The 288,358-nt window shown below is 47.9% G+C and overlaps 1 protein-coding gene and 1 long non-coding RNA gene across 2 annotated transcripts; both read right to left on the bottom strand.

The window, feature by feature from the left end:
* Positions 1 to 26,948: 26,948 nt before the first annotated feature.
* On the bottom strand, positions 26,949 to 40,937 carry LOC140482807 (uncharacterized). The gene is made up of 3 exons (XR_011961793.1): positions 40,873 to 40,937; positions 34,583 to 34,716; positions 26,949 to 27,085 (listed from the first exon to the last, which is right to left on the bottom strand). It is a non-coding gene; the product is annotated as an uncharacterized lncRNA (long non-coding RNA).
* Positions 40,938 to 84,130: 43,193 nt separating this feature from the next.
* On the bottom strand, positions 84,131 to 239,290 carry LOC140480742 (disintegrin and metalloproteinase domain-containing protein 8-like). The gene is made up of 9 exons (XM_072576048.1): positions 239,074 to 239,290; positions 229,026 to 229,135; positions 149,360 to 149,436; positions 144,277 to 144,355; positions 137,827 to 137,903; positions 132,043 to 132,217; positions 120,069 to 120,134; positions 117,839 to 117,907; positions 84,131 to 84,301 (listed from the first exon to the last, which is right to left on the bottom strand). Exons 1-9 carry the CDS (start codon positions 239,288 to 239,290, stop codon positions 84,131 to 84,133), a joined length of 1,041 nt encoding a protein of 346 aa, XP_072432149.1.
* Between the last annotated feature and the right edge of the window lie 49,068 nt (positions 239,291 to 288,358).

Here is a 288,358-nt window from a genome sequence, read left to right on the forward strand (position 1 = left end):
TGGGGGAACACAGCTAACCAGGCAGCCTCATTAGGGACAGGTAGGAGGCTGGGTGAACACAGCAAGGCAGGAAGCATCAGGAGGGACAGGCATGAGGCTGGAGGAACACAGCAAGGGAGGCTGCATCAGGCGGGACAGGCATGAGGCTGGAGGAACACAGCAAGGGAGGCAGCATCAGGAGGGACAGGCAGTAGGCTGGAGCAACACAGCAAGGCAGGCAGCATCAGGAGGGACAGGCAGGAGGCTGGAGGAACACAGCAAGGCAGGCAGGACCAGGAGGGACAGGCAGGAGGCTGGGGGAACACAGCAAGGCAGGCGGCATCAGGAGGGACAGGCAGGAGGCTGGGGAACACAGCAAGGCAGTCAGCATCAGGAGGGACAGGCAGGAGGCTGAGGAACACAGCAAGGCAGGCAGGATCAGGAGGGACAGGCAGGAGGTTGGAGGAACACAGCAAGGCAGGCAGCATCAGGCGGGACAGGCATGAGGCTGGAGGAACACAGCAAGGGAGGCTGCATCAGGAGGGACAGGCAGTAAGCTGGAGCAACACAGCAAGGCAGGCAGCATCACGAGGGACAGGCAGGAGGTTGGAGGAACACAGCAAGGCACGCAGCATCAGGAGGGACAGGCAGGAGGCTGGAGGAACATGTCAAGACAGGCAGCATCAGGAGGGACAGGCAGGAGTCTGGAGGAATACAGCAAGGCAGGCAGCATCAGGAGGGACAGGCAGGAGGCTGGAGGAATACAGCAAGACAGGCAGCATCAGGAGGGACAGGCAGGAGGTTGGAGGAACACAGCAAGGCAGGCATCATCAGGCGGGACAGGCAGGAGGTCGGAGGACCATAGCAAGACAGGCAGCATCAGGAGGGACAGGCAGGAGGCTGGGGGAACACAGCAAACCAGGCAGCATAGGGAGGGACAGGCAGGAGGCTGGGGGAACACAGCAAGACAGGCAGCATCAGGAGGGACAGGCAGGAGGTTGGAGGAACACAGAAAGACAGGCAGGATCTGGAGGGACAGGCAGGAGGCTGGGGAACACAGCAAGGCAGGCAGCATCAGGAGGGACAGGCAGTAGGCTGGAGGAACACAGCAAGCCACGCAGCATCAGGAGGGACAGGCAGGAGGCTGGGGAACACAGCAAGGGAGGCAGCATCAGGAGGAACAGGCAGGTGGCTGAGGAACACAGCAAGCCAGGCAGCATCAGGAGGAACAGGCAGGAGGCTGGGGAACACAGCAAGGCAGGCAGCATCAGGAGGGACAGGCAGGAGGCTGGAGGAACACAGCAAACCAGGCAGCATCAGGAGGGACAGGTAGGAGGTTGGGGGAAAACAGCAAGGCAGGCAGCATCAGGAGGGACAGGCAGGAGGCTGGAGCAACACAGCCAGGCAGGCAGCATCAGGAGGGACAGGCAGGAGGCTGGGGGAACATAGCAAGACAGGCAGCATCAGGAGGGACAGGCAGGAGGCTGGAGGAACACAGCAAACCAGGCAGCATCAGGAGGGACAGGTAGGAGGTTGGGGGAAAACAGCAAGGCAGGCAGGACCAGGAGGGACAGGCAGGAGGCTGGGGGAACACAGCAAGGCAGGCAGCATCAGGAGGGACAGGCAGGAGGCTGAGGAACACAGCAAGGCAGGCAGCATCACGAGGGACAGGCAGGAGGTTGGAGGAACACAGCAAGGCAGGCAGCATCAGGAGGGACAGGCAGGAGGCTGGGGGAACATAGCAAACCAGGCAGCATCAGGAGGGACAGGCAAGAGGCCGGGGGAGCACAGCAAACCAGGCAGCATCAGGAGGGACAGGCAGGAGGCTGGCGGAACACAGCAAGGCAGGCAGCATCAGGAGGGATAGGCAGGAGGCTGAGGAACACAGCAAGGCAGGCAGGATCAGGAGGGACAGGCAAGAGGTTGGAGGAACACAGCAAGGCAGGCATCATCAGGAAGGACAGGCAGGAGGCTGGGGAACACAGCAAGGCAGGCAGCATCAGGAGGGACAGGCAGGAGGCTGAGGAACACAGCAAGGCAGGCAGGATCAGGAGGGACAGGCAGGAGGCTGGAGGAACACAGCAAGGGAGGCAGCATCAGGAGGGACAGGCAGTAGGCTGGAGCAGCACAGCCAGGCAGGCAGCATCAGGAGGGACAGGCAGGAGGTTGGAGGAACACAGCAAGGCAGGCAGCATCGGGAGTGACAGGCAGGAGGCTGGAGGAACACAGCAAACCAGGCAGCATTAGGAGGGACAGGCAGGAATCTGGGGGTACACAGAAAAACAGGCAGCATCAGGAGGGACAGCAGGAGGCCGGGGGAACACAGCAAGCCAGGCAGCATCAGGAGGGTCAGGCAGGAGGCTGGGGGAACACAGCAAACCGGGCAGCATAGGGAGGGACAGGCAGGAGGCTGGGGGAACACAGCAAACCAGGCAGCCTCATTTGGGACAGGTAGGAGGCTGGGGGAACACAGCAAGGCAGGCAGCATCAGGAGGGACAGGCAGGAGGCTGGAGGAACACAGCAAGACAGGCAGCCTTATTTGGGACAGGTAGGAGGCTGGGGGAACACAGCAAGGCAGGCAGCATCAGGAGGGACAGGCAGGAGGCTGGAGGAACACAGCAAGACAGGCAGGATCTGGAGGGACAGGCAGGAGGTTAGACTAACACAGCAAGGCAGGCAGCATCAGGAGGGACAGGCAGGAGGCTGGAGGAACACAGCAAGGCAGGCAGGATCTGGAGGGACAGGCAGGAGGTTAGACTAACACAGCAAGGCAGGCAGAATCAGGAGGGACAGACAACAGGCTGGAGGAACACAGCAAGGCAGGCAGCATCAGGAGGGACAGGCAGGAGGTTGGAGGAACACAGCAAGGCAGGCGGCATCAGGAGGGACAGGCAGGAGGCTGAGGAACACAGCAAGGGAGGCAGCATCAGGAGGGACAGGCAGGAGGCTGGGGAACACAGCAAGGCAGGCAGCATCAGGAGGGACAGGCAGGAGGCTGGGGGAACTCAGCAAGCCAGGCAGCATCAGGAGGGACAGGCAGGAGGCTGGGGAACACAGCAAGGCAGGCAGCATCAGGAGGGACAGGCAGGAGGCTGGGGGAACACAGCAAGCCAGGCAGCATCCGCAGGGACTGGCAGGAGGTTGGAGGAACACAGCAAACCAGGCAGCATCAGGAGGGACAGGCAGGAGGCTGGGGAACACAGCAAGGCAGGCAGCATCAATACGGACAGGCAGGAGGCTGAGGAACACAGCAAGGCAGGCAGCATCAGGAGGGACAGGCAGGTGGTTGGGGGAACACAGCAAGGCAGGCAGCATCAGGAGGGACAGGCAGGAGGCTGGGGAACACAGCAAGGCAGGCGGCATCAGGAGGGACAGGCAGGAGGCTGGGGAACACAGCAAGGCAGGCAGCATCAGGAGGGACAGGCAGGAGGCTGAGGAACACAGCAAGGCAGGCAGGATCAGGAGGGACAGGCAGGAGGTTGGAGGAACACAGCAAGGCAGGCGGCATCAGGAGGGACAGGCAGGAGGCTGGGGAACACAGCAAGGCAGGCATCATCAGGAGGGACAGGCAGGAGGCTGGGGAACACAGCAAGGCAGGCAGCATCAGGAGGGACAGGCAGGAGGCTGAGGAACACAGCAATGCAGGCAGGATCAGGAGGGACAGGCAGGAGGTTGGAGGAACACAGCAAGGCAGGCGGCATCAGCAGGGACAGGCAGGAGGCTGGAGGAACACAGCAAACCAGGCAGCATTAGGAGGGACAGGCAGGAGTCTGGAGGTACACAGAAAAACAGGCAGCATCAGGAGGGAAAGGCAGGAGGCTGGGGGAACACAGCAAACCAGGCAGCATAGGGAGGGACAGGCAGGAGGCTGGGGGAACACAGCAAGACAGGCAGCAACAGGAGGGACAGGCAGGAGGTTGGAGGAACACAGAAAGACAGGCAGGATCTGGAGGGACAGGCAGGAGGCTGGGGAACACAGCAAGGCAGGCAGCATCAATATGGACAGGCAGGAGGCTGAGGAACACAGCACGCCAGGCAGCATAGGGATGGACAGGCAGTAGGCTGGCGGAACACAGCAAGCCAGGCAGCATCAGGAGGGACAGGCAGGAGGCTGGGGGAACACAGCAAGGCAGGCAGCATCAGGAGGGACAGGCAGGAGGCTGGGGAACACAGCAAGGCAGGCAGGATCAGGAGGGACAGGCAGGAGGTTGGAGGAACACAGCAAGGCAGGCATCATCAGGCGGGACAGGCATGAGGCTGGAGGAACACAGCAAGGCAGGCAGCATCAGGAGGGACAGGCAGTAGGCTGGAGGAACACAGCAAGGCAGGCAGCATCAGGAGGGACAGGCAGGAGGCTGGAGGAACACAGCAAGGCAGGCAGCATCAGGAGGGACAGGCAGGAGGCTGGGGAACACAGCAAGGCAGGCAGCATCAGGAGGGACAGGCAACAGGCTGGGGGAACACAGCAAGGCAGGCAGCATCAGGAGGGACAGGCAGGAGGCTGGGGAACACAGCAAGGCAGGCAGCATCAGGAGGGACAGGCAGGTGACTGGAGGTACACAGCAAGGCAGGCAGCATCACGAGGGACAGACAGGAAGTTGGAGGAACATAGCAAGTCAGGCAGCATCAGGAGGGACAGGCAGGAGGCTCGGGGAATGCAGAAAACCAGGCAACCTCAGGAGGCACAGGCTGGAGGCCGGAGGAACATGTCAAGACAGGCAGCATCAAGAGGGACAGGCAGGAGGTTGGAGGACCACAGCAAGGCAGGCAGCATCAGGAGGGACAGGCAGGAGGCTGGGGGAACACAGCAAGGCAGGCAGCATCAGGAGGGACAGGCAGGAGGCTGGGGGAACACAGCAAGGCAGGCAGCATCGGGAGGGACAGGCAGGAGGCTGGGGGAACACAGCAAGGCAGGCAGCATCAGGAGGGACAGGCAGGAGGTTGGAGGACCACAGCAAGGCAGGCAGGATCAGGAGGGACAGGCAGGAGGTTGGAGGAACACAGCAAGGCAGGCATCATCAGGCGGGACAGGCATGAGGCTGGAGGAACACAGCAAGGCAGGCAGCTTCAGGAGGGACAGGCAGGAGGTTGGAGGAACAAAGCAAGGCAGGCAGCATCAGGAGGGACAGGCAGGAGGCTGGAGGAACACAGCAAGGCAGGCAGCATCACGAGGGACAGGCAGGAGGTTGGAGGAACAAAGCAAGGCAGGCAGCATCAGGAGGGACAGGCAGGAGTCTGGGGGAACACAGCAATCCAGGCAGCATCAGGAGGGACAAGCAGGAGGCTGGGGGAACACAGAAAGCCAGGCAGCATCAGGAGGGACAGGCAGGAGGCTGGGGGAACACAGCAAACCAGGCAGCATCAGGAGGGACAGGCAGGAGGCTGGGGGAACACAGCTAACCAGGCAGCCTCATTAGGGACAGGTAGGAGGCTGGGTGAACACAGCAAGGCAGGAAGCATCAGGAGGGACAGGCATGAGGCTGGAGGAACACAGCAAGGGAGGCTGCATCAGGCGGGACAGGCATGAGGCTGGAGGAACACAGCAAGGGAGGCAGCATCAGGAGGGACAGGCAGTAGGCTGGAGCAACACAGCAAGGCAGGCAGCATCAGGAGGGACAGGCAGGAGGCTGGAGGAACACAGCAAGGCAGGCAGGACCAGGAGGGACAGGCAGGAGGCTGGGGGAACACAGCAAGGCAGGCGGCATCAGGAGGGACAGGCAGGAGGCTGGGGAACACAGCAAGGCAGTCAGCATCAGGAGGGACAGGCAGGAGGCTGAGGAACACAGCAAGGCAGGCAGGATCAGGAGGGACAGGCAGGAGGTTGGAGGAACACAGCAAGGCAGGCAGCATCAGGCGGGACAGGCATGAGGCTGGAGGAACACAGCAAGGGAGGCTGCATCAGGAGGGACAGGCAGTAAGCTGGAGCAACACAGCAAGGCAGGCAGCATCACGAGGGACAGGCAGGAGGTTGGAGGAACACAGCAAGGCACGCAGCATCAGGAGGGACAGGCAGGAGGCTGGAGGAACATGTCAAGACAGGCAGCATCAGGAGGGACAGGCAGGAGTCTGGAGGAATACAGCAAGGCAGGCAGCATCAGGAGGGACAGGCAGGAGGCTGGAGGAATACAGCAAGACAGGCAGCATCAGGAGGGACAGGCAGGAGGTTGGAGGAACACAGCAAGGCAGGCATCATCAGGCGGGACAGGCAGGAGGTCGGAGGACCATAGCAAGACAGGCAGCATCAGGAGGGACAGGCAGGAGGCTGGGGGAACACAGCAAACCAGGCAGCATAGGGAGGGACAGGCAGGAGGCTGGGGGAACACAGCAAGACAGGCAGCATCAGGAGGGACAGGCAGGAGGTTGGAGGAACACAGAAAGACAGGCAGGATCTGGAGGGACAGGCAGGAGGCTGGGGAACACAGCAAGGCAGGCAGCATCAGGAGGGACAGGCAGTAGGCTGGAGGAACACAGCAAGCCACGCAGCATCAGGAGGGACAGGCAGGAGGCTGGGGAACACAGCAAGGGAGGCAGCATCAGGAGGAACAGGCAGGTGGCTGAGGAACACAGCAAGCCAGGCAGCATCAGGAGGAACAGGCAGGAGGCTGGGGAACACAGCAAGGCAGGCAGCATCAGGAGGGACAGGCAGGAGGCTGGAGGAACACAGCAAACCAGGCAGCATCAGGAGGGACAGGTAGGAGGTTGGGGGAAAACAGCAAGGCAGGCAGCATCAGGAGGGACAGGCAGGAGGCTGGAGCAACACAGCCAGGCAGGCAGCATCAGGAGGGACAGGCAGGAGGCTGGGGGAACATAGCAAGACAGGCAGCATCAGGAGGGACAGGCAGGAGGCTGGAGGAACACAGCAAACCAGGCAGCATCAGGAGGGACAGGTAGGAGGTTGGGGGAAAACAGCAAGGCAGGCAGGACCAGGAGGGACAGGCAGGAGGCTGGGGGAACACAGCAAGGCAGGCAGCATCAGGAGGGACAGGCAGGAGGCTGAGGAACACAGCAAGGCAGGCAGCATCACGAGGGACAGGCAGGAGGTTGGAGGAACACAGCAAGGCAGGCAGCATCAGGAGGGACAGGCAGGAGGCTGGGGGAACATAGCAAACCAGGCAGCATCAGGAGGGACAGGCAAGAGGCCGGGGGAGCACAGCAAACCAGGCAGCATCAGGAGGGACAGGCAGGAGGCTGGCGGAACACAGCAAGGCAGGCAGCATCAGGAGGGATAGGCAGGAGGCTGAGGAACACAGCAAGGCAGGCAGGATCAGGAGGGACAGGCAAGAGGTTGGAGGAACACAGCAAGGCAGGCATCATCAGGAAGGACAGGCAGGAGGCTGGGGAACACAGCAAGGCAGGCAGCATCAGGAGGGACAGGCAGGAGGCTGAGGAACACAGCAAGGCAGGCAGGATCAGGAGGGACAGGCAGGAGGCTGGAGGAACACAGCAAGGGAGGCAGCATCAGGAGGGACAGGCAGTAGGCTGGAGCAGCACAGCCAGGCAGGCAGCATCAGGAGGGACAGGCAGGAGGTTGGAGGAACACAGCAAGGCAGGCAGCATCGGGAGTGACAGGCAGGAGGCTGGAGGAACACAGCAAACCAGGCAGCATTAGGAGGGACAGGCAGGAATCTGGGGGTACACAGAAAAACAGGCAGCATCAGGAGGGACAGCAGGAGGCCGGGGGAACACAGCAAGCCAGGCAGCATCAGGAGGGTCAGGCAGGAGGCTGGGGGAACACAGCAAACCGGGCAGCATAGGGAGGGACAGGCAGGAGGCTGGGGGAACACAGCAAACCAGGCAGCCTCATTTGGGACAGGTAGGAGGCTGGGGGAACACAGCAAGGCAGGCAGCATCAGGAGGGACAGGCAGGAGGCTGGAGGAACACAGCAAGACAGGCAGCCTTATTTGGGACAGGTAGGAGGCTGGGGGAACACAGCAAGGCAGGCAGCATCAGGAGGGACAGGCAGGAGGCTGGAGGAACACAGCAAGACAGGCAGGATCTGGAGGGACAGGCAGGAGGTTAGACTAACACAGCAAGGCAGGCAGCATCAGGAGGGACAGGCAGGAGGCTGGAGGAACACAGCAAGGCAGGCAGGATCTGGAGGGACAGGCAGGAGGTTAGACTAACACAGCAAGGCAGGCAGAATCAGGAGGGACAGACAACAGGCTGGAGGAACACAGCAAGGCAGGCAGCATCAGGAGGGACAGGCAGGAGGTTGGAGGAACACAGCAAGGCAGGCAGCATCAGGAGGGACAGGCAGGAGGCTGGAGGAACACAGCAAGGGAGGCAGCATCAGGAGGGACAGGCAGGTGGCTGGGGGAACTGAGCAAGGCAGGCAGCATCAGCAGGGACCGGCAGGAGGTTGGAGGAACACAGCAAACCAGGCAGCATCAGGAGCGACAGGCAGGAGGCTGCGGAACACAGCAAGGCAGGCAGCATCAGGAGGGACAGGCAGGAGGATGGAGGAACACGGCAAGCCAGGCAGCATCAGGAGGGACAGGCAGGAGGTTGGAGGAACACAGCAAGCCAAGCAGCATCAGGAGGGACAGGCAGGAGGCTGGGGGAACACAGCAAGGCAGGTAGCATCAGGTGGGACAGGCAGGAGGCTGGGGAAAACAGCAAGGCAGGCAGGATCAGGATGGACAGGCAGGAGGCTGGAGGAACACAGCAAGGCAGGCAGCATCAGGAGGGACAGGCAGGAGGTTGGTGGAACACAGCAAGGCAGGCAGTATCAGGAGGGACAGGCAGGAGGCTGGGGGAACACAACAAGGCAGGCAGCATCAGGAGGGACAGGCAGGAGGCTGGGGGAACACAACAAGGCAGGCAGCATCAGGAGGGACAGGCAGGAGGCTGGGGAATTCAGCAAGGCAGGCAGCATCAGGAGGGACAGGCAGGAGGCTGGAGGAACACAGCAAGGCAGGCAGTATCAGGAGGGACAGGCAGGAGGCTGGGGGAACACAACAAGGCAGGCAGCATCAGGAGGGACAGGCAGGAGGCTGGGGAATTCAGCAAGGCAGGCAGCATCAGGAGGAACAAGTAGGAGGCTGGGGAATTCAGCAAGGCAGGCAGCATCAGGAGAGACAGGTAGGAGGCTGGGGGAACACAGCAAGGCAGGCATTATCAGAAGGGAAGGCAGGTGGCTGGCGGAACACATCAAACCAGGCAGCATCAAGAGGGACGGACAGCCGGTTGGAGGAATGCAGCAAGGCAGGCATTATCAGAAGGGACAGGCAGGAGGCTGGGGGAACACAGCAAGGCAGGCAGCATCAGGAGGGACAGGCAGGAGGCTGGGGGAATACAGCAAGGCAGGCAGCATCAGGAGGGACAGGCAGGAGGCTGGGGGAACACAGCAAGGCAGGCAGCATCACGAGGGACAGGCAGGAGGCTGGGGGAACACAGCAAGACGGGAAGCATCAGAAGGGACAGGCAGGAGCCCGGAAGAACACAGCAAACCAGGCAGCCTCATTAGGGACAGGTAGGAGGCTGGGGGAACACAGCAAGGCAGGCAGCATCAGGAGGGACAGGCAGGAGGCTGAGGAACACAGCAAGGCAGGCAGGATCAGGAGGGACAGGCAGGAGGTTGGAGGAACACAGCAAGGCAGGCAGCATCAGGAGGGACAGGCAGGAGGCTGGGGAACACAGCAAGGCAGGCAGCATCAGGAGGGACAGGCAGGAGGCTGGGGGAACACAACAAACCAGGCAGCATCTGGAGGGACAGGCAGGAGGCTGGGGGAACACAGCAAACCAGGCAGCATCAGGAGGGACAGGCAGGAGGCTGGAGGAACACAGCAAGGCAGGCAGCATCAGGAAGGACAGGCAGGAGGCTGGGGAACACAGCAAGGCAGGCAGCATCAGGAGGGACAGGCAGGAGGCTGGGGGAACACAGCAAGGCAGGCAGCATCAGGAGGGACAGGCAGACGGCTGGACGAACACAGCAAGCCAGGCAGCATCACGAGGGACAGGCAGGAGGCTGGGGGAACACAGCAAGGCTGGTAGCATCAGGAGGGACAAGCAGGAGTCTGGGGGAGCACAGCAAACCAGGCAGCATCAGGAAGGACAGGCAGGAGGCTGGGGAACACAGCAAGGCAGGCAGCATCAGGAGGGACAGGCAGGAGGCTGGGGAACACAGCAAGGCAGGCAGCATCAATACGGACAGGCAGGAAGCTGAGGAACACAGCAAGGCAGGCAGGACCAGGAGGGACAGGCAGGAGGCTGGGGGAACACAGCAAGGCAGGCAGCATCAGGAGGGACAGGCAGGAGGCTGGAGGAATACAGCAAGGCAGGCAGCATCAGGTGGGACAGGCAGGAGGTTGGTGGAACACAGCAAGACAGGCAGCATCAGGAGGGACAGGCAGGAGGCTGGAGGAACACAGCAAGGCAGGTGGCATCAGGTGGGACAGGCAGGAGGCTGGAGGAATACAGCAAGGCTGGCAGCATCACGAGGGACAGGCAGGAGGTTGGAGGAACACAGCAAGGCAGGCAGCATCACGAGGGACAGGCAGGTGGCTGGAGGAACACAAAAAGCCAGGCAGCATCAATACGGAAAGGCAGGAGTCTGGGGAAACACAGCAAATCAGCCAGCATCAGGAGGGACAGGCAGGAGGCTGGAGGAAAACAGCAAGGCAGGCAGCATCAGGAGGGACAGGCAGGAGGCTGGGGGAACATAGCAAGGCAGGCAGCATCAGGAGGGACAGGCAGGAGGCTGGAGGAACACAACAAGCCAGGCAGCATCAATACGGACAGGCAGGAGTCTGGGGAATTCAGCAAGGCAGGCAGCATCAGGAGATACAGGCAGGAGGCTGGGGGAACACAGCAAGGCAGGCAATATCAGAAGGGAAGGCAGGTGGCTGGCGGAACACATCAAACCAGGCAGCATCAAGTGGGACGGACAGCCGGTTGGAGGAATGCAGCAAGGCAGGCATTATCAGAAGGGACAGGCAAGAGGCTGGGGGAACACAGCAAGGCAGGCAGCATCAGGAGGGACAGGCAGGAGGCTGGGGGAATACAGCAAGATAGGCTGCATCAGCAGGGACAGGCAGGAGGCTGGCGGAACACATCAAACCAGGCAGCATCAGGAGGGACAGGCAGGAGGCTGGGGGAACACAGCAAGGCAGGCAGCATCAGGAGGGACAGGCAGGAGGCTGGAGGAACACAGCAAGGCAGGCAGAATCAGGACGGACAGGCAGGAGGCTGGGGGAACACAGCAAGGAAGGCAGAATCAGGAGGGACAGGCAGGAGGCTGGGGGAACACAGCAAGCCAGGCATCATGACGAGGGACAGGCAGGAGGCTGGGGGAACACAGCAGGGCAGGCAGCATCGGGACGGACAGGCAGGAGTCTGGAGGAACACAGAAAGGCAGGCAGTATCAGGAGGGTCAGGCAGGAGGCTGGAGGAACACAGCAGGGCAGGCAGTACCGGGAGGGAAAGCAGGAGGCTGGGGGAACACAGCAAGGCAGGCAGCATCAGGAGGGACAGGCAGGAGGCTGGGGGAACACAGCAAGGCAGGCATTATCCTCAGGGACATGCAGGTGGCTGGGGGAACACAGCAAGGCAGGCATCATCAGGCGGGACAGGCAGGAGGCTGGGGAACACAGCAAGGCAGGCAGTGTCAGGAGGGACAGGCAGGAGGCTGGGGGAACTCAGCAAGCCAGGCAGCATCAGGAGGGACAGGCAGGAGGCTGGGGAAACACAGCAAACCAAGCAGCATCAGGAGGGACAGGCAGGAGGCTGGGGGAACACAGCAAGGCAGGCAGGATCCGCAGGGACTGGCAGGAGGTTGGAGGAACACAGCAAACCAGGCAGCATCAGGAGGGACAGGCAGGAGGCTGGGGAACACAGCAAGGCAGGCAGCATCAGGAGGGACAGGCAGGAGGTTGGGGGAACACAGCAAGGCAGGCAGCATCAGGAGGGACAGGCAGGAGGCTGGGGAACACAGCAAGGCAGGCAGCATCAGGAGGGACAGGCAGGAGGTTGGGGGAACACAGCAAGGCAGGCAGCATCAGGAGGGACAGGCAGGAGGCTGGGGAACACAGCAAGGCAGGCAGCATCAGGAGGGACAGGCAGGAGGCTGAGGAACACAGCAAGGCAGGCAGGATCAGGAGGGACAGGCAGGAGGTTGGAGGAACACAGCAAGGCAGGCAGCATCAGGAGGGACAGGCAGGAGGCTGGGGAACACAGCAAGGCAGGGATCATCAGGAGGGACAGGCAGGAGTCTGGAGGTACACAGAAAAACAGGCAGCATCAGGAGGGACAGGCAGGAGGTTGGAGGAACACAGCAAGGCAGGCGGCATCAGCAGGGACAGGCAGGAGGCTGGAGGAACACAGCAAACCAGGCAGCATTAGGAGGGACAGGCAGGAGTCTGGAGGTACACAGAAAAACAGGCAGCATCAGGAGGGACAGGCAGGAGGCTGGGGGAACACAGCAAACCAGGCAGCATAGGGAGAGACAGGCAGGAGGCTGGGGGAACACAGCAAGACAGGCAGCAACAGGAGGGACAGGCAGGAGGTTGGAGGAACACAGAAAGACAGGCAGGATCTGGAGGGACAGGCAGGAGGCTGGGGAACACAGCAAGGCAGGCAGCATCAATACGGACAGGCAGGAGGCTGAGGAACACAGCAAGGCAGGCAGCATCAATACGGACAGGCAGGAGGCTGAGGAACACAGCAAGCCAGGCAGCATAGGGATGGACAGGCAGTAGGCTGGCGGAACACAGCAAGCCAGGCAGCATCAGGAGGGACAGGCAGGAGGCTGGCGGAACACAGCAATCCAGGCAGCATCAGGAGGGACAAGCAGTAGGCTGGCGGAACACAGCAAGCCAGGCAATATCAGAAGGGAAGGCAGGTGGCTGGCGGAACACAGCAATCCAGGCAGCATCAGGAGGGACAAGCAGGAGGCTGGGGGAACACAGAAAGCCAGGCAGCATCAGGAGGGACAGGCAGGAGGCTGGGGGAACACAGCAAACCAGGCAGCATCAGGAGGGACAGGCAGGAGGCTGGGGGAATACAGCAAGATAGGCTGCATCAGCAGGGACAGGCAGGAGGCTGGCGGAACACATCAAACCAGGCAGCATCAGGAGGGACAGGCAGGAGGCTGGGGGAACACAGCAAGGCAGGCAGCATCAGGAGGGACAGGCAGGAGGCTGGAGGAACACAGCAAGGCAGGCAGAATCAGGACGGACAGGCAGGAGGCTGGGGGAACACAGCAAGGAAGGCAGAATCAGGAGGGACAGGCAGGAGGCTGGGGGAACACAGCAAGCCAGGCATCATGACGAGGGACAGGCAGGAGGCTGGGGGAACACAGCAGGGCAGGCAGCATCGGGACGGACAGGCAGGAGTCTGGAGGAACACAGAAAGGCAGGCAGTATCAGGAGGGTCAGGCAGGAGGCTGGAGGAACACAGCAGGGCAGGCAGTACCGGGAGGGAAAGCAGGAGGCTGGGGGAACACAGCAAGGCAGGCAGCATCAGGAGGGACAGGCAGGAGGCTGGGGGAACACAGCAAGGCAGGCATTATCCTCAGGGACATGCAGGTGGCTGGGGGAACACAGCAAGGCAGGCATCATCAGGCGGGACAGGCAGGAGGCTGGGGAACACAGCAAGGCAGGCAGTGTCAGGAGGGACAGGCAGGAGGCTGGGGGAACTCAGCAAGCCAGGCAGCATCAGGAGGGACAGGCAGGAGGCTGGGGAAACACAGCAAACCAAGCAGCATCAGGAGGGACAGGCAGGAGGCTGGGGGAACACAGCAAGGCAGGCAGGATCCGCAGGGACTGGCAGGAGGTTGGAGGAACACAGCAAACCAGGCAGCATCAGGAGGGACAGGCAGGAGGCTGGGGAACACAGCAAGGCAGGCAGCATCAGGAGGGACAGGCAGGAGGTTGGGGGAACACAGCAAGGCAGGCAGCATCAGGAGGGACAGGCAGGAGGCTGGGGAACACAGCAAGGCAGGCAGCATCAGGAGGGACAGGCAGGAGGTTGGGGGAACACAGCAAGGCAGGCAGCATCAGGAGGGACAGGCAGGAGGCTGGGGAACACAGCAAGGCAGGCAGCATCAGGAGGGACAGGCAGGAGGCTGAGGAACACAGCAAGGCAGGCAGGATCAGGAGGGACAGGCAGGAGGTTGGAGGAACACAGCAAGGCAGGCAGCATCAGGAGGGACAGGCAGGAGGCTGGGGAACACAGCAAGGCAGGGATCATCAGGAGGGACAGGCAGGAGTCTGGAGGTACACAGAAAAACAGGCAGCATCAGGAGGGACAGGCAGGAGGTTGGAGGAACACAGCAAGGCAGGCGGCATCAGCAGGGACAGGCAGGAGGCTGGAGGAACACAGCAAACCAGGCAGCATTAGGAGGGACAGGCAGGAGTCTGGAGGTACACAGAAAAACAGGCAGCATCAGGAGGGACAGGCAGGAGGCTGGGGGAACACAGCAAACCAGGCAGCATAGGGAGAGACAGGCAGGAGGCTGGGGGAACACAGCAAGACAGGCAGCATCAGGAGGGACAGGCAGGAGGTTGGAGGAACACAGAAAGACAGGCAGGATCTGGAGGGACAGGCAGGAGGCTGGGGAACACAGCAAGGCAGGCAGCATCAATACGGACAGGCAGGAGGCTGAGGAACACAGCAAGGCAGGCAGCATCAATACGGACAGGCAGGAGGCTGAGGAACACAGCAAGCCAGGCAGCATAGGGATGGACAGGCAGTAGGCTGGCGGAACACAGCAAGCCAGGCAGCATCAGGAGGGACAGGCAGGAGGCTGGGGGAACACAGCAAGGCAGGCAGCATCAGGAGGGACAGGCAGGAGGCCGGGGGAACACAGCAAGGCAGGCAGCATCACGAGGGACAGGCAGGAGGTTGGAGGAACACAGCAAAGCAGGCAGCATCAGGAGGGACAGGCAGTAGGCTGGAGGAACACAGCAAGGCAGGCAGCATCACGAGGGACAGGCAGGAGGTTGGAGGAACACAGCAAAGCAGGCAGCATCAGGAGGGACAGGCAGGAGGCTGGGGGAACATAGCAAGACAGGCAGCATCAGGAAGGACAGGCAGGACGCTGGAGGAACACAGCAAGGCAGGCAGCATCAGGAAGGACAGGCAGGAGTCTGGGGGGACACAGAAAACCAGGCAGCATCAGGAGGGACAGGCAGGAGGCCGGGGGAACACAGCACGCCAGACAGCATCAAGAGAGACAGGCAGGAGGCTGGTGAAACACAGCAAGGCAGGCGGCATCAGGAGGGACAGGCAGGAGGCTGGAGGAACACAACAAGGCAGGCAGCATCAGGAGGGACAGGCAGGAGGTTGGTGGAACACAGCAAGGCAGGCAGTATCAGGAAGGACAGGCAGGAGGCTGGGGAACACAGCAAGCCAGGCAGTATCAGGAGGGACATTCAGGAGGCTGGGGGAACACAGCAAACCAGGCAGCATAGGGAGGGACAGGCAGGAGGCTGGGGGAACACAGCAAGACAGGCTGCATCAGGAGGGACAGGCAGGAGGCTGGAAGAACACAGCAAACTAGGCAGCCTCATTAGGGACAGGTAGGAGGCTGGGGGAACAAAGCAAGGCAGGCAGCATCAGGAGGGACAGGCAGGAGGCTGGAGGAACACAGCAAGGCAGGCAGCATCATGAGGGACAGGCAGGAGGCTGGAGGAACACAGCAAGACAGGCAGGATCTGGAGGGACAGGCAGGAGGTTGGAGGAACACAGCAAGGCAGGCAGCATCAGGAGGGACAGGCAACAGGCTGGGGGAACACAGCAAGGCAGGCAGCATCAGGAGGGACAGGCAGGAGGCTGGGGAACACAGCAAGGCAGGCAGCATCAGGAGGGACAGGCAGGTGACTGGAGGTACACAGCAAGTCAGGCAGCATCAGGAGGGACAGGCAGGAGGCTCGGGGAATGCAGAAAACCAGGCAACCTCAGGAGGCACAGGCTGGAGGCCGGAGGAACATGTCAAGACAGGCAGCATCAAGAGGGACAGGCAAGAGGTTGGAGGACCACAGCAAGGCAGGCAGCATCAGGAGGGACAGGCAGGAGGTTGGAGGAACACAGCAAGGCAGGCATCATCAAGAGGGACAGGCAGGAGGTTGGAGGACCACAGCAAGGCAGGCAGCATCAGGAGGGACAGGCAGGAGGCTGGAGGACCACAGCAAGGCAGGCAGCATCAGGAGGGACAGGCAGGAGGCTGGGGGAACACAGCAAGGCAGGCAGCATCGGGAGGGACGGGCAGGAGGCTGGGGGAACACAGCAAGGCAGGCAGCATCAGGAGGGACAGGCAGGAGGCTGGAGGAACACAGCAAGGCAGGCAGCATCATGAGGGACAGGCAGGAGGCTGGAGGACCACAGCAAGGCAGGCAGCATCAGGAGGGACAGGCAGGAGGCTGGGGGAACACAGCAAGGCAGGCAGCATCAGGAGGGACAGGCAGGAGGCTGGAGGAACACAGCAAGGCAGGCAGCATCAGGAGGGACAGGCAGGAGGCTGGAGGAACACAGCAAGGCAGGCAGCATCAGGAGGGACAGGCAGGAGGCTGGAGGAACACAGCAAGGCAGGCAGGATCAGGAGGGACAGGCAGGAGGCTGGAGGAATACATCAAGGCAGGTAGCATCAGGAGGGACAAGCAGGAGTCTGGGGGAGCACAGCAAACCAGGCAGCATCAGGAGGGACAAGCAGGAGACTGGGGGAACACAGCAAGGCAGGCAGCATCAGGAAGGACAGGCAGGAGGCTGGGGAACACAGCAAGGCAGGCAGGATCAGGAGGGACAGGCAGGAGGTTGGAGGAACACAGCAAGGCAGGCATTATCAGGCGGGACAGGCATGAGGCTGGAGGAACACAGCAAGGGAGGCAGCATCAGGAGGGACAGGCAGGAGGCTGGAGGAACACAGCAAGGGAGGCAGCATCAGGAAGGACAGGCAGGAGGCTGGGGAACACAGCAAGGCAGGCAGCATCAGGAAGGACAGGCAGGAGGCTGGGGAACACAGCAAGGCAGGCAGCATCACGAGGGACAGGCAGGAGGCTGGAGGAACACAGCAAGGCAGGCAGGACCAGGAGGGACAGGCACGAGGCTGGGGGAACACAGCAAGGCAGGCGGCATCAGGAGGGACAGGCAGGAGGCTGGGGAACACAGCAAGGCAGGCAGCATCAGGAGGGACAGGCAGGAGGCTGAGGAACACAGCAAGGCAGGCAGGATCAGGAAGGACAGGCAGGAGGCTGGGGAACACAGCAAACCAGGCAGCATCAGGAGGGACAAGCAGGAGGCTGGAGGAACACAGCAAGGCAGGCAGCATCACGAGGGACAGGCAGGAGGCTGGGGGAACACAGCAAGACAGGCAGCATCAGGAGGGACAGGCAGGAGGCTGGGGGAACATAGCAAGACAGGCAGCATCAGGATGGACAAGCAGGAGTCTGGAGGAACACAGCAAGGCAGGCAGCATCACGAGGGACAGGCAGGAGTCTGGGGGAGCACAGCAAACCAGGCAGCATCAGGAGGGACAAGCAGGAGTCTGGCGGAACACAGCAAGGCAGGCAGCATCAGGAGGGACAGGCAGGAGGCTGGGGGAACACAGCAAGGCAGGCAGCATCAGGAGGGACAGGCAGGAGGCTGGGGGAACACAGCAAGGCAGGCAGCATCACGAGGGACAGGCAGGAGGCTGGGGGAACACAGCAAGACAGGCAGGATCAGGAGGGACAGGCAGGAGGCTGGGGGTACACAGAAAAACAGGCAGCATCACGAGGGACAGGCATGAGGCCGAGGGAACACAGCAAACCAGGCAGCATTAGGAGGGACAGGCAGGAATCTGGGGGTACACAGAAAAACAGGCAGCATCAGGAGGGACAGGCAGGAGGCCGGGGGAACACAGCAAGCCAGGCAGCATCAGGAGGGACAGGCAGGAGGCTGGGGAAACACAGCAAACCAGGCAGCATAGGGAGGGACAGGCAGGAGGCTGGGGGAACACAGAAAGACAGGCAGGATCTGGAGGGACAGGCAGGAGGCTGGGGAACACAGCAAGGCAGGCAGGATCAGGAGGGACAGGCAGGAGGTTGGAGGAACACAGCAAGGCAGGCATCATCAGGCGGGACAGGCATGAGGCTGGAGGAACACAGCAAGGGAGGCAGGATCTGGAGGGACAGGCAGGAGGCTGGGGAACACAGCAAGGCAGGCAGGATCAGGAGGGACAGGCAGGAGGCTGGAGGAACACAGCAAGGGAGGCAGCATCAGGAGGGACAGGCAGTTGGCTGGAGCAACACAGCCAGGCAGGCAGCATCACGAGGGACAGGCATGAGGCTGGAGGAACACAGCAAGGCAGGCAGCATCAGGAGGGACAGGCAGGAGGCTGGAGGAACACAGCAAACCAGGCAGCATCAGGAGGGACAGGTAGGAGGTTGGGGGAAAACAGCAAGGCAGGCAGGACCAGGAGGGACAGGCAGGAGGCTGAGGAACACAGCAAGGCAGGCAGCATCACGAGGGACAGGCAGGAGGTTGGAGGAACACAGCAAGGCAGGCAGCATCAGGAGGGACAGGCAGGAGGCTGGGGGAACATAGCAAACCAGGCAGCATCAGGAGGGACAGACAAGAGGCCGGGGGAGCACAGCAAACCAGGCAGCATCAGGAGGGACAGGCAGGAGGCTGGCGGAACACAGCAAGGCAGGCAGCATCAGGAGGGACAGGCAGGAGGCTGAGGAACACAGCAAGGCAGGCAGCATCAGGAGGGATAGGCAGGAGGCTGAGGAACACAGCAAGGCAGGCAGCATCAGGAGGGATAGGCAGGAGGCTGAGGAACACAGCAAGGCAGGCAGCATCAGGAGGGACAGGCAGGAGGCTGAGGAACACAGCAAGGCAGGCAGCATCAGGAGGGATAGGCAGGAGGCTGAGGAACACAGCAAGGCAGGCAGGATCAGGAGGGACAGGCAAGAGGTTGGAGGAACACAGCAAGGCAGGCATCATCAGGAAGGACAGGCAGGAGGCTGGGGAACACAGCAAGGCAGGCAGCATCAGGAGGGACAGGCAGGAGGCTGAGGAACACAGCAAGGCAGGCAGGATCAGGAGGGACAGGCAGGAGGCTGGAGGAACACAGCAAGGGAGGCAGCATCAGGAGGGACAGGCAGGAGGTTGGAGGAACACAGCAAGGCAGGCAGCATCAGGAGTGACAGGCAGGAGGCTGGAGGAACACAGCAAACCAGGCAGCATTAGGAGGGACAGCAGGAGGCTGGGGGAACACAGCAAACCAGGCAGCCTCATTTGGGACAGGTAGGAGGCTGGGGGAACACAGCAAGGCAGGCAGCATCAGGAGGGACAGGCAGGAGGCTGGAGGAACACAGCAAGACAGGCAGGATCTGGAGGGACAGGCAGGAGGTTGGACTAACACAGCAAGGCAGGCAGCATCAGGAGGGACAGGCAGGAGGCTGGAGGTACACAGCAAGGGAGGCAGCATCAGGAGGGACAGGCAGGTGGCTGGGGGAACTGAGCAAGGCAGGCAGCATCAGCAGGGACCGGCAGGAGGTTGGAGGAACACAGCAAACCAGGCAGCATTAGGAGGGACAGCAGGAGGCTGGGGGAACACAGCAAACCAGGCAGCCTCATTTGGGACAGGTAGGAGGCTGGGGGAACACAGCAAGGCAGGCAGCATCAGGAGGGACAGGCAGGAGGCTGGAGGAACACAGCAAGACAGGCAGGATCTGGAGGGACAGGCAGGAGGTTGGACTAACACAGCAAGGCAGGCAGCATCATGAGGGACAGGCAGGAGGTTGGGGAACACAGCAAACCAGGCAGCATCAGGAGGGACAGTCAGGAGGCTGGGGAACACAGCAAGGCAGGCAGCATCAATACGGACAGGCAGGAGGCTGAGGAACACAGCAAGGCAGGCAGCATCAGGAGGGACAGGCAGGAGGATGGAGGAACACGGCAAGCCAGGCAGCATCAGGAGGGACAGGCAGGAGGCTGGGGGAACACAGCAAGGCAGGTAGCATCAGGTGGGACAGGCAGGAGGCTGGGGAAAACAGCAAGGCAGGCAGGATCGGGAGGGACAGGCAGGAGGCTGGGGAATACAGCAAGGGAGGCAGCATCAGGACGGACAGGCAGGAGGCTGGAGGAATACAGCAAGGCAGGCAGCATCAGGAGGGACAGGCAGGAGGTTGGTGGAACACAGCAAGGCAGGCAGTATCAGGAGGGACAGGCAGGAGGCTGGAGGAACACAGCAAGGCAGGCAGTATCAGGAGGGACAGGCAGGAGGCTGGGGGAACACAAAAAGCCCGGCAGCATCAATACGGACAGGCAGGAGTCTGGGGAAACACAGCAAACCAGGCAGCATCAGGAGGGACAGGCAGGAGGCTGGGGAATTCAGCAAGGCAGGCAGCATCAGGAGGAACACGTAGGAGGCTGGGGAATTCAGCAAGGCAGGCAGCATCAGGAGAGACAGGCAGGAGGCTGGGGGAACACAGCAAGGCAGGCATTATCAGAAGGGAAGGCAGGTGGCTGGCGGAACACATCAAACCAGGCAGCATCAAGAAGGACGGACAGCCGGTTGGAGGAATGCAGCAAGGCAGGCATTATCAGAAGGGACAGGCAGGAGGCTGGGGGAACACAGCAAGGCAGGCAGCATCAGGAGGGACAGGCAGGAGGCTGGGGGAATACAGCAAGGCAGGCAGCATCAGGAGGGACAGGCAGGAGGCTGGGGGAACACAGCAAGGCAGGCAGCATCAGGAGGGACAGGCAGGAGGCTGAGGAACACAGCAAGGCAGGCAGGATCAGGAGGGACAGGCAGGAGGATGGAGGAACACAGCAAGGCAGGCAGCATCAGGAGGGACAGGCAGGAGGCTGGGGGAACATAGCAAGACAGGCAGCATCAGGAGGGACAGGCAGGAGGCTGGGGGAACACAGCAAACCAGGCAGCATCTGGAGGGACAGGCAGGAGGCTGGGGGAACACAGCAAACCAGGCAGCATCAGGAGGGACAGGCAGGAGGCTGGAGGAACACAGCAAGGCAGGCAGCATCAGGAAGGACAGGCAGGAGGCTGGGGAACACAGCAAGGCAGGCAGCATCAGGAGGGACAGGCAGACGGCTGGACGAACACAGCAAGCCAGGCAGCATCACGAGGGACAGGCAGGAGGCTGGGGGAACACAGCAAGGCAGGTAGCATCAGGAGGGACAAGCAGGAGTCTGGGGGAGCACAGCAAACCAGGCAGCATCAGGAAGGACAGGCAGGAGGCTGGGGAACACAGCAAGGCAGGCAGCATCAGGAGGGACAGGCAGGAGGCTGGGGAACACAGCAAGGCAGGCAGCATCAGGAGGGACAGGCAGGAGGCTGGGGAACACAGCAAGGCAGGCAGCATCAATACGGACAGGCAGGAGGCTGAGGAACACAGCAAGGCAGGCAGGACCAGGAGGGACAGGCAGGAGGCTGGGGGAACACAGCAAGGCAGGCAGCATCAGGAGGGACAGGCAGGAGGCTGGAGGAATACAGCAAGGCAGGCAGCATCAGGTGGGACAGGCAGGAGGTTGGTGGAACACAGCAAGACAGGCAGCATCAGGAGGGACAGGCAGGAGGCTAGAGGAACACAGCAAGGCAGGTGGCATCAGGTGGGACAGGCAGGAGGCTGGAGGAATACAGCAAGGCTGGCAGCATCACGAGGGACAGGCAGGAGGTTGGAGGAACACAGCAAGGCAGGCAGCATCACGAGGGACAGGCAGGTGGCTGGAGGAACACAACAAGCCAGGCAGCATCAATACGGAAAGGCAGGAGTCTGGGGAAACACAGCAAATCAGCCAGCATCAGGAGGGACAGGCAGGAGGCTGGAGGAAAACAGCAAGGCAGGCAGCATCAGGAGGGACAGGCAGGAGGCTGGGGGAACACAGCAAGGCAGGCAGCATCAGGAGGGACAGGCAGGAGGCTGGAGGAACACAACAAGCCAGGCAGCATCAATACGGACAGGCAGGAGTCTGGGGAATTCAGCAAGGCAGGCAGCATCAGGAGATACAGGCAGGAGGCTGGGGGAACACAGCAAGGCAGGCATTATCAGAAGGGAAGGCAGGTGGCTGGCGGAACACATCAAACCAGGCAGCATCAAGAGGGACGGACAGCCGGTTGGAGGAATGCAGCAAGGCAGGCATTATCAGAAGGGACAGGCAGGAGGCTGGAGGAACATAGCAAGGCAGGCAGCATCAGGAGGGACAGGCAGGAGGCTGGAGGAACACAGCAAGACAGGCAGTATCAGGACGGACAGGCAGGAGGCTGGGGGAACACAGCAAGGCAGGCATTATCCTCAGGGACATGCAGGTGGCTGGGGGAACACAGCAAGGCAGGCCGTATCAGGAGGGACAGGCAGGAGGCTGGAGGAACACAGCAAGGCAGGCCGTATCAGGAGGGACAGGCAGGAGGCTGGAGGAACACAGCAAGGCAGGCCGTATCAGGAAGTGGAGAAGTCCACATTTTGGCTCAAACTGTTCTTCTGGATTGGGGTTGCGTGTCGGGGGAGCTGCAGATAAAGGGATGCCGAGGAATGGTGGTGAAGTAGGGCTAGGTAAACAGAAGCCGAGGGTACGACCTGGTTGATCAATGGGCGGAATGGATCTGATTGGTGGCAGGGAGGAGTGGAAGGGAGTGGGTGGTGCTGGGGAGGGAGTTGGGTGATAGGAAGGGAGATTATTTGAAATTGGAGTTGAGTGCATCGGTGTTGAGTCTTCCGGGCTGTCGGCTGCCCAGACAGAAGGTGAGGTGTTGTTCCTCCATTCGGTTCATTGTGGTGAAGCAGGAAGCTAAGGATGGTCATGTTGGGAAGGGAGTGGGAGGGAGAATTGAAATGGGCGGTGACTGGGAGGTTTGGTCAGCCCCTGCAGGCCCGGCTAAGATGCCCGGTGAGCCGTTCCCTAAGTTTGCGTTCGGTCTCCCCGATGTCGAGAAGACCACATCGGGGGCAGCCGATGCAGGAAACTAGGTTGGAGGAGAGGCAGGTGGAAGGATGGTTTCGGGGCCTGGATGGTGGACAGAGACAGGTTTTACATCTTTCCCTGTTGCAGGGGAAGACACCCCAATATTTTAAGACCATGCTTTCCATGGAAACCATCTCCCTGCTTCTATCTTATTTATTGCCTTCATAATTTTATATATTTTTATAAGATCGGGGGAGGGGGGATCTTATAAAAACTTAGTCATACAGATGTACAGCATGGAAACAGACCCTTCGGTCCAACCCGTCCATGCCAACCAGATATCCCAACCCAATCTAGTCCCACCTGCCAGCACCCGGCCCATTTCCCTCCAAACCCTTCCTATTCATGTCCCCATTCAAACGCCTCTTAAATGTTGTAATTGCACCAGCCTCCACCACATCCTCTGGCAGCTCATTCCAAACACGTACCACCCTCTGTGTGAAAAAGTTGCCCCTTCGGTCTCTTTTATATCTTTCCCCTCTCACCCTAAACCTGTGCCCTTTAGTTCTGGACTCCCCGACTCCAGGGAAAATACTTTATCTATTTATCCTATCCATGCCCATCATAATTTTGTAAACCTCTATAAGGTCACCCCTCAGCCTCCGGTGCTCCAGGGAAAACAGCCCCTGGATTTTTTTTCTTCTAAATTCCAATGAGTATATTCCCAGTCTACTCGGTCTCTCCTCATGAGCCAAACCCCTTAACGATGGAATGAACCCAGTGAACCTCCTCTGCAGCCCCTCCACAGCCAGTACATCTTTTCTCAAGTAAGGAGACCAAAACTGTACACAGTACTCCAGGTGTGGCCTCACCAGCACCCTATATCGCTGCAATATAACCTCCCTGCTTTTAATCTCAATCCCTTCAGCAAGGAAGGATAATATTCCATTTGCCTTCCTAATTACCTGTCATACCCGCAGACCAACCTTGTGATTCATGTACAAGGACGCCCAGGTCCCTCTGCACAGCAGCATCCTGCAACTTTTCACGATGTAAATAATCATCCATTTTGCTGTTATTCCAATCAAAATGGATGACCTCACATTTACCAACATTGTACTCGATCTGCCCTTGCCCATTCATGAACCTATCTATGTCCCTCTGCAGACTTTGCTCTATCACTCAGCTCAGTGTCATTTGCAAGCTTTAACATTTGCAAGCTTTAACATTGCAAGCTTTAACATGCTAAACTTCATCCCCAACTGTAAAGAAGTGCAGTCCCAGCACTGATCCCTGAGGCACACCATGGACCACCGATTGGAAACCAGTAAAACACCTATTTCTGCTTCCTGTTGGTTCACCCATCTTCTATCCATGCAAATACACTGCCTGGAATGTCCACCCTTCTCTTATGCAGCAGCCTTTCGTGCGACACCTTGTTGAATGCCTTGCGGAAATCCAGATACATCATTGAGTTCCTTTTTTCACCAAGCTCATAATACATTCAAGAAATCATCACATCCTCAAATAATCCCAGGAGATTTGACAAGTAGGATTTCCCTTTAGTGAATCCATGCTGAGTAGGACCAATCCTGTCACCATTTTCCAAATACTCAGTTATTACATCCTTAATAATTTGTCTCCAGCATTGTCCCCACCACCGATCTCAGGCTAATTGGCCAATAACTCCTTGTTTTCTCTCTCCTTCCTTTTTTAAAGAGTGGGGTTACATTAGCGACCCTCCAGTCCACTGGAACTCTTCCAGAGATGACAGAGTGCTGGAAAATGATCATCATTGTGTCCGCTATTTCTAGGACCATTCCTTGAGTATTCTGGGATGTAGAGCAGCAGGCTCTGGGGCCTTATGGGTTTAATCCCATCAATTTCCCCAATCCCATTTCCTGGTTAATAAGGATTCCTCCTTCATGCTTGACTCTCTGTCCTCTGGCATTTCCTGAAGGTGATTTGTTTCCTTCTCAGTGAAGACAGATCCAAAGTATGTGGAATGCTCTGCCCCAGAGGGCAGTGGAGGCCCAGTCTCTGGATTCATTTAAGAAAGAGTTGGATAGAGCTCTCAAAGATAGTGGAATCAAGGGTTATGGAGAGAAGGCAGGAACAGGATACTGATTAAGGATGATCAGCCATGATCATATTGAATGGTGGTGCTGGCTCGAAGGGCTGAATGGCCTACTCCTGCACCTATTGTCTATTGTCTATTTGTTCAGCTGCTCTGCCAGCTCTTTGTTGGTCATTAGGAATTCACCTGATTCTAACTGGAAGGGACCTACGTTTGTCTTCACCAGGCTTTTTCTCTTCATGTATCTACAGAAGCTTTTACAGTCAGTTTGTATGTTTTCCACAAGCTTACTTCCATATTCTATTTTCTGAAATAAACCCTTTGTTCTCCTCTGCTGAAGATTAAATTTCTCCCTGTCCTCAGGTTTGCTGCTTTTTCTGGCCAATGTTTCTGCCTACTCGTTCAGCTTTAACCCTGTTCCTGATTTCCCTTGTTCACCATGGTTCAGCCACCTTCCCTACTTTACTCTGACACCAGGCAAGGATGCACAATTGTTGAAGGTCACCCAAGTCTTCTTTAAACCCAGAAGCTACCCCTCAATATTTCAGAGCCCGGCCTGTTTCCTGTTGGGGAATATCGAAACAGAGTAGAAATGGCTGGAAAATCATGAAAATCATTCAATGAGTTCCAAGAACAGAATGGGCAGTGACACTGGATAAGACCGTTCCCATCTGTGGGAATTACAAGCTGATTGTGAACCAGACTCACTTCCACCCCACCCCTCTTCCTCCCCCCCCCCCCCCCACCCTCACAAATGAAGATCTAGGTCAAAACCTGAGTTGTGGGCATGGAGGGTGAGGGTCAACCGTGCATTCAGGTCAACAAGTGGACAGATGGCCCAGAGTCTGAATGGCTCAGCCCAAACCCAGAGCAGCCAGGCCCAGTGGGGCTTTCAGGACAGGACAGGTCAACCACAAAGTAACCGAAAAGACCAAGGAGAGCCTTGGTTTGTGTCTTCAGAGTCAGGCACCAAATTCATGTATGGAAAGGGGAATGTGCTCTTCACACATTGGGATTTTCTCCAATTCCTTGCTATCACTGAACCCTTGGCTTCATATTTGTAGGAGGTTGCCTGAGTTCTCTTTTGAGAAGAATACTGGGCAACATCTTTCACACAGGGGGTGGTACGCAAGGGGAATGAGCTGCTAGCAGAAGTGGTTGAGGCGGGTACATTAACAACGTTTAAAAGGCATTTGGACAAACACACAGACAGGAAAGGGTTAGAAGGATAGGGCCAAGTGCAGGGAAATGGGGTTAGCGTGGATGGCATGGAGCAATTTGGGCCAAAGGGCCTGTCTCTGTGCTCTAGTACTCTCTGACTCTATAACCAACAATCTGTCCTGCAATGGTCAAGAAGACACAACAATGCCTCTTCTTCCTCAGGCAGCTCAGGATATTCAGCATGTCCATAAGGACCCTCCCCAACTTCTACAGATACACCATTGAGAGCAGACTGTCCGGGTGTATCACAGCCTGATACGGTAACAGCTCTGCCCAGGACCGTTACAAACTACAGAAGGTTGTGTGCACAGCCCAGACCATCACAGAATCCACCCTCCCATCTATGGACTCCATTTACACAGCTCACTGCCACAGAGAGGCTCCCAACATCATCCCACCCCGGGAATGATCTCCTCCAACCTCTTCCATCAGGCAGGAGATACAGAGGCTTGAACACTCTCACCAACAGGTTCAGGAACAGCTTCTTCCTGGCTGTTATTACACTGATGGGTGGACTCTCTAATCTCAAATAATGCTGATCTCGCTAATGTCGCTCTCACCAAGTGCAGTGTAACTGTATGCCTCTATCTAAGTTTCTCTGGTCTGAACATCCTTCCTTGCTATGATATGCCTGTACTGGTCACAAACAAAGCTTTTGACTGTAGTTTGGTACACATGACAATAACAAATAAATCAAAATCCTCTTCTTCATTAATCCGAGCATCTTGAACAATAACAGCAAGCTGCCATCACAAGGAACTCATTCCTATCACCCACTTGCCTCACCTCAGGTTTGCCACAGTCACACTGCTCGTCATTCTCTCTATAATTGTTTCCACATCGATGCTTCACCAGCAGCTTTTTAAAGTCTGGCCGAGACATCAGACATACTCCACGGTCACGGAGCAGCATCTTCTCAAAATCGCTTTTGCTGCAGCTACTGTAGCTTATTGGCCACGGTGCACTGGAAAACAGAAACATCAGAAAAAGGAATTTACGGTCAGCCAATTCACTGCTTCAGTGCGCAGTAAGACCATGGATGACCTTTCTCTGAAACTCCACCATCTCACGGAGTCCCACAGAATCTCATTCCAAAACCATCTAACAATCTCCAAACGTCTCACTTAAAGATGCACAAAAGCGAATGTACATAAGCCAACAGGAAGGTCTGTAAACGTTCAAACCAACTGGAGGCAGGGTTGGTGTGGAGGGTGATTTTAACATGCCCGACCTGACAGGGGCTTAGATGGGGCTATACTGCACTCGGGGAAGGGGATACACTGCACCAGGGGAAGGGGATATACTGCACCAGGGGAAGGGGATATACTGCACCAGGGGAAGGGGATATACTGCACCCGGGGAAGGGGGATATACTGCACCCGGGGAAGGGGATATACTGCACCAGGGGAAGGGGATATACTGCACCAGGGGAAGGGGATATACTGCACTCGGGGAAGGGGGATATACTGCACCTGGGGAAGGGGATATACTGCACTCGGGGAAGGGGGATATACTGCACCTGGGGAAGGGGATATACTGCACCCGGGGAAGGGGGATATACTGCACCCGGGGAAGGGGATATACTGCACCCGGGGAAGGGGGATATACTGCACCCGGGGAAGGGGATATACTGCACCCGGGGAAGGGGATATACTGCACCCGGGGAAGGGGATATACTGCACCCGGGGAAGGGGATACACTGCACCTGGGGAAGGGGATACACTGCACCCGGGGAAGGGGATATACTGCACATGGGGAAGGGGTTATACTGCACCCGGGGAAGGGGATATACTGCGCCCGGGGAAGGGGATATAATGCACCTGGGGAAGGGGATACACTGCACCTGGGGAAGGGGTTATACTGCACCTGGGGAAGGGGATATACTGCACATGGGGAAGGGGTTACACTGCACCCGGGGAAGGGGATATACTGCACATGGGGAAGGGGTTACACTGCACCTGGGGAAGGGGATATACTGCACCTGGGGAAGGGGATATACTGCACATGGGGAAGGGGTTACACTGCACCCGGGGAAGGGGATATACTGCACCCGGGGAAGGGGATATACTGCACATGGGGAAGGGGTTACACTGCACCTGGGGAAGGGGATATACTGCACCTGGGGAAGGGGATATACTGCACCTGGGGAAGGGGATATACTGCACCTGGGGAAGGGGATATACTGCACATGGGGAAGGGGTTATACTGCACCCGGGGAAGGGGATATACTGCACCTGGGGAAGGGGATATACTGCACCTGGGGAAGGGGATATACTGCACATGGGGAAGGGGTTATACTGCACCCGGGGAAGGGGATATACTGCACCTGGGGAAGGGGATACACTGCACCTGGGGAAGGGGATATACTGCACCCGGGGAAGGGGATATACTGCACCCGGGGAAGGGGATATACTGCACCCGGGGAAGGGGATATACTGCACCTGGGGAAGGGGATATACTGCACCCGGGGAAGGGGTTATACTGCACATGGGGAAGGGGATATACTGCACCTGGGGAAGGGGATATACTGCACCTGGGGAAGGCGATATACTGCACATGGGGAAGGGGTTATACTGCACCCGGGGAAGGGGATATACTGCACCTGGGGAAGGGGATATACTGCACCCGGGGAAGGGGGATATACTGCACCCGGGGAAGGGGATATACTGCACATGGGGAAGGGGTTATACTGCACCCGGGGAAGGGGATATACTGCACCTGGGGAAGGGGATATACTGCACCTGGGGAAGGGGATATACTGCACCCGGGGAAGGGGATACACTGCACCTGGGGAAGGGGATATACTGCACCCGGGGAAGGGGATATACTGCACTCGGGGAAGGGGATATACTGCACCCGGGGAGGAGGTTACACTGCACCTGGGGAAGGGGATATACTGCACCCGGGGAAGGGGGATATACTGCACCCGGGGAAGGGGATATACTGCACCTGGGGAAGGGGATATACTGCACCCGGGGAAGGGGGATATACTGCACCCGGGGAAGGGGATATACTGCACCTGGGGAAGGGGATATACTGCACCTGGGGTAGGGGATATACTGCACCCGGGGAAGGGGATATACTGCACCCGGGGAAGGGGGATATACTGCACCTGGGGAAGGGGATATACTGCACCTGGGGAAGGGGATATACTGCACCCGGGGAAGGGGGATATACTGCACCCGGGGAAGGGGGATATACTGCACCCGGGGAAAGGGATATACTGCACCCGGGGAAGGGGGATATACTGCACCCGGGGAAGGGGATATACTGCACCCGGGGAAGGGGGATATACTGCACCCGGGGAAGGGGATATACTGCACCCGGGGAAGGGGATATACTGCACCTGGGGAAGGGGATATACTGCACCTGGGGAAGGGGATATACTGCACATGGGGAAGGGGTTATACTGCACCCGGGGAAGGGGATATACTGCACCTGGGGAAGGGGATATACTGCACCCTGGGAAGGGGATATACTGCACCCGGGGAAGGGGATACACTGCACCTGGGGAAGGGGATATACTGCACCCGGGGAAGGGGATACACTGCACCTGGGGAAGGGGATACACTGCACCCGGGGAAGGGGTTATACTGCACCTGGGGAAGGGGATATACTGCACCTGGGGAAGGGGATATACTGCACCCGGGGAAGGGGATATACTGCACCTGGGGAAGAGGATATACTGCACCTGGGGAAGGGGATATACTGCACCCGGGGAAGGGGGATATACTGCACCCGGGGAAGGGGATATACTGCACCTGGGGTAGGGGATATACTGCACCCGGGGAAGGGGGATATACTGCACCTGGGGAAGGGGATATACTGCACCTGGGGAAGGGGATATACTGCACCCGGGGAAGGGGGATATACTGCACCCGGGGAAGGGGATATACTGCACCTGGGGTAGGGGATATACTGCACCCGGGGAAGGGGGATATACTGCACCTGGCGAAGGGGATATACTGCACCCGGGGAAGGGGGAATATACTGCACCCGGGGAAGGGGGATATACTGCACCTGGGGAAGGGGATATACTGCACCCGGGGAAGGGGGATATACTGCACCCGGGGAAGGGGATATACTGCACCCGGGGAAGGGGGATATACTGCACCCGGGGAAGGGGGATATACTGCACCTGGGGAAGGGGATATACTGCACCCGGGGAAGGGGATATACTGCACCCGTGGAAAGGGTTATACAGCACCTGGGGGAAGGGGATATACTGCACCTGGGGAAGGGGTTATACTGCACCCGGGGAAGGGGATATACTGCACCCGGGGAAGGGGATACACTGCACCCGGGGAAGGGGATACACTGCACCCGGGGAAGGGGATATACTGCACCCGGGGAAGGGGATATACTGCACCCGGGGAAGGGGATATACTGCACCCGGGAAAGGGGATACACTGCACCCGGGGAAGGGGGATATACTGCACCCGGGGAAGGGGATATACTGCACCCGAGGAAGGGGACACTGCACCCGGGGAAGGTTTTATTCTGCATCCAGGGAAGGGGAAATCGGCCTGGTTAGGTTGGTGAAATATCAGTGTGGGCACATTTCCGGATCATAGCCATAATACTGTGTGTGTTAAGCTCCTCATGGATATGGATAACATCAGTCCTCGGGTGAAGGTGTTAAACTGGATGAAGGTGATCTACAACAAAGATTGGTGGAGTAGCAGAAAATATAAGGGACTGTCAGAGAATACAGGAGGATATAGATAGACTGGAGAGTTGGGCAGAAAAGTGGCAGATGGATTTCAATCCAGGCAAATGCGAGGTGATGCATTTAGGCAAGACTAATTCTAAAGCAAATTATACAATGAATGGGGGAGACTCAGGAAAAGTTGATGGGCAGAGAGATCTGGGAGTGCAGGTCCATTGTACCCTGAATGTTGCTGCACAGGTGGATAGAAGAGTCAAGACGGCATATAGTATGGTTGCTTTCATCGGGCGGGATATTGAGTATAAGAGCTGGAAAGTCATGTTAAAATTGTACAAGACATTGGTTCAGCCACATTTAGAATACTGTGTACAGTTCTGGTCACCACATTACCAAAAGGATGTGGACATTGGAGAGGGTGCAGAGAAGGTTTACGACGATGCTGCCTGGTATGGAAGGTGCTAGTTATGAAAAGAGGTTGAGTAGGTTAGGTTTATTTTCATTACGAAAAAGGAAATTAAGAGGGGACCCGATTGAGGTCTACAAAATTATGAAGGGTATAGACAGGGTGGATAGAGACAAGCTTTTTCCCAGGGTGAGGGATTCAATATCGAGAGGTCACACTTTCAGGGTGAGAGGTGGAAGGTTTAAGGGGGATACAGGCGGCAAGTACTTCACACATGAGCTCTTCATCAGGTGATGTTGAAGAGCTTGTGTTCGAAACGTTAATTCTCCTGCTCCTCAGATGAACAGCTGCATTGCCTGATTTGACCTCAGGGTGTCCTGGTATTGACCTGGGATTAAGACATTGTGACTGACGAGATGACAAAATTTTCTATTTGCTGAAGGAATACATTTGTTCCTAAAAAAACATTTATTCGTAGGTTTATTAAAGAAATCTGTTGAAAGCCTTTCTTTTGTCCTGGATAGAGTCATCGAGTCCATAAGACATAGGAGTGGAAGTAAGGCCATTCGGCCCATCGGGTCCACTCCGTTATTCAATCATGGCTGATGGGAATTTCAACACCACTGACCCGCACTCTCCCCGAATCCCTTAATTCCTTGTGAGATTAAGAATTTATCACTCTCTGCCTTGAAGACATTTAACGTCCCGGCCTCCACTGTGCTCCATGGCAACGAATTCCACAGGCCCATCACTCTCTGGCTGAAGAAATGTCTCCTCATTTCCAATCTAAATTGACCCCCTCTCATTCTAAGGCTGTGCACATGGGTCCGAGCATCCCCGTCTGACGGAAACAAATTCCTATTGTCCACTCTTTCTAAGCCATTCATTATCTTGTACGTTTCTATTAGATCTCCCCTTAACCTTCTAAACTCTAATGAATACAATCCCAGGATCCTCAGCCATTCATCATATCTTCGGCCTACCATTCCAGGGATCATCCGTGTGAATCTCCGCTGGACATGCTCCAGTGCCAGTATATCCTTCCTGAGGTGTGGAGTCCAAAACTGGACACAGTATTCTAAATGGGGCCTAACCAGAGCTTTATAAAGTCTCAGTAGCACATCACTGCTTTTACATTCCAACCCTCTTGAGATAAATGACATTGCATTTGTTTCTTAACCACAGACTCAACCTGCAAGTGAACCTTTCGAGAATCCTGGACTAGCACTCCCAGATCCCTTTGTACTTTGGCTTTACGAATTTTCTCACCGTTTATAAAACACTCCATGCCTGTGTTCTTTTTTCCAAAGGGCAAGACCTCGCATTTGCTCACATTGCATTTTATCAGCCATTTCCTGGAACATTCTCCTAAACTGTTTAAATCTTTCAGCAGCCTCCCCACCTCCTCAGAACTACCAGCCTGCCCGCCTAACATCATATCATCACCGAACTTCACCGGAATGCCCCCAGTACCTTCATGAACAGCTGTGACCCCAACACTGAACCCTGTGGGTCACCACTTGTCACCAACTGCCATTCCGACAAAGAACCTTTTATCCCAACCCTCTGCCTTCTGTCAGACAGCCAATCCTCAATCCACGTCAGTAGCTCACCTCGAACACCATGGGCCCTCACCTTACTCAGCAGCCTCCTGTGACACACCTTATCAAAGGGCCTTTTGGAAGTCGAGGTAGACCACATCCACAGGGGTTCCCTGGTCTAACCTACTCTTCAAAGAACTCTAATGGGTTTATTAGTCACGACCTTTCCTTACTAAATCCATGCTGACTTGTTCTAATTCACGTCATAGAGGTGTACAGCATGGAAACAGACCTTTCAGGCCAACTTGTCCATGCCGACCAGACATCCCAACCTAATCTAGTCCCATTTGCCAGCATTTGGTCCATATCTCTCTAAACCCTTCTTATTTATACATCCGTGCCTTTTCAATGCTGTAATTGTACCAGTCTCCACTACTTCCTCTAGCAGCTCATTCTATATCCATACCACCCTCTGTGTGAAAACATTGCCCTTTAGGTCCCTTTTAAATCTTTCCCCTCTCACCTTAAACCTACACCCTTTAGTTCTAGACTGTCCCACCCCAGGGAAAAGACCTATTTATCCTATCCATGTCCCTCATGATTTTAAAAACCTTTACAAGGTCACCCCTCAGCCTACACTCCATGGAAAATAGCTCCACCTTATTCAACCTGTCTCTACAGTTCAAACCCTTTCAACTTTCACAACATCTTTCCGATAGGAAGGAGACCAGAATTGCACACAATATTCCAACAGTGGCCTAACCAATGTCCTGTACAGCCACAACATGACCTCCCAATTCCTGTACTCAATACTCTGACCAATAAAGGAAAGCATACCAAACGCCTTCTTCACTATCCTATCTACCTGCGATTCCACTTTCAAGGAGCTATGAACCTGCACTCCAAGGTCTCTTTGTTCAGCAACACACCCTAGGACCTCACCATTAAGTGTGTAAGTCCTGCTCTGATTTGCTTTCCCAAAATGCAGCACCTCGCATTTATCTGAAATAAACTCCATCTCCGACTGCCATTGGCCCATCTGATCAAGATCCTGTTGTAATCTGAGGTAACCTCTTCGCTGTCCACTACACCTCCAATTTTGGTGCCATCTACAAACTTACTAACTATACTTCCTATATTCACATCCAAATCATTTATATAAATGACGAAAAGCAGTGGGCCCAGCACGGATCCTTCAGATTTGAATTCAGGGAAAAGTGTGGACTGTCGCTCATACACAGCACTATTCACAGAATGGTAACAGGCCTCTGGCCTGTAAAACAACCCTCCAACACCACCCTCTGTCTTCGACCTTCAAACCAGTTCTGTAACAAAATGGTTACTTCTCCCTCTGTTCCATGTGATCTAACCTTGTTAACCAGTCTACTATGAAGAACCTTGTTGAATGCCTCACTGAAGTCCATATGGATCACATCCACTGCTCTGCCTCATCAATTCACTTGGTTACTTTTAAAAAACTCAGTCAAGTCAGTGAGAGGACACTTTTCCATGCACAGAGCCATGTTGACTATCACTAATCAGTCCTTGCCAACTTTCGTCAATAGTGTCAGTATAATGACATGTCTGAAGGAACATGAACACAAACAGAACAACTCAGGAAACAGTGGGAGCATGATGCTCAGTGGGTTCCAGTCACCAGAGATGCAACAGCTATTGGTTAGTCTGAAAGTAAATCATCTCATTCCCTGTTCTCAGTATGAAACAGTTCACAGAGTGAATGCTTCAACAATTAACACAAATACATGTGATAGGCAGCTCATTGTAGTTGTTCGATGTCCTGAATGAGAACCAGAGAAACAAGGCTCACTGTTGAGAAATATACATCACCTTTTTCTCTCGATCATGAGACAGGAGGCTTGTGGACATGCACAACCTCGACCATCATCGTGCAGCATTCCGATATTGTGTCCTATCGAATGGGCCACAGTGGCAACGACATGCAATATATCATCATGGTGGGCCTGGAATGGAGTGGGAGTAAGGTCAGAGAGCACACTGCAATCTCATTCTCAAACTGCAACAAGGACAACACAGTATCGCATGGAACACTGAGCTGCAGTGTCAGGAAATTCCCCCACAATCCCCCACACTCACCCCCCACTTCCCCACACACAACCCCCCTTGCCCCCACGCACCACCTACACCCTCACACACCACCCCCTTCCTCTCACACATCATCCCTTCCCTCTCACATACCATCCCCTCCTCACACACAACCCCGCACCCTCACACACCTGTTGTGAACTCGGCCAGACTACTGAAAACAGTCTTGAGCAGGCAGCCCAGACCATAACATTGCAATTTGTTTCAGTAAGTGTACAGTGAAAATTACTCTGAGTAAATTAGCTAGGTTGGCTACTAGATTTTAAAACAGACAAAAATTTATTCACAAAATAACACCATGAAATACAAAGAACAGAATGAAGAGCCCCTACAGAACGCCTACAGAATCCCTTCCAAACTAGACTTAATTGTGCTGTTCCAAATATACACAACAGTCCTAATAAGCAAACTTTCTTTAAAAACAGTAAAAGTGGAACAGGTGTTTGCAGGTTGAAGTTAGAAGGGCAGACGGAGAGAAAGAAAGAAAGAGAGAGAGAGAGAGAAAGAGAGAGAAAAAAAGAGACAGACAGAGAGACTGCCGTAGCCTGTTTCCACACAGCTGAACTGCAAACTAGTTCTGAACTAAACTGCTCGGCAAGAGAGCTGACCACTCCCCTTTCATTATACAGGTCACTTCCAAAACCTGACCACTGAAGATTCATCTGTTCACATCTAAACAAAAAAGCCTCTCAAAATCCTTTTTCATATCTGTACCAAACTAGTCACCTCGGAACCGGGAGAGATTTATGACCCCCTGAAAAGATTCTAAGGTCACAGTATCCTTGAGAAAAGGAACACCTTTTAGGAAAAAGGGACCAGCTTTGTGACACCTCCCCCTTTCCAAAAGGTGGCTTCGTTTTTAAAACTCTTCAAAAGCCCAGTTAGTATTCTAAACACACATGTACACTATACTGACTATAAACATACAAACATGCACAATCGCACATAAATTCAGGTCACGGTACACCCACCACCGAAGCCTCCGTATCTCATTCGAGTCTCGATAACGCATCGGCAATCACGTTTCCACGGCCTGCCACCTGCACAGTTGTCAAATGGAATGGCTGCAACAACAAACTCCGTCTAAACAGCCTGGCATTCTTGTCCTTAAATTTCTCCTCAAATGTCAACAGCTCATGATCAGTGTATACAATTGTCTCAGATGCATTGACGGTAATATAAACACTGAAATGTTGTCAGGCCAAAACCAAGCTTAAAGTCTCTTTCTCCACCGTTGAATATTTCCATTAATGAATGTTCAACTTCCTGGAAAAATATCCGATGGGTCTTTCTATTCACTGGTCATCCTCCTGCAGGAGCACCACACTGACACTCACATCACTGGCATCCATAGCCACATTAAAGCTTTCATGTAATCCGGTATGGGACAGTGGTTAACACAGTTTTTAGGCTGTCAAATGCCTTTTGACAGTCCTCCATCCACTGAAACACCTTGCCCTTTTTTAACAATTTGGTGAGTAAAACAACCACACTGCTAAAATTCAGCCCTCAGCCTCCAATGCTGCAGGGAAAACAGCTCTAGCCTATTCAACCTCTCCCTATAGCTCAAATTCGATTCAATTTAAACCTTCTCCTCTTATTTTCCTTCCCTGTCAAAATACATTTTGAGCATATTCACATGACACAGTCTATGAGATTTCTTCCTGTCTGGAGTCCTTACCACTCCATTCCTTCTCAATTTGATAAGGTCCCCTAAACTTTCTTTTAAAAGCTCACCTGTTACTGGAAGTAACACCAATACCTTACCCACAATTGCAAAATTGCAAACTTGTGGTTTCTTATCCGCTTCTTGTTTCATTGTATGCTGTGATACTTTTAAATGCTGTCTAGCCAACTCTCCAGCTCTATTTCATCATTCTCTAAAGTTTGACACATTGTCCAAATGTATGGTCTTTGAATTCTATGTACATAGATCCCTGAAAGTTGCCACCCAGGTTGATAGCGCTGTTAAGAAGGCATACGGTGTGTTAGGTTTTATTGGTAAAGGGATTGAGTTCCAGATCCGTAATGTCATGCTGCAACTATACAAAATGCTGGTGCGGCCACATTTGGAATATTGTGTACAGTTCTGGTCTTTACTCAGAGAGTGGTAAGGGCGTGGAATGCCCTACCTGCTAATGTAGTTAACTCAGCCACATTAGGGAGATTTAAACAATCCTTAGATAAGCACATGGATGATGATGGGATCGTGTAGGGGGATGAGCTAAGAATAGTTCACAGGGCAGCGCAACATCAAGGGCCGAAGGGCCTGTTCTGTGCTGTATTGTTCTATGTTCTATGTTCTATATTCTATGGTTGCCCCATTATAGGAAGGATGTAGAAGCATTGGAAAAGGTACAGAGGAGATTTACCAGGATGTTACCTGGTCTGGAGGGAAGGTCTTATGAGGAAACGCTGAGGGAGTTGGGTCTGTTCTCATTGGAGAGAAGAAGGCTAAGGAGGGATTTGATAGAGACATACAAGATAATCAGAGGGTTAGATAGGGTAGACAGTCTTTTTCCTCGGATGATGACATCAGCTTGTACGAGGGGACATAACTACAAATTGAGGGATGATAGATTTAAGACAGATTTCACAGGCAGGTTCTTTACTCAGAGAGTGGTAAGGGCATGGAATGTAGTTAACTCAGCCACATTAGGGAGATTTAAACAATCCTTGGATAAGCACATGGATGATGATGGGATCGTGTAGGGGGATGGGCTTAGATTAATTCACAGGTTGGTGCAACATTGAGGGCCAAAGGGCCTGTTATGCATTGTATTGTTCTGTGTTCTATATTCTGACCTATTAATTTCTCCTTAATCAGTTTTAACAGTCCTCTTACTTCATGCACAAACATTAATTCAAATGGACTGAATTTGGTCGATTCATTTGGTGCATCTCTGATCACAAAAAGTACAAACGGAACTCCCTTATCCCAATTATCTGGATAATCCTGACCATAAGTCCATAACATGGTCTTCAGTGTTTCATATCATCTCTCGAGTGCTCCCTGCGATTCTGGATGGTATGCAGTTGATTTGAATTGCTTTATTCCCAAGTTATCCATAATTTCCTTGAATAGTTTGGGTGTGAAGTTTGATCCTTGATCTGACTGGATCTCTATTGGTAGTCCATAGCTATTTAAAAAGTTTAAGTAATTCATCTACAACCCTTTTTAGCTGTGATGTTGTGTAATGGGATTGCATCTGGAAATCTAGTTGACACATCCATTATTGTAAATAAATACTTATTCCCAGTGTTTGTTTGAGGTACAGGACCTACACAACCAATCAAGACTCTTGTGAAAGGTTCCTCAAATGCTGGAATAGGTATTAAAGGTGCAGGTTTTATTACTGCCTGTGGTTTTCCAATTATCTGACATGTACAACACGTCTGGCAAAATTCAGCTACATCCCTGTGTAGTACAGGCCAGTATAAATGTCTTTGTATTTGAGACTGTATTTTCCTCACCCCTAAATGACCTCCAAGTAGTAGCTCATGCACCACTCACAGTAGTCCTTTCTCTCCCCTACTGGCAAAACAACCTGATGAGTCTGTCCATTTCCCATCTACTCAAATGTGTGATGGTTTCCATTTCCACATTAAGACATAATTTGTTAAGTAATAACACACAGGGATGCGTTCATTTTCTTTCTTTGCAAATGCATTTTGTTATAACTGTTTTAACTCATCTTTCTGCTGTAAATCAATCAGCTTAGTCGAGCTAAAGATCCTGACATGTTTACCTAGTTACTCCTACTCTGTCCCACTTATCTGATCAAGGAAATTTTCAGATGACACAATGTCAGCTTCCTTATCTGTGCCTATTGATCTCTCCTGCTTCAAATTGTGCCTCTGTGATCTTGTGATCACATAATCAGGGAAAATTCCTGGATTAACATTCTCCATATCTTCAACTGCCTGCGTTTCCACTGGCTTTTCAACTCGATTAGGCAGCATGCCTACCAGGGAATCAGCTATATCCTTTGCAAGGACAAATTGTATTCCTGGAGCTGAGAGTGTGTCCAGTAATCTTACCACAAATTCTCTGCTCTTCTCTGGACTCTCTAGCCCCACTTTACATAACTAAGCACTTTTGGTCTCACCATGAATTCCTGTTAGCAGCACCTTTTCTGGCAATAGTCCCTCAGGAGTACATATCTCCTCATCCCTCAGCATTACAGACAGAGAGGATCCTGTGTCCCTTCACATTGTAACCTCCTTTACCTACTGCTCCTGGCCCTATGTGAATAAACTTGACCCTTGCATGGATATTTTTTAAGCAGATCTGGCACTTCCTCCTTAACCAACCTCTGATCATCTTGTACGCTCTGAGGCAGTTGTCTAACTTCCCTTGTGCTTTTTGTTACTAGTCCAACAAAATTCCCAGGCTTGTCTGGTTTTCCTCCATCTGGTTTTCTCCTTGCCCACCAACACTGTGATTTTGTGTGGCCCACTTTATTACAATGAAAACACTGGAGCCTTTTAACTTCATTGTCCTCAAGGGTTTCTTTTTTACCCTGTGGTAAGTTCTCCTCATGATCTTCACTGAGATTCACTTTATCCTTTCCACATGAAGATTTCTCTTTGCCCCAGTTTCTATCCCTCAGGGATTGAAGTTAATTCCAGAAGCCAAACCGTGTTTTATGGACCAGTTCATAACCATCAGCCTCTTCAGCTGCTAACCTCACTGGTTTAACTCTCTGCTCTTCCACATGAGTTTGCCTACTTCAGGCAGTGAATTTTTGAATTCCTCATATGCAGTTAAAATGGCTTTTTTCACCTCCTCATGCTCCCCAGATGCCTCCTCTGATAGTAATGCGAATACCTCACCAGCCCCACCTACAAGTTAGGTCTGGATCAACAGTTAGGTCTGTTTCCTGAAGAAGGGCTCATGCCCGAAACGTTGATTCTCCTGCTCCTTCGATGCTGCCTGATCTGCTGCGCTTTTCCAGCAACACATTTTCAGCTCTGATCTGCAGCATCTGCAGTCCTCACTTTCTCCTGGATCAACAAAACCCACATTGCCACTGGCCACTGCATTTGTTTAGCCACCTTTACAAGTGAGATGAAAAAGGCTTCCATATCTTTCTCATCAAACTTATGCAATGCTTGAACATACTTAAAGAGTTTCTCACTGGGCTTCTAACTCCCAGGGACTTACTCATCCTCACTCTCTTCCTCATTAAGCCTACCCTCACCTCAGCCTTTATTTACAGCCTTTTACACTGAATTCCCTTTTTAGTGTCAGTTTTTGAAGTTCAAAAGTTCTCTCTTTTTCTCTTTGTTCTGATGCTCTCCCTTTTCCTCTCTCTCTTGTTTTGTAACTGTAACTCAAACTGTTTCATTTCTGCTGCCCTTTCCTTATCTCACACTCCTAACTCAAGCTGCTTCATTTGCAACTGAATTTTTGCCATCTTGAGAGATTCTGATGGTTTTCCCTGCAAATCTAAATTCTGAGCTACTGCTGTAATTATCCCTCCTTTTCTTGCAGAAGCAGGCAAGTCCAGTCCCAGTTAGTCTGCTAATTCCTACAGCTTGGTCTTATTCACTTTTTGTAAAACCTCCAAAGTCACCGCATCCACTTCCAGAAAACCTTTGGTGACTAAAAGAGCCATCACTGTCTACCCAACCAAACCAACACCCAAAATAAAGACACTAGCACCGACCACTTGTTTAAAATCCCGCAAAGAGCCCCCAGTCTGTTATGAACTGGCCCAGATCACTCAACATGTTCTTAAGCAGGCAGCCCCAAACCCTAACTTTGCAATTTGTTTCAGTGAGTGTGCAGTGAAAATTACCGGAGTAAGTTAGCCAGGTTGACTACTAGAATTTAAAACAGACAAAAAAATTATCACACAAAATTACACAATGAAATACAAAGAACGGAATAAAGAACCACTACAGGACTCAGCATATCCACTAGACTTCATTATACTGTTCCAGATATACACAACAGTCCTAAAAGACAAACTCCCTTTAAAAACCAGTATAATGGAACACATGCTTACAGGTTGAAGTTGAAGGGCAGAAAGAGAGAGAGAAAGAGCAGCTCCCTGTTGAACTTCCAACAAGTTCAAGACTGAACTAAAACTGCTCAGTTCAGCGAGAGAGCTGACCACTCCCCTTTCATTCTAAAACATGACCACTTTGGCCTGAAGTCTCATCTGTTTACATAGAAACAAAAGGCCTCTCAAAATCCTTTTCATCTCTGAACCAAGCCAGTCTGATCAGAGTCCGGCCTGGTTTATTGACCTGCTGAAAAAAAATCAGGGACAGAGTCTCCTTGAGCCAAGGAACAGCTTTTAGTAAAATAAGGACTAGCTTTGTGAGACTGTGATACTTTTAAATACTGTCTTGCCAATTCTCCAGCTCTATTTAGTTGTTTTCTAAAATTTGACACATAGTCCAAATGTGTGGCTGGTCTCTGAATTCTGACTTATTAATTTCTCCTTAATTAATTTTAATGGTCCTCTTACTTCATTCAAATAGACTGAATTTGGTCAATTCATTTGGTGCATCTCTGATTGCAAAACCTCCCTTATCCCAATCAGCCGGATAATCCTGACCATAAACGTTTAAAATGGTCTTTAGTGTTTGATACCACCTCTCCCACACTCCCTGCGATTCTGGAAGGTTCACAGCAGATTTGAATTGCTTTATTCCCAAGTTATCCATAACCTCCTTGAATGGTTTGGATGTGAAATTTGAGCCTACACACCACCTCCTCCCCTCAAACCACCCCCTCCATATACCACCCTGCACTCTCTCACACATCACCGCTTCCATCACACACCAATCCCACCCTCACACACACAACCCCTCCCTCACACACACGACCCCCTTCCTCACACACACCAGCCCCTCACACACCACCCCACCCTCCCACATCACCCCATCCCCCACACACCACATGCCCTCCACACATCACCCCTCCCCACGCTCACACACCACCCTGCACCTCAAACACCAACTACCCCCTCATAGACCAACCCTACTCTCACACACCACCCAACACCCCCACACACCACCCATCTCCCCACACACTATCCCCCTCCCCCAGAGACCACTCCCGCCCTCACACACACAACCCGCACCCTCACACACACCACCCCCTCCAACACACACACCACCCCCTCCCTTACAGACACCACCCCCTCCCTCACACTCAGCCCCCTCCCTCACACACACAGTCCCCTCCCTCACACGCAGCCCCCTCCCTCACAGACACCACCCCCTCCCTCTAACTTAGCCCCCTCCCTCACACACACAGCCCCCTCCCTCACACACACCACCCCCTCCCTCACACACACCACCCCCTCCCTCACACACACCAACCCCTTCCTCACACACACAGACCCCCTCCCGCACACACACAGACCCCTCCCTCACACACACCACCCCCTCCCTCACACACAGCCCCTCCCTCACACATACCAACCCCTCCCTCACACACACCACCCCCTCCCTCACAATCACAGCCCTCTCCCTCACAATCACAGCCCTCTCCCTCACAATCACAGCCCTCTCCCTCACACACACCACATCCTCCCTCACACACACCGCCCCCTGCCTCACACACACCGCCCCCTGCCTCACACACACCGCCCCCTGCCTCACACACACCATCCCCTCCCTCACACACACCACCCCCTCCCTCACACACACCACCCCCTCCCTCACACACACCAACCCCTTCCTCACACACACAGACCCCCTCCCGCACACACACAGACCCCTCCCTCACACACACCACCCCCTCCCTCACACACAGCCCCTCCCTCACACATACCAACCCCTCCCTCACACACACCACCCCCTCCCTCACAATCACAGCCCTCTCCCTCACAATCACAGCCCTCTCCCTCACACACACCATCCCCTCCCTCACACACACCAACCCCTCTCTCACACACACCGCCCCCTGCCTCACACACACCACCCCCTCCCTCACACACAGCCCCTCCCTCACACATACCAACCCCTCCCTCACACACACCACCCCCTCCCTCACAATCACAGCCCTCTCCCTCACACACACCATCCCCTCCCTCACACACACCAACCCCTCTCTCACACATACCGCCCCCTGCCTCACACACACCACCCCCTCCCTCAAACACACAGCACCCACCCCCTCCTCACACACCACCACCTCCCTCACATACACAGCCCCCTCCTCACACACCACCCCCTCCCTGACACACACAGCCCCCTCCCCCACACACCACCCTCTTCCTCATACACACCGCCCCCTCCCTGACACACACAGACCCCTACCCCAAACACCAACTATTCCCTCACATAACACCACCCCCACACCCACACACCGCCCCTCCCCCAGACACACCACCCCCTCCTCACACACCGCCCCCTCCCTGACACACACAGCCCCCTCCCTCACACACACCAACCCCTCCCTCACACACACCATCCCCTCCCTCAAACACACAGCACCCACCCCCTCCTCACACACCACCACCTCCCTGACACACACAGCCCCCTCCCTCACACACACCAACCCCTCCCTCACACACCACGAACCCCACACAAACACAACCCACACCTTCACACTCACACCACCCCCACCCTCACACTCACAGCCCCCTCCCTCACACACACCACCCCCTCCTTCACACACCCCACTCCCTCCTTCACACACCACAACCCCCACATAAACACAACCCACACCCTTACTCACACCACCCCCACCCTCACCCACACCACACCCCCACACATAACACCCCTCCCTCACGCATACCACTCCCACCCTCACACACACCACCCCCACCGTCACACACACCACTCCCACCCTCACACACACCACCCCCACCGTCACACACACCACTCCCACCCTCACACACACCACCCCCACCGTCACACACACCACCCCCCCCCACACATAGAACCCCCTCCCACACGCACACCACCCCCTCCCTCACACACCACCCCGTTCCTCACAAACCACACACTCACTCCCACAGACACACCATCCCTACCCTCACACACACCACACCCTCCCTCACACACACCACCCCACCCTCACACACACCACCCCCTCCCTCACACACACCACCCCCTCCCTCACACACACCACACCCTCCCTCACACACACCGCCCCCTCATTCACACACACCACCCCCTCCCTCACACACACCGCCCCCTCATTCACAAACACCACCCCCTCCCTCACACACACCACCCCCTCCCTCACACACACCGCCCCCTCATTCACACACACCACCCTCACACTCACACACACCGCCCCCTCATTCACACACACCACCCCCTCCCTCACACACACCGCCCCCTCATTCACAAACACCACCCCCTCCCTCACACACACCACCCCCTCATTCACAAACACCACCCCCTCCCTCACGCACACCACCCCCTCCCTCACGCACACCACCCCCTCATTCACACACACCACCCCCTCATTCACAAACACCACCCCCTCCCTCACGCACACCACCCCCTCCCTCACACACACCACCCCCTCCCTCACACACACCACCCCCTCCCTCACACACACCACCCCCTCATTCACAAACACCACCCCCTCCCTCACGCACACCACCCCCTCCCTCACACACACCACCCCCTCCCTCACACACACCACCCCCTCCCTCACACACACCAACCCCTCCCTCACACACACCACCCCCTCCCTCACACACACCACCCCCTCCCTACACACACCACCCCCTCCCTCACGCACACCACCCCCTCCCTACACACACCACCCCCTCACTCACGCACACAACCCCCACCCTCACACACACCACCCCCTCCCTACACACACCACCCCCTCACTCACGCACACAACCCCCACCCTCACACACACCACCCCCTCCCACACACACACCACCCCCTCCCACACACACACCACCCCCACCCTCACACACACCACCCCCTCCCACACACACACCACCCCCTCCCACACACACACCACCCCCACCCTCACACACACCACCCCACCCTCACACACACCACCCCTCCCTCACACACACCACCCCCTCCCTCACACACACCACCCCCTCCCACACACACACCACCCCTCCCTCACACACACCACCCCCTCCCTCACACACACCACCCCCTCCCTCACACACACCACCCCTCCCACACACACACCACCCCTCCCACACACACACCACCCCTCCCTCACACACACCACCCCCTCCCTCACACACACCACCCCCTCCCTCACACACACCATCCCCTCCCTCACACACACCACCCTACCCTCACACACACCACCCTACCCTCACACACACCACCCCCTCCCTCACACACACCACCCCCTCCCTCACACACACCACCCCACCCTCACACACACCACCCTACCCTCACACACACACCACCCTCACACTCACACACACCACCCCACCCTCACACACACCACCCCTCCCACACACACACCACCCTACCCTCACACACACCACCCCCTCCCACACACACACCACCCTACCCTCACACACACCACCCCCTCCCTCACACACACCACCCCCTCCCTCACACACACCACCCCACCCTCACACACACCACCCCACCCTCACACACACCACCCTCACACTCACACACACCACCCCCTCCCTCACACACACCACCCCCTCCCTCACACACACCACCCCACCCTCACACACACCACCCTCACACTCACACACACCATCCCCTCCCTCACACACACCATCCCCTCCCTCACACACATCATCCCCTCCCTCACACACCATCCCGTCCCTCACAAACCACCCACTTACTCACGCACACAACCCCTTCCCTGATACACCACCCCTCCCTCACAAACACCACCCCCACCATCACATACACACCATCCTTCCCTCATACACCATCCACTCCCTCACACACACCACCCCCTCCCTCACACACAGTCCCCACCCTCACACACACCACACCACCCTCACACACACCATCCCCTCCCTCACACACAGTCCCCTTCTTCACACACACCACCCTCTCCCTCACACACACAGCCCCCTGCCTCACACATACAGACCCCTCCCTCACACACACCAACCCCTCCCCCATACACACCACCCCCTCCCTCACACACACCACCCCCTCCCTCACACACACCACCCTCACACTCACACACACCACCCCCTCCCTCACACACACCAACCCCTCCCCCATACACACCACCCCCTCCCTCACACACACCACCCCCTCCCTCACACACAGTCCCCTTCTTCACACACACCACCCTCTCCCTCACACACACAGCCCCCTGCCTCACACATACAGACCCCTCCCTCATACACACCACCACCTCCGTCAGACACACAGCACCCTCCCTCACACACCATCCCGTCCCTCACAAACCACCCCCTCACTCACACACACCATTCCCTCCCACATAAACACCACTCCCTCCCTCACACACACACCCCCCTCCCACACACACACACACACACACACACACACACCACCCCCTCTCTCATACACACACCATCGCCTCCCTCACACACCACCCCCTCCCTCACACACACACCCCCCTCCCACACACACACACACACACACACACACACCACCCCCTCTCTCATACACACACCATCGCCTCCCTCACACACCACCCCCTCCCTCACACACACAACCTCCTCATCACACACCATCCTCTGCCTCACACACACCACCCCCTCCCTCACACACACCACCCCCACCCTCACAAACACCACCCCATGCCAAACACACACCACCTCACCCTCACACACACCACCCCCTCCCTCACACACACCACCCCCTCCCTCACACACACCATCCCCTCCCTCACAAACCACCTACTCACTCATGCACACAACCTGTTCCCTCATACACCACCCCACACACACACCACCCCCTCCCTCACACACACACCATCGCCTCCTCACACACCACCCCCTCCCTCACACACACCATCCCCTCCCACACACACCCAACCCCCTCCCTCACACACACAGCCTCCTCGTCATACACCATCCTCTCCCTCACACACACCACCCCCTCCCTCACACACACCAACCCCTCCCTCACACACACCACCCCATCCCAAACATACACCACCCTCTCCCTCACACACACTGCCCCCGTGTCACATATCATCCACTCCCTCACACACACCACCCCCTCCCTCACACACACCACCCCCTCCCTCACACACACCAACCCCTCCCTCACACACACCCAACCCCCTCCCTCACACACACCCAACCCCCTCCCTCACACACACCCAACCCCCTCCCTCACACACACACCACCCCCTCCTTCACACACAAACAGACCCCTCCCTCACACACATCCCGTCCCTCACAAACCACCCACTCACTCATGCACACAACCCCTTCCCTCACACACACCACCCCTTCCCTCACACTCATAGCCGCCTCTCTCACACACCACCTCCCTCACATACACCACCCACACCCTCACTCACACCATCCGTCCCTCACACACCATCCACTCCCTCACACACACTACCCTCTCCCTCACACATACCACTCCCTTCCTCACACACCACTCCCTTCCTCACACACACCACCCCCTCCCTCACACACACAGCCCCGTCCCTCACACACACCACCCCCGCCCTCACACACACACCACCCCCTCCCTCACACACACACCACCCCCTCCCTCACACACACCACCCCCTCCCTCACACACACAGCCCCGTCCCTCACACACACCACCCCCGCCCTCACACACACACCACCCCCTCCCTCACACACACAGCCCCGTCCCTCACACACACCACCCCCGCCCTCACACACACACCACCCCCTCCCTCACACACACCATCCCCTGCCTCACACACATAGCCCCCTCCCTCACACACACCTCCTCCTCCCTCACACTCACAGCCCCCTCCCCTGCACACACCACCCCCTCCCTCACACGCACCAACCTCTCCCTCACACTCTCAGCTTCCTCCCTCACACACTACTCCCTCCCATACACACTGCCTCCTCCCTCACATATACACCCCTCCGTCACATCCACCACCCCCTCCCTCACCTACACAGCCCCCTCCCTCACATACACAGCCCCCTCCGTCACATCCACCACCCCCTCCCTCACCTACACAGCCCCCTCCCTCACATACACAGCCCCCTCCCTCACACACACCACCCCCTCCCTCACACTCACAGCCCCCTCCCTCACACACACCATCCCCTCCCTCACACACACCATCCCCTCCCTCACACATACACCACCCCCCTCACACACACCTCCCCCTCCCTCACACACACCACTCCCTCCTACTCACACCGCCTCCTCCTACTCACACCGCCTCCTCCTACACACACCGCCTCCTCCTACTCACACCGCCTCCTCCTACACACACCGCCTCCTCCTACACACACCGCCTCCTCCTTCACATAAACAACCCCTCCCTCACACACACCACCCCCTCCCGCACACTCACAGCCTCCTCCCGCACACACAGCACCACCTCCCTCACACTCACAACTTCTCCCTCACACACACCACCCCCTCCCTCACACACACCATCCCCTCGCTCACACTCACAGTCCCCTCCCTCACACACACAACCCCCTCCCTCACACACACAACCCCCTCCCTCACACACATCACCCCCCCTCACATTCACCACCCCTTCTCACACACACCACCCCCTCCTTCACACTCTACCCCCTGCCTCACACACCACCGCCTGCCTCACAGACCACCCGCTCCCTCACACATCACCCCCTCCCTCACACACCATCCCCTTCCCACACACCACCCCCTCCCTCACACACATCAAGCCCTACCACACACACACCACCCCACCCCCTCACACACCACCTACATCCTCATACACCACCCCCTCAACCAACAGGTTCAGTAACAGCTTCTTCCCTGCTGTTATTACACTGATGGTTGTACTCTCTAACCTCAATTAACGTTGATCTTGCCAATGTCGCTCTCACCAACCTCATGCCCTGTGCAGTGTAACCTGTATGCCTCTGTCTAAGTCTTTCTGATCTGTACATCCTTCCTCACTGTGATCTGCCTGCACTGCTCAGAAACAAAGCTTTTCACTGTACTTCGGTACACATGACAATAAATAGATCAGTCAATCAAACAATTATTGAAATTTCCAGAATAAGTAATAAGATAGAGAATATAGAAAGGCTCATATATTTAACTTGAAGCACAGCAGATAAGGGGACAACTATGAGGAGATACAATCAACTCAGGACTGAGGATGTTCTAGTTAAATATACACAATGTACAAAACACGGGAAATAAGCTTGGAGCACGGATTGAAATTGGTAGGTGCAATGTTGTGGGTATCACTGAAACTTGGCTGCAAGGGAATCAGGGATAGGAACTAAATATCCAAGGATGCACATCCTATCAAAAGGGCTCATCGATGGGCAGAAGGGACAGGGTTGTCTTGTTAGAAATGAAATTAAACTGAAAGCAAGAAGTGATATCAATTTAGAAAGTGTCAAATCTGTGTGGGTAGAGTTGAGGCACCACAAAGGATAAAAGACCCTGATAGGAGTCGTGTACAGGCCTCCTCACAGTACTCAGAGTGTGGGGAAGAAAATAAATCAGGACATGGAATAGACATTACTACAATAATAATGGAGGACTTCAATATGCAGGAGGACTGGGAAAATCAGGTTGGTAGTGGATCTCAAGAAAAGGAGTTTGTGTAATGTCTCCTAACACTAATCACCAAACCCTGAGACCTAGGGTTCTGGTCCACCCTCTGTAATTGGATCCTTGTCTTCCTGACCCATAGTCTGTAATCAGTGAGAATGGACGACAACACTCTTTAATACCAGTGCCCTGTCAGGTCACATACTCAGCCCTTTACTAAACTCCCTGTACTCTCATGATTGTGTAGCCAAATTTCATCCCAATTCCATTGACAGGTTCACTGACAATACACCACTGTAGGCTGGACATCAAACAACGATGAGTCAGAACACAGGGAAGAGATAGAATGCTTGGTGCCATGGTGCAAATATAACAAGCTCTTCCTCAATTTCAGCAAAATGAAAGAGTTGGTCATTTCTTTCTGGAAATAAAGTAGGTAACATGCCCCTGTCTCCATCAACGGAGCTGAGGTGGACAAGGTCCAGTGTGTCAAGTTCCTCAGAGTGACGATAATCAACAATTTGTCCTAGACCACCGATTTTGATGAGATGATCAAGAAAACTCAAAAACACCTCTATTTCCGAGGAGGCTAAGGAAATTTGGCATGTCCATAAAGACAGTTTCCATCTGTTATAGATGCACCATTGAAAGCATTCTGTCCAAACAGTATGACAACTTCTCTGCCCAGGATGGTACGAAACTTCAGAGAGTTGTGAACTCAGCCCAGACCATCACAGAAGCCAACCTCCCATCCATGTACTCCATCTACACTTCCCACTGCCTCAGGAAGGCAGCCAACATCATCAAAGACCCTTCCCACCACAGGGTATTATCTCTTCCAACCTCTTCCGTCAGGCAAAAGATATAAAAGCTCAAACACATGGACTAACAGATTCAAGAACAGCTTCTTCTCCACTGTTATTAGACTGATGACTGGACCTCTCAAATTTCAAATTTGTTCTTGCTCTCTGTGCACCTTCTCTGTTGCTGTAACATTGTACTCCTCACTGTGTTCGATCACGCCAATGCACTTTGTATGGTACGATCAGCCTGTACTGCACAAAAAAACAAAGCTTTTCACTACCCAGGTATGTGTCAATAATAAGTCAAATTAAGTCAAATCAGAGATTGTTTTTAGAAGTCTGTGATGGCACCATTCGGGATCTGGATTTGGTGATGTATAGCCAGGCAGAGTTCATTAGGGAGCTTATGGTGAAGGAACTCCGCTGGGGCAGTGACCACAATATGATCAAATTCACCCTGTCGTTTGAGAGAGAAGCTAGAATCAGGTGAAAAGGTATTACAATTGAGTAAAGGTCATTACAAAGACGTGAGGGAGGAGCTGGCCAGAGATAGATGACAGAACACAGTACAGTACAGCACAGCCCCTTCGGTGCACAATGTTGGGCTGAGCATTTATCTTCATCTAAGACCAACCTAACCTACACACCCCTCAATTTACTGCCATCCATGTGCTTGTCCAGCAGTCACTTAAATGCCCCTAATGTCTCTGACTCTACTCCCACCACTGACAGTGCATTCCACGCACCCCCCACTCTCTGTATAAAGAACTTACCTCTGATATCTCCCCTTTACTTCCTCCAATCACCTTAAAATTATGAGCCCTCGTGACTGCCATTCTTGTCCTGGGGAAAAGTCTCTGGCTGTCTTCACTATCTAGGCCTCTCATTACCTTGTACGCCTCTATCAAGTCACCTCTCTTCCTTCTTCTCTCTGGTGTGAAAAGCCCTAGCTCCCTCAACCTCTCTTCATGAGACATGTCCCCAATCCAGGCAGCATCTTGGTAAATCTCCTCTACACCCTCTCTTAAGCATCTACACCCTTCCTATAATGAGGTGACCAGAACTGGACACAATGTTCCAAGTGTGGTCTAACCAGGGTTTTGTAGAGCTGCAGCATTACCTCGTGGCTCTGAAACTCAATACTCCTGTTCATGAAAACCAACACACCATCCGCCTTCTTAACCCTATCGACTTCAGTTGCAACTTTGAGGGATCTATGCAAATGGACCCCAAGATCCTCCACTGTGCCAAGAATCCTGCCTTTAACCTTGTTCCCAGCATTCAAATTTGACCTTCCAAAAGTTAACACTTTTCCAGGTTGAACTTCATCTGCCACTTCTCAGCCTAGCTCTGCATCCTGTCAATGTCTTGTTGTAGCCTAAAACACCACCGACCTTTGTTCATTGGCAAACTTACTAACCCACCCTTCCACTTCTTCACCTAAGTCATTTAATAAAAACGATAAAGAGCAAAGACCCAAGAACTGATCCCTGCAGGACACCACTGGTGATTGGAAGGGAACCCTAGCAAGGAACACAGTGCAAATGCAGGAACTTGGACAGGTACATGAGTCAGAAAAGTTTACAGTGATATGAGTCAAACTCAGGCAAATGGGACTACTTCAGTTTGGAAAATGTGGTTGGCATGTATGAGTTAAATTGAAGGGATTATTTCTGTGCTGTTTCTGCTTGAGGACTCTGTCCAATTTGAAATGTTCTGTGGAAGCTGTACAAGGCTCTGGTCAGATGGTGTTTGGAATATTTTCAGCAGTTTGGGCTGGGTAAATTAGGAAGGATATGTTGGAGTTGGAGAGGTCTAGAGGCAGTTTACAAGAAAGATCCTGGGCAAGAAAGGCTTGTCAGATGGGCAGGGGTTGTGGAATCACTTCATGGAATTTAGAGGAATGAGTCAGGGATCTGATAGACATTTACAAAATGCTGAATGGCCTGGATAGATTGGAAGTAGAGAAAATGTTTTCCACTAGAACGGGAGACTAGGAACCGAGGACATAGCTTCAGTAATGGATGACCCTTTTGAACTGAGATATGGAGGACTTTTATTCAGCTGGAAGGTGAAGAGTCAGCAGAGGACTTGGTGGTCAAGTCATTGAGTGAATTTAAGCCAGAGTGAGATAGGTTCTAGATGATTAAGGAGATCAAGGGTTACAGGGAGAAGGTGGAGGATTGAGATTGAGGAACATACCAGCCATGATCAAATGTCAGAGCAAACTCAACGGGCAAAATGGCCAAACTCTACTCTTTTACCACAATGCCCCATGGGCTCCATGCTTTGTCTGTGCTCAAACTCCAAGGTGAAGTGTGTGCTCACACTCAGAGGTGAAGGCTGTGCTCACACTCAGAGGTGAGGGATGTGTTCACACTCAGAGGTGAGGGATGTGTTCACACTCAAAGGTGAGGGATGTGCTCACACTCAGAGGTGAAGGATGTGCTCACACTCAAAGGTGAAGTGAGTGCTCACATTCATAGGTGAAGGATATGCTCACACTCACAGGTGAAGTGTGTGCTCACACTAAGAGGTGAAGTGTGTGCTCACACTCAAAGGTGAGAGATGTCTTCACACTCAGAGCTGAAGGATTGTGCTCACACTCAGAGCTGAAGGATGTGCTCACACTCAGAGGTGAAGGATATGCTCACACTCAGAGGTGAAGGATTGTGCTCACACTCAGACGTGAAGGATGTGCTCACACTCAGACGTGAAGGATGTGCTCACACTCAGACGTGAGGGATGAGTTCACACTCGGGGGGGAAAGATGTACTCACATTCAGAGGGGAAGGACATGCTCACACTCAGAGGTGAAGTGTGTGCTCACACTCAGAAGTGAAGGCTGTGCTCACACTCAGAGGTGAAGGTCACACCACACTCAGAGCTGAAGGATGTGCTCACACTCAGAGGTGAAGCGTGTGCTCACACTCAGAGGTGAAGGATATGCTCACACTCAGAGGTGAAGGGTGTGCTCACACTCAGAGGTGAAGGGTGTGCTCACACTCAGAAGTGAAGCGTGAACTCACAATCAGAGATGAAGGATGTGCTCACACTCAGAGGTGAGGTGTATGCTCACACTCAGAGGTAAGAGATGTGCTCACACTCAGAGGTGAAGCATGTGCTAATACTCAGAGGGGAAGTGTTGGTGTTTTGTTAGAAAAGAACGCTCCTTTGATTAACCAAGACCCATAGTTTATTGGTCACTCCACCTTCCTGACCATCTATAAACATTCGAATTACAGACAGTCTACAGTGATGCCTCTGCAAAATCCTGAAAGCCCAGTGTGAGGATGGGTATTGCAATATCAGTGTTTTCTCTCTCAGGCCAGCCTCTCCAGCATTAAGACCCTGGTTCCAGTCACTTAAACCCCTTTGTCCATACACCTCAGCAAGAGTTGACCAAAATAAGCTCTGTATTCTGAGCTTCATCACAGCTGGGGAGCAGAGAGATGCATCTCGGACATTTTCAAAGCTTCTGTGAAATGTTGCAACATCCTCATTATTTCATGGCAATCATTGACCAAAGATCCCCCGAAACTAGAGCAGAAGTGTCTGTCCAGGTGACCACCACATTGAGCAGCTGTGCTGAACCCTGCTGGAAAGTGAGGCCAACCAGCAGAAGGAAGATGTGAGAACCCAAAGCTACTGCCCAGCTGAGAGTTCCAGGGCCAGCAGGCTGTGTGTATCCAGCACAGAACCCCCAGCAGTGGAGTAACAGAAAGGAGAATGGATACTCACCGAGTTCACTCCTGCAGATCTCGATGTTGTACAGACACTCCTAATAGTTGAGGATCCATCTATCCCATTTTGAAAGGTGCGGCCTCTGGAAAATGAATATCAGCATTAGTTAAGCTGTTGCCCCTGAGCCTGCTCCACCATTCAATAATATCATGGCTGATCATGTCATGGATTCAGCTCCACTTACCCGCGCTCTCACCGTATTCCTTAAATGCTTTATTTTTTTCTTAAAAATCTACCTTACTTTTAAAAGTGTTTTGGTCAGAGTATTGAGTACAGGAATTGGGAGGTCATGTTGCAGCTGTACAGGACATTGGTTAGGCCACTGTTGGAATATTGTGTGCAATTCTGGTCTCCTTCCTATCGGAAAGATGTTGTGAAACTTGAAAGGGCTCAGAAAAGATTTACAAGGATGTTGCCAGGGTTGGAGGATCTGAGCTAAAGGGAGAGGCTGAACAGGTTGGGGCTGTTTTCCCTGGAGCGTCGGAGGTTGAGGTTTACAAAATTATGAGGGGCATGGATAGGGTAAATAGACAAAGTATTTTCCCTGCGGTCAGGGAGTCCAGAACTAGAGGGCATAGGTTTAGGGTAAGAGGGGAAAGATATAAAAGAGACTTAAGGGGAAAATTTTTTCATGCAGAGGGTGGTACATGTATGGAAAGAGTTGCCAGAGGATGTGGTGGAGGCTGGTACAATTGCAACATTTAAGAGGCATTTGGATGGGACATGAATAGGAAGGGTTTGGAGGGATATGGGTCAGGCGCTGGCAGGTGGGACTAGATTGGGTTGGGATATCTGGTCGGCATGGACGGGTTGGACCGAAGGGTCTGTTTCCATGCTGTACATCTCTATGACTCTAAGTAGCATCAACTACTTCCCTGGGGGAGGAATTCCATGGATTAACAATCCTCTGGATGAAAAAATTCCTTCTCAGATCAGTCCTAAATCTGCTCCCTCTAATCTTGAGGCTATGCCCTCTTGTTCTAGTCTCACCTACTAATGGAAACATCCTCCCTACTTCTACGATTTCCTTCATAATTTTATATGCTTCCATACGATTCCCCCTAATTCTTCTGAATTCCAATGGATATAATCCCAATCTACTTGGTCTCTCCTCATGAGCCAAGCCACTCAACTCCAGAATGAACCCAGTGAACCTCCTCTGCAGCCCCTCCAGAGCCAGTACATCCTTTCTCAAATAAGGAGACCAAAACTGTACACAGTACTCCAGGTGTGGTTTCATCAGTACCCTGTACAGCTGCAATATAACCTCACTGCTTTTAATCTCAATCCCTTCAGCAATGAAGGACAAAATCCCTTTTGCCTTCTTAATTACCTGTCAGACCTGCAGACCAACCTTCTGTGATTCATGTACAAAGACACCCAGGTCCCTATGCATAGCAGCTTGCTTCAATTTTTTACCATTCAAGTAACTGTCCTTTTCACTGCTATTCCTTCCAAAATGGATGACTTCACATTCAGCATAGAACAAAGAACATTGCAGAGCAGTACAGGCCTTTCGGCCCTCGATGTTGTGCCAACCTGTGAAACCAACCTGAAACCCATCTAACCTACACTATCCCATTTTCATCCATATGTTCAACCAATGACCATTTAAATGTCCTTAAAGTTGGCGAGTCTACTACTGTTGCAAGCAGGGCATTCCATGGCCCTACTACTTTCTGAGTAAAGAAACTACCTCTGACATCTGTCCTATATCTATCACCCCTCGTGCTAGCCATCACCATCCGAGGAAAAAGGCTCTCACTGTCCACCCTATCTAACCCTCTGATTATCTTGTATGCATCTATAAAGTCACCTCTCAACCTTCTTCTCTCTAACATAAACAGCCCCAAGTCCCTCAGCCTTTCTTCACAAGACCTTCCCTCCATACCAGGCAACATTCCAGTAAATCATCTTTGAACCCTTTCGAAAGCTTCCACATCCTTCCGATAATGCGATGACCAGAACTGTACACAATACTCCAAGCGCGACCACACCAGAGTTTTGCAGAGCTGCAGCATGACCTCGTGGCTCCAAAGCTCAATCCCCCTACCAATAAAAGCCCATACACCATGTGCCTTCTTAACAGCCCTAACAACCTGGGTGGCAACTGTCACAAAGCAAGTCCCTTTTTTTTGTAAAAGCTGTTCCTTGGCTGAAGGAGACCCTGTCCTTGATATTTTTTCAGTAAGTCAATAAACCAGGCCAGGCTCCGATCAATTACGTTTGGTCCAGAGATGAAAAGGATTTTGAGAGGTCTTTTGTTTATATGTAAACAGATGAGACTTCAGGCCAAAGTGGTCATGTTTTAGAAGTGACCTGTGTAATGAAAGGGGAGTGGTCAGCTCTCTAGCTGAGCTGAGCAGTTTTAGTTCAGTCTTGAACTGGTTGGACGTTCAATAGGGAGATGTGTGGAAACTCTCACTCTCTCTTTCTGCCCTTCAAATTCAACCTGTAAGCATGTGTTCCATTTATACTGGGCTTTAAAGGGAGTTTGCTTATTGGGGCTGTTGTGTATATTCAGAACAACATCTTTGAGTCTAGTTTGGATAGACTGTAGGGACAAGATTAGAGTGGTGCTGGGAAAGCACAGCAGGACAGGCAGCATCCAAGGAGCAGGAAAATCGATATTTTGGGCAAAAGCCCTTCATCAGGAACGTGGCAGGGAGCCTCCGGGGTGGAGGGATAAATGGGAGGGGGATTGGGGCTGGAGAGTATGGAAAATAAAGAACATGAAAGCATGGATAGGGTTAAAGCATGAAGCCCACTGGCAATCTGTGTTCTGTGGAGGCAGGATGGGATAATCATAGTGGAACATTCTTACACCAATTAGCAGAGTAAGGTTAAGGCTGAAAGGTCACTATGATGAGATGAGATAACACAAGTAATAAAGCAAGTTTCTCTGTTAAGTATTATTATGACAGGATTGGGACCATAAATATTTGGGACATGACATTAAAATATCTAATTAATAGTTAGGAGAGTCAGCTTGAGACAGGAGACTATTGTAATAGATGGAATAGCTAAATATCTATCATGATAGGTTAGTCTGGGATGGAAGATCACTGTAGCAGAGGAAACAATAAATATCTAAGCATGACGTTAGAATAACATTAAGTAGAATGTACAACTAAAGAGATAATGGGAACTAACATCACTGGTCTATTGTGTAGATAGAGTGAGGTACACCACTAGTTACTGATTCCTGATGAAGGGCTTTTGCCCGAAATATTAACTCTCCTGCTCCTCGGATGCTGCCTGACCTGCTGTGCGTTTCCAGCACCACACTCTCAACTCTGATCTCCCGCATCTACAGACCTCACTTTTTCCTAGTCACTGATCGCCAACGAGAATAGCCCTCATTTATTCCCACTCTTTGCTTCCTGTCATTCAACCAATCCTCTATCAACACTAATACTTTACCCCTAACACCATGCATCCTTATCTTATGTAGCAGTCTCATGTGTGGCACCTTGTCAAAGGCTTTTTGGAAATCTAGGTACACCACATCCACTGGATTCCCATTGTCCACCTTGCTTGTAATGTCTTCACAGAATTCGAAAAGATTAGTTCAGCATGACCTACCCTTCATGAACTCATGCTGCGTCTGTCCAATGGGACAATTTATTTTGAGATGCCCTTCTATTTCTTCCTTGGTAATAGACTTAAGCATCTTCCCCACTACAGAGATTAAGCTAACCAGTCTACAGTTCCCCATCTTTTGTCTACCTCCCTCTTGGATTATCACTTCTGTGAATACTGGTCTCAGCAGGTTCAGCAACATGGAGATTAAGGAGTATGAGTATTGTATTTGTTCCTTTACCATCTCAATGTGGTATATATGCCACTCTTGACAGAGCCATCCCCTGCACTTATGGTACTGACAAACTGTTCCTGATTAGCGACACTATAACAGAGGCATTTGGTGTCTTTGCTACCCCAAGTATTGCAGGGTTCTTCTGCTTCAGTTTTGGTATCCCTGCTGTTGCAAAGTAGAATGAGTTGATGTTCACTTGAAAATAGAGAGTGTTTTCTGAGTCTCGAAGTAAACTTCAATTGCAGGCTCAGCTGCACAAACAGAATGGTTGGGGCACGGGCACTTCCAAAATCAACACATGTAACAATTGGCTGTTAAAGGGATACCTGAGTTTTGGTTGCTGTTTTGAGAACAATTCAAATTTAAACAATTGGTTTAAATTATACCCAGGATAACTGCCCATCTAATATCTTGTTCTCCAAGAAATTAGAAGACCCTCTCTCTCAAAAAAGGTACCTTTTCCTGTGAAACATAGTCACAGTAAATGAAAGAAGGTAGGTAGGTCCGATCAAGGACAGTGGTGGGAGACTGTGTATTGAGTCGGAAGAGATAGGAGAGGTCTTGAACAAGTACTTCTCTTCAGTATTTACGAACGAGAGGGACCGTATTGTTGAAGACGAGAGTGTGAAACAGACTGATAAGCTAGAAGAGATACCTGTTAGGAAGGAAGATGTGTTGGACATTTTGAACAACTTGAGGATAGACAAGTCCCCCGGGCCTGACGGGATATATCATAGGATTATGTGGGAAGCAAGAGAGGAAATTGCAGTACCGTTGGCAATGATCTTCTCGTCTTCACTGGCAACGGGGGTGGTACCAGGGGACTGGAGAGTAGCGAATGTTGTGCCCCTGTTCAAAAAAGGGAATAGGGATAACCCCGGGAATTACAGGCCAGTTAGTCTTACTTCTGTGGTAGGCAAAGTAATGGAAAGGGTACTGAGGGATAGGATTTACGAGTATCTGGAAAGACACTGCTTGATTAGGGACAGCCAGCACGGATTTGTGAAGGGTAGGTCTTGCCTTACAAGTCTTATTGAATTCTTCGAGGAGGTGACCAAGCATGTGGATGAGGGTAGAGCAGTGGATGTAGTGTACATGGATTTTCGTAAGGCATTTGATAAGGTTCCCCATGGTAGGCTTATGCGGAAAGTCAGGAGGCATTGGATAGAGGGAAATTTGGCCAATTGGATAGAAAACTGGCTAACCGGTCGAAGTCAGAGAGTGGTGGTAGATGGTAAATATTCAGCCTGGAGCCCAGTTACAAGTGGAGTTCCGCAGGGATCAGTTCTGGGTCCTCTGCTGTTTGTAATTTTTACTAATGACTTAGATGAGGGAGTCGAAGGGTGGGTCAGTAAATTTGCAGATTATACAAAGATAGGTGGAGTTGTGGACAGTGAGGAGGGCTGTTGTCGGCTGCAGAGGGACTTAGATATGATGCAGAGCTGGGCTGAGGAGTGGCAGATGGAGTTCAACCCTGCCAAGTGTGAGGTTGTCCATTTTGGAAGAACAAATAAGAATGCGGAATACAGGGTTAATGGTAGGGTTCTTGGTCAGTTGGAGGAACAGAGGGATCTTGGGGTCTATGTACATAGATCTTTGAAGGTTGCCACTCAGGTGGATAGAGTTTGTAAGAAGGCCTATGGAGTATTATCGTTCATTAGCAGAGGGATTGAATTCAAGAGTCGTGAAGTGATGTTGCAGCTGTACAGGACTTTGGTTAGACCACAGTTGGAGTACTGTGTGCAGTTCTGGTCGCCTCACTTTAGGAAAGATGTGGAAGCTTTGGAGAGGGTGCAGAGAAGATTTACCAGGATGTTGCCTGGAATGGAGAGTAGGTCGTACGAAGATAGGTTGAGAGTTCTCGGCCTTTTCTCGTTGGAACGGCGAAGGATGAGGGGTGACTTGATCGAGGTTTATAAGATGATCAGAGGAATAGATAGAGTAGACAGTCAGAAACTTTTTCCCCGGGTACAACAGAGTGTTACAAGGGGACATCAATTTAAGGTGAAGGGTGGAAGGTATAGGGGAGATGTCAGGGGTGGGTTCTTTACCCAGAGAGTGGTGGGGGCATGGAATGCGCTGCCCGAGGGAGTGGTAGAGTCAGAATCATTGGCGACCTTTAAGCGGCATTTGGATAGGTACATGGATGGGTGCTTAATCTAGGATAGAAGTTCGGCACAACATCGTGGGCCGAAGGGCCTGTTCTGTGCTGTATTGTTCTATGATCTATGTTCTATGTTCTAAGATGACTCAGAGAGATCAGCAGGCAGAAGACTGAAGACAGCGGGGAAGACAGAGACTGTGTGGACTTGAGATTAAGTTAGTGCAATGTTTAGTGTGTTTTTGGAACAACTTGTTAATAGGATTGTGTTTAGTAAAGGGAAAGGGTGCTTGGTTTGTGAATAGTTTTGTTTAGTGTTCACTATTAGAGTTAAGGAAATAAGTTGTTAATTTTCTATAAATAGTGGAAATTAGGAGTTCTCTATCCCTCCCTCACATTTTACAGACCATGAAGTGAGCTGAGCTTTTCTGGGGCTTTGATTTTACATATGGTTTGGGGGGTTCATCTTCCGGGATTGGACAGATCTGGACAGATCAGGTCCAGCATCTAGACGCATTTGGACAGGTTTGAACAGATTTGGGGTATGAAAGGTCCCAGCAGATTTTAAACACTTGGCAAATAGTGCCCGAGATCTTTAAATAAAATAGATGAGAAAAATCAGTTTAATTTTGGTTACTTATGGTTGATTGAATTAATAGCGAAGGAAAAACATCTTAACATTATTAAAGGGATTCTGGGGTTTGAAGATGCTTCCTAAAATTGCCAAGAAAGTTTAGAAAGACAGAGGAAGGCCATACTTTTAGACAGGTCAAGAGAGCAGTCTTGAGCTGGAAGATTGGATCTAGGGTAAGGTGGGGGAGTAGAAATGAGGAAACTGGTGAAATCCGCATTGATCCCATGTGGTTGGAGGGTCCCAAGACGGAAGGTGAGGTGATCTTCCTCCAGGCATCAGGTGGCTAAGATTTGGCGGTGGAGGCGGCCCAGGGCTTGTATGCCCTTGGTGGAGTGGAACGGGGAATTGAAGTGTCGGCCACAGGGCAGTAGGGTTGTTTGATGCGTGTGTCCCAGAGATGTTCTCTGAAACATTCTGCAAGTTGGCATCCTGTCTCCCCAGTGTAGAGGAGACCACATCAAGAGCAACAGACACAGTCGGTGAGGATGGGCATACAGGAAAATCTCTGCTGGAGGTGGAAGAATCCTTTGGGAACCTTGGATAGAGGTGATTGGGGACACAGTGGAATTGGGAGTAAGGGATAGCATTTTTACAGGAGGGGGAGTGGGACGAGGTGTAGTCCAGGTAACTGTAGGGGTCAGTGTGTTTGAAGTAGATGTTCGTGTTGAGTCGGTCACTGGAAAGGGAAATGAAGAGGTCCAGGAAGGGGAAGGGAGGTTTCCGAGATGGTCACACTTGTAAAACGCCATCCCTTATTCCCAATTCCTCAGCCTCCGCTACGTCTGCTCCCAGGAGGACCAATTCCACTCCAGAACATCCTAGATGGCCTCCTACTTCAAGAACCACATTATCCCCTCCCAAATGGCCAACATTGCCCTCCAGCAAATCTTCTCCACTGCCCGCACCTTCGCCCTTGAACCCCTCCCCCCTCCGATTGCAACAAAGACAGAACCCTCTGCTTCTGACCTTCCACCCCACCAACGTCCGGATACAGTGCATCATCCTCTGCCATTTCTGCCTGCTACAGTCAGACCCCACCACCAGTGATATATTTCCCTCCCCACCCCTATCAGCATTCTACAGAAACCATTCCCCCCGCAACTCCCTTATTAGGTCGACACCCTCCACCAACCCACTTCCTCTCCTGGCACCTTCCCCTTGTTGCCACAAAAGGTGTAAAACCTGTGCCCAAACCTCCCACTTCACCTCCGTTCAAGGTCCCAAAGGATCCTTCCACATCAGTTTAAGTTATGCCCTAGGATACTAAAACTAAATTGAGTTTGAATTTATTGTTTTGCCAACATCAAAAAAGAAAGAGGATGACGCCAGGGAAATCAGCAGCTGGAAGAGTGAAGACACAGAAGATGACAGCCACTGTATGGTTTTGAAATTAAGTTGATGTAATTTTAGTAAGTGTTTGATTGGAACAGCATATTGTTATAGAACTGGAGGCAGATAGTAAGCAGTTAAGAGAAAGGGGGCTTAGAGTTGTGAATAGTTGTTGTTGAATGTTCACTTTTTGAGTTAAAAAATAAATTGATATTCATTTCTTTAAAACAGTGGAATCTGGGAGTTCCCTGTCACTCATATGTTAACAGATTACGAGATAAGGTGAGCTGTTCTTGGTGTTTGGTTTAATTAACAGAGACGTTCACCTCCATGTCGTAACAGTTACTGCTCCACAGAGTGAGGAATCAAATCCAGGTGCCACAGATTTTGATGTGACTCATAATACATTAAATAATGAGGATGTCCTTGAAGAATGGGATAGGATAGTGAGCTATCTGTCTCAGGAGCAAAGACCCCAGTTAAAAGGTTTGTTGTAGCAGTATGAGGACATATGCAGGAATAAGATTGGAAGACTAATATTAGTGTGCATGACGTGGAAGTAGGAAATGCTATTCCAATAACATTACACCTCTACAGGCTTAATCCACTCAAGAATGAACTGGATGTGATGCTCAACAAAGACATCATTGAATTGAATCAGAGTGAGTGAAGTTTATTGATTATACTAGTTACGAATCTGAAGGGAAATAAATAGTTTTGTGCAGTATCAGAAGGTCAATGCCATAACTAAGTCAGACTCAAATCCAACATCAAGATTGGAGGACTGTATAGAGAATGTTGGACAAGCCATTTACATCAAGAAGTTGGACTTACTACGTGTTTATTGGTAGATACTTTCATCAGAGAAAGTGAAAGAAGTTTCTGTGTTTGTAAACCCAGATGGACTAAATCAATTCAAAGTGATGGACCAGCCACATTCCAAAGACTCATGAACAGAGTTGTGGTTGGATGAAAAACTTGTGCCATATATCTTGATGATGCGGTAATCTTTAGCCATTTATGGTATAGTTGGCAGAGGTCTTTGAATAATTACGAAAAGCAAAACTGGTGATAAAACTGAATTCGCAAAGGCAAGGTGATGGTCTTGGGATATAATATTGGTCATGGAAGGCTGACCCCAAGGAACACAAAGACAAAGGCCCCATCAAGGAATTTCCATGACTATCTTCAGAGAAAGAGCTGGTTTGATTTTTTGGACTGAATGAATTCTACTGGAACTTTATACCAAATATCAGCAGTGTAGTGGCACCACTAACAGATTTGCTGAAGAAGAACACAGAATTTCGGTGGACAGAACAATGTCAGGGGGCATTGGAGAATTAAAAAGCCATACTAACACCACGCCAGTTTTAGCGACACCAATTTTTTTGAAACACTTCAATGTTGCAATCAATGCTAATGGTATAAGAACTGGAGCTATATTGATGCAATAAGATGATGATGGAATTGAATGGCCAACTGGCTACTTTTCAAAAGAAATGCAATATCCACCAGAGAAAATACTCTATTATCAACAAAAAGTTACTGAGTTTCATGCTGGCCTTATAATATTTTAATATTTATATGATGAACAATGTGTACGCTGACCACAATACTCTCATATTTTTTGGAGAGATTTAAAAACAAAAATATAAGATTGTTTCGATGGAGTAATATCTTACAGACCTTTAATTTACAAGTTGTACATATTGCGGGCTGTAAGAGTGTGATTGTATATAAATGTTATCCCAGATTTAAAAGAAACGGTGGAGATAAGATTGGACTAGATCAATTCCAACATTATATATGTGTGCAGAATTAAAATGAAAGGTATAACTAAGACTAACGACATATGTATTTCATGGTAATGGGATTAAGAAAGAGAAAAAAGATGAAGTTTATCTTTTCATTATGATGGTTTGTTTGTTTCTCAAGGGCTGAAGTGTTATGAAGTTGAATGAGTGTATGTTCATGTTAAAACAGGAAGTGTTTTCTGAATCTTGAAGTAAACTTCAATTGCAGGCTTAGCTGCACAAAAAGAACGGCTGGGGCACGGGCGGTTCCAAAATCGATACATGTAACAATTGGCTGTTAAAGGGATACCTGAGTTTTGGTTGCTGTTAAACAATTAGTTTAAATAATGCCCAGGATATTAAAACCCAATCAAGTTTGAATTTATTGTATTGACAACATCAGACCAATAAGACAGTATGATACTGGGGGTATAAAAGTGCGTGCATTTTGAGAGTTGGTCAAGAGCAACTGTTACCAATCAGCAGAGCAATTGCTATCAAGCCGGACAGCGAGCTGCCCAATTAACACCTTGCTCTCCCAGAAATTAGAAAACACTCACTATTAAAGATACCTTTCCTTGTAAAACATACTCACAGTAAAAATAACGATGAAGACCCAGGGAGATCAGCAGGTGGAAAATTGAAGACAGCGGAGAAGATAGAGACTGTGTGGACTTGAGATGAGGTTAATAAATGTGTTTGTGGAACAGCATGTTCATAAGATTGTGTTCAGTTAGGGGAAAGAGTGTTTGGTTTGAGAATAGTTTTGTTTACTGCTCACTATTAGAGTTAGGAAAATAAATTGTAATTTTTCTGTCAATAGTGGAAATGATGAGTTCGCTCACTCCCTTACGTTTTCACAGATAATAAGGCTAACTTTCCTAGATGTTTTGTTCAAATTAACAGAGGGGTTTGACCTCCATGTCATAACACTACCACTGAGCCAGCATCATCAGGCAACATGAAATAGGAACAGAAGATGGCCATTCTTCAAGTTCTTTATACAAATGCACAGTGTTAAGGAATAAACAGAGTCAGCTGCAGGCACAAAGTCAAATTGGAAATGATGATACAGTCACCACAACAGAGGCATGGCTGCAGGACAATCAGGACTGGGAACTGAATATAAAGTCAAAAATCATACAACACCAGGTTATGGACTTACAAGTTTATTTGGAAATACTAGCTTTTGGAGCACCGCTTCTTCATCAGATGGTTGTCAGGTGGAAGGAGCAGTGCTCTGAAAACTAGTGTTTCCAAATAAATCTGTTGGACTATAACCTGGTGTTGTGTGACTTTTAACTTTGTACATCCCAGTCAAAGATTGGCATCTCCAAATCATGACCAGGATATAAGGTTTACAGGAAGGATAGAGAAAATGGCAAAGGTGCTGGAGTAACATCACTGATTAGAAACAGAATCACTTCCACAGTGAGGGAGGATGTCATGAGGGGAAAGCACCCAGTGGAGACCTTATGAGTGCATCTAAAGAACTGCACAGGAACTAAAACCACAACAAAAGTGCTTGATCGTATAAATACAGAAATAAGGCAACTAAGGAGCAAATAGGAGAAAGTGAGGACTGCAGATGCTGGAGACCAGAGTTGAAAAATGTGGTGCTGGAAAAACACAGCAGGCCAGGCGGCATCCAAGGAGCAGGAGAATTGACGTTTCGGGCATAAGCCCTTCTTCAGGAAAGAGGCTGGTGTGCCAAGTGGGCTGAGATAATAGGTAGGGGGGAGGGAATTTGGGGGAGGGGCTCTGGGAATACAATAGGTGGAAGGAGGTGAGGGTGAGGGTGATAGGCAGGAGAGGGGGTGGGGGCGGAGAGGTCAGGAAGAAGATTGCAGGTCAAGAGGGTGGTGCTAAATCCAAGGGTTGGGACTGAGATAAGGTGGGGGGAGAGGAAATGAGGAAGCTGGAGAAATCTGCATTCATCCAGTGTGGTTGGAGGGTTCCTAGGCGGAAGATGAGGCGCTCTTCCTCCAGGCGTTGTATGGCCAGGGTCTGGCGATGGAGGAGGCCAAGGACCTGCATGTCCTTGGCGGAGTGGGAGGGGGAGTTGAAGTGTTGAGCTACGGGGCGGTTGGGTTGGTTGGTCCGGGTGTCCCAGAGGTGTTCCCTGAAATGTTCCGCAAGTAGGCGGCCTGTCTCCCCAATGTAGAGGAGGCCACATGATGTGTGTGGAGGTGCAGGTGAATTTGTGACGGATATGGAAGGATCCCTTGCGGCCTTGGAGGGAAGTGAGGGGGGAGGTGTGGGCGCAAGTTTTGCATTTCTTGCGGTTGCAGGGGAAGGTGCCGGGAGTGGGGGGTGTGGACCTGACGAGGGAGTCATGGAGGGAGTGGTCTCTCCTGAATACTAATAGGGGTGGAGAGGGAAATATATCCCTGGTGATGGGGTCTGTTTGGAGGTGGTCTACTCCGACTTCAAATTTGCCTGGACCGTCTCAGACTCCTCCCTCCCCTTCCTAGACCTCTCCATTTCTATCTCGGGCGATTGACTCAACACAGACATTTACTACAAACCAACTGACTCCCACAGCTACCTAGATTACACCTCTTCTCATCCTGCCCCCTGTAAAAACACCTTCCCATATTCCCAATTCCTCCGCCTCTGCCGCATCTGCTCTCAGGAGGACCAATTCCACTACCAAACAACTCAAATGACCTCCTTCTTCAAAGATCGCAATTTCTCCTCCGACGTGGTCGACAACGCTCTCCACTGCATCTCCTCCACTTCCCGCACCTCCGCCCTTGAACCCCGCCCCTTCAATCGTCACCAGGACAGAACCCCACTGGTCCTCACCTTCCACCCCACCAACCTCCGGATACACCGTATTATCCTCCGCCATTTCCGTAACCTCCAGACATACCCCACCACCAGGGATATATTTCCCTCTCCACTCCTATCAGCATTCAGGAGAGACCACTCCCTCCGCGACTCCCTCATCAGGTCGACACCCCCCACCAACCCAACCTCCACTTCCAGCACCTTCCCCTGTAATTGCAAGAAATGCAAAACTTGCACCCACACCTCCCTCCAAGGCCCCAAGGGATCCTTCCATATCCACCACAAATTCACCTGCACCTCCACACACATCATTTACTGCATCCACTGCACCCGATGTGGCCTCCTCTATATTGGGGAGACAGGCCGCCTACTTGCGGAACATTTCAGAGAACACCTCTGGGACACCCGGACCAACCAACCCAACCACCCTGTGGCTGAACACATTAGCTCCCCCTCCCACTCCGCCAAGGACATGCAGGACCTTGGCCTCCTTCATCGCCAGACCATAGCAACATGACGCCTGGAGGAAGAGCGATTCATCTTCCGCCTAGGAACTCTCCAATCACACGGGATGAACTCAGATTTCTCCAGCTTCCTCATTTCCCCTCCCCCCACCTTATCTCAGTCCCAACCCTCGGATTCAGCACCGCCCTCTTGACCTGCAATCTTCTTCCCAACCTCTCCGCCCCCATCCCCTCTCCGGCCAATCACTCGTTCCACCTATCGTATTCCCAACACCCCTCCCCCAAATTCCCTCACCCCTACCTTTTATCTTAGTCTGCTTGGCACACCAGCCTCATTCCTGAAGAAGGGCTTATGCCCGAAATATCGATTCTCCTGCTCCTTGGATGCTGCCTGGCCTACTGTATTTTTCCAGCAACACATTTTTCAACTAAGGAGCAAAGCCAGGATAGTACTAATGGGGGATTTTAATCTTAACATGATCGAGTTTCACGTAGTGTTTTTAAAAGCTAAGCAAAGATCGGGCACTAGAATTTTGGATTGAAGTAAGACAGGCTTTAACAGGGTGAACTGGAGGTTGTCCACAGTAAACTGGGAAGCTCTGTTAATCGTTAGGAAAACTGAGGAACAGTGGAGAGTTTCAAAGAAACACCTATTGCCACTCAGAAGCAGTTTGTCCCCATGAGAATGAAAAGCCCCACCTGTCAATAGAAAACAGCCATGGACATACAAGGAGGTAAGGGACAACATCAAATTAAAAGGAAGGGCATATAAAACCAGAAATAACATCACAGGTTCCACAGAATGGGACAAATATAAAGACCAACAAAGGGTGACAAAACATGAGAAGAATGGCTGGAAAATATTATGAAAAGAAACTTCAATGGACAAAAAGACAATGAGATGTGATGCTTTTAGTGATATAAGGGGAAAGGAGCTGGTTAGGGCCCACTGAAGGCTGGGAATGGGGATATTGGCAGTGACCATGGGGAAATAGCAGACATGCTGAATGATTATTTCACTTCAGTATTTACAGCAGGAAGGAAGCACAGCTTACTGAAGGTCCCAAAGATATTAACAGAGGATGAAGGATATTGATTTAAGTAAATGATCAATAATCAGAAAATGATGGAACTGAAGAGTGACAAATCCCCAGGACCTGACCGTTTCCATCCCCAAATCATAAAGAAAGGAAGAAAGCACATTGCCAATACCCAAACCATAATCTTTCAGACTCTCCTGGATTCAGGAGTTGCACCTCTGGAGTGGAAATTTGCTCATGTCACTCTACTCTTTAAGAACCGTGATAGAGGAAAACCAGGGAATTACAGACCAGTTATAGAATCATAGAGATGTACAGCACAGAAACAGACTCTTTGGTCCAACTCATCCATGCCGACCAGATATCCTAAATTAATGTAGTCCCATTTACCAACATTTGGCCCATATCCATCCAAACCTTCCTAGTCATATACCCTTCCAGATCCCTTTTAAATGCTGTAATTGTACAGCCTCCACCACTTCCTTTGGCAGCTCATTGCATACACGTACCACCCTCTGCATGAAAAAGTTGCCCCTTAGGTCTCATTTATATCTTTCCCCTCTCACCCTAAACCTCTTGTTCTGGAATCCCCCACTGCATGGAAAATACCTTGTCTAATTACCCTATCCATGCCCCTCATGATTTTTAAAATCTCTATAAGGTCACCCCTCAGCTTCCAACACTCCAGAGAAAATAGCCCCAGCCTATTCAGCTTCTCCCTATAGCTCAAATCCGCCAACAATGGTAACATCCTTGTAGATCTTTTCTGAACTCTCAAGTTTCACAAGATCCTTCCCATATCAGGGAAACTGTAATTGCACACAATATTCCAACAGTGGCCGAACCAAATGTCCTGTACAGCTGCAACATGACCTCCCAACTCCTGTACTCAATACTCTGACCAATAAAGGAAAGCATACCAAACACCTTCTTCACTATCCTATCTACCTGCAACTCTACTTTCAAGGAGCTATGAAGCTGCACTCCAAGATCTCTTTATTCTGCAACACTCCCCAGGATCTTAACATTAAGTGTGTAAGTGGATGTTTATGGATGTGCTGCCAATCAAGGGGGCTGCTTTGTTCTGGATGGTGTCAAACATCTTGAGTGTTGTTGGAGCTGCCCCCATCCAGGTAGGTGGAGAGTATTCCATCACACTCCTGACTTGTGCCTTGGAGATGGTGGACAGCCTTTAGGGAGACAGGAGGTGAGTTATCTCTGACACTATTCTGAGCTTCTGACCAGCTCTCATAGCCACAGGTGAGTCCTGTTGAGTTTCTGGTCAATGATTGCCTCCAGGATGTTGATAGTGTGGGATTCAGTGATGGTAACACCATTGAATGTCAAGGCATGGTGGTTAGATTGACTATTATTGGTGATAATCATAGTGTGGCATTGATTCAAATGTTATTTGCCGCTTGTCAGCTTAGCCTGGATATTGTCCAGATTTTGTGCATTTGAACATTGGCTGCTTCAGTATCTGAGGAGTCGTGAATGGTGAACAATGTGTGATCATTGGTGAACTTCTGACCTTGTGGTGGAGGAAGAGTCATTGATGAAGCAGCTGAAGATGGTTGGGCCTCGGACACTACCCTGAGGGACTCCTGCAGAGATGTCCTGGAGCTGAGATGACTGACCCTCCATCAACCACAACCATCTTCCTATGTGCCAGGTTTGACTCTAACCAGAGGAGTGTTTGCCCCTGATGCCCATCGATTCCAGTTTTGCCCAGGAGTGGGTTCACAGTGTGATGGTGTTGAACTCAATATTAAGTCCAGAGGGTTATAAAGTAGGTAAAAACAATGACTGCAGATGCTGGAAACCAGATTCTGGATTAGTGGTGCTGGAAGAACACAGCAGGTCAGGCAGCATCCAAGGAGTAGTAAAATCGACGTTTCGGGCAAAAGCCCTTCATCAGGAATAGGGTTATAAAGTGCCTAGTCTGAAGAGGAGCTGTTTCTCCAGTTTGTGCTGTGATTCACTGAGGCAATGCAGCATTCCAACAAGTCAGCACGTGATTTGATTTGATTTATTGTCATCACGTGGACCTAATTACAGTGAAAAGTTTTGACTTGCAAATAGTACAGGCAGATCACAGCAAACAAGGATATCAAGATCCTTCGGGTTACACTGCACAGGGCGTGCGCTCAGCAAGATCAACATTAGTGATGTCAGCATTATTTGAGGTTAGAGAGTCCATCCATCAGTGTAATAACAGCCAGGAAGAAGCTGTTCCTGAACCTGTTGGCGAATGTGTTCAAGCTTCTGTATCTCCTGCCTGATGGAAGAGGTTGGAGGAGATCATTACCGGGGTGGGATGATGTTGGGAGCCTCTCTGTGGCAGTGAGCTGTGTAAATGGAGTCCATAGATGGGAGGGTGGATTCTGTGATGGTCTGGGCTGTGCACACAACCTTCTGTAGTTTGTTATGGTCCTGGGCAGAGCTGTTACCGTATCAGGCTGTGATACACCCGGACAGTCTGCTCTCAATGGTGTATCTGTAGAAGTTGGGGAGGGTCCTTATGGACATGCTGAATATCCTGAGCTGCCTGAGGAAGGAGAGGCATTGTTGTGTCTTCATTACCGTCACATCCACAGGACAGGTTGTTGGTTATTGTCTCTCTGAGGAACTGGACACTCTCCACCCTCTCAGCCTCTGCTCCGTTGATGTAGATTGGTGCATGTTCTCTTCTTTCTGAAGTCAATGATCAGTTCGTTAGTTTTGCCGACATTGAGAGAGAGGTTGTTCTCATTGCACTACATCACCAAGCACCCTCCTAGCCGCGTTCCATATTCTGATTTGTCATTGTTAGATATCCACCCTACCATGGTGATGTTGTCAGCAATCATGTCAATGGTGTTTATATTGTATTTGGCCACACAGCTGTGGGTGTACAGGGAGTACAGGAGGGGGCTGAGGATGCATCCTTCAGAGGTTCCAGTGTTGAGGGTCCTCGTGGAGGAGGTGCTGTTGTCTATCCTCACTGACTGCGGTATGTGGGTCAGGAAGCTGAGGATCCAGCTGCAGGGTGGGGGGGGGGGAGGGGGCAGAGCCGAGACCAACGTCTCGGAGTTTTGAGATCAGTCTGGAGGGGATGATGGTGCTGAAGGTGGAGAGGTATTGGATGAGTAGGAGTCCAACATATATACCCTTATTGTGCAGATGTTTCAGGAATGAGTGCAGGACTAAAAAATATCATCCACTGTGGACCTTTTTAGCTCAGCAAATTACAGGAGATTCAGGCAGGCTTGAAGACTGGAGCTGATGTGGGCCATGATTAGCCTCTCGAAGCACTTCATAATTATGAAGATGCGAGCCACTGGGCAGTAGTCATTGAGGCATGTTGCATGTGCTTCTTTAGGTCCTGGGCAGGGTGCAGTGTTAAAATGACCTGTTATGGGGAGGTCAGGGTCATGCTTGCGCATGGACTGTAAGTGTTCTGCAAAGCGGTCACCCAGTCTGCGTTTGGTTTCTCCAAAGTAGAGGAGGCCACATTGGGTGTAGTAAATACAATATATAAGATTGGAGGGGATATAGGTGAAATGCTGCTTAACCTGGAAAGGCACACAATGTTGTCTACTGTACATTGGAAAAACAAAACACAAATGGGTGACCACTTTACACACCAGCTCGGTCCACAGCATGTTGCAGAATTCCAGTGAATCTCAACACAAACCGGAGGAACGATGTCTCATCTTCAATCTAGGCACTGTGCAACCTTTTGGAGTTCATATTGAGATCAACACTGTCAAACTGCGAACCCACTCCCATTCTTTCCCTTTCTTTTAGCTTTGCTTGTTACATTCTCTGTCACCATGTCCTTCCTCCCCTCCCCCCAACCCACTGAGACTGTCTGTTCTTGCAAGTCTGGCAGGAGACACACCATTGTTCTTCCATTGTCAACATTCTTTCTCCCGTCCTGCTGTAGCCCCCATTGCACCCCCCCCCCCGCCCCACACAAACACACACACACAAAACCCCCCACCCCCCCCCCACACACACACACACACACACAACCCCCCACCCCCCCCACACACACACACACACACACACAAAACCCCCCACCCCTCCCACACACACACACACACAGCCCTTCCCACACACAGACACACACACGCACACCGAGCCCCCCACCCCCCACACACAGACACACAGCCGCCCCACCCCCCCCACACACACAGCCCCCCCTCACACACAGACACACACACACAGCCCCCCACTCTGACACACACAGACACACACACACACACATGCACAGACCCACACATGCACACACAGCCCCCCACACCCCCCACACTCACACACACAGGGTAATAGAGTCACAGAGTCATAGAGATGTACAGCATGGAAACAGACCCTTCGGTCCAACCTGTCCATGCTGACCAGATATCCCAACCCTATCTAGTCCCACCTGCCAGCACCCGGCCCATATCCCTCCAAACCCTTCCGATTCATATACCCATCCAAATGCCTCTTAAATGTTGCAATTGTACCAGCCTCCACCACATCCTCTGGCAGCTCATTCCATTCTTTTCCACAGTAAATACTGATACAAAATATTCATTTTGTGTCTCCCCCATTTTTTGTGGCTCCACACAAAGGCCGCCTTGCTGATCTTTGAGAATCGACGTTTTGGGCATAAACCCTTCTTCAGGAAAGAGGCTGGTGTGCCAAGCGGGCTGAGATAAAAGGTAGGGGGGGGAGGGAATTTGGGGGAGGGGCGCTGGAAATACGATAGGTGGAAGGAGGTGAGGGTGAGGGTGATAGGCAGGAGAGGGGGTGGGGGCGGAGAGGTCAGGAAGAAGATTGCAGGTCAAGAGGATGGTGCTGAATCCGGGGGTTGGGACTGAGATAAGGTGGGGGAGGGGAAATGAGGAAGCTGGAGAAATCTACATTCATCCCGTGTGGTTGGAGGGCTCCTAGGTGGAAGATGAGGCGCTCTTCCTCCAGGCGTCGAATGGTCAGGGTCTGGCGATGGAGACAGGGCAGAGTAGATGACCTGGGAGTGTAGTGATAGAGGGACTCACTGAGATCCTTGTAGAGTGAGGAAGAGATTTGCAGTAGGTTAAGATCATCTAGGAGAAAGTGAGGTCTGCAGATGCTGGAGACCAGAGTTGAAAAATGTGGTGCTGGAAAAGCACAGCAGGCCAGGCAGCATCCGAGGAGCAGGAGAATCAACATTTTGGGCATAAGCCCTCCCCCAAATTCCCTTCCCCCTACCTTTTATCTCAGCCCACTTGGCACACCAGCCTCATTCCTGAAGAAGGGACAATACAGATGTAAAGACAGCAGAATTCTGGGAGTGGCCTGAATAAGAATGGCTTGTCTTGTGAGACTGAAATAAATGGCCAGCTGTCTGATGGAAGTGGTATACAGCCCACAATTGAAAAATAATCGAGAAACTGATTCATCTTTGTTTAACCCGATGCTTTTGCAATGTTTTCCTCCTGGTGTCGCTGACATGATCTGGACAAACAGTATGAACTAGTCAAGGAGTTTCCAGTCACACATGAGGTGAGCAGTGGTTTTCTATTGGAATGGCCAGAACCAGACCAAACCATGATGCAAGTTACAGGTAAAACTGATTATGTCCAGCGTCCTCACGATCCCAAACGCCATCTGCCAGCCCTGACAGGGTAGATTGGGAGCAGGATACCCACTGGGGTCAGAACCTACCTCGGATGCCCACCCAGCAACCACTGTTGAGCAACTGTTTCCCAAGGGGACTCTGGAAGTGGGGACAGGCAGGCCCCAGTATTACACCTTTGGGACTGGGAACAAGACAGTGAAATCCTCCCAGGGGCAAATGGCAGGCCCTTGCATTAACTGTGGAAATATGGCCGCCAGGGAGTGATGTGACTTTAATGTTACCTTGGAGCTAAAGAGGGAATCGAGATGCTTGTATCCTAGCAATAGGAAAATCTGCAAATATATACTGACTCTCGCTGTGCTTTTCGGGTGACCCATGATTACGGAGCCTTGTGGGAACATAAAGGATTTTTAAATCCCATGCAGCACTGTTCTCGTCATGCTGTTTTGTCCAATTAATTTGGCAGTTATCAAAATGTTCGGCTCACGCTGAGGGAACTGATATAGCCTCCAAAGGAATGGGCAGATGGATGCAGCTGCCCAGCAGGCAGCCTTACACCCCAAACCTCTGGTCCTGTTGGCCCCCAGCAAGACCCGAATAGAGACAATTTAGGGACAGGTACGCCAGAACTGTGTAAGGTCCAGAAATCACACGGAAAGCCCCCTAATGAAGAGCACAAACTATGGCCTCAAATAATGGCCTCAATACTCAAACCAAAATGTGGGTGATCCCTGCTAGACAGGTTTATGTTCCTTCTTTGCTGCTGCCTATTTCGGCAAGGAGGGGCCCAAACCTTGGCCTTTTTTACTTGACAACTTGCTTTTATAGAATCACCTTGCATACATTGTTATGAATATTGTCTAATATTTTTAGTAGATGAATCAATACCATCCCAATGACAGATACAGCTGCCACTATAGTGTTGGACAAGTGGGAAATATCTGCATCAGTAAACCAAAACTCTTCAAAGTTGACATTCACAGGTACGCCAAGCCTAAGGATTAGGATCGGGGCAAATTGGAGCCTCGGTCTAAAGGCCTGTTCCTAGTCCTGCTGGTCACCCGCACAGCAGTCAAGGTCAAGGGGAGGCCGCATGGACACACACGACGCTACCCCCTGGAGGAACACCAGAAGACCCTGTCAGGGACACCTATTCAGCTTCCCTCCACGAATGGCTCAGCCTGATCATTCTGCCTTTTACTGCACTCTTTCTTATCTTTCTTTCACTAACTATGTTTGATGGGGGCACAATGGATAGCCTAATAACCTCGAGTAAATGGGAGTTACAGTTTAATACTTTTCTATATGCATAGGAAGTCAATCACTCTAGCTGCTGAATATGTGTCCATATCCCTATCTGTCCCAAACTCGCACCAAGCGAGCCCTTATGGAATTTGAGCGACTTGTAGCTTTATTTTCCCCTGCCTTTGGAACTGTTTGACTAGAAATCAAAGTCATGCCACAGACAATTTGGTGCTCAGTTCAGTTCCCTCCTCTCCAGTGATCTCACAGATACCTAGATTTCCGCTTCCTGATGAAACCCCTGATGCTGATTCCCAGCCCCTGGAGCCTTCTGCCAGTGTCCTCACTGAACCTGAGGGCTAGCTGTCCAATCTCCAACCACCACCCTCTGAGAACCCCCCAGCTCTGGGTATAAGCCCCCCTTTTGCTGATACTCCCAAACTGCTCTTTGTTTTAAAACAAAAGTGGACGGATTGTGAGTGAATTTGACCAAAATTGACACAAAACAATGTGGAAGCCATTTTTGTCACAAAGGACCGTCTGCAGTAAAATGTCACCTGCTAGCAAAATGCTGTCCGAGTCCTGGCTGAGGAATTCTGGTTTGATTGCCTGACCTTGCAGCTGCAGGCTATCTCTGCTCCTCTGGCTCCTTAGATTGTGCTGCTTCATAGAATGATGTATTGTTTCACTATGTCCCTTTCAGTTGTTTTTGTCTAGCTGAACTAGCAGTATGAGATAACACTCAGTTTTGCAGACATTAAGGAATGCAGGTCTGGACAATGTACGTGGACCGTACAACTGCCCCTAGGGCTGTGTAATAAATGCAGTAGGCTTGTGATCTACTATATAACTTGTAACATTCTATACTTCACTGGAATACATCGGACTTCTTTGAACGATGAGGTATTCCCCATGACCATGAGCCATGGTTAATTGCTCAAGGTCTCAACTCCTTACTATTTGTGTTAAATGATTCGGCATAAGATTTGTCGACATACTGTGCCAGGAAATTTTCCTGAACCCATTGAACAAAAACTGACTCATCTTAAGTACTCAAAATGTAGGATTTCCAGTGGATATTTGGAAAGATAAAGTCCCCCATAACAACTACCATGTCACTCTTGCTCCTATCCAGAATCATCTTTGCTATCTTTGGGCGGCACAGTAACACAGTGGTTAGCACTGCTGCCTCACAGTGCCAGAGACCCGGGTTCAATTCCCGCCTCAGGCGACTGACTGTGTGGAGTTTGCACGTTCTCCCCGTGTCTGCGTGGGTTTCCTCCGGGTGCTCCGGTTTCCTCCCACAGTCCAAAGATATGCAGGTCAGGTGAATTGGCCATGCTAAATTGCCCTTTGTGTTAGGTAAGGGGTAAATGTAGGGGTATGGGTGGGTTGCGCTTCGGCGGGTCGGTGTAGACTTGTTGGGCTGAAGGGCCTGTTTCCACAGTGTAATGTAATCTAATCTAAAAAATCCCACTGGGCGACCTCTCTATTCCTGTTTCTAACCTTAGCCCATAATACATCAGTAGATGTGTAATACTGTCCTTGACTAACAATGCCACACCTCCCTCTCCTTTACCACATTCCCTGTTCTTACTGAAACATCTAAATCCAGGAACCTGTAACAACTATTCCTGTCCCTGCTATATCCATGTCTGTGAAATGGCCACAACATCAAAGTGCCAGGTACCAACCCATACCGCAAGGTCACCCACCTTATTCAAGGTGCAAATGGCTTTGAAGTAGACACACCTGCTTGCCAGTGAACTCTTGTGACCTTGAAACCATATTTCTGACCTCACTTAGTCTCAAGCTCTTGGACACTGAAACTATAATTTAGATTCCGATTCCCCTGCTGAATTAATTTAAACCCACCCGAAGAGCGTGAGCAAATTTCCCTCCAGGATATTGGTACCCCTCTGGCTCAGGTGTAGGTGAGTTCATGTAGAGGTCCCACCTACCCCAGAATAAGCCCCAATTATCCAGGTATCTGAGTCCCTCCCTCCCACATCATCCCTGTAGGCAAGTGTTCAACTCCTCTCTCTCACTATTCCTTGCCTCACTCACACGTGGCATGGGGAACAAACCAGATCAGTTTTATAGAGCTGCAGCAAAACTTCGCAGCTCTGAGACTCAATCCCTCTGTTAATGAAAGCCAATACATCGTATATCTTCTTAATAACAATATCAACTTGGGTGGCAACTTTGAGGAATCTATGTACGTGGACCCCAAGATCCCACTGTTCATGCACACTGCCAAGAATCCTTTCTTTAACCTTATATTCAGCATTCAAATTTGACCTTCCAAACTAAATCACTTCACAATTATCCAGGTTGAACTCCATCTGCCACTTCTCAGCCCAGCTCTGCATCCTGTCAATGTCTTGTTGTATGCAGCCTACAAAGACCCTTAACACTATCTACAACAGCCCACTGACTTTTGTGTCATAGACAAACTTACTAACCCAGACTTCCACTTCTTTATTCAAATCATTTGTAAAAACACAAAGAGCAGACACCCAGGAACAGATTCCTGTGGGACACCACTGGTCACCGACCTCTAGGCGGAATTCTTTCCATCCACTACCACTCGCTATCTTCTTTCAGCCAGTCAATTCTGTATCCAGACAGCCAGATTTATGTGCATCCCACACCTCCTAATTTGCTGAATGAAAAAGAATACTGTCAATTGTTTGACTTGGGGTTCAGCAGCAGAATCCTTTGCTGGATAACCTGCAGCTGATTGAAGAGAATTAGAAAATTCCTGGACTCAGACTATGTGTCAAAGTGGGGTGACAAAAGTAAGAATTAAGAATGTTTGGGACTGATGGATCCTTGGCAGAATGAACATGGAATGCAGAACAGTACAGCACAGTACACGCCCGTCACTCTTGATGTTGTGCCAACCTTTTATCCCACGCTAAGATCAGACTAACCTCCATACCCTTCATTGAACTATCATCCATGTGCCCATCCAAGAGTCACTTAAATATCCCTAATGTCTCTGACTCTACTCTCTCTGCTGATAGTGCATTCCACACACCCACCAGCCTCTGCGTAAAGAACCTACCTCTGACAACTCCCCTAAACAAAGAACAAAGAACAAAGAAAATTTACAGTCCTGGAACAGGCCCTTCGGCCCTCCAAGCCTGAGTCAATCCAAATGTACTGTCTAAACCTGTCGCCCAATCCCTAACCATCTGTATCCCTCTGCTCCCCACCGACTCATGTATCTGTCCAGACACACCTCAAATGAATCTCCCGTGCCTGCCTCTCCCACCTCTGCTGGCAATTTGTTTCAACCACCCTCTGTGTGAAGTACTTGCCGCCTGTATCCCCCTTAAACTTTCCACCTCTCACTTTGAAAACATGACCTCTCGATATTGAATCCTTCACCCTGTGAAAAAGCTTGTCTCTATCCCCCTGTCTATACCCTTCATGAATTTGTAAACCTCAATCAGGTCCCCCCTCAATCTCCTTTTTTCTAATGAAAATAAACCTAACCTACTCAACCTCTCTTCATAGCTCGCACCTTCCATACCAGGCAACATCCTCGTAAACCTTCTCTGCGGAGGAGAAAGTGAGGACTGCAGATGCTGGAGATCAGAGCTGAAAATGTGTTGCTGGAAAAGCGCAGCAGGTCAGGCAGCATCCAAGGAGCAGGAGAATCGACGTTTCGGGCATAAGCCCTTCTTCAGGAATGAGGAGGGTGTGCCAAGCAGGCTAAGATAAAAGGTAGGGAGGAGGGACTTGGGGGAAGGGCATTGGAAATGCGATAGGAGGAAGGAGGTTAAGGTGAGAGTGATAGGCCGGAGTGGGGGTGGGGGCGGAGAGGTTAGGAAGAAGATTGCAGGTTAGGAAGGCGGTGCTGCGTTCGATGGATTTGACTGAGACAAGGTAGGGGGAGGGGAAATGAGGAAACTGGAGAACATCCACGTAAACCTTCTCTGCACCCTCTCCAAAACGTCCACATCCTTTTGATAATGTGGCGACCAGAATTGTACACAGTATTCTAAATGTGGCCAAATCAATGTCTTGTACAATGTTAACATGACTTGCCAGCTCTTATACTCAATACCCCGTCCAATGAAGGCAAGTGTACTATGTGCCTTCTTGACCACTCTATCCACCTGTGCAGCAACCTTCAGGGTACAATGGACCTGCACTCCCAGATCTCTCTGCTCATCAACTTTTCCCAAGGCTCTTCCATTCACTGTATAATTCGCTCTAGAATTAGTCTTGCCTAAATGTATCACCTCACATTTGTCTGGATTGAAAGCTATCTGCCCCTTCCCCGCCCAACTCTCCAGTCTATCTATATCCTCCTGTATTCTCTGACAGTCCCTTATGCTTTCTGCTACTCCACCGATCTTCGTGTCATCTGCAAACTTGCTGATCATACCAACAGTGCCCTCTTCCAGATCATTTATGTATATTACAAACAACAGTGGCCCCAGCACTGATCCCTGTGGAACACCACTGGTCACCTTTCTCCATTTCGAGAAACTCCCTTCAACTACTACTCTCTGTCTCCTGTTGCTCAACCAGTTCTTTATCCACCTGCTAGAACACCCTGCACACCATGAGACTTCACTTTCTCCATTAGTCTACAATGTGGAACCTTATCATACACCTTACTAAAGTCCGTGTATATGACATCAACAGCCCTTCCTTCATCTATCGACTTGGTCACTTCCTCAAAGAACTCTATTAAGTTGGTAAGGCACGATCTCCCCCACACACAACCATGTTGTTGATCACTGATAAGCATGATCACTGATCATGCCCTTCCTATCCTTTGCCTTCAATGGGACATGCCTATCCTGCACTATCTTTGAAAGCCTCCCACATCTCAAATGTGGACTTCCCTTCAAATAGCTGCCCCCAATCCACATTTCCCAGCTCCTGCCTAATTTTGATATAATTGGCCTTGGCCCAGTTTAGTACTCTTCCCTTAGGATCACTCTCTTCTTTATCTACAAGTATTCTAAAACTTACAGAGTTGTGGTCACTGTTCCCAAAGAAATCCCTCACTGCAACTTCTACCACCTGTCCTGGCTCTTTGCCCAGTACCAGGTCCAATATGGCCCCTTCCCTCGTCGGACTGTTGACATACTGCTCTAGAAAACTCTCCTGGACACTTCTGACAGATTCTGCCCCATCCAGACCTCTGACGCTAAGTGTATCCCAGTCAATGTTGGTAAAATTAAAATCTCCCATCACCACTACCCTATTGCCTCTACATTTTTCCATAATCTATTTACCTATTTGTTCTTCTACCTCGCGTTCACTGTTAGGAGGCCTGTAATACAGCCCCAACAATGTAACTGCACCGTTCTTATTTCTCAGCTCTACCCATAATGCCTCACTGCTCAAGCCCTCCATCGTGTCCTCCTTCAGCACAGCCGTGATATCATCCCTGACCAGCAATGCAACTCCACCCCCTCTTTACTTCCCTCCCTGTCCTGTCTGAAGCATCTATATCCTGGAACTTTTAGTTGCCAAATATCATGCCCATCCTTCAACCAAGTCTCTGTGATGGCAATAACGTCATACTCCCAGGCACCAAACCAAGCCCTAAAGTTCATCTGCCTTACACACTATACTCCTTGCATTAAAGTAGATGCATTTCAGGCCACCAGTTCTTTTGCACTCATCTGCTCTCTGCCTACTCTTCCTTTTATTAATGTAATCTTCATGATTCTTACAGTCTCCAGTCTCCACCTTACTACCTATTTGTTTTCTCTTCTGGTTCCCAGCCCCCTGCCACATTAGTTTAAAACCTCCCCAACAGCAGCAGCAAAACTCCCCCAAGATCATTGGTTCCTGTCTGGTTCAGATGTAGACCATCCATTTTGTAATAGTCCCACTTTCCCCAGAACTAGTCCCAATGTCCAACAAATCTGAACCCCTCCCTCCTACACCATCTCTCAAGCCATGTGTTCATCCTGCCTATTGTTTCATTTCTACGCTGGCTAGCACGTGGCACTGGTAGTAATCCCGAGATTCTGGATTAGTGGTGCTGGAAGAGCACAGCAGTTCAGGCAGCATCCAAGGAGCTTAGAAATCAACATTTCGGGCAAAAGCCCTTCATCAGGAATAAAGGCAGTGAGCCTGAAGCGTGGAGAGATAAGCTAGAGGAGGGTGGGGGTGGGGAGAAAGTAGCATAGAGTACAATGGGTGAGTGGGGGAGGAGATGAAGGTGATAGGTCAGGGAGGAGAGGGTGGAGTGGATAGGTGGAAAAGGAGATAGGCAGGTAGGACAAGTCCGGACAAGTCATGGGGACAGTTACTGAGCTGGAAGGTTGAAATTGGGGTGAGGTGGGGGAAGGGGAAATGAGGAAGCTGTTGAAGTCCACATTGATGCCCTGGGGTTGAAGTGTTCCGAGGCGGAAGATGAGGCGTTCTTCCTCCAGGCGTCTGGTGGTGAGGGAGTGGCGGTGAAGGAGGCCCAGGACCTCCATGTCCTCGGCAGAGTGGGAGGGGGGAGTTGAAATGTTGGGCCACGGGGCGGTTTGGTTAATTGGTGTGGGTGTCTCGGAGATGTTCCCTAAAGCGCTCTGCTAGGAGGCGCCCAGTCTCCCCAATGTAGAGGAGACCGCATCAGGAGCAACGGATACAATAAATGATATTAGTGGATGTGCAAGTCCTCCTGGGCCTCCTTCACCGCCGCTCCCTCATCACCAGACGCCTGGAAAAAGAACGCCTCATCTTCCGCCTCGGAACACTTCAACCCCAGGGCACCAATGTGGACTTCAACAGTTTCCTCATTTCCCCTTCCCCCACCTCACCCTAGTTCTAAACTTCCAGCTCAGCACTGTCCCCATGACTTGTCCGGACTTGTCCGACCTGCCTATCTCCGTTTCCACCTATCCACTCCACCCTCTCCTCCTTGACCTATCACCTTCATCCCCTCCCCCACTCACCCATTGTACTCTATGCTACTTTCTCCCCACCCCCCACCCCCCTCTAGCTTATCTCTCCACGCTCCAGGCTCACTGCCTTTATTCCTGATGAAGGGCTTTTGCCCGAAATGTTGATTTCTAAGCTCCTCGGATGCTGCCTGAACTGCTGTGCTCTTCCAGCACCACTAATCCAGAATCTGGTTTCCAGCATCTGCAGTCATTGTTTTTACCTCGTAATCCCAAGATCACTACCTTTGAGGTCCTCCCCTTTAACTTCGCTCCTAGCTCCCTAAATTCTTCTTTCAGGATCTCATCTCGTTTTCTACTTATATCGTTGGTGCCTATATTCACCAAGACAACTGGATGTTTACCCTCCCTGTTTAGAATGCTTTGCAGCCGATCAGTGACATCCCTGACCTGAGCACCTAGGAGGCAACATACCACCCGGGAGTCCCTCCAATCACCTTAAAATTATGCCCCTTCATGATAGCCATTTCCACCCTGGGAAAAAGTCTTTGGTTATTCATTGTATCTATGCCTCTCATCATCATATACACCTCTATCAGGTCACCTCTCATCCTCCTTCACTCCAATGAGTAAAGCCCTAGCTCCCTCAACCTTTCTTTGTAAGATATGCCCTCCAGTCCAGGCAGCATCCTGGTAAATCTCCTCTACACCCTCTCTAAACCTTCCACATCTTTCCCATAAAGAGGTGACCAGAACTGAATACAATATTCCAAGTGTGGTCTCACCAGTACTTTATAGAGCTGCAGCATAACTTAGCAGCTCCTAACTTTAATCCCCCTGCTAATGAAAGCTCACACACCACACACCTTCTTAACAACCCTATTAACTTGGGTGGCAACTTTGAGGATCTATGGACGTGGACCCCAATATCCTACTGTTCCCCCACAATGCCAAGAATCCTACCTTTAACCCTGTAATCTGTTTTCAAATCTGACCTTCCTAATGAATCACTTCACACTTTTCCAGGTTGAAGTCCATCTGCCACTTCCCAGCCCAGTTCTGCATCCTGTCAATGTCCCAGTGCAACCTACAACAGCCCTCCACACTAACCACCACTCCACCCACCTTCATGTCATTGGCAATACTATCAACCAACCCTTCTAATTCCTTATGCAAGTCATTTATAAAAATCACAAAGAGCAGAGGTCCCAGAACCCATCCCTCTGGATCCCCATTGGTCACCGAGCTCTAGGCTGAATACTTTCCATCTACTACCACCGTCTGTCTTCTATGGGCCAGCCAATTCTGTATCCAGACAGATAGGTTTCCCTATATCCCATGCCTCCTTATTTTCTAAATGAGCCGACCATGGGGAACCTTATCAAATGACTTGCTAATATCCACGTACACTACATCCACTGCTCTACCTTCATCAGTGTGTTTTGTCACATCCTCAAAGAATTCAATACAGTTTGTGAGGCATGACCTTCCCCTCACAAAGCCATGGTGACTATAGCCAGTCATGTAACCTGCTCTTCGGCAATTTCTAGTGGTTAAATTTTTTTTAAAATCCATGACAGTTTAAAATCAACTCTAACTCTAACAGTGAACATATTAACTATACCATTAACAAACAGAACAAATCCCTTTTAACTATTCTTGATCACAGCAAGATTCTCATGGCATGCTGTTCCAATAAATACAAGTTCTGCTTAAATAAAAAAGTAGAATTTAGTCTCTCAAGATTTCAGCCAGGTTGTGCGCTTTTGAGACATTTCTGAGTACAAGAGTCAGGATGTCATGTAGTAGCTTTATAAGACTTTGGTTAGATTACCCTTACAGTATTGTGTTCAATTCTGGTGGCCACATTATAGGAAAGATGTGGTTACTTTGGAGAGGGTACAGAACAGGTTTCCCAGGATGCTACCTGAATTAGAGGGTATGAGCTATAAGGAGAGACTAGAAAAACTCAGGTTGTTTTCTCTGGAGTGGCAGAGGCTGAAGGGAGACTTGAGAGAAGTCTGTAAAATAAAGAGATTGTATAGATCTGGTTAACGGTCAGAATCTTTTTCCCAGAGGTGAAATATCTCATACTAGGGGGCATGCATTTAGGGTGAGAGGGAGAAAGTCCAAAGGAGATGTGAAGGGTAACATTTTTACACAGAGAGTGGTAGGCATCTGGAAAACACTGCCATGGGATGGTGGGGGCAGATACAATAGGGGTGTGAGACACTTTTAGATAAATACATGAATATGCAAGAAATGGAGGGATATGGACCAAGGACAGGCAGAAGGGTTTAGGTTAACATGGTGAGCTGAAAGTCCCGTCCCTGTGTTGTGCTGTTCTATGTTATATTACCTTCCTTATTAACCTTAACATTCAGTTGACACAACTGGGCTTGGTTTCTTTGTGAAAACATTCAAAATGGACTCACACAAGGAGTTGGGCATTGTCATTCTTAACTCTACGATTCAATCGATTTATCTTCCAGTTGAGAAATCGGGTCAGGGTGACTGCAGCATTTGAGTCCACTGCAAATTGGTCTGCCTCCCACACCTCAATTGTCACTGGAATAACACGAAGCTTCAGTGGTCGATGATACTGAAGAAAGAAGAACAGTTACCAATTAGGAGATCCTGTTTGTCTGAAAAAAAAACTGATGGAAAAGCAAGTTAATCAACACAACATTGCAGTAAAATGGCATTGAAAATAAAACATTAGCAGGGCACATCTCTGGCATGAATACATTTAGAATCTATAGTAAAATATAGCTGAAAACAACTCATATGTGGTGGCATAGTTGCACCACCACTGGTAAGTCATTCAATAGAGAAAGAGAGAGAGAGAGAGAGAGAGAGACAGACAGAGAGTACAACACCAGACGGAGATAATTCTGCTACTATACTCCATCTCTCGCTCGCTCTCACTCTCTCTCTTTCTCTTTCTCTCTACTGTCACAAAGTTGGTGAATAAAAATGGTAAAATTGTAAAATGGGGGAAAGTGTGGCATTGTCCCTTGAAGATAAAGTGTTTGTTATGCTCAGAGATTTAAAAAATGAAGGTTTGTGAATAAGCAGTTTCAGATTTTTAGAAAGAAACATTGCAGCAGGAGGTTAGCTGGCCCAAGCAGCATTTTACCCAGGATAACAGTTTAAATTCAGCAAATTAATTAAAAAAGGCATTTGGAGACTAAAGACCCATTCAATTTAAACTGGATTGTTTTGATACCAGGAAACCAATCAAATTATAAGGATTGTCATGCGGACATATATAAAACTGTGAGTTTTGAAAATCAGAAGAGAGTCAACTGCCATCTGAACAGGGAGCCAAACTGAAGATGCAGCGAAAGCAAGTCTGCCATCTGAGAGACAGACCTGGCTTTTACACAAAATTATTCAGCTCTCTGAAAAGACCCATCAAAGGTACCTCAGTACATCCAGCTCAAAGTTCTGACAGAAGATTCATTGAAAGAAAGCTGTTTGTGGCATGTTATCAACAGAAGGAGAAAAGATTGAGAAGGCATTTTGGAAAGAGGAAGATGACAGAAGATACAGAAAATTCAGGAGGATCCACTTTGTGTGAACTTTGAAAGATTAAGTTTCTCATTATTGTTTTGTTATATAAGTGGAATTTGTATTATTGAAAAGCATCCGATTAGAATCTCGATTTCTTTAGAAATAGGTAAATAGAGAGGCATTGCAAGGTATGTTAGGAATTCTGTTAATTTGTTCATTGTTGGAATTAGATAAATAAATTGTTACTTGTTGATTGTTGAGTGAGTGAAAGGATTTCATTTCATTAAAAACACTAATTAATAACAGACTGCAGGGGTGAGAGGTAGGTTATACTCCTTGTCACACTTCTTTATCAGATTATGAGTTGAGGTGCTCCCCTCTGGATGTGTCAGTTTTAATTATCACAGGGACGTCAACGTGTCCTTAACAGACTGGGACTCATTCGGAATTTGACTAGTTCATATGCAGGATCTGGACAGATTGGAACTGATTTGAAAAAGATTTAGGATATGAAAGATCCCAGCATTTAAATAAACTTGGGGAACTAGTGTCCTGGATCTTTAAATAAAACTTAAGTGAGAAATGGAAAATCTGTTTAACTTCTGTTACTTTTGGTTAGTTAAATCTAAAGTGGGGAGAATGGCTCTTCACATTGATAAAGAGGTTCTAGAGGCTGAAGATGCTTCCCAAAGTTGCCAAGGAAGTTTAGAAAGACAGAGGAAGGATATACTTTTAGAATTAGCAGACAAGCTAAAACTGGATTTAACTTGGAATAATAGGAAAGTTGAAATTGTAATGGAGTTGGTCAAGCACTTAGGTAAAACAGAAAAACAGGCAACTGTGGGGGGAGGGAGTTAGAAAATATTACATGGCGAATGAGATAATTGGAGTTTAAAAAATGAACTTAAAAGGCTGGAATTATAAGAAAAAAAGGGTAAGGTTGATGCAGAAGAAAGGGAAAGAATGTTGGAAAAAATGAAGTTGGAACTTGAAGCAAAAAAACTTCAAATGATAGATGTAAAAGCACAAAATAGAAAGAATTATGAGTAAACTTATTAAAGCCAATAGCCTGGTAGAGATCTATACAAGTATGCCCATACATTTGCAAAATTCAATGAAAAAGATGTCAAAGCCCTTTTCATTTCCTTTGGGAAACTGGTGACACAGATGAATTGGTTAGAGACTGTGGGTAATGTTAATTCAGACCAAGCTGGTAGGCAGTACTAATGAGGTGTTTGCAGTGCTGTCAAATGAGGGGTCAAGAGAACATGAAGATATGAAACAAGCTACTTTAAATGCCTATAAATGAGTACCAGAAACATATAGACAACAGTTCAGAAACATGAAGAAGGAACCAGGATGGTTGGAAAGTGGGAAGCCTTCAGAAATGGAATAATGAGAGTCAACAAACTTCTGTAGGGTGTTTGGGGGGGGGGGCACGGTGGCTCAGTGGTCAGCACTGCTGCCTCACAGCACCATGGACCTAGGTTCAATCCCAGCCTCGGGTGACTGTCTCTGTGGGTTTTCTCCAGGTGCTCTGGTTTCCCCCCACAATCCGAAGATGTGCAGGTTAGGTGAATTAGCCATGCTAAATTGCCCATAGTGTTCAGGGATGTGTAGGTTAGGTGTATTAGTCAGGGGAAATGTAGAGTAATAGGATAGGGGAATAGGTTTTGGGTGTGATAGTCTTCAGAGGGTTGGTGTGGACTTGTTGGGCCAAAGGGCCTGTTTCCACACTGTAGGGAATCTATGATTCTATGAGGTCAGACTTATGTCGGGTTTGAAAACATTAAACATAGCAACTTTGATAGATGAGTGAGAGTATTAAAGACAGACAAGACACTGAGGCTTTTAGAGAGATTATTCTGCTGCTGGAGGAGTTTACAAACTCACTTCCAGAAATGATAAGAACTCATACTGAGGAACAGAAAGTTTCTCAGCGAGGAGAGCTACGCAGATGGAGGATGGATATGCTTTAGTGATTAAATCAATACCTAGCTACTGACAGCAATTTCATTCCCTTAGGGATAGAAATTGGGAAAGAAGGAGATCCTTCACTGAAAAACAAAAGGTAGATCACACTGGGAACAGTTTACCACATGGGAAAAAAGAAACCCAAGAAGGTGGAAAGGAGGTAAAAGACCTCATTGTGGACAGTAAGGAAGGTTATCAGAAATTGCAACAGGACCTTGAACAGCTGGGGAAGTGGACCAAGAAATGGCAAATGGAGTTTAATATAGATAAGTGTGAGGGCTTACATTTTGAAAAGTCAAATCAAGGTTGGAGTTTCATGGTGAATGGTAGGGCCTTAAGGAATGTAGTGGAACAGAGGGACCTTGGAGTTCAGGTGGAGTCCCAGGTAGACAGGGCAGTGAAGAAGGCTTTTGGCACACTGGCCTTCATCAGTCAGGGCACTGTGTAGAAGTTGGGGAGTTATGTTGCAGTTTTACAGGACATTGGCGAAGTTGCATTTGGAGTATTGTAGTCAGTTTTGGTCACCTTACTATAAGGAAGGATTCAATGGTCTGAGTTATAGGGAGAAGTTGAACAAGCAAGATTTTGTTTCTTTACAATGTAGGAGACTGAGGGAGGGATCTTACAGAAGTGTATAAGATCATGAGAGGCATAGATAAGGAGAATACACTCAGTCTTTTTCCCAGGGTTGGGGAATCGAGGACTAGAGGGCATCAAGTTACGGTTAGAGGGTAAAGAATAAAAGGGAACCTGAGGGGCAACCTTTTTACACAGAGGGTGGTACGCACATGGAATGAGCTGCCAGTGGAAGTGGTTGAGGTGGGTACATTAACAACATTTAAAAGGCATTTGGACAAACACACAGACAGGAAAGGGTTAGAAGGATATGGGCCAAGTGCAGGGAAATGGGGTTAGCTTGGGTGGATATTTTGGTCAGCATGGAGCAGTTTGGGCCAAAGGGTCTGTCTCCATGATGTAGAATTCTAGAGCTCGATGATAACTGGGCCAGTGGGCTGGGGAACGGCAGATAGAGTTTAATTTAGATAAATGTAAGCTGTTGCATTTTGGTAAGACAAACTTGAGCAGGACTTACACAGTCAATGGTAGGACCCTGAGGAGTGTTATACAACAGTGTTATAGATCTAGGGGTACAGGTTCATAGCTCCTTGAAAATAGAGTCTTAGGTAAACAGGGTGGTAATTAAAGCTTTCAGCATGTTTGCTTTCATCAGTCAGAGAATTGAATGTAGAAGATGGGAAGTCTTGTTGCAGCTGTACAAGACATTTTAGATTAGATTCGATTCCCCACAGTATGGAAACAGGCCCTTCGGCCCAACAAGTCCATGCCGACTCTCCGAAGAGCAACCCACCCAGACCCATTCTCCTACCCCACATTTAACCCTGACACTATGGGCAATTTAGCATGGCCAATTCACCTGATCTGCACATCTTTGGCTTGTGGGAGGAAACCGGAGCACCCGGAGAAAACCCACGTAGACATGGTGAGAATGTGCAAAATCCACACTGACAGTCACCCGAGGCTGGAATTGAACCCAGGTCCCTGGTGCTGTGAGGCAGCTGTGCTAAACACTGAGCCCATTGGTGAGGCCACGTTTGGAGTCCCATGTGCAATTCTCATAGCCTTCCTATAGAAAGGATATTATTAAACTAGAAAGAGTGGGAAAATGATTTACCAGGATGCTCCATGGATTGGAAGGTTTGTGTTCTAAGGGGAGGTTGGATAGGCTTGGGCCTTTTTAACCTCTGGAGCATAGGAGACTGAGGGATGACCTTATTGAGGTCTATAAAATCATGAGAGGCATAGGTAAGGTAGATAGCAGACAGATTTTCCTCAGTGATAGGGGAGTCTAAAACTCGAGATCACAGTTTTAAGGAGAGAGGGGAGAGATACAAAAGGGATCAGAGGGGCAATTATTTCACACAAAGGGTGGTTAGTGTCTGAAACAGATCACCAGAGTTAGTGGTGGAAGCGAGTATAGTTTCATTATTTAAGAAACATTTCAACAGGTACATGGATAAGATAGGTATTGAAGGATATAGACCAAATTCAGGCATGTGGACCTAATTTAAATTGTAAAAAATGGGTGCCATGGGCATGTTGGGCCAAAGGGCCTATTTCCAGGCAGTTGACCTCTATGATTCCATTATGATCAGAGGAAGTTCCACCTGATGGGAGGGGTAGGGTGGGAGTGGGGGCAGGGGGTGACAGTGGGGGTGATGGTAGGGGTGAGGAAGGGAGTCGGTGGGGGGAAGAGAGGGGAGGAGAGGGAGGTGGGAGAGGGGATGGGGAAGGTGGCGGATGGGTGGGGGGGTGAGGGTATTGGGAGGAGAGGAAAGACAGCTTCAGGGAGGACAAGGGGAAGGAGAGGGGGTAAGAGAGGAGGGGAATAGGGGAGAGGGAGAGAGGGAGGGAGCAGGAGGAAAGGGGGAAGATGGTGGGGTGAGCGGCAGAGAGAGTGCAGGGGAGGGGGCAGACAGCATGGAGGGAAGTGGGGGAGAGGGGAATGGGGAGAGAAGATGAGGGAGAGGAGAGGGGTGGGAGGGGAAGGGGAGGGGGAGAGGGGAGGCAAGAGAGCGGAGGCAGTAGGAGGGAGGGGAAGGAGGGAGACCGCAGAATGGAGAAGTTGAGAGAGGGAAAGAATGGAGAGGAGTGGAGGAGACGGGAGAGAAATAGAGGGTAGGGGAGGTGTATGGGGGTGGGTGAGGGGAAAGGGGAGAGGGGAGGGGCTTGAGGCAAGTGAGAAGGGGGAGGTGGTAGAGGGGAGGGGGTGGTGGGAAGGTGGAGAGGGGAGAGAGGGTGACGGTGGAGGGGGGGAGGTTTGTCAGAGGGGAGGGTGAGGTTTGTGAGGGGGCGGGGAGGGGAGACAGGAGATGGAGAGGGGGAGGGGAGGAAAGGGGGGGGGGGGGGAGAGGGGGAAGATATATGGAGGAGCCGGGAAAGGGGTGTTAAGAGGTGGGGAGAGTGCAATCAGGGAGGGAGTGAGGGTGAGGGGGAGTGCAGTCCCTCCCTCCCTCTTTCTCTCTGACTGCTCTTTCTCTCCCTCCCGCTGTCCCTCTCTTTGACCTCTCTCTCTCTCTCTCGCTCTCTCTCTCTCTCTCTTCTCTCTCTCTCTCCCCCCTCCATCGTGAGCAATAACACGTTGGCTCAGTGGTTAGCACTGCTGCCTCACAGCACCAGGGACCCTGTGTCTGCATAGTTTTTCTTCAGGTGTTCCAGTTTCCTCCCACAGTCCAATGATGTGCAGGTTGGGTGAATTGGCTGAGCGAAATTACCCATAATGTTTAGGAATGTGTAGGTTAAGTGCATCAGTTCAGAGAAATGTGGATTAATAGGTGGAGAGGACTGGGTTTGTGTGATATACTCTTTGGAGGGTTGGCGTGGATTTGTTTGGCCAAATGGCCTTTTCCACACTGTAGGGATTCCAATTCTCTCTAACTGCACTCTCTCTGTCTGACTGCATTCTGCCAATCTCCCTCTCTCTGCATGCACTCTTTCTCCCTCCCTCTCTCCAACTGCACCCCTACTTTCTCTCTGCCTATCTCTCTCTCCCTCACTCTGACTTTACTCTCCCAATCTCCTTCTGTATTTCCCTCTCTATGTATGCGCTCTCTCTCTTCCCCTCTCCCTCTCTCTGATGTATTTTTGACTGCACTTGCTCTCCCTCTCTCCATGAATGAAGACAACAAGGACTTGATCAGATGAGCCGATGGGCTGAGGTGTGGCAGGTGGAGTTTAATTTAAGATAAATGTGAGGTGCTGCATTTTGGGAAAGCAAACCTTAGCAGGACTTATACACTTAATGGTAAGGTCCTAGGGAGTCTTGCTGAACAAAGAGACCTTAGAGTGCAGGTGCATTGTTCCTTGAAAGTAGTCGCAGGTAGATAGGATAGTGAAGGAGGTGTTTGGTATGCTTTCCTTTATTGGTCAGAGTATTGAGTACAGGAGTTGGGAGGTCATGTTGCGACTGTACAAGATATTGGTTGGCCATTTTTGCAATATTGTGTTGTTATGAAGTTGAAGGCATATACTGTACCTGAATGCTGTTTTGCACTGACAGCTGACAAGCACCTGCCATATGACTATCAGTCCCAGAGTGTACTGGAAAATTGAAAATATGTAACATTTGGCTGTGAAATAGATACCTGAGTTGGTTTCTGTTTTGACAATAATTCAGATTTAACCAACAGTTTAAATTATGAATGCTAAAACCAAATAGAGTTTGAATTTATTGTTTTTGCCAATGAGACGATCTGATGTTTGGGGTATATAAAAACAAGCATTTCGAAAGTCAAAGAATAACTACCATTGAGAGAGTAACTGACATCGAGAAAGACTGACATTCCAAAACACTCTCTATCAAACGTACCTTTTCATATGAAACATATTCACAACAAAAACAAAGAAGACAACCCAGGGAGATCTTCAGCTGGATGAAGACTGACACCGAAAATGACAGCAGCGGTGTGGTTTTGGAATTAACTTGATGTAATTTTAGTAAGTGTTTATTGGAACAGTATATTGCTATAGCATTGGAGACAGATCATGAGCAGTTAAGAGAATGGTGGGGGGGTGCTTAGAGTTGTGAATACATATTGTTTAATGTTCACTTTTAGACTGAAGGAATAACTTGATATTTGTCCTTTAAATAGTGGAATTTAGAAGTTATCTGTCACTCAGCGAGCCTTCTGGGTGTTTAATTGAATTAGCAGAAGGGTTCACCGATGGGTCGTAACAGTTTGGGGGCTTGGGTCCGTGGTTTGGACAGATTTAGACAGATCCAGTCTGAGATTTGGACAGATTTGGCGTACAAAAGAGCCCAACAGATTTAAACACTTGACAATTAGTGTCCTCGATCTTTAAGTAAAACGTAGGTGAGATAATTTGTTTAATTTTGGTTACTTGTGGTTGGTTAAATTAAGTGTAAGAGAAATGGCTCTTAAGATTGCGAAAGAGGCTCTGGGATTGAAAGATGATGCCCAAATTTGCCAAAAATGTTGAGAAATTTGTAAAAAGGCCATATGTTTACAATTAGCAGGTTAGAATTGGGTCTAACCGAGGACAAAAGTAAAGGTGAAATTTTCGTACTGGTCTCTTGCTTTTATCCGGTAATTACCTTTCCTGCAATTTGTTGTGTTTCTCTTTTTTTACTCAGGAATAATTGTGTGATCAAATCAACTTTTGCTAATGATATGGTATTTCGAACTGCAGTGTGAATTACAGCCCCTCAAAACTTGTGCCCGTGTATTAGTCAACCACCTAATTTCAACTTTAAAAAAGTCTTCAAAATTCAACCTACAGGCAAGTATAAACGGTATATTGAGTTTGAAAGAATTGAACATAAAATAGATAAGACCTATGAGGCTCCACAAGAGATTATTCTGCTGGAAGAGTTTAAAAATTTACTTCCAGACATGATAAGAATTCATGTGGGTGAACAGAAAGTTCAAGAAATGAAAAGAGTGGCAGAGATGGCAGACAGAACATAGAACATTAGAGCACAGTATAGGCTCTTTGACCCTTGATATGGCATCGACCTGTGAAACCAATCTGAAGTCCATCTAACTTACACTATTCCATTATCGCCCATAGGATTACCCAATAACCATTTAAATGTCCTTAAAGCTGGCGAGTCTACTACTGTTGCAGGCAGGGAATTCCATGCCCTTACTAATCTCTGAGTAAAGAAACTACCCCTATCTTCTGTCCTATATCTATCACCCCTCAGTTTAAAGCTATGTCCCCTCATGCTAGCCATCACCATCAGAGGAAAAAGGCTCTCACTGTCCACTTTATCTAACCCTCTGATTATCTTGTATGTCTAAATTAAGTCACCTCTCAACCTCCTTCTCTCTAATGAGAATAGCCTCAAGTCCCTCAGCCTTTCCTCATAAGGCCTTCCCACGATACCAGGCAGCATCCAGATGAGTATGCACTGGTGCATAAGGCAAAATTTAGCTTCCGGCAAGATTTTCACCATGTGAGGGATGGAAATTGGGAGAAGGGGAGATCCTACTGTACAAAACAAAGAGTAGAGCACACTGGGAATAGTTTACCACAGGTTAATAAAGAAGCCCCAGAGGGTGGAAAGGAGGTGAAAGGCCTCAGGTGTTTCCACTGTGGTAAACTGAGACATGTAAAGTAACAATGCTGGTCATTAAAGAAAAGATGGGAAAAGATGTGGTCAAAGAGACTAATCCGGTGGCATTAGTGAAAGTAGTAAAGGAAACCCCAAAAAGAAGTTGAGGAGCTGCAGGAGAGTGCACAACCTCGGCAGGGGTTGGGAATGGAATTAGTACCTGATCTCGACAAAGACTTCACCTCTGTGGGGAAAGTTTACTAAGGAGGGACAGAGGGCGAAGGGAGACAAGCTATAATTTGGAGAGATGCAGGATCTAATCAGTCTCTGATAGTAAAAGATGAACATATTTGCACCCCTTCTGATCTGTTACCTGAGACAGTAGTAATTTGTGGGATAGATGGACCCACTATATAAGATTAGGTTGGAGTGCCAACTCAAGTCGAGGGAAGTTACAGTGAGGGTGATTGACAGAGTATCAGTTACAGGAATTCAGTTTGTTCTGGGAACAATATAGCAGGATCCAAAGTGGGAATGACATCCCTTGTTGTGGAAAAGCCAAAGGAAGACCAGGGAACTGAGGAGTTAAAAGAAAATATCCTGTAATTTTTTCAGACAGCATAATAACAAGATCCCATTGTCTGAGTTACTGCATGAACCAAAAACTAAAGAGAACAATGAAGGAGTTGAGGTTCAGTTCGTGGACACTCTGTTTGATGTAATGGTGCAGGAAAAACCTGAACAGGCAGAGAGTCAGACAGAAGGGTTTAGTCCTGAAAGGCTAATGGATTTACAACAGACAATAAAAGATATATATATTGATGCATACTTAGCAAAGGAGTCACAATGTATTCCTGAGGGTTATTATCTTAAAGATATCCTAAGATGAAAATGGATGCCACGGCAGGTTAGTGCTGAGAAGAAATGGGCTGAAGTGCAGCAGATTGTGTTGCTGCTGGCATACAGACTGGAGGTGTTACAGGTAACACATGAACTACCTGTAGGAGGTCACTTTGGACTATGAAAGACTCAGACTAAGGTATAAAAACATTTCTATTGGCCTGGAATGCATAAGGATGTGGCTAACTTTTGCCGTAGTGTCATACATGCCAGATGGTAGGTAAGCCTCAGGCTGTAATAAAACCAGCCCCTTTGTTGCCAATTCCCACATTTGAAGAACATTTCCCGTGGGTTATGATTGATTGTGTAGGTCCCCTCCTAATAACTAAAACTGGGACTAGTATTTGTTAACCAGAATGGATGTGTCTACCAGATTTCCAGAGGAAATTCCATGATGGAGTATTCACGCAAAAAGGGTGGTCGAGGGGTTAGTAGCTTTTTTCACATAGTATGGACTACCCAGAGAGATTCAATCAGATCAAGGGTCTATATTTACTGCTAGGCTGTTTAAGCAGGTTATGGATGGGTTTGACATACAACACTTTAAATCCAGTGCCTGTCATCCTGAATCCCAGGGAGATTTGGAAAGGTGGCATCAGACCTTGAAGACCATGTTAAGAGCATACTGTCAGGATTACCCGAATGATTGGGTAAAGGTATCCCATTCATATTGCTTGCCATTGGAGATGCTCCAAATTAATCTACTCAATGCACTCGCTTTGAGTTAATATTCGAACATGAAGTGAGAAGCCTTTAGAATTAATTAAATAGAAATTGACAGGACCGAAGTTGGAGATCTCACACTTGGATTATGTATCTGAGGTGAGGGAGACATTAAATTGGGTAGGTAGGTTAGCTAAACAGCACTGAAAAGGGTGGCAGATAAAAACACTAAAATTCGGAAGTTTCCCCTTGGGGATGATGTATTACTATTGCTATCAGTGGTAGGAGAGCCCTCCAAAGCCAGGTTTAGTGGTCTCTAACAAATTGAGGAAAAGGTTGAGTCAGGTAAACTATCTGGTAAAGATGCCGGATTGGAAAAAACTGTATTGGGTATGTCACATGAATATGTTGAAACCTTATTATAATAAGAGACAGGGATCTGGAGAAACAGGTGTTAGTTACTGCCCCACAGAGTGAGGAATCAAATCCAGATGTTGTGGAGTCTAGATTAGAGTGGTGCTGGAAAAGCTCAGCAGGTCAGGCAGCATTCGAGGAGCACCCTTCATTAAGGCTTTTGCCCGAAATATCGATTTTCCTGCTCCTCGGATGCTGCCTGTCCTGCTGTCCTTTTCCAGCACCACTCAAATCTCGAGTCTGATTTCCAGCATCTGCACTCCTCACTTTTGCTTCCAGATGTTGTGGAGTCTGATGTGCCTCAAAATATATTAAACAATGAGGCAGTCCTTGAGCAGTGGGAAATGTTAGCGAACCATATGTCTCCTGAGCAAAGAACACAGTTGAAAGGTTTGTTGTAGCTCTATAAGGACATATGCAGGAATAAGATGGAGACGACTAATACTATTGTGCATGAGATGGAAATAGGGAAGGCTGTTCTGATAAAGCAACACCCCTTCAGACTTAATCCTTTCAAAGTCACACAGGTCCAGAAGAAAGTGGATGCGATGCTCAATGAAGATATCATCGAACCAAGTCACAGCAAGTGGCATTTGCCGATCGCGTTCGTTCCCAAACGTGATGGAACTCAACAATTTTGTGTGGACTATTGGAAGGTCAACGCCATAACAAAATTGGACTCATATCCAATATCAAGATTGGAGGGCTGTATGGAGAAAGGTGGACAAACCAGTCACATCACTAAGATGAACTTACTCTATGGTTATTGGTAGGTACCTTCATCAAAAAAAGCAAAAGATGTTTCTGCGTTTATAACCCCAAATGCTCAGTAGCAATTCAAAGTGATGCCTTTTGAAATGAAGAATGCACCCCCCATCTTCTAAAGACTCACGAACAGAGTTGTGGCCTGATTAACAAATGGTGCAGTTCATCTGGATGATGTAGTGATCTTTAATGAGTCATGGAAAGATCACCTGGTACAGTTGGCTAAGCTCTTTGAATGATTAAGTGAAGCAAAACTGGTAATAAACTTAAAGAAAACAGAATTTGCGAAGGCAGAAGTGATGTTCTGGGGACATACCATGGGTCATAGAAGGTTTACACCAAGGAATGCAAAGAGGAAGGCCATCAAAGAATTTTCACGATCAACCTCGAAGGAAGAGGTGCTTCGACTTTTGGGACTAAGCAGATTCTACCAGAAGTTTGTTCCAAACTACTGCAGTGTAGTGGCACCACTAACAGTTTACTGAAGAAGAACACAAAATTTCGGTGGACAGAACAATGCCCAGAGGCATTTGACAATTTAAAAACCATGTGAAGCACTGCATCAGTTTTAGCCACACCAAATGTTTTGAAACCCTACAAGGTTGCAATTAGTGTCAGCGATATAGGAGTTGGAACTGTACTGCTACGGAAGACCTTGATGGAATTGAACATCCAATTGGCTACTGTTCAAAGAAACTCAACACCGACTAGAGAAAATACCATTGAAAAGGAGTTGGTGTCGTAAAAATATGATAGCAGTTGTGTTATCACAGTTTTAATGGATAAAGTATACATAAGATTGAATAGATATATAGATATATATATATAAATGTGCAGAAATTAATATGAACTTAGATTAATGTCCTATGTATTTCATTGTAATGGGGTTAAGAATTAGAGAAAAAAAGAAGACATTTTTTCATTATGATGGCTCATTTTTTCTTAAAGGAGGAGGTGCTATGAAGTTGAAGGTACGTACTGTGCCTTTAAGAGAGAGTGAATTCTATTTTGCACTGAGCGATTTTGCTAATGCTCTTCAGAAGGGTTTAAACTCATTCAACAGAGGGATGGGAACCTAAGTTGTTCTTCCTGTGTCCAGGAGGTTGACAGCAGTGAGGTCAGAAATATGGTTTTAAGGTTTCAAGAGTTCACCGACAAGCATGAAGGAGGTTTGAAATGTGTCTACTTCAACACCAGAAGCATCTGAAATAAGGTGGGTGAAGCTCCAGCATGGGTTAGTACCTGGGACTTCGATGTCGTGGCCATTTCAGAAAAATGGAGTGAGCAGGGACAGGAATGGCTTTTGCAGGTTCTGGGATTTAGATGTTGCAGTAGGGCTAGGTGTTAGAATTGGAGGAGGTGTTCGCAATTCTGGAAAGTATGAAAATAGGTAAGTGCCCTGGTCCAGATGAGATTTACCCTCAGACTCTCTGGGAAGCCAGGGAGGAAATTGCAGAGCCTCTGGTTTTGATCTTTATGTTGTCATTGTCTACAGGAATAGTGCCAGAAGACTGGAGGACAGCAAATGTTATCCCCTTGTTTAAGGAGAGTAGAGACAACCTTGGTAATTATAGACCTGTCAGCCTTACTTTGGTTGTGGGCAAAGTGTTGGAAAAGGTTATAAGAGATAGGATTCATAATCATTTAGAGAGAATAAGTTGATTCGGGATAGTCAACACGGTTTTGTAAAGGGTAGGTCATGCCTCACAAACCTCATTGAGTTCTTCGAGAAGGTGACCAAATAGTTAGATGAGGGTGTAGCGGTTGATGTGGTGTATATGGATTTCAGTAAGGTGTTTGATAAGGTTCCCCCACTGTAGGCTATTGCAGAAAATACAAGGGCATGGGATTGAGGATGATTTAGTGGTTTGGATCAGAAATTGGCGAGCTGAAAGAAGACGGAGGGTAGTGGTTGATGGGAAATGTTCATCCTGGAGTTTAGTTACTTGTGGTGTACCGCAAGGATCTGTTTTAGGTCCACCGCTGTTTGCCATTTTTATAAATGACCCGGATGAGGGCATAGAATCATAGGTTAATAAATTTGCGGATGACACTAAGGTCAGTGGAGTTGTGGATAATGCCGAAGGATGTTGTAGGTTACAGAGGGACATAGATAAGCTGCAGAGCTGGGTTGAGAGGTGGCAAATGGAGAAAAGTGTGAGGTGATTTACTTTGGAAGGAGCAACAAGAATAAAGAGTATTGAGCCAATGGTAAGATTCTTGGTCGTGGAGATGAGCAGAGGGATCTCGGTGTCCATGTACACAGATTCCCTGAAAATTGCCACCCAAGTTGTTAGGTTTATTAAGAAGGCATATGGTGTGTTAGCTTTTATTGGTAGAGGGATAGAGCTTTAGAGCCATGAGATCATGCTGCAGCTGTACAAAACTCTAGTGTGGCTGTACTTGGAGTATTGTGTACAGTTCTAGTCACCGCATTTTAGGAAGGGCGTGGAACTTTGGAAAGGGTTCAGAGGAGAGATTCTGAACGATTACTTTGCATCAGTGTTCACTGAGGAGAGAAACATGATGAATGTTGAGATTAGAGATAGAAGTTTGATTAATTTAGATCACGTTGACATAAGTAGGGAAGATGTGTTGGACAGGCAAGAGGTTATTGAGGTGGGCAAATCCCTAGGATAGGATCTATCCCAGGTTGCTGAGGGAGCTGAGAGAGGAAATAGCTGGGGCCCTGACAGATATCTTTGTGGCATCCTTAAATACAGGTGAGGTGCCGGAGGACTGGAAAGTTGCTCATGTTGTCTCCCTGTACAAGGAGTGTAGTAGGGATATTCCGAGTAACTACAGACCAGTGAGCCTAACATCAGTGGTGGGAAAGTTGTTGGAGAAGGTACTGAGGGATAGGATCTATTTATATTTAGAAAAGAATGGGCTTATCAGTGATTAGCAACATGGTTTTGTGCGGGAGAGATGGTGCCTTACCAACTTAATAGAGTTCTTCGAGGAAGTGACCAAGTTGATAGATGAAGGAAGGGCTGTTGATGTCATATACACGGACTTTAGTAAGGTGTTTGATAAGGTTCCACATTGTAGACTAATGAGAAAGTGAAGTCTCATGGTGTGCAGGGTGTTCTAGCTCGGTGGATATAGAACTGGTTGAGCAACAGGAGACAGAGAGTAGTAGTTGAAGGGAGTTTCTCGAAATGGAGAAAGGTGACCAGTGATGTTCCACAGGGATCAGTGCTGGGGCCACTGTTGCTTGTAATATACATAAATGATCTGGAAGAGGGCACTGTTGGTATGATCAGCAAGTTTGCAGATGACATGAAGATTGGTAGAGTAGCAGAAAGGATAAGGGACTGTCAAAGCAAACAGGAGGACATAGCAAGACTGGAAAATCAGGTGGAAAAGTGGCAGATGGTTTTCAATCCAGACAAATGTGAAGCGATGCATTTAGGCAAGACTAAACCCACTCCCACAGCTACCTGGATTACACCTCTTCCCACCCTACCTCCTGCAAAAATGCTATCCCATAATCCCAATTCCTCCGCCTCCGCTGTATCTGCTCCCAGGAGGACCTGTTCCACCACAGAATACATCAGATGGCCTCCTTCTTTAGAGACCACAATTTCCCTTCCCACGTGGTTAAAGATGCCCTCCAACGCAACACGTCCAATTCCTGCCCCTCTACCCTCAAACCCCAACCCTCCACTGTAACAAGGACAGAACGCCCCTGGTGCTCACCTTCCACCCTACCAACCTTCGCATAAACCACATCATCCGACGACATTTCTGCCACTTCCAAACGGACGCCACCACCAGGGATATATTTCCCTCCCCACCCCTTTCCGCCTTCCGCAAAGACCGTTCCCTCTGTGACTACCTGGTCAGGTCCACACCCCCCTACGACCCACCCTCCCATCCTGGCACTTTCCCCTGCCATCGCAGGAACTGTAAAACCTGTGCCCACACCTCCTCCCTCACCTCTATCCAAGGCCCCAAAGGAGCCTTCCACATCCATCAAAATTTTACCTGCACATCCACCAATATCATTTATTGTATCCGTTGCTCCCGATGCAGTCTCCTCTACATTGGGGAGACTGGACGCCTCCTAGTAGAGCGCTTTAGGGAACATCTCTGGGACAACCACACCGCCCTGTGGCCCAACATTTCAACTCCCCCTCCCACTCTGCCGAGGACATGGAGGTTCTGGGCTTCCTTCACCACTGCTCCCTCACCACCAGATGCCTAGGGGAAGAACGCCTCATCTTCTGCCTCAGAACACTTCAACCCCAGGGCATCCATGTGGATTTCACCAGTTTCCTCATTTCCCCTTCCCTCACCTCACCCCATCTCCAGCCTTCCAACTCAACACCGCCCTCATGGTCTGTCCTCCTGCCTATTTTCCTTTCCGCCTATCCACTCCCACCCTCCTCTCTGACCTATCACCTCCATCCCCACTCCATTCACCTATTGTACTCTGTGCTACTTTCTCCCCACCCCCATCCTCATCTCATTTATCTTTCCACTCTGCAGGTTCCCTGTCTCTATTCCTTCTATTGCCCGGAACATCAATTTTCCTGCTCCTCGGATGCTGCCTGACCTGCTGTGCTTTTTCAGCACCACTCTAATCTAAACTCTGGTTTTCAGCATCTGCAGTTCTTGTTTTTACCTAGTCATTTAAGATGCGTCTGGACAAATGCATGAGTAGGTGGGGAGTAGAGGGATACAGATGTTTGGGAATTGACTGACAGCTTTGGATAGTACATTTGGATTGGCTCAGGCTTGAAGGGCCGAAGGGCCTGTTCCTGGGCTGTAAATTTTCTTTGTTTCTTTCCTTTGTTTGAGATTTACCAGGATGTTGCGTGGTATACAGGGAAGGTCTTATGAGGAAAGGCTGAGGGACTTGACGCTGTTTTCGTGAGAGAGAAGGTTGAGAGGTGACTTAATTGAGACATAAGTTAATCTGAGAGTTAAAAAGGGTGGACAGTGAGAGCCTTTTTCCTTGGATGGTGATGGCTAACATGAGAGGACATATCTTTAAATTTAGGGAGGTGGAATGCCCTGCCTGCAACAGTAGTAGACTCACCAACTTTAAGACATTTAAATGATCGTTGGATAAACATATGGAAGAAAATGGAACCATGTCAGTTAGATGGACTTCAGATTGGTTCCACAATTTGGTGCAACATTGAGGACCAAAGGGCCTAAACTGTGCTGTAAAGTCCTATGTTCTATATTTTTATTGGAATAGTCTACTATTATAGAGATGAAGGCAGATAATCAGCAGTTCAGAGAAATTGGAGCTTAGAATTGTGAACAGTTGTTGTTTCATGTTCACTATTTGACTTAAGGAGTACCTTGACATTTTTTTCTTTAGATAGTGGAATTTGGGAGTTCTGTGTCACTTATACTTTAACAGATTATGAGGTGAGGTGAGCTTTTCTGGGAGTTTGTTTTAATTAATGGAAGGGTTTACAGCTCTGTTGCAACAGTGTGCAATTCTGGTCTCCTTCCTATTGGAAAGATGTTGTGAAACTTGAAAGGGTTCAGAAAAGACTCACAAGGATGTTGCCAGGCTTGGAGGATAAGAGCTATAGGGAGAGGCTGAACAGGCTGGGGCTGTTTTCCCTGGAGTGTCGGAGGCTGAGGATGACTTTATCAAGGTTTATTTAATCGTGAGGGGCATGGATATGGTCAATAGGCAAGGTCTTTTCCCTTGGGGTAGGGGAGTGGAGAACTAGAGAACATCGGTCTAGGGTGAGAGAGGAAAGACTTAAAAGGGACCTAAAAGGGGGCAAATCTTCCATGAAAAGGGTGGTACGTGTATGGAATGAGCTGCCAGAGGAAGTGGTGGAAGCTGGTACAGGTACAACATTTAAAAGGCATCTGGATGTGTATATGAACAAGAAGGGCTCAAAGGGATATGAGCCAAGTGCTGGCAAATGGGACAAGATGAATTTAGGATATCTGGTCACCATGGATGAATTGGACCAAAGGGTCTGATTCCGTGTTATACATCTCTGTGACTTGATGTGGTTCACTAATGTCCATCAGGGAAGTAAATCTGTCATCCTCACATGGTCTGTTCTACTGGTGACTCCAAACACATAACAATGGGGTTCACTCTCAGTTGCCCTCTGAGGTGGCCAAGCAAGCCACTCAGTTATACTAGTCATGACAAAGTCTCAAAGAAATGAAACCAATGGATCACCTGGCATTGACCCAGGCACCAGAAAAGACAATGGCAGAAACAGCTCTGTAAACCCTGTGAAGTCTTACTTATGAATATCTGGGGACTATTGCCAAAACTGGGAGAGCTGTCTCAGAGACTTGTCAAGCAACAGCCTGACACAATCATTCTCATGGGATCATACCTCATAGATACCGTCCCAGACCCCACCATCACCATTCCTGGATAGGTCCTGTCCCACCGGCAGGACAGGCCCAGCAGAGGGGGCAGCACAGTGGGATACAGTGGGGAGGGAGTTGCCCTGGGAATCCTCAACATTGACTCCGGACCCCATGAAGTCTCATAGCTTCAGGTGAAACACGGGCAAGGAAACCTCCTGCTGCATTACCACGTACCGCCCCCCCCTCGGCTGATGAATCATTACTCCTCCATGTTGGACAACACTCAGAGGAAGCACTGAGGGTGGCAAGGACACAGAATGTACCCTGGGTGGGGGATTTCAATGTCCTACCACCAAGAGTGGCTCGGCAGCAGCATTACTGATCGAGCTGGTCGGGTCCTAAAGGGCATCGCTTCTAGACTGGGTCTGGGGCAGGTGGGGAGGGAACCAACAAGAGGGAAAACCAAACTGACCTCATCCTCACCAATCTCTGGCTGCAGGTGTATCTGACCATGACAGTATCGGTGAGAGTGACCACCGCACTGTCCTTGTGGAGACAAAGTCCCACCTTCACATTGAGAATACCCTCCATCGTGTTGTGAGGCACTGTCACCCTGCTGAATGGGACAGAGTTCAAACAGATCTAACAACTCAGGACGGGGCATCCATGAGATACTGTGGGTCATCACCAGCAGCAGAACTGTACTCCAGCACAATCTGTAACCTCATGGCTCGGCATATCCCCCACTCAACCATTACCACCAAGCCAGGGGATCAACCCTGGTTCAATGGAGAGTGCAGGAGGAGGACATGCCAGGAACAGCACCAGGCAGACCTGAAGGTGAGGAGTCAACCTGGTGAAGCTACCAAACACGAATACTTGCATGGCAAACAGAATAAACTGCAAGTGTTAGACAGAGCTAAGCGATCCCTCAACAAAACAGATCAGATCTAAGCTCTGCAGTCCTGCCACATCCAGTCGTGAATGGTGGTGGATGATTGAACAAATTAGTGGAGGAAGTAGCTCCACAAATATCCCTGTCCTCAATGCTGGAAGGACACATCAGAGCAAACAATAAGGCTAATGCATTCACAACAATCTTCAGTCAGAAGTGCCGAGTAGATGATCCATCTCGGTCTGTGCCAGTGATCCCCAGCATCATAGACACCAGTCTCCAGCCAATTTGATTCACTCCACATGATAACAAGAAACAGTTGGGGACACTGGATATTGCAAAGACTATAGCACTATAGCAATAGTACTGAAGACTTGTGTTCCAGAACTTGCTGTTCCCCTAGCCAAGCTCTTCCAGTACAGTTACAACACTGGCATCTACACAACAATGTGGGAAATTGCCCAGGTACGTCCTGTACTTAAAAACCAGGACCTATCCAACGTAGCCAATTACCGCTCCATCAGTCTGCTCTCCATCATCAGTAAAGTGATGAAAGGGGTCATCAACAGAGCTACCAAGCAACACCTGCTCAGTGACACCCAGTTTGGGTTCCCCCAGGGCCACTCAGCTCCTGACCTCATTACAGCCTTGGGTCAAACCTGGACAAAAGAGCTGGATTCCAGAGGAGAGGGAGACAGACAGCACTGACATCAAGGCTACATTCAACCGAGTGTGTCATCAAGGAGCCCTGACAAAACTGGAATCAATGGATAGGAGAAAAGGAGGACTGTAGATGCTGGAGATCAGAGTCAAGAGTGTGGTGCTGGAAAAGTACAGCAAATCAGTCAACATCCGAGGAGCAGGAGAATCAGCTCAGGGCAACGGAGGCCATCACTCATCCCTTCAGAACGGCAGTCATCCATCTCTGAGAGATAGTCGCTTAAGAGACTGCTAAAGAAAAATGCATTGGTCTCCGTTGCTTTCAGCCGAGTCTCCTGTTTCTCAGATGCTGCCTGAGCTGCTGTGCTTTTCCAGCACCACACTCTCAACTGGAATCAATGGGTATTGGGGGCAAACTCTCCGCTGCTTAGAGTCATACCTGACATATAGGAAGATGATTGTGGTTATGGAAGGTCAGTCATCTCAGCTCCAGGACATCTCTGCTGGAGTCCCTCAGGGTAGTGTCCTGGGCCTAACCATCTTCAGCTGCTTCATCAATGACCATCCCTCCACCATAAGGTCAGAAGTGGGCATGTTCACTGATGATTGTGCAATGTTCAGCACCATTTGCACCTCCTCAGGTACTGAAGCTATCCAGATCTTTTGCATTTGAAAATGGACAATGTCCAGGCTTCAGGTGACAAGTGGCAAGTAACATTCATGCCATACAAATGTGAGGCCATCACCATCACCAACAAGAGGCAAACTAACCACTGATAAAGGGCTTTTGCCCGAAACATCGATTTTCCTGCTCCTCAGATGCTGCCTGAACTGCTGGGCTTTTCCAGCACCACTCTAACCTAGACTCTGGTTTCCAGCATCTGCAATCCTTGTTTTTACCCAATGGTGCTCCATCACTGAGTCCCGCATGATCAACATCCTGGTAGTTATCATTGATTAGAAACTTAACTGGACTCAACACATTAATACAATGACTATAACAGCAGGTCAGGGACTGGAAAAGAGCAGCGAGTAACTCCCCCCCTGACTCCACAAAGCCTGTCCACCACTGACAAGGCACAAGTCAGGAGGGTGATAGAATACGTCCCACTTGCCAGGATGAGTTCATCTCAAACAACACTCAAGAATCTTGACACCATTCAGGACAAAGCAGCTCGCTTGATTGAGCACCACATCCACAAACATCAACTCTCTCCATCACTACCGCTCAGGAGCAGCAATGTGTACTATTTACAAGATGCACTTCACCTGAACCAGAGGGGTGCCAATATTCTGCGTGGGGACGGAGTTGGGGAGGGGGGTGGGAAGCACTTTGCTAATGCTCTTCTGGAGAGTTCAAACTAATTCAGCAGGGGGATGGGAACCTGGATTGTGGCTCCAGAGTCCAGGAGGTTGAGTAGTGAGGTCATAAATAAGGTTTTAAGGTCACAGGAATGTACTGGCAGGCAGAAAGGTGGTATGAAGTGTGTCTATTTCAATGCCAGGAGTATCTGGAATAAGGGTAGGTGAACTTGGATGGGTTGCTACCTGTGACTTTGATATTGTGGCCATTTGGAGACATAGATAGAGCAGGGACAGGAATGGCTAATTGCAGGTTCTGGGGTTTAGATGTTTCACGAAGAACAGGGAAAGTGATAAAAGAGCCCCCTGGTATGGCATTGTTAATCAAGGACAGTACTACAGTGGCAGAAATGATGTTTGATGCAAACCCGTGTACTGAGGAAGTATGGGCTGAGGTTAGAAACAGGAGAGGAGAGGCCACGCTTTTGGAAGTTTTCTATAGGCCTCCAAAAAGTTCCAGAGTTGTAGAGGAAAGGATAGCAAAGATAATACTGGATAGAAGCGAGAGTAACAGGGAAGTAGTTATGGGGAACTTTAACTTCCAAATATTGACTGGAAACACTATAGTTCAAGGACTTTAGAGGGTCAGTTTTTATCCAATGTGCATAGGAGGGTTTCCCTACACAGTATGTAGACAGGCCAACAAGGGGCAGGGCCACAGTAGATGTGGTACTGGGTAATGAACACAGCCAGGTGTTAGATTTGGAGGTAGGTGAGCACTTTGGTGATAGTGATCACAATTCGGTTATGTTTACTTTAGCGATGGAAAGGAAAAGGTATATACCGCAGGGCAAGAGTCATAGCTGTGGGAAAGGCAATTATGATGCAATTAGGCAAGATTTAGGATGCATAGGATGGGGAAGGAAACTGCACGGTATGGGCACAATTGAAATGTGGACCTTAATCAAGGAACAGCTACTGCGTGTCCGTGATAAGTATGCACATGTCAGACAGGGAGGAAGTGGTCAAATGAGGGAGCTATGGTTTACTAAAGAAGTTGAATCTCTTGTCAGGAGGAAGAAGGTTTATGTAAGGATGAGACATGAAGGCTTAGTTATGGCGCTTGAGAGTTACAGGTTAGTCACGATGGACATAAACAGAGATGAGAAGAGCTGGGGGGAGGATGGGGGGGTGGTGGTGACATGAGAAGTCTTGGGCAGTTAGGATCTAAAGCTTTCTGCAAGTGTGTCAAGAATAAAAGAATGACTAGAGTAAGATTAGGGCCAGTCAAGGACAGTAGTGGGAAGTTGTGTAGTCTAAGAAAAAAAAGAGAGGTGCTAAATGAATATTTTTCATCAGTATTCACACAGGAAAAAGACAATATTGTTGAGGAGAATACTGAGATACAGGTTACTAGATTAGATGGGATTTAGGTACAAAAAGAATAGTTAATAGTTAAATAGGTATGTCCTCTGGTCCAGATGGAATTTATCCTCAGATTCTCCGGGAAGCGAGGTAGGGGATTAGAGAGCCTTTAGTTTGATCTTTATGTCATCATGTCTACACTAGAGGGCATATGTTAAGGGTGAGAGGGAAAGATATAAAAGAGACCGAAGGGATCATGCCGTAAGATTGAGTGAAATAGGGGTTGATAGGAAGGGTGAGGGCAGGAACAAATTAAAGATACTATATATGAATGCATGAAGTATTAGAAATAAAATGGATGAGCTTGAGGCTTTTTTGGAAATTGGCAGATACGATATTGTGGGGATAACTGAGACGTGGCTTCAAGTGGACAGGGCCTGGGAAATGAATATTCAAGGCAATACATGCTATCGTAAGGACAGACTGACGGGCAGAGGGGGTGGGGTGGCCATGTTGGTAAAGGATGATATTCAGTCCCTTGCGCGGGGGGACCTAGAATCAGGGATGTAAAGTCAGTATGGATAGAGCTGAGAAATTCTAAGGGTAGAAAGACCCTCTTGGGAGTCATCTACAGGCCCCCAAACAGTAGTATGGATGTCGGATGTAAGTTGAATAAGGAGATGAAATTGACCTGTTGCAAAGATGTTACTACAGTTGTTATGGGGGATTTGAACATGCAGGTAGACTGGGAGAATCAGGATGGTATTGGACCTCAAGAAAGAGACTTTGTGGAGTGCCTCAGAGATGGATTCTTAGAACAGCTGGTGCTGGAGCCTACCAGGGAGAAGGCAATTCTGGATCTGGTATTGTGCAACGAACCAAAATTGATCAGGGACTTCAAAGTGAAGGAGCCATTAGGAGGTAGCGACCATAATACAATAAATTTCAATCTGCAATTTGAAAGGGAGAGGGTACAATCAGTAGTGACAATATTTCAGTTGAATAAAGGGAACTATGGAGCTATGAGGGAGGAGCTGACCAAAGTTCAATGGTGCAATATCTTAGCAGGGATGACAGTGGAGGAACAATGGCAGATATTTCTGGGTAGAATGCAGAAGATGCAGGATCAGTTCATTCTAAAAAGGAAGAAAGATCCCAGGAGGAGGATTGGGTGGCTGTGGATGACGAGGGAAGTTAATAAACATATAAAGTCAAAAGAGAAAAAGTATAACATAGCAAAGATGTGGGAAAACGGAGGACTGGGAAGCTTTTAAGGATTACTAAGAAGGAAATACGCAGAGAACAAATGAGGTATGAAGGGAAACTGGCCAAAAATATAATGGAGGATAGTAAAAGCTTTTTTAGGTATGTGAAAGGAACAAAAATGGTTAAGACTAAAATTGGGCCCTTGAATACAGAAACAGGGGAATATATTACGGGGAACAAAGAAATGGCAGAAGAATTAAATGGGTACTTCAGATCTGTATTCACTGGGGAAGACACAAGCAATCTCCCTAAGGTAACAGTGGCTGAAGGACCTGAACTTAAGGGAATTTATATTTGCCAGGATTTGGTGTTGGAGAGACTGTTAGGTCTGAAGGTTGATAAGTCCCCGGGGCCTGATGGTCTACATCCCAGGGTACTGAAGGAGGTGGCTCGGGAAATCGTGGATGCGTTGGTGATTATTTCCCAGAGTTTGATAGATTCAGGATCAGTTCCTGCGGATTGGAGGGTGGCTAATGTTGTACCACTTTTAAGAAAGGAGCAAGAGAGAAAACAGGAAATTATAGACCAGTTAGTCTTACCTCAGGGAAAGATGCTGGAGTCTATTATAAAGGATGAAATTATGACACATCTGGATAGCAGTAACAGGATAGGTCAGAGTCAGCATGGATTTATGAAGGGGAAATCATGCTTGACTAATCTTCTGAAATTTTTTGAAGATGTAACTCTGAAGATGGTCAAGGGTGATCCAGTGGATGTAGTGTACCTGGACTTTCAGAAAGCCTTTGATAAAGTCCCACATAGGAGGTTAGTGAACACAATTAGGGGGCACGGTATTGGGGGCAAAGTACTAGATTGGATTGAAAATTGGTTGGCTGACAGGAAACAAAGAGTCGTGATAAACGGCTCCCTTTCGGAATGGCAGGCAATGACCAGTGGGGTACCGCAGGGATCAGTGCTGGGGCCACAGCTTTTTACAAAATATATTAATGATATAGAAGATAGTATTAATAGTAACATTAGCAAATTTGCTGATGATACAAAGCTGGGTGGCAGGGTGAAATGTGAGGAGGATGTTAGGAGATTACAGGGTGACCTGGACAGGTTAGGTGAGTGGACAGATGCATGGCAGATGCAGTTTAATGTGGATAAATGTATGGTTCTCCACTTTGGTGGCAAGAACAGGAAGGCAGATTACTACCTAAATGGAGTCAAGTTAGGTAAAGGGGCAGTACAAAGAGATCCGGGTGTTCTTGTACACCAGTCAATGAAGGTAAGCATGCAGGTACAGCAGGTAGTAAAGAAGGCTAATAGCATGCTGGCCTTCATAACAAGAGGGATTGTGTATAGAAGCAAAGAGGTTCTTCTGCAGCTGTACAGGGCCCTGGTGAGACTGCACGTGGAATATTGTGTGCAGTTCTGGTCTCCAAATTTGAGGAAAGACATTCTGGCTATTGAGGGAGTGCAGTGTAGGTTCATGAGGACAATTCCTGGATTGGCGAGACTATCTTAGGTTGAAAGATTGGAGCGACTGGGCTTGTATACCAATGAGTTTAGAAGACTGAGAGGGGATCTGATTGAGACGTATAAGATTATTAAAGGATTGGACACTCTCGAGGCAGGAAACATGTTTCCGCTGATGGGTGAGTCCTGAACCAGAGGGCACAGCTTAAAAATAAGGGGTAGGCCATTTAGAACAGAGATGAGGAAAAACTTCTTCACCCAGAGAGTGGTGGGTGTGTGGAAATCTCTGCCCCAGAAGGCAGTGGAGGCCCAGTCTCTGGATTCGTTTAATAAAGAGTTGGATAGAGCTCTCAAGATAGTGGAATCAAGGAGATAGGTAGGAATAGGATACTGATTGAGGATGATCAGCCATGATCATAATCAATGGTGGTGCAGGCTCGAAGGGCAGAATGTCTTACTCCTGCACCTATTGTCTATTGTCTATTCATGCAGAGGGTGGTACGTGTATGGAATGAGCTGCCAGAGGAAGTGGTGGAGGCTGGTACAATTGCAACATTTAAGAGGCATCTGGATGGATATATGAATAGGAAGGGTTTGGAGGGATATGGGCCGGGTGCTGGCAGGTGGGACTAAATTGGGTTGGGATGTCTGGTCGGCATGGACCAGTTGGATCGAAGGTCTGTTTCCGTGCTGTACATCTCTATGACTCTATGACTGAAGGACAGCAAATATTGTCCCCCTGTTCAAGAAGGGGAGTAGAGACAACCCTGGTAATTGTAGACCAGTGAGCCGTGCTTCAGTTGTGGACGAAGTGTTGGAATAGGTTGTAAAAGATAGGATTTATAATAATCTAGAAAGGAACAATTTGATTTGGGATAGTCAACACGGTTTTGTGAAGGGTAGGTTGTGTCTCACAAACCTTATTGAGATGTTTGTGAAGGTGACCAAACAGGTGGATGAGGGTAAAGCAGTTGATGTGGTGTATATGGATTTCAGTAAGTTTCCCCATGGTAGGCTATTTCAAAAAATATGAAGGCATGGGATTGAGGGTGATTTAGCGGTTTGGATCAGAGATTCGCTAGCTGAAAGAAGTCAGTGATAAGGAGGTGGTTAATAGGAAATGTTCATCCTGGAGTTCAGTTACTCATGGTATACCACAAGGATCTGTTTTGGGGCCACTGCTGTTTGTCATTTTTATAAATGACCTGGATGAGGGTGTAGAACGACTAGTAAGTTTGTGGATGACACTAAGGTCAGTGGAGTTGAGGATAGTGCTGAAGGATGCTGCAGGTTACAGAGCTGCAGAGCTGGGCTGAGAGGTGGCAAATGGAGTTTAATGCGGAAAAGTGTGAGGTGATTCATTTTGGAAGGAGAAACAGGAATAAAGAGTACTGGGCAAATGGTAAGATTCTTGATAGTGTAGATGAGCAGGCAGATTACGATATCCTGAAAGTTACCACTCAGGTTGATGGGGTTGTTAAGAAGGCTTATCTTTTATTGGTAGAGAGATTAAGTTTCAGAGCCATGAGGACATGTTACTGCTGTACAAAACTCTAGAATGGCCACACTGGGAGTGTTGTGTACAAAATTAGCGTGGTGCTGGAAAAGCACAGCAGTTCAGGCAGCAACCAAGAAGCAGGAAAATCGACGTTTTGGGCAAAAGCCCTTCATCAGGAATAGAGGCAGAGAGCCTGAAGGGTGGAGAGACAAATAAGAGGGGAGTGGGGGTGGGGAAAAAGTAGCATAGAGTACAACAAGTGAGTAGGGGTGGGGATGAAGGGAGGAGGGTGGAGTGGATAGGTGGAAAGGAAGATAGGCTGGTAGGACAAGTCATGGGGACAGTGCTGAGCTGGAACTTTGGAACTGGGATGAGGTGGGGGAAGGGGAAATGATGAAACTGGTGAAGTTCACATTGATGCCCTGGGGTTGAAGTGTTCTAAGGGAGAAGATGAGGTGTTATTCCTCCAGGCGTCTAGTGGCGAGGGAGCGGCAGTGAAGGAGGCCCAGGACCTCCATGTCCTCAGCAGAGTGGGAGGGGGAGTTGAAATGTTGGGCCACAGGGCGGAGTGGTTGATTGGTGCGGGTGTCCCGGAGATGTTCCCTAAAGCGGTATGCTAGGAGGCGTCCAGTCTCCCCAAATTAGAGGAGACCACTCGGAACACTTCAACCCCAGGGCATCAATGTGGACTTCACCAGTTTCCTCATTTGCTACCTTCCCCCACCCTCCTCCCTGACCTATCACCTTCATCCCCATCCCTACTCACCTATTGTACTCTATGCTACTTTCTCCCTACCCCCACCCACTTCTCACTTATCTCTCCATTCTGCAGGCTCTCTGCCTGTATTCCTGATGAAGGGCTTTTGCCCGAAACGTCGATTTTCCTGCTCCTCGGATGCTGCCTGAACTGCTGTGCTTTTCCAGCACCGCTCTAAGCTAGACTCTGGTTTCTAGCAACTGCTGTTATTGTTTTTACCTCGTGTTGTGTACAGTTCTGGTCACCATATTATAGGAAGGATGTGGAAACTTTGGAAAGGGTCCAGAGGAGATTTACTGGAATGTTGCCTGGTATGGAGGGAAGGTCGTATGAAGAAAGGCTGAGGGCCTTGAGGCTGATTTTGTTAGAGAGAAGAAGGTTGAGAGGTGACTTTATAGATGCATACAAGATAATCAGAGGGTTAGATAGGTTGGACAGTGACTGTCTTTTTCCTCAGATAATGATGCCGAGTACAAAGGGACCTAGTTTTGGAATGAGGGGTGGTAGATATAGGACAGATGTGAGAGGTAATTTCTTTGCTCAGAGAGTAGTAGGGGCATAGAATGCCTTGCCTGTAACAGTAGTAAACTCGTCAACTTTAAGCCAAAAGTGTGGTGTGTTATGAAGATGTGGGTGAACTATACCTTGCATGAGAGTTAAAAGTTAGCAGTGACAGCACCAAGTGTTCTCAATAAGATGCAATGTTACATGGGTTCCAGCTACTGCAGTAGCTGATTGCCTGGAAATGACAAAAACAGATTCGAACTAGGCCAATCAGTTTAAATTATTCTCCGAAAAAAATACCAATTTCCAATCAAGTTTGAATTGAGTATATTGGCAAGCTTAAAGGCCAATGACACAACCTGTTGTTCTGGGGTATCAGACCAGGGAAATTGAACAGTTGGGAGGAGAATTATCAAATCCCAGCGTGTAACAGACTGCTTGAAAAATATCTCTCTTAAAAGTACATTTTCGATTAGTAACCTGTGACACAGAAATCCCTAGGAAGAAGATGATAACGACACAGGAAGATCCGAATAGAAGCACGAAAACTGCCTGGTTTTGAGATAAGAAGTCTTGTTGTGTAAATCTTAATTGGGAGTTTTATTGGACTAGTACTATCAAAGGTAGCTAACATATTGGTTAGAATAAGGAATGGTAAATAGAGTCATAGAGTCAGAGAGATGTACAGCATGGAAACAGACCCTTCGGTCCAACCCATCCGTGCTGACCAGAAATTCCAACCCAATTAGTCCCACCTGCCAGCGCCCGGCCCATATCCCTCCAAACCCTTCCTATTCATATACCCATCCAAATGCCTCTTAAATGTTGCAATTGTATCAGCCTCCTCCACTTCCTCTGGCAGCTCATTCCATACACGTACCACCCTCAGTGAAATAGTTGCCCCTTAGGTTTCTTTTCTGTCTTTCCCCTCTCATGCTAAACTTTGCCATCGAGTTCTGGACTCCCCCACCCCAGGAAAAAGACTTTGTCTAGTTACCTTTTCCATGCCCCTCTTGATTTTGTTAACATTTATAAGGTCACCCCTCAGCCTCCGACACTCCAGGGAAAATAGCCCCAGCCTATTCAGCCTCTCCCTGTAGCTCAGATCCTCCAACCCTGGCAACATCATTGTAAATCTTTTCTGAACCATTTCAAGTTTCATAACATCTTTCCGATCGGAAAGGAGACCAGAATTGCACACAATATTCCAACAGTGGCCTAACCAATATCCTGTACAGCTGCAACATGACCTCCCAACTCCTGTACTCAATACTCTGACCAATAAAGGAAAGCATCCCAAACACCTTCTTCACTATCCTATCTACCTGCGACTCCACTTTCAAGGAGCTATGAACCTGCACTCCAAGGTCTCTTTGTTCAGCAACATTCCCTAGGACCTTACCATTAAGGTGTATAAGTCCTGCTAAGATTTGCTTTCCCAAAATGCAACACCTCGCATTTATCTGAATTAAACTCGATTTGCCATTTCTCAGCCCATTGGCCCATCTGGTCAAGATCCTGTTGTAATCTTAGGTAACCTTCTTTGCTGTCCGCTACATCTCTTATGCTCACATCCAAATAATTTATAAACAGTTCTTAGTTAATTATTCTCTGTTATAGATGAGGTGCTCTTCGTCCAGGCATCGGATGCTTAAGGTTTGGCAATGGAAGGACCTGCCTGTCCTTGGTGAAGTAGGAGGGGGAATTGAAATGTTCAGCCGCAGGGCAGTGGGTTGCTTCGTGCGTGTGTTCTTGCCAACTTTAAGGGCATTTAAATGGTCATTGAATAAGCATATGGACAAGAATGGAATATTGTCGGTTAAATGGGCTTCAGATTGATTTCACAAGGTGACGCAAATCGAGGGTAGAAGGGCTGTAGTGCACTGTATGTTATATGTTCGAAAGATCCTCAGACAGCACCTTCCAAACCCACAACCACTTCCATCTAGAAGGACAAGGGCAGCAGATACATGGGAACAACACACTTTCAGTTATTTTTCTTATTCATTTGTTGGCCTTGGGCATTGCTGGCTGGCCAGCATTGATAGCCCATCCCTATTTACCCTGGAGAAGGTGGGGGTGAGTTGCCTTCTTGAATCACTGCAGTCCACCTGCTGTGGGTAAACCCACAATGCAAATGGGAGGAAATTCCAGGATTTTGACCTAACAACTGTGAAGGAACAATGATATATTTCCAAGTCAGGATGGTGAGTGGCTTGGAGGGGAACTTGCAGGAGTGGTATTCCCGAGTATCTGCAGTCCTTGTTCTTCTCGATGGAAGTGGTCATGGGTTTGGAAGTGCTGTCTAAGGACCTTTGGTGAAGTTCTGCAGTGCATCTTGTAGACAGTGCACACTGCTGCTACTGACCACTGATGCTGGAGGGACTGAATGTTTGTAGATGTGATGCCAATCAAGTGAGTTGTTTTGTCCTGGATGGTGTCAAACCTGATTGAGTGTTGTTGGAGCTGCACCCTATTCCAGGAAAGTCAGGAATATTTCATCACTCTCCTGACTTGTGCCTTGTAGATGGTGGATAGACTCTGGGGTGTCAAGAGGGGAGTTACTTGCCGCAGTATCCCGAGGCTCTGACCTGCTCTTGTCGCTGTTGTGTTTATGTGGTGAGTCCAGTTGAGTTTCCTGTCAATGGTAACTCCAAGAATGTTGACAGTGGGGGACTCTGTGATACGATTGTCAAGGGGCAGTGGTTAGATTGTCTCTTATTTGTGATGGTCATAGCCTGGCATGTTTTTGGCCCGAATGTTACTTGCCACTTGTTGGCCCAAGCCTAGATATTGTCCAGTTCTTGTTGCATTTGAGCATGGACTGCTGTATCTGAGGAGTCATGAATGGTGATGAACACTGTGCAATCATTGGCGAACATCCCCATTTCTAACCTTATGATGAAGGGAAGGTCATTGATGAAGCAGCTGAAGATGGTTGGGCCTAGGACACTACCCTGAGGGACTCCTGCAGAGATGTCCTGGAGCTGAGATGACTGACCTTCCACAACCATGACCATCTTCCTATGTGCCAGGTTTGACTCTAACCAGAGGAGTGTTTGCCCCTGATACCCATTGATTCCAGTTTTGTCCAGGCTCCTTGATGCCACACTCGGTTGAATGCAGCCTTGATGTCAGGGCTGTCCCTCTCCCCTCCCCTCCCCTCCCCTCCCCTCTGGAATCCAGCTCTTTTGTCCATGTTTGACCCAAGGCAGTAATGAGGTCAGGAGCTGAGTGACCCTGGGGGAGCCCAAACTGGGTGTCACTGAGCAGGTTATTGCTGAGCAGGTGCTGCTTGATAGCTCTGTTACTGACCCCTTCCATCACCTTACTGATGATCGAGAGTAGGCTGATGGGGTGTAATTGATCAGGTTGGATTTGTCCTGTTTTTTATGAACAGGACGTACCTGGGCAAATTCCCACATTGTTGGATAGATGCCAGTGTTGTAACGGTACTGGAACAGCTTGGCTAGGGGAGCAAGTTCTGGAGCACGTCTTCAGTACTATTGCCAGAATGTAATCAGGGCCCATAGCCTTTGCAGTAACCAGTGTCCCCAGCTGTTTCTTGTTATCATGTGGAGTGAATTGAATTGTCTGGAGACTGGTGTCTGTGATGCTGGGGATCACTGGCAGAGGCTGAGATGGATCATTCACTTGGCACTTCTGACTGAAGATTGTTGTGAGTGCATCAGCCTTATCTGGGCTGGGCTCCTCCATCATTGAGGATGGGGATATTTGTCAAGCCTCCTCCTCCAGTGAGTTGTTTAATTGCTCCCCACTATTCATGACTGGATGTTGAAGGACTGCAGAACTTAGATCTGATCTAAATCAAAGCAAATTACTGCAAATGCTGGAATCTGAAACCAAAAGAGAAAATGCTAGAAAATCTCAGCAGGTCTGGCAGCATCTGTAAGGAGAGAAAAGAGCTGACATTTCGAGTCTAAGGAGATCTGATCTGTTGGTTGTGGGATCGCTTAGCTCTGTCTAACACTTGCAGTTTATGCCATTTGGCACATAAGTATTCGTGTTTGGTAGCTTCACCAGGCTGACACCTCACCTTCAGGTCTGCCTGGTGCTGTTCCTGGCATGCCCTCCTGCACTCTCCATTGAACCAGGGTTGATCCTCTGACTTGATGGTAATGGTTGAGTGGGGGATATGCCGGGCCATGAGGTTACAGATTGTGCTGGAGTACAGTTCTGCTGCTGGTGATGACCCACAGTGTCTCATGGATGCCCCGTCCTGAGTTGTTAGATCTGTTTGAACTCTGTCCCATTTAGCAGGGTGACAGTGCCTCACAACACGATGGAGGGTATTCTCAATGTGAAGGTGGGACTTTGTCTCCACAAGGACAGTGCAGTGGTCACTCTCACCGATACTGTCCTGGTCAGATACACCTGCAGCCAGAGATTGGTGAGGATGAGGTCAGGATGGTTTTCCCTCTTGTTGGTTCCCTCCCCACCTGCCCCAGACCCAGTCTAGCAGCGATGCCCTTTAGGACCCGACCAGTTCGATCAGTAATGCTGCTGCCGAGCCACTCTTGGTGGTGGGACTTTGAAATCCCCCACCCAGGGTACATTCTGTGTCCTTGCCACCCTCAGTGCTTTCTCTGAGTGTTGTTCAACATGGAGGAGTAATGATTCATCAGCCGAGGGAGGGCGGTACGTGGTAATCAGCAGGAGGTTTCCTTGCTCATCTCTAACCTGAAGCTATGAGACTTCATGGGGTCTGGAGTCAATGTTGAGGATTCCCAGGGCAACTCCCTCCCGACTGTATCCACTATGCTTCCCCCCCCCTCTGCTGGGTCATTCCTGTAGGTGGGACAGGACCTATCCAGGAATGGTGATGCTGGGGTCTGGGACATTGTCTGTAAGGTATGATTCTGTGAGTATGACTGTGTCAGGCTGTTGTTTCACCAGTCTGAGAGACAGCTCTCCTAATTTCAACACTAGCCCCCAGGTTTTGGTAAGGAGGACTTTGCATGGTCAACAGAGCTGTTTGTGTTTTTGCCGTTGTCTTTTCTGGTTCCAAGCTCGATGCCAGGTGGTCCGTCTAGTTCCATTTCTTTGTTGGGAGTTTCTGGCGATTGATACAACTGAGTGCCTTGATGGGCCATTTCAGAGGGCAGTTGAGAGTCAACCACATTGCTGTGGCTCTGGAGTCATATGTAGGCCAGGCTAGGTAAGGATGGCAGATTTCCTTACCCAAACAACAGTTATGAACCAGATCGGTTTTTCTGACAATTGACAATGGTTTCTTGGTCATCAGTCAACTCTTAATTCCAGACTTCGTTTATTGAATTGAAATTCCACCGTTTGCCATGGTGGGATTCGAGCCTGAGTCCCCAAAACATTATTCTGGTTTTCTGGATTAATAGTCGAGCAATAATATCGCTTGGCATTGCCTTCCCATTCCCCTCCGAGCCACTCACCATCCTGACTTGGAAATATATCACCGTTCCTTCAAGTCATTGGGTCAAAATCGTGGAATTCCCTCCCTCAGGGCATTGTGGGTCAATCTACAGCACATGGACTGCAGCAGTTCAAGAAGGCAACTCACCCCACCTTCTCAAAGGACAACTAGTGATAGACAATAAATACTGGCCCAGCCAGCAATGCACACAACCCACTAAAAATGAATGAATGAATGAGAGAAATGGAAGGGAAAGGTGAACTTTTCATCAGTGTGAACACAGCTCCATATTCAACAGGAGACCTCCTGAGGTAGTGTCCCTATCACAGATAAAGGAGGGCAGGCAGCAACTGCCACCCACTCCAGAGGTGTGTTTTCAAAGGTTGAAACAGGTTGATTTAAAATCTCTCCACACTCACCATGTCCAATGTATTGACAACAGAAAGCAAGTGCCTCACTGTAGCATCTCTACTCCCATGTTTCTCGAACTGAAAAGAAAACAAATGCTCGTTGATCATTCAATCACGAATTTCACTATCCCATACCTGATCCCAGCCACAAAAACCTTCCATACTAAAGAGTTCCGTTGCACAGCAGAGTAGGAATTTATAGAACATAGAAAAGTACACCACAGAGCAGGCCCTTTGGCCCACAATGTTGTGCCGAGGATTAATCCTAATGTAAAATAAAATCACCTAACCTACACACCCCTCAACTCACTGCTCTCCATGTGCATGTCCAGCAGTCGCTTAAATGTCCCCAATGACTCTGCTTCCACCATCACCGCTGGCAATGCATTCCATGCATTCACAACTCTCTGCGTAAAGAACCTACTTCTGATGTCTCCTCTATACCGTCCTCCTAATATCTGACACCTCGTACCAGTCAATCCTGCCCTGGGGAAAAGTCTCTGGCTATTGACATTATCCATTCCTCTTATTACCTTGTATACCTCGATCAGGTCACCTCTCTTCCTCCTTCTCTCCAGAGAGAAAAGTCCAAGCTTAGTCAACCTCTCTTCACAAGACAAGCCCTCCAGTCCATGCAGCATCCTGGTAAATCTTCTTTGCACCCTCTCCAAAGCCTCTGTATCTTTCCTATAGTAGGGCGACCAAAACTGGACACAATATTCCAAGTGTGGCCTCATCAGGGACTTGTAGAGCTGCAGCAAAACCTCGCAGCTCTTAAACTCGATCCCTCTGTTAATGAAAACCAAAACACCATATGCTTTTTTAACAACCCTATCCATTTGGGTGGCAATTTTGAGGGAATGTACTTGCACACCCAGATCCCCCTGTTCCTCCACACTGCCAAGAATCCTGTCTTTAATCCTATATTCATTGTACAAGTCCGACCTTCCAAAATGCATCACTTTTCCTTGACATCAAGGCTGCATTCGATTAACTGAGGCATCAAGGAGAAAGTGAGGACTGCAGACGCTGGAAACCAGAGTCGAGAGTGTGTTGCTGGAAAAGCACAGTAGGTCAGGCAGTAGCTGAGGAGCAGGAGAATCAACGTTTCGGGCATAAGCCCTCTATCAGGAATGGCATTAAGGAGCCCTAGCAAAACTGGAATTAATGGGGATCAGGGAGCAAACTCTGCTGGTTGGAGTCATACCTGGCATAAATTAAAACTGTTGTGGCTGTTGGAGGTTAGTTTTCTGAGCTCCAGGACATCTCCACAGGAGTCCCTCAGGGTAGTGTTCTCGGCCCAACCTTCTTCAGCTGCGTCATCAATGACCTTCCCTTCACCATAAAGTCAGAAGTGGAGATATTCACTGATGATTGCACCATTTCTGACTCCTCAAATGCTGAAGCAGTCCATGTTCAAATGCAACAAGAACTGGACAATATCCAGGTTTTGCAAAAGAAGTGTCAAGTAACATTCAAGCCACATAAATGCCAGTCTATGACCATCACCAATAAGAAACGATCTAACCACTGCCCCTTTCATTCAATATTCTTACCATCACTGAATCTCTCACTATCAACATCCTGGGGGCTACCATTGACCAGAAACTCAGTTGGACGTGCCACATAAACAAAAGGGCTATAGGAGCAGGTCAGAGGCTAGGAATACTGCAGCAAGTAGCTCACTTCCTGACTCCCCAGAGTCTATCCACCATCTAAAAGGCACAAGTCAGGAGTGTGATGGAATCTTTCCAACTTGCCCGGATGGGTGCAATTCAACAACACCCAATCAAGTTTGACACCTTCCAGAAAAAAGCAGCCTGCTTAATTGGCAGCACATCGACAAACATCAACTCCCTCCACCATGGACACTCAGGAGTAGCAGTCTGTGCTATCTCCAAGTTGCACTGCAGAAATTCACCAAAGATTCTCAGACAGCACCTTCCAAACCGATAACCACTTCAACCTAGAAGCACAAAGGCAGCAGATATATGGGAACACCACCACTTTTAAGTTCCTCTCCAAGCCATTTACCATCCTGACTTGGAAATGCATCGCCATTCCTTCACTGTTGCTGGGTCAAAATCCTAGAATTCCCTCTCTAAGGGCATTGTGGGTCTACCCTACAGACATGGACTGCAGTGGTTCTAGAATGCCGTTCACCCCCACCTTCTCAAGGGCAACTAGGGACAGGCAGCCAGCGACACCCACAAGTTGTGAATACATTTTAAAAACTCACCAACTGTTTGTCTGCCACAAACACCGTCTCGAGATATTTTACCTCTCTCAGTACAACCTTCTGAACCTGGAAAAAAAGAATCTCTCAGTCAGTTTGAGATGAAAACATACAACTGGTTTTCACTGGGAGGAAACTAATCACAAGACGAATTGCATGAATCAAACTTTTCACAGATAAATATTTTATTCAGTTTGGTCTGCTAATTATAGAGCAACGAACAGTACAGCACAGGACCAGGCCCTTTGGCCCTCCATGTCTGCACTGACCCAGATCCTCTGTCTAAACCTGTTGCCTATTTTCTAAGGATCCCTCTGCTCCCTGCCCATTCATGTATCTGCCTAGATACATCTTCAATGATGCTATTGTTCCTGACCCTCCCACCTCCGCTGGCAACGTGTTCCAGGCACCCATCACCCTCTGCATAAAGGACTTTCCATGCATATCTCCCCTAAACTTTTCCCTTCTCACTTTGAACTCATGACCCCGAGTAATTGAGTCCCCCACTCTGGGATAAAGCTTCTTGCTATCCAGCCTGCCGATACCTCTCACGATTTTGTCGGCCTCAGTCAGGTCCCCCCTCAACCTCCTTCTTTCTAATGAAAATAATCCTAATCGACTCAACCTCTCTTCATAGCTACTGCCTTCCATACCAGGCAACATCCTGATGAACCTCCTCTGCACCCTCTCCAAAGCACCCACATCCTTTTGGTAATGTGGTGACCAGAACCATACACATTAATCCAAATGTTGTCAAACCAAAGTCATAAGACCTGCCAACTCTTGTACTCAATACCCCATCCAATGAAGGAAAGCATGCCGTATGCCTTCTTGAACACTTGACTGACCTGCGTTGCCACTTTCAGGGAACAATGGAACTGACCAATCAGATCTCTCTGTACATCAATTTTCCCCAGGACTTTTCCATTTACTGTATAGTTCACTCTTGAATTGCATCTTCCAAAATGCATCACCTCACATTTGTCCTGATTGAACTCCATCTGCTATTTCTCTGCCCAACTCTCCAACCTATCCATATTCTGCTGCATTCTCTGACAGTCCCCTTTGTTATCTGCTACTCCACCAATCTTAGATTAGATTACTTGCAGTGTGGAAACAGGCCCTTCGGCCCAACAAGTCCACACCGACCCGCCGAAGCGTATACCACCCAGACCCATACTCCTACATTTACCCCTTCACCTAACACTACGGACAATTTAGCATGGTCAATTCACCTAACCTGCACATTTATTTTGGATTGTGGGAGGAAACTGGAGCACCTGGAGGAAACCCACGCAGACACGAGGAGAATGTGCAAACTCCACACAGAGAGTCGCCTGAGGCGGGAATTGAACCCGGGTCTCTGGCGCCATGAGGCAGCAGTGCTAACCACTGTGCCGCCCACTTAGTATCATCTGCAAACTTGCTGATAAGGCAACCTATACCTTCCTCCAAATCATTTATGTATATCACAAACATCAGTGGTCCCAGCACAGACCCCTGTGGGACACCACTGGTCACAGGTCTCCACGTGAAGCTCCCTTCCACTACTACTCTCTGTCTCCTGTTGCCCAGCCAGTTCTCTATCCATCTCAGTAGATCACCCTAGACCCCGTGAAACTTCACCTTCATCATCAGCCTACCATGGGGAACCTTCCCTGCATAAAACCATGCTGCCTATCACTGATCAGCCCATTTTCTTCCAAATGGATATATACCCTATCCCTTCGTATCTTCTACGGTAGCTTCCCAAATATTGACGTCAGGCTTACAGGTCGGTAATTACCTGGATTTTCCCTGCTACCCTTCTTAAACAAGGGGACAATATTAGCAATTCTCCAGTCTCCAAGATCTCCCCCGTGTTCAAGAATGCTGCAAAGATTAAAGCCCCAACTATTTCCTCTCTCACTTCCCTCAGTAACCTGGGATAAATTCCATCTGGACCTGGGGACTTGTCCACCTTAATGCCTTTTAGAATGCCCAACACTTCCTCCCTCCTATGCTGACTTGACCTCGAGTAATCAAAGATCTATCCCTAACCTCAACATCCACCATGTCCCTCTCCTCGGTGAATACCAACGCAAAGTACTCATTAAGAATCTCACCCATTTTCTATGACTCCTCGCATAACCTTCCTCCTTTGTCCTTGTGTGGGCCAACCCATTCCCTAGTTCCCCTCTTGCTATATATGAATTAAAGGCTTTGGGGCTTTCCTTAACCTTGCTCGCTAAGGATATCCCATGACCCCTTTTAGCTCTCTTAATTCCTCAATTCAGATCAGTCCTGCATTACTGATATTCTTCCAAAGCTACGTCTGACTTCAGTCACTTAGACCTTTTTCCTCTTAGCTAGTCTCATAATATCACCTGTCTTCCACGATCCTGTAATCTTGCCAGTTCTATACCTCGTTTTCACAGGGATATATATGTCCTGAACTCTTGTCAACTTCTCTTTAAAAGGCTCCCACATATCGAATTTGGATTTTCCTTCAAACAGCTGCTCCCAATCTACATTCTCTAGCTCCTGCCGAATTTCAGTAGAGTTGGCCTTGCCCCAATTTAGCGCTCTTCCTTTAGGAATACTCTCGTCTTTGTCCATGAGTATTCTAAAACTTAAGGAATTATGATCACTATTTCCAAAGTAATCCCCTACTGAAATCTCAATGCCAACTTCCTGAGTTGGACTATTTACATACTGATCTATAAAACCCTCTTGGATGAGATGTTGGGAGGCCTGTGGTCATTCAAGCGGGCATTGAATAAGCATATGGAGGTTATTGGGCTAGTGTAGGTTAGGTAGGCTTCAGTCGGCGCAACATCGAGGGCCGAAGGGCCTGTACTGCGCTGTATTTTTCTATGTTCTATGTTCTATGTTCTATGATCCTTACAAATTCTGCTCTATCTAGACCTCGAACACTAAGTGAATCCCAGTCAATGTTTGGAAAATCTATCTCACGCTCGCTGTTGGGAGGCCTGTGGTACAGCCCCAACATTGTTACTGCATCCTTCCTATTTCTGAGCTCTATCCATATTGCCTCACTGCTCGAGTCCTCCATAGTGCGTGGGAAATCATGTCTCATAAAATTGATTGAGTGTTTTGATGAAGTAACAAAGAGGATTAATGAGGGCAAAGCAGTAGATGTGATCTATATGGACTTCAGTAAGGCGTTCAACAAGGTTCCCTATGGGAGACTGGTTAGCAAGGTTAAATCTCATGGAATACAGGGAGAACTAGCCTGGATACAGAACTGGCTCAAAAGTAGAAGACAGAAGGTGGTGGTGGAGGGTTGTTTTTCAGACTGGAGGCCTGTGACCTGTGGAGTACCACAAGGATCGGTGCTGGGCCCTCTACTTTTTGTCATTTACATAAATGATTTGGATGCGAGTGTAAGAAGTACAGTTAGTAAGTTTGCAGATGACGCCAAAATTGGAGGTGTAGTGGACAGCAAAGTGGGTTACCTCAGATTACAACAGGATCTTGACCAGATGGGCCAATGGGCTGAGAAGTGGCAGATTGAGTTTAATTCATATAAAAGTGAGCTGCTGCATTTTGGGAAAGCAAATCTTAGCAGGACTGATCCACTTAATGGTAAGGTCCTAGGGAGTGTTGCTGAACAAAGAGACCTTGGAGTGCAGGTTCATAGCTCATTGAAATAGAGTCACAGGCAGATAGGATAGTGAAGAAGGTGTTTGGTATGCTTTCCTTTATTGGTCAGAGTATTGAGTACAGGAGTTGGGAAGTCATGTTGCAGCTGTACAGGACATTGGTTGGAATATTGCGTGCAATTCTGGTCTCCGTCCTATTGGAATGGTGTTGTGAAATTTGAAAGGGTTCAGAAAAGGTTTACAAGGAAGTTGCCAGGGTTGGAGGATTTGAGCTACAGGGAGAGGCTGAACAGGCGGTTTTCCCTGGTGCGTCAAAGGCTTATAGAGGTTTAAAAATTATGAGGGGCATGGATAGGATAAATAGGCAAAGTCTTTTCCCTGGGGTGGCTGAGTCCAGAACTAGAGGGCATTGGTTTAGGGTGAGAGGGGAAAGATATAAAAGAGACCTAATGGGCAACATCTTCATGCAGAGGGTGGTTCATGTATGGAATGAGCTGCCAGAGGATGTGGTGGAGGCTGGTACAATTGCAACATTTAAGAGGCATTTGGATGGGTCATGAATAGGAAGGGATATGGACCGGGTGCTAGCAGGTGGGACTAGATTGGGTTGGGATATATGGTCGGCATGGACGGGTTGGGCCAAAGAGTCTGTTTTAATGCTGTACATCCCTATGACTCTATGACTCTTGGATAACTGAGGAAATGCCAGACCTGTCAAATTACATCAATATTGGGGAAACGGATGGAGGTTATAATACAGGACAGTGAGCATAGCTTTGTCAAGGGGCAGGGCTTGTCTGACAAATTTAATTCAGTTTTTGACAAGGTGACACAGGCACTGGATACAGGTCGGCGAGACATAGAACATTACAGCGCAGTACCAGGCCCTTCAGCCCTTGATGTTGCACCAACCTGTGGAACTATCTAATCTACACTATTCCATTATCATCCATATGTTTACCCAATGACCATTTAAATGCCCTTAACGTTGGTGAGTCTATTACTGTGGCAAACAGTGTGTTCCACGCCCCTACTACTCTCTGAGTAAAGAAATGATCTCTGACATTTGTCCTATATTTATCACCCCTCAATTTAAAGCTATGTCCCCTCATAAAGCCATCACCATCTGAGGAAAAAGGCTTTCACTGTCCACGCTATCTAAGCCTCTGATTATCTTATATGTCTCAGTAAGTTTTGAGAAGATTTGAGAAGATATCTCTCAATTAAGTCACCTCTCAACCTTCTTCTCTTTAATGAAAACAGCCACAAGTCCCTAAGCTGTGCCTCATAAGACCTTCCCTCCATACCAGTCACCAACCCAGTAAATGTCCTCATCACCCTTTCCAAAGCTTCCACATCCTCCCTGTAATGCACTGACCAGAACTGTATGCAATACTCCAATCGTGGCCACAACAGTTATTTGTACAGCTGCAACATGACGTTATGGCTCTGAAACTCAATTCATCTACCAATAAGCACCAACACACCATATGCCTTCTTAACAACCTTATGCTGGGGATGTTGTCAGTTTGAGATGTTCTGAAAGCATTGATACAGTGCCACTTGGCAGGTTGGTGAGTAAATTAGTTCAAGGTGGCAGCAGTGGAGTAGGTAGCGTTCAGGATCCTCAGCCTGGGGCTCGTCAATCCATCCATCCCCTGGGGTCTGTATTGGGAACCTTGCTCCTTCTGATTTATGGAAACAACTTGGAGATGGTTAGTGAGGGTAAGACCTTTAAATTTAAGACCATAAGCTTTAGGAACAGCATTCAGCCCATCAAGTCTGCTCAGCCTTCAATCATGGCTGATACGTTTCTCAACCCCATTCTCCAGCTTTTTCCCTGTAACCCTTGATCCCCTTGATACTAAAGAACCCGTCTATCTCCATCTTAAATATACACATTGACGTGGCCTCCACACCTTCTGTGGCAGTGAATTCCATCGATTCTCCACTCTCTGGCTGAAGAAGTTTCCCTTTATCTCCATTCTAAAAGGTCTTCCCTTTTACTCTAAAGCTGTGCCCTCAGGTCCATGTCTCTCCAACTAATGGAAACATTTGCCCAACATCTACTCTGTCCAGTCCATTCAGTATTCTGTATGTTTCAATTAGATCCCCCTCATCCTTCTAAAGTCCATCGAGTATCGAGCCAGAGTCCTCAAACATTCCTCATATGTTCAGCTTTTCATTCCCGAGGCCGTTCTCATGAACCTCCTCTGAACACACTCCAGGGTCAGTACATTCTTCCTGAGATATGGGGCCCAAAACTGCACACAACATTCCAAATGTGGTCTGACCAGAGCCTTATACAGCCTCAGAAGTACATCCGTGTTTAATATTCAAGTCCTCTCAAAATAAATGCCATCACTGTATTTGCCTTTCCAATTACTGACTCAATCTTGGGCGGCACGGTGGCACAGTGGTTAGCACTGCTGCCTCACAGCGCCTGAGACCCAGGTTCAATTCCCGCCTCAGGCGACTGACTGTGTGGAGTTTGCACGTTCTCCCCGTTTTTGCGTGGGTTTCCTCCGGGTGCTCCGGTTTCCTCCCACAGTCCAAAAGATGTGCAGGCCAGGTGAATTGGCCATGCTAAATTGCCCATAGTGTTAGGTAAGGGGTAAATGTAGATGTAGGGGTATGGGTGGGTTACGCTTCGGCGGGGCGGTGTGGACTTGTTGGGCCGAAGGGCCTGTTTCCACACTGTAAGTAATCTAATCTAATCTAATCTAATCTAATCTGCAAGGTAACATTGAGAGAATCCTGGACTAGAACTCCCGAGTCACTGTGTACCTCAGATTTCTGAATTTTCTCCCCATTTAGAAAATACTCCATGCCTCTGTTCTTCCTACCAAAGTGCATGACCCCACACTTTCCCACATTGTACTCCATCTGCCACTTTCTTGCCCACTCTCCTAACCTGTCCAAACCCTTCTGCAGCCTCCCCACCTCCTCAATGCTACTTATCCCTCCACCTACCTTTGTATCATCTGCAAACTTAGCCAGAATGCCCTCAGTTCCTTCATCTAGATCATTAATGTATAAAGTGAAAGGTTATGGTGCCAACACTGAGCCTTGCAGAACACCATGTCACAGGCTGCCATCCTGAGAAAGTCCCTTTTATCCCCACACTCTGCTTCCTGACAGACAGCCAAGCTTCTATCCATGCTAGTACTTTGCCTCTGACACCATGGGCCCTTATCTTATTCAGCAGCCTCTGGTGTGGCACCTTGTCAAAGGCCTTCTTGAAGTCTCAGTAGATGACATTCATTGGCTGTCCTTGGTCGAACCTGCTCATTACTTCCTCAAAGAATGTGAGCAGACTAGTCAGGCGTGATCTCCCCTTGATAAAACCATGCTAACTCTGCCCTATTTTACCATATATTTCCAAGTATTCAGAAATCTCATCCTTCACAATGGATTCCAGAATCTTACCCATGCCCAAGGTCAAGCTTATTGGTCTGTAGTTTTCCATCTTTTGCCTTACTTCCATTTTGAACAGGGTGCCACGTTGGCGATTTTCCTGTCATAGAGTCAGAGAGATGTACAGTACGAAACAGACCCTTCAGTCCAACCTGTCCATGCCAACCAGATATCCCAACCCAATCTAGTCCCACCTGCCAGCACCCGGCCCATATCCCTCCAAACCCTTCCTATTCATATACCCATCCTCTTAAATGTTGCAATTGTACCAGCCTCCACCACATCCTCTGGCAGCTCATTCCATACACGTACCACCCTCTGTGTGAAAAGGTTGCCCCATTGGTCTCTTTTATACCTTTCCCCTCTCACCCTAAACTATGCCCTCTAGTTCCGGACTCCCCCACCCCAGGGAACAGACTTTGTCTATTTACCATATCTATGTGCCTCATGATTTTATAAACATCTATCACCCCTCAGCCTCCGACGCTCCAGGGAAAACAGCCCCAGCCTATGCGACCTCTCCCTACAGTTCAAATCCTTCAACCCTGGCAACATCCTTGTAAATCTTTTCTGAACCCTTTCAAGATTCACAACATCTTTCCAATACTTTCTGGGACCCTTCCAGATTCTAGCAATTCCTGAAAGATTACCACTAGTACTGGGCCACGTTAGAGGCTCAAACCAAACATACAGACACCCATTGCCTGTGGCAAGGTGTAGACAACAGACCGGGATAGAAAATGAAGCAGAGCAAGACAGCAGACCCTGACTATCCCTCTCTGACATGCTCCATGTATTCAATGCTGTCTCGGAGCAGAATGCCAGTGTCACGGTGTCAGCTGCCCCAACAGACCTGGATACACCTGTTCCCTCGGTAACCGCTGCAGACGTCAGATTGGTCTTCCTGGGAAACAACCCAAGGAAAGGGACAGGCCCAGAGGGAGCATCTGACCATGCACTTAGATCCTGTGTGAACCAGCTGGCAGAGGGATTCACTGACATCTTCAACCTCTCCCTCCCTGCTTCCAGACGATCACCATCATCCCAGTACCTAAGGCAGCACATGCAATGGGCCTTAATAACTGCCACCCAGTGGCTTGGACCTCCATGAAGTGCTTCGAGAGACTGGTCATAGTCCACATGGACTCCAGTCTCCCCCTGCCTCGATCCCCTACAATATACCGACTGTTGTCACAGGTCCCCAGTGGATATCGTTTCCCTCACCCTGCACTCATCCTTGAAACAAGAACACCAGATTCCTGCTCATTGACTCCAGTTCCACCTTCAGGACCATCATCCCCTCCAGACTGATCTCAAAACTCCAAGACCTTGGTCTCAGCTCCGACCCCTGCAGCTGAATCCTCAGCTTCCTGACCCACAGACTGCAGTCAGTGAGGATAGACAACAGCACCTCCTCCACGAGGACCCTCAACACTGGAGTCCCCCAAGGATGTGTTCCCAGCCCCCTCCTGTACTCCCTGTACACCCACAGCTGTGTGGCCAAACTCTGAACAAACTCCATCTACATGATCGCTGATGACAGCACCGTGGGAGGATGGACATCTAATAACAACAAGTCAGAATAGAGAAGGGAGATACAGGGCTTGGTGATGTGGTGTAATGAGAACATCCTCTCTCCCAACTTCAGCAAAATGAAAGAACCGATCATTAACTTCAGAGAGAAAGGTGGTAAACACACCCCCATCTACATCAACCGAGCAGAGGTTGAGTGGGTGGAAAGCATCACGTTCCTCGGAGTGACAATAACTGACAACCTATCCTGGATTTCCCACGTAGATTCGATGTTTAAGAAGACACAACAATGCCTCTTCTTCCTCAGGCAGCTCAGGATATTCAGCATGTCCATAAGGACCCTCACCAACTTCTACAGATACACCATTGAGAGCAGACTGTCCGGGTGTATCACAGCCTGATACGGTAACAGCTTTGCCCAGGACCGTAAGAAACTTCAGAAGGTTGTGTGCACAGCTCAGACCATCACAGAATCCACCCTCCCATCTATGGACTCCATTTACATTTCTTGTTACTGCAGAAAGGTTGTCAATTTCATCAACAACTCCTCTCATCCAAGTAATACTTTCATAGAATCCCTACAATGTGGAAGCAGGCTTTTCAGCTAATTGAGTCCACACCGAACCGCCAATGATCATCTCAGCCAGCCTCACCACTACCTTATTACCCTGCATTTTCCATGGCTAACTCTCCTGACCTGCACATTTTTGGACTGTGGAAGAAAATTGGCCCATCCAGAGGAAACCCACGCAAACGGGGAGAACATGAAAACTTCAACAGATTGTGGCTAAAAGGTGGAATCAAACCTGGATCTCTATTGCTGTGAGGCAGTAGTGCTAACCATTGAGCCACTGTGTTGCCCTTCTCCCTCAACCTCTTCCATCAGGCAGAAGATACAGACACTTGAACACACGCAGCAGCAGGTTCCCTGCCAGTATTAGACTGATGAATAGACTATCTAACTTCAAATAATGTTGATCTTGGCAATGCTGATCTTACTTCAGATACTACCTGTGCAGTATAATCTGTATGCCTCACTCTGTCTAAGCACCTCGTTATCTATATAGTCTTGCTCACTATAATTTGCCTGTACTGCTCAGAAACAAAGCTTTTCACTGTCCTTTGGTACATGTGACCTCAATATATTAAATCAAATAAAATTAAATCAAAGTAGCAAATAACATTCATGCCACACATATGTCAGGTAATGACTATCACCAATAAGACATAACCTAACCACCATCCCTTGACATTCAATGGTGTTTTCATCACTGAAACCCACACTATCACCATTCTGGGGGGCGGGGGTTACCATTCCCCACATAAGGACGCTGGCTACAAGAGCAGGTCAGAGGCTAGAAATCGTGCGGTGAGGAACTCACCTCCTGACTCCCAATGCCTGGCCACAATCAACAAGGCACAAGTCAGGAGTGTAATGGCATATTCCCTACTTGCCTCACCAGGTGCAGTTCCAACAACACACAAGAAGCATCACACCATCCAGGACACAGCAGCGCTTCCCTTGATTGGCAGCATATCCACAAGCATCCACTTCCTCCACCACCTCTCGCAGCACATTCTAGACACTCACCACCTTTTGTGTGAAAAACTTGCCTTGCACATCTCTTTTAAACTGCACCCCCAGCCTTGCACCTTGAACCTGTGTCCTCAGTAATTAACCTCTCCACCTGGGGGAAAACAAACCTCAAAAATCCCACTCTATCCATGCCATTCACAATCTCTTAAACTTCCATCGGATCACCTCTCAACCTCCTGCATTCCAGTGAGAACAAACCTAGTCTATTCCATCTTTCTTCATAGTTAAAATCCCCCAGATTAGGCAAGATCCTAGTAAACCTTTTCTGTCCCCTCTCCAAAGCCTCCACATCCTTCTGGTAGTGGGGTAACCAGAACTGTACACAATATTCCAAGTATGGCCCAACTAAATTTCTATAAAGCTGCAGCATAACTTGTCTATCCTTATACTCAATGCCCCTTCCAATGAAGGGCTTATGCCTGAAACGTTGATTCTCCTGCTCCTTAGGTGCTGCCTAACCTGCTGCGCTTTTCCAGCAACACATTTTTAAGCCCTTTCAATGAAGGAAAGCATGCCACAGGCCCTTATCTCCCTGTGCTGCCACCTTCAGTGATCTGTGGACCTGCACACCCAGATCCCTCTGCATATCAATACTCCTCAGGGTTCTACCATTCACTGTATAATTTCCACCTGTAGTTGACCTTCCGAAATGCAACACCCCACATTTGTCCAGATTAAACTCCATCTGCCATTTTTCTGCCCATGCCTCCAACTCATCTATATCCTGCTGTATCCTCTGACAATCCTCTTATGATCCACAACGCCACCAATCTTTATATCATTCGCAAACTTACTAATTAGACCAGCTATGTCTTCCTCCAAATCATTTATAAAGGTCATGAACAGCAGAGGTCTCAGCACTGATTCTTGTGGAATATCATTAGTCACAGCTTTCCATTCCGAAAAACGTCCTTCCACCATTAGTCTCTGTATCCAATGACTAAGCTCTTCCTGCATCCATCTTGCCAGCTCACCCAATACCATGTGACTTCACCTTTTGTACCAGTCTGCCATGAGGGACCTTGTCAAAGGCTTTACTGAAGTCCATGTCGACAGCATTAACTGCTTTTCCCTCATCAATCACCTTTGTCAGCTCCTCAAAAACATTGACCAAGTTAGTGAGGCACGACCTCCACACCCCCTCCACAATACCATTCTGTTGATCACTAAAAGCATATAAATCTGGCCCCTGAGAATCTTTAAAAAAACTTTCCCTACCACTGATGTGAGGCTCACAGGCATGAATTGTTTTTTGGATTTTCTTTCGACTCTTCTTAAACAATGGGACAATATTGGCTATTCTCCAGTCCTCTGGTACCTCACCAGTGGCAAACTCAAAACGCAAAAATACTCAATTCCAAACAGAACAATAATTTGTAGTGCACGAGATTGATCAGCAGCTGGTCTGATATTGGCCGAGATATTACCATTGATAATGTACCCTGAACAGTTACCTCAGAGTTTTAGTGCAAATGTTTAAAAATGGCAAGTTGCATCTGATTAAAGTCAAAAGACCTTTGTCCAAAGATTGTCCCTTTTCAACTCAAAAACTCCTGGAAGCCCCTTCTGAATAACAGTCTGGGTGTTCCTGAATTGTGGGAACTGCAGCAGTTGTAGAAGACCACTCATTGACACCTTGATCACGGCAATTAGAGATGGACCACAAATATTGTCATGAAATTCTTTTCTTTTAAGAGAACATAGTGAAAAATATTCAAATTATCATCAAGCAGAGGGTACATGGCCTGATTAGGCAGAATGTTTGCAAGGGAAAGTACTGCCATATGTTGCTTTGACTCAGTTAGTTGCTATGTTTATCACTTACCCTTGGTTGAGGCAGAAAACGATCAGTGATGGTTAACTCCTGGACAGAATATTTAACTCCACAGTTAGTGGACACTCGAGAGAATTCTTCAGTTCTGTATGCAACATGTCGGCCACTTTCATCGCCCTCAAGAGGTTCAATAATATAAGTTCGATTATTGAAAATGATCAGAGCACTGGAAGAGAGAGAGATACACACAGAGACAGAGACAGAGACAGAAAACACTCAACAATCATTTAATTAACAGAAACCCTGTACCTATAGATTATATACCTCATGCCCTGCTCAACACATAACGCCCCAGAAAGAGATATAAACTGAGTGTCCTAAACCATGATGAATAAACACACCCCAGTAGAGTTACACAGTGAGTGACCCTTATCCTGCTGAATAGACACACCCCAGTACAGTGACACAGTGAGTGACCCTCACCCTGCTGAATAAACATACCCCAGTACAGTTACACAGTGAGTGACCCTTATCCTGCTGAATAAACACATCCCAGGACAGTTACACAGTGAGTGACCCTTACCCTGCTGAATAAACACATCCCAGGACAGTTACACAGTGAGTGACCCTCACCCTGCTGAATAAACACACCCCAGTACAGTGACACAGTGAGTGATCCTCGCCCTGCTGAATAAACATATCCCAGTACAGTTACACAGTGAGTGACCCTTACCCTGCTGAATAAACACACCCCAGTACAGTTACACAGTGAGTGACCCTCGCCCTGCTGAATAAACATATCCCAGTACAGTTACACAGTGAGTGACCCTTACCCTGCTGAATAAACACACCCCAGTACAGTTACACAGTGAGTGACCCTTATCCTGCTGAATAAACATATCCCAGTACAGTTACACAGTGAGTGACCCTCACGCTGCTGAATAAACACATCTCAGTACAGTTACACAGTAAATGACCTTTATACTGCTGAATAAACACACCCCAGTACAATTACACAGTAAATGACCCTTATCCTGCTGAATAAACACATCTCAGTACAATTACACAGTGAGTGACCCTCACGCTGCTGAATAAACACACCCCAGTACAGTTACACAGTGAGTGACCCTCACGCTGCTGAATAAACACATCCCAGTACAGTTACACAGTGAGTGACCCTTATCCTGCTGAATAAACACATCCCAGTACAGTTACACAGTGAGTGACCCTTATCCTGCTGAATAAACATATCCCAGTACAGTTACACAGTGAGTGACCCTTACCCTGCTGAATAAACACATCCCAGTACAGTTACACAGTGAGTGACCCTTATCCTGCTGAATAAACACATCCCAGTACAGTTACACAGTGAGTGACCCTTACCCTGCTGAATAAACACATCCCAGTACAGTTACACAGTGAGTGACCCTTACCCTGCTGAATAAACACATCCCAGTACAGTTACACAGTAAATGACCCTTATCCTGCTGAATAAACACATCTCAGTACAGTTACACAGTGAGTGACCCTCACCCTGCTGAATAAACACACCCCAGTACAGTTACACAGTGAGTGACCCTTATCCTGCTGAATATACACACCCCAGTACAGTTACACAGTGAGTGACCCTTACCCTGCTGAATAAACACATCCCAGTACAGTTACACAGTAAATGACCCTTATCCTGCTGAATAAACACATCTCAGTACAATTACACAGTGAGTGACCCTTACCCTGCTGAATAAACACATCCCAGTACAGTTACACAGTGAGTGACCCTCACCCTGCTGAATAAACACACCCCAGTACAGTTACACAGTGAGTGACACTCACCCTGCTGAATAAACACATCCCAGTACAGTTACTCAGTGAGTGACCCTTACCCTGCTGAATAAACACACCCCAGTACAGTTACACAGTGAGTGACCCTTATCCTGCTGAATAAACACACCCCAGTACAGTTACTCAGTGAGTGACCCTCACGCTGCTGAACAAACATATCCCAGCACAGTTACACAGTGAGCTTTTTTTATGTACACTTGTGGGAGATGGGCATTTCTGCCTGGACCCAGCATTTATTGTCCATCCCTAGTTGTCCTTGAGAATGTGCTGGTGAGCTGCCTTCTTGTACCGTTACAGTCCATCTGTTTTAAGTTGATCCACAATCCCTTTAGGTTGGAATTTACAGGAGGTAGCTTTGACATGTATCTGCTACACTTGTCCTTGTAGATGGACAAAGTCCTGAAATTCCCTCCCAAAACGCACTGTACATCAACACAGAGCAGGCGGACTGCAGCAGTTCAAGAAGGAGCTCACCCCCACCTTCTCAATGGCCGTGACAGTGATGCCCACCTCCACAAGTGAATAAGTGAAAAACACTCTTTTAAGCAATGCATTCCAGATTTCCATGATCCTCTGTGAGAAATGTTTTCCTTTCGTTCTCTCTAAACCTCTTGCCTGTCATTTTTCATTGTGCTCCATCAGCAGTGACCTTTGACAGCGGGGAGCTACTGCTTATATTGGAGTCTCTCATCGAGTCAGAGATGTAGAGCATGGAAACAGACTGTTTGGTCCAACTAGTCCATACTAACCAGATGTCCAAAATTAATCTATTCCCTTTTGCTCAACCTTTCTTATTCATATCGATAGGCCAAAAGGATTTGGATTTGGTGCTTGGCAACAAGCCAGGCCAGGTGTCAGATCTCTCAGTGGCAGAACATTATGGTGACAGCAATCACAACTGCCTTACCTTTAACATGTCCATGGAAAGGGATAGGAGCAGACAGGAGGGGAAGGTATTTAACTGGGGGAGGGGGATAGGAGCAGACAGGAGGGGAAGGTATTTAACTGGGGGAGGGGGATAGGAGCAGACAGGAGGGGAAGGTATTTAACTGGGGGAGGGGGACAGGAGCAGACAGGAGGGGAAGGTATTTAATTGGGGGAGGGGGACAGGAGCAGACAGGAGGGGAAGGTATTTAATTGGGGGAGGGGGAATTATACTGCTATTAGACAGGAGCCGTGGAGTATAAATTGGGGGAGGGGGAATTATACTGCTATTAGACAGGAGCCGTGGAGTATAAATTGGGGGAGGGGGAATTATACTGCTATTAGACAGGAGGGGAAGGTATTTAATTGGGGGAGGGGGAATTATACTGCTATTAGACAGGAGCCGTGGAGTATAAATTGGGGGAGGGGGAATTATACTGCTATTAGACAGGAGCCGTGGAGTATAAATTGGGGGAGGGGGAATTATACTGCTATTAGACAGGAGCCGTGGAGTATAAATTGGGAACAAGTGTTCGACAGGAAATGCACAGCAGAAAAATGGAGGCTGTTTAAGGAGCACTTGTTGTGACTGTTGGATAACTTTGTCCCACCGAGATAGGCAAGGAATGAAAAGGTTAAGGAACCTTGGATGACAAGAGCAGAGGAACTTCTCATCAAGACAAAGGAGGAAGCTTACTTAAGGTTGAGGAAGGAAGGATCCTGTGCAGCGTTAGAGGGTAGCTCGGAAAAAAACTCAAAAATGCACTGAGGAGAGTTAGGAGTGAGCATGAAAAAGCCTTGGCGGGAAGGATTAGGGAAAACCCAAAGGTATTCTACACTTACATGAGGAATAAGAGAATGATCAGAGAGAGGGTATGGCCGACCAGGGATAGTGGAGGGAACTTGTGCCTGGAGTCTGAAGAGGTGGGGCGGTACTAAATGAGACTTTTGTTTCAGTATTCATTAGACAGAGGGATCTTGTTGATAATGAGAACACTGTGTGACCAGGTTAATCGGGTTGAACAGATTGATGTTAAGGAAGTGGATGTGCTGGAAATTCTGGGAAACATCAAAAGAGCTAAGTCCCCAGGGTCAGACCAGATATATCCAAGGTTACTACAGGAAGTGAGGAATGAGATTGGTGTGCCTCTGGTGATGACCTTTGCATCCTCACTCTCCATGGGAGTAGTATCGGCTATTTGGAGGGAGGTGAATTTTTTCCTCTGTTCAAGAAAGGGAACAGGGAAATCCCTGGGAATTACTGACCAGTCAGTCTAATGTCTGTGGTCAGCAAGGTACTGGAAAGGATTCTGAGAGTTAGGATTTATGACTATTTGGAAATACATAGTGTGATTAAAGACAGTCAGCATAGCTTTGTGAGAGACAGGTCATGCCTCACAAATCTTATTGAGTTCTTTGAGGATGTGACGAGACAAGTTGATGAAGGTCGAGCAGTGAATGTGGTGCATATATGGACTTCAGTAAGGCATTTGATAAGGTTCCCCATGGTAAGCTCATTCAGATTCAGAAAGTTAGGTGGTGTGGAATACAGAGACATTTGGCTGTCTGGATACAGAATTGGCTGGCTGAAAGAAGATAGCAAATGATAGTGGATGGAAAGTACTCCGCCCGGAGGTCAGTGACCAGTGATGTCCTGCAGGGATCTGTTCTTGGGCCTCTGCTCTTTGTAGTTTTTATAAATGACTTGGATGAGTAAGTGGAAGGGTAGGTTGGTAAGTCTGCCAATGACGCAAAGGTCAGTGGAGTGTTGTAGATAGTGTCAAGGGCTGTTACAGGCTATAACAAGACATTGACAGGATGCAGACCTGGGCTGAAATGTGGCAGATGGAGTTCAACCTGAATAATTGCAAAGTGATTTATTTTGGAAAGTAAAATTTGAATGCTGAGTCCAGGGTTAAAGACAGGATTCTTGGCAATGTGGAGGAACAGTGGGATGCCTCAAAGTTGCCACCAAAGTTGATAGGGATGTTGAGAAGGCGAGTGGTGTTTTGGCTTTCATTAACAGGATTTGAGTTTAAGAAATGTGAGGTGGCATGGGGTGGCACACTGGTTAGCACTGCTGCCTCATAGCCTCGGGTGACTGTCTGGGTGGAGTTTGTACATTCTCCCTGTGTCCTCATGGGTTTCCACCAGGTGCGCCGGTTTCCTCCCACTATCTAAAAATGTGCAGGTTTGGTGAATTGGCCATGGTAAATTACCCATAGTGTTCAGGAATGTGTAGGTCAGTCCATTAGTCAGGGGTAAAAACAAGGTCCGGGAATGGGTCTGGGTAGGTTACTCTTCGGAGGGTCAGTGTAGACTTGTTGGGCTGAAGGGCTAGTAGGGATTCAATGATTCTATAAAACTGTGGTTAGACCACACTTGGAATATTTTGTTCATTTCTGGACGCCTCATTATAGGAAGGAGATGGATGCTTTTGAGATGGTGTACAGGAGATTTACCAAGATGCTGCCTGGATTGGGGGCATGTCTCATGAAGAGAGGTTGAGGGAGCTAGGGCTTTTCACACCAGAGAGAAGAAGGAAGAGAGGTGACTTGATAGAGGTGTACAAGGTAATGAGAGGCATACATAGTGTAGACAGCCAGAGACTTTTCCCCAGGACAAGAATGGCAGTCACGAGGGCTCATAATTTTAAGGTGATTGGAGGAAGTAAAGGGGAGATATCAGAGGCAGGTTCTTTACACAGAGTGGGGGGTGCGTGGAATGCACTGTCAGTGGTGGGAGTAGAGTCAGAGACATTAGGGGCATTTACGTGACTGCTGGACAAGCACATGGATGGCAGTAAATTGAGGGGTGTGTAGGTTAGGTTGGTCTTAGATGAAGGTAAATGATAGGTAATACATCGTGGGCTGAAAGGCCTGTGCTGTGCAGTACTGTTCTACGTTTATAGTTACACAGCCAGCAACACTTTTTTTTCAGTAGAATAAAACATTTGATTTCATTTACAAGGTCTCCCCAACTGAACAGGTCACAGATTAAAACCATTGACTATTTTAGCTTATGTTTCATGAACCTGAGTAAAATGCAGAGAAGTATCTGTCAGTTTACCTGAGTCCTGAGCAGGTGCTTGCAGAGACCTGGGATCCAGGATACCTTCTCACAGATCCCTGATAGTAACACTGGTACTGTAAGAAGATGGTCACATCTCAGTATCAATCCCTTCTCATTTCATTGCATCCCAAGAAAACCTCTCAGGAAGTTTTCCATATGTTAAATGCCATTAACATTACAGAACAGATGTAACAAGAACATTGGGTCTCAGAAAGAGGCAACTGGGACTAAACATTAATGGATATTGGAATCCAGAACCAAAAAAAAACCATCAAGCACCTCATTTGCCGCTTAGAGACCCTGCAGGCTTCCAGACTCAATATCAAGCTCAATAACTTTAGGTCTTAAAATCTCCATGTCCTTACCCAACACCCACACACCAGGATTGGTGAGTACGTCATTAACTCATTAGGCAAAAGTGAGGACTGCAGATGCTGGAAACCAGAGTCTAGATCAGAGTGGTGCTGGAAAAGCACAGCAGGTCAGCCAGCATCCGAGGAGCAGGAGAATCACCGTTTCGGGCATGAAGGGTTCTTGCCTGCTGTGCTTTTCCAGCACCACTCTGATCTAGACCATTGTTAACTCATTGTTAGCCACTAACAGTCCCCATTAACAGCTATTCACCCTCCTAGCCAGATCATTATAGAACATAGAACATAGAAATGTACAGCACAGAACAGGCCCTTTGGCCCATGATGTTGTGCTGAGGATTAATCCTAATGTAAAATATAGTATTCAAAGTTTGGGAGAAGATTTGTAGCTCAGGTGCTCGTTGTTGTGGTTCTGTTCGCCGAGCTGGGAATTTGTGTCACAGACGTTTCGTCCCCTGTCTAGGTGACATCCTCAGTGCTTGGGAGCCTCCTGTGAAGCGCTTCTGTGATCTTTCCTCCGGCATTTGTAGTGGTTTGAATCTGCCGCTTCCGGTTGTCAGTTCCAGCTGTCCGCTGTAGTGACCGGTATATTGGGTCCAGGTCGATGTGTTTATTGATTGAATCTGTGGATGAGTGCCATGCCTCTCGGAATTCCCTGGCTGTTCTCTGTTTGGCTTGTCCTATAATAGTAGTGTTGTCCCAGTCGAACTCATGTTGCTTGTCATCTGAGTGTGTGGCTACTAAGGATAGCTGGTCGTGTCGTTTCGTGGATAGCTGGTGTTCATGGATGCGGATTGTTAGCTGTTTTCCTGTTTGTCCTATGTAGTGTTTTGTGCAGCCCTTGCATGGGATTTTATACACTACGTTGGTTTTGCTCATGCTGGGTATCAGGTCCTTCGTCCTGGTGAGTTGTTGTCTGAGAGTGGCTGTTGGTTTGTGTGCTGTTATGAGTCCTAGTGGTCGCAGTAGTCTGGCTGTCAGTTCAGAAACGACATGACCAGTTATCCTTAGTAGCCACACACGCAGATGACAAGCAACATGAGTTCGACTGGGACAACATTATTATTATAGGACAAGCCAAACAGAGAACAGTCAGGGAATTCCTAGAGGCATGGCACTCATCCACAGATTCAATCAATAAGCACATTGACCTGGACCCAATATACCGACCACTGCAGCGGACAGCTGGAACTGACAACCGGAAGCGGCAGATTCAAACCACTACAAATGCCGGAGGAAAGATCACAGAAGCGCTTCACAGGAGGCTCCCAAGCACTAAGGATGTCACCTAGACAGGGGACGAAACGTCTGTGACACAAATTCCCAGCTCGGCGAACAGAACCACAACAGTAAAATATAGTAACTTAACCTACACACCCCACAACTCACTACTATCCATGTGCATGTCCAGCAGTCACTTAAATGTCCCCAATGACTCTGCTTCCACCACCGCTGGCAACGCATTTCATGCATTCACAACTCTCTACATAAAGAACCTACCGTCTCCTTTATATCTTCCTCCTAATATCTTCAAACTGTGCCTTCTTGTACCAGTCAATCCCGCCCTGGGGAAAAGTCTCTGGCTATTGACTCTAACTATTCCTCTCATTATTTTGTACATCTTGATCAGGTCTCCTCTCTTCCTCCTTCTCTGCAGAGAGAAAAGTCCAAGCTTATTCAACCTTTCTTCATAAGGCAAGCCCTCCTGTCCAGGCAGCATCCTGGTAAACCTTCTTTGCACCCTCTCCAAAGCCTCTGTATCTTTCCTATAGTAAGGTGACCAGAACTGGACACAATATTCCAAGTGTGGTCTCACCAGGGACTTGTAGAGCTGCAGCAAAACCTCACGGCTCTTAAACTCGATTGCTTTGTCTGTCTAATTGCTCTTGTCTCCCTTTGAGCTCTATTGCTACTCAGCGTTTACTCCTTGGACCTTCACCCCATCCTCTGTGCTGCATATAAACCAATATTTTCCCAGCTACCATCAATTCTGAGGAAGGGTCATTCGACCTGAAATGTTAACTCTGATTTTTCTCTCCAGATGCTGCCAGACCTGCTGAGCTTTTCCAGCAATTTCTGTTTTTGTACCTTGCTGCTCTGTAGGCCTCAGTCTAGGGGGCTGGCAGCTTGCTCAATCTCGCACCTTCAACATGTGCGGTGGTCACTCTCACCGATACTGTCATGGTCAGATACACCTGCAGCCAGAGATTGGTGAGGATGAGGTCAGGATGGTTTTCCCTCTTGTTGGTTCCCTCCCCACCTGCCCCAGACCCAGTCTATCAGCGATGCCCTTTAGGACCCGACCAGCTCGATCAGTAATGCTGCTGCCGAGCCACTCTTGGTGGTGGGACATTGAAATCCCCCACCCAGAGTACATTCTGTACCCTTACCACCCTCAGTGCTTCCTCTGAGTGTTGTTCAACATGGAGGAGTAATGATTCATCAGTCGAGGGAGGGTGGTAGGTGGTAATCAGCAGGAGGTTTCCTTGCTCATGTCTAACCTGAAGCCATGAGACTTCATGGGGTCCGGAGTCAAAGTTGAGGACTCCCAGGGCAACTCCCTCCCGACTGTGTATGTCCTGCCAGTGGGACAGGGCATTTCTAGGGATGGTGATGGTGGGGTCTGGTACATTGTCTGTGAGGTATGATTTTGTTAATGTGACTATGACAGGATGTTGAAGAATTTGAAACAGCATTAAAGCAATGCAGAATTTTATATATTGACAGCAAAACAAATTTCAACAGTGTCTTGCAAACTCTCTTGTCATACAGTCATACAGCACAGAAACAAACAAATTGTTGCTGGCTAGATAATTATACATCCTGTCTCTTGTAATCCTTTCTAAAATCTTTCCCACAACAGATGTAAGGCTCACGGGTCTACCAAACCAGAGGACACAGCTTAAAAATATGGAGTAGGCCATTTAGGACAGAGATGAGGAGAAACATCTTCACCCAGAGAGTGGTGGGTGTGTGGAATGCTCTTCCCCCGAGGGCAGTGGAGGCCCAGTCTCTGGATTCATTTAAGAAAGAATTGGATAGAGCTCTTAAAGATAGTGGAGTCAAGGTTTATGGAGATAAGGCTGGAACAGGATACTGATTGGGAATGATCAGCCATGATCATATTGAATGGTGGTGCAGACTTGAAGGGCAGAATGGCCTACTCCTGCACCTATTGTCTATTGTCTATTATATTGTCTATAATTACCTGGGTTATCTCTGCTGTCCTTCTTGAACAAGAGCACAACATTTGCAATCCTCCAGTCCTCTGGTACTAAACCTGTAGACAATGACCACTCAAAGATCAAGGCCAAAGGCTCCAACATCTCCTCCCTAACTTCTCAGAGAATCCTTGGATAAATCCCCCGGCCCAGAGGACTTGTCTGCTTTCACACTTTCCAGAATTGATAACACCACCTGCTTACTAATCTCAATCCTTTCTCGTCTAATAGCCAGGACCTCGTTCTTCTCCTCTATAATATTCTCCTTTTCCTGAGTGAAAACCGATGAGAAATATTCATTTAGCACCTCTCCGATCTCCACAGGGTCCACACACAGCTTCCTACTTCTGTCTTTGACTGGCCCTATTCCTCCCCTCATCATCCTGTTATTCTTCACATACATATAGAAAGCTTTAGACTTCTCCTTTATTCTACCTGCTAAAGATTGCTCCGGTCCCCTCCTTGCTCTTCTTAACGCTCTCTTTAAATCCTTCCTCGCTGATCTGTACCTCTCCATTGCCTCATCTGAATCATCTCATCTCAACATCACATGAGCCTCCTTCTTCTGCTGAACAAGAGATGCAATTTCTGTAGTAAACCACGGTTCCCTTACCTTATCACCTCCTCCCTGCCTGACAGGGACAGACCTGACAAAGAAACGTAATATCTGTTCCTGAAACCAGCTCCACATTTCCATTGTCCCCATCCCCTGCATTTTGCTACCCCATTCTCTGCCTCCTAATTCCTGCCTAATCACATTATAATTGCCCTTGTCCCATCGATAAGTCTTGACCTGTGGCATGTACCGATCCCTTTCCATCGCTAAACTAAACGTAACTGAATTATGGTCACTCTCTCCAAAGTGCTCACCTACAACTAAATCAAACACCTGGCCTGGTTCAATACCAAGGACCAGATCCAGTGTGGCCTCCCCTTTCGTCAGCCCTTTGACATACTGTGTCAGGAAACCCTCCTGTACATAATGGCCAAAAATGGACCTATCTAAGTTACTCAACCTATAGTATTTCCAGTCAATATTTGTAAACTCCCAAAAGGGTGACCTCTCCTGTCCTGTTTCTAACCTCAGTCCATACTACCTCAGTGGACAAGTCCTCAAACGTCCTTTCTGACATCATAATACTGTCCTTGACTAACAATGCCACACTTCCCCCTCTTTTACCATCTTCTGTGTTCTTACTGAAACATCTAAATCCCTGAACTTGCAACAACCATTCTGCAACAACTGCACTTCTCACAAATGCTGATCATTTTGTCAAGTATTCCAAATTCCATTTACCTGTTGGTCTTGTCTGTTTGACCCAGGTTGACAGAAAGTACGGAGTGGTTTCTCTCCTTCACATTAATTACTATTTATCATAGACAGTAATCAGTTACAATTAGAAAGAGACAATTATGAATTATCAACATTTAACTATATGAGTTAAAACTCTAACCTCAAAAACTCTCCCCATGCACGCAAATAGACACAATAAAAAAAAGTGGAGGGTAAACCTGTTCATTGGTCCCTGTCCCCAGAGTTCACAGAGATGATTGCTTTGGTTTGTCAGAGTTTGTTTATTGTTGATCTTCCCTCTCCAGGAACTTTCACTTGCTGCAGCAGGCATAGAGCAGCTGGTTCACAACTTATAAAGTCTGTGCTTTATTCAGTAAAAGCCACATACTGGATTAGTGGTGCTGGAAGAGCACAACAGTTCAGGCAGCATCCAACGAGCAGCGAAATCAACGTTTCGGGCAAAAGCCCTTCACAGCCTATTGCAGCAACAGGTGAGGGAAAATAAACTTGCTTTTTACTGGATATGGGCATTGCTGACTGGGCCTACCCATATTGCCCACAGGGCAGTTAAGTGTCAATTAAATTGTTATGAGCCTGGAGTCACAGGTACGCCAGACTATGTAAGGAAACAGAAAGGATGTTACATGGAATTGTATAAATTTTAAAAAGTCATCAGCAGAATTTTATTCCTGATTTTCACTGAATTGCAAATTCCACTATCCATGATGGCCAAATTTGAACTCATGTCCCTGGAACAATACCTGAGTCTAGCAATAACATGGTTAGGCTATCACCTTCCTGTAAGTACCAATGGGTAAAAAGCTTTTTTAATCAATAACTACCCACCCTTCCACAGATTAATCTGTTACGTGTTGAAGACTCCAGGACTCAACTTGATGGAGTTTAGAAGAATGAGAGGGGAGGAATCTGATTAAATCTTACAGAATACTGAGCAGCCTGGTCACAGAGGACATTGGGAAGGGGCTTCCTTTGGCAAGAGAGACGAGGAGCTGAGGGAACAGCCTTAGAGTAAAGGGAAGACCCTCTAAAACTGAGATATGGAGAAATGTCTTTAGCCAGAGAGTGATGAACCTGTGGAAACCATTGTCACAGAAGGCTGTGGAGCCCAGGTCATTGAGTATATTCAAAACAGAAATAGACAAGTTCTTGATTACCAAGGGGATCGTGGGTTACTGGGAGAAAGCAGGAAAATGAGGTTGATAAAACCCATCAGCCATGATTGAATAGCAGAGCAGATTCGATGGGCCGAATAGCCTAATTTCTGTTTCTCTGTCTTATGGTCTTATGTTGGCCAAATCCCTCTTGTAGACATCCCCATGCTCCAGCCCATCTTTTGAGCTTCCCCCCACACTGTTTGAACCAGCAGCTGTATAAACAGCACTGACAATGACAGTCAGATCACTTACTTTTCAAAAGTACAGGAATTCTTTCCACATTCATTGGTTTTCCATTTCAGTTCGCAGTCAAAAATACAGGAAAATAAAAAGGCACACTCTTGAGACCACATTCAATCAAATTTCATCTACAAGAGATTGCTTACCAGATCAGTGCCTTTCTCTGTCACCACAGTCTCATTTGATAGATGGTATGATATCTGGAAGTCTTTGGTTGTGAGATATCTGTGGAGAAAAGAGCCTGATTGAACAGAGTTCCTCAGTACTGGTCTGTCCATAAAAGATATACTGAGGCTGAGATGCTGACCATTAAACTGGCACAAAGGCCAAAAGACAAATGCAGCAAAGGATGCCCTTCCCTTAAGGGTATGAACGAACCAGATAGTTTCACCATTACAGACTCCAGATTTCAAATCCAGATTAATTCATAGAATTGGAGACATTGCGGGAATGTCACTGGGTGAGTAATCTGGAATCTGGAGCTGAGGATGTGGGTTTGAATCCCATCACGGCAGAATGTGAAACTTAGTTTTTTATAAAAAAGCTAAGTTACAATCGAGGCTGAATCTTTCTTTCTGTGGTTTATAACAAGACCTTTTCAAACAGTTTTTGGTCAGAAGTCACACAACACTACGTTATAGTGCAATAGGTTTATTTGAAATCACAAGCTTTCGGCATGCTGCCTTTCTGCATATCAAACCAGGTTTTATCTGGGGTCTGAATGTTGCAGTCTTACTCTGTATGCATCTGGGTAACCAGGAGTTCTCTCTTCAGTCATATTACCTTTTTCTTTGTCAGACATGTCTACACTGAGCCCATAGAATCCAATTTTTAAATACTTCCCATTTATTTGCTGCTAAGTAGCTGCATCCAGTCCACTTATACAGATCACCTAAGCTTTGTAAAATTTATCATTCCATCCACGTACCACCCTCTGTGTGAAAAAGTTGCCCCTTTTTTATATCTTTCCCTCTCACCCTAGACCTATGCTCTCTAGTTCTGGACTCTCCACCCCAGAGAAAAGACACTATCCATGCCCTTCATGATTTTATAAACCTCTATGAGGTCACCCCTCAGCTTCCAACGTTCCAGGGAAAACAGCCCCAGCCTGTTCAGCCTCTTCCTATAGCTCAAATCCACCACCCCGGTAACATCCTGCTAAACCTTTTCTGAACCCTTTCAAATTTTGCAACAACCTTCCGATAGGAAGGAGACCAGGATTGCACGCAATATTCCAACAGTGGCCTAACCAATGTCCTGTACAGCCACAACATGACCTCCCAACCCCTTTTGGTGGGTGGGTTTGTCGTGGATATTGGTAGCCAGTCTATCCCCAGAAATGGAAATAGAGATGTCGAGGAAGGAGAGCGAGGAGTCAGAGAGCAAGTGGAAGTGGGAGCAGGATGGAAATTGGAAGTGAAATTGATAAACTTTTCCAATTTTGGATGAGAGAGGGAAACAGCAACAATAGTAATGTCTGTATACTGGAGAAAGAGTTGTGGGTGGGAGGCTGAAATAGGATGTCCCCCACGAAAGAGACAGGCATCACTGGGACCCATGCAGGTAGCCATGCCCACCCCTCTGATCTCAAGAAAACGACGGCAGTTAGAAGTTGTTGAGGGTGGGAACGAGCTCGGCAGGGTAGGGACAGGTGGGTGGTGGGTGGGGGGAGGGGGGCTGGTGGATGGGGACATTTCAGACCTTTGTCCCAGGAAGAAGCAGAGAACTCTGAGACCATCCTGGTGGGGGATGGATGTGTAAAGGGATTGCACCTCCACACCTCCATGGGAAAGAGGAGGCAGCTGGAGCGTGCAAACTGGAAATTCTGAAACTGCCATAAAGCATCTGATGAATTGTGGATGTAAATGGGCAAGGACTGGACCAGGAGTGAAAAGACTAAGAAAAGGTCAGAAGAGATGAGTTATAGTGGGGCAGGAGCAGGCAGAAACATTTTGGGTGAATTAGAATTAGAATCAGAATCCGAATCCCTACAGTGTGGAAACAGGCCCTTCAGCACAGCCGAAGAATAACCCACACAGACCCATTCCCCTACCCTATATTTGCCCCTGACTAATGCACCTAACCTACAAATCCCTATGGGCAATTTAACATGGCCAACTGAACTAACCTGCACATCTTTGGACTGCGGGAAGAAATCGGCGCAACTGAAGGAAACCCATGCAGACATGGGGAGAATGTTCAACTCCACGTAGACAGTCACCCGAGACTGCAATCGAACCCGGGTCCCCAGCACTGTGAGGCAGCAGTGCTAACCACTGAGCCACCATGCCGCCCGCTACACTGTGTTTTATGAAGGAGGTAGAAGTGAGCTGTGCATGGTTGGGACACGATCAGCTTGGAGGCAGTGTGGAGTAAGGGTTGAGGCAGGGACAGGAGGTGGAGATCACCAGATGAAACGAGGCTGATGACTGTAGTTGACTGATGTTCCTTGGTGGAGTCATAGACCAGGAGAAGATTGGAGAATGTATCAGACAGATAGCACTCAGTCTCTGCAATGCAGAGGTTGAGCGACCAGACAACAACAACAACACCACCACCCTTATCAATAGGCTTAATAACAGTCAGGGATTGGATCTAAGAGCATAGAGTGTAGTCAGTTTCCACAATGGTAGGTTGGAAGGGAAGATTGGGGTGGGGGGTGACGAGAGAGAAATTGAGGCAACCTACATCATGTTGCCAGTTCTCAATGAACAGGTCAAGAATATAGATCTTTACAGCGCAGTAAAGACCCTTCAAGCCCTTGATGTCGCGCTGACCTGTGGAACCAATCTGAAGCCCATCTAACCCACACTATTCCATTATCATCCATATGCCTAAAAATGTGTTGCTGGAAAAGCAAATTATCTTAGCCTGCTTGGCACACCCTCCTCATTCCTGAAGAAGGGCTTATGCCCGAAACGTCGATTCTCCTGCTCCTTTGATTCTGCCTGACCTGCTGCACTTTTCCAGCATCACATTTTTAAGCTCTGATCTCCAGCATCTGCAGTCCTCACTTTCTCCTCATCTATATGCCTAACCAATAAACATTTAACTGCCCTTAAAGTTGATGAGTCTACGACTGTTATAGGCAGGCAGCACGTTCCACGCCCCTACTACTCTGAGTAAAGAAACTACCTCTGACATCTGTCCTATCTCTAACACCTCTCAATTTAAATGATGTTAAGGGTACTTAAATGGGCATTTATCATTCGTATGGATAATAATGTAACGCTGTAGGTTAAGATTTTTTTCACAGGTCGGTGCAACATCGAGGGCCGAATGGCTTGTACTGTGCTGGAACGTTCTATGTTTTATAAGTCTATCCAAAGATCACTTAAGTGCCCTTAAGGTTGGCGAGTCCACAACTGTTGCAGGCAGTGTGTTCCATGTCCCTACTGCTCTCTGAATAAAGAAACTACCTCTGTCATCTGTCCTATATCTACCACCCCTCAATTTTAAGCTACGTCCCCTCATGTAGCCATCACCATCCGAAGAAAAAGGCTCTCACTGTCCACCCTATCTAACCCTCTGATTATCTTATACATCTCAATTAAGTCACCTCTCAATCTTCTTCTCTCTAACAAAAACAGCCTCAAGTTCCTCAATCTTTCCTCGTAAGACTTTCCCTCCATACCAGGCAACATCCTAATAAATCTCCTCTGAACCCTTTCCATAGTTTCCACATCCTTCCTATAATGCAGTAACAAGAACTGTACACAATACTCCAAGTGCGGCTGCACCAGAGTTTTGTACAGCTGCAGCATAGTTCCGAAACTCAATCCCTCTACCAATAAAAGCTAACACAACGTACGTCTTCTTAACCACCCTATCAACCTGGGTGGCAACTTTCAGGGATCTATGAACATGAACGCTGAGATTTCTCTGCTCATCCATACGACCAAGAATCTTAGCATGAGCCCAGTACTCTGCATTCCTGTTACTCCTTTCAAAGTGAATCACCTCACACTGTTCCACATTAAACTCCATTTGCCATCTTTCAGCCCAGCTCTGCAGCTTATCTATGTCCCTCTGTAACCTGCAACATCCTTCAGCACTATCCACAACTGTACCTACCTCAGTGTCATCTGCAAATTTACTTACCCATCCTTCTATGCCCTCATCCAGATAATTGAGAAAAATGGCAAACAGCAGTAGCTCCAAAACAGATCCTTGCAGTACACCACAAGTAACTGAACTCCAGGATGAATATTTTCCATCAGCCACCACCGTCTGCCTTCTTTCAGATCACCAATTTCTGATCCAAACCGCTGAATCACCTTCAATCCCATGCCCTTGTATTTTGTGCAATTGCCTACCGTGGGGAACCTTATCAAATGCCTTACTGAAATCCATATATACCACATCAACCACTTTACCCTCATCCACCTGTTTGGTCACTTTCTCAAAGAACTCAATAAGGTTTGTGAGGCATATAAGGTTTGTCAAGTGCGGGTAAAAGGCCAAGCAGGGGTCAAGGTGGAGGAAGAGAATTGGAGGTTGGCAAAGTGTTCTGTAGCATGGGGAGAGGACTCTTGTTACCATTCCTCTGTCTGTCTAACTGCTCCTCTCTCTCTTTGGACTCTATCCCCATCTATCGTTTAATCCTTATCCCCATTCCCCAACCCTATCTTCTGCATTTTCCTAGCTACTATCAGTTCTGAGGAAGGGTCATTCGACCAGAAACGTTAACTCTGATTTCTCTCTAAAGCTGCTGCCAAACCTGCTGAGCTTTCCAATAATTTCTGTTTTGTTTCTGATTTATAGCATCTGCAGTTCTTTGTGTTTTTACCTACAATTCAGATGGTTCTTGCTCTGATTCTGGAATACATCAGCCCATCATGCCATCACAGGGTGAGAACATAGGAACAGGAAAAGGCCATTCCCTGTTCTGCCATTCAATGTAGACGAGTCAATGGTAATTCTGTCATTCAATGAGATCATGGCTGTTTTCTGACCGAGCTCCATATGCCTGCCTTTGGTCGATATCCCTGAATACAGTACAGTTTTGTAGTATCTTTTCAAGCACTTCCTAAGCATATAACACCAACACAGATTAGATACAGAGTGAAGTGTTCTCTGCTATGAACATTTTCAGAAGGCTACATCTCCATTTAATATTTCAATAGAAAATGCTCATCTACCATCCACTTGTAGGTCAGAGTGATTTTGGGTCAAAATGTGGGTATAACTGTTCTATGTTGCTTCTAATAAAAAGCAAGATCTACTCACGTATTCTTTTTGAGATCCAGAATTACTTCGACTCTATCTAACTCCACTGAAATGCTGATGTTATCTGGTTGGCTCCACTGCACAGAAAACAAAACAACGCATAGCATTGGTACAGTAAAGATGACATACATATAGGCAGAAACGTTTCTCATTTGTTCATAGACGTTGCTGGCTCCCTAGGTTTGCTTCCCGATTCCCATTGCCCTTTCATGCTAATGCAACAAGTACAGTGACAATAAGGTGGGTGAACGTGCAGCAGGATTGGTGCCTGGGATTTCGATGTTGTGGTCATTTTGGAGACATGGGCACAGCAAGGACAGGAATTGTTATTGCAGGTCCCGGGATTCAGATGTTCCAGTAAGGACAGAGACAAAGGTAAAAGAGGGTGAGGTATGGCACTTTTATTCAAAGACAATGTTACGGTGGCAGAAAGGATGTTTGAGGACTCGTCTACTGAGGTCGTATGGGCTGGGGTTAGAAACAGGAAAGGAGAGGTCACTCTGTTGGGAGTTTTCTATAGGCCTCTGAATAATTCCAGAGATGTAGAGGAAAGGATAGCAAGATGATTCTGGATAGGAGCAAGAGTAACAGGGTGTCTGTTATGGTGGACTTTAACTTTCCAAATATTGACTGGGAATACTATATCCAACTTTCCAAATTGGATCAGTTTTTGTCCAGTGTGTGCAGGAGGGCTTCCTGACCCAGTATGTAGACAGGCCAACAAGGGGCGAGGCCACATTGGATTTGGTATTGGGTAATGAACCCAGCCAGGTATTAGATTTGGAGGTAGGTGAGAACTTTGGTGATAGTGGCCACATTTTGGTTACGTTTACTTTAGGGAAAGCAAATCCTAGCAGGACTTATACACTTAATGGTAAGGTCCCAGGGAATGTTGCTGAAGAAAGAGACCTTAGAGTGCACATTCATAGCTCCTTGAAAGTGGAGTTTCAGGTAGATAGGATAGTGAAGGCGGCGTTTGGTATGCTTTCCTTTATTGGTCAGAGCATTGAGTACAGGAGTTGGGAGCTCATGTTGCAGCTGTACAGGACATTGATTAGGCCACTGTTGGAACATTGCGTGCAATTCTGGTCTCCTTCCTATCGGAAAGATGTTGTGAAACTTAAAAAGGTTCAGAAAAAATTTACAGGGTTGGAGGATTTCAGCTATAGGTAGAGGTTGAATAGGGTGGGGCTGTTTTCCCTGGAGCATTAGAGGTGAGGGTTGGCCTTTTAGAGGTTTATAAAATCATTAGGGGCATGGATAGGGTAAATAGACAAGGTCTTTTCCCCCTGAGGTGGGGGAGCCCAGAACTAGAGGGCATATTTTTAGAGTGAGAGAGGAAAGATTTAAAATAAACCTAAGGGGCAATTTTTTCACACAGGGGGTGGTACGAGTATGGAATGAGCTGCTAGAGGAAGTTGTGGAGGGTGGTACAATTACAGCATTTAAATGCCATTTGGATGGGTATATGAATAGGAATGGTTTGGAGGGATATGGGCCAGGTGCTGGCAGGTGGGACTAGATTGGGTTAGGATATCTGGTCGGCATGGATGAGTTGGACCGAAGGGTCTGTTTCCATGCTGTACATCTCTCTGACTCTGACTTTAAGAGGAAGAAGAAGGCTGATGTTAGGATGAGATGTGATGGTTCATTTAGAGCACTTGCGAGTTACAGGTTCGCCAGGAAAGACCAAAAGAGAGAGCTAAGAAGAGCTGGGAGGGGACATGAGAAGTAATTGGCTGTTAGGATCAAGGAAAACCCTTAAAGCCTTCTATTGGTATAACAGGAATAAAAGAATGACTAAGTAAGATTCAGGCCAATCAAGTATAGTAGTGGGAAGTTGTGTTTGGAGTCAGAGGAGATTGGGATGTATTAAATGAATATTTTCATTGGTATCCACACTAAATAAAGACAATGTAGTCGAGGAGAATGCTGATATACAGGCTACTAGACTCGATGGGATTGAGGTGCGTAAGGAGGAGGTGTTAGCAATTCTGGAAAGTATAAAAATAGGTAAGTCCCCTGCGCTGGATGGAATTTATCCTAGGATTCTCTGGGAAGCCAGGCAGGAGATTGCCGAGCCTTTGGCTTCGACCTTTATGTTGTCGTTGTCTACAGGAAGACTGCAGGATAGCAAACGTTGTTCCCTTATTCAAGAAGGTGAGTAGAGACAACCCTAGTGACTATTGACCTGTGATCCTTACTTCGGTTATGGGTAAAGTGTTTTAAAAGGTTATGAGAGATAGAATTTATAACCCTCCAGAGAGGAAAGATTTGATTAGGGATAGTCAACACGGTTTTGTGAAGGGTAGGTCATGCCTCACAAACCTTATTGAGTTCTTTGAGAAAATGAACAAACAGGTGGATGAGGGTAAAGCGGTTGATGTCGTGTATGTGGATTTCAGTAAGGTTCCCCATGGTAGGCTATTGCACAATTGAATTGAATTTATTGTCATGTGTACTGAGGCACAGTGAAAAGCTTTGTCTTGCGAGCAGTAGGGTAGAAACTGTTGCGAAACCGGTTGGTGCGTGTGTTCAGATTTCTGTACCTTCTCCCTGATGGTAGAGGTTGGAGAAAAACGTTGCCAGGGTGGGATGGATCTTTGAGAATGCTGGTGGCCTTTCCTTGAGAGCAGGCCCGGTAGATGGATTCTATAGATGGGAGGTTGGCTTTTGTGATTGTCCAGGCCAAGTTCACCATTCTCTGAAACCGTCTCTGATCTTGAATGGTACAGTTGCTATACCAGGTAGTGATACATTCAGACAGAATGCTCTTGATGGCGCACCTACACAAGTTGACAAGAGTATTCGCCGTCATGCCAAATTTGTTCAGCTGCTTGAGGAAGAAGAGATGTTGTTGGGCCATTGTAACCAGTGTATCCACATGAAAAGTCCAAGAAAGCTTGTTGTAGATGACCACTCCCAGGAGCTTGACACTCTCTACTCATTCCACCTCTGTGCTGTTAATGTGTAGGGGTACATGAATAACGTCCCGCTGAAAGGCAATAACAAGTTCCTTGGTTTTGCCGGCATTGAGAGTTGGTTAGTCGGTCTCAGTGCACCATTTTTCCAGGTCTTCCACCTCCATCTGTAGTCTGTTTCGTCGCCATCTGAGATTCGACCAACTTATGGTGGTGTAATCAGCGAACTTGTAAAATGGCATTAGTCTGGTATTTGGCGAAGCAGCCATGGGCATACAGTGAGTAAAATAGGAGTTGAGTACGCACCCCTAGGGAACTCCAGTGAGGATGAAATATTGTCCCCAATCTTCATTGATTGTCGCCTGTGGGTCAGGAAACTAAGACTGCAGTTGCAGAGAATGGGGCTTAGTCTGAGATCACTGAGTTTAGTAATCAGTCTCAACAGGATAATAGTACTGAGGGCTGAAATGTAGTCAATGTAGTCTTACATAGCTGTTCTTGGTGTCAAGATGTTCTAGGGAGGAGTGAAAGACAAGTGATATGACATCTGACGTGAATCTGTTGGTCCGATAAGCAAATTGGAGGGGGTCAAGAGTAGTGGGGAGGCTGGAGTTGATTAATGCATGACCAGCCTTTCAAAGCACTTCATGACCACTGAGATTAGAACCGCTGGGTGGTGGTCATTGAGACATGCAGCATGAGCCTTCTTGAAACAGGCAGAGACAGTGGCCTGCTGCAGGGAGAGGTTGATGATACCTGAGAAGACCTCTGCCAGTTGATCTGCACATGTTCTGAGTGCATGACCTGGTACCCCATCTGATCCCATCACTTTCTTGGATTCACACAAAGGAAAACTGATTTGACCTCTGATGCAGTGACTGCTGCAATAGGTTCGTTGGGACTCATCGGAAGAGGTGTTCCCTCTCCAGCAAAATTCTGCTCGAAGCGAGCATAGATGGTGAAATGCGAAGGCATGTGATTGAGGGTGATTTAGCAGTTTGGATCAAAAATTAGCTTGCTGAAAGAAGACAGATGGTGGCGATTGATGGAAAATGTTCAGGAGCCTGCTGTGCTTTCCCTGCAATGGACTCTCAAACCTGACCTCCAGCATCAGCAGTCCTCACTTTCTCCTCCTGGATGAGGACGTAGAAGGAGGAGTTAGTAAATTTGCAGATGACACTAAGGTCAGTGAAGTTGCGGATAGTGTTGCAGGATGTTTCAGGTTACAGAGGGACATAGATAAGCTGCAGAGCTGGGCTGAGAGGTGGCAAATGGAATTTAATGCGGAAAAATGTGAGGTGATTCACTTTGGAAGGAGTAACAGGAATAATAGGAGTAACCAAGTGGTAAGATTCTTGGTAGTGTAGATGAGCAGAGAAATCTCAGTGTTCATGTCCATAGATCCCTGAAAGATGACAGGTTGATAGGGTTGTTAAGAAGGCATACAGTGTATTCACTTTTATTGGAAGAGGGATTGAGTTTAGGAACCATGAGATCATGTTACAGCTGTACAAAACCCCAGGTGCTGCTGCATTTAGAGTACTGTGTATAGTTCTGCTTACCGCATGATCGGAAGGATGTGGAAATTTTGGAAAGGGTTCAGAGGAGATTTACTAGGATGTTGCCTGGGAAAGAGGGAAGGTTTTATGAGGAAAGGCTGAGGGACTTGAGGCTGTTTTCATTAGAGAGAAGAAGGTTGAGAGGTGACTTAATTGAGACATATACAATAATCAGAGGGTTATATAGGATTGACAGTGAGACCCTTTTTCCTCAGATGGTGATAGCAAGCATGAGGGAACATAGCTTTAAATTGAGGGGTGATAGATATAGGATAGATGTCAGAGGGAGTTTCTTTACTCAGAGAGTAGTAAGGGCATGGAACGGTCTGCCTGTAACAGTAATAGACTCACCAACTTTAAGGGCACTTAAACACAGAGGGATCTGGGTGTTCAAGTACATAGATCCCTCAAAGTTGCCTCCCAAGTAGATAGGGTTGTTAAGAAAGCACATCGTGTTTTGGTTTTCATTAACAGGGGGATCGAGTTTAAGAGCCACGAGGTTTAGCTACAACTCTACGAGTCCCTGGTGAGACCACACTTGGAATATTGTGTCCAGTTCTGGTTGCCCTACTAAAGGAAAGATAGAGAGGCTTTGGAGAGGGTACAAAGGAGGTTTACCAGGATGCTGCCTGGACTGGAGGGCTTGCCTTATGAAGAGAGGTTGACTAAGCTCGGACGTTTCTCTCTGGAGAGAAAGAGAAAGAGAGGTGACCTGATCGAGGTATACAAAGTAATGAGAGGCAGGGTTAGGGTCATTAGCCAGAGACTTTTCCCCAGGGCAGGGTTGATTGACACGAGGGGACATAGTTTGAAGATATTAGGAGGAAGGTATAGAGGAGATGTCAGTGGTAGGTTCTTTACACAGAGAGTTGGGAACGTATGGAATGCACTGCCAGTGGTGGTGGTGGAAGCAGAGTCATTAAGGACATTTAAGCGCTTGCTGGACATACACATGGACAGCAGTGAATTGAGGGGTGCATAGGTTAGGTTATTTTATTTTACATGAGGATTAATCCTTGGCACAACATTGTGGGCTGAAGGGTTTGTTCTGTGCTATATGTTTCTATGCTCTATTCTATATTCTATGTAAATGGTCATTGGATAGACATATGGATGAGAATGGAATACTGTAGGTTATATGGGCTTCAGATTGGTTCCACAGGTCGGTTAAACAGCACGGGCTGAAGGGCCTGTACTGCACTGGCAGGTTCTAGGTTTGATGCTCTAGGTGTGTTTTTCTGCATCCGGATCGGAAAGCCATTTGTAGTTACTGCCATTATGTGAACTGGAGACAGCAAAAAAAGTCACACAAGACCTGGCCAGCATCCAGAAGAGTTCACACACGAGAAGGTCTATCTACGTTTTGCTTTGAACTGTTAAATTTCTTAACAGTATGCAAATCAACTTATGATTAAGTGGTTAACCAGTTCTAATGGGAGTAAATACCACCTAGTCGGTTCAATGATCGCAGAGCCAGTCTTCAACAAAATTTGCTCTGGACTTCAACCTTACCTCAGCTAGACTGACAACCTATACGAGGGAACCTTTACAGATGAAGGGTACATCTTTGATTCTGGTCTCTTCTGACAAGCAGCTGGTTCAGTCACCACTGATTGTAATGAAAGACCTGTGCTCAAGACTCCACTAATTCTAAGATGCAATCACTTTTACTCAGCAATTCAAGAACCGGGGAATCTGTATCAGAATTTTTGACTAGGTTAAGGCAACTGTGAGCGGCTTAGGGTGAAATTGGTTGAACAAGATTAACCTGGATTGGCTCAACATTTTCTGTTGAGAAAATGGCTGCATGAGTGAAGTCCTAATTAAATACTCTGAGGTTTTTCAGGAAGGTCTAGGAACTATCAAAGGAGCCATGTTGACCAGGATGCAGTTCCACGATTCTGCAAGGTCTGAGCAGTGTCATTTGCCTTACGAGCAAAAATACTGACAGAAATTAGGAGGCTGGAAAACAAAGGAATCATCAAATCAGTCCAGTTTTCAGAAAGTGCAATTCTGGTCTCCTTCCTATCAGAAGTATTTTGTGAAACTTGATAAGGTTCAGAAAAGATTTACAAGGATGTTACCAGGGTTGGAGGGTTTGAGCTATAGGGAGAGGCTGAATAGACTGGGCCTGTTTTCCCTGGAGTGTTAGAGGCTGAGGGGTTAACTTACAGAGGTTTATAAAATCATGAGGGACATGGATAGGGTAAATAGACAACGCCTTTACTCTGGGGTGGGGGAGTCCAGAACGAGAGGGCATAGGTTGACAAGGGTAAAATGTTAAAGAGACCTAAGAGGGAACATTTTAACGCAGACAGTGGTGCATGTATGGAATGAGCTGCCAGAGAAATTGGTGGAGGCTGGTACAATTACAGCATTTAAAAGGCATCTAGATGGGTATATGAATAGGAAGGGTTAAGAGGGATAAGGGCCAAGTGTTGGCAGGTGGGATTAGATTGGGTTGGAATATCTGGCGGCATGGAAGAGGTTGACCAAAGGGTCTGTTTCAGTGCTATACATCTCTAAGACTATGACTCTAATTGACAGCACTAGTCATAATGATAAGAAGGCCCAGTAGATCGGCTTGCCTTTGTGGAGACTTTAAAAAAACAGTAAGCAGCTATTCGCAGCTGGATAAATACACAGTCCCTCGCAAAGCTGGCAAGGAGCTGTCCTTCACATAGCTGGACATGAGCCATGCATGCTTCCAATTGCGGTTAGATGACATTACCCAGAAGTATGCTACAACTCATACCAATAAGAGGTTGTACCAATAGATGTGACTGCCATTTGGGGTATCATCAGCCTGCGCAAGTTTTCAACAGATGATAGAGTTACTTTCTCTCCACCTCCACCCTCCTTTCATTTATCTCTCCACCCTTCAGGCACTCTGCCTGTATTCCTGATGAAGGGTTTTTGCCCGAAACGTCGATTTTACTGCTCCTCGGATGCTGCCTGAACATAGAACATAGAACATAGAACATAGAACATAGAAGAATACAGCGCAGTACAGGCCCTTCGGCCCTCAAAGCCCACCTAACCTACACTAACCCACTATCCTCCATATACCTATCCAATGCCCGTTTAAATACCCATAAAGAGGGAGAGTCCACCACTGCTACTGGCAGGGCATTCCATGAACTTACGACTCGCTGAGTGAAGAACCTACCCCTAACATCAGTCCTATATCTACCCCCCCTTAATTTAAAGCTATGCCCCCTTGTAATAGCTGACTCCATACGTGGAAAAAGGTTCTCACTGTCAACCCTATCTAACCCCCTAATCATCTTGTACACCTCTATCAAGTCACCCCTAAACCTTCTTTTCTCCAATGAAAACAACCCCAAGTGCCTCAGCCTTTCCTCATAGGATCTTCCTACCATAACAGGCAACATCCTGGTAAACCTCCTCTGCACCCGTTCCAGTGCCTCCACATCCTTCCTATAGTATGGCGACCAAAACTGCACACAATATTCCAGATGCGGCCGCACCAGAGTCTTATACAACTGCAGCATGACCTCAGGACTCCGGAACTCAATTCCTCTACCAATAAAAGCCAGTACGCCATATGCCTTCTTCACTGCACTATTTACCTGCATGGCAACTTTCAGAGATCTGTGTACATGGACACCAAGATCCCTCTGCTCTTCCACACTACCAAGTAGTCTACCATTAGCCCAGTAATCCATCTTTTTATTACTCTTACCAAAGTGAATCACTTCACACTTAGCTACATTGAACTCCATTTGCCACCTTTCTGCCCAGCTCTGCAGCTTCTCTATATCCCACTGTAACCTGCCATATCCTTCCTCACTGTCTACAACTCCTCCGACTTTCGTATCATCCGCAAACTTGCTCACCCAACCTTCTAACCCTTCCTCCAGGTCATTTATAAAAATGACAAACAGCAATGGTCCCAAAACAGATCCTTGCGGAACACCGCTAGTGACGGCACTCCAAGATGAACCTTTGCCATCAACTACTACCCTCTGTCTTCTTCCAGAGAGCCAATTCCTAATCCAAACCTCCAACTCACCCTCAATGCCATATCTCTGTATTTTCTGCAGTAGCCTACCATGGGGGACCTTATCAAACGCCTTACTAAAATCCATATATACCACATCTACCGCTTTCCCCTCATCTACCTCCTTCGTCACCTTCTCAAAGAATTCAATAAGGTTTGTGAGGCACGACCTGCCCTTCACAAAACCATGCTGACTATCCTTGATCACATCATTCTTATCCAGATGTGCATAAATCCTATCCCTTACAATTCTCTCTAAGACTTTGCCCACAACAGAAGTGAGACTCACTGGCCTATAGTTACTAGGATTATCCCTACTCCCCTTCTTGAACAAGGGAACCACGTTTGCTAGCCTCCAGTCCTCTGGCACTACTCCTGTCGACAAAGAGGACACAAAAATCAAGGCCAATGGCTCTGCAATCTCCTCCCTTGCTTCCCAGAGAATCCTAGGATAAATGCCATCAGGCCCAGGGGACTTGTCTATTTTCACCCTTGCCAGAATTTCCAACACCTCTTCTCTACATATCTCAAAGCCATCCATTCTACTTATTCGTGCCTCAGTATTCATATCGACAACAATGTCCTGTTCCTGAGTGAATACTGACGAAAAGTATTCATTCAGCGCCTCCCCAATCTCTTCAGCCTCCACACGCAACTTCCCATTACTATCCTTGATTGGACCTATTCCTTCCCTAGTCATTCTTTTATTCCTAACATACCTATAGAAAGCCTTAGGGTTTTCCCTAATCCTACCAACTAAGGACCTTTCATGTCCCCTCCTTGCTGCTCTTAGCTCTCTCTTCAGGTCCTTCCGGGCTACCTTATAACTCTCAATCGCCCCTATTGAACCTTCACGCCTCATCTTTACATAGGCCGCCCTCTTCCCTTTAACAAGGGATTCCAACTCCTTATTAAACCACGGCTCCCTCACACGACCCTTTCCTCCCTGCCTGATAGGTACGTACTTATCAAGGACACTCAATAGTTGCTCCTTGAACAAGTTCCACATATCAATTACGCTCTTGCCTTGGAATCTACTTTTCCAATCCACACATCCTAAGTCATGCCTCAACGCATCATAATTTCCCTGCCCCCAGCTATAACTCTTGCCCTGTAGTACATACTTATCCCTCTCCATCACTAGAGTAAAAATCACCGCTATGCTTTTCCAGCACCACTAATCCAGAAACCAAATGTTCCAGGATATAGATGCTTCAGACAGGACAGCGAGGGAAGTAAAAGGGGGAGGAGTTGCATTGCTGGTCAGGGGTGATATCACGGCTGTGCTAAAGGAGGATACTCTGGAGAGCTTGAATATTGAGGAATTATGGGTGGAGCTGAAAAATAAGAACAGTGCGGTTACATTGTTGGGGCTGTATTACAGGCCTCCCAACAGTGAACGCGAGGTAAAAGAACAAAAAGGTAAATAGATTATGGAAAGATGTAGAGGCAATAGGGTAGTGGTGATGGGAGATTTTAATTTTACCAACATTGACTGGGATACACTTAGCGTCAGAGGTCTGGATGGGGCAGAATTTGTTAGAAGTGTCCAGGAGAGTTTTCTAGAGCAGTATGTCAATAGTCCAACGAGGGAAGGGGCCATATTGGACCTGGTACTGGGCAAAGAGCCAGGACAGGTGGTAGAAGTTGCAGTGAGGGATTTCTTTGGGAACAGTGACCACAATTCTGTAAGTTTTAGAATATTTGTAGACAAAGGTGAGAGTGGTCCTAAGGGAAGAGTACGCCATTATATCAAAATTAGGCAGGAGCTGCCTAATGTGGATTGGGGGCAGCTATTTGAAGAGAAGTCCACATTTGAGATGTGGGAGGCTTTCAAAGATAGTGCAGGATAGGCATGTCCCATTGAAGGCAAAGGATAGGAAGGGCATGATCAGTGATCATGCTTATCAGTGATCAACAACATGGTTGTGTGTGGGGGAGATCGTGCCTTACCAACTTAATAGAGTTCTTTGAGGAAGTGACCAAGTCGATAGATGAAGGAAGGGCTGTTGATGTCATATACACGGACTTTAGTAAGGTGTATGATAAGGTTCCACATTGTAGACTAATGGAGAAAGTGAAGTCTCATGGTGTGCAGGGTGTTCTAGCAGGTGGATAAAGAACTGGTTGAGCAACAGGAGACAGAGAGTAGTAGTTGAAGGGAGTTTCTCGAAATGGAGAAAGGTGACCAGTGGTGTTCCACGGGGGTCAGTGCTGGGGCCACTGTTGTTTGTGTTATACATAAATGATCTGGAAGAGGGCACTGTTGGTATGATCAGCAAGTTTGCAGATGACACGAAGATTGGTGGAGTAGCAGAAAGGATAAGGGACTGTCAGAGAATACAGGAGGATATAGATAGACTGGAGAGTTGGGCGGGGAAGGGGCAGATGGAGTTCAATCCAGACAAATGTGAGGTGATTCCTTTTGGGAAGTCTAATTCTAGAGTGAAATGTGCAGTAAACAGAAGAGCCTTGGGAAAAGTTGATAGGCAGAGAGATTTGGGAGTTCAGGTCCATTGTACCCTGAAGGTTGCTGCACAGGTGGATAGAGTGGTCAAGAAGGCATATAGTATGCTTGCCTTCATTGGAAGGGATATCGAGTATAAGAGCTGGCAAGTCATGTTAACATTATACAAGACATTTATTTGGCCACATTTAGAATATGGTGTACAGTTCTGGTCACCACATTACCAAAAGGATGTGGATGCTTTGGAGAGGGTGCAGAGAAGGTTTATGAGGATGTTGCCTGGTATGGAAGGTGGTAGCTATGAAGAGAGGTTGAGTAGGTTAGGTTTATTATCATTAGGAAAAAGGAGATTGAGGGGGGACCTGATTGAGGTTTACAAGATCATGAAGGGTATAGAGAGGGTAGATAGAGATCAAATTTTTTTTTCATGTTTAGGATTCAAGGTGAGAAGTGAAATATTTAAAGGGGATACACACGGCAAGTACTTTACACAGAGGGTGGTAGATGCCTCGAACGTGTTGCCAGCAGAGGTAGTAGAGGCAGGCACGGTAGATTCATTTAAAATGCAACTGGACAGATGCATGAGTAGATGGGGAGCGGAGGGATAAAGATGCTTAGGAATTGGGCGACAGGTTTAGACAGCGAATTTGGATCGGCTCAGGCTTGGAGGGCCGAAGGGCCTGTTCCAGGACTGTAAATTTTCTTTGTTCTTTAACACCAATTTAGGAACTTAGGAAATGTGGATATAATCCTTAGATGTTTCTCTCAGGTGGGTATATGCCTTTGAAGGGAGAAATGTGTGTTCCAGGCTCCGCAAATGACCTACTTAGGCTACAGACTCAATGAGACTGGGTTACACCCGTTGGAAGATAAAGTGGGGGTAATCAAAACCCTGCTCCCATGTCTGTACCAGAGCTTAAGGCTTTCTTTGAGCTGGTGAATTATTGTGGAAATCTGAGACTCAACGTGGTCTCCATCCTGGCATCAGCTTTGAAAAAAAACGGTCTTGGAAATGGTCGCAAAGTCAAGCCCCAGCTTTCATGGCTCAGGGACGGACAGGACTGGTAGCTTAATGTTCCAGGATACAAATACTGCAGGAAAGATAGAAAAGTGGTGGTGGGGTGGGGTGGGGTGGGGCGGGGGGTCGGGGGGGAAGCTGCTGCTGCTAGAGAGGACGGGGAGAGGCATTTTTGATAAGGGATCGCATTATTGCCGTACTTAGGGATGATATTTCTTGGAATATATCTGGGTAGGTTGTGTGTGTAACTGAGAAATAAGAAAGGGATGATCACCTCATTGGGATTGTGTAGATCAGTGGGAAATTGAGAAACAACTTCATAAGGAGACAGCTCTCATGCTGTACACTATGATCCCAAGCGAGATTTGGTATTGACATGTGATGCCTCCCTGTATGGCATCTGTGTAGTATTAGCTCATAGGTGGCTCAGATGGAGAGAAATGCCCCAATAGCATATGAACATAGAACAACACAGCACAGGAATGGGCCCTTTGACCCACAATATTGTGCCAAACATGACACCAAATTAAATTACTGGATTAGTGGTGCTGGAAGAGCACAGCAGTTCAGGCAGCATCCGCTGCTCGTTGGATGTTGCCTGAACTGCTGTGCTCTTCCAGCACCACTCATCCAGTATTTGCTTTCCAGCATCTGCAGTCATTGTTTTTACCAAATTTAATTAATCCCTTCTCCCTGCCCTTGGCCATATCCCTCTATTCCTTGCATACTCACGTGCTTCTCTAAAAGTCCCTTAAATACCCCCTATCGTATCTGCCTCCACCACCACCTCGTCAGCACATTCCACACTCCTATCATTTTTAGTGTAAAATTCTTACTCCTCACATCCCCTTTGAATTTTCCCCCTCACCTTAAGTGCATACCCTGTAGTTTTCGACATTTCAACTCTGGAAAAAGATTCTGACCATCAGCCTTCTCGATGCACCTCATAATTTTATGGACATCCTTCAAGAATCACCTCAGCCTCTGTCGCTCCAGGGAAAACAACCCAAGCTTTTCTAGCCTCTCCTTGTCACTCATACCTTCTAATCCAGGCAGCATCCTAGTAAACCTCTTCTGAACCCTCTCCAAAGCATCCTTCCTGTAATGTGATGACCAGAACTGAACACAATACTATAAGTGTGGTCCAACCAAAGTCTTAAAAAGCCGCTACATGAATCCTGACTCTTGTATCAATTTTTTGACCAATAAAGGCAAGCATGCCATACGCCTCCTTTACCACCTTATCGACTTGTGTCACCACTTTCAAGGAATAACGTACTTAAATCCCAAGATCCCTCTGTACAGCAATGCTGTTCAGGGTCCTGCCATTAGCTGTATACTTTTCCTTAACATGTGATCTCCCAAAGTGCAACACCTCACATTTATCCAGATTGAACTCCATCTGCCATTTCTTCATCCATATCTGCAACTAATCTCTATCCCGCTGTATTGTTTGACAACCTTCTACACCTCCACAGCTCCACTGATCTTTGTATCATCTCCAAATATATTAACCGACCCATCTACACTTTTATCCAAGTCACTTACATATATCACAACCAGCAGAGGTCCCAGTATGGATCCTTATGCAACACCACTCGCCACAGACTTTCAGCCTGAAAAACACCCTTCCATCAATACTCTCTGCCTTCTATGGGCAGGTCAACTCTGAGTCCACGCAGCCAAGTCTCTGTGCATCTTATGCATCTTCTGGATGAACCTACCAAGGGAAGGCAGATGAACTCAGGGCATGTTTAGGAACATGGGACTGGGATATCATAGCAATTGCAGAAACATGGCTCGGGGTAGACAACTTAATGTTCCATGATACAAATACTACAGGAAGGATAGGAAAGGGGGGAGGGGTTGCGAGAGAGAAGGGGGAGTGGTATTTTTGATAAGGGACAGCATTAATGCTGTACTTAGGGAGGATATCCCTCAGAATATATCTAGGTAAGTTATTTGGGTGTAACTGAGAAATAAGAAAGGGATGATCACCTCATTGGGATTGTATTACAGACCACCCAATTGTCAGTGGGAAATTGAGAAATAAATTTGTAAGGTGAGTTCAGTTATTTGTATGAATAATAGGGTGGTTGTGGTAGGGGATTTTAACATTCCAAACATAGACTGGGACGGCCATAGTGTTAAGGCTTTAGATGGAGAGAAATTTGTTAAGTGTGTACAAGAAAATTTTCTGATTCAGTATATGGATGCATCTACTAGAGAAAGTTCAAAACTTGACCGACTCTTGGGAAATAAGACAGGGTAGGTGACTAAGGTGTCAGTGAGGGAGCACTTTGGGGCCAGAGACCATAATTCTGATAGTTTTAAAATAGTGATGGAAAAGGATTGACTGTTGAAGTTCTAAATTGGAGGAAGGTGAATTTTGATGGTATTTGGCAAAAACTTTCAAAAGCTGATTGGGGGCAGATGTTCTTATGTAAAGGGATGGCTGGAAAATGGGAAGCCTTCAGAAATGAGATGATGAGAGTCCAAAGACAGCACATATAGTCAGGTATGGAGAGTGTTGCTGAACAAAGAGACCTTGGAGTGCAGGTTCATAGTTCTTTGAAAGTAGAGTCGCAGGTAGATAGGATAGTGAACACAGAATGTTGCAGCACAGTACAGGCCCTTCAGCCCTTGATGTTGCATTGACCTATGAAAATAATCCAATGTCCATCTAACCTACACTGTTCCATTATTACCCATATGTATTCCAATGCCCATTTAAATGCCCTTAACGTTGGCGAGTTAACTAAGGCGGTGTTTGTTATGCTTTCCTTTATTGGTCAGAGTATTGGGTACAGGAGTTGGAAGGTCATGTTGTGGCTGTATAGAACATTGGTTTGGCCACTTTTGGAATATTGCATGCAATTCTGGTCTCCTTCCTATGGGAAGGATGTTGTGAAACTTGAAAGGGTTCAGAAAAGATTTATAAGGACATTGCCAGGACTGGAGGATTTGAGAAATAGGGAGAGGCTGAATGGGCTGGGGCTGTTTTTCTTGGAGCATCGGAGGCTGAGGGGTGACCTTATAGAGGTCTATAAAATCATGAGGGGCATAGGTAGGGAAAATAGACAAAGTCTTTTCTCTGGGGTGGGGCAGTCCAGAACTAGAGGGCATAGGTTTAGGGTGAGAATGGAAATATATATAAGGGACCTAAGGGGCAACGTTTTCATGTAGAGGGTGGTGTGTGTATGGAATGAGCTGCCAGAGGAAGTGGTGGAGGCTGGAATATTACAGCATTTAAAGACATCTGGATGGGTATGTGAATTGGAAGGTTTTAGAGGGATTATGGGCCAAGTGCTGGGCAAATGGGGCTGGATTAGGTGAGGATATCTGGTTGGCATGGAAAAGTTGGACTAAAGGGTCTGTTTTGGTGCTGGACATCTCTATGACTCTTTGACTCTATAAGGGACCTTGTCGAAAGCCTTACTAAAATCCATGTCGACAACATCCATTGCTCCAACCTTACCAAGTACCTTTGTAACTTCCTCAAAAAATTAAATCAAGTTAGTAAGAGATGACCTGCCCCGCACAAAACCATGCTGATTGTCTCTCATTAGGCCTTGTGTTTCCAAATGTATGTATATCCTATCGCGAAGAATTCTCTTGAATAGCTTCCCAACCACTGATATGAGACTGACTGGTCTATAGATTCCTGAATTATCTATAATTTCCCTTCTTAGAACATAGAACAGTACAGCACAGAACAGGCCCTTCAGCCCACGATGTTGTGCTGACTACTGATCCTCATGTATGTACCCTCAAATTTCTGTGACCATATGCATGTCCAGCAGTCTCTTAAATGTCCCCAATGACCTCGCTTCCACAACTGCTGCTGGTAATCCATTCCATGCTCTCACAATTCTCTGTGTAAAGAACCCCCTCTGGCATCCCCTCTATACTTTCCTCCAAACAGCTTAAAACTATGACCCCTTGTGTTAGTCATTTCTGCCCTGGGAAATAGTCTCTGGCTATCAACTCTATCTATGCCTCTCATTATCTTGTATACCTCAATTAGGTCCCCTCTCCTCCTCCTTTTCTCCAATGAAAAAAGTCCGAGCTCAGTCAACCTCTCCTCATAAGATCCTGGTAAACCTCCTCTGAACCCTCTCCAAAGCATCCACATCTTTCCTATAATAGGGCGACCAGAACTGGACGCAGTATTCCAAGTGCGGTCTAACCAAAGTTTTATAGAGCTGCAACAAGATCGCACGACTCTTAAACTCAATCCCCCTGTTAATGAAAGCCAAAACACCATATGCTTTCTTAACAACCCTGTCCACTTGGGTGGCCATTTTAAGGGATCTATGTACCTGCACACCAAGATCCCTCTGTTCCTCCACACTGCCAAGAATCCTATCCTTAATCCTGTACTCAGCTTTCAAATTCGACCTTCCAAAATGTATCACCTCGCATTTGTCCAGGTTGAACTCCATCTGCCACCTCTCAGCCCATCTCTGTATCCTGTCAATGTCCTGCTGCAGCCTACAACAGCCCTCTATACTGTCAACGACACCTCCAACCTTTCTTGAACAGAGGAACAACATTAGATACTTGCCAGCCCTCCAGGACTAATCCAGTGGCTAGTGAAGTCTTGATCAAGGCCCCAGTAATCCTCTCTCTTGCCTCTCTCAATAACCTGGGGTTGATATCAGGTATGCATCCAGGACTTTGGCTAATGCAGAGCAGAAATACACCCAGAAGATTTGGTGGTCGAATTTGGAATCAAGAAATTCCACCAATACCTGAATGGGTGTAAATCTGTAATAATAACAAACCCCTGCTAAGTCTACTTAAAGAGGATGAGACATTGCCGTCCATAGCTTCAAGCCAAATTTAGTGTTGGGCTGTAATAAGAAGCATCTATAATTACAAGTTGGAACATTGCCCAGGAAGCCAAATAAAACAAATGCGGATACATTCGGCCGGTGGTATCACCACTGGAAGAATCCGTAAATTTCAAATTTTCTGGATACACTTCCAGTCACAGCTAACAATATCATACTTTGGACACAAAGATCAGGTCCTGACAAAACTGAAATAGCTAGTTGTGATGGGGGAAACCAAATGGCTACTGTGGTGGGCAGCACGGTGGCTCACAGCACCAGGGACACAGGTTCAATTCCTGCCTTGGGTGACTGTCTGTGTGGAGTTTGCACATTCTCACCGTGTCTGCGTGGGTTTCCTCCGGTTGCTCCGGTTTCCTCCCACTGTTCACAGATGTGCAGGTCAGGTGAATTGGCCATGCTAAGTTGCCTATAGTGTTAGGTGCATTAGTCAGATATAAATATAGGGGAGGGGAATGGGTCTGAGTGGGTTACTTTTCGGAGGGTCTATGTGGACTTGTTGGGCTGAAGGGCCTGTTTTTATACTGTAGGGAATCTAATCTAATCTAAACACATCCAGGGATGAAACCTTTTTTGGGCCTGAAGAAACCAGATCACAGTACAGGATGGTATGTTATTATGGGGAGCAAGAGTGATTGTCCTGAACAAAGTCTGTCACTAGATACTGGCTGAACTCTACCAGGGTCACCCAGGGGTTTCCAAAATGAAAATGTTGGCGAGAACTTATGCTTGATGGCACTGTCCCCACCAATGCAGCTCAGAGTGCCAATAAAGACAAAAATGACTTCCAGCAGCTTTTCCCTTATTCATGGGAATGGCCAGGTAAACAGTAGACTCAGTTATGCATTGACTATGGACATTCTTTCATAGAGTCATAGAGACAGAGCAGTGCAACAGAACCTTCAGTACAACTCATCCATGCTGACAAAGTTTCCCAATGTAAACTAGCCCCACTTGCCTGTGTTTGGCCCATATGTCTCAAAACCTTTCCTATTCATGCAACTGTCTCTTAAGTATTGTAATTGTGCCCACCTGCACCACTTCCTCTGGCTGTCCGTTCCACATCTGAACCACCCTCTGTGTAAAAAAATGATCCCTCAATCCCTTTTAGATCTTTCTCCTCTCACCTATGTGCTTGTCTATCCAGGTTCTCCTTATAACGCAAACTCTCCAGTCCTAGCAACATCCTGCTAAATTTTATAGTATCCTTCTGATAGCAGAGCAACGAGAACTGGACACAGTACTCCAGAAGAGACCTCATCAATGCCCTGTACAACCTCAACATGACTTCCCAACTCCGATACTCAATGGTATCACAATGAGGGCAAACGTACTAATTACCTTCTTAACCACCCTGTCTACCTGCAATGGAACTTTCAAAGAACTATGTAGCTGAACCCCTAGGTCTCTCCATTCGACAACACTACCCAGGGCCCTACCATTAACTGGATAAGTTCTGTCCTTGTTCATTATATCAAAACACACTACCTTGCATTTATCCAAATTAAACTCCATCTATCACTCCTCAGCGCATTATCTCAATTGACCAAGATTTCTTTGTAAGCTTGGTTAACCTTCTTCACTATCCACTCTACCACCAACTTTGGTGTCATTTGAAAACTTAGTAATCATGCCTCCTATATTTCCAACCAAATATTTTATATAAATGAAAACAAAAGTGGACCCAGAACCAATCCCTGAATACCACCTCCAGGCCATAAAACAATCCTCGACCTATTTAAAATGAAAGGTGTAAACAGAAAACCAAGAGCCCGGAACACTGCCCACATGAGACACTCTTGGGATGGGTGAGCACCAGGTGAAACACAGAGCAAAGCCCTCTCTACTTTTTCAAAATAGAATTAAAGACCTGATTACTCTGGGAAAAAACAAAGACAAATCAACAAGCAAACATTTTCAATACCATCACCTTGCAAGGATGTGTACTCAGCCCCTTACTGTAATCCCTATCCACTCATGACTGCATGGCCAAATTTCATTCTCACTCCATTTACAAGTTTGCTAACACCACCACCGTTGTAGGCCGGATGTCAAACAATGACGAGACAAAATACAGGAAGGAGACAGAAGGTTTGGTGTAAAGATAACAATCTCTCCCTCAATATTTGCAAAACAGAAGAGCTGCTGATCAACTTCATGAAGAAAGGAGGAGGACATGCCCCCATCTCCAGCAATGGCGCTGAGCTGGAGGGGATCCAGAGCACCACGTTCCTGGGAGTGACAAGTGACGACAACAAAACAAACAAACAAACAAACAGTCGTGGACCACCCACCTAGAGACAGTCAGGAAGGTACAACAACACCTCCTCTTCCTCAGGAGGCTAAGGAAATTCACCATGTCCATAAGGACCCTCACCAATGTTCACAGATGCACCACAGAGAGGATCTGATCTGGGTACAACACGACTTGGTACGGCAAGTGCTCTGCCAAGGACCATGTAAAACTACAGTGAGTTGCGAACACAGTCCAGTCCATCACGCAAGCCAAACTCCCATCCAGTGATTACACCTCCATCTCTCATGACCACGAAAACACAGCTAAAATCATGATCCCCTCCCTGCTCAATTATAATCTCTTTTAACCTCTTCAATCGGGCAAAAGATACAGAAGCTCAAACTAATGTACCAACACATTCAAGAACAGCTTCTTCCCCACTGTTGTTAGACTCTCAAATTTCGAATCTAATGTTGATCGTGATTTTGTTACAACTCCTGTGCAGCCAAAACTTGTAGTCTCCACTCTGTTCAATCACTCCATGATCTGTATGTCCTTGTGACTTACAATCTGCCTGGAGTGCATGCAAAACAAAACTTTTCACTGTACTCAGATACATGTGACAACAATAAATCAAATCAAATAAAGAAAAATGGTTGTCCCTTAATTCCATCCCGATCAACCAGTTTTGGGCAAGGACCGCAGGAGGGCAAAATAAAATTAAACTCAAGCAAAATCAAAGGAAACAAATAAATAAACAAATCAACAACTAAATAAATTTATCACCTCTACTCTGTCCTCATTGAATACTCCTGTGAAGTGGACAGCAATAGTTTAAAATAAAGATGATATTGCCCAGCTCATTTCAACTAGAGATAAAATCCCCTCACACCGGTCCCCATGAAAACCAACACAAACTCAAAAGGCAAAACAAACTCACACTACAGAAACAATTAACTAAATAAGAATATCATTATCCAGGTTGGTAATGCACTCCAGCCCCTGTGGTACCCAGTGGTCCTGAAAGGTCTCTAGCATATCAGTGAGCAGGGCATCTTCCTGCTCAGGAGCACCTGAGCGCAGATATAACAGCAATAGAGGGGAAGACAGTCAGGAACAACAAGTTCCTCTTCAGCCTGCTGCTTGGATCTGCTAATGACTATCTTGGCCAGGCCCAGGAGCTTGTAGACTGTCTACCCCTTCCCACACTGATGTACATATATCAGGAGTGTAGAGCTGAAGTACAATCAAAATTTCAATAGCAACCTCTTCAAAAATCTCAAAAAAGCTACAGATGAACACACTCAACATAGAAGTGGAAGACCATCTCCTCCAGGCCACAGAACGTGCATGTGGTCTAGCTCCAGATAAACTTGCTCAGTAGCCCATAACATGGGACTGCCTGTGTGCATCACTCTCCACCCCAGACCCCGAGGCAAGAGGGGAGGATGCCTTTGTAGAGGGCTCTCCACTGGGGATCTCTGCCACCAGAGGGCAAAAGATCACGCCAAGGTGTGTCTGGGCAGTGGGTGAAGAAGTAGCAATGCAGAGTGTGTACCATCAACCTGGATGGATAACTCTGCAGAGCAATTCGTAAGGGCAATAGAAGGATATCACAGAGATGGCTCAGATCGTGGGGCACCACGTCACGGAGGAGTTCCGATGTCGAGTTCCAGACAGACTGGGGTCAGTTTGTACAGACTTCCACAGCATACCTGAACCGTCTCGAGTGTATGTGAGGTATCGGGGCTGAAAGCCTTGTCCATCAGGCTCTGAAAGGCTCCGGTCGCCAACTGGAGGTGTATTGACGTCCTCGTGGCCAACTGTGCCAGCATCATCCAGCCCACTCCTCTCCCATCCAATGCGGCCCTGACTCTGGTGAACCCTGCATCCCGAGCTCTCTTGGCCAGCACCAACCATGCTCAAGGAGGAAAGCGCTGTTGAGTAGCAGCTCCCTGTTAGAAGCAACACTCCCTTAGACAGACAGCTCTGTGGGCAGCACGGTGGCACAGTGGTTAGCACTGCTGCCTCACAGCGCCAGACACCTGGGTTCAATTCCCGCCTCAGGCAACTGACTGTGTGGTGTTGCACATTCTCCCCGTGTCTGTGTGGGTTTCCTCCCACATTCCAAAAATGTGTAGGTTAGGTGAATTGGCCATGCTAAATTGCCCGTAGTGTTAGGTGAAGGGGTAAATATAAGGGAATGGGTCTGGGTGGGTTGTGCTTTGGAGGGTCAGTGTGGACATGTTGGGCCGAAGGGCCTGTAAGTTGACTTATTAATCTAATAAGTTGACCATAGCTCAGACAGTGATCAGATCCAGATAAAAGTCAGCATTCTTGGAATAAGACCAGAGGCTGGGACCGCTCTACAGTCGTAACAGAGGTCACACTCCCAACAGAACAAATAGGTCATCAGGGTGCACCATCTTAGAGGAGGTTCAGAGTAAAGCTCTCCCTGCTGGGTCTGAAAGTGGAAAGGCACTACCTGATGCAAAGGCACACCAATGCTTGACCACCCTCCTCAAGCTGGAAACTCCAAACCACAGCAATGACCCGATGTTACCCATTGACTCAGAAAAACTCAACAAGCTTTTCCCAGGTGGCAGTGACAAAGCCAGGAAGGGACCAAAATAACCAGTTGGTACCACAAAATGGTGACCACCAGTTGGTTTATGACCAGCCTGTAGGACAACATTTGGAGCAGTCCCGTACAGTGTGTTGGGGGAGCAGTCACCTTGCTTTCCAATTTGTGCCAATTCTTCAGCAGGGCAAAGCTGGACTCTTGGGTACCACTCACTTCCTCTACCCATGTGAAGCACCATAATCCCTCTGACAAATGGTCCATCTGACATGAACCAGCCTGAAGTCTCCACCACATCTTCTCCACTTCCCGCTCCTCCGCCCTTGAGCCCTGCCCCTCCAATCGCCACCAGGACAGAACCCCACTGGTCCTCACCTACTACCCCACCAACCTCCAGATACATCGTATCATCTGTTGTCATTTCCGCCACCTCCAAACTGACCCCACCAAGGATATATTTCCCTCCCCTCCCCAATCAGCGTTCCGAAAAGACCACTCCCTCCGTGACTCCTTCGTCAGGTCCACACCCCCCCCACCAACCCAACCTCCAATCTCGGAACCTTCCCCTGCAACCGCAAGAAATGCAAAACTTCCGCCCATACCTCCCCCCTTACTTCCCTCCAAGGCCGCAAGGGATCCTTCCATATTCGCCACAAGTTCACCTGCACCTCCACACACATCATTTACTGCATCCGCTGCACCCGATGTGGCCTCCTCTATATTGGGGAGACAGGCCGCCTACTTGCGGAACGTTTCAGAGAACACCTCTGGGACACCCGGACCAACCAACCCAACCACCCCGTAGCTCAACACTTCAACTTCCCCTCCCACTCCACCAAGGACATGCAGGTCCTTGGATGCCTCCATTGCCAGACCAAAGTAACACGACAGCTGGAGGAAGAACGCCCCATCTTCCGCCTAGGAACCCTCCAACCACAAGGGATGAACTCAGATTTCTCCAGTTTCCTCATTTCCCCTCCCCACCTTGTCTCAGTCCCAACCCTCGAACTCAGCACCACCTTCCTAACCTGCAATCTTCTTCCTGACCTCTCTGCCTCCACCCCCACTCCAGCCTATCACCCTCACCTTGACCTCCTTCTACCTATTGTATTTCCAACACCCCTCCCCCAAGTCCCTCCTCCCTACCTTTTATCTTAGCCTGCTTGGCACACTTTCCTCATTCCTGAAGAAGGGCTCATGCCCGAAACATCGATTCTCCTGCTCCTTGGATGCTGCTTGACCTGCTGCCCTCTTCCAGTAACAGATTTCCAGCTTTGATCTCCAACATCTGCAGTCCTCACTTTCTCCTAGTCCCAAACAATAGTTGATCCTTGAGGAGGGTGCCACAGAGTAGACCTCCTGACACTTGTGCATCCTCCACAGGTCAGCTAGGTCTGTGACCATGGGGAACACAGCTGATGGTGTATGTTGAAAGAACCATCTCCAGCCCCAGCACGTGCAGAGCCAAACCCCACATCCACTTTAGGTGGGACTAGATTGTGTTGGGATATCTGGTCGGCATGGACGGGTTGGACTGAAGGGTCTGTTTCCATGCTGTACATCTGTATGACTCTAAGAGGCGCAGCAATGGCTCCACGCAGAGTAAAGCTGTTCAGACAGAGGGACGTACTCCTCTCCCAGGGTGTATGGGCTGTATCAGGGGCCCGTTAACCTTCACTAGGCACTCTGCAGATTCAACTAGGAGAAAGTGAGGACTGCAGATGCTGGAGATCAGAACTTAAAGATGTTTTGCTGGAAAAGCGCAGCAGGAGCAGGAGAATCAACGTTTCGGGCATAAGCCCTTCTTCAGAAGAAGGGCTTATGCCTGAAACATCGATTCTCCTGCTCCTTTGATGCTGCCTGACCTGCTGCACTTTTCCAACAACATATTTCTACACTCCGCAGATTCAGGGGACAAAGTACGTCCTGAGCCCAAATATTCGCAGAATTCCGAGCAGATATTCACTTTCTACCCTGTTGAACACCTTTCCTGATCAAGGGAGAGAAAGGTGCTCGACAGGTCAGCCCTCTGGGAATAACGGATCATGTTCGGACAAGGTAGATGTTGTGGATGCTCCGGTCCAGAACAGGATAGGACTGGTCTTGGTGGATCATGTAGTACAGCACAGTGCCAAAGGGAATCAAAAGGACCCGAGCAACGGTTTTGTAGGCCGTGCTGAGGAGGGAGACCAGACACCAGTTCTTGAACAGAGATCTCCCTTGTTAGGCAATAGAGTGATGATGGCCCTGCACCAAGAAAGGGACATCTCTCCGGTCACAATATATTTCTCCAGGACCCACACATAGCTCTCCCCTGACGTCCCAGAACACCTGAAGAACACCATGGAAAGACCAGCGAGGGCACTGCTCAGCTCCTTCAAGTTCAGAGGGGTATCGACCCTCTCAGTACCCTTGGGGCTGACCTACAGCAGGTCCTCCCACACAACTTTGAGAGCTTCCTCACCGGACAGATCCGGAGAGAAGAGTGCCCTATAATAGTCCCTCACTTGGGTTCTGATGGCCTCCAGACATAAGACAAGGGATCCATTGTCAGCTCACAGCACAAGGAGCTGCTGGAAGACTGCGTGCTTTTTTCCCCCAGTGAGTAAATGGGGGAGCCGCAGTCTTAAAGTCAATATCCCTGTTAATGAAAGCAAAAGTACCATATGCTTCCTTAACAGCCCTATCCACTTGAGTGGGCAACTTTGAGGGATCTATGTACTTGCACACCCAGATCCCTCTGTTCCTCCACACTGCCAAGTATCCTGTCTTTAATCCTATATTCAGCATTCAGGTTCAACCTTCCAAAATGCATCATTTGGCATTTACTCCATGTGCCATTTCTCAGCCCAGCTCTCCATCCTGTCTATGTCGCGCTGCAGCCTGCAGTAGCCCTCTATACTATCAACGACACCTACAACCTTTGTGTCATCTACAAATTTACTAACCCACCCCTCAACCAAATCATTTATAAAAACTACAAAGAGCAGAGGCCCAAGTACACAGCCATGCGGGACCCCACTCAACACTGACCTCCAGGCAGAATACTTTCCATCTACAACCACTCTCTGCCTTCTGTCAGCCAGCCAATTCTGAATCCAGATCGTCAAATCTCCCTGTATCCCATACCTCCTGACTTTATGAATGAGCCTACCATGGGGAATCTTATAAACTGCCTTGCTTGAAGTCCATATACACCACATCCACTGCTCAACCTTTATCGACCTGTCTCGTCACCTCCTCAAAGAACTCAATAAGATTTGTAAGGCATGACCTGCCCCTCACAAAGCCATGCTGACTGCCTTTAATCATCCTATGCTTTGCCAAATAGTCAAATATCCTATCCCTTAGAATTCTTTCCAAAACCTTGCTGACCACAGATGTAAGACTGACTGTTCTGTAATTGCCAGGGATTTCCCTATTACCCTTCTTGAAAAGAGGAACAACATTCGCCTCCCTCCCATCCTTCCGTGGCGAGTGAGGAGGCAAATATCCTCGCCAGCGGCTTAGCAACCTCCTTTCTCACTTCCCGGAGCAGCCGAGGATAAATCTGGTCTGGCCCTGGAGACTTAACAATCTTAATGTTTTCCAAACCTTCCAGCACATCAACTTCATCAATCTTGATCTGGTTAAGACTCTATCCCAGCTCCTCTGAATTTTCATTCACAACAAGTTCCTTTCCTTGGTGAAAACCGAAGCAAAAAACTCATTTAGGGCTTCCCCTATCTGCTCAGATTTCACACACAATTCCGTCTGCTATCCCTGATTGGCCCGACCTTCTCCCTGATCATTCTCTTATTCCACACAAAAGATAAAACGCCTTTGGGTTCTCCCTAATCCTTCTTGCCAAGCCTTTCTCATCCCCCACCCTCCTCTAGCTTATCTCTCCACGCTTCAGGCTCACTGCCTTTATTCCTGATGAAGGCTTTTGCCCGAAATGTCGATTTCGAAGCTCCTTGGATGCTGCCTGAACTGCTGTGCTCTTCCAGCACCACTAATCCAGACCCTAGAACATCAAGCAACCATTCCTGCCCCAGTGAAACCCATGTCTCCGTTATGGCCCCAACATCGTAGTCCCAAGTACTGATCCATGCACTGAGTTCATCACTCTTATTTCGGACACTCCTTGCGTTAAAGCAGACACACTTTAACTGATCCCTTTGTTTCATCACTTGAGAAACCTTCCTGATAGATTCAATATATCCTGTCACTGACCCCCTGCAACTGACCCCCTCTCAGACATGTGGCTCTGATTCCCACCCCCTGCCAAACTAGTTTAAAACCCTCCCGAACCACACGAGCCCATCTCCCACCCAGGACATTTGCACCCCTCCAGTTCAGGTACAACCCGTCCTTCATGTACAGATCCCACCTTCCCCAGAAGGTGTCCCAATGGTCTAAGTATCTGAAGCCCTTCCTCCTGCACCAGCCTCGCAGCCACGTGTTAAGCTACATTTGCTGACTGTTCCTCATCTCACTATCTCGTGGCACCGATAACAAACCTGAGGTCACTACTCCACTCGTCCTGCTCTTCAGCTTCCAACCTAACTCTCTGTAGTCACTTTTCAGATTCTCAAACCCTTTCCCTTCAAACCACATTCCTGACTGCCAATACAGTCTTGCGACATTGAAACCTTATTCATAACCTCACTACCCGCAACCTGTGTACACTGGAGCTACAATTCAGGGTTCCCATCCCCCTGCTGAATTAGTTTAAATCCTCCTGAATAGCATTAGCAAACATCCACTCCCCTACCTCAGGATAGTGTACCCCTCTGTTCAGGTGTAGTCCATCCCATTTGTTGAGGTCCCACCTACCCCAGAATGAGCCCAAATTCTGAATTATCTTGGTATCGGAATCCGTCCCTCCTGCACCACCTCTGTAGCCACATTTTCAACTCCTCTCTCTCCCTATTCCTTGCCTTGCTATCATGTTGCACAGGTAACAAACCAGAGATAACAACTCTGTTTGTTCTAACTCCCAGCTTCCATCCTAGCACCCTGAATCCTGCCTTAAATCCCCATCTCTCTTTCTCCCTATGTCATTGGTGCCTAGGTGGACCACAACTTGGGGCTGCTCCCCCTCCCCTTCAGGGATCCCGAAAACATGATCTGAGACATCATGGACCCTAGGACTTGGGAGGCAACACATTAACTGTGAGTCTCTCTCATTCCCAAAGAACCTCCCCAATGACTAATGCTCTGCTCCTCTACCTCCTTCCCTTCTGAAGAACAGGAACATACTCTATGCCAGAGACCTGTTCCCAATGGCTTACCTCTGGTGAATCATCCCCCCAGACAGTATACAAAACGGTACAGTTGTTGTTGAGGGGAACGGCCACAGGGGATCCCTACACTGTCTGTCTGTTTCCTTTCTGTCCACTACTGTTACCCATCTACCTTTTTCCTGTATCTGATGTATGACTACCACCCTGTAATTCCTCTCACTGAGCTCCTCAGCGTCCTGAATGATCCAAACTTCATCCAGCTCCAGCTCTCGTTCCCTAATGCTGTTTCTGAGGAGCTGGTGTTGGGTGCATTTCCCGCAGAGGAAGTCAGCAGGGACACTCATAGAGACCCCTACCTCCGTTAGCCTACAGGAGGCACATGCAACTGCCCTAACATCCAGTCCCACCTTTCTAAATTCCCAAAGAGATTATTGAAAAAAAACTAGTAACCTTACCAAATTGGCACACACAATCTTTTTTTGGTTAATGGAGGAGGATGGGTGGGAGACACGACTTAAGTAGTGTTTCAGGTAAAGCAATTGCCTTAATGTATGGATCTAGGATAGGTTGGGAGGAGGGGGCATGACGAAACTAGTGTAATTGACATTGATCCCATGTTGTTGGAAAGTCCCAAGGCGAAAGATGTCCCAGAGCAGTTCTCTAAAATGTTTCACAAGTTGGCGTCCTGTCTTCCTGATGTAGAGGAGACTACATCGACAGCAAAGGACACAGTAGGTGAGATGTTTGGATGTGCAGGAAAATCTCTGTCATATATGAAAGGATCCTTTGGACCCTCAGATAGAGGTGAGGGGGGAGATGTGGGAGAAGGTTTTACACCTCTTGCGGTGGCAAGAGAAGGTGCCGGGAGTGGAAGGTGGGTTGGTGGGAGGTGTGCAAGGGAGTCACAGATGGAATGGTCTCTGCAGAGTGCAGATAAAGGTGGGGAAGGAAATATATCCCTGGTGGTGGGGTCCATTTGTACGTGGTGGAAATGGCGGAGGATGATACGTTCTCTCCCGAAGTTGGTGGGATGGAAGGTGAGGACGGGGGAGTTCTATTCATGTTGCGATTGGAGGGGTGGGGTTCAAGAGTGGTGATGTGGGAAGTGGAGGATATGCTTTGGAGGGCATCATTGACCTTGTGGCGGGGGGGAATTGCGGTCCACGAACAAGGCGGCCATCTGGGATGTTCTATGGTGGAATTGGTTCTCCTGGGAGCAGATGCGGTGGAGGTGGAGGAATTGGGAATAAGAGATAGTATTTTAACAGGAAGGGCTGTGAGAGGAGGTGTAGTCCAGGTAGCTGTGGGAGTCGATGAGTTTGTAGTAAGTGTCTGTGTTGAGTCAGTGGCTTAAGATGGAGATGGAGAGGTCCAGGAAGGAAATGGAGGTGTCTGATATGGTACAGGTGAATTTAAGATCAGGTGAAAGGTGTTTGTGAAGTTGATGAACTGTTCAACCTCCTCGTGGGAAGGCGATGTGACACTGATACAGTCATCGACATAGCAGAGGACCAGGGTGGGGGGTTGTTGCCAGTGTAGCTGTGAAAGATGGATTGTTCCACGTAACTGATAAAGTGGAAAGCAGAGCTGGAGGCCATGCAGGTGCCCATGGCTATCTCTTTGGTCTGGAAAAAGTGGGATGATTCGAAGGAGAAAATGTGGAGGGTGAGGACCAGTTCAAAGAATAAAGAAAGTTTACAGGCCATTCAGCCCTTCAAGCCTGAGCTGATCCAAATCCACTGTCTAAACCTATTGCCCATTCCTAACCATCTGTATCCCTCTGCTCCCCACCTGCTCATGTATCTGTCCAGACACATCTTAAATGAATCTCCCGTGCCTGCCTCTACCACCTCTGCTGGCAACGCGTTCCAGATGCCCACCACCCTCTGTGTGAAGTACTTGCCACGTGTATCCCCTTAAACTTTCCACCTCTCACCCTGAAAGCATGACCTCTCGATATTGAATCCTTCACCCTGTGAAAAAGCTTGTCTCTATCCCCCTGTCTGTACCCTTCATGATTTTGTAAACCTCAATCAGGCCCACCCTCAATCTCCTTTTTCCTAATGAAAATAAACCTAACCTACTCAACCTCTCTTCATAGCTACCACCTTCCACACCAGGCAACATCCTCATAAACCTTCTCTGCACCCTCTCTAAAGCATCCACATCCTTTTGGTAATGTGGTGACCAGAACTGTACACAGTATTCTAAATGCAGCCGAACCAGTGTTTTGTGTAATTTTAACATGACTTGCCAGCTCTTATACTCGATATCCCTTCCAATGAAGGCAAACATACTATATGCCTTCTTGACCACTCTATCCACCTTCAGGGTACAATGGACCTGCACTCCCAGATCTCTCTGCCCATCAACTTTTCCCAAGGCTCTTCCATTCATTGTATAATTCATTGTATAAGTCTAATTGTAGAATTAGACTTCCCAAAATGCATCACTTCACATTTGTCTGGATTGAACTCCATCTGCCACTTTTCTGCCCAACTCTCCAGTCTATCTATATCCTCCTGTATTCTCTGACAGTCCCTTATGCTTTCTGCTACTCCACCAATCTTCATGTCATCTGCAAACTTGCTGATCATACCAACAGTGCCCTCTTCCAGATCATTTATGTATATTACAAACAACAGTGGCCCCAGCACTGATCCCTGTGGAACACCACTGGTCACCTTTCTCCATTTCGAGAAACTCCCTTCAACTACTACTCTCTGTCTCCTGTTGCTCAACCAGTTCTTTATCCACCTGCTAGTACACCCTGCACACCATGTGACTTCCCTTTCTCCATTAATCTACCACGGGGAACCTTATCAAAAGCCTTACTAAAGTCAATGTCAGTTCAGCCAATCGAATGAGTGTGTCAGTGGAACGGTACTGGTTGGGTTGGCAGGAGAGGAAGAAACGGAGGGCTTGGAGGCCTTCATCATGGAAGATGGATGTGTACAGGGACTGGATGTCCATGAAAGATGAGGCAGTGGGGACTGGGGAAACGAAAGTTATGGAGGAGGTGAAGGGTGGTGTCCCGAATGTACGTAGGGAGATCCTGGACCAAGAGGGACAGGACACTGTCAAGATAGGCAGAGGTAAGATTGGTGAGGCAGGAGCAGGGTGAGATGATGGGTCGAGCGGGGCAGTCAGGTTTGTGAATTTTAGGTAAGAGGTAGAACCCGGTGGCGGGGGGGTTCCCAGACTATGTGGTTGAAGGCTGTTGGTGGGTAGGGGATCCTCTGAGGTGATGAGGTTGTGGATGGTCTGGGAGATGATAGTTTGGTGATTGGAGGTGAAGTTGTGGTCAAGGGGACAGTAGGAGGTGGTGTCCATGAGTTGGCGTCTGGCTTCAGTGGTATAGAGGTCGGTGCGCCAAACTACCATTGCGCCCACCCCTTGGTCTGATGGTTTGATGATGAGGTTAGGGTTAGAGCAGAGGGAGTGGAGGGCTGTGTGTTGTGAGGGTGAGAGGTTGGAGTGGGGGTGGACAGGTTGAGGTGGTCAATGTCACGGCGGCAGGTGGAAATGAAGAGATCAAGGGCAGGTAACCAGCACGGGCTGTCCAAGTGGATGGAGTATGTTGGAAGCATGACGTAAAAAATAAACATGGAGGTGGAAGCTGCAGAAGAAAAGTTCCATGTCGCGATGTGTGTTGAATTCATTGATCTGGGTGCGTAGTGGAAGCTAGTATCACAGCTGCAGAAAGGGAGCTCATCAAGGAAGGTTTGTCTACAGAGTCAGTATGGGTGAAAGTCAGGAATAGGAAAGGAGCAGTCACTTTATTAGGAGAGTTTGATACCCCCCTCCCCAATAGCAACAGAGACACAGAAGAGCAGGTTGGGAAGCAGATTTTGGAAAGGTGCGGAAGTAACAGGGTTGTTCTCGTGAGTGACTTTAACTCCCCTAATATTGGCTGGAAACTCCATTGTGCTAATAGTTTGGATGGAGCAGAGTTTGTCATTATGTAGATTCAATATGTAGATAGGTCAACTAAAGGGGAGGCCATATTGGATTTGGTGCTTGGCAACGAACCTGATCAGATGTCACAGCATTTCAATGATAGTGATCACCTGTATGAAGAGAGGGATAGTAGTAGATCGAATGGGAAAGTATTTAATTCAGGGAGAGGGAATTACACTGCTATTAGGCAAGAACTGGGGCACCTACATTGGGAACAGATGCTCCCAGGGAAATGCACAACAGAATGTGGAAGATGTTTAGGGAGCACTTGCTGATAGAGCTGGATAGGTTTGTCCCACTGAGGCAAGGAAGGGATGGTAGGGTGAAGGAACCCTGGGTAAAAAGGGATGTGGAACATCTAGTCAAGAGGAAGAGGGAAGCTTACTTAAGGTTGAGGAGGCAAGGATCAGACAGGGTTCCAGAGGGTTACAAGGCAGTCAGGAAGGAACTGAACAATAGACTTAGGAGAGCTAGAAGGGGACATGAAAAAGCCTTGGCAGATAGGATTAAGGAAAACCCGAAGGTTTTACACTTATGTGAGGAACAAGAGGATGGCCAGAGTGGGGGTAGGGCTGATCAGGGATAGTGGAGGGAACTTGTGCCTGGAGTTGGAAGAGGTAGGGGAGGTTCTTAATGAATATTTTGCTTTCGTATTCACGACAGAGAGGTACCTTGATGTTTCTGAGGACAACATGAAACAGGTTGATACGCTCGCGAGAGGAGGATGTACTGGAAATTTTGAAAAACATGAGGATAGAGGAGACCCCTGAGCCAGGGAGGGAAGAGATTGCTGTGCCTTTGGCTATGATTCTTGTGTTCTCGCTGTCCACTGGAGTAGTGCCAGTCGTGGAGTAGTGCCAGATCATTGGAAGGTGACAAATGTTATTCCCTTGTTCAGGAAAGGGAATAGGGTTAATCCTGGAAATTACAAATTAATAAAGAGAATTCTGAGACACGGGCTTTATGATTATTTGGAAAAACATGGTTTGATTAAAGATAGTCAGCATGGCTTTGTGAGGGGCAGGTCATGCCTCATAATCTTTATGGAGTTCCTTCAGGATATGACAAAACACATTGAAGGTAAAGCAATGGATGTGGTGTATGTGGATTTTAGCAAGGCATTTGGTAAGGTTCCCCATGGTCGGCTCATTCAGAAAGTAAGGAGGACAGGGAAACCAGTCTGTCTGGATACAGAATTAGCTGGCCCAAAGAAGACAGATGGTGGTGGTAGATGGAAAGTATTCAGCATGGAGCTCAGTGACCAGTGGTGTTCCACAGGGATCTGTTCTGGGATCTCTGCTGTTTGTGATTTTTATAAATGATTTGCATGAGAAAGTAGAAGGGTGGGTTCGTAAGTTTTGCTGATAACATGAAGGTTGGTGGAGTGGTGGATAGTGTGGAGGACTGTTGCAGATTGCAATGGGTTGCAGAGCTGGGCTGATAAGTGGCAGATGGAGTTCAAACTGGAAAAGTGTGTCGAATTTGAGTGCAGAATACAGCTTTAAAGGCAGGATTCTTGGCAGTGTGGAGGAACAGAGGGATCTTGGGTCCACGTCCATAAATCCCTCAACGGTGCCACCCAAGTAGATACAATTGTTAAGAAGGCGCGTGGTCTGTTGGCTTTCATCCGCAAGGGGAATGAGTTTAAATACTGCAAGGTTATGCTGCAGCTCAATAAATTCACGTTTAGACCACACTTGGAAGATTGTGTTCAGTTCTGGTCACCTCATTATAAGAAGGATGTGGAAGCTTTAGAGAGGGTGCAGGGGAGATTTATCAGGATGCTGCCTGGACTGGAGGCATGTCTCATGAAGAAAGGTTAAAGAAGCTAAGGTTTTTCTCATTGAAATTAAGAAGGATGAGAGGTGACTTCATCGTGGTATACAAGATGATGAGAGGCATAGGTGAAGTAGATAGTCAGAAACTTTTTCCCATGGAGACAAATGGCTATCACGAGGTGGCATAATTTTCAGGGAATTGGAGGAAGGCTTAGGGGAGACGTCAGAGGTAGGTTCTATACATAGAGAGTGGTGGGTGTGTGGAATGCACTGTCAGCAGGGGTTGTAGAGTCAGAGACATTAGGGACATTTAAGCGACTTTTGGAGAGGACATGGACGATAGTAAAATGTAGGGTATGTAGGTTAGTTTGATCTTAGAGTAGGATAAAAGGTCGGCACAACATTGAGGGCCAAAAGGCCTGTACTGTGCTGTACTGTTCTATGTTCTCAAATTCCTACTCTCTGTTTCCTCTCTGCCAATCAGTTTCCGATCTATCTCAATACACTTCCCTCAATCCATTGTGTTTTAAGCTTCCACAATAATCTCTTATGCAGAACTTTGTCAAATGCTTTCTGAAAGTCCAATTATACCACATCACTGGCTGCCCCTTGTCAACTCTACTAGTTACATCTTCAGAGGATTCCAACAGATTTTTCAGGCATGATGTGCTCTTCATAAATCCATGCCAAAAGATCCTCAGTAAGGGTGGGTTGCCTGACATAGAGAACTGGGATGGAGCAAGGAGGTTTGTTCGTTCATCACTACCATCTAGGATGCCCTCAAGATAATCATCGACATTGCAATTCCCAGTAAGCTCAGCAGCACCTCAAGGCCTTCCAGTCCTGTGGTGTGGGCAAGCCATTAGAATCCACACGTCAGCCTCTAAGATGCCTAGTCCAATTGAGCAAGGAGATGGGCTTCCAGGAGTCACTACTCCCACATCCCAAGGCAAAGTGTTGTTAGTATGGAATTCCCCGAGGCCCTCTGACCACAAGAAGTGGCACCTTTTCCACAACGGAGGGAGCACAGAGACATCTCCATCTCCACTGTCCCTCTGCTCCTCCCCCCAAAACCCTCCTTTTTCCTCCTCCCTCATGAGTTTGTGGGTGAACAGAGGGCCTGGGGATACTTGTGGCACCATGTCCTCTCTCGCACTATGCTTTATGGGCCCTGGGCTGGGGTTCAAATCTCACACCTACTTAACGGGCCAAAGACAAGTTTGCAAGGGATCCTTCCCCAGGCTGGGACTTTATAGTCTCAGGGTCACTCAGGAAAACCTCTTAGGAGGCTGATCAGGTGTACCCAAGAACTCTGTGGGAAGCTAGAGAAGTGATTGCTGGGCCTCTTGCTGAGATATTTGTATCTTCGATAGTCACAGGTGAGGTGCCGGAAGACTGGAGGTTGGCTAATGTGGTGCCACTGTTTAAGAAGGGCGGTGAAGACAAGACAGGGAACTATAGACCGGTGAGCCTGACCTCGGTGGTGGGCAAGTTGTTGGAGGGAATCCTGAGGGACAGGATTTACATGTATTTGGAATGGTAAGGACTGATTAGGATAGTCAACATGGCTTTGTGTGTGGGAAATCATGTCTCACAAATTTGATTGAGTTTTTTGAAGAAGTAATAAAGAAGATTGATAAGGGCAGAGAGGTAGATGTGATCTATATGGACTTAGTAAGGCGTTCAACAAGGTTCCCTATGGGAGACTGATTAGCAAGGTTAGATCTCATGGAATACAGTGAGAACTAGCCATTTGGATATAGAACTGGCTCGAAGGTAGAAGACAGAGGGTGGTGGTGAAGGGTTGTTTTCAGACTGGAGGTCTGTGTTCAGTGGAGTGCCACAAGGATCGGTGCTGGGTCCTCTACTTTTTGTAATTTACATAAATGATTTGGATGCGAGCATAAGAGGTACAGTTAGTAAGTTTGCAGATGACACCAAAATTGGAGGTGTAGTGGCCAGCAAAGAGGGTTACCTCAGATTACAACAGGATCTGGACCAGATGAGCCAATGGGCTGAGAAGTGGCAGATGGAGTTTAATTCAGATAAATACGAGGTGCTGCATTTTGGGAAAGCAACTCTTAGCAGGACTTATACACTTAATGGTAAGGTCCTAGGAGTGTTGCTGAACAAAGAGACCTTGGAGTGCAGGTTCATAGCTCCTTGAAAGTGGAGTCGCAGGTAGATAGGATAGTGAAGAAGGTGTTTGGTATGCTTTCCTTTATTGGTCAGAGTATTGAGTACAGGAGTTGGGAGGTCATGATGCGGCTGTACAGGACATTGGTTAGGCCACTGTTGGAATATTGCGTGCAATTCTGGTCTCCTTCCTATCGGAAAGATGTTGTGAAACTTGAAAGGGTTCAGAAAAGATTTACAAGGATGTTGCCAGGGTTGAAGGATCTGAGCTACAGGGAGAGGCTGAACAGGCTGGGGCTGTTTTCCCTGGAGTGTCGGAGGCTGAGGGGTGACCTTATAGAGGTTTACAAAATTATGAGGGGCATGGATAGGATAAATAGACAAAGTCTTTTCCCTGGGGTTGGGGAGTCCAGAACTAGAGGGCATAGGTTTAGGGTGAGAGGGGAAAGATATAAAAGAGACCTAAGGGGCAATGTTTACATGCAGAGGGTGGTACGTGTATGGAATGAGCTGCCAGAGGATGTGGTGGAGGCTGGTACAATTGCAACATTTAAGAGGCATTTGGATGGGTGTATGAATAGGAAGGGTTTGGAGGGATATGGGCTGGGTGCTGGCAGGTGGGACTAGATTGGGTTGGGATATCTGGTCAGCATGGATGGGTTGGACCGAAGGGTCTGTTTCCATGTTGTACATCTGTATGACTCTATGGCTGGACTCAAACATTTAGTCTTCATCCGGGCATACCTCACCTGCGGATGCTTTCCACCTACCCCACTGGTTTCTGTAACTGAGGTAGTTCCCTCCTGTGGGTACTGAGGGCTTTTCATGAGGGGAGGGGGGTCAATGCCGGCACCAGCTGCAGTCACTCAGATGTTGCGAGGAGCCTTGGAGCCAGGACACTTCCTGGACTTTTGGTGGGGGGAGGGGAAATGAGGAAGCTGGAGAAATCTGCATTCATCCCGTGTGGTTGGAGGGTTCCTAGGTTCCACCAGCTCCAGCTGCTCCCACTTGCAATAGGTGTTGCCACTCCAGCCTCCAAGTTCCAAATACAGCCATCAGCAGGAGAGTGCATACTGCCAATACACTGACCTCTATAAGGAAAATAACACTCCAACATCACCCTCTGTCTCCAACCATCAAGTCAGTTTTGTATCCAATTGGCTAGCTCTCCCTGAATACCATGTCAAATTCAAAGATTTATCGTCATTTACATTTTATAGTGAAGAACTTCGTAAAATACACTATGGGCTCAATATTCTTAGTCATTGTGGACATCCACACAAAGTCGCTGAACATGTATAAAATTCATTTGTCAAACACGTGGACACCAACAGAAAATCTGCATGCATTTTTTGCACTACACAACCCCCTGACAGTACTATTCATAGATAATGGATCATCGTTCCCAGCAGGCAATTTGAGTATTGCCTGAAAAAAGGAAATTATAGCATAGGAACAGGCCCTTCAGCCCTCCAAGCCTGCACCAATCCAGATCCTTTATCTGAACCTGTCACCTAGTTTCGAAGGATCTGTATTCCTCTGCTCCCTGCCCAGTCATGTATCTGTCTAGATATATCTTAAATGATCCTTTCTTGTCCGCCTCTACCACCTCCGCTGGCAATGCGTTGCAGGCACCCACCACCCTCTGTGTGAAGATATTTCCACGCATATCTCCCTTAAACGTTTCCCCTAGTGAACCCTATTAATTGAGCGCCCCCCCACTCTGGGAAAAAGATTTTGCTATTCACTCTGTCTATACCTCTCATGATTTTGTAGATCTCAGTCAGGTGTTATGAAGCTGAAGACGTGCACTGTACCTTTAAGAGAGAATGAATGCTGTTTTGCACTGAGAGCTTACAGGCACATGTCATGTGACTGACTAGCAGTCTCAGAGTGGAATGAAAATATGTAACATTTGGCTGCGAAACAAATACCTGACTTTTGGTTGCTATGCTTTCACAACAGTTCGAATTTAACCAATCAGTTTAAGTTATGCCCCAGGATACTAAAACCCAGTTGAATTTGAATTTTACTGTTTTGACAATATTGAACCAATGAGACAATCCGATGTTTGGGTATATAAAAACCAGCAACTTTGAGAGTTGGCTAGACAGAGCAACCAACTGCCATCATCAGAGTAAAGGCCAACCAAACACTCTCTATCAAAAGTACCCTTTTCACATGAAACATCTTTGCAGCAAAAGACTGAAGATGACCCAGGGATATGTACAGCCAGAGGAAGAACGACACCGGAGATGACCACTGTTGTCTGGTTTTGAAAATTAAGTTGATGTACCTTTAGTAGGGGCTTTTATTGACTCAGTATATTGTTATAGAGTAAGAGGTAGGTAACAAGCATTTTTGACAAAGGAAATTTAGAATTGTAAATATCTTAATGTTCACTTTTAGAATTAAAGAACAAATTGATGTGTTTTTCTTTAAATTGTGGAATTTGGGAATTCTCTATCACTCATACTTTTACAAGGCGAGGTGAGCTTTTCTGGGGTTTGGTTTAATGAGCAGAAGGGTTCACCACCATGTTGTAACACAGGTCCCCCCTCAACCTCAGTCATTCTAATGAAAATAATCTTAACCTACTCAACCTGTCTTCATAGCTAGGGCCCTCTATACCAGATAACATCCCGATGAACCTCCTCTGCACCCTCTCCAAAGCATCCACATCCTTTTGGTAATGTGGTGAACAGAACTGCACACAGTATTCCAAATGTGGCCAAATCAAAATCTTATACAATTGTAACATGACCTCCCAACTCTTGTACTCAATACTGCGTCCAATTAACGAAAGGATGTTGTATGCCTTCTTGACCGCTCTATTGATCTGCATTGGCACCTTCAGGGTACAATCGACCTTAACACTCAGATCTCTCTGTACCTCAATTTTCCCCAGGACTTTTCCATTTACTGTATAGTTCGCTCTTGAATTGGATCTTCCAAAATGCATCATCCCACATTTGTCTGGATTGAATTCCATAAAGTTGAAAGTTATTCGTCATGTAAGGACAGCTCCATGTCATCCAACCGTCAATGGTCTGGCAGGAAGAACAGTCCAAACTTTGAAGGCAGGCTTAAATAAACAGTCGACAGCTTCACTCCATAACCAACTGTCCGGTTCCTATTTGATTAGAGGACCATACCTCATGCATTTACTGGGACAGCTCCAGCAGATTTGCAAATGGGAAGAACACTCTGCACCAGGTTAGAACATAGAACAATACAGGCCCTTTGGCCCTCAATTTTCTGCTGACCTTTTATCCGATTCTAAGATCAGACTAACCTACATACCCTTCATTTTACTATCATCCATGTGTCTATCCAAGAGTCGCTTAAACGTCCCTAATGTATCTGACTCTACTCCCACCGCTGGCAGTGCATTCCACACACCCACCGCTCTCTGTGTAAAGAACTCTGACATCTCCCCTAAACCGTCCGCCAATCACTTTAAAATTTTCCCCCTCTTGATAGAAATTTCCACCCTGGGAAAAAGTCTCTAGCTATCCACTCTATCTATGCCTCTCATCGTCTTGTACACCTCTGTCAAATCACCTCTCATCCTTCTTCACTCCAGTGGGAAAAGCCCATGTTCCCTCAACCTTTCTTCATAAGGCACGCCCTCCAGCCCACACAGCATTCTGGTAAATCTCCTCTGCACCCTCTCTGAAGCTTCCACATCCTTCCTATAATGAGGCAATCAGTGTGGACTCACCAGGGCTCTATAAAGCTGCAGAATAACCTTGAAGCTCCTAACCTCAATCCCCCTGCTAATGAAAACCAACACACCATATGCCTTCTTAACAACCCTATCAACTTGGGTGGCTTTGAAGGATCTATGGACATGGACCCAGAAATCCCTCTGTTCCTCCACACTGCCAAGAATCCTGCCTTTAACCCTGTAATCATTCAAATTCAACCTTCCAAAGTAATTCACTTCACATTTCTTCAGGTTGAAGTCCGTCTGCCACTTCTCAGCCCAGCCCTGCATGCAGTCAATGTCCAGGTGCAACCAACTACAGCCTTCCACACTATCTACATCTCTACCAACCTTCATGTCATCGGCAAACTTACTAACCCACCCTTCTACTTTCTCATGCAAATCATTTATAAAAATCACAACGAGCAGAAGTCCCAGAACAGATCCTGTTGAACACCACTGGTCATCAAATTCCAGGTTGAATACTTTCCATCTACTACCACTCTCTGTCATCTATGGGCCAGCTAATTGTGTATCCAGACATCTCAGAATTCCTCATGAAGGGCTTTTGCTTGAACGTCAATTCGCCTGCTCCTGCTCCTTGGATGCTGCCTAACTTGCTATGCTTTTCCACCCTCTCAACTGCATGAGTAACAATCATGGTTGGCACAACATCCAAGTCCAGTGATGTATAAAGTTCAGGTAGGTGAATCATATGATAGCTGCAACCTCGCAAACAGCTTAGGAGCAACACTTAGCCAGTTCCTCAAATGCCTTTCCAACTTTTCCAGAACTCATGGATTCTCCTTTTTTATCAATAGTTGAAGATATCTCAGAATCTGAGATGGACATTTTGGATGTCACTGTCTCAACACCTTTGTCGCTTGAAGAGGAGAACAAAATTCTTCAGAGATGCTCCGAGCGCAAGAGGCAAATTACTGTGTATTACATACCAGCCATATCGGGGCTGAGTTCGAGGAACCCTGGGATGAGCTACCATAAAAGGAATCTGTCCATATCCTCGGACCCTGACAGGGAAACATGTAGTGATTGTTACAACATTAGCCATGTGGACCTCATACACAAATTGGCAGGATGAGACCAGTGGTGACCCAAAAGAATCTGGGTTAGGGCCTTAATGATTGGGATAAAAAATAAAAATGATGCATCCAAATTTGTTGATGACACTAAGTTAGGCAGCATCATAGTGAAGTATCCATTTAGGACCAAACTTTCTAAACACTATAAAGTTAAATAAATTGGATGTCAAAGAGACTGATGTGTTCAGAGGCATAGATTTTTAAAATACCACAAACAGGTACAGGAAATAAGTAAGAAAACACATGGAATGGGTGCCTTTTTCTCTGGAAGACTGGAGTACAAGGAGTTATATAAAAACCTGGGTAAACCCTCAGCGTAAGCTGGAAGAACAACACCTCATTTTGCACTTGGGGACCCTGCAGACTTCTGGATTTAATATTATGCTCAATAATTTTAGAGCTTGAAGCAACTTCTCCTAAGCCATTACCCCCACCCCAAAACATCAGATCTGGGCACCAGACCTTAAGAAAAGTGTTGGGCTTCAGCTGCCTTCTCTTCACCATAGACATGCAAACCCTTTACATGTCTATCAGAAAGATCTCAGGACTCTATGCTTCTTGCTGGAAAATACATCAGAACTATCCCCATCCACTACAACACTCCTCTGCTTGCAAAGCTCACCCTCACCTGAGACAAATTTTCTTTTAATGCCTGTCATTTTCTTCAGGTCAGAGGGGTGGCCAAGGGTATGTGCATAGGCCCCAGTTATACCTGTCTCTTTGTGGGCTACCTGGAGCTTTCCTTGTTCCAGTCCTCCTTCAGAGCTGAAAAATGTGTTGCTGGAAAAGCGCAACAGGTCAGGCAGCATCCAAGGAGCAGGAGAATCGACGTTTCGGGCATAAGCCCTTCCTGATGATTCTCCTGCTCCTTGGATGCTGCCTGACCTGTTGCGCTTTTCCAGCAACACATTTTTCAGCTCTGATCTCCAGCATCTGCAGTCCTCACTTTCTCCCAGTCCTCCTTCAGCCCACTCTCATAGTTCCATCTCAGATATATCAATATTATCAGTGGTGCTTCCCTCTCTGATCTGGAATTGGAAAACTTAATCAATTTTGCTTCTAATTTCAACCTTGCTCTCAACTTCAGCTGGTCCATTTCAGAAGCCACCCACTCCTTTCTTGACATCTCTATTTACATTTCTAGGGATGGGCTGGCCACCTTTATCCATGACAAACCCACTGACTCCTACAGTTATATTGTCAATACGTCCTCACAGGGTAAAAACAAGGAATGCAGATGCTGGAAACCAGAGTTGAGATTAGAGTGGTGCTGGAAAAGCACAGCAGGACAGGCAGCACCTGAGGAGCAGGAAAATCGATATTTAGGGCAAAAGCCCTTCATCAGGAATGAAGGCAGGCTGCCTGCGGAGTGGAGAGATAAATGAGAGAGGGGTGGGGGCGGGGGTGGGGAGAAAGTAGCACAGAGTACAATAGGTGAGTGGGGGTGTGGATGGAGGTGATAGGTCAGAGAGGAGGGTGGGGGAAGGTAGCAAAGAGTACAATGGGTGAATAGGGATGGGGATGAAGGTGACAGGTCAGAGAGGAGGGTGGAGTGGATAGGTGGGAAGGAAGATAGGCAGGTAGGACATGTCATGGGGACAGTGCTGAGCTGGAAGGCTGGAGCTGGGGTGAGATGGGGGAATGGGAAATGAGGAAACTGATGAAATCCACATTGATGCCCTGGGGTTGAAGTGTTCCGAGGCGGAAGATGAGACATTCTTGCGCCAGGCATCGTGTGGTGAGGGAACGGCAGTGGAGGTTGCCCAGGACCTTCATGTGGCAGGTGGGAGGGGGAGTTGAAATGTTGGGCCGCAGGGCGGTATGGTTGATTGGTGCGGGTGTCCCAGAGATGTTCCCTAAAGTGCTCTGCTAGGAGGCGTCCAGTCTCCCCAATGTCGAGGAGACTGCATCGGGAGCAACGGATACAATAAATGATATTGGTGGATGTGCAGGTAAAACCTTGATGGATGTGGAAAGCTCCTTTGGGACCTTGGATGGAGGTGAGGGAGGAGGTGTGGGCGCAGGTTTTGCAATTCCTGCGGTGGCAGGTGGGTGCCAGGATGGGAGAGTGATTTGTTGGGGGGTGTGGACCTGACCAGGTAGTCACGGAGGGAACGGTCTTTGCGGAAAGCGGAAATGGGTGGAAATGGAAATATATCCCTGGTGGTGGGGTCCGTTTGGCAGTGATGGAAATGTCTTCGGATGATGTGGTTTATGCAAAGGTTGGTAGGGTGGAAGGTGAGCACCACGGGGGTTCTGTCCTTGTTACGGTTGGAGGGGTGGGGTTTGAGGGCGGAGGTGCGGGATGTAGACAAGATGCGTTGGAAGGCATCTTTAACTACATGGGAAGGGAAATTGCGTTCTCGAAAGAAGGAGGTGTGTTCTGTGGTGGAACTGGTCCTCCTGGGAACAGATACGGCGGAGGCGGAGGAATTGGGATTATGGGATAGCATTTGTGCAAGAGATAGGGTGGGAAGATTTGTAATCCAGGTAGCTATGGGAGTCAGTGGGTTTGTAAAAAATGTCAGTGTCAAGTTGGTCGTCATTAATGGAGATGGAGAGGTCCAGGAAGGGGAGGGAAGTGTCAGAGATGGTCCAGGTGAATTTAAGGTCAGGTTGGGATGTGTTGGTGAAGTTGATGAATTGCTCAACCTCCTCGTGGGAGCACGAGGTGATACAACGCAGTCATCAATGTAGTGGAGGAAGACGTGGGGAGTGGTGCCGGTGTAACTACGGAAGATAGACTGTTCTACCTAGTCAACAAAGAGACAGGCATAGCTGGGGCCCATATGGGTGCCCATGGCTACCCCTTTGGTCTGGAGGAAGCGGGAGGATTCAAAGGAGAAATTGTTACGGGTGAGGACCAGTTCAGCCAAACGAATGAGAGTGTCAGTGGAAGGGTACTGTTGGAGATGTCTGGAGAGGAAGAAACAGAGGGCTTGGAGGCCCTGGTCATGGCGGATGGAGGTGTAGAGGGATTGGATATCCATGGTGAAGATGAGGCATTGGAAGCCAGGGAAAGGGAAGTCTTGGAGGAGGTGGAGAGCGTGGGTGGTGTCTCAAATGTATGAGGGGAGTTCCTAGACTGGGGGGTAGGACAGTGTCAAGGTAGGTGGAGATGAGTTCGGTGGGGCAGGAGCAGGCTGAGACAATGGGTCAGCCAGGGTGGTCAGGCTTGTGGATCTTGGGAAGGAGGTAGAATCAGTGGTGCGGGGTTCTCGGACTATGAGGTTGGAAGCTGTGAGTAGGAGATCTCCTGAGGTGATGAGGTTCTGTATGGTCTGGGAGATGATGGCTTGGTGATGGGGGGAGTGGGGTCATGATCGAGGGGGCGGTAGGAGGAGGTGTCTTCGAGTTGGCATCTGGCTTCAGCGGTGTAGAGGTCAGTGCGCCAGACTACCATTGCACCCCCTTTATCTGCTGGTTTGATGGTGAGGTTGGGATTGGAGCAGAGGGATTGGAGGGCTGCGTGTTGTGAGGGTGAGAGGTTGGAGTGGGGGAGGGGGGTAGACAGGTTGAGGCGGTTAATGTCCCGGCGGCAGTTGGAAATGAAGAGGTCAAGGGCAGGTAATAGGCCAGCACGGGGTGTCCAGGTGGATGCAGTGCATTGGAAGCAGGGGAAGGGATCCTTGGAAGGTGGGCGGGAGTCCTGATTTTGAAAGTAAGCTCGGAGGCAGAGGCAGCGGAAGACATGATGGACATCACGGCGTTTATTAAATTCATTGATGCGTGGGTGGAGGGGGATAAAGGTGAGGCTTTTGCTGAGGACTGATCGTTCATCCTCAGTGAGGGAGAGGTCAGGGGAATGGTGAAAACTCAGCAAGGCTGGGAGCTAGGACCTAGGGCCTGGTGTAGGTGTGGAGCTGGGAGTGGGGGCGGAGCCTGTAACTGGAGTGGGTGTGGTGTTGGGGGAATGAGGGTGGAGTCATGAGCAGGGGTGGTGTTCCCCTCAGGGTTCTGGGGAGCAGGAATGGTGACAGTGGGAACAGTGGGGGGCATGTCAGCTCAATGTAGGTGAGTGGCATTGGTGGGGGCAAATACGGCAGTGGGGGGGTGGAAGTCACTGAGCGTGTGACATCAGCGATGATTTGAGGAGTGGAAGTGATGTCACGTGTGGTGCTTGAGGAATTGTGAGGGGTGGAAGTGGCTGTGGAGCTGCCATGATGGGGGTGGAAGTGACATCATTGATCACCGTGGGGATGGTAGCTGCAGCAGCCACATGGCTAATGGCATCCGAGCAGTTCCAGAGGCCAGGGGAATCTTCTGGAATGTTTGAGGAGTGCTGGTTATTGAGGTGGGTATATAAAAAAGTTTGTTGTACTTAACAGTTTTTGATGTTTGAGATGGTGTTGAAATACTGTTTGTTGAGAGTATCAGTTCTCCTGAGGATATAGTACAGAGTGGGTCCTTTGCAGTTTTGAGAGAGTGTGGCCCTCAGCTGAGGCAGGGCTGACTGTAGAGAGGTGAGGTGCTGGCGCATTACAGCAAGTGGGAAGTGGAGGATCTGGAAGGAGAACCGTTGTTGGTGTTTTTGAATCTGTAGTCTGTGTTGTTTATCCTGTTTGGTTCCAAACTCAGCCTGCACCCTGTAAGGACCCCATTCTATTCTCCAATTCCTCCACCTCTATTGAATCTGTTCTGATGATGCCACCTTCAAAAAGGGGGTCTCCGAAATGCCCACCTTCTTCGTCAACCGAGGATTCCCCAGCATCGGTGTTGACACAACCCTCAAACGCATGCAACCTATATCCCGAATGTCAGCCCTCACCCCTTCACTTCCCTCACATAGCATCATTAGGATTCCCCGAGCTTCATCTACCATCCCACCAGCATCCACATCCAGAGGATTATTAACTACCATTTTTGACACCTCAAAAGAGATAGTGAGATGCCACCAGCAGACACATATTCCCCTCTCCTCCTTTGTCAGTCTTCCGCAGGGACCTGACACCAACATCCACTCCTCCTTTACTCCCAACATATCTTCACACACTCACGGTGACATCTCGCATTCACAGAAAGTGGTACATCTTCCAGTTTACTTCTTCCCTCCTCACTATCCAAGGTTCCAAACACACCTTCCAGGTGAAGCAGTGATTTATCTGCATTTCACACAATCTAGTTTACTCTCCTCATTGTTCATAATGTGATCACCTCTGCAGTGGGGATACGAAACCCAGAATGGATAACTTACCTTCTCTCCACAAAAACGACCCTGAGCTACCAGTTGCCTGCCATTTCAACATGGCACCCTGTTCCCTGGCCAACATCTCTCGGGCTTGCTACAGTGTTACAGCAAAGCTCAGCGTAAGCTGGAAGAACAACACCTCATTTTACACTTGGGGACCTTGCAGACTTCTGGATTTAATATTATGCTCAATAATTTTAGAGCTTGAAGCAACTTCTCCTACATCCTTACCCCCACCCCAACACATCAGACTTTGTGACCATGTGGTCCGTTACCACAAATAACCCAGTGTCAGCCACTACCGATCCCCATTCTCATTTCATTCTCTAAGACTGACCTTTCAGCATGCCTTTGTCTGTCCATCTGTTCTTCTCTCTCTGGGCTCCATCTCCACCTGTCGTTTACTCTGCCTCAACCTCGTTTTCTGAATATGCATCTGAAGAAAGGTCACTGGGCCTGAAATATTAAATCTGATGTCTCGCCACAGGTGCTGCTAGACCTGTGGAATTTTTCCAGCAATTTATGCTTTTGTTTCCGGATTCTCTGCTCCAAAGAAAACAATTTGAGATTATTCAGCATCTCTTCATTGCTGAAACACTGCAGCCGAGGTACTGTCTTCACAAGCGGATAAATCTCGCGTGGTGTGGATTCTTGCCGAGACTTTACATGGTACTTAGCTCAGAGCAGCAGCTGGGAGGTACAGAGTGAATGGGAGGCATGTGTAAATATTTCTAAGACAACAAAATTGTTCTCGCTTTCACCACTACCTATGGCAGCCTCTTCCAGACACTAACCACCCTTTGTGTGAAATAATTGCCCCTCTGATCCCTTTTGTATCTCTCCCCTCTCTCCTTAAAACTGTGATCTCGAGTTTTAGACTCCCCTATCACTGAGGAAAATCTGTCTGCTACCTACCTTACCTATGCCTCTCATGATTTTATAGACCTCAATAAGGTCATCCCTCAGTCTCCTATGCTCCAGAGGTTAAAAAGGCCCAAGCCTATCCAACCTCCCCTTAGAACACAAACCTTCCAATCCATGGAGCATCCTGGTAGATCATTTTCCCACTCTTTCTAGTTTAATAATATCCTTTCTATAGGAAGGCTATCAAAAGTGCACAAAGTACTCCAAATGTGGCCTCACCAATGTCTTGTACAGCTGCAACAAGACTTCCCATCTTCTACATTCAATGCTCTGACTGATGAAAGCAAACATGCTGAAAGCTTTAATTACCACCCTGTTTACCTGAGACTCTATTTTCAAGGAGCTATGAACCTGTACCCCTAGATCTATAACACTGTTGTATAACACTCCTCAGGGTCCTACCATTGACTGTGTAAGTCCTGCCCAAGTCTGTCTTACCAAAATGCAACAGCTTACATTTATCTAAATTAAACTCCATCTACCATTCCTCAGCCCACTGGCCCAGTTGCTCAAGATCTCATTGCATTCCCAAATAACCTTGTTCACTGTCCACTATGACTCCAATCTCGATGTCATCTGCAAACTTACAAACTATACCTCCTAAATTCTCATCCAAATCATACATATAAATAACAAACAGCAGTGAACCCAGCATTAATCCCTGTGGCAAACAGACCTTCAATCTGAAAAACAACCCTCTACCACCACCATCTGTCTTCTATCATCAAGCCAATTTTGTATCCAATTGGCTAACTGTCTGGATACTGTGCATGGGAAATCATGTCTCACAAATTTGATTGAATCTTTTGAATGGGTGACCGAGAAAGTAGATGATGGCAGTTTGGTTGTCTACATGGACTTTAGCAAGGCCTTTGACAAGGTTCCACATGATACTAACTATTCCAAAAGAGCCCTTGCCTCTCCAAATACCTATTGATCCTGCCTCTCAGAATCCCTTCCAACAACTTACCCAACACTGACATTAGGCTCACCAGTCTGTGGTTCCCAGGCACCTCCCTCTAGCCTTTGTTAAAAGATGGCACAGCATTAGTCACTCTCCAATCTTCAGGCATTTCACCTGTGGCTATCAGTGATACAAACCTCTCTACTGGAGGGCCTGCAATTTCCTCCCTAGCCTCTCACAAAATCCTGGGATACACTTCATCTGGTCCCAGGGATTTATCTAACCTAATGTGTTTTTTAAGATTTCCAGCACCTCTTCTGTCATGTGGACACTATTTATTTACCAAAGATCCCTGGCATCCATATCTTTCTCAACTGCAAATACTGACGAGAATTTTTTATTTAGGATCTCACTCATCTCTTGTGGCTCCACACATGTAGATAACCTTGTTGATCTTTAAAAACTCTATTCGCTACTTAGTCAATCTTTGTACACTTCATGTACTTGTAGAACCTCTTCAGATTCTTCTTTACATATTTTCCAAAACCATGTCATGTCCCCTTTTAGCCCTCCTGATTTCCTTCTTACATGAACTCCCAGACTACCTCTACTCAAGGGATTCACTTGATCTCAGCTGTCTCTACCTGACATATACCTCCTTCTTTTCCTTGTCCTCAATAACTCTAGCCATCCAGAGTTCCCTACTCCTGCCAGCCTTACCTTTCACTCTAACCGGAACACGCTGGCCCTGAACCCTCATTAACTCACTTTGGAAAAACCTCCCACTTACCAGACCTCCTTTGCAAACACCCTCCCCAGATCAACTTTTGGAAGTTCCTGTCTAATACCATCAATTACCCCAATTTAGATCTTTAACTTGTGGATCAGATTATCCTTTTTCAAAGGTATTTTCAAACTAATGGAATTATGATCATTAGTCCCAAGTGCTCCTGCACAAACACTTACCCTGCCTAATTTCTAAAGAGGTGGTCAAGTTTTGTCCCTTCCCTAGTCGGGCCATCTACATAATTCCTGAGAAATTCTTCCTAAACTTTCCAGCAACTTCCAGTCACTGTGTCCCTGCCTCCACCCCCCCACAACAGAAGTTTTTGTTCACTTGTGATTATTGCTAATACAGAAACACAGCTGAAGGATGGACAGGTTTGGCAACTCCTTGTTTTGAGATACAAATGTTATAGGAAGGATAGAAAGAGAGACAAGAGAGGAGGGGGAGAACATCATGGCAGTACTGAGACAGGACATTCTTGAGGGTTCATTCACTAAGTCTATATGGGTACAACTGTGAAATGTAAAGAGGGAGATCACTTTGATAGCATTGTACAATAGACATCCCTCCCAATAATCAGTGGGAAATCGAGGAACAAATACGTAGTGAGATCACAGATAGCTGCAAGATTAACAGGATTGTAATAGTAGGGGATCTTAACTTTCCAATCATCGACTGGGACTGCCATAGTGTGAAGGCCTTGGAAAGGGAGGAATTAGTTAAGCTTCCTCTGGCTGAGGGGCACAGTGACTAGAAGTTTCCTTGGTGGGGGAGGAGGGGAGGGAGAGGGTGTGCTGCCAGTAAGGGGCGCAGTGCTTCTGCTAAGTGGAGGGATCAGTGCCTGGAATCATTTGCAGGTGGGGAAAGACACAGTGATCAGAAGCTTCTGGGGGGTGGGTGGGGCAGGGGGCATTGGAAGTGGAAGTTTCCTCTGGGGGCTGAGGGGCACAAAGACGAGAATCCTCTGCAGGGAGAGGGGGAAGGAACAGTCATCCGAACCTTCCTTGGTGGCAGGATTCGGGAGCTTGGAGGACAGTGACCAGAAATTTCTGCAAGTGGAAGGGGCTCAGTGCCTGGAAACTTCTGGAGGAATGGGCACAGTGACCAGAAGCTTCCGCTGAGGAGAAAAGGGCACAGTGACTGGAAGTGGCTGGGTGGGAGGGGGAGATGTGGGCACAGTGGGTGTTGGGATGGAGAGGGGGGGAAAGAAGCAAGCACAATGGCCCGGAACCTTTCGCTGTGGGCAGAGAGAGAGACACACAGAGATTGAAGACATCCATTAGAAGGAGGGCGACAATGACCAGAAGCTTCCAGGGCGTTGTGGTGGGGAGAGGGAAACAGTGACTGGAATCGGCAGGGGTTGTCGGAGGGCTCACAGTAACCCAAAACTTCCTTTTGAGGGGTAAGGGGAACAGAAACAAGAAGCTTCTGGAAGTGGGGAGGGAGACAGTGACTGGAAGCATTGGGATGGGGGGGGATATGGGGGGTCAGGTGGGTCAGGGGGCACAGTAACCAAAATCTTCCTCTGGTGGCTGTGGGGCACAAAGGCCAGAATCTTCTGCTGAGGTTGGGGCGCACAGTGACCGGATGCTTCGGGGGATGGGCACCATGACTGGCAGCTTTCTCGGGGGAGGGGCACAGTAACCGGAAGCTCCCTCAGGTGGTGGAGCACAGTGACAGATAGCGTTCTCGCGGGGTGGGGCACAGTGACCGGAAGGTTCCTCGGGGGGAGGGGCACAGTGACCAGAAGCTCCCTCGGGGGGTGGGACACAGTGACCAGAAGCTCCCTCGGGGGGAGGGGCACAGTGACCGGAAGGTTCGTCGGGGGAGGGGGGGAGGGGCACAGTGACCGGAAGCTTCCTCCCGGGGAGGGGCACAGTGACTGGAAGGTTCGTCGGGGGAGGTGGGCACAGTGACCGGAAGCTTCCTCCTGGGGAGGGGCACAGTGACCGGAAGGTTCCTCAGGGGAGGGGGGGAGGGGCACAGTGACCGGAAGCTCCCTCGGGGGGGAGGGGCACAGTGACCGGAAGCTCCCTCGGGGGGGAGGGGCACAGTGACCGGAAGCTCCCTCGGGGGGTGGGGCACAGTGACCGGAAGCTCCCTCGGGGGGAGGGGCACAGTGACCGGAAGCTCCCTCGGGGGGGAGGGGCACAGTGACCGGAAGCTCCCTCGGGGGGTGGGGCACAGTGAACGGAAGCTCCCTCGGGGGGAGGGGCACAGTGACTGGAAGCTCCCTCGGGGAGGGGGAGGGGCAGGGGGACAGTGACTGGAAGCTCCCTGGGGGGAGGGGCACAGTGACTGGAAGGTTCGTTGGGGGAGTTGGGCACAGTGACCGGAAGGTTCCTCAGGGGAGGGGGGGAGGGGCACAGTGACCGGAAGCTCCCTCGGGGGGAGGGGCACAGTGAACGGAAGCTCCCTCGGGGGGAGGGGCACAGTGACTAGAAACTCCCTCGGGGAGGGGGAGGGGGAGGGGGAGGGGGAGGGTGTGGGGGACAGTGACTGGAAGCTCCCTCGGGGGGAGGGGCACAGTGACCGGAAGGTTCCTCAGGGGGAGGGGCACAGTGACCGGAAGGTTCGTCGGGGGGAGGGGCACAGTGACCGGAAGGTTCCTTAGGGGAGGGACACAGTGACCGGAAGGTTTGTCAGGGGGAGGGGCACAGTGACCGGAAGCTCCCTCGGGGGGAGGGGCACAGTGACCGGAAGCACCCTCGGGGGGAGGGGCACAGTGACCGGAAGCTCCCTCGGGGGGAGGGGCACAGTGACTGGAAGGTTCCTCGGGGGGAGGGGCACAGTGACTGGAAGCTCCCTCGGGGAGGGGGAGGGGGAGGGGCACAGTGACTGGAAGCTCCCTCGGGGGGAGGGGCACAGTGACCGGAAGGTTCCTCGGGGGGAGGGGCACAGTGACCGGAAGCTCCCTCGGGGGGAGGGGCACAGTGACCGGAAGCTCCCTCGGGGGGAGGGGCACAGTGACCGGAAGCTCCCTCGGGGGGAGGGGCACAGTGACCGGAAGCTCCCTCGGGGGGAGGGGCACAGTGACCGGAAGCTCCCTCGGGGGGAGGGGCACAGTGACCGGAAGGTTCCTCGGGGGGAGGGGCACAGTGACCGGAAGGTTCCTCGGGGGAAGGGGCACAGTGACCGGAAGGTTCCTCGGGGGGAGGGGCACAGTGACCGGAAGGTTCCTCGGGGGGAGGGGCACAGTGACCGGAAGGTTCCTCGGGGGGAGGGGCACAGTGACCGGAAGGTTCGTCGGGGGGGAGGGGCACAGTGACCGGAAGGTTCCTCGGGGGGAGGGGCACAGTGACCGGAAGCTCCCTCGGGGGGAGGGGCACCGTGACCGGAAGCTCCCTCGGGGGGAGGGGCACAGTGACCGGAAGCTCCCTCGGGGGGAGGGGCACCGTGACCGGAAGGTTCCTCGGGGGGAGGGGCACAGTGACCGGAAGGTTCGTCGAGGGGGAGGGGCACAGTGACCGGAAGGTTCCTCGGGGGGAGGGGCACAGTGACCGGAAGGTTCCTCGGGGGGAGGGGCACCGTGACCGGAAGGTTCCTCGGGGGGAGGGGCACCGTGACCGGAAGCTCCCTCGGGGGGAGGGGCACAGTGACCGGAAGTTTCCTCGGGGGGAGGGGCATAGTGACCAGAAGGTTCCTCAGGGGGAGGGGCACAGTGACCGGAAGGTTCCCCCCGAGGACCAGAAGCTTCTGTGGGGTTGAGTGGGCGGGAGGGGCCAAGGGAATCTCCAGAGCAACTGTTGCTGAGGTGTTGTGCAGACCAGGTGAGGAAGTGTCTGGATTGGTGAGTCAGTGTCACATGACAATGACTGTCTCCGCCCCCTCGCCCCTGTCTGATGGGCACAGCTGGAGAGTGATTGACAGTTAACGGTTTTCTAACGGTCACCGAGAGAGAGGAGGAGGAGGAGATAGAGGAGGAAATATGTCTGGTAAGGAGTAAAACACTTAATAAAACTCTGTGTTAACACAGACCTCGTCACCTTCTGATGTTACAGCCAGGGGAGAAAATATTCAGCAAAATAAATCTCATAAAATAATTCCAATATCATAGATCTAAGATTTATTTTTTGTCAGTGGGATACTATCTGAGTGAATTTTAGCTTGTGTAGTCTAACTAACTAAAACCAAATAAGGTAAGTTGACGAGTAGGTCTCATAATTGTGGTCTATGGTGTTAATTGTAAATTGAAAGCGATGTCAGGAGAGAGGCCAGGGGAACGTGCAGCCTATCGTACTTGGGGAATCCTGGATACTGCCAGTGTCCAAGATAACAGAATCCCCTGGCCTCTCCTGACATCCCTTAAATTTACAGTGGCATGGGGCAAAAAATATAGAAATAAGAAAATAGGACAGATGAATGCATTGCTCAAGAGCTGGTACAAAAGGGAGAGTTTTAGTTTCCTGGATCATTGAGACTGGGATTTTTTGGGGGAACATGGGACATGTACAAATGGGATGGTTTGTGCCTGAACCACACTGACAGCTCTATTCCTGATGAAGGGCTTTTGCCTGAAATGTCGATTCTCCTGTTCCTCGACCTGCTGTGCTTTTCCAGCAACACTCTAATCTAAGCTCTGAAGAAGAGTCAACTAGACTCAGCATTAGCTTTGGTTAGATTAGAGTATCTGGTTTCCAGCATCTGCAGTTCTTGCTTTTATCTCAACATTAGCTTTGTCTCTCTCTCTCTCTCTGATGCTGCCTGGCCCGCTATGATTTCCAACATTCTTTGTTTTCAGTACAGATTCCAGCATCTGCAGTAATTACTGCAGGTAGGTTTGTTAGTATTGTTGGGAGGAATATGAACTAGTCTGGCAGAGGGAGGAGACACAGAATATTGATAAAATAGCAAAACATCATGCTACAGCAAAGGAAGCAAGTCACAGTGAGTTCAGCTATGTTGAGTGTCAAGAGATTTAGGCAAGGCAAGATGGTCTTTAATGCTAAGAGTGTAAAAGATAAGACTGATAACTTAATGCCATGGATTGATGCATGGAAATGTGATATAGCTGGCATCACAGAAACATGGTTGAGGGAAGGGCTCATGGACTGATAATGCAATGTTCCAGGGTGAGACAGAGGCAATGTAAAAAGGGTAGTAATGTAGCACTATTTAATTAAGGAGTCAATTACTGCAATAAGGAGACCTGTCTCCAAAAACCCAGCACAAAGTACATCTCTGAAAACCATAGTATTGTCCCAACATCTCAATACAGTCTTCCAAATGTGGAACAGGATATGAATCAGATTTTGTATTTGAATATGAAGATTGGTGGTGTAGCAGAAAACATAGGGGACTGTCAAAGAATACAGGAGAATATAGATAGACTGGAGAGTTGGGCAGTGAAGTGGCAGATGGAGTTCAATCCAGGCAAATGTGAGGCGATGCATTTTAGAAGGTCTAATTTTGGAGCGAAATATACTGTAAACGGAAGAGCCTTGGAAAACGTTGATGAGCAGAGTTTAAGTGCATTGTATCCTGAAGGTTGCTGCACAGATGGATAGAGTGATCAAGAAGGCATTTGGTATGTTTGCCTTCATTGGACGGGTTATTGAGTATAAGAGCTGGCAGGTCATTTTAAAATTATACAAGACATTAGTTCAGCTGCATTTACAATACTGTGTATAGTTCTGGTCGCCACATGACCAAAAGAATGGGAAAGCTTTGGAGAGAGTGCAGTGCCTGGAATGCGTTGCCAGCGGAGGTAGTAGAGGCAGGCACAGTGGATTCATTTAAGGTGCATCTGGATAGATACATGAGTAGGTGGGGAGCAGAGGGATACAGATGCTTAGGAATTGGGTGACAGGTTTAGACAGTGGATTTGGATCAGCTCAGACATAGAGGGCCGAAGGGCCTGTTCCTGAGCTGTACATTTTCTTGGTTCTTTGTTCTTTGAATTGACTTTGCGATATGCCACACGTAATCATAGAATCATATAATCTCTACAGTGTGGAAACAGGCCCTTTGGCCCAACAAGTCCAAGCCGACTCTCTGAAGAGTAACCCGCCCAGGCCCATTCCCCTACCCTATTATCCTATGTTTACCCCTGACTAATGCACCTAGACTACACATCCCTGAACACTGGGCAATTTGGCATGACCAATCCACCTGACCCTTTGGATTATGAGAGGAAACCCACGTAGACACAGGTAGCATGTGCAAACTCCACACAGACAGTTGCCTGAGGATGAAATAAAACCCAGGTCTCTGGTGCTGTGAGGCAGCAGTACTAACCAGTGAGCCACCGTGCCACCCAAATCATTGGGTACCATCTGGGTTTTGCATGATTACTATGGGTAACTCTATTTGCTGTAGCTCACTGTGATTAAGTTGTCTTTGAGCATGTATTCAATCTCTTTTTGAACGTGCACCAACATTAGAGTGTTAAGTTCATATGGATATTGCTTAATTGGAACAGCATTTCCAATATCTGCATTATGCATAATTAGATTTCCTAGTTTGTTCCCACATATTTCCCCATGTGATTGTGATAATTCTTTCAGGTTATTTTGATTTTCCTCAAGAAGATAATTCAGTAATTTATCCCAGTTTTGAGAACTTCCTCTTTGTCCAATTTAATAGAACATAGAACATAACAGTGCAGTATAGGCCCTTTGGCCTTTGATATTGTGAATCCAATTTGAAGCCCATCTAACCTACGCTATCTCATTTTCATCCATTTGTTTATCCAATGACCAATTTAAATGCTCTTAAAGTTGAAAAGTCTATTACTGTTGCAGGCAGTGCATTCTATGCTCATCCTACTCTCAAGGCAAAGAAACTACCTCTGACATCTGTCCTATATCAGTCACCCCTCAATTTAAAGCTATGTCCCCTTGTACTTCCCATCACCATCTGAGAAAATTGGCTCTCACTGTCCACCTATCTAACCCTCTGATTATCTTATATGTCTCAATTAACTCACCTCTCAACCTTCTTCTCTCTAATGCAAACAGCCTCAATTCCCACACCCTTTCCAATGCTTCCACATCCTTCCTATAATGTGGTGTCCAGAACTGTATGCAACTGTACCACGTTAATTTGAGGAATGTCAAGTTCAGAATCATCTGAACTTTGTTCTTCACTTTGTGTTGTACCAGTAACACATTCTCCTTTTGCTTTCCTTCCCTGTCAAAATACCTTTTGAGCATATTCACATGACACAGTCTGTGAGATTTCTTTCTATCTGGGCATTCTTAGCAAATAATTCACCTCACTTAACTGCCTTTCAATTTGATAAGGTCCACTAAACATTGCTTTTAAAGGTTCACCTTCCACTGGAAGTAACACTAATACTATCTCCTCTTGCAAATTTGCAAATTTTTAATTTCTTGTCTCCTTCCTGTTTCATCACATGCTGTGCTACTTTTAAATGCTGTCTAGACAGGTCATCCACTTTTGAATATTTCCCTAAAATTTTACACATAGTCCAAATGTGTGGTCTTTGAACTCTGACTCACCAATTCCCCTTAATTAATTTCAGGGTCCTCTCACATCATTCCTGAAACCTAATTCCACTGGTCACAGGCCTCCAGTCTGAAAAACAACCCTCCACCACCACCCTCTGTCTTCTACCTTTGAGCCAGTTCTGTATTCAAATGGTTAGTTCTCCCTGTATTCCATGAGATCTAACCCTGTTAATCAGTCTCCCATGGGGAACCTTGTCGAACGCCTTACTGAAGTCCATATAGATCACATCTACTGCTCTGCCCTCATCAATTTTCTTTGTTACTTCTTCAAAAATATCAATCAAGTTTGTGAGACATGATTTCCCACGCACAAAACCATGTTGACTATCCCGAATTAGTCCTTGCCTTTCCAAATACATGTACATCCTGTCCCTCCAACAACTTGCCCAACACTGAGGTCAGGCTCACCGGTTATTAGTTCCCTGGCTTGTCCTTACCACCCTTCTTAAACAGTGGCACCACGTTTGCCAACCTCCAGTCTTCCGGCACCTCACCTGTGACTATCGATGATACAAATATCTCAGCAAGAGGCCCAGCAATCACTTCTCTAGCTTCCTATAGAGTTCTCGGGTACACCTGATCAGGTCCTGGGGATTTATCCACCTTTAACCGTTTCAAGACACCCAGTACTTCCTCCTCTGTAATCTGGACATTTTGCAAGATGTCACCATCTATTTCCCTACAGTCTATATCTTCCATATCCTTTTCCACCATAAATACTGATGCAAAATATTCATTTAATATCTCCCCCATTTTCTGTGGCTCCACACAAAGGCCGCCTTGCTGATCTTTGAGGGGCCGTATTCTCTCCCTCGTTACCCTTTTGTCCTTAATATATTTGTAAAAACCCTTTGGATTCTCCTTAATTCTATTTGCCAAAGCTATCTCATGTTCCCGTTTGCCCTCCTGATTTCCCTCTTAAGTATACTTCTACTTCCTTTATACTCTTCTAAGGATTCATTCGATCTATCCTGTCCATACCTGACATATGCTTCCTTCTTTTTCTTAACCAAACCCTCAATTTCTTTAGTCATCCAGCATTCCCTATACCTACCAGCCTTCCCTTTCACCCTGACAGGAATATACTTTCTCTGGATTCTTGTTAGCTCATTTCTGAAGGCTTCCCATTTTCCAGCCGTCCCTTTACCTGCGAACATCTGCCTCCAAACAACTTTCGAAAGTTCCTGCCTAATACCGTCAAAACTGGCCTTTCTCCAATGTAGAACTTCAACTTTTAGATCTAGTCTATCCTTTTCCATCACGATTTTAAAACAAATAGAATTATGGTCACTGACCCCAAAGTGCTCCCCCACTGGCACCTCAGTCACCTGCCCTGCCTTATTTCCCAAGAGTAGGTCAAGTGTTGCACCTTTTCTAGTGGGTAAATCCATATACTGAATCAGAAAATTGTCTCGTACGCACTTAACAAATTCCTCTCCATCTAAACCTTTAACACTATGGCAGTCCCAGTTGATGTTTGGAAAGTTAAAACCCCTGACCATAACCACCCTATTACTCTTACAGATAGCTGAGGTCTCCTTACAAGTTTGTTTCTCAATTTCCCTCTAAATCCTACCAAGCAGTTCGAGAAAATTTCCCTGCCAGTATATGAGTCCCCTTCCAATTGAGGTGCAATCCGTCCTTCTTGTACAGGTCACTTCTACCCCAAAAGAGATTCCAATGATCCAAAAATGTGAATCCTTCTCCCATACACCAGCTCCTCAGACATGTATTAATCTGCCCTATCCTCCTATTCCTGTCCTCACTAGTTTGTAGCACTGGGAGTAATCTAGATATTACTCCCCTTGAGGACCTCCTTTTTAAATTTCTGCCTAACTCTCTGTAATCACCCTTCAGAATCTCAACCTTTTCCCTTCCTATATCATTGGTTCCAATGTGGACAATGACCTCTTGCTGGCCCCTCTCCCCTGTGAGAACATTCTGCACCCTCTCTGAGACATCCTTGATCCTGGTATCAGGGAAACAACACACCATTCTGCTTTTTCTCTGCTGGTCACAAAAACATCTGTCTGTACCTCTGACTACAGAATCCCCGAACACAATTGATCTCTTGGAAGCCGCCGTATCCCTCGTTGCATTAGAGCCAGTCTCAATACCAGAAACCTGGCTGTTCATGCTACGTTCCCCTGAGAATCCATCACCCCCCTACATTTTCCAAAGCAGCATACCTGTTTGAAATAGGTACATCCACAAAAGACTCCTGCCCTAGGTGCCTACCTCTCTTACCCTTCCTGGAGTTAACCCATCTATGTGACTGTATCTGAGACTTCCCCCCCTTCCTATAACTGCCATCCATCACATACTGTTGCTGTTGCAAATTCCTCATCGCTCTATCTGTCTTTCCAACCGATCCATTCGATCTGATAAGATTCGCATCCAACAGCATTTATGGCAGATATAATCCGCGGTAACCCTTAAACTCTCTTTAAACTCCCACATCTGACAAGAAGTATGTATCACTGCAAAGGCCATTTTTGCTCCTTCACAATCTACAGACCCTGAAAATAACACTGTCTTATTCCTCTACAAAACACTGCACCAGGTTAAATTAAGAGCTATGGCTTATATTTTAAGTTGAATCAAGAGACTTATCTCCAAAAACATATAAACGAGAAAGACCCCACTGTACTCACTAATACAGCCTTTCTCTTGGACAGACTTAAAACAATTAACTTCTCTGATTCTGTGTTGTGAACTTCGCCCAAGATTAGTTGTGAATTTCACTGTTTGTTAAATTTCCCAGATGCACTCCGATGTCCAGCGATACATGAATTCAAACAGCACAGGCAGTAACTGTGCAGGTTCTCTCTCTCTCTCTGTCTCTCTTTCTCCTGCACTGTCCTCACCATGTGCTTCCTTCCTCTGTTCTTCTTCCTTTGAAAACTGCTGTTGTTTGACTTTTTTTTTCCGAAGTTCCAAAACAATGTAACAGCATATAAAACAGTCATTGCTGCTCCTGGAATTCAAGGAAATCACCTCCAGCACCTAAAATACCTCAAAAAAAGAGCAGCTGTTACAGCCAGAAATTTTTCCCATCCTCCATCTTGGATTACCCAGAATCCTCTACTTTTTGTCATTTACATAAATAATTTGGATGTGAGCATAAGAGGTACAGTTAGTAAGTTTGCAGATGACACCAAAATTGGAGGTGTAGTGGACAGCGAAGAGGGTTACCTCAGATTACAACAGGATCTTGACCAGGTGGGCCAATGGGCTGAGAAGTGGCAGATGGAGTTTAATTCAGATAAATGTGAGGTGCTGCATTTTGGGAAAGCAAATCTTAGCAGGACATTTCCACTTAATGGTAAGGTCCTAGGGAGTGTTGCTGAACAAAGAGACCTTGGAGTGCAGGTTCATGCTCCTTGAAAGTGGAGTCGCAGGTAGATAGGATAGTGAAGAAGGCGTTTGGTATGCTTTCCTTTATTGGTCAGAGTATTGAGTACAGGAGTTGGGAGGTCATGTTGCGGCTGTACAGGACATTGGTTAGGCCACTGTTGCATGCAATTCTGGTCTCCTTCCTATCAGGAAGATGTTGTGAAACTTGAAAGGGTTTAGAAAAGATTTACAAGGATGTTGCCAGGGTTGGATGATTTGAGGTATGGGGAAAGGCTGAACTGGCTGGGGCTGTTTTCCCTGGAGTGTCGGAGGCTGAGGGGTGACCTTATAGAGGTTTACAAAATTATGAGGGGCATGGATAGGATTAATAGACAAAGTCTTTTCCCTGGGATTGGGGAGTCCAGAACTAGAGGGCGTAGGTTTAGGGTGAGAGGGGAAAGATATAAAAGAGACCTAAGGGGCAACTTTTTCATGCAGAGGGTGGTACGTGTTTGGAATGAACTGCCAGAGGATGTGGTGGAGGCTGGTACAATTGCAACATTTAAGAGGCGTTTGAATGGGTATATGAATAGGAAGAATTTGGAGGGATATGGGCCAGGTGCTGGCAGGTGTGATTAGATTGGGTTGGGATATCTGGTCGGCGTAGACAGGTTGGACCGAAGGGTCTGTTTCTGTGCTGTACAACTCTATGACTCTATAAATGGACTGAATTTGGTAGATTAATTATGCGCATCACTAATTGCCAACAGTACAAATTAAATTCGTTTATCCAAGCCCTCTGGACAATCTTTAACATTTGATGCTGTCTTTCTAATGCTCCCTGTAATTCCAGATGGTATGCAGTGGATTTGAGTTGTTTCTTTCCTAAACTATCCATAATTTTCCTGAATAGTGTTGATGCAAAGTTTGACCCTCGATCTGATTTGTATCTCTGTGGGTACTCTGTATCTGGTGAAAATTTTGAGTAACTCTTCTACAATCCTTTCAGCTGTGATATTGTGCAATGGAATGGCCTCTGGAAATCTGGTGGATGCATCCATTAGTGTTAACAAATACTAAATCTCTCTTTTTGTTTTAGGTAAGGGTCCTATGCAATCAATTAATACCCTTATAAAAGGTTCATCAGATAGCTTTGGCAAAGAGGGTTAAGGAGTGTCCAATTGGGTTTCACAAATATACCAAGGAAAGAAGGGTATAATTAAGAAGAGAATAGGGCCCCTTAAGATCAGCATGGCTATCCATGTGTAACCAGAGGAGGTGGGGGAGAAACTAAATGAAAACTTTGCATTTGTGTTTACTGTGGAGAAAGATATGGAAGTTGGAGAACTTGGAGAAATAAATAGCAGTATCTTGAAAATTGTCCATATTACAGCTTAAGAGTTGATGGATGTCTTAAAACGCAGAAAAATGGATAAATCTCTGGGACCTGATTAGGTGTACCCAAGAACTTCATGGGAAGCTAAGGAAGTGATTGCTGATCCCTTGCTGAGATATTTGTATCATTGATAGCCATGGGTGAGGTGCCAGAAGACTGGCTGGAGGTTGGCTAATGCAATGCTATTATTTAAGCAAGATGGTAAAGAGAAGCTAGGGAACTATAGGCCGGTGAGCCTGACATCGGTGGTGGGCAAGTTATTGGTGTGGATTCTGAGGAACAGGATTGATATGTATTTTGAAACTGTCGGACTGATTAGGGGTAGTCAACATTGCTTTGTGCATAAGAAATCATGTCTCACTAAAAACTGAATTTTTTGAAGAAGTAACAAAGAGGATTGAGGGCAGAGCAGTGAATGTTGTTGACATGGACTTCAGAAAGGCATTTCTGCAAGGTTCTTCAAGGACAGATTAACAAGATTAGACCAGATGGAACACTCTGCAGAGGCAGTGTATTGGGAGTCTGCAACTTGCTGCTGTCATTGAAACTAGGAGCCTGGAGTGGCAAAACACCTGTTCGAACGGAGAGCAGCTAGAGCTAATTAAGGCCGAGAGCCTGTAGTGCTGGAGCCTGTGTGCCTGGGGCACTCGAACTTGGGATTCTCCATTGCTGCTGTTGCTGCTGCTGCCACCTTTGGAAGCCTGGTGGTCTGCATTTCTCCTTGATGAGTTGAAGACTGCGTAGTAACATCTACTACCCCGGGGAGAAGGTGCAATTGTTGCTAGGAGCCTGAGGTCTCGGATGCTGCAGCCTATCTCCTGGAGGGACCAGCTGCTATTGCTACCCTGAGAAGTCTGGTGTCCTATTGTTTGGACCTGTGCATTGGGACATGACAACCTACGGGACTGTCTGTGCTGGCGAGCAAGGCTGAACAAGACCTTGTAAGATTCTTTTTGAATGATTTGTGTGAGAGGTGGTGGTGGTGGTTCTGATTTTTCAGGAGTTAGAGGGAGTGATGGTGAGTGCAGAGACTCTAACACTCCATCCCGGGCAGGGCCCAGTCATTCTGACATGGAGGTAGTTGCATGTTTAACAAAACGGGTCAGAGTGAAATGTTCCACTCACCCTGACATGGCCATTGAGGCAGGTGCAGCAGCTTTGGTGTGGATAGTCAGCATCCTCACCATCGTCACTGCGTTGAAGATCTTAAAAATGTGTTGCTGGAAAAGCGCAGCAGGTCAGGCAGCATCAAAGGAACAGGAGAATCAACGTTTCGGGCATAACCCCTTCTTCAGAAATCCTGAAGAAGGGCTTATGCCCGAAACGTCGATTCTCCTGTTCCTTTGATGCTGCCTGACCTGCTGCGCTTTTCCAGCAACACATTTTTAAGCTCTGATCTCCAGCATCTGCAGTCCTCACTTTCTCCCACTGCATTGAAGATGTATGGAAAGGCTATGTGTTCTTCCGGAAGACTGAGTGGGTGGTGTACCTCTCCCGGAGAAGGGGCTTACTGTGGTAGGATGTTCTTGCCTGTCAGCCTGCTGGAAGTAGTTGCTCAGAGGGTCATTTTATCAAACATCCCACTCTTTGTACCATCTGAGCTTTTTCTCTTCCCACCTCTGCCAGCGAGGGGAGGTGAGGTCAGGTGTGGTGTTGTTACTGCTCAATCTGAAGGAGGCCTGCCTGAGACACATTTATATCTGACAGCAACAGATTTTCACCTGTCTGGTCCAGGAGGAGGTCATGGTGAGCACCTTTACAGTTCAACACGAGAATGCTGCTGACTGGAGGTTCTCGTTGGCGGAGGGTATAAGGTGTCATACTGCAAGGAGGCATCTCTGGAGAAACTGTCCTGTCTTAAAGGCAGCTGTCAACACCTCTGTAGCCACTGTTTGCACAGTCGCCCTTTACCTCGTGACCCTCCCCCCCCCCCCGCCTTGGCCCCGAGTGGTGAGAGCTACGTTATTTACAGACACCAAAGAGGTGGGAGGAGAGCATCTGCAGGAGAGGAAAGTCCAGAAGAAGACTAAGTGCTTGGGGTCAGCCTCCCTAAAGGATTCCCCAGGGGCCTGAGGCCATCAACCCCAACCTGGGGAGGGATCCGTCACAAAGGCGAGCCCATCAGAAAGGTGTGCGTTTGGACCCCAGCCCAGGGGCCCTCAGTGAGAAAACCATGAATGCACAGGTGGTTCCCCCAATATTCCCTGGACTCTCACATGACCCAGGATCCATGAGGGACAAAGATAAAGGGAGGGTTTTAAAGGGGAAGGGTGGCAGCAGGAAAGTGGAGAGGAGGTGTTTCTTATTGCCCCATCTTCCCAGTAAAGGTGCCACTCCTCAGGGTCAGAGGGTCATGGGAGCCCAGTACCAATACCACTTCCCATGGGCGCAGGCACATCAGAAGCTGTGGTGATATGGCTGCTGAGGTCTTGCCACAAGGAAGGCTTTGAGGTGCTACTGTGCTAACTGGGGACTGTGATATAGTTACTTACCCTGGATGGTAGTGATGAAGGAAGGGGGCTCCTCATTCTCCCCCCCCAGCCCTTTATGCCAGGCACCCCTGCCCTTGCTGGGGATCTTTTCCTTGTCATGGAGGGTTGCTCAGCACCGAATGGAGCAGGCTCTCAAATTACTGCTGCCCTGGAGGCCCAACATTTTAGTCAATGTTCTGCTCCTTCATCAGGTGGTTGTTTAGAAGTAGCGCTTCGAAAGCTAGTGCTTCCGAATCAACCTGTTGGACTATAACTGGTGTTGTGTGATTTTTAACTCTGTTTGAGTCTGGTATACTCCAGGACTTGGAGGTTCCTGCAAAGGATTATCCTGTTTGCTGCCGCTCGGTCATGGATACCTCAGCAAGAGAGACGTGGTGCTTGCTGACTAGATCCCCCTCATCCCAACTGGGGAACTCCAGAACTTTTTACAAATGGCACTGTGTCACTGAGACAGAGTCCAGTTGTCTGTGGACCAGTAGAATTCTCTACTGCTTCTAGTCATGTTTGCTCGGCAGCTATTGGTGGACCAGAAATGGACAAGAACATGAAGCAACAGTGCCAGGGATTCCTTGTGGCATTCTCAGGGAGTGGAGGTAGGATAAACAGTCCCTCTGCCTGCTCAATCAGTGGTTTTCATTATCAGTTAAAACAGTAGTGGCCTGTACTACAGTCATGAAGACATCAAAAGCCAGACTGAATGTCAATGGCAGCTGGACGGTCCAGTGTAGATTTCACATTCTTTCACCCCTCGGGGAATGAAAGTACATAGTGAGTCTCCAGGAAGAAATCCATGCCGTTTCAGGAGATGCCGGAAGACTGGAGGTTGGCAAATGTGGTGCCACTGTTTAAGAAGGGCGGTAAAGACAAGCCAGGGAACTATAGACCGGTGAGCCTGACCTCGGTGGTGGCCAAGTTGTTGGAGGGAATCCTGAGGGACAGGATGTACATGTTTTGGAAAGGCAAGGACTGATTTGGGATAGTCAACATGGCTTTGTGCGTGGGAAATCATGTCTCACAAACTTGATTGAGTTTTTTGAAGAAGTAACAGAGAAGATTGAGGGCAGAGAGGTAGATGTGATCTATATGGACTTTAGTAAGGCGTTCGACAAGGTTCCCCATGGGAGACTGATTAGCAAGGTTAGATCTCATGGAATACAGGGAGAACTAGCCACTTGGATACAGAACTGGCTCGAAGGTAGAAGACCGAGGGTGGTGGTGGAGGGTTGTTTTTCAGACTGGAGGCCCGTGACCAGTGGAGTGCCACAAGGATCGGTGCTGGGGCCTCTACTTTTTGTCATTTACATAAATGATTTGGATGTGAGCATAAGAGGTACAGTTAGTAAGTTTGCAGATGACACCAAAATTGGAGGTGTAGTGGACAGCGAAGAGGGTTACTTCAGATTACAACAGGATCTTGATCAGATGGGCCAATGGGCTGAGAAGTGGCCGTTGGAGTTTAATTCAGATAAATGCGAGGTGCTGCATTTTGGGAAAGCAAATCTTAGCAGGACTTATACACTTTAATGGTAAGGTCCTAGGGAGTGTTGCTGAACAAAGAAATCTTGGAGTTGCAGGTTCATAGCTCCTTGAAAGTGGAGTCGCAGGTAGATAGGATAGTGAAGAAAGTGTTTGTTATGCTTTCCTTTATTGGTCAGAGTATTGAGTACAGGAGTTGGGAGGTCATGTTGCGGCTGTACAGGACATTGGTTAGGCCAGTGTTGGAATATTGCAAGCAATTCTATCTCCTTCCTATCGGAAAGATGTTGTAAAACTTGAAAGGGTTCAGAAAAGATTTACAAGGATGTTGCCAGGGTTGAAGGATCTGAGCTACAGGGAGAGGCTGAACAGGCTGGGGCTGTTTTCCCTGGAGCATCGGAGGCTGAGGGGTGACCTTGTAGAGGTTTACAAAATTATGAGGGGCATGGATAGGGTAAATAGACAAAGTCTTTTCCCTGGGGTGGGGGAGTCCAGAACTAGAGGGCAGAGGTTTAGGGTGAGAGGGGAAAAATATAAAAGAGACCAAATGGGCAACTTTTTCACACAGAGGGTGGTATGTGTATGGAATGAGCTGCCAGAGGATGTGGTGGAGGCTGGTACAATTGCAACATTTAAGAGGCATTTGGATGGGTGGATGAATAGGAAGGGTTTGGAGGGATATGGGCCAGGCACTGGCAGGTGGGACTAGATTGGGTTGGGATATCTGGTCAGCGTGGACAGGTTGGATGGAAGGGTCTGTTTCCGCGCTGTACATCTCTATGACTTCTCGAGTGAAGGGGAAGGGTCTTCAGTCTTCAGGTGTCACCTGGCTTCAAATTCTGGCAGGGTGGCTATCCTGTTGGCCCCTTTGTTCTGTCCGGAGATCTTAAGGGTCAAGGAGCACGCACTCAGCCATATGCCCAAACTCACTATTCGTTTCAAAGGCACAGTACTTCACTGTGTGAACATATACGTACCTTGGATGGGACCTGACTAGACCTGCTTCTTGGAGGAAGTGTCGCCTCTTAGCTCAACCTTCCTGGTGTGTATTTCAATTGTACCCTCGAGAGGTGGGACTATGGCGATACACAGAAAAGTTCAGCATCGATGAGGAAGTTGAGGGACTTGGCTCACATCTTTGACTTGGTAGTCATCTGGTGAAATCTCTATCCCTGTTTCATCACCTTCCTCTTTCTGAGGCCTGGGATCGTTGCATCTGGAATTGACCGCCTTTACATTTCCAGGGCGTACAGCAGCTTTTGTTCCAAATGCCTCCATATGTCAAGTACCGTTCTCCGATCACAGCCTGGTATAGGCGGAGCTTCTTCCATTCAGTGCCAGGGCATGGTCAGTGTACTGGCACCTTAACAACCTGCTGCTGGATGATGAGTGGTTCTAGGACTCGTTTTGTCAGTTCTAGACTGGCTAGAGGAGGAGACTATGGTGGGATATGGGTAAGACTCATGGCCATGTCCTCTGTCAGGAGTGCACATGGGAATTGAGGAAGTGGCGAAAATCCAGGATTGAGCAGTTGGAGAAAGGGTTGGTCCCAGTGTGTGTATGTGCGATCGTGTGCCCAGTTCCTTCGACTGCGGCTCCCCCATTTACTCACTGGGGGAAAAAAGCACGCAGTCTTCCAGCAGCTCCTTGTGCTGTGAGCTGACAATGGATCCCTTGACTTATGTCTGGAGGCCATCAGAACCCAAGTGAGGGACTATTATAGGGCACTCTTCTCTCCGGATCTGTCCGGTGAGGAAGCTCTCAAAGTTGTGTGGGAGGACCTACTGTAGGTCAGCCCCAAGGGTACTGAGAGGGTCGATACCCCTCTGAACTTGAAGGAGCTGAGCAGTGCCCTCGCTGGTCTTTCCATGGTGTTCTTCAGGTGTTCTGGGACGTCAGGGGAGAGCTATGTGTGGGTCCTGGAGGAATATATTGTGACCGGAGAGATGTCCCTTTCTTGGTGCAGGGCCATCATCACTCTATTGCCTAAGAAGGGAGAGCTCTTCAAAGTTTGTGAGAAGATTTGTAGCTCGGGTTCTCGTTGTTGTGGTTCTGTTCACCGAGCTGGGAATTTGTGTCACAGATGTTTCGTCCCCTGTCTGGGTGACATCCTCAGTGCTTGGGAGCCTCCTGTGAAGCGCTTCTGTGATTTTTCCTCCAGCATCAAACCACTACAAATGCCGGAGGAAAGATCACAGAAGTGCTTCACAGGAGGCTCCCAAGCACTGAGGATGTCACCCAGACAGGGGACGAAACATCTGTGACACAAATTCCCAGCTCGGCGAACAGAACCACAACAAGGGAGATCTCTGTTCAAGAATTGGTGTCTGGTCTCCCTCCTCAGCACGGCCTACAAAACCGTTGCTCGGGTCCTTTTGATTCCCTTTGGCACTGTGCTGTACTACATGATCCACCAAGACCAGTCCTATCCTGTTCTGGACTGGAGCATCCACAACATCTACCTTGTCCGAACATGATCCGTTATTCCCAGAGGGCTGACCTGTCGAGCACCTTTCTCTCCCTTGATCAGGAAAGGTGTTCAACAGGGTAGAAAGTGAATATCTGCTCGGAATTCTGCGAATATTTGGGCTCAGGACGTACTTTGTCCCCTGAATCTCCGGAGTGTAGAAATATGTTGTTGGAAAAGTGCAGCAGGTCAGGCAGCATCAAAGGAGCAGGAGAATCGATGTTTCAGGCATAAGCCCTTCTTCTGAAGAAGGGCTTATGCCCGAAACGTTGATTCTCCTGCTCCTGCTGCGCTTTTCCAGCAAAACATCTTTAAGTTCTGATCTCCAGCATCTGCAGTCCTCACTTTCTCCTAGTTGAATCTGCGGAGTGCCTAGTGAAGGTTAACGGGTCCCTGATACAGCCCATACACCCTGGGAGAGGAGTACGTCCCTCTGTCTGAACAGCTTTACTCTGCGTGGAGCCATTGCTGCGCCTCTTAGAGTCATACAGATGTACAGCATGGAAACAGACCCTTCAGTCCAACCCGTCCATGCCGACCAGATATCCCAACACAATCTAGTCCCACCTAAAGTGGATGTGGGGTTTGGCTCTGCACGTGCTGGGGCTGGAGATGGTTCTTTCAACATACACCATCAGCTGTGTTCCCCATGGTCACAGACCTAGCTGACCTGTGGAGGATGCACAAGTGCCAGGAAGTCTACTCTGTGGCACCCTCCTCAAGGATCAACTATTGTTTGGGACTAGGAGAAAGTGAGGACTGCAGATGTTGGAGATCAAAGCTGGAAATGTGTTACTGGAAGAGGGCAGCAGGTCAAGCAGCATCCAAGGAGCAGGAGAATCGATGTTTCGGGCATGAGCCCTTCTTCAGGAATGAGGAAAGTGTGCCAAGCAGGCTAAGATAAAAGGTAGGGAGGAGGGACTTGGGGGAGGGGTGTTGGAAATACGATAGGTAGAAGGAGGTCAAGGTGAGGGTGATAGGCTGGAGTGGGGGTGGAGGCAGAGAGGTCAGGAAGAAGATTGCAGGTTAGGAAGGTGGTGCTGAGTTCGAGGGTTGGGACTGAGACAAGGTGGGGGGAGGGGAAATGAGAAAACTGGAGAAATCTGAGTTCATCCCTTGTGGTTGGAGGGTTCCTAGGCGGAAGATGGGGCGTTCTTCCTCCAGCCGTCGTGTTACTATGGTCTGGCAATGGAGGCATCCAAGGACCTGCATGTCCTTGGTGGAGTGGGAGGGGGAGTTGAAGTGTTGAGCTACGGGGTGGTTGGGTTGGTTGGTCCGGGTGTCCCAGAGGTGTTCTCTGAAACGTTCCGCAAGTAGGCGGCCTGTCTCCCCAATATAGAGGAGGCCACATCGGGTGCAGCGGATGCAGTAAATGATGTGTGTGGAGGTGCAGGTGAACTTGTGGCGAATATGGAAGGATCCCTTGCGGCCTTGGAGGGAAGTAAGGGGGGAGGTATGGGCGGAAGTTTTGCATTTCTTGCGGTTGCAGGGGAAGGTTCCGAGATTGGAGGTTGGGTTGGTGGGGGGGGGTGTGGACCTGACGAAGGAGTCACGGAGGGAGTGGTCTTTTCGGAACGCTGATTGGGGAGGGGAGGGAAATATATCCTTGGTGGGGTCAGTTTGGAGGTGGCGGAAATGACAACAGATGATACGATGTATCTGGAGGTTGTGGGGTAGTAGGTGAGGACCAGTGGGGTTCTGTCCTGGTGGCGATTGGAGGGGCAGGGCTCAAGGGCGGAGGAGCGGGAAGTGGAGAAGATGTGGTGGAGACTTCAGGCTGGTTCATGTCAGATGGACCATTTGTCAGAGGGATTATGGTGCTTCACATGGGTAGAGGAAGTGAGTGGTACCCAAGAGTCCAGCTTTGCCCTGCTGAAGAATTGGCACAAATTGGAAAGCAAGGTGACTGCTCCCCCAACACACTGTACGGGACTGCTGCAAATGTTGCTGAAAATGTGTTGCTGGAAAAGCGCAGCAGGTCAGGCAGCATCCAAGGAACAGGAGAATCGACGTTTCGGGCATAAGCTCTTCTTCAGGAATGAGGAAGGTGTGCCAAGCAGGCTAAGATAAAAGGTAGGGAGGAGGGACTTGGGGGAAGGGGTGTTGGAAATGCGATAGGTGGAAGGAGGTCAAGGTGAGGGTGATAGGCCAGAGTGGGGGTGGGGGCAGAGAGGTCAGGAAGAAGATTGCAGGTTAGGAAGGCAGTGCTGAGTTCGAGGGATTTGACTGAGACAAGGTGGGGGGAGGGGAAATGAGGAAACTGGAGAAATCTGAGTTCATCCCTTGTGGTTGGAGGGTTCCTAGGTGGAAGATGAGGCGCTCTTCCTCCAACCGTCGTGTTGCTATGGGCTGGCGATGGAGGAGTCCAAGGACCTGCATGTCCTTGGTGGAGTGGGAGGGGGAGTTGAAGTGTTGAGCTACGGGGTGGTTGGGTTGGTTGGTCCGGGTGTCCCAGAGGTGTTCTCTGAAGTGTTCCACAAGTAGGCGGCCTGTCTCTCCAATATAGAGGAGGCCACATCGGGTGCAGCGGATGCAATAAATGATGTGTGTGGAGGTGCAGGTGAGTTTGTGGTGGATATGGAAGGATCCCTTGGGGCCTTGAAGGGAAGTAAGGGGGGAGGTGTGGGCGCAAGTTTTGCATTTCTTGCGGTTGCAGGTGAAGGTGCTGGGAGTGGAGGTTGGGTTGGTGGGGGTGTGGACCTGACGAGGGAGTCACGGAGGGAGTGGTCTTTTCAGAACTGATAGGGGAGGGGAGGGAAATATATCCTTGGTGGTGGGGTCTGTTTGGAGGTGGCGGAACTGACGGCGGATGATACGCTGTACATGGAGGTTGGTGGGGTGGTAGGTGAGGACCGGTGGGGTTCTGTCCTGGTGGCGGTTGGAGGAGTGGGGCTCAAGGGCGGAGGAGCGGGAAGTGGAAGAGATGCGGTGGAGAGCATCGTCGATCACGTCTAGGGGAAATTGCAGTCCTTGAAGAAGGAGGCCATCTGGGTTGTTCGGTTTTGGAACTGGTCCTCCTGGGAGCAGATGCGGCGGAGATGAAGGAATTGGGAATATGGGATGGCGTTTTTACAGGGGGCAGGGTGGGAGGAGGTGTTGTCTAGGTAGCTGTGGGAGTCGGTCAGTTTATAATAAATGTCCGTGTCGATTCGGTAGCCAGAGATAGAAATGGAGAGGTCTAGGAAGTGGAGGGAGGAGTCTGAGACGGTCCAGGTAAATTTGAGGTCGGGGTGGAAGGCGTTAGTAAAGTGGATGAACTGTTCAACCTCCTTGTGGGAGCATGAGGTAGCGCCAATACAGTCATCGATGTAGCAGAGGAAAAGGTGGGGTTGGTGCCAGTGTAGCTGCGGAAGATGGACTGTTCCACATATCCTACGAAGAGGCAGGCATAGCTGGGGCCCATGTGGGTGCCCATGGCTACTCCTTTGGTTTGGAGGAAGTGGGAGGATTGGAAAGAGAAGTTGTTCAGAGTGAGGACCAGTTCAGTCAGTCGAAGGAGGGTATCAGTGGAAGGGTACTGGTTGGTTCGGTGGGACTTTTGTTGTACCAACTGGTTATTTTGGTCCCTTCCTGGCTTTGTCACTGCCACCTGGGAAAAGCTTGTTGAGTTTTTCTGAGTCAATGGGTAACATCGGGTCATTGCTGTGGTTTGGAGTTTCCAGCTTGAGGAGGGTGGTCAAGCATTGGTGTGCCTTTGCATCAGGTAGTGCCTTTCCACTTTCAGACCCAGCAGGGAGAGCTTTACTCTGAACCTCCTCTGAGATGGTGCACCCTGATGACCTATTTGTTCTGTTGGGAGTGTGACCTCTGTTACGACATGCAGTTCCTGGTTGTAGAGTGGATTAGTGGTACTGGAAAAGCACAGCAGTTCAGGCAGCATCTGAGGAGCAGGAAAATCGACGTTTTGGGCAAATGCCCTTCATCAGGAATACAGGCAGAGTGTCTGAAGGGTGGAGAGATAAGTGAGAGGAGGGTGGGGGTGGGGAGAAAGTAGCATAGAGTACAATGGGTGAGTGGGGGAGGGGATGAAGTTGATCGGTCAGGGAGGAGGGTGGGGGAAGGTAGCAAAGAGTACAATGGGTGAGTGGTGGTGGGGATGAAGTTGATCGGTCAGGGAGGAGGGTGGAGTGGATAGGCAGTGAAGGAGGCCCAGGACCTCCATGTCCTCGGCAGAGGGGGAGGGGAAGTTGAAATGTTGGGCCACAGGGCGGTGGAGTTGATTGGTGCGGGTGTCCCAGAGATGTTCCCTAAAGCGCTCTGCTAGGAGACTGCATAGGGAGCAACGGATACAATAAATGATATTGGTGGATGTGCAGATAAAACTTTGATGGATATAGAAGGCTCCTTTAGGGCCTTGGATAGAGGTGAGAGAGGAGGGGTGGGCGCAGGTTTTGTAATTCCTGCGGTGGCAGGGAAAGGTGCCAGGAGGGGAGGGTGGGTCGTAGGGGGGTGTGGACCCAGCCTCGGGTCTTCTTCCAAGAATGCTGACTTTTATCTGGACCTGATCACTGCTGTCTCTCTAAGGGAGTCATGATTTGGAGACAACGGATGAATGGGCACCACACAACAATCAACAGACAGGAGGGTTCCCTCCCAGTTGGGGAACACTTCAGTGGTCCAGGACATTCAGCCTCGGACCTTCGGGTGACTATCCTCCAAGGTAGACTTCAGGACAGGCAGCAGAGAAAAGTGGCCAAGCAGAGGCTGATAGCTAAGTTTGGTACCCATAGGGAGGGCCTCAACTGGGACCTTGGGTTCATGTCACATTATAGGTGATCACCATTGCACTACACACAGACACAGATATTCCTACACACACACACACACACACACACACACACACTCTGTTATCTCACTTTTTAGATTAGAATCAATCTAAACATCAGGTCATAGACAGAGAACACAGGGGGGCCAACACCTTTAACATATTGTCTCGCTATTGCCATTGTTAACAACCCGAGAATGCAACTTTAAAAAAAAAGGGTTTTGCGATTTACACATGAAAGAAGTGAAACTATCACTGTATTCTAACAGATGAAAGGCTTAACAGACAATCAATTTTTCAATGTATAATTTCAGTTACATCACGCTGCAAATTTTTGCTATACATTGTGTTATGATCGAGCCCTCCATAATCACCTGATGAAGGAGCTTCACTCCAAAAGCTAGTGTGCTTCCAATTAAACCTGTTGGACTATAACCTGGTGTTGTGTGATTTTTAATTCTAAGGCAGTGTTGCTTCTAACAGGGAGCTACTGCTCAACAGCACTTTCATCCATGAGCATGGTTGGTGCTGGCCAAGGGAGCAGAGAGCTCGGGATGCAGGGCTGCCTTGGATGGGAGAGGAATGGGCTGGATGATGTTGGCCGCGAGGACATCAGTCCACCTACAGTTGGTGACAGGATCCTTTCATGCCTGGTAGATGAGACACTTGCCCCCCAACCCCACTTCTCCACCCCCCCCCAACACCACCCCCACCTTCATCTACCTATTGCATTCTCAGCTACCTTCTCTCCAACCCCACCCCTCTCCTATTTAACTCTCAGCCCCCTGGCCCACAAGCTTCATTCCTGGTGAACTGTGCCTCTGCCATGAAAACGCTCAACACCAGAGCCCCCAAGAATCTGTTCTCAGCCCCTGACTGTAGTCCCTGTACAACCACAACTGTGTCATCAAATTCAAATGAACATCATGCTCAAGTTTGCTAACGATACCACCACAGGGTAGATGTCAAACAACAATGAGTCAGAATACAGAAAGGAGGTAGGGGGCTTGATGACATGGTGCAATGAGAATAACCTCTCTCTCAGTGTCAGCAAAGCAAAGGAACTGATCATTGACTTCATTTAGATAGGAGGGGAATATGCCCCCATCTCCATCAATGGAATTGAGGTTGTGAGGGTGGAGAACATCAAGCTCCTCGGAGTGACGATAACTGACAAACCTATCCTAGACTTACCATGTGGACAAGAAGGCAGCACAACAACGCTGCTTCTTCCTCAGGCAGCTCAGGATATTCAGCATGTCCCTATGGACACTCACCAACTTCTACAGATGTACCATTGAGAGCAGACTGTCCAGGTATATAACAGCTTGGTACAGCAACTGCTCTGCCCAGGACCGTAAGAAACTACAGAAGGTTGTGTGCACAGCCCAGAACAACACGGAATCCATCCTCCCATCTATGGACACCATTTACATGGCTCGTTGTCACGGAAAGCTGGCCACTATCAAAGAGACATCTGGTAATGATTTCCTACAACCTTTCTGTTAGGCAGGAGCTTGAGAACACACACACACACTCTAACAGGTGCGTGAACAGCTGCTTCCTTTTGTGATAGAACATAGAAAGGTACAGTACAGACCAGGGCCATTGGCCCACGATGTTGTGTCGAGGTTTAATCCTAATGTAAAATATAGTAACAACCTATGCACCCCACAACTCACTACTATCCATGTGTATGTCCAGCAGTCACTTAAATGTCCCCAATGACTCTGCTTCCACCACCACCGCTGGTAACGCATTCCATGCATTCACCACTCTCTGCGTAAAGAACCTACCTCTGACGTCTCCCCTATACCTTCCTCCTAATATCTTCAAACTATGACTTCTCGGACCCTCAATCCTGCCCTGGGGAAAAGTCTCTGGCTATTGACTCTATCTATTCCTCTCATTATTTTGTATGCCTCGATCCGGTGTCCTCTCTTCCTCCTCTCCAGAGAGAAAACTCTGAACTTATTAAACCTTTTTTCATAAGGCAAGCCTTCCAGTCCAGGCAGCATCCTGGTAAACTTTCTTTGCACCCTTTCCAAAGCCTCTGTATCTTTCCTATAGTAGGGCAACCAGAACGGGACACAATATTCCAAGTGTGGTCTCACCAGGGACCTGTAGAGCTGTAGCAAAACCTTGTGGCTCTTAAACTCAATACCCCTGTTAATGAAAGCTAAAGTACCATATGCTTCCTTAACAACCATATCCACTTGAGTGGGCAACTTTGAGCGATCTATGTACTTGCACACCCAGATCCCTCTGTTTCTCCACACTGCCAAGTATCCTGTCTTTAATCCTATATTCAGCATTCAGGTTCAACCTTCCAAAATGCATCATTTGGCATTTACTCCAAGTGCCATTTCTCAGCCCAGCTCTCCATCCTGTCTATGTTACGCTGCAGCCTGCAGTAGCCCTCTATACTATCAACGACACCTACAACCTTTGTGTCATCTACAAATTTACTCACCCACCCCTCAACCAAATCATTTATAAAAACTACAAAGAGCAGAGGCCCAAGAACAGAGCCCTGCGGGACCCCACTTAACACTGACCTCCAGGCAGAATACTTTCCATCTACAACCACTCTCTGCCTTCTGTCAGCCAGCCAATTCTGAATCCAGATAGTCAAATCTCCCTCTATCCCATACTTCCTGACTTTATGAATGAGCCTACCATGGGGAATCTTACAAACTGCCTTGCTTGAAGTCCATATACACCACATCCACTGCTCAACCTTTATCGACCTGTCTCGTCACCTCCTCAAAGAACTCAATAAGATTTGTAAGGCATGACCTGCCCCTCACAAAGCCATGCTGACTGCCTTTAATTATCCTATGCTTTGCCAAATAGTCATAAATCCTATCCCTCAGATTTCTTTCTAAAACCTTGCTGACCACCAACATAAGACTGACTGGCCTGTAATTGCCAGAGATTTACCTATTACCCTTCTTGAAAAGAGGAACAACATTCACCTCCCTCCCATCCTCCGGTATGTCTCCCGTGGAGAGTGAGGAGGTAAATATCCTCACCAGCAGCTTAGCAACCTCCTTTCTCACTTCCTGGAGCAGCCGAGGATAAATCTGGTCTGGCCCTGGGGACTTATCAATCTTAATGTTTTCCAAAATTTCCAGCACATCAACTTCATCAATCTTGATCTGGTTAAGACTGTATCCCAGCTCCTCAAAGTTCTCATTCACAACAAGGTCCCTTTCCTTGGTGAAAACCGAAGCAAAAGACTCATTTCGGGCTTCCCCTATCTGCTCAGATTTCACACACAATTCCGTCTGCTATCCCTGATCGGCCGTAACTTCTCCCTGATTATTCTCTTATTCCTCACATCTGAGTAAAATGCCTTAATCCTTCCTGCCAAGCCTTTTTTGTGCCCCCTCCTGGCTCTCCTCAATCCATTTCTGAGCTCCTTTCTAGCAAGCCTGTAATCCTCTAAAGCTGTGCTGGATCCTTGTTTCCTCTACCTTGTGTAAGCTGTCTTCTTCCTTTTGATGAGAAGTTCCTCTATTCTGTATCGATCATATCTTCCCCAGAAGGTCTAGGCATCTGAAGCCCTCCCTCCTGCCCCAGCCTCGCAGCCACGTGTTAAGCTGAATTCGCTGACTGTTCCTCTCCTCACTACCTCGTGGCACCGATAACAAACCTGAGATCAACCGATAACAAACCACTCGTCCTGCTTTTCAGCTTCCAACCTAACTCTCTGTAGTCACTTTTCAGATCCTCAATCCCTTTCCTGGCTATATCATTCGTGCCAATATGTACTTCGATTTCTGGTTGCTCCCCCTCCCCCTTCAGGATCCTCTAAATCCGATTGGCGACATCCTGGACCCTGGCACTGGGGAGACAATCTGTCTCACTATTGAGTCCCCTACCACTAGCGCTTTTCTATTTCCCCCCTTCCCTTCTGAGCCACAGTGCCAGAGACCTGACAAATATGGCTTTCCCCTGGTAGGCTATCCCCACCAGCAGTATCCAAAACGGTATACTTATTGCTGAGGGAAACTGCCACAGTTCCCTAACTCAGTTTTCGAGGAGCTGGAGTTGGGAAATACTTAAAATAATGTTAATTTTGTTAACTAGCATTGATCTTGCTTCACACACTTCCTGTGCAGTATAACCTGCATGCCTTACTTGTCCAGGTTTTTTGTATCCGATGATCTGTATACCCTTGTTTACTATGAACTACCTGGACTGCTTGTAAACAAAGCTTTTCACTGTATGTTGGTATATGTAACAATAAATCAAATCAAACCAAGATCCCACATGGTGACTGAGAATGTTAAAGCACATGGATTTCAAAGTGATCTAGCAGTGAGATAGAACATAAACTGGCTTAGTAATAGGACACCAAGGGTAGTGGGAGGCATCTGTTTGAGTGACTGGAGGCAGGTGTTCAGCAATGTCCCACAAGGATCAGTACTGGGATCATTATTGCTAGTTATATACGTTGTACACACCACCAAGCTTGGTAGAATGGTTCGTAGCGAAGAAGGTGGTTGTAGGTTACAGGAAAATATGGATGGGTTGGTCAGATGAGCAGAGCAATGGCTGATGGTGTTGAACCCCGATAAATACCAGGTGATCGACTTTGGAAGAAGAAACAAGATGTGGGAGTATTTAATGAATGGCAGGACACTGGGCAGCGTAGGGGAACAGAGGGATCTTGGGTAATTATTCACAGATCCCAGAAGTCAGCAGAGAACATGAATAGTTTAGAAGGCATAAGGGACACCCTATCGTTCATGGCAGAGTGTATAAGAGAAGGACGTAACACTAGAATTGTACAGAGCTTTGGTTAGGCAACAGCTGGAGTTATGTGACCAGTTCTGGTCACCTTACTACAGGAAGGATGTGATAGCACAATAAGGGGAACAGAGGACTTTCACCAGGATGTTGCCAGGGATGGAGAAATTGAGCTAGAAAGGAGAGATTAGACAGACTTGAATTAGTTCCTTTCGAGGAGAGAAGACTTGAGGGAGACATGATTAAGGTGTGTAAGATAGACTGGGAGAATGGAGTTGGCTTGGTTAAGGGGCCAATCATGAGGAAACATAATTTTAGGGTAAGGGCAGGCGATTCAGGTGGAATTTGAGGAAAAAACCTTTCACTCAGACGATGATAGGAATTTGGAAAGCAGTATCGAGGAAGGCACTATCACCATCATGGGGTTATCATTGATTAGAACATTACAGCACAGTACAGGCCCATCAGCTTTTGAGTTGCACTGATCTATGGAACCAATCTGAAGCTCATCTGACCTACATTATTCCATTTTCAACCATATGTTCATCCAATGACCATTTAAATGCCCTCAAAGTTGGTGAGTCTACTACTGTTGCAGGCAGGGAATTCCATGCCCCTACTACTCTGATTAAAGAAGCTACCTCTGATATCTGTCCGATATCTATCATCCCTCAATTTAAAGGATAGGTCAGAGTCAGCATGGATTTATGAAGGGGAAATCATGCTTGACTAATCTTCTGGAATTTTTTGAAGATATAACTGAAGATAGACAAGGGAGATCCAGTGGATGTAGTGTTCCTGAACTTTCAGAAAGCCTTTGATAAAGTCCCACATAGGAGGTTAGTGAGCACAATTAGGATGCATGGTATTGGAGGCAAAGTACTGACTTGGATTGAAAATTGGTTGGCTTACAGGAAACAAAGAGTAGTGATAAACAGCTCCCTTTTGGAATGGCAGGCAGTGACCAGTGGGGTACCGCATGGATCAGCTTTTTACAATATATATTAATGATATAGAAGGTGGTATTAATAGTAACATTAGCAAATTTGCTGATGATACAAAGCTGGGTGGCAGGGTGAAATGTGAGGAGGATGTTAGGAGATTGCAGGATGACCTGGACAGGTTAGGTGAGTGGACAGATGCATGGCAGATGCAGTTTAATGTGGATAAATGTATGGTTATCCACTTTGGTGGCAAGAACAGGAAGGCAGATTACTACCTAAATGGAGTCAAGTTAGGAAAAGGGGTAGTACAGAGAGATCTGGGTGTTCTTGTACACCAGTCAATGAAGGCAAGCATGCAGGTACAGCAGGTAGTGAAGAAGGCTAATAGCATGCTGGCCTTCATAATAAGAGGGATTGAGTATAGAAGCAAAGAGGTTCTTCTGCAGCTTTACAGGGCCATGGTGAGACTGCACTTGGAATATTGTGTGTAGTTCTGGTCTCCAAATTTGAGAAAAGACATTCTGGCTATTGAGGGAGTGCAACGTAGGTTCACAAGGTCAATTCCTGGAATGGCAGGATTACCTTACACTGAAAGACTAGAATGACTGGGCTTGTATACCCTTGAGTTTAGAAGACTGAGAGGGGATCTGATTGAGACATATAAGATTATTAAAGGATTGGACTCTCTGGAGGGAGGAAACATGTTTCCACTGACGAGTGAGTCCTGAACCAGAGGACACAGCTTAAAAATAAGGAGTAGGCCATTTAGGACAGAGATGAGGAGAAACTTCTTCACCCAGAGAGTGGTGGCTGTGTGGAATGCTCTGCCCCAGAGGGCAGTGGAGGCCCAGTCTCTGGATTCATTTAAGAAAGAGTTGGATAGAGCTCTCAAGGCTAGTGGAATCAAGGGTTATGGAGATAAGGCAGGAACAGGATACTGACTGAGGATGATCAGCCATGATCATAATGAATGGTGGTGCAGGCTCGAAGGGCAGAATGGCCTATTCCTGCACCTATTGTCTATTGTCTATAAAGCTATGTCCCCTCATGCAAGCCATCACCATCTGAAGAAAAAAGCTTTCACTGTCCATGCTATCTAACTCTCTGATTATCTCACATGTCAAAATTAAATTAGCTCTCAACCTTCTCTCCAATGAAAACAGTCTCAAGTCCCTCAGCTTTTTCTCATAAGACCTTCCTTCCATACCAGGCTACATTCTCGTAAATCTCCTCTGAACCCTTTCTAAAACTTCTACATTCTTCATATAATGTGGTGACCAGTACTGTACGCAATACTCCAAGTGTGGCTGAAACAGAGTTTTGTACAGCTGTAGCATGACCTCCATGTCTTTAAAATTCAATTCCTGTACCAATAAATGCTAGCACAGTGTATGCCTTCTTAACAATCTTATCAACATGGGTGGCAATATTCAGGGATCTCTTTACATGGACATGAGATCTCTCTGCTCATTGACACTACCAACAATCTTACCATTAGCCCCTTACTTTGCAGTCCTGTTACTCCTTCCAAAGTGAATCACCTCACACTTTTCCGCACAGCAGGTCAGGCAGCATCTGAGGAGCAAGAAAATCGATGTTTCAGGCAAAATTCCTCGTGAAGGGTTTTTGCCCAAAATGTTAATTTTCCTGCTCCTCAGATGCTGCCTGACTGGACATGCTTTTCCAACACTCTACTCTTATACTATATCCTGCACTGTTCTGCTATTCCGACTTTAATCTTCAGCATCTGCAGTACTCACTTTCGCCTGTTTGATAAGGATCACCACGGTTGACTATTGCAGAAAATACGGAAGCATGGGACTGAGGGTGATTTAACGGTTTGGATCAGAAATTGGCTAGCTGAAATAAGACAGAGGGTGGTGGTTAATGGGAAATGTTCATCCTGGAGTTCAGTTACTAGTAGTTTCCCACAAGGATCTGTTTTGGGACCACTGCTGTTTATCATTTTTATAAATGACCTGGATGAGGACATAGAAGGATGGGTTATTAAATTTCCAGATGACACCAAGGTCGGTGGAGTTGTGGATTGTGCTGAAGGATGTTGTAGGTTACAGAAGGACATACATAAGCTGCAGAGCTGGGCTGAGAGGTGGCAAATAGAGTTCAATGTGGGAAAGTGTGAGGTGATTCACTTTGGAAGGAGTAACAGGAATACAGAGTACTGGTTAATGGTAAGGTTCTTGGTAGTGTAGATGAACAGAGAGATCCTGGTGCCCATGTACATAGATCCCTGTAAGTTGCGACCCAGGTTGATAGGGTGGTTAAGGCATACAGTGTGTTAGTTTTTACTGGTAGAGTAATTGAGTTTCAGAGCCATGAGGTCATGCTGCAGCTGTACAAAACTCTGGTGTGGCCGCAGCCGGAGTGTTGCATACAGTTTTGGTCACCGCATTATAGGAAAGATGTGGAAGCTTTGGAAAGGGTTCAGAGGTGATTTACTAGGAAGTTGCCTGGTATGGAGGGAAGGTCTTATGAGGAAAGGCTGAGGGACTTGATACTGTTTTAATTTGAGAAAAGAAGGTTGAGAGATGACTTAATTGAGACATAGAAGATAATCAGAGGGTTAGATAGGGTGGACAGGCAGAGACGTTTTCCTCAGATGGTGATGGCTAGCACGAGGGGACATTGCTTTCGACTGAGGGGTGATAGAGATAGGACAGATGTCAGAGATTGTTTCTTTACTCAGAGAAAAGTAGAGGCATGGAACGTCCTGCCTGCAACAGTAGTAGACTTGTCAACATTTAGGCCATTTAAATGGTCATTGAATAAACTTAGGGATGAAAATGGAATAGTGTAGGATAGATGGGCTTCAGATTGGTTCCACAGGTCAGCGCAACATCGAGGGCCCAAGGGCCTGTACTACTGCACTGTAGGGTTCTATGTTCTAATGTCAGATTATGTACGGACAGACTCAAGAACAGCTCCTTCCTTGCTGTTATCAGACTTCTGAACATACCTCTCAAATATTAATGCTGATCTCTCTCTCTCTCTCTCTCTCTCTCTCTGCACCTTCTCTGCACTCTCACACTGTATTCTGCACTCTTCTGCTATTCTGAAACACTTTGTCATGTGCAATCTGCCTGTGTAGGTAGCATGTATGTAACATATTTCACTGCATCTCAGTACATGACAACAATAAATCAAATCAAATCAGATTAATTACCTGTTGAAGGACAGATACACTCCATTTCTGGTTCCCTGATAAGGCATACGGGAACACAAACCTGTAATCCTTCAGTTTTTTTAAACGGTTTCTCTGGGCCAATTTGTAATCTGTTGATAAAAAAAATTACAAAAGCAAAAAGGAATGAGGATGCTGAAACTCTGGATTCTGGAGTAGTCCTGCTATTTGAAAAAGTCCGAAGTCACACCACACCAGGTTGTAATCCAACAGGTTTATTTAAAATCACTAGCTTTAGCAGCACTTCTCCTTCGTCAGGTGAAGTGGAGGGAGGTGGACAGGCACAGAATATATAAGTGGAGAAATCATTGCAAGATAATTCCAGGTAATTAAGAGTGTCAACAGGTAAGTACAAATTGTGAGAGTTGAGTGTCAACAGGCTGAATAACGAATCTTTGCAGATGATCAAGAGTGTCAAATGGTGTGAGTAATGTGTCAACAGCTGCACAAGTGAAGGGATGACCTATGAATTAATTAATTAAGGCAGAAAGATAATTGCAAATGATTAAAAAAATGAAATGATGCTGGAGTCAAATCAAATTGTCTCCAGCACCATCTTCGAGTCATTGAGTTTTTTTTTATTATTTGTAACAGACACAGCAGACCTGGCAGCACAGTGGGATACAGTGGGGAGAGAGTCCTCAACATTGTCTCCCAACCCCCTGAAGTCTGATAGTTTCAGGTTAAACATGAGCAAGGATACCTCCTGCTGATTACCACAAAGTTCCCTCCCTCCGCTGATGAAATCAAACCCAGCTCCAAGCTCTGCAACTGGATCCTCAACTTCCTGATATGCAGAACTTAATGAGTAAGGATAGGCAACAATAATCCTCAACACCAGTACCCCACAAGGCTGTATACTCAGCCTGTTACTATATTCCTTATACACTAATGACTGTGTTGCCAAATTAGGCTCTAACTCCATTTACAAATTTGCAAATGATACCACCATAGTGGGTCAGATCTTAAACAATGACAAGGCAGAGTGCAGGAAAGAGATAGAGAGCTCAGTAGCATGGTGTAAAGACAACAATCTCTCTCTCAATGTCAGCAAAATGAAGGAGCTGGTCATCAACATCAGGAAGCAGAGGAGAGGACATGCTCCTGTCTGGATCAATGGGACTGAGGTGGAGATGGTCAAGAACTTCAAGTTCCTAGAAGTAAATATCACCAACAATCCTGTCCTGGTCTATCCACATTGATACCGTGGTCAGAAGGCTAAGGAAATTCAGCATGTCCACAATGACTCTGCCCAATGTCTAGATGCACCATAGATAGCATTCTATCTGGATGTATCATAGCTGAGTATGGAAATTGCTCCACCCAAGAATACAAAAATTTATCTAAGTTGTGAACATAGCCCAATCCATCATGAAATCAAGCCTTTCTTTCATTGACTGTGTCTACACTTCCCACTGCCTCAGGAAAGCAGCCAACACAATCAGAAACTTTTCGGTTATACTCTCTCCACTCTTCCTTCGGGCAGAAAATACAAAAATTTGAAAACACATACCAACAGAATCAAAAACAGCTTCTTCCCCCCTGTTATCAGAATTATGAATGGACTTCTCAATATCAGAGTCAAGGTTAGAGTGGTACTGGAAAAGCACAGCAGGTCAAAGAGCAGGAAAATCAATCATCAGGAATGAGGCTGGGAGCGTGTAGGGTGTAAATGGGAGGGTGTAGGCCTCTGGGGGGGAAGGTAGCTGAGAATGCAATAGGTGGTTAGAGTTGAGGGGTAATGGTGATAGGTCTGAGAGGAGGGTGGAGTGGGTAGTTGGGAAGGAAGATTGACATGGGACAGGTCACGAGGACAGTACTGTGCTGGAGGGTTGGAATTGGGGTGGGGGGTGGGCAATGAGGAAATTGGTGATATCCACATTGATGCTATGGGGTTGAAGGGTCCTGAGGCGGAAGATAAGGTGTTCTTCCTCCAGGCGTCAGGAGGTAAGGGAGTACAGTGCTGAGCTGGAAGCGACAGAGAAGGCCCAGGATCTGCATGTCCTCGGCAGAGTGGGAGGGGGGCATTGAAGTGAACAGCCACAGGGCGGTGGAGTTGAGTGGTGCGGGTGTCCCATAGATGTTCTCTGAAGCGCTCTGTGAGTAGGTGTCCAGTCTCCCCAGTGTAGAGGAGACCGCATAGGGAGCAATGGATATAGTAAATGACATGTTTGGAAGTGTAGGTGAAACTTTGATGGATGTAGAAGGCTCCTTTGGGACCTGGGATGGAAGTGAGAAGGGAGGTGTGGGCACAGGTTTTGCAATTTACAAACAACACGTCATTTACTGTATCTATTGCCCCCAATGAGGTCTCCTGTACACTGTGGAGACTGGACACCTATTCGCAGAGCGCTTTAGGGAACATCTCTGGGACACCCGCACCAATCAACCACACCACCCCGTGGCCAAACATTTCAACTCCTCTCCTACTCCGACAAGGGCATGCAGGTCCTAGACCTCCTCCATCCCACTCCCTTACCACCTGATGCCTGGAGGAAGAAAGCCTCATCTTCAGCCTCGTGACCCTTCAACCCGATGACATCAATATGGACTTCACCAGTTTCCTCATTTCCCCTCCCCCCACTTTACCCCAATTCCAACCTTCCAGCTCAGCACAGTATTCATGCCCTATCCTACCTGCCAATCTTCCTTTCCACCTATCTCGACTCTGATGTCCAGCATCTGCAGTACTCACTTTCACCCTTCTCAATATTAGAGTTGGTCTGTCTCTGCAGCTGTAACACAACATTCTGCATTCTGCTCCATTATCCTGCTGTACTTGTGTAAAGTAATCATTGTCCAGGATTATTCAATTTTCAGGAAAGACAGAAAGGAAAGGAAGGGTGGGTAGCATTGCTGGTAAAGGAAGAGATTAACACAATAGTAAAGGAGGACATTAGCTCAGACAATATGGAACCTGTACGGCTGGAGTTGCGGAATACCAAAGGGATAAAGATGTCAGTGGGAGTTGTGTACAGACCACAAAACAGTAGGTGTGAGGTTGGGGATTGTATAAACAGGAAATTAAAGATGTATGGCTTAAGGATACAGCAGTTATTATGGGTAACTTCAATCTGCATATTGATTGGATAAACCAAACTGGTAGCAATGCGATGGAGGAACATTTCCTGGAACGTATGAGGTATGAGAGAGGGTTATTTAGCAATATTGTGGTATGAGATTGTTTGAGATAGAGTGACCAGAATCCTTTATTAAGATGGAGAGTGACACAATTAAATCTAAAAGTGGGGTCTTGAATTTAAAGAAAGCTAACTTTGATGGGATGGCAGGATTGACATATGATGAAAGTCTGGATCGATTGGACTTTTACTCGCTGAAATTAGGAAGAATGGGGGGGGGGTTCTCTTAGAAACATATAAAACCCTGATGGGACTGGACAGGCTGGATGTGGGAAAAATGTTCTCGATGTTAGGCAAATTCAGAACTAGTGGTCACAGTCTAAGAATAAGTGGAAAGCCATTCAGGACTGAGATGGGGAAGAATGTCTTCCCTCAGAGAGTTGTGAACCTGTGGAATTCTCTCCCACAAGAAGCTCTTGGAACCAGTTCATTCAATAGATTCAAGAGGGAACTGGGCATGGCCCTTGGGGCTAATGGGATCAAGGGAAGAGGGTGGGAATGGGACACTGAGACTGCATGACCAGCCATAATCATATTGAATGATGGGGCAGGCTCGAAGGGCCAAATGGCCTACTTCTGCACTGATTTTTAATGGTTCTGTGACATGGAAGCAAAGGAACTAGGAAAATAAATGGTGATGTCTTAAGAAGAGTTCACATTACAGAAGAGGAGGTGCTGAAGGTCTTCAAATGCATAAATATAGATACATCTCTGGGACCTGATCAGGTATTTTCCAGAACCTTCTGGGAAGCTAGGGGAGGGTTAGCTGGGTCCCTTGCTGAGATATTTGTACCATCGACAGCCATTGGTGAAGTGCTAGAAGACTAAAGTGTGGGCCAATTAGATTAAATTCCCTACAGTGTGGAACAGGCCCTTCAGCCCAACTAGAACACACTGACCCTCCAAAGATTAACTCACCCAGACCCATTTCCCTCTGACTAATGCACCTAATGCTATGGGACAATTTAGCCCGGCCAATTCACCTGACCTGCATACCTTTGGACTGTGGGAGAAAACCGGAGCACCCAGAGGGGACCCACACAGACACAGAGAGAGAGACTGTGGCCCGAGGCTGGAATTGAACCTAGGACCCTGCTACTGTAAGCGCAACAGTGCCTAACTACTGAGCCACTATGCCACCTGCAATGTGGTGCTCTTATATAAGACTGGAAGGAAAAGTCAAGTAATTATAGACTAGTGAGACTTACGTCAATGATGGGTAAGTTATTGGAGGAGGGATTCTGAGCGACAGGATTTACATACGTTTGGACTGCTTAGGGATAATCAACATGGCTTTGTGCATGGGAAATTGTATCTACTAACTTGGTTGAGTTTTTTGAAGTGGTGACAGAGATTATTAAATAAGACAGAGTGGTGGACATTTTCGATTTGGACTTCAACAGAGTGTTCAACAAGATTCGACACGATAGACTGGTTGGTAAGGTTAGATTGCTTATTGGATACAAAATCGGCTTGAAGGTATGAGAGGATTATAGAGTCATAGGTTTGCGCAGCACAGAAACAGACCCTTCAGTCCGACTTGTCCACACTGATGAGATATCCCATAATATCAATCTAGTCCCATTTGCCAGCCCATATCCCTCTAAATCCTTCCTGTTCATATACCCATTCGAATGTCTTTTAAATGCTGTAATTGTACCTGCCTCCATCACTTCCTCTGGCAACTCATCCATACACGCACGACCCTCTACATGGCAACATTGCTCCTTTGGGTCTCTTTTATATCTCGCACCTTAAACCTATGCCCTCTAGTTCTGAACCCCTGCCTCAAGGAAAAGGCCTTGACTATTTACACTATCTATGCCTCTCATGATTTTATAAACCTCTATAAGGTCCACCCCTCAGCCTCTGACACTCCAGGGAAAATGCCCCGGCCTATTCAGCCTCTCCCTAAAGCTCCTTAAATCCTCCAACCTCAGCAAAATCTTTGTAAATCTTTTGTGTACCCTTTGAAGTTTAATAACATCTTTCCTTTCGTGGAGGGTACAGTCTGTTGGGAGTGTGCACTCTGCTGGCTGCCTGCATCAATTGGACAGTGAAGTGGGCAGAAGTGAGGACTGCAGATGCTGGAAACCAGAGTTTAGATTAGAGTGGTGCTGGAAAAGCACGGTAGATCCATTCCTGATAAAGGGCTTCTGCCCGAAACATCGATTTTCCTGTTCCTTGAATGCTGCCTGACCTGCTGTGCTTTTCCAGCACCACTCTAATCTAAACTCTGGAGAGTGAAGTGGACAGCCCTGCTGTTCAGGGAGGAACTGCCACTGCTGTCCCGAGAAACCCAGTGGCCTGTATTTCTAATCAGTCTGTACCTGACACTCTGTGAGGTGGGGACAGAGTGTCTGCAGAACACTATAATCTGCTGCCTGACCACTGTGCCTGGACCTTTTTTCCTTCGATCAGGGGTTTCAAACTTGCATGTTGAAAGTTTGAGGCCTGAACCCTTAGAGTCAGTAATTTGGAGTCTGGGGCCTGGAACTGTCTGAAGCCTGGCTCCTCCCCTTGTTACTACTTCCTGGCTGTGGCCAATAGCATCATCACTTGCTGGCAGTGACTGTTGCCTTTGAACTTTGGAGTACTGTTGTGTCAGAGTTGGGTAGTAGGTTGGGACATGACTGCCTGGGGCAATTGGCTGAGGCGAATGTGAGGACTGCAGATGCTGGGGAATAGAGTCAGTGTTAAAATGAAGCTGGAAAAGCACAGCAGGTCAGGCAACATCCAAGGAGCAGACATTTCGGGCAGGAGCCCTTCATCAGGAGTGGGACTAGCAGGCGAGGCCAAAGAAAAGAAAATGATGAAATTTCTATAATTTGTGTGAGGGGTGGTGATGGTCCTGGTTGTGGGGGCAATGTCAACCATGGGACCCTCTAAAATGACATCTGGGGTAGGGCCTAGTCATTGCATCCTCTACATTTTCCTTCCTTTGAAGTGTTCCTTTTAAGACTGAGTGGGTGGTGTACCTCTCCCGGAGAAGGGGCTTACTGTGGTAGGATGTTCTTGCCTGTCAGCCTGCTGGAAGTAGTTGCTCAGAGGGTCATTTTATCAAACATCCCACTCTTTGTACCATCTGAGCTCTTTCTCTTCCCACCTCTGCCAGCGAGGGGAGGTGAGGTCAGGTGTGGTGTTGTTACTGCTCAATCTGAAGGAGGCCTGCCTGAGACACATTTATATCTGACAGCAACAGATTTTCATCTGCCTGGTCCACACGAGTGTGATACTGGTCACCAGAGGGTGTGCACTATCATGGCTGTAAGGAGGAGATACCTTAACTACATACACCAGTGAGGTGGGGACAGAGTGTCTGCAGAGGAGGAAAGCCTGGAAGAACACTAAACGTTTCAGGATGGTCTCCCACGATGATTCCCCAGATGATCCTGAGGCCATTGGCCCTCAGATGGGGACAGAATCCCTTCTAAAGGATAGCAGTCCTGCGGCCATCAAGACAACGTGGGATTTGGGCCTGGCCTGGGGCTCATTGATGATGAGTGCAGGAGCGCACAGGCAGTGCCCCCATTTTCCCCTGGCCCCTTGTGTGCTCCATGAGGGAAAAGAAAGAAAGGAGGAGAGTTAAGTGAAGGTGGGCAACAAGACAATGGAGAGATGGAGGTATCTCTTGCTCCCCCACTGTTGTGGAGATGGCACCAGTCCTTAGAGCCTGAGGGACCAGGGGAGTCCAGTACCAACAATAGTTCCCCCAGTGATAAGAGCACCACGTCCCACAGAAACCCTTCTCCCTCCTCTCTTGGAAAGGGGACATGAACCCACCCCCTCATAGTCCACCACAACTGGACCAGGTAGACAATAGACAATAGACAATAGACAATAGATGCAGGAGTAGGCCATTCTGCCCTTCGAGCCTGCACCGCCATTCAATATGATCATGGCTGATCATTCCTAATCAGTATCCTGTTCCAGCCTTATCTCCATACCCCTTGACTCCACTATCTTTAAGAGCTCTATCCAATTCTTTCTTAAAAGAATCCAGAGACTGGGCCTCCACTGCCCTCTGAGGCAGAGCATTCCACACAGCCACCACTCTCTGGGTGAAGTAGTTTCTCCTCATCTCTGTCCTAAATGGTCTACCCCGTATTTTTAAGTTGTGTCCTCTGGTTCGGCACTCCCCCATCAACGGAAATATGTTCCCTCCTGCCAGAGTGTCCAGTCCTTTCATAATCCTATACGTTTCAATCAGATCCCCTCTCAGTCTTCTAAACTCAAGGGTATACAAGCCCAGTCGCTTCAGTCTTTCCGTGAAGGTAAGGTACTTTGGAAGCGGAGGTGGGTGTGGCCACTGAGGTTTTTCTCAAGCCACAAGAACTGGAAGACCTTGAAATGCTGTGTGGGGACTACAGTGAGAATAGTTACCCTGAGGGTACCCTAGATGGTAACAAACTAGCAGACCATCTTGCTCACTCCGGCCTTTTACTGGCGATCTATTCCCAGACATGAAGGCTGGAGGGCATTATCAGCCAGTTTATGGTATTCTAATTTAGTTATTTGGAGATATTAAGGACTAATTTAGTTGGTTTTATTTCTGGTTTTGTTTTCTTTGATTTGGAGTTTGTGTTTGGTTTTGGTTTGGTGCCTCAGGAACAGGGCTGTATTACGTTCCCTTTGTATTGACATTGCATCCATTGAAAGAGTCAAGGGGGCTTTTAGTTTAGCCTGGTATTGTCCCTATTCCTGTAGTGCTTGATGGGATCGGTGTAAGGGGAATTTTATTTTCATTTGCAATGGGTAAAGGAACCTTTCCCTCTGGTTTTTAGACCATTGTTGTCCCTGTCCTGGGAGCGTTCAGTGGGGATGGAGCATGGGGTTTGATTTTCAGTTTACTTTGCACTTGACTGAGTCATGAAATGTTTATTCCACATGTAAACCCCTCATTGTCCCTGTCCCGAGTGTGGTTGGTGGGGATGGAGTCAAGGAAAGCCATTTTTTTGTTTGATTATATATTTTCTTTTTTTCCAGAGAGTCACTGGAAGTTTATTTCAGTCTGAGTTGGGGAGCTTTTACCTTTCTGTTTTAAATGAGTAGTGACCTTTATTCTGTACTTTATTCCCAGGAGTGTTTGATGGGGTCAGTGTCAGAGGAGAAGTCTTGACTTTATTGTTTGTTTAAAAGATTAGAGGGTAGTTTGTTAGATGGAGGCCTGTGAGGAGCAGTGTGACACAAGGATCGGTGCTGGCTCTATGGTTGTTTGTCATTTATATAAATGATTTAAAGGTGAATGTAGGAGGCATTGTTAATAAATTTGCGGATGACACCAAAATTGGTGATGGTGTGGACAATGAAGAAGGTTATCTCAGAGTAGAACAGCATCTTGATCAGATGGGCAGATAGGCCAAGGAGTGACGGAAGGAATTTAATTTAGATAAATGTGAGATGTTGCATTTTGGTAATGTAAATCAGGGTAGGATTTATATGACATATCCAGAATTGGAGGGTTTAAGTTGGAGGGACAGACCAAATTGGCTGGGGGGCTATCTTCCTTGGAGCACTGGAGGATGAGGAGTGACCTTATCGAGGGATTGGTTTGGTGAATAGCCAAGGTCTTTTTCTAATGGTGGGGGAGTTCAAAACGAGAGGACATAGGTTTAAAGTGAGAAGGGATAGCATTACACAGCCAAGGGTGGCTGTGTACATTGGAACAAGCTGCTAGAGGAAATGGTGGAGACTGATACAATTACAACATTCAAAAGGTATCTGGACGGTAAATGAATAGGAATGGTTTAGAGGGAAATTGGCCATATGCTGACAAATGGAACGAGGTCAGATTGGAATGTCTGGTCAGCACGAACAAGTTGGAACAAATGGTCTGTTGCTGTGCTGCCTGACCCTGTGCCTCCATAACAGCAATACTTTTCCTCCTTCAGAGAGGACACTGGGTGAACCAGATGGGGTTTTCCATAAATTCAGAAGTTTCACGGTCATTAAACATCCCCAAATGCTGTCTTGATTTGAGTAGATGTCTGCAGAGTATTGGTGAAGGCATCTGGAATTGGTATCCCATGTTGATGAGTTATCTTTATGCTGCTGGCTGCTGTCAAACCTGAGCAGCTTGGAGGAAGTGCAAAAAAAAATGATGGTTTTGTACCAGGGATCAGAAGCTGCTGTCACAAGAGTAGATTGGTAAATTTGGTGGGCTCTAGAGTTTGAGAAGAAATTTGGCAGAGGTGTTCAAAGTCACAAAGGACAAAGTAAATAGAAAGCAAATTGTTTCCACTGGGAGAAGGGTCAAGAATCAAAGTACACCGAGTGCAGATGTTTGGAAAAAGAAGTAAACACAACACAAGGACAAATATTTTTACACCACAAATGGTTACTTTTTTTAAATCCACTTGCTGGCCAGCATTTATTTCCAATCCCTAATTGCCCAGGGAGGATTAATTGCAATGGGTATGGAGTCACATGTAGGCCAGAGCAGATAAATTAATCAGGAAGATTTTTACTGTAATTAACATTGTAGTCACATTGCAGCATTAGGAAGTCCTTTTTGTTCCCAGTTTTTAGTGAATTCACATATCATCATGTACTATGGTGAGATTTGAATCCACATCCCCAGAACATTACCTCAGGCGCTGGGTTATTATTCTACTGAAATAATCACAATGACCACCACTTTCTCCAAAACTTCAAATGCACTTTTGTGGCTTTCACAAAAGGAGTCAGGTGTGAAATAGAAATGCAACAGGACTATGGGGATGAGCTGACTGCCTCCATTGGAGAGATGACAGGTTTGAACCGGAAGCTGGTGAGCTTGAATGGGAAGTTGACGAGCTCAAAGAGAGAGCTAACACAGACCTCTGTGATGCCACCAATTCTATAATTCCAAACTCAACTCCCTGAGGCTTATCCAGACAGATCTTCCTCACCTGAAGCAGTTCCTTGTCCATGTGAAGTAGCTCCTTTAATCTTGGTCTCCCAGCCAGCTCCTGGTGAATGACTGGTCGGTCTGTTACTGGGGACAGTGAACACAGTTCCATTTCCACGATTCTCATTGTCAACGGCAGATTCTTCATTCTCTGCTGCTGAAAGATTTAAAACCTGGCACCAGATCAGAAATACCAAATACACATGGCAGGCAGACATTGTAAATGATCACAACTCTCTGCTCTCCACTTCAAAGTTCTGTCCCTTTGTTAACACGTAGTTTTCTGCCTGTCCTCCTTATCAATCTCTCTTTCCCTTTTCAGTTTCTCTGTGCTTGTGCTCTCAATCTCTCTGTGCCTCAGCTTGTTCCAGAATCTGTGTCATTATGTGACTCATGTCAGAAATAACTTTGTAACAGCCCCAGCCTTAACCAGGCAGAAAGAGGAAACCCTGAAAAAGCGATAGGATTGAACAAGTTGGGAGCAGGACCAAGTATTCTGATGGACAGTGCATTCTGCTGGGACACTGTAAACTCCGACAGTACAAAGGCAGAACACACAGAGGTAGGTGTCTGACTTGCTGAGCTTCCTGTTGCTTTGTCAGAGAAACCAGGCCAGAGATTCCAGCAGGGAGATCATTGCTATAACAGTAAAGATTAGTGTGAGTCTGAACCTGGAGCTGAATCCCCATGGAGCTGAATAAGTTAGAGTTGGAAATTATACCCATAAAATGTTAGAGAACTTTTCATAAAACCTGCTCTAACTCCTGGGGACCCAAAAGCCAACAAACTGATTAACAGTATCTCCCGACACTGTTATGATATTTCTCAACCCCCACCCCCATATTAGACCCCCTCATCCCTCCACTCAAGCCAACAGATCACCTCCTTAACCCCTAGTGATAACCCAAACTCAACATCACCACTGACCAAACTCCACCAGATACCAATAACCACTGTCCAACCCAACACCCTGACTTACCCTCACTTCCACACCCCATCCAACTGGATCTTCATCAATCGCTGACCCCTCCCAACCTGCTGTTCTACTGGCCCTTCCCTACTCCTCCAAGACCTGACCTGACAATACTCAGAGCCCAATCCCCATCAGAGTCTACCCAACAATACGAGGAGAAAGTGAGGACTGCAGATGCTGGAGATCAGAGTTTAAGAGTGTGGTGCTGGAAAAGCACAGCTTGCCAGGTAGCACCCGAGCAGGAGGAGGAGAATCGACGTTTCAAGCATCAGCTCTAAATCAGGAATGAATTCAACTCTCCTGCTTCTCAAATGCTGCCTGACCAACTGTGCTTTTCCAGTACCCAACAATACTCTTGATCCAACAAGCCCAACCAATCTAATCCTGCTCCTACGATGACACAAGCCCCATCAGGACCTGAGCAGCACTGCTCACCCCTGGCCCCAGCTAAAACATTCATCCCTTTAATTTTTTACCTGAACCCTCATCCCCCCAGCATACACTAGAACACACAGCTGTCTCACAGACTTCTCTTCTCTCAGGGATTTTGTACCAACTGCAGGACCTTTCATCATTCAGATTACAACTGACAACTTTGATGCTGATCGTCTCTGCTGTTGGTGATGAGCAATCCTGGATTCACCTTGGCTAGATCAGAACAGAAGGTTGTTTCCCATGAAATTCAAGGAGTGGACTAATTTAAAGGTGAATGGAGTCTCTCACACTGATCAGAAAATATCGGGTCACATCGTTTATAGTGACAGTCCAATGAGAGTGGGACTTTTCTGTTTGCAATCAGGCTGCTGAGTCAAGTCAGTTTCTCTGGATCAGAATTGCCTCAGGAGAGGTGGGTGTAAAGAGACTCCCTGCTGGGTTTCTGCAATGTCAGAGGAGTTCACCCAAACAAATAAGGAAAATACACCTGATGAATGAGCAGCACTCTGAAAGCTTGTACTTCCAAATAAACCTGTTCGACTCTAACCCGGTGTTGTGTGATTTTTAACTTTGTCCTCCCCAGTCCAACACCAGCACTTCCACATCATAAGAGAAACAGGAAGTGATGAAGAAACTGAAACCTAGAGAGTCAATATCCATCCTTTTATCCCCATATCCTGAGCATCATTGCACTCCAAATAATGATCTCCTAAATACCTCAATAGAACCTGCCTTCCCCACATTTCCAGTGCATTCCTGACCCTCACTAAAAAAGATTTTTCTTACATCAATCTTGCATTGTTTGCACATCACTTTCAATTGATGTCCTTCTTGTCCTTGTTCCTTGTACAAGCAGGAACGATTTCTCCCTCTCTTATCTGTCCAGCTTCTGCTCATGATTTTGAAGACCTCTGTCAGATCTCCCCCTCAGCCTTCTCTGCAAGAAGAACAGTTCCAATTTCTTCAATCTCTCCTCATCCCTGAACGATTCATGTAAATCTCTTCTGCATTTCCTCTCCAATACTTTCTTTCCTATATTGTGGTACTCACAACTGTCCATCATACCCCAGCTGGGGTCTAACAAGTGTCTTGTACACCTCCTTGCTCTTGTACTCTATGCCCTTATTAATAAGGTTAAGGACACTGTCTAGTTCACCTGCATCACTGTAGTTTTTCTCTCCCTGGGAGAGAGACCTGCCATTGGAATATTTGTTGGTAGTAGGGTGAGTAGTAAGGTTTTGGCTCAATAGGATTTGCAGAGCAGTGGCTCTGCAAAAAGTACAGGTAAGATCAGGTAAAGTCTTTTTAACTTTCCCCTTACAGCAGTTAAGATGGCAGTTAGGGCAGTTGCATGTTCCTCCTGCAGGATGTGGGAGCTCAGGGAGACTTCCATCATCCCTGATGACTACACGTGTGGGAAGTGTGCTTAGCTGCAGCTCCGAAAAGACCATGTTACGGTGTTGGAGCTGGAGCTGGATGCACTCAGAATCACTCGAGATGCTGAGCAGTTCACAGATAAAAGTCTTACTGAGGTGGTTGTACCTAAGGTGTAGGCAGAGAGTAACTGGGTGACCATCAGGAAGGGCAAAGGGAGTAGGCAGAAAAGCCAGAACTCCCTGTGGCCATTCCCTTCAAAAACAAGTGTATCGTTTGGATACTGTTGGTGCAAGGAGAGGCGCAGTGACTGCTCAGGGGAAAGCAGCAGTAGCCAGGTCGGTGGCGCTACAGCTGGCCCTGGGGCACAGTGGGAAAGGGTAAAGATAAACAGGATCTTAGTAATAGAACACTTGATAGTCGGGGGACAGACAGGAGATTCTGTGGCTGCAGACAGGAATCCAGGATGATTTGTTGCCTCCTGAATGCCAGGTTCCAGGATGTCTCTGAGTAGCTGCAGAATGTTCTCAAGGGAGAGGGTGACCAGTGAGGAGTTACCTGGAGTAGTTTGTTTGCAGGCAAAGGGACCTCCAGCAAGTGAGAGGCCTTCAACATGAGACAGCTAGAGTTCAAGGTCTGCATGTTCCTGTGAGGATGACAGGCAAGGTTAACAGGAATAGGAACTCTGGATGACAAGAGATATTGAGGCTTCGACTAGAAAAAAGGAGGAGGTGCAGCTCAGGTACAGGCAGCTGGAATCAAAGAAATCCCTGGAGGTACACAGGGGATACAGGGGCTTACTGAGGAAAGAGGGTGAACAGGGGGGCAGAGGATGGCCTTAGCTGAGCAGATTAGGGTTCATCTAAAAAGGTTCTTGAAGTAACTAAAGAGAGAATAGGGCCCCTTAAAAGAATAAACATTTATGTGCAGAACCACAGGAGATGGGCGAGGTACTCAATAAACCTCTCCTCTGTGCTTACCGTTGGAGAAAGACATTGAAGGTCTGTGAACCTGGAGAAATTAGCGCAGATATCTTGGGGATAATCCATGTCAGTGTAGAGGGAGTATGGATGTATTAGAATGTATGAAGGTGGATACATCTCCTGGTCCTGACCAGATATATCCAAGAACAGTGCAAGAGGCCAGAGAACATAGAACATGGAAAAGAACAGCACAGAACAGGCCCTTCGGGCCCTCAATGTTGTGCTGAGGATTATTCCTAATCTAAAATAAAATCACCTAACCTACACACCCCTCAATTCACTGCTGTCCATGTGAGTGTCCAGCAGGCGCTTAAATGTCCCTAATGACCACCGCTGGCAATGCATTCCACACATTCACAACTCTCTGTGTAAAGAACCTACCTCTGATGTCTCCTCTATACCGTCCTCCTAATATCTTCAAACTATGACCCCTCGTGTCAGTCAACCCTGCCCTGGGGAAAGGTCTCTGGCTATTGACACTATCCATTCCTCTCATTACCTTGTACACCTCGATCAGGTCTCCTCTCTTCCTCCTACTCTCCAGAGAGAAAAGTCTGAGCTCAGTCAATCTCTCTTCATAAGGCAAGCCTTCCAGTCCAGGCAGCATCCTGGTAAACCTTCTTTGAACCTTCTCCAAAGTCTCCGTATTTTTCCTATAATAGGGCAACCAGAACTGGACACAATATTCCAAGTGTGGTCTCACCAGGGACTTGTAGAGCTGCAGCAAAACCTCGCTGCTCTTAAACTCGATCCCCCTGTTTGTGAAAGCCAAAACACCATATGCTTTCTTAGCAACCCTATCCACTTGGATGGCAAAATGCATCACTTCACATTTATCCAGGTTGAACTCCATCTGCCATTTCTCAGCCCAGCTCTCCATCCTGTCTATGTTGCGCTGCAGCCTGCAGTAGCCCTCGATACTATCGACGATACCTCCAACCTTTGTGTCATCTGCAAATTTACTAACCTACTCCTCAACCTCCTCATCCAAGTCATTTATAAAAACTACAAAGAGCAGAGGCCCAAGAACAGAGCCCTGCAGGATACCACTCAACACTGACCTCCAAACAGAATACTTTCCATCTACAACCACTCTCTGCCTTCTGTCAGCCAGCCAATTCTGAATCCAGATCGTCAAATCTCCCTGTATCCCATACTTCCTGACTTTAGGAATGAGCCTACCATGGGGATCCCTATCAAATGCCTTGCTGAGGTCCATATCCACCATATCCACTGCTCGATCTTCGTCGACCTGTCTCGTCACCTCCTCAAAAAACTCAATAAGATTTGTGAGGCATGACCTGCCCTTCACAAAGCCATGCTGACTGCCTTTAATCACACTATGCTTTTCCAAATAGTCATAAATCCTATCCCTCAGAATTCTTTCCACAACTTTGCTGACCACAGATGTAAGACTGACTGGTCTGTAATTGCCAGGGATCTCCCTATTACCCTTCTTGAAAAGAGGAACAACATTCGCCTCCCTCCAATCCTCTGGTACGTCTCCCCTGGAGAGTGAGGAAGCAAAGATCTTCGCCAGCGGCTTAGCAACCTCTTTTCTCACTTCCCGGAACAGCCGAGGATAAATCTGGTCTGGCCCTGGGGACTTATCAATCTTAATGTTTTCCAAACCTTCTAGCCCATCAACTTCATCAATCTTGATCTGTTCAAGACTGTATCCCAGCTCCAGGGGAGGGGAGGGGAGGGGAGGGGGACAGCCCTGACATCTGACCATGTGCGGGATCAAGGAGCCTGGGCAAAACTGGAATCGATGGGCATCAGGGGCAAACACTCCTCTGGTTAGAGTCAAACCTGGCACATAGGAAGATGGTTGTGGTTGATGGAGGGTCAGTCATCTCAGCTCCAGGACATCTCTGCAAGAGTACCTCAGGGTGGTATCCTAAGCACAACAATCTTCAACTGCTTCATCTTGTCACCTTCCCTCTGTCATAATGTCAGGAGTGGGAATGTTCACCGATGATTGCACAGTGTTCAGCACCATTCCTGACTCCTCAGATACTGAAGCGGTCCGTGCTCAAATACAACAATATCTAGACAATACCCAGGCTTGGGCCAACAAGTGACAAGTAATATTCATGCCACACAATTGCCAGGGTATGACCATCACAAATAAGAGACAATCTAACCACTGCCCCTTGACATTCAATGGTATTACCATCACTGAATCACCAACTGTCAATATCCTTGGGGTTACCATTGACCAGAAACTCAACAGGACTCACCACAGGACTTACACACTTAATGGTAAGGTGTGTTGCTGAACAAAGAGACCTTGGAGTGCAGGTTCACAGCTCCTTGAAAGTGGAGTCGCAGGTAGATAGGATAGTGAAGAAGGTGTTTGGTATGCTTTCCTTTATTGGTCAGAGTATTGAGTACAGGAGTTGGGAGGTCATGTTGTGGCTGTACAGGATATTGGTTAGGCCACTGTTGGAATATTGTGTGCAATTCTGGTCTCCTTCCTATCAGAAAGATGTTGTGAAACTTGAAAGGGTTCAGAAAAGATTGACAAGGATGTTGCCAGAGTTGGAGGATTTGAGCTACAGGGAGAGGCTGAACTGGCTGGGGCTATTTTCCCTGGAGCATTGGAGGATGGGGGGGTGACCTTATAGAGGTTTACAAAATTATGAGGGGCATGGACAGGGTAAATAGACAAAGTCTTTTCCCTGGGGTCAGGGAATCCAGAACTGGAGGGTATAGGTCTAGGGTGAGAGGGAAAAGATATAAAAGAGACCTACAGGGCAACATTTTCACGCAGAGGGTGGTACGTGAAGGGATATGGGCCGGGTGCTGGCAGGTGGGACTAGATTGGGTTGGGATATCTGGTTGACACGGACGGGTTGGACCAAAGGGTCTGTTTCCATGCTGTACATCTCGATGACTCTATGACTGTATGACATAAACACAATGGCTACAAGAGCCGGTCAGACACTAGGGATACTCCGGCGAGTCACTCACCTCCTGACACCCCAAAGTCTATCAACTATCTGCAAAACACAAACCAGGAGTGTGTTGGAATATTCCCGACTTGCCTGGATGGGTCCAGTTCCAACAATACTCAAGACACTTGACACCATCTAGGCTAAAGCAACCTGCTTGATTGGCATCACATCTACAAACATTCAATCCCTCCACTACCAGTATACAGTAGCAGCGGTGTGTACTATCTACAAGATACACTGCAGAAATTCACCAAATTCCTTTGACAGCACCTTCAAAACCCAAAACCACTTCCATCTAGAAGGACAAGAGCAGCAGATACATGGGGGCACCACCACCTGAAAGTTCCCCTCCAAGCCACTCACCCTCCTGACTTGGAAATATATCACCATTCCTTCACTGTCACTGGGTCAAAATCCTGGGGGATTCCCTCCCTACTGACATTGTGGATCAAACCACAGCACATGGACTGCAGCAATTCAAGAAGGCAGCTCACCCCCAACCTTCTCAAGGGCTAATAGAGATGGGCTATCAATGCTGGCCAGCCAGCAGCACCCAAGTCCCACAAATGAATTTTAAAAAATGCATGTGCCTATCAGAAAGATGTTGTGAAACTTGAAAGGGTTCAGAAAAGGTTTACAAGGATGTTATCAGTGTTGGAGGATTTGAGCTCTTGGGAGGCTGGGGCTGTTTTCCCTGGAGCATCAGAGGCTGAGGGGTGACCTTATAGAGGTTTATAAGATCATGAGGGGCATAGTTAGTATAAATAGATAAAGTCTTTTCCCTGGGATGGGGGAGTCCAGAACTAGAGGGCATAGGTTTAAGGGATAGATATAAAAGAGACCTAAGGGGCAACGTTTTCACTCAGAGGTTGGTGCGTGTGTGGAATGAGCTGCCAGAGGATGTGGTGGAGGCTGGTACAATTACAACATTTAAGAGGCATTTGGATGGGTATATGAATAGGAGGGATTTGGAGGGATATGGGCCGGGTGCTGGCAGGTGGGGCTAGATTGGGTTGGGATATCTGGTCGGCATGGACTGGTTGGACCAAAGGGTCTGTTTCCGTGCTGTACATCTCTATGACTCTATGAGCTGCCAGGAGAAGTGGTTGAAGCGGGTACATTAACAATATTTGAAAGGCATTTGAACAAATACATGGATAGGAAAGGGTCAGAAGGATATGGACCAAGTGCAGGGAAATGGGGTTAGCGTGGATGGATATTTTGGTCGGCATGGAGCAGTTTGGGCCAAAGGGCCTGTCTCTGTGCTGTAGGACTCCACGATTCCATGGCTGTTCTCTCCAGCTAAACTTGCCACCTTGAATGTTCTGTGATTTCCACTTTCAAACATAGAACAGTACAGCACAGTAAAGGCCCTTCAGCCATCAATGTTGTGCCAACCTTTGATCCTACTCTAAGATCAAACTAACCTACATGCCCTACATTTTACTATCACCCATGTGCCTATTCGAGAGTTGCTGAACTGTCCATAATGTTTCTGACTCTACTCCCACTGCTGGCAGTGCATTCCACACACCCAGCACATTCGGTGAAAAGCACCTACCTCTGACACCTCCCCTAAATCTTCCTCCAGTCACCTTAAAATTATGCCCTCTCTTGATAACCATTTCCACCCTCAGGAAAAGTCTCTGTCTATCCACTCTATCTGTGCCTCTCACCATCCTGTACACCTCTGTCAAGTCACCTCTCATCCTTCTTCGCTCCAATGAGTAAAGCCCCAGCTCCCTCAGCCTTTCTTCATAAGACACACCCTCCAGTCCAGGCAGCGTCCTGGGAAATCACCTCTACACCCTCACTAAAGCTTCCACACCCTTCCTAGAATGAGGTAACCAGAACTGAACACAATATTCCAAGTGTGGTCTAACCAGGGCTCTATAGAGCTGCAGCAAAACCTTGAGGCTCCTAACCTCAATCCCCCTGCTAATGAAAGCCAACACACCATACACCTTCTTAACAACCCTAACAACTTGGGTAGCAACTTTGATGGATCTATGGATGTGGGCCCCAAGATCCCTCTGTTCCCCCACAATGCCAAGAATCCTGCCTTTAACCCTGTATTCTGCATTCAAACTCAACCTTCCAAAGTGAATCACTTTACATTTTTCCGGGTTGAAGTCCATCTGCCACTTCTCAGCCCAGCTCTGCCTCCTGTCAATGTCCCGGTGCAACTTACAACAGCCTTCTACACTTCCACAACTCCACCAATCTTCATGTCATCAGCAAAACTACTAACTCACCCTTCCACTTCCTCATCCAAGTCATTTATAAAAACCATAAATAGCAGAGGTCCTAGAACAGATCCCTGTGGACACCACTGGTCACCGAGCTCCAGGCTGAATACTTGCCACCTACTACCACTGTCTTTCTATGGGCCAGCCAATTCTATATACAGAAATTTGTGCTGACTCTTCCTAATCAGTACAGCTTTTGACAAGTGATTAATAATTCTCTCCTGAATAATTGTTTCCAGAATTTTCCTCAAGAATGAAGTTAAGCTGAATGGTCTGCAATTGTTGAGGTGAGGAGAAAATGAGGACTGTAGATGCTGGAGATCAGGGTCAAAAAATGTAGTGCTGGAAAAGCTCAGCCTGTCAGGTAGCATCCAAGGAGCAGGAGAGTCGACGTTTTGAGCATTATCTCTTTATAGGAATGAGCTCATGCTCAAAATGTCGACTCTTCAGCTCCTCGGATGCTGCCTGACCAGCTGTGCTTTTCCAGCACACACTTTTCAATTGCTAAGATCATCCTGATAACTTGTCTGGAACAAGGCAGTCATATTTGCAGTACTCCGGTCTTCTGGCATCTCCCTCAAGTCCAGAGAAGACTCAGAGATTATGGCCAGTGCCCACACAGTTTCTACCCTTACTTTCTTCAAAATCCTTGGACTCATGTGATCCTGTCCCTGTGCCTTAATAACTGTAAATACTAGCAGTTTGTTTGAGACTTCTTCCTGACTAATTGTAAACCTCTTTAGTCAACAGTTTCCCCCTCTGTCACCATGGTCTGGGCAGCATCTCCTCTATCGTGAAAAAAGATGCAAAATATAATGATGTGAGATGAGGAGGTGTTCCCAGTGAGTGATTAGGAAATGTAGAGGCAAGTAGGGTCAGTAGTTTGAGAGAATAAGGTTGGTGTGTGCTGTGGATTGACTTGATGCTAAGGCCCACAGAGTCTAAGAGTTTGTAAGATGGATAGAGAGGCTGGCCAGGATAGGACTTAATTCCTTGGAACATAGGAGAATGAGGGGTGGCCTTATTGAGGTGTATAAAATCATCAGGGGCACAGATAGGATGAATACATACAGTCTTTTTCCCAGGGATGGGGAATTGTAAACAAGAGAGCATGGGTTTAAGGTGAGAGGGGAAGGATTTAAGAAGGCCCTGAGGGGTAACTTCTTCACGCAGAGAGTGGTGAGTATATGGAATGGGCTGCCAGAGAAAGTGGTGGAGGCAGGAACAATAGCAACATTTACAAAACACTTGGTTAGGTATATGGATGGGAAGGGATTAGAGGGATGTGGAGCAAATGTGGGCAATTGGAGCTATCTGAGTGGAGACCATGGTCAGGGTGGATCAGTTTGGGCCGAAGTCTCTCTGACTGTGTATAACTGTGTGTAATTGTGTTTGTAACTGTGTGTAACAGTGACACACCATCAGTTATAGTCACTACTGACTGAGGTGGTTAATGAACACCACAACAAAGTTTCACCTGGTGTAGGGGCAGTGCTCAAAAAGCTTGTGATTTCAAAGAAATCTATTCGACTATAACCTGGTGTTGTGTGACTTTTGACCTCCGCAAAAATCAAATATCCCCGAGAGTGTGGGGAAATTGGACTGACTGGATTCTCCAGGAAGAGCCAACATGAACTTGATGGGACTGAAGAGCCAGCATTGATGTTGCAAAGGATCCAATCTGTAAAGAACCTGAGATTTCACTGCACAGTTGGGGAAGTGGCAAGTGGAAACAAATCAATTGTAACTTTCCCAGATCCTTGGAAAGGAAGCATTTCCAGAGCCATGGTGAAAGTGTAGGGATGTCAAGCAAATTAGACAGTTCTTTCAGAATTGGTGTAGGCATGATGGTCTGAAAGGCCTCTTGCTCCACTTGAGAAATATTTTGGTTCTATGAAAACAAAATGCAAGGTCTCCTGAGATGGGTCTCAATTCCTGATATTGTCCCCATCCATGTGGTTATCAGGTCTCCCACCTCTCACTCGAATATATCCCTGACATTCCTGCCTGGCAACTCCTTCACCCAAACACAACCTATTTCGCAGAACCTCCTTTTCTGATTGTTTATGTATTTAATTGCCATGACTTTTCCTCCACTTGGTTCTGACTGACCTGGGGAACATACTGTTATATCGGTGAGCACAGCATGTTCACTTTGTTATTTCAGTGAGACATGTTTCATTTCAGACCATGTCCTTTTGTTTGTCTGTTCGCTGACGTAGAAAGTAGAGCACACAACAAGCACCCATTCCGAACTGAGAATGTGAGACTCAGGAACAAACCTACTGTTCTGAACAATTTACATCGAGCAGTGATGTTAGTTTCTATTTCAACAACTTACATCTTCATCAATTTTGTTCTTCAGGGATCAGTTTGTGAAATCTCACTGAGTGCAGTTTACCTCACAATTAACTCCATGACATATTTAACAGGGTGAAATATGACCAAACAAGATCTGAATGCAAGTTACATCAGAATACATTAGAACAACAGAATCAGAAATTGTCTCTCTCTCTCTCTCTCACTCTCTCTCTTTCTCCTGCACTGTCATCACCATGTGCTTCCTTCCTCTGTACTTCTCCCTTTTAAAAGTGCTGTTGTTTTGAGTTTTTTTTCCCCAAAGTTCCAAAACAATACAACAGCATATAAAACAGTCATTGCTGCTCCTGGAATTCGAGGAAATCACCTCCAGCACCTAAAATACCTCAATAAAGGAGCAGCTGTTACAGCCAGAAAGTTTTCCCATCCTCCATCTTGGATTACCCAGAATCCTCATCCTGACTGAGGTGTCAGTGGGGGCCAGCGACCATAATTCTATCAGATTTAAAATAGTGATGGAAAAGGATAGACCAGTTCTAAAAGTTGATGTTCTAAATTGGCGAAAGGCCAATTTTGATGGTCTTCGGCAAGAACTTTCAAAAGCTGACTGGGGCAGGTAAAGGGACGGCTGGAAAATGGGAGATAACGAGAATCCAGAGAAAGTATTTTTCTGTTAGGAGGAAAGGAAAGGCTGGTAGGTATAGGGAATGCTGGATGATTAAAGAAATTGAGGGTTTGGTTAAGGAAAAGAAGGAAGCATATCAGGTATAGACAGGATAGATCGAGTGAATCCTTAGAAGAGTACAAAGGAAGTAAGAGTATACTTAAGAGGGAAATCAGGAGGGCAAAAAGGGGACATGAGATAGATTTGGCAAATAGAATTGAGGATAATCCAAAGGGTTTTTACAAATACATTAAGGACAAGAGGGTAACGAGCAAGAGAATAGGGCCCCTCAAAGATCAGCAAGGTGGCCTTTGTGTAGAGCCACAGAAAATGGGGGAGATACTAAATGAGTATTTTCCATCAGTATTTAATGTGGAAAAGGACACATAACAGAAGAGGAAGTGCTGGATGTCTTGAAATGCATAAAAGTGAATAAATCCCCAGGACCTGATCAGGTGTACCCGAGAACTCTGTGGGAAGCTAGAGAAGTGATTGCTGGGCCTCTTGCTGAGATATTTGTATCATCGATAGTCACAGGTGAGGTGCCGGAAGACTGGAGGTTGGCAAATGTGGTGCCACTGTTTAACGAGGGCGGTAAAGACAAACCAGTGAGCCTGTCGTCGGTGGTGGGCAAGTTGTTGGAGGGAATCCTGAGGGACAGGATGTACATGTATTTGGAAAGGCAAGGACTGATTCGGGATAGTCAACATGGCTTTGTGCATGGGAAATCATGTCTCACAAACTTGATTGAGTTTTTTGAAGAAGTAACAAAGAGGATTGATGAGGGCCGAGCAGTAGATGTGATCTATATGGACTTCAGTAAGACATTCGACAAGGTTCCCCATGGGAGACTGATTAACAGGGTTAGATCTCATGGAATACAGGGAGAACTAGCCATTTGGATACAGAACTGGCTCAAAGGTAGAAGACAGAGGGTGGTGGTGGAGGGTTGTTTTTCAGACTGGAGGCCTGTGACCAGTCGATTGCCACAAGGATCAGTGCTAGGTCCTCCAATTTTTATTAGTTACATAAATGATTTGAATGGAAGCATAAGGGGTATAATTAGTAAGTTTAAAATTGGAGGTGTAGTGGACAACGAAGAAGGTTAGTTCAGATTACAACAGGATCTTGATAAGATGGGCCAATGGGCTGAGAAGTGGCAGATGGAGTTTAATTCAGATAAATGTGAGGTGCTGCATTTTGGGAAAGCAAATCTTAGCAGGACTTATACACTTAATGGTAAGGTCCCAGAGAGTGCAGCTGAACAAAGAGACCTTGGAGTGCAGGTTCATAGCTTCTTGAAAATAGAGTCACAGGTGGACAGGATAATGAAGAAGGCGTTTGGTATGCTTTCCTTTATTGGTCGGAGTAGTGAGTACAGGAGTTGGGAGATCATGTTGCAGCTGTACAGGACATTAGGCACCTGTTGGAATATTGTGTGCAATTCTGGTCTCCTTCCTATCGGAAAGATGTTGTGAAACTTGAAAGGGTTCAGAAAAGATTTACAAGGATGTTGCCAGGGTTGGAGGATTTGAGCTATTGGGAGAGGCTGAACAGGCTGGGGCTGTTTTCCCTGGAGTGTTGGAGGCTGAGGGGTGACCTGATAAAGGTTTACAAAATTATGAGGGGCATGGATAGGGTAAATAGACAAAGTCTTTTCCCTGGGGTGGGGAAGCCCAGAACTTGAGTGCATAGTTTGAGGGTAAAAGTGGAAAGATATAAATGAGACCTAAGGGGCAACATTTTCACGCAGAGGGTGGTACGTGTATGGAATGAGCTGCCAGAGGAAGTGGTGGAAGCTGGTACAGTTGCAACATTTAAGAGGCATTTGGATGGGTGTATAAATAGGAAGGGTTTGGAGGGATATGTGAAGGTGCTGACAGGTGGGACTAGATTGGGTTGGAATATCTGGTCAGCATGGATGGGTTGGACCAAAGGGTCTGTTTCCGTGCTGTACTCCTCTATGACTCTATGATTCTATGGACAGTAGTCTACGAATAAAATGTTAAGTGTTTTGATGGAGAGGAATTTGTTAAGTGTACAAGACAATTTTCTGATTCAGTATGTGGATTTTGCCTACTAGAGAAGGTGCAAAACTTGACCTACTCTTGGGAAATAAGGCAGGGCAGGTGACTGAGGTGTCAGTGGGGGAGCACTTTGGGGCCAGCGACAATAATTCTCTTAGTTTTAAAATAGTGATGGAAAAGGATTGACTGGATATAAAAGTTAAAGTTCTAAATTGGAAGATGGCTGATTTTGAAGATATTTGGCAAGTGCTCTCACAAACTGATTGGGGGCAAATGTTCGCAGGTAAAGGGATCGTTGGAAAATGGGAAGCCTTCAGAAATAAGACAATGAGACTCCAGAGACAGTATATTCCTGTCAGGGTGAAAGGAAAGGCTGGTAGGTATAGAGAATGCTGGATGACTAAAGAAATTGAGGGTTTGGTTAAGAAAAAGAAGGAAGCATGTCAGTTAGAGACAGCAGAAATCAAGTGAATCCTTAGAAGAGTATGAAGGCAATAGGAGTTATATTTAAAAGGGAAATCAGGAAGGCAAAAAGGGGACATGTGATAGCTTTGGCAAATAGGGTTAAGGAGAATCCAAAGGGTTTTTACAAATACATTAAGGATAAAAAGGTAACCAGGGAGAGAATAGGGTCTCTCAAAGATCAGCAAGGCAGCCTTTGTGTTGAACTGCAGGAGATGAAGGAGATACTAAACGAGTATTTTGCATCAGTGTTCACTGTGGAGAAGGACATAGAAGATATAGAATGTAGGGAAATAGATGGTGACATCTTGAAAAATGTCCATATTACAGAGGAGGTGATGCTGGATGTCTTAAGATGCATAAAGGTGGATAAATCCCCAGGACCTGATCAGGTGTACTTGAGAACTCTGTGGGAGCTAGGGAAGTGATTGCTGGGCCTCTTGCTAAGATATTTGTATCATCGATAGTGACAGGTACGGTGCCAGAAGACTGGAGGTTGGCTAACGTGGTGCTACTGTTTAAGAGGAGCGGTAAGGACAAGCCAGGGAACTATAGACCAGTGAGCCTGACGTTGGTGATGGGCAAGTTGTTGGAGGAAATCCTGAGGGACAGGAAGTACACGTATTTGCAAAGCAAGGACTGATTAGGGATAATCAACATGGCTTTATGCGTGGGAAATCATGTCTCACAAACTTGATTGAGTTTTTTTAAGAATAACAAAGAGGATTGATGAGGACAGAGTGGTAGATGTGATCTATATGGACTTCAGTAAGGCATTCGACAAGGTTTCCCATGGGACACTGGTTAGCAAGGTTAGATCTCACGGAATACAGGGAGAAGTAGCCATTTGGATACAGAACTGGCTCAAAGGTAGAAAACAGAGGGTGGTGGTGGAGGGATCTTGCTTTTCAGACTGGAGGCCTGTGACCAGTGGAGTGCCACAAGGATTGGTGCTGGGTCCACTACTTTTCATCATTTACTTAAATGATTTGCATATGAACATAGGAGGTATAGTTAAGGAGATTACAGATAGCACCAAAATTGGTGGTGTAGTGGACAACGAAGAAGATTACTTCAGATTACAACAGGATCTTGATCAGATGGGCCAAAGGGTCGAGAAGTGGCAGATGGAGTTTAATTTAGAGTCATAGACTCATCCATTCCGACCAGTTATCCTAACCTAACCTAGTCCCATTTGCCAGCACTTGGCCCATACCCCTAATTCATAAGCCATCGAGATGACTTTTAAATGTTGTAATTGTACAAGCCTCCACGACTTCCTCTGGCAGCTCATTCCATACATGTACCACCTTCTGTGTGAAAAAGTTGCCTTTTAGGTCCCTTTTATATCTTTCCCATCTCAGCCTAAACCTGTGCCCTTTAGTTCTGGACCCCCTACCCCAGGGCAAAGCCTTTGTCTATTTATCCCATCCATGCCCCTCATAATTTTGTAAACCTCTATAAGGTCACCCCTCAGCCTCCAACGCTCCAGGGAAAACAGCCCCAGCCTGTTCAGCCTCTCCCTGTAGCTCAGATCCTTCAACCCTGGCAACATCCTTGTAAGTCTTTTCTGAACCCTTTCAAGTTTCACAACATCTTTCCGATAGGAAGGAGATAGAATTGCTCACAATATTCCAATAGTGGCCTAACCAATGTCCTGTACAGCTGCAACATGACCTCCCAACTCCTGTACTCAATACTCTGACCAATAAAGGAAAGCATACCAAACGCCTTCTTCACTATCCTATCTACCTGCGACTCCACTTTCAAGGAGCTATGAACCTGCACTCCAAGGTCTCTTTGTTCAGTAACACTCCCTAGGACCTTACCATTAAGTGTATAAGTCCTGCTAAGATTTGCTTTCCCAAAATGCAGCACCTCACATTTATCTGAATTAAACTCCATCTGCCACTTCTCAGCCCATTGGCCCATCTGATTAAGATCCTGTTGTAATCTGAGGTAACCCTTTTTGCTGTCCACTACACCTCCAATTTTGGTGTCATCTGCAAACTTACTAACTGTACCTCTTATGCTCAAATCCAAATCATTTATGTAAATGATGAAAAGTAATGTACCCAGCACTGATCCTTATGGCACTCCACTGGTCACAGGCCTCCAGTCTGAAAAACAACCCTCCACCACCTTTGACTCAGTTCTGTATCCAAATAGCTAATTCTCCCTGTATTCCATAAGATCTAACCCTGCAAACCATTGTCCCATGGGGAACCTTGTCGAACATCTTACTTAAATCCATATAGATCTGCAAGTTCTTGCATTTTGGAAAAGCAAATCAGAACAGGATTCATACACATGATGGTAATGTTCTGGGGCATGTTGCTGAACAAAGAGACCTTGGAGTGCAGGTTCATAGTTCTTTGAAAGTAGAGTCACAGGTAGGTAGGACAGTGAAGAAAAAAATTGGTATGCTTTCCTTTATCAGTCAGAGCATTGAGTGCAAGAGTTGGGAGGTCATGTTAGGAAGTTAGTTTGACCAATTTTGAAATATCGTGTGCAATTCTGGTTTTCTTATTAGATGGATGTTGTGAATCTAGAAAAGGATCAGAAAAGATTTATAAGGCTATTGCCAGGGTTGGAGGGTTTGATCTACAGGGAAAGAATGAATAGGCATGGTGGCACAGTAGTTAGCACTGCTTCTCACAGCGCCAGAGACCCGGGTTCAATTCCTATCTCAGGTGACTGTCTGTGTGGAGTTTGCACATTCTCCCCGTGTCTGCATGGGTTTCCTCCCACAGTCCAAAAATGTGCAGGTCAGGTGAATTGGCCATGCTAAATTGCCTGTAGTTTTAGGTGAAGGGGTAAATGTAGGGGAATGGGTCTGGGTGGGTTGCGCTTCGGAGGGTTGGTATGGACTAGTTGGGCTGAAGGGCCTGTTTCCACACTGTAACTAATCTAATCTTAAAAAAAAAGGCTGGGGCTGTTTTCCCTGGAGCATCGGAAGCTGAGAGATGACCTTATAGCAGTAAATAAAATCATGAGGGGCTTGGATAGGATAAATAGACTAGGTATTTTCCAATTGTCGTCCAGAACTAGAGGACATAAAGTTAGGTTGAGAGGGGAAAGATATCAAAGGGAACTAAGGGGCAACATTTTTCATGAAGAGGGTGGTATATGTATGGACTTAATGCCAGAGGAAGTGGTGGAGGCTGGTACAATTACAACATTTAAAAGGCATCTGGATGGTTACATGAATAGGAGGGACTTAGAGGGATTAGGTCGAGTGCTGGCAAATGGCAGTAGGTTAGGTTCGGATACTGGTTGGCATGGACAAGTTGGACTGAAGGGTCTGTTAGCATGCTGTACATCTCAGTGACTCTATGCCTCTGTATTGGATAGTGTTGCAGGCCTACTCCTGCACAGGTTTGCTATATTTCTATCCAAAACCTTTGTTAAAATGTTTGGATAATCAGGAAAGATTGGTGAGGAGCAGAGAGGCTTTTTGGAATTTCCCCAGATTTGAGCCAAGGTGTCTGAAGAGAAAGTGACCAATGGAGGGGTGAAAGTGGATGGAATATTCAGAGGGCTAGGACGAGGTGAGTGCAGATAGCTTGGAGGGTTGTTCAGGTGGAAAGACTTCAGAGGGATAAAGTTAAAAACAAAGATTGAAATCAAGACACTGCCAAATGAGGGGAGAATCTATAGAAGCATATAATTATACAATTAACAAGAGGCCCTATTGCTCATCTACTGCGTTAACAAAATCCTACTGTACATCTACAGCAGCCCCACATTCCTGCACCAGGCCCATAGCCTGGAATGTTCTGACACTTTGAGTGTTCATCCAAGTGCCTTTCGAAGGTGGTAGGGTTTCCAGCCCCAACTACCCTCTAAGGTAGTCCATTCCAGATCACCAGAAGCACAGGAGGTCAGGCAGCATCTGAGGAGCTGAAGATTTGATGTTTCAGGCATAAACTGTTCACCACCACCTTCTGGGTGAGAAAACCCTTTCCCCAAATCCCCTCTCACCTTCCTGCCCTTTGCTTTAAATGAATACCCCCTGGTTATTGACCCTACAATGACAGCCTGCCATTGCCCCCCATCATCGTTTCCGCCTCTATCAGGGTCTCCCTCAACCTTCTCTGCTCCAGCCTCCTTATTCACTGAAATTCACCATCCCAGACAACATCCTGCTGAATCCTTCCAGTGCAATCCCATCCTTCCTATCGTGTGGGGACCAGGACTGCCCACAGACCTCCAGCTGTAGCCTCACCAAAGTTGAATACAGCCCTGTATGTTGCCTGTAGAGGGGAATGGGTGTCCAGGACGTTTTCAACTTCGGAAGTTGGATGAGGGTAAAGCAGTTGATATGTTGTGTATGGATTTCAGTAAAGAGTTTGATAAGGTTTCCCACGGTCAGCTATTGCAGAAAATACGGAGACATGGGACTGAGGGTAATTTAGATTCAATTCCCTACAGTGGTCAAGCAGATCATCTGGTCCAACAAGGGCACACCAACCCTCCAAAGAGTAACCCACCCAGACTCATTCCCCTCTGACTGATGCACCTAACACCCTGGGCAACTTAGGATGGCCAATCCACCTGACCTGCAAGTCTTTCAATTGTGGGAGGAAACCAGAGCACCCAGAGGAAACCCATGCAGACGCAGAGAACGTGCAAACTCCACACAGACAGTTACCCATGGCTAGAATCAAACCCGATCCCTGGCACTGTGATGCTGCAGTGCTAACCATTGATCCACCATGCCACCCATTGCAGTTTGGATCAGAAATTGGCTAGCTGAAAGAAGACAGAGGGTGGTGGTTGATGGGAAATGTTCATCCTGGAGTTCAGTTACTAGTGGGGTACCACAACAATCTGTTTTGGGACCACTGCTGTTTGTCATTTTTATAAATGACCTGGATGAGGGAGTAGAAGGATGGGTCAGTAAATTTGTAGATAACACTAAAGTCAGTGGAGTTGTGGACAGTGAGGAAGGATGTTGCAGGTTACAGAGGAACATAGATAAGAGTTGGGCTGAGATGTGGCAAATGGAGTTTAGTATGGAAAAGTGTGAGGTGATTCACTTTGGAAGAAGCAACAGGGATACAGAGTACTGGGCTAATGGTAAGATTCTTGGTCGTGTAGATGAGCAGAGAGATCTCAGTGTCCATGTACATAGATCTCTGAAGTTGCCACCCAGTTTGATAGGGTTGTTAAGAAAACATACAGTGTGTTAACTTTTATTGGTAGAGGGATTGAGTTTCTGAGGCATGAGGTCATGTTCCAGCTGTACAAAACTCTGGTGTGGCCGCACTTGGAATATTGCATACAGTTCTGGTCACAGCATTATAGGAAGGATGTGGAAGCTTTGGAAAGGGTGCAGGGGAGATATATCAGTATGTTACCTGGTATGGAGGGAAGGTCTTATGAGGAAAGGCTGAGGGACTTGAGGCTGTTTTCATTAGAGAGAAGTTTAAGAGGTAACTTAATAGAGACATACTAGATAATCAGAGGATTGGATAGGGTGGACATTGAGAGCCATTTTCCTTGGATGGTGATGGCTAGCATGAGGGGACACAACTTGGAATTGAGGGGTGATAGATATAGGACAGATGTCAGAGATAGGTTCTTTACTCAGAGAAGAGTAGGGATGTGGAATGCCCTGCCTGCAACAGAAGTGGACTTGCCATCATTAGGGGCATTTAAATGGTCAGTGGATAGACATATGGATGAGAATGGAATAGTGTTGGGGTTAGATGGGCATCAGATTGGTTCCACAGGTTGGTGCAACATTGAGGGCTGAAGGGCCTGTACTGAGCTGTGATGTTCTATGTTCCCTGTTGGCACATGCACATACAAATACATAAACAAGAAGCAGAAATAAGCAAATTTGCTCCTCGAGCCTATTCTGCATTTTAATCAAGTGGTTACCACTAAACCAAAGTTCATCTGACCCTGATGACGTTTCACCCCTTTGCTTACCAAGAATATGGGTAAGATCCTAAATGAATGGTTCTCATCAGTATTTACTGTCGAGAAAGACATGGTGGTCAGGAAACTTGTGGAAATAAACAGAAAAAATAGGAGTAGGCCATTTGGCCCTTCGAGCCTCCCCCAGCATTCCATATGATTATGGCTGATCTAGTGATTTCAGGAACACACTCCCGCCCTCTCCCCATATCCCTTGATCCCTTTCGCTCTGATGGCCATGTCCAGCCTCCTCTTGAATATATTCCCCTCTTGATGAGGAGAATTCACATTACAGAAGACAAGGTGCTGGAAATCTTAAAATGCATCTCAGATGAGTTCCCTGCATCTCAGTTGAGCTCCCAGCACCTCATGACATGTATCCCAGGATTTTGTGGGTGGCTAGGGAGAAAATTATGGATTAATTTGTGAAAATATTTGTATCATTAACAGCCGCAGGTGAAGTGCCTGAAGATTGGAGGGTGACTAATGCTGTGACATCCTTTGAGAAAAGCTGCAGGGAAGTGCCTGGGAACTACAGACCGGTGAGCCTAACGTCAGTGTTGGGTAAATTGTTGGAGGGGATTCTGAAAGGCAGGATCTACAGGCATTCCTGAAGAAGGGCTTATGCCCGAAACGTTGATTCTCCTTCTCCTTTGATGCTGCCTGACCTGCTGTGCTTTTCCAGCACCACACTCTCAACTCTGATCTCCAACATCTGCAGTCCTCACTTTCTCTTAGACATTTGGAGAGGCAAGAGGATAGTCAGCATGGCTTTGTGCATGGGTAATCGTGTCTCACCAATTTAATTACATTTTTTTGAAGGGGTGATGGAGAAAGTGGATGAGAGCAGAGCAGTGGACATTGTTTACATTGGTTACATGGACTTCAGCAAGGCCTTTGACAAGGTACTGCATTGGTATGTTCTTAGGTGATCATGGGAGAGCTAACCAATCACATATCAAATTGGCTTGATGATAGAAGACAGGGGGTATTGGTAGAGGGTTGTTTTTCAGACTGGAGGCCTGTGACCAGCAGTGTGCCACACAGATTGGTGCTGGGTCCACTGTTATTCATAAGTTATTTGAATTATTTGGATGAGAATTTAGGAAGTATAGTTAGTAACTTTGCAGATAACACCAAGATTTGTGGCATAGTGGACAGTGAAGGAGGTTACCTGGTGAGAACTTGATCAACTGGGCCAGTGGGCCGAGGAATGATCGATCGAGTTTAATTTAGATAAATGCAAGCTTTTGAATTTTCTTGGGTCAAACCAGGACAGGACTTACACAGTCAATGGTAGGGCCCAGGGGGTGTTATAGAACAAAGAGATCAAGGGGTACTGGTTCATAGCTCTTTGAAAGTGAGGTCACATGTAGGTTGGATGGTGAAGAAGGCTCAGGTAGGTTGGGAGTAAGAACAATATGGTGGGACAATTGAGGAACACCAGTGAACATGCAAAATAATGTTTTGAAAGTGTTCAGTGAAGTGTACGCCAGTGAGAAGGAAGGACTGTCAGAAAAGGGTCAATCAGCCATGGATAACTCAATAAATAAAGGAGGTTATCTAATAAAGCCTGATGCATACAAACTGGCAAAGGTCACTGAGAAATGAGAGGACTGGGAAATCTTTAAAGGTCAAACAGAAAGTCACAAGGAAAGCTATAAAGTAAAGGGAAGATGGATTATGGGAGTAAATTGGTTCAGAATATAAAAACAGGTAGGAAAAGTTTCTACAAATATATAAAATGAAAAAGAGTTACTCAGGTAAACATTGATTGTTTTAGAGGATGAGAAGGGAGATTTATTAATGGGAAGTAAGTAAATGGCCAAAGTGTTGAACAGATATATTGTGTCAGTCTTCACAGTGGAAGACACTAATAACATGTCAGTAATTGATGACAAGGAGGTTTTGGTGGGTGAGGACCGAGAAAGGATTATTATCAGTAAAGAGATAGTGTTAGGTAAGCTAATGGAATGAAAGCTGGACAAGTCCCCTGGCCCTGATGGAATGTATCCCAGGGCCCTAAGCGATTAGATTAGGTTCCCTACAGTGTGGAAACAGGCCCTTCGGCCCAACAAGTCCACAATGACCCACCGAACAGTAACCCACCCAGACCCATTCCCCTACCCTATATTTACCCCTGACGTGGCAATTTAGTCATGGCCAATTCACCTGACCTGCACATCTTTTGGATTGTGGGAGGCAACCGGAGCACCTGGAGGAAACCCACGCAGACACTGGGAGATGTTCAAACTCCACACAGACAGCTATCCAAGGTGGGAATCAAACCCGAGTCCCTGGCACTGTGAGGCAGCAGTGCTAACCACTGAGTCATCATGCTGCCCATGATGTGTTCAACAATTTTCAGTGAATTTTTATGTCATAGATACAAATATAGACAATTCACATCCTAAGACACAAACTGAACTAATAGACAACTTCTCAATCAGGTGGTTAACTACTGTGATTTCAAACTCTTATCCTGAAATCATACTGATACTTTTCTTTGTGATGGACTCCAATAAGCCAAGAAACAGAGAGAGAGAGACGGCAGAGAGAGAGAGATGGCAAATTGAGAGAGAGATGGCCCAAAGAGAGATGGCAGAGGGAGATGGCCCAGAGGGAGATGGCCCAGAGGGAGATGGCAGAGGGAGATGGCCCAGAGGGAGATGGCCCAGAGGGAGATGGCAGATGGAGATGGCCCAGAGGGAGATGGCCCAGAGGGAGATGGCCCAGAGGGAGATGGCCCAAAGAGAGATGGCAGAGGGAGATAGCCCAGAGGGAGATGGCCCAGAGAGAGATGGCCCAGAGAGAGATGGCAGATGGAGATGGCCCAGAGGGAGATGGCCCAGAGGGAGATGGCAGAGGGAGATGGCCCAGAGGGAGATGGCAGAGGGAGATGGCCCAGAGAGAGATGGCCCAGAGAGAGATGGCAGAGGGAGATGGCCCAGAGGGAGATGGCCCAGAGAGAGATGGCAGAGGGAGATGGCCCAGAGGGAGATGGCCCAGAGGGAGATGGCAGAGGGAGATGGCCCAGAGGGAGATGGCCCAGAGGGAGATGGCCCAGAGGGAGATGGCCCAGAGAGAGATGGCAGATGGAGATGGCCCAGAGAGAGATGGCAGAGGGAGATGGCAGAGGGAGATGGCCCAGAGAGAGATGGCAGAGGGAGATGGCAGAGGGAGATGGCCCAGAGAGAGATGGCAGAGGGAGATGGCAGAGGGAGATGGCCCAGAGGGAGATGGCAGAGGGAAGTGGCAGAGGGAGATGGCCCAGACTGTCAAATGCCCTCTGACAGTCCACTGTCCACTGAAACTCCTTGCCTTTCCTTCGCAATACTATGAATCTAGCAGCCGCACTGCTAAAATTGAGTACATCTTTTTGATAAAATGCACTCAATCCCAGGTTTTTGTCGCTGGTTTGGGAAGTTCCCCAATAAGCTTTGTTTTTGAATCCCATGAGGCCATTTGTCCATGTCCAATAATGTGGCCCAAGAAGGTGACTTGGGTTTTGGCAAATTCACTTTTAGCTAGGTTTATCACCAAGCCTGCCTTCTGAAATCGAATGAATAAGTACAATAGATGTTGCAAATGTTCCTTCCACGTGTGAGTAAAAATCACCAGGTCATCAATATATGCCACACAATTGGGGAATCCTGAAATAACCTTATGAGTTCGCCTCTGAAATGTGGCTGGTGCATTTTTCATACCAATGTTATGACTTTAAACTGATACAGTCCATTTGGCGTATGAAAGCTGAAATTGCCTTCACTCCTTTGGACAAAGGTACCTGCTAGTATCCTCTGAACATGTCCAACTTAGAAGTACACTTTGCTAGTCCCACCTTTTCAACACAGTCTTCCAACTGTGGAACTGGATATACATCAGTCTTTGTAATGGCATTTACTTTGCGATAGTCCACACATAACCGTTGGGTACCATTTGGTTTTGGTACCATTACTGTGGATGAGCTCCCGTCCTTGTAACTCACTTCGATTCAATCGCCTTGGAGCATGCATTCAATCTCCTCTTGAACCTGTACCACCTTTAGAGGATTATGCCTATAAGGACGTTGCTTAATTGGAACAGAATCTCCTATATCTACATCATGCATAATTAGGTTAGTACTTTCCAGCTTACTTCCATACAATTCCCCATGTGACAATAATAATTCATTCGGGTCATTTTTGATTTTCCTCTGGAAGGTAACTCAGTAATTTATCCCAATTTTTGACAACTTCCTCATTGTTGAATTTGAGGAATGTCCAATTCAGAATCCTCTGAACTTGAATCTTCCCTCTGTGTTGTAACCAATAACACAGTCTCCTTTGGCTTTCCTTCCCTGTCCAATTCACATGACACACTCTGTGAAACTTCCTTCTGTCTGGAGTCCTTATCAAATACACCACTTCACTCAATCTCCTTTCCATTTGATAAGGTCCACTAAACCATGCTTTTAAAGGTTCATCTATCACTGGAAGTAACACTAACACGCTATCTCTGTTTGCGAGTTTTTGATTTCTTGTCTACTTCCTGTTTCATTCTATGTTGTGATACTTTTAAATGCTGAAAATGTGTTGCTGGAAAAGCACAGCAGGTCAGGCAGCATCCAAGGAACAGGAGAATCGACATTTCGCCTGAAGAAGGGCTTATGCCTGAAACGTCGATTCTCCTGTTCCTTGGATGCTGCCTGACCTGCTGTGCTTTTCCAGCAACACATTTTCAGCTCTGATCTCCAGCATCTGCAGTCCTCACTTTCTCCTCAAATACTTTTAAATGCTGTCTAGCCAACACGCCTGCTCTATTTAATTGTTCCCAAAAATCTGACACATAGTCCAAATATGTGGTCTCTGAATTCTGACTCACCAATTTCTCCTGAACCAATTTTAACGGTCTTCAAACTTCATGCCCAAAAACAGATTCAAGTGGACTGAATTTAGTAAATTCATTTGGTGCATCGCTGATCGCAAAAAGTACAAACAGAATTCCTTTATCCCAATCATCTGGACAGTCTTGAACATGGTCTTTAATGTCTGATGGCACATTTCTAGCACTCCCTGTGATTCTGGATGGTATGCAGTAGATTTGACTTATGTATTCCTAAACTGTCCGTAACTTCCTTGAACAATTTTGAAGTGAAGTTTGACCCTTGATCTGATTATATTTCTGTGGGTAGTCCATATCTAGCGAGGAATTTGAATAATTCTTCAACTATTTTTTGCCAGAGCGGTAAGGAGAGAAGGAGTGGTGAAGCGAGGGCTGCCAGGAAGGGTGAGTTTTCCTGCATTAAAAGGGACTTACCTCGCAAGTCGGGCCGCTATTTTGCCGAGAGATGCGAGGGAGGAGCGAAGAACTTCTGGGAAGTCATCTATTTGTGTGGTGGCGTTACCCAAAACACTACTCGGGTAGTGTCTCCCACCCATCCTCCTCCTCTAACCAAAAAAAAGGACCTGTGTGCCAGATTGGTAAGGTAACGAGTTTATTTTTTATTCCTTATATTTTCAACAGTCTCTTTGGGAATTTAGAATCATGGGAATGGCGGTTAGGGTAGTTGAATGTTCCTCCTGCAGAATGTGGGAGCTAAGGGTCACCACTAGTGTCCCTGCTGACTACATCTGTGGGAACTGAACCCAACTCCAGCTCCTCAAAAACCGCGTTAGGGATCTGGAGCTAGAGCTGGATGAACTTCGGATCATTCGGGAGGTGGAGGGGGTTATTGAGAGGAGTTACAGGGAGGTAGTCACTCTTCAGGTACAAGAAAAAGGCAGATGGGTTACAGTCAGGGGACAGAAAGGGAACCCCCAGCAGGCAGTGCAGGGATCCCCTGTGGCCGTTCGCCTCAACAATAAGTATACCGTTTTGGATACTGTTGGGGGTGGGGGGGGGAGGGGACTTACCAGGGGAAAGTAGTGGGGCACAGGGCTCTGGCTCAGAAGGGAAGGGGGAAGAGGAGCAGAGCAGTAGTCATTGGGGACTCCATAGTTAGGGGGACAGATAGGAGGTTCAGTGGGGATGAGAGACTCACAGTGGCCTCCCAGGGGCCAGGGTTTGTGCTGTGTCTGATCGTGTTTTTGAGATCCTTAAGGGGAGGGGGGGGGGCAGCCCCAAGTTGTGGTCCACATAGGCACCAACGACATAGGTAGGAAGAGAGATGGGGATTTAAGGCAGAAATTCAGGGAGATAGGATGGAAGCTTAGAGCTAGGATGAATAGAGTTGTTGTCTCTGGTTTGTTGCCTGTGCCACGTGCTAGTGAGGCAAGGAATAGGGAGAGAGAGGAGTTGAACATGTGGCTACAGGGATGGGGCAGGAGGGAGGGTTTTGGATTCTTGGATAATTGGGGCTCTTTCTGGGGTAGGTGGGACCTCTACAAGCAGGATGGTCTTCATCTGAACCAGAGGGGTACCAATATCCTGGGGTGGGGGGGGGGGGGGAGATTCACTAAGGCTATTGGGTGGGTTTAAACTAATCCAGCAGGGGGATGGGAACCAAAATTGTAGTTCGAGTAGAGAAAAGTTTGAGAGTAGGGAGTTCCAAAATCAAGTTTCAGGGACGCAAGACGGCACCGGCAAGCAAGAAGTTGGTTTGAAGTGTGTCTACTTCAACGCCAGGAGCATCCAGAATACGGTGGGTGAACTTGCAGCATGGGTTGGTACCTGGGACTTTGATGTTGTGGCCATTTCGGAGACATGGATAGAGCAGGGACACGAATGGTTGTTGAAGGTTCCAGGATTTGGATGTATCAGTAAGAACAGAGAAGATGGTAAAAGAGGGGGAGGTGTGGCATTGTTGGTCAAGGACAGTATTACAGTTGCAGAAAGGATGTTAGGGGACTCGTCAACTGAGGTAGTATGGGCTGGGGTTAGAAACAGGAAAGGAGAGGTCACTCTGTTGGGGGTTTTCTATAGGCCTCTGAATAGTTCCAGAGATGTAGAGGAAAGGATAGCAAAGATGATTCTGGATAGGAGTGAGAGAGGCAGGGTAGTTGTCATGAGGGACTCCAACTTTCCAAATATTGACTGGGAACACTATAGTACGAGTACTATCGATGGGTCAGTTTTTGTCCAGTGTGTGCAGGAGGGCTTCCTGACACAGTATGTAGACAGGCCGACAAGGGGCGAAGCCACATTAGATTTGGTACTGGGTAATGGGCCTGGTCAGGTGTTAGACTTGGAAGTAGGTGAGCACTTTGGTGACAGAGATCACAATTCTGTCAGGTTTACTTTAGGAAAGGGACAGGTGTATACCACTGGGCAAGAGTTACAGCTGGGGGAAAGGCAATTACGATGCGATTAGGCAAGATTTAGGTAGCATAGGATGGGGAAGGAAACTGCAGGGGATGGGCACATTAGAAATGTAGAGCTTATTGAAGGAAAAGCTCTTGTGTGTCCTAGATAAGTATGTACCTGTCAGGCAGGGAGGAAGCTGTAGAGTGCAGGAGCCATGGTTTATGAAGGAAGTGGAATCTCTGGTCAAGAGGAAGAAGGTGGCTTATGTTAGGATGAGATGTGAAGGCTCAGTTACGGCGCTTGAGGGTTACAAGGTAGCCAGGAAAGACCTAAAGAGAGAGCTCAGAAGAGCCAGGAGGAGACATGGGAAGTTGTTGGCGGATAGGATCAGGGTAAACCCTAAGGCTTTCTATAGGAATAAAGGAATGACGAGAGTAAGATTTGGGCCAATCAAGGATAGTAGTGGGAAGTTGTGTGTGGAGTCAGAGGACTAAATGAATATTTTTTGACAGTATTCACTCTAGAAAATGACAATATTGTCAAGGAGAATACGGAGATACAGGCTACTAGACGAGGTGTGATTGAGGTTCACAAGGAAGAGGTGTTAGAAATCCTGCAGAGTGTGAAAATAGATAAGTTCCCTGGGCCAGATGGGATTTATCCGAGGATCCTCTGGGAAGCCAGGGAGGAGATTGCTGAGCCTTTGGCATTGATCTTTAAATCGTCATTGTCTACAGGAATAGTGCCAGAAGACTGGAGGATAGCAAATGTGGTTCTCCTGTTCAAGAAGGGGATTAGAGACAACCCTGGTAATTATAGACCAGGGAGCCTTACTTCAGTTGTTGGTAAAATGTTGGAAATGGTTATAAGAGATAGGATTTATAATCATCTAGAAAAGAATAATTTGATTAGGGATAGTCAGCATGGTTTTGTGAAGGGTAGGTCATGCCTCACAAACCTTGTTGAGTTCTTTGAGAAGGTGACCAAACAGGTAGATGAGAGTAAACCGGTTGATGTGGTGAATATGGATTTCAGTAAGATGTTCGATAAGGTTCCCCACAGTAGGCTATTATACAATATGTGGAGGAACGGGATTGTGGGAGATATAGCAGTTTGGATCAGTAATTGGCTCGCTGAAAGAAGACAGAGGGTGGTGGTTGATGGGAAATGTTCACCCTGGAGTCCAGTTACCAGTGGTGTACCACAAGGGTCGGTGTTGGGTCCACTGCTGTTCGTCATTTTTATAAATGATCTGCATGAGGACATAGAAGGGTGGGTTAGTAAATTCGCAGACAACACTAAGGTCGGTGGAGTTGTGGATAGTGACGAAGGATGTTGTAGGTTACAGAGAGACATAGATAAGCTGCAGAGCTGGGCTGAGAGGTGGCAAATGGAGTTTAATGTGGACAAGTGTGAGGTGATTCACTTTGGTCGGAGTAACCGAAATGCAAAGTACTGGGCTAATGGTAGGACTCTTGGTAGTGTAGATGAGCAGAGAGATCTCGGTGTCCAGGTACACAGATCCTTGAAAGTTGCCACCCAGATTGACAGGGTTGTTAAGAAGGCATACAGTGTTTTAGCTTTTATTAATAGAGGGATTGAATTTTGGAACCATGAGGTAATGCTGCAGCTGTACAAAACTCTGGTACGGTCACACTTGGTGTATTGTGTACAGTTCTGGTCACCGCATTATAAGAAGGATGTGGAAGCTTTGGAGAGGGTTCAGAGGAGATTTACTAGGCCGAGTAAAAGCGAACCCGGGAGACTTCAGCTAAGATAAGACAGTTTGTTTTAAAATTACTTACCTGTAGCGGGCAGCGGTGTTTTTTTTTCTCTCTCTCTTCACAGAAAGAGCGGGAGCAGCAGAGGAAGTGAAGGCAAACAGAGGGGCAGCCGGGAAGGAGAACAGTGAGTATAAATACTCACCCTTTTACACCAACGGTCATTTGAGTGGGAGCAGCGGCCGAGGAAAAGCGAACCCGGGAGACTTTTCACCTCAGAGAGCGGCGCGAGCTGGGCGGAAGTGAGGTTGGAGCGCAGAGCTGGGCAGGAAGGTAAGTGATTAGTATTTGAGTGGGTGTGTTCTAGACCCCAGGTCCTACTTTCGTAGGGCCTCCCTCCCACCCTCCTCCTCTAACCTAACTTTAAAGTCCACAGGTAAGCGACTCAGTGTTCTTGTTTTTGGAGACAAAGTGTACAATCATGGCAGCGCAGGCGGTGGAATGTTCCTCCTGCAGGATGTTTGAGGTAGGGGTGACCACCGATACTCCTGCCGACTTGGTCTGCAGGAAATGCAGTCAGATCCTGATCCTCACCGAACGAGTTAGGGAACTGGAACTGGAGTTGGATGTACTGAGGATTATTCGAGAGGCTGAGAGGGTGATCGATAGAAGCTACAGGGACATAGTTACGCCAGAGAACAGAGGTAGCTGGGTAACAGTTAGAGGTGGGAAGGGGAAGAAGCAGGCAGTGCAGGGTTCCCCTGTGGTCGTTCCCCTAAAAAATAAGTATACAGCTTTGGAAACTGTTGGGGGGGACAGCCTTGCAGGTGTAAGCTGCAGTGAAGGGGTCTGTGGCTCTGAGATTCAGAAGGGAAAGGGGGAGAAGAGGAGAGTGCTAGTTATAGGGGACTCTCTAGTTAGAGGGACGGACAGGCGGTTCTGTGGACATGGGCGAGACTCTCGGATGGTTTGTTGCCTCCTGGGTGCCAGGGTCCGAGTCGTCTCGGTCCGTGTCTTCAGAATCCTTAAGGGGGAGGGTGTGCAGCCAGAAGTCGTGGTGCACATTGGCACCAACGACATAGGTAGGAAGAGGGGTGGGGAGGTCATTCAGGAGCTCAGGGAGTTAGGCTGGAAGCTAAAAGCTAGGACAGACAGAGTCGTCATCTCTGGGTTGTTGCCGGTGCCACGTGACAGTGAGGCAAGGAATAAGGAGAGAGAGTGCAGTTGAACACATGGCTGCAAGGATGGTGTAGGAGGGAGGGCTTCAGATATTTGGACAATTGGACTGCATTCTGGGGAAGGTGGGACCTGTATAAACAGGACGGGTTGCACCTGAACCAGAAGGGCACCAATATCCTGGGGGGTAGGTTTGCTAGCACTCTTTGGGGGGGGTTTAAACTAATTTGGCAGGGGGATGGGATCCGGACTTGTAGTCCAGCAAGTAAGCTAGCTGTGTGTCAGGATGCCCAAGACTGTAGGGAGGCTGTGGAGAAGGTAGCACTGACAGGGAATACTTGTGGACACAGAGATGGGCTCAAGTGCATATACTTCAACGCAAGGACTATCAGAAATAAGGTGGGTGAACTTAAGGCGTGGATCGGTACCTGGGACTACGATGTTGTGGCCATCACGGAAACATGGATAGATGAGGGATAGGAATGGCTGTTGGAGGTTCCTGGTTACAGATGTTTCAGTAAGATTAGGGAGGGTGGTAAAAAAGGAGGGGGGGTGGCATTGTTAATTAGAAATGGTATAACGGCTGCAGAAAGGAAGTTTGAGGGGGATCTGCCTCTGGAGGTAGTATGGGCTGAAGTCAGAAATAGGAAAGGTGCAGTCACCTTGTTGGGTGTTTATTATAGGCCCCCCAATAGCAGCAGAGATGTGGAGAAACAGATTGGGAAACAGATTTTGGAAAGGTGCAGAAGCCACAGGGTCGTAGTCATGGGCGATTTCAACTTCCCAAATATTGATTGGAAGCTCCTTAGATCAAGTAGATTGGATGGGGCGGTGTTTGTGCAGTGTGTCCAGGAAGCTTTTCTAACGCAGTATGTAGATTGTCCGACCAGAGGGGAGGCCATATTGGATTTGGTACTCGGTAACGAACCGGGACAAGTGGTGGGCTTGTTAGTGGGTGAACATTTTGGTGATGGTGACCATAATTCTGTGACTTTCACCTTGGTTATGGAGAGAGATAGGTGTGTGCAACAGGGTAAGCTTTACAATTGGGGGAAGGGTAAATACAATGCTGCAAGACAGGATTTGAGGAGCATAAGTTGGGAGCATAGGCTGTCAGGGAAGGATGTGGTGGAAATGTGGAACTTTTTCATGGAGCAGATACGACATGTCCTTGATATGTATGTACCGATCAGGCAGGAAAGAAATGGTCGTGTGAGGGAGCCTTGGTTGACGAGGGAGGTTGAATGTCTAGTAAAGAGGAAGAAGGAGGCTTACATAAGGTTGAGGAAACAGGGTTCAGACAGAGCAGTGGAGGGATACAGGATTGCCAGAAGGGACCTGAAGAAAGGGATTAGGAGAGCTAAGAGAGGGCATGAAAAATCCTTGGCGGATAGGATCAAGGATAACCCCAAGGCATTTTATGCGTATGTGAGAAACCTGAGAATGACGAAAACGAGGGTAGGTCCGATCAAGGACAGTAGTGGGAGATTGTGTATTGAGTCCGAAGAGATAGGAGAGGTCTTGAACAAGTACTTCTCCTCAGTATTTACCAACGAGAGGGACCGTATTGTTGAAGAGGAGAGTGTGAAACGGACTGGTAAGCTAGAAGAGATACTTGTTAGGAAGGAAGATGTGTTGGACATTTTGAAAAACTTGAGGATAGACAAGTCCCCCGGGCCTGATGGGATATATCCTAGGATTATGTGGGAAGCAAGAGAGGAAATTGCAGTACCGTTGGCAATGATCTTCTCGTCTTCACTGGCAACGGGGGTGGTACCAGGGGACTGGAGAGTAGCGAATGTTGTGCCCCTGTTCAAAAAAGGGAATAGGGATAACCCCGGGAATTACAGGCCAGTTAGTCTTACTTCGGTGGTAGGCAAAGTAATGGAAAGGGTACTGAGGGATAGGATTTATGAGTATCTGGAAAGACACTGCTTGATTAGGGACAGCCAGCACGGATTTGTGAAGGGTAGGTCTTGCCTTACAAGTCTTATTGAATTCTTCGAGGAGGTGACCAAGCATGTGGATGAGGGTAGAGCAGTGGATGTAGTGTACATGGATTTTCGTAAGGCATTTGATAAGGTTCCCCATGGTAGGCTCATGCGGAAAGTCAGGAGGCATGGGATAGAGGGAAATTTGGCCAATTGGATAGAAAACTGGCTAACCGGTCGAAGTCAGAGAGTGGTGGTAGATGGTAAATATTCAGCCTGGAGCCCAGTTACAAGTGTAGTTCCGCAGGGATCAGTTCTGGGTCCTCTGCTGTTTGTAATTTTTATTAATGACTTGGATGAGGGAGTCGAAGGGTGGGTCAGTAAATTCGCAGATGATACGAAGATAGGTGGAGTTGTGGACAGTGAGGAGGGCATTTGTCATTTGCAAAGGGACTTAGATATGATGCAGAGCTGGGCTGAGGAGTGGCAGATGGAGTTCAACCCTGCCAAGTGTGAGGTTGTCCATTTTGGAAGAGCAAATAAGAATGCGGAATACAGGGTTAATGGTAGGGTTCTTAGTAAGGTGGAGGAACAGAGGGATCTTGGGGTCTATGTACATAGATCTTTGAAAGTTGCCACTCAGGTGGATAGAGTTTGTAAGAAGGCCTATGGAGTATTATCGTTCATTAGCAGAGGGATTGAATTCAAGAGTCGTGAAGTGATGTTGCAGCTGTACAGGACCTTGGTAAGGCCACAGTTGGAGTACTGTCTGCAGTTCTGGTCGCCTCACTTTAGGAAAGATGTGGAAGCTTTGGAGAGGGTGCAGAGAAGATTTACCAGGATGTTGCCTGGAATGGAGAGTAGGTCGTACGAGGATAGGTTGAGAGTTCTCGGCCTTTTCTCGTTGGAACGGCGAAGGATGAGGGGTGACTTGATAGAGGTTTATAAGATGATCAGAGGAATAGATAGAGTAGACAGTCAGAAACTTTTTCCCCGGGTACAACAGAGTGTTACAAGGGGACATAAATTTAAGGTGAAGGGTGGAAGGTATAGGGGAGATGTCAGGGGTGGGTTCTTTACCCAGAGAGTGGTGGGGGCATGGAATGCGCTGCCCGAGGGAGTGGTAGAGTCAGAATCATTGGCGACCTTTAAGCGGCATTTGGATAGGTACATGGATGGATGCTTAATCTAGGATAGAAGTTCGGCACAACATTGTGGGCCGAAGGGCATGTTCTGTGCTGTATTGTTCTCTGTTCTATGTTCTATGATGTTGCCTGGTATGGAGGGAAGGTCTTACGAGGAAAGGCTGAGGGACTTGAGGCTGTTTTCGTTAGAGAGAAGAAGGTTGAGAGGTGACTTAATAGAGACAGACAAGATAATCAGAGGGTTAGATAGAGTGGACAGGGAGAGACTTTTTTCAAGAATGGTGACAGTGAGCACGAGGGGACATAGCTTTAAATTGAGGGGTGATAGATATAGGACAGATGTCAGAGGTCGTTTCTTTACTCAGAGAATAGTAAGGGTATGGAATGCTTTGCTTGAAATGGTAGTAGATTCGCCAACTTTAAGTGCATTCAAGTCGTCATTGGACAAGCATATGGATGTACATTGAATAGAGTAGGTTAGATGGGCTTCAAATTGGTATGACAGGTTGGCACAACATCGAGGGCCGAAGGGCCTGTACTGCGCGGTAATGTTCTATGTTCTATCCTTTTAACTATAATATTGTGTAATGGGACAGCGTCTGGAAATCGAGTGGATAATTCCATTATTGTTAACAAATACTGATTCTCACTTTTTATTTTAAATAGGGTCCTTTGCAATCAATTGAGACTCTTGTGAAAGGTTCCTCAAATGCTGGAATAGGTATTAAAGGTGCAGGTTTTATTACTGCCTGTGGTTTTCCGATTATCTGACATGTACAACACGTCTGGCAAAATTCAGCTACATCTTGATGCAGTCTAGGCCAGTCAAAATGTCTTTGTACTTCAACTTGAGTTTTTCTGACCCCTAAATGACCCCCTACTTCTTATGCCACCCGCTGGCAATTTATAAATCATTTATAAAAATGACAAACAGCAATGGTCCCAAAACAGACCCTTGTGGAACACCACTAGTAACCGGACTCCAGGCTGGATATTTTCCATCAACCACCACTCGCTGCCTTCTTTCAGAAAGCCAGTTTCTAATCCAAACTGCGAAATCACCCTCAATCCCCTGCCTCTGCATTTTCTCCAACAGCCTACCATGTGGAATCTTATCAAAGCTTTACTGAAGTCCATGTACACCACGTCAACTGCCCTACTCTCATCTACATGCTCGGTCACCTTCTCAAAAAACTCAATGAGGTTTGTGAGACATGACCTGCCCTTGACGAAAACATGGTAAAAACAATGACTGCAGATGCTGGAAACCAGATTCTGGATTAGTGGTGCTGGAAGGGCACAGCAGTTCAGGCAGCATCGAACGAGCAGCAAAATCGATGTTTCGGGCAAAAGCCCTTCATCAGGAATAAAGGCAGTGAGCCTGAAGCGTGGAGAGATAAGCTAGAGGAGGGTGGGGGTGGGGAGAGAGTAGCATAGAGTACAATGGGTGGGTGGGGGAGGGGATGAAGGTGATAGGTCAAGGAGGAGAGGGTGGAGTGGATAGGTGGAAAAGGAGATAGGCAGGTCGGACAAGTCCGGACAAGTCATGGGGACAGTTACTGAGCTGGAAGTTTGAAACTAGGGTGAGGTGGGGGAACGGGAAATGAGGAAACTGTTGAAGTCCACATTGATGCCCTGGGGTTGAAGTGTTCCGAGGCAGAAGATGAGGCGTTCTTCCTCCAGGCGTCTGGTGGTGAGGGAGCAGCGGTGAAGGAGGCCCACGACCTCCATGTCCTCGGCAGAGTGGGAGGGGGAGTTGAAATGTTGGGCCACGGGGCGGTTTGGTTGATTGGTGCGGGTGTCCCGGAGATGTTCCCTAAAGCGCTCTGCTAGGAAGCGCCCAGTCTCCCCAATGTCGAGGAGACCACATCGGGACCAACGGATACAATAAATTACATTAGTGGATGTGCAGGTAAAACTTTGATGGATGTGGAAGGCTCCTTTAGGGCCTTGGATAGAGGTGAGGGAGGAGGTGTGGACACAGGTTTTACAGTTCCTGTGGTGGCAGGGGAAGGTGCCAGGATGGGAGGGTGGGTTGTAGGGGGGGTGTGGACCTGACCAGGTAGTCACGGAGGGAATGGTCTTTGCGGAAGGTGGAAAGGGGTGGGGAGGGAAATATATCCCTGGTGGTGGGGTGCTATCTGAAATCAAATTGTTGTTTGCTAGATGATTATAAATCCTATCTTTTATAATCCTTTCCAAAACCTTTCCTATAACAGAGGTAAGGCTCACTGGTCTATAATTACCAGGGTCATCTCTATTGCCCTTCTTGAACAAGGGCACTGCATTTGCAATCCTCCAGTCCCCTGGTACTAAATCTGTAGACAATGATGACTCAAATATCAAAGCCAAAGGCTCTGTTATCTCCTCCCGAGCTTCACAGAGAATCCTCGGATAAATCTCATCCGGCCCAGGGGACTTGTCTACTTTCACTCCTTCAAGAATTGATCACACCTCTGCGTAACTAACCTCGATCCTTTCTAGTCTAATATCTTGGACCTCATTTTTCTCCTCTACAATATTCTCCTTTTCCTTAGTGAACACCAATGAGAAATATTCCTTGAGCACCTCTCCAATCTCCACAGGGTCCACACACAGCTTCCCACTTCTGTCTTTGACTGGCCCTATTCCTCCCCTAATCATCCTTTTATTCCTCACATACCTATAGAAAGCTTTAGGGTTCTCCTTTATTCTATTTGCTAAAGGCTGCTCGTGTCCTCTCTTTGCTTTTCTTAACTCTCTCGTTAAATCCTTCCTCACTGATCTGTAACTCTCCATCGTCTCATCTATACCATCTTGCCTCATCATCACATGAGCCTCCTTCTTCTGCTGAACAAGAGATACAATTTCTGTAGTAAACCACGGTTCCCTTACCTTATCACTTCCTCCCTGCCTGACAGGGACAGACCTATCAAGGACACACAATATCTGTTCCTCAAACCAGCTCCACATTTTGATTGTGAGCATCCCCGACATTTTGCTACCCCACTCTGACACTCTGACATACTCGAGCTATAACATTTCCAATCAATGTTGGGGAAGTTAAAGTCCCCCATAATGACCACCCTGTTCCTTTCACTCCTACCCAGGATAACGTTGCTAATTCTCTCTTCCACCTCCCTGGAACTCTGTGGAGCCCTATAAAAAACTCCAAGCAGTGTGACCTCTCCTCTCCTGTTTCCAACCTCAGCCCACACTACCTCAGTAGATGAATCCTCATCAAAAGTTCTCTCAGCCACCATTATACTATCCTTGACTAACAAGGCCACACCTCCCCCTCTTTTACAGCTTTGCTTGTTCTTAATGAAAGATCTAAACCCTGGAACCTGCAACATCCATTCCTCACCCTGCTCTATCCATGTCTCCGAAATGACCACAACATCGAAGTCCCAGGTCCCTATCCATGCTGCAAGCTCCCCTACCTTATTTTGGATACTTCTGGTGTTGAAGTAGATACACTTCAAACCAGTTTGCTGTCTGCCAGCACATTCCTGTGACCCTGAAATCCTGTCCCTGTCCTTCCTACTCTCATCCTCCTGTGCACTGCAGGTACACCTCCGGTTCCCATCCCCCTGCTGAGCTAGTTTATACCCACCCAAATAGCACCAGCAAATTTCCCACCCAGGATATTAGTATCCCTCTGGTTCAAGTGAAGACCATCCTGTTTGTACAAGTCCCACCTTCCCCAGAATGAGCCCCAATTATCCATGTACTTGAAACCCTCCCTCCTGCACCATCCCTGCAGCCACGTGTTCAGCTGATACCCTATTCCTTGTCTCACGATCACGTGGCACAGGTAACAAATAGAGTTCTAACTCTCAGCTTCCACCCTCGCTCCCTGAAATCCTGCCTTCCATCCCTATCCCTCTGTCTACCTATGTCATTGGTACCTACATGGACAATGACTTGAGGCTGGTCACCCTCCCTCTTCAGGATCCCAAAGGCACGATCCGAGACATCACGGACCCTGGCACCTGGGAGGCAACACACCAACCATGAGTCTCTTTCATTCCCAACAAACCTTCTATCTGAGCCTCTAACTATGGAGTCCCCAATGACTAACACTCTCCTCCTTTCCCCCCTTCCCTTCTGTGCAACAAGGACAGGTTCTGTGCCAGAGACCTGGGCCCCACTGTATCCCCCTCAACAGTATCCAAAACGGTATACATGTTTTTCAGTGGAACGACCACAGGAGATCCTTCCACTGATGTTTTTTCCCCCTTTCGCACAGTCACCCAACTTTCTTTGTGCCTAGGAGTAACTACTTCCCTGTAACTCCTATCTATCACAGCCTCTGCCTCCTGAATGATCCAAAGTTCATCCAGATCCTGCTCCAGTTCCCTAACACGGTCTTGGAGGAGTGAGAGTTGGGTGCACTTCCTGTAGATGTACTTGGATGGGACACTAATGGTGTCCCTCACCTCAAACATCCTGCAGGAGGAACATTGCTCTCCCTGCACTACCATCCCTGCTAGTCCCCTAGTCACAAAGTGAAAAAGAGACGCTTATTTGATATGTCCCTGGTCTTTAAGGTTCGAGGAGGTGGTTGGGTGGGAGGCCCTACAAAGGTAGGGTGTCGGGTTGAGAAAACACTGACTTATATAGCAGGATGGAAATAAAAATAAGAAGTCCCTCCTCTCCCAGAAACTTCTGCTCTCTGATTTCAAATATAAAAGCTCAAATCAATGACTCACCGTTCCTGCAGGCCCCTGGTCCGAGTGGTCCGAGTTCCTGCAGGCCCCTGGTCCGAGTTCCTGCAGGCCCCTGGTCTGAGCTCCTGCAGGCCCCTGGTCCGAGTTCCTGCAGGCCCCTGGTCCGAGTTCCCGCAGGCCCCTGGTCCGAGTTCCCGCAGGCCCCTGGTCCGAGCTCCCGCAGGCCCCTGGTCCGAGCTCCTGCAGGCCCCTGGTCCGAGCTCCCACAGGCCCCTGGTCCGAGTGGTCCGAGTTCCCGCAGGCCCCTGGTCCGAGCTCCTGCAGGCCCCTGGTCCGAGTTCCTGCAGGCCCCTGGTCCGAGTTCCTGCAGGCCCCTGGTCCGAGCTCCCGCAGGCCCCTGGTCCGAGCTCCCGCAGGCCCCTGGTCCGAGCTCCTGCAGGCCCCTGGTCCGTGCTCCTGCAGGCCCCTGGTCCGAGCTCCCGCAGGCCCCTGGTCCGAGCTCCCGCAGGCCCCTGGTCCGATCTCCTGCAGGCCCCTGGTCCGAGTTCCCGCAGGCCCCTGGTCCGAGTGGTCCGAGTTTCCGCAGGCCCCTGGTCCGAGCTCCTGCAGGCCCCTGGTCCGAACTCCTGCAGGCCCCTGGTCCGAGTTCCTGCAGGCCCCTGGTCCGAGTTCCCGCAGGCCCCTGGTCCGAGTTCCCGCAGGCCCCTGGTCCGAGCTCCCGCAGGCCCCTGGTCCGAGCTCCTGCAGGCCCCTGGTCCGAGCTCCTGCAGGCCCCTGGTCTGAGCTCCTGCAGGTCCCTGGTCCGAGTTCCCGCAGGCCCCTGGTCCGAGTTCCCGCAGGCCCCTGGTCCGAGTTCCCGCAGGCCCCTGGTCCGAGCTCCCGCAGGCCCCTGGTCCGAGCTCCCGCAGGCCCCTGGTCCGAGCTCCTGCAGGCCCCTGGTCCGAGCTCCCGCAGGTCCCTGGTCCGAGTTCCTGCAGGCCCCTGGTCCGAGCTCCCGCAGGCCCCTGGTCCGAGCTCCCGCAGGCCCCTGGTCTGAGTTCCTGCAGGCCCCTGGTCCGAGTTCCCGCAGGCCCCTGGTCCGAGCTCCTGCAGGCCCCTGGTCCGAGCTCCCGCAGGCCCCTGGTCCGAGCTCCTGCAGGCCCCTGGTCCGAGCTCCCGCAGGCCCCTGGTCCGAGCTCCTGCAGGCCCCTGGTCCGAGCTCCCGCAGGCCCCTGGTCCGAGCTCCTGCAGGCCCCTGGTCCGAGTTCCCGCAGGCCCCTGGTCCGAGCTCCTGCAGGCCCCTGGTCCGAGCTCCCGCAGGTCCCTTGTCCGAGCTCCTGCAGGCCCATGGTCCGAGCTCCCGCAGGTCCCTTGTCCGAGCTCCTGCAGGCCCCTGGTCCGAGCTCCTGCAGGCCCCTAGTCCGAGTTCCCGCAGGCCCCTGGTCCGAGTTCCTGCAGGCCCCTGGTCCGAGCTCCTGCCCTTCGAGTTGCTGCCACCACTGAAAAACAGAAATCATATTTGTACCAGCCTCCCCCAGCACTCTCAGGTGGCACGGTCCATATTTGGACCTGCCTCCCCCAGCCTGGTATTCTATCCACCACCAACCTCAGACTGACTTGTCTAATTCCCAGGATTATCTTTATTCCCTTTCTTGAACAAGGGAATAACATTTGCCACCTTCCAATCATCTGGTACTACTCCAGTGGACAGTGAGGGTGCAATGATTATCACCAAAGGTGCAGCAATCTCTTCCCTCACTTCCTGTAGTAATGTTGGGTATATCCCATCTGGCCCAGGGGATTTATCTATCCTTATGTTTCCCAAAACTTCGAGCACATCCTCCTCCCTAACACCAACCTGTTTGACTGTATCAGCCTGTTTCACACTGTCCTCACGAACGACAAGGTCCCTCTCACAAGTGAATACTGAAACAAAGTATTCATTAAGAACCTCCCCTTCCTCTTCTCACTCCAGGCACAAGTTCCCTCCACTATCCCTGATCAGTTCTACCCTCACTCTGACCATCCTCTTGTTCCTCACAAATGTTTAGAACGCTTTAGGGTTTTCCATAATCCGACCCGGTGATGTTTTTTCATGCCCCCTTCTCGCTCTCCAAAGTCCATTCTTCAGTTCCTTCCTGGCTGCCTTGTAACCCTCTGGAACCCTGTCTGATCCTTGCCTCCTCAATATTAAGTAAGCTTCCCTCTTCCTCTTGACTCGATCTTCCACATCCCTTTTTACCCAGGGTTCCTTCACCCTACCATCCCTTCCTTGCCTATCCAGCTCTATCAGCAAGTGCTCCCTAAACATCTTCCACATTCTGTTGTGCATTTCCCTGGGAACATCTGTTTCCTGGTTAGTCTCCCCTGACAATAACTGTTACATCTGCAGCTTTCCAAACTCTGCCTCCCAATCTGCTCCTCTGTGTCTCTGTTGTCATTGGGGTGTGCAGAAACTGAGGAGAAGGTGAGGACTGCAGAGGCTGGAGATCAGAGTCAAGAGTGTGGTGCTGGAAAAGCACAGTCAGTCAGGCAGCATCCTCCTCCTGATGAAGGGCTTATGCCCAAAACGTTGATTCTCCTGCTCCTCGGATGCTGCCTGACTGACTGTGCTTTTCCAGCACCACACGTTTGTTGACAGAAAACTCCCAATATAGTGACTGTTCCTTTCCTGTTTCGGACTTCCGCCCACACTGACTCATTGAAGGAGAATCCAAAGAGATTATTGGTTAAAGAGTAACTATGGAACTTTGAAGATCAACAAGGCCACCTGTGTTTGGAGCCACAGGAGATTGGTGAGATCCTAAACAAATATTTCTTATCATTATGTACTGTAGAGGAAGACAGGGAAGGTGGGCAACTCCAGGAAATAAATCGTGAAGTCTTGAAAAGAGTCCACATAACTGAAGCGGAGATGCTGGAAGTCTGAAAACACATAAAAGTGGATAAATCCTTGAGCCGTGATCAGGTGTATCACATGATATTTTGGGAAGTGAGAGAAGAAATTGTGGGGGGGGCCCCCGAGCAGAGATGAGGTGCTGGAAATCTGGAGGGTGGTTAATGTATTTAAGAAAGGCTGCTAAAATTGGGGGAGAAAGGACAGTGAAGACAAAGCTTTTCACTGTCCCTCGGTACATGTGACAAGAAATTTAATTCAATTCAGAAGGTTATCTGAGTCTACAACAGGAACTTGATCAGCTGAGCCGACAAATGGTATTGGGAACACTTCCTTCAGGTGTCGGGGCCTCCATTTACCGAGAGATACGAGGGAGCAGTAAAGGACTTCAGGGAAGGTCTGACGTGGGTGAGACAGATGTTAGGGCATGTTCCTCCTGCAGAATGTGGCAGGTGAGAAACACTTCACACGTCTCTGCCGACTACATCTGTGGGAAGTGCACCCAACTCCAGCTCCTCGAAAACCGAGTTAGGGAAATGGAGCTGGAGTTAGATGTACTATGGACCATCTGGGAGGCTGAGGGGGAAATTGAGAGGATGTACAAGGAGGTGGTCACTCCCCAGACACAGGATAAGGACAGCTGGGTTACTGTCAGAGGGAGGAAAGGGACCTGACGATCAGAGCAGGGATCCCCTGTGGCCGTTCCCCTCAGCAATAAGTATCCCGTTTTGGATACTGCTGGTGGGGATGGCCTACCAGGGGAAAGCCATAGTTGTCAGGTCTCTGGGACTGAGGCTCAGAAGGGAAGGGGGGAGAATAGAAAAGTGCTAGTGGTAGGGGACTCAATAGTGAGACAGATTGACAGGAGATTTAGTGGTCAGGAATGGGTCTCCCGATAGGTATGGTGCCTCCCTGGTGCCAGGGTCCCGGATGTCACCGATCGGGTTTACAGGATCCTGAAGGGGAAGGGGGAGCAGCCAGAAACTGTGGTACATATTGCCACCAATGATATAACCAGGAAAGGGATTGAGGATCTGAGAAGTGACTACAGAGAGTTAGGTTGGAAGCTGAAGAGCAGGACGAGTGGAGTAGTGATCTCAGATTTGTTATCGGTGCCACGAGATAGTGAGATGAGGAACAGTCAGCGAATTCAGCTTAACACGTGGCTGCGAGGCTGGTGCAGGAGGAAGGGCTTCAGATTCTTAGACCATTGGGACACCTTCTGGGGAAGGTGGGATCTGTACATGAAGGACGGGTTGTACCTGAACTGGAGGGGTGCAAATGTCCTGGGTGGGAGATGGGCTCGTGTGGTTCGGGAGGGTTTTAAACTAGTTTGGCAGGGGGTGGGAATCAGAGCCACATGTCTGAGAGGGGGTCAGTTGCAGGGGGTCAGTGACAGGATATATTGAATCTATCAGGAAGGTTTCTCAAGCGATGAAACAAAGGGATCAGTTAAAGTGTGTCTGCTTTAACGCAAGGTGTGTCCGAAATAAGAGTGATGAACTCAGAGCATGGATCAGTACTTGGGACTACGATGTTGGGGCCATAACGGAGACATGGGTCTCACTGGGGCAGGAATGGTTGCTTGATGTTCCAGGGTTTAGAACGTTTAAAAAGAACAGGGAGGGTGGAAAAAGAGAAGGGGGTGTAGCATTGCTAATCAGAGAGTGCATCACAGCTACAGAAATGAAGGTTATTGAGGAACATTTGTCTACTGAGTCAGTATGGGGGGGGGGGAGTTAGGAACAGCCCCCACATTGGGGGTTTACGACACACCACCTAATAGCAGTAGAGAGATTGAAGATCTCATAGGGGGCAGATTCTGGAAAAATGTAGATGGAGCAGGATTGTTGTAATGGGTGACTTCAACTTTCCCAATATCGACTGGAACCTCCTTAGTGCAGATGGTTTGGATGGAGCCGTTTTTGTCAGGTGTGTGAAGGAGGGTTTCCTTACTCAGTACGTAGACAGACCGATGAGGGGGGGAGAGGCCATTTTGGATTTGGGGCTCAGCAACGAGCCAGGAGAGGTGTCAGATCTCGCGGTGGGAGAACACTTTGGTGACAGTGATCACAGCTGCCTCACATTTACCATCGCCTTGGAGGGGGAAAGGAACAGTTACCAAGGGAAGATATTTAATTGGGGAAAAGGAAATTATGACGCTATCAGACAGGAGTTGGGAAGTACAGACTGGAAGCAATTGTTCCACAGAAAGGGCACAGCAGACATGTGGAGACTGTTTAAGGAGCAGTTGTTGCAAGTGATGCACAAATTTGCTCCTCTGAGACGGGTAAGAAGGGGTAAGATTAAGGAGCCTTGGATGATGAGAACAGAGGAGTTTCTCATCAAAAGGAAGAAGGCAGCTTATGGAAGGTGGAGGAAGCAAGGATCAAGCACAGCTTTAGAGGATTACAGGCTTGTGAGAAAGGAGCTCAGAAATGGGCTGAGGAGAGCCAGGAGGGGGCACAAAAAAGGCTTGGCAAGAAGGATTAGGGAGAACCCAAAGGCATTTTACTCAGACGTGAGGAATAAGAGAATGATCAGGGAGAAGGTCGGGCCGGTCAGGGATAACGGAGGGAACTTGTGTGTGGAGTCTGAGTAAATAGGGGAAGCCCTAAATGAGTTTTTTGCTTCAGATTTCACCAGGAAAGGAACTTGTTGTGAATGAGAACTTTGAGGAGCTGGGATACAGTCTTAACCAGATCAAGATTGACGAAGTTGATGTGCTGGAAATTTTGGAAAACATTAAGATTGTTAAGTCTCCAGGGCCAGACCAGATTTATCCTCGGCTGTTTCGGGAAGTGAGAAAGGAGGTTGATAAGCTGCTGGCGAGAATCTTTACTTCCCCGCCTTTGAACCTTGCTCCCCTCCATCCTCCCACTGATTCCTTCGGGACACCTGACCAGGATTGTTCACACATTGTCCATGATGTTTCGGCCCTCACGCAGACCTTTTCGAAACCCCTTTGGACAATCCTGATATGGTCCTTTTCACAGTGGCTTCTCCTACAGACCTACAGACCGTATGACACTGGCAGGGCTATGCTGTTTGCAAACCTTCTGATGTCCTTGAATCCCGAACAGTACTTCTGCACAGGTAGCTGAGCTCTTTGCTCTTCCACAGGCATGCATTTTAGCTGCTGGGAAATCTGCTCACATTTACACTGGTTCCTGCTATACTTTTGGAGTGATGCATGATTTTGGCACCCTCTCTAAGTATAGGGGTTTCCTCACCTCTTCAGGTAAACCTGGTCAGCTTATTAATAATCTTTTGGAAGCCATTCTCCTCCCTTTGGCTGTAGCTGTCATCAAATGCACTATGCACATCTGCTGGAGATACTGTCACCCCTTGGCAATGCTCATGTGGCTGCACTAATCCACACATGCAGGTTTTGCAATATCCCTAAGATATACCAGTTTCCCATTGTTCCTGACCTTTGGAGGGTCTCCATGCTGCTCAGCAGGCAGCCTGTCAATCTGAGCGTGCTCATTGGGCTCATTTAGGTGCCACTGAATCTGAATCCCTTCATCTTCTTACCCTTCCTGATGGTCACATCACTTGCCCTAAGTCACATCTACATGTCCTAGCCCTGGCCACTCATGGAGTTGGCCATGTTGGTAAGCGGGCTTAAGTAAGGGGACCAAACCTTTTTAACCTTAAACCTATGCCTTCTAGTTTGGGACTTGGAAAACACTCTTGGGTATTCACTTCATCCACGCCCCTCGTGATTTTGTTGTTGTGTCACCATAGCCTTACCAGACCATAAGGGCTGCATACAGTCATAGAGTCATAGAGATGTACAGCATGGAAACAGACCCTTCGGTCCAACCCGTCCATGCCGACCAGATATCTCAACCCAATCTAGTCCCACCAGCCACCACCCGGCCCATATCCCTCCAAACCCTTCCTATTCATATACCCATCCAAATGCCTCTTAAATGTTGCAATTGTACCAGCCTCCACCACATCCTCTGGCAGCTCATTCCATACACGGACCACCCTCTGTGTGTAAACATTGCCCCTGAGGTCTCTTTTATATCTTTCCCCTCTCACCCTAAACCTATGCCCTCTAGTTCTGGACTCCCCCACCCCAGGGAAAAGATTAGATTAGTGGTGCTGGAAGAGCACAGCAGTTCAGGCAGCATCCAAGTAGCTTCGAAATCGACGTTTCGGGCAAAAGCCAAGATTTTGAAGCTACTTGGATGCTGCCTGAACTGCTGTGCTCTTCCAGCACCACTAATCCAAAATTTGGTTTCCAGCATCTGCAGTCATTGTTTTTACCCATTGTTTTTAGCTTATTTATCCTATCCATGCCCCTCATAATTTTGTAAACCTCTATAAGGTCACCCCTCAGCCTCCGACGCTCCAGGGAAAACAGCCCCAGCCTGTTCAGCCTCTCCCTGTAGCTCAGATCCTCCAACCCTGGCAACATCCTTGTAAATCTTTTCTGAACCCTTTCAAATTTCACAACATCTTTCCGATAGGAAGGAGACCAGAATTGCTCGCAATATTCCAACAGTGGCCTAACCAATGTCCTGTACCCGCAACATGATCTCCCAACCCCTGTACTCAATACTCTGACCAATAAAGGAAAGCATAACAAACGTATTCTTCACTATCCTATCTACCTGCAACTCCACTTTCAAGGAGCTATGAAGCTGCACTCCAAGGTCTCTTTGTTCAGTAACACTCCCAAGGACCTTACCATTAAGTGTATAAGTCCTGCTAAGATTTGCTTTCCCAAAATGCAGCACCTCACATTTATCTGAATTAAACTCCATCTGCCACTTCTCAGCCCATTGGCCCATCTGGTCTAGATCCTGTTGTAATCTGAGGTAACCCTCTTCGCTGTCCACTACACCTCCAATTTTGGTGCCATGTGAAGTTGTGCCTTTGGATCCCTTTGGATTATCCTTAATTCTATTTGCCAAAGATATCTCATGTCCCCTTTTTGCCCTCCTGATTTCCCTCTTAAGTATATTCCTTTATGCTCTTCTAAGGATTCACTCGATCTATCCTGTCTATACCTTACATATGCTTCCTTGTTTATCTTAAGGTCTTTTCCCCAGAGTAGAGGGCACAGGTTTAAGGCGAGAGGGGAAAGATTTAAAAGGGATCTAAGGGGCAACCTTTTCACACAGAGGGTGGTGGAGACCAAAACTGCAGACCAATACTCAAGGTGTGGCCTCACCAAGGCCCTGTATAACTGCAGCAGGATATCCTGACTCCAATACTCTCATCCTCTCAGTGACGGAGACTGGTACAATTACATTTAAATGTCAACTGGACGGGCATAGGAATAGAAAGGGTTAAAAGGGATATGGGCTAAGTGTGGGCAAAATGGGACTGGGTTGGAAGATAAGATCGGCATGGATGCGTTGGACTGAAGGGTGTCTTTCAGTGCTATACATCTCTCTGACTCTCTGAATGGAGGGATATGGGTCAAGGGCAGCCAGAAGGGATTCGTTTAATTTGGTGTCACGTTCAGCACAACATGGTGGGCCGAAGGGCCCGTGGCTGTGCTGATCTGTTCTATAACTAACTCCAACAATCGTAGACTCACCAATGTTAAGGGCATTTAAATAGTCATTGGAGAGACATATGGACGAGAATCGAATAGTGTGGGTTTGATGGGCTTCAGATTGGTTCCACAGGTTGGTGCAACATCGAGGGCCGAAGGGTCTGTAATGTTCAAGGGTCGATGTTTTACTTGGTCGGCACAGATCAAGAAAGCAGCATTTCTTCTCAAGGGCAGCTAAGGATGGACAATAAACGCTGGTCCCTCCGTCACATTCCACAAGTGAATGAAAAGCTGGCCTTTGTGAAATGTGTGTCCCTGGTGTTTGATCTTGTCATTTAACCCTCAAACTGAATTTGTCTTTCAAATATCCAATAAAAAAACCGACCCCAGAGCCCCTTTACTTGAAGGGTATTAATTCATGCCAGCGCACATCTTCATTTCCCCCAGCTCCTGCTCTCTGAGCCAGCAGAATGGGCTGCAGTAAGAAAACATTCTGGGAATTCATCATCCAAGTTCCTCGTTTCCCAGTCTGACTCGGCAATCTCAGTGGAAACTAAAACCAGCTGGGATATTTCCCATCAGACCTATTCTCATTCTCTGTATCTTGTCCTTCTGTGTGATTGCTGTTAGGGAGATAACAAATGATTCACTCTTCAACGTGATCATGACACGATGCAGTCTCAGTGGGTCCCATTCCCACCCTCTCCCCGTATTCCCTTTGATCCCTTTAGCCCCAAGACCCATGTCTCCTTCCCTCTTGAATCTATCGAATGAACTGGCCCCAACAGCTTCCTGTGAGAGAGAATTCACAACTCTCTGAGGGAAGACATTCTTCCTCATTCAGTCCTGAATGGTTTACCCCTTATCCTTACACTGTGACCCCTAGTTTGGGACTTCCCCAACATCCAGAACATACATCTTCCTCCATCTAGTCTGTCTAGTCCCATCAGGATTTTATATGTTTCTCTGAGATTCCCCTCATTTTTCTGAATTCTAGTGAGTACAAGCCCAGTTGATCCAGTCATTCCTCATAAGTCAGTCCTGTCATCCCGGGTATCAGACTGGTGAACCTTCACTGGACTCCCTCAATAACAAGAATGTCCTTCCTCAGACTCAGAGACCAAAACCCCAGCCAATACTCAAGGTGTGACCTCACTTAGACCCTGTATAACTGCAGCAAGATATCCTGACTCCAATACTCCAACCCTCTCACAATGAAGGCCAGCATGCCTTTGTTACTGACCGCTGCACCTGCGTGCCAACCATCAGTGACTGTTCCACCATGACACCCAGGTCTCACTGCACCCTCACCTTTTCCTAAACTGCTCCCTTTCAGATAATAATCTGCCTTCCTGGTTTTGTGACCAAAGTAATTAACCTCCCATTGATCTACATTAGATTTCATTTCCAAAGTATTTGCCCTCTCAATCGTCTGGTACTCTTCATCTTTGCCTAATTTCCAGTCCTTCCTGAGTGCTTGAGTATTCAGGCTTCAGTGTTTACAATCTTGCAGCAATGCCTCTGTCATAACTTCCAGTGAGAAGGCAGCCAGAAACTCAGTGTTACTGAGATGACCAGTGAGAGCAGTTCGAACACTGTCCATCACAACTGTCAATGGAAATCACTCTCCCAGCTCAACATTTTCACTTTTAACTCCTGTGTGTCAGGTCATCATTTATTCAGTGTGGTTTTAGGACACAGGGAAAATCCCCTTCCCACCACCCTCCCCCACTAATTTAAACCAGGAGCTCAGAAACGATTTAACCCGTGCAGTAATCTGTGAAAAATTGAGAGGCAAAGAGCTATCCCAAAAGTCACTAAAATAAAAACTAACAGTTTTATTTTTAAAAGTCTAACAGAGAATAATGAACTAACAATTATTTACAACTCCTTTCTCTAATCTATCTTTTACCTCCCCCTCTACAATACTGATCCAATAAAACTTCTGATTAAGATTTACCAAAAATTCAAATTTCAAACCAGCCAGCTGTTGAATCTTCTCTTTGTATCTTCCTCCGTCTTCTTTTATTCTTCTTCTTTGCACTGCTACCTCACAGCGCCAGAGACCTGTGTTCAATTCCCGCCTCAGGCAACTGACTGTGTGGAGTTTGCACATTCTCCCCATGTCTGTGTGGGTTTCCTCCGGGTGCTCCGGTTTCCTCCCACAGTCCAAAGATGTGCAGGTCAGGTGAATTGGCCATGCTAAATTGCCCGTAGTGTTAGGTTAGGGGTATGGGTGGGTTGCGCTTCGGTGGGGTGGTGTGGACCTGTTGGGCCGAAGGGCCTGTTTCCACACTGTAAGTAATCTAATCTAAAAAAAATGTTCCATTGTAACGTCTCCAACACTCTGTCTGCTTGCTAAGTCCTTCACTCTGTTAAAGGTACATTACACTTCTACACCTTCATAACACCTCCCCCCTTAAGGAAAAAATGAACCATCATAATGAAAAGATGGGTTTTTTTTCTATTCTTTAAACACATTACCCTAACGTTCAGATAACTTTAAGCTAAGTTCACCTTAACTTCTTCCCGTACATATATATGCATAAAATATTAAATAAATACAAATCTCATCTGAACTCTATCAGTTAAATCCGTGACAATGCATCTGCGATTATAGTTTTACGACTTGCCACATGTATGATTTCTAAATTAAAAGTCTGTAAC

Source organism: Chiloscyllium punctatum, chromosome 1, assembly GCF_047496795.1.
Source record: "Chiloscyllium punctatum isolate Juve2018m chromosome 1, sChiPun1.3, whole genome shotgun sequence".
NCBI lineage: Eukaryota > Metazoa > Chordata > Chondrichthyes > Orectolobiformes > Hemiscylliidae > Chiloscyllium > Chiloscyllium punctatum.

Bases quoted from the DNA above. Each gene is read 5' to 3' on its own strand.
- LOC140480742 (XM_072576048.1), bottom strand. From the start codon at position 239,290: ATGTCTGCCTGCCATGTGTATTTGGTATTTCTGATCTGGTGCCAGGTT. The intron at 132,218-137,826 runs GTAAACTGACAG...TCTCTCTTCCAG, and splicing joins AGCACCTGCTCAGGACTCAG to TGCTCTGATCATTTTCAATA. The intron at 120,135-132,042 runs GTAAGTGATAAA...CTTTTTTTCCAG, and splicing joins GTTTTCTGCCTCAACCAAGG to GTTCAGAAGGTTGTACTGAG.